This window comes from Lynx rufus, unplaced genomic scaffold, assembly GCF_022079265.1.
Source record: "Lynx rufus isolate CCGP_SWC_20201006 ecotype Redwood Valley unplaced genomic scaffold, mLynRuf1.p SCAF_4, whole genome shotgun sequence".
Classification (NCBI taxonomy): Eukaryota; Metazoa; Chordata; class Mammalia; order Carnivora; family Felidae; genus Lynx; species Lynx rufus.
In genome coordinates this window covers 65,038,559-65,326,916 of record NW_025814856.1, presented here as the reverse complement: position 1 = coordinate 65,326,916, position 288,358 = coordinate 65,038,559, and the positions used below count along the sequence as shown (strand labels likewise).

General features: G+C 42.1%; 2 protein-coding genes, 1 non-coding gene and 2 pseudogenes across 4 annotated transcripts; 1 reads left to right on the top strand and 4 right to left on the bottom strand.

Moving 5' to 3' along the window:
* Positions 1–9,955: 9,955 nt before the first annotated feature.
* On the bottom strand, positions 9,956–10,093 carry LOC124525251 (small nucleolar RNA SNORA7). Its single transcript, XR_006965458.1, has one exon. It is a non-coding gene; the product is annotated as a small nucleolar RNA SNORA7 (small nucleolar RNA).
* A 78,115-nt stretch (positions 10,094–88,208) lies between these two features.
* Positions 88,209–144,946, bottom strand: SPATA48 (spermatogenesis associated 48). Its single transcript, XM_047095214.1, has 10 exons — positions 144,908–144,946; positions 141,352–141,931; positions 134,467–134,564; positions 116,084–116,160; positions 109,972–110,110; positions 108,024–108,091; positions 104,295–104,336; positions 102,969–103,076; positions 93,627–93,734; positions 88,209–88,332 (listed from the first exon to the last, which is right to left on the bottom strand). The coding sequence occupies exons 1-10, from the start codon at positions 144,944–144,946 to the stop codon at positions 88,209–88,211; spliced, it is 1,383 nt and encodes a 460-aa protein (XP_046951170.1).
* Positions 118,256–119,199, bottom strand: LOC124525017 (2-hydroxyacyl-CoA lyase 1-like; annotated as a pseudogene).
* A 358-nt stretch (positions 144,947–145,304) lies between the features above and the next one.
* ZPBP (zona pellucida binding protein) lies at positions 145,305–262,019 on the top strand. Of its 2 annotated transcripts, XM_047095641.1 has the most exons (9): positions 145,305–145,431; positions 147,159–147,239; positions 155,924–156,049; positions 159,402–159,404; positions 164,988–165,137; positions 178,209–178,427; positions 199,282–199,358; positions 224,107–224,284; positions 261,925–262,019. In XM_047095641.1, exons 1-9 carry the CDS (start codon positions 145,305–145,307, stop codon positions 262,017–262,019), a joined length of 1,056 nt encoding a protein of 351 aa, XP_046951597.1. The 2 variants fall into 2 exon arrangements, with proteins under 2 accessions (XP_046951597.1, XP_046951596.1); XM_047095640.1 differs by lacking the exon at positions 159,402–159,404.
* On the bottom strand, positions 200,181–202,377 carry LOC124523763 (60 kDa heat shock protein, mitochondrial-like; annotated as a pseudogene).
* Positions 262,020–288,358: the final 26,339 nt, after the last annotated feature.

Genomic DNA, 288,358 nt, shown 5'->3' with positions numbered 1-288,358 from the left:
TATTTTTAGGTATTTGTCTTTTCTCTAGTTTTCAGATCCTTATCTTTGGTGTTCTGAAACAGCATTTTGTATCTCAGTATAAGCTTTATTTTATTTTGCTTGACATTGCCTGGGCTAGCCAAATCCAAAGAGAGGTTTCTTACAATCCGTTCCAGAAGATCCTCAGCCGTTTCCACTTAAGGTATTCTCTGCATCTAGACTCTGAACAGATGTGTGTTAAGCCATTACAATCTAATATATCATGTCCCTTAATACATCTTTATATTTATAAAGCATCTAGTTTTCTTTCTGTGTGGCAGCATCAATGATTTCTTCAAATGTGATTATCGGGAAAATAATTCTGTCTTCAGCTGTATCTAATCTGCTGGCTATCATTGTACTGTATTGTAGTTTTATTGTATTTTTAATCTTAGTACTTGAAAATATTTTTCAGGGGGCGCCTGGATGGCTCAGTCCGGTTAAGTGTCCGACTTTGGCTCAGGTCATGATCTCGTAGTTCGTGGGTGCGAGTCCCACGGCGGGCTCTGTGCTGACAGCTCGGAGCCTGGAGCCTGCTTTGGATTCTGTGTCTCCCTCTGTCTCTGCCCCTCCCCCGCTCACACTTTATCTCTCTCAAAAATGAATAAACATTAAAAAAATAATAATAAAAATAAAAATTTTTCAGAAGTCCGACATGCTTCTTTCCTTTTTACAATATTCCTGGTCACATTTTGTTGTCAACTACTTTTTACTCACGATACGTTATTCATGTTTTATGATGCTCCTTTGAAATTTATCAGTGGGAATTTTTTGCGAATCCCACTAGGTGGGAATTGTGTTGCCTGGAAATGATTTATTCGTCTTTTCTTACAGGAAAGTATGCATATTAGTAACCTGGGGCCATTTGGATTCCTGCCTTGAGGCTTTTCAAACTATAGAGATATCTGGACTTTGAGTTAAAAATGAACATGAAAGCCAGGTAGGGGTGATGAATTTTTCCCCTTCTACATAGTATTGCCCCTGTGTTTGCTTCTAAATTACCTTATCTTTCTGGCTTTTGACTTTAAGTAGGCATCTGGTTGGTGCCCCCATCTGGGAAAGAATTAGACTTATCTCTTTGTTCCATGTGTGGACATCAAACCAAAACTTCCATTTCAAGGATTCCACTGATACTTGTGGGGGTGAAGGGACCAGGCTCGTGATTGCTCACATCCTTGGACTCTTTTTCCATTTTCCTATTTGCTTCTGAGCAATACATTAAAAAATATTTTTAAAGACACTTTACACTAAATTTTGTTTGTTTGTTTGTTTTGGTGGAAACATATCTCAGGACATCCTGTCATACTGCCAGAAATGAAATCCAGTATATTTGAAAACAATTTTCTTGGACTTCAAAAAGAGAAGATTTAATTAACCACACTCCCTCCTTTATGACACATTATAATCATTAGTCTACCTCACTGTCACTGCTCTCGCCCTACAAACAATCATTCTGATGTGTTGAATATTTAGTTTGGAAGTTTCCTTTCAAAATGTGTACTGGTATCTCATGAGCATATAGTTTTAATTTATCCACACGGTATAATATAATCTGTAATCTCTATAATACCCTTCCCCCCCCCCCCCCCACTAAGGACTGCTTTAAAAGATTTCTCTGTGAAGGCTGCCTGGGTGGCTCAGTGGGTTCAGCATCCTACTTTGGCTGAGGTCATGATCTCACAGTTGGTGAACTGGGCGCATTGCAATGACCGTGCAGAACCTGTTTGGGATTCACTCGCTCATGCTCTCTCTCTCTTTGCCCCTCCCCCACTAGTGCACACATGCGTGAGCATGCTTTCTCTCAAAAATAAATAAATAAACGTAAAAAATAAATCAACGATTTCTCTGTTTCACTAGGTACGTTGAACTGGGTTCCGCTATGAAATAATCTTCTGTGGCAGACATCTACCACATTTCACCTATCTGCTTTTCTTGGATAAACTTCCTTGTGGCATCCAGCAACCTGCCTCCGTGGGGACTACTGTCTAGAGCACCCTCAGGTATGTGCTCCACGGACTACTGGGTTGTAGTGACTATTCTTGATCAGTGGTGCTGGATTGCCCTCCATGGCGATGAAAATCAGTATCTACTTCTCCCAGCACTGGAGGAGACGTTGCACATCTCCAATTTCTACTAAGGCTTGACTTCGTCTTTCTTTCTAATTTTATCTTTTAAACTTTGTCCATGGTTTTAGTCATGGCACAGAAATGCTGAATTTTATTCTTTCCTACATGTTTTTAAATGTTTATTTATTTTTGAGAGGGAGACAGAGCGCGAGCCGGGGAGGGGCAGAGAGAGGAGGAGACACAGAGTCCGAAGCAGGCTCCAGACTCTGAGCGCTCAGCACAGAGCCCGGCTCGGGGCTCGAACCGTGAACCACGAGATCAGGACCTGAGCCAAAGTCGGATGTTTAACCGACTAAGCCACCCAGGCACCCCAGAAATGCTTAATTTGAATATGATCTCATAACAGGTGTTTTATTTTTTTTTTAACTTAAGTTTTACATTTGTGTTACTCTTCAAGATCACAAATTGTGTGGGGCCCTACAGTTTCCTCAATTAAGTTTATAGTTTTCTCTTTCACATTTAAATTTATAATTCATGGAAAAATCGTGCTAGATGTTGCTCTTCAACACTTGAAAGGTGACCAGGGCATCTGAGGAAATGAATTTTCAATTTGTTTGGTTTTAATTAACTGAAATAAAAACTGAAGCAGAATAAAATATTTTCCATAATGTTCAACTTATTGGCTTTTTTTAATGTTTATTTATTTTTGAGAGAGAGCACAAGCAGGGAAGGAGCAGAGAGAGAGAAGAAGACACAGAATCCAAAGCAGGCTCCAGGCTCCGAGCTGTCAGCACAGAGCCTGACGCGGGGCTCGAACTCATGAACCGTGAGATCATGACCTGAGCCAAAGTCGGATGCTTAACTGACTCAGCCACCCGGGCACCCCTTAACTTATTGTTTTGACAGGCATACATTTAATTATTGCACAATGTAGGATATTGTTCTATTGCGGTGTGTAGGTTGGGCAAACGTGTCACTTCCATTATTACACATAAATGTATGACTGATCTATATGATGTCCATCAACTGATTTAGTTCAAATGATTTTTCTATGCACTGATGTAACACTGAAGCGTGTTTCTTTAAATATGTTATAAAGACAGTAAGAGTTAGAGCGATATTGTGCAAATTACAATTATTGATCCATATTTTAAAATTATCATTAATTAATGTTTTTAGTTTATTATTCTAGTCTACAAATAAGTGTGGCCAGATTTTGGCATTTAAAATGAAGCCATACTACTGGGGCACCTGCAGGGCTCAGTCGGTCGAGTGTCCAACTCTTGGTTTCAGTTCAGGTCGTGATCTCACAGTTCGTGGGATCAAGCCCCACATAGAGCTCTGTGCTGACCGCGTAGAGCCTGCTTGGGATTCTCTCTCCCTCTCTCTCTGCCACTCCCTCGTACACACTCTCTCTCTCTCAAAATAAAGAAATAAACATTAAAAAAAAAATGAAGCTGCACTCCTGTTGCAGCAACCAGTGGAAGTTCAGAGGAGTGCACTACAATTGGAACCATAAAAAAAAATGACACAGAAATGTCACAAAGTTTATGATAAATGGCGATTATAAATTGTTCTAGCCAAGGGGAAAAAAGTAAATTTTAAACATAATGTGGATAATATTAAAATATATATATATATTTTCATGTTTATTTATTTTTGAGAGAGAGAGACAGAGAGAAAGAGAGTGAGTGCCAGTGGGGGAGGGGCAGAGAGAGAGACAGAGGGAGACACAGAATCCGAAGCAGGCTCCAGGCTCCAAGCTGTCAGCACAGAGCCCGATGCAGGGCTTGAACCCATGAGCTGTGAGATCATGACCTGAGCCAAAGTCAGATGCTCAACCAACTGAGCCACCCAGGTGCCCCTTAAAGTATATTTTTAGTAAATACATAGTGAATTTAATAAGGTGTTTCCTCTCATCAATCAAAAAATAATTGGCAAGATTTAATCACCTGAAATCAGAAGTAAATGACCAGCAACTTTTGATAGACTGGACTTAGAATAGCTTAAATTCTTGAGCAGAAAAAAAAAGAAGTTTTAGACAGTAATATGGTAAAAGAAATGATGAAGTTACAGGAATGACTAAGTTGTCAGAAAGTTACAAGGGAAAGACAAAAAAGTGTAAGATCTTCGGTTAAGCCACCAGACAACCCATAGAATGCAATACTTTTCTAAGTACATCAACGATCAGTTGATTAAACATTTTGAAAAACTGTAAGCACACGTTTTAGCTTTAGGTGACTCACCTAATACGAGATGTTACTCGACTCATTCCTTTGTTATTTCTTTCTCCAAGAACTTCCACATGAACATAGACATTTTGTGAATTCACCATCTAAAACTTTGACTTGTGCCAGAGATACCATTGACATTTTTTGAACATTTTACTTTTTTCAAAGAATAATTTCAGATACACATGAAAAATTCGAGCTCCTATTAAGACAGACAGTGCTCCAGCTACACTAGGTGAAAAAATCCAGATTCATTAGATATTAAATTTTTTTATGTTTATTTATTTTTGAAGAAGAGATAGATAGAGTGAGAGTGGGTGAGGGGCAGATAGAGGGAGACACAAAATCCGAAGCAGGCTCCGGGATCCCAGCTGTCAGCACAGAGCCTGACTCGGGGCTCAAACCCACGAGCTGTAAGATCATGACCTGAGCTGAAGTCAGATGCTTAACCGACTGAGCCACCCAGGCATCCCCAGATTCACTATATATTAAAGTAAGAGACTGATAATTCCCTTATTTGCTTCATTCTACAGTATGATAAATATTGAAACAATCTTTTGCTCAGTGTTCTGAAGCTTTCATACTTTTACTCAAAGAATCACAAATAGGGGCACCTGGGTGGCTGAGTCAGTTTAGTGTCTGACTCTTGATCTCAGCTCAGGTCTTGATCTCAGGGTTGTGAGTTCAAGCCCCATGTTGGGCTCCATGTTGGGCAGGAAGCCTACGAAAGAAAGAAAGAAAGAAGAAAGAAAGAAAGAAAGAAAGAAAGAAAGAAAGAAAGAAAGAAAATTTAAAGTATCATAAACATATTAGTATCTTTCAGTATATAAAGGCAAATGAATCAATTAATAATCTTTGTTATTTGCCAATGCTTGTTGGTTGAATGGTGGGAGTGTTTGTGAAGATTTTCTTCATTGTTAACTGCAGTTCAAGATTTCTCGAAACACAAGTGACATTTGCCAAATATTCAATAGTCAAAGACTGGCGATGTCATACACATTTTCTTACTGATATCACACTACCTCTGAGCGACTGAAATCTATAGCTCCAAAAAGAAGAAAGGTGTTTTCGTGACTTAGCTAGAAAGGAATGAGAATTTCAGTAAAAAAGGACGTTTTCCATAATACGAATTAACAATAGCAATCTTATGTGTTTTCCAGCATGCATCACTGTATACAGATTTTAGTTGCTCTCTACTGCATAATTTAAATTGGCTGCAACAATCACATGAACAATTTGAAGTATGCTTTGTGGATACTGATGCATACACAGTTGCTTTTCAAATTATACAATACTCCATTCGATTCTATTTTAATGATGCTGCATTGATAGATGAGTTAGTGAACTTACTTCATTTGGAAAGACAGTAGTGATACTGATATGCTTGCTTCAAAGTAAAACCAATCCTTTTTTTTTTAAAGTTTATTTATTTATTAAGAGAGAGAGGCAGGGAGTGAGGGAGAGAGAGAATTTCAAGCAGGCTCCGTGCTATCAGTGCAGAGCTGGACTCCGGGCTCGAACCCATGAACCACGAGTTCATGACCTGAGGTGAGATCAAGAGTCAGAAGCTTAACCGTCAGAGCCACCCAGGCGCCCCTAAGATCAATCCTTCTAAAATAAGTGAGGCAGTTTTATCAAAGTGGATACAAGTGTTGCATTAAAAGGATTTTTTTTCCATGAGAAATTCAATTGTTGAAAAATTATGTTGGGAACATCTTGGTCATATGAATCGACTTTTTTAACTGTAAATTTTCTAAAATCTGACTAGATAAAACTATTTGCAGTGAAATTTAGAGGTTGAATTAAAACGTATTCTAAATGCCAAATACACTACACTTTGAAGACTTAGAAAGAAAAAAGTGGTAAAATATTCAATAATTTTCTAAAGATTGATTACATGTTGGAACGAGAATATTTTGGACATAATGGGTTAAATAAAGTATATCATCAAAGGTACTACACCTGTTACTTTTTTAAAGTGGCAACTAGAAAATTGTAAATTGCGTATATATCCCACATTACGTTTCTATTGGATAGAACTGATCTAAAGCCCTCATTGTACGGAGCTCCTTAATTTTTCTCTATGTCATGAGTTATCTTCCAAAGCTGTCTTCCAAAAAATTCCACATTCATCCAGTGTGTCACTTTTATTGACCATATACACACCAATTTTCCTCTGAACCTCTTCTGCTCCATTGACCTGGCTTTCTTTTATTCTCTATTATTTTGTGTATGTACAGACATGCCTTTATGGAGTTTATGTGGAAGATTTATTTATTCGGATCATTTTCTGTGTCTTGTATTAGAGTTCAGTATTTTCTCTGTAGATGTCTTCACTGTTTTCTAGCCACTTCGATGTTTTCGCTAGTTTTGTAGTCCTGTTTTCTGTTTTATATGCGCACACACAGTTGATCCTTATTATTCACAGATTCCGCACTTGTAGTTCACCACTTTGCTAAAGCTTATCTCTAATTCCAGACCAATACTCACAGCACCCTTCTCCACTCACAGACGCGCACAGAGCGGCAAGGAATTTGAATGGTCCTCACTCGTCTTTCTGGCTGAGGTTACACAGAGCACCCCCACCTTCTTCTCTCAGCTCTCCTACTGTAAACGAGTACAGGAGCTCCTTGTGGTCTATTTTGTGACCTTTTTTCACATTTTTGTGGGTGATTTTGCTGTTTAAAATGCCCCCAAATATAGTGCTAAAGTGCTGTCTAGATTTCATGCAAGAAGGCTGTAATTTGCTTTGTGCAAAAACACGTGTGTCAGTCAGAAAAGCTCTGTTCAGGCATCAGTGACCGAATTATAACGCTGTTGGCCGTGAGTTTGATGCCAGTGAATCAACAATATATATTAAATAAGAGTCTTTAGGGGCGCCTGGGAGGCTCGGTCGGTTAAGTGTCCGACTCTTAATTTTGGCTCAGGTCATGATCTCACGGTTTGTGGGATTGAGCCCCACGTTGGGCTCTGTGCTGAATGTGGAGTCTGCTTGGGATTCTCTCTCTCTCTCTCTCTCTCTCTCTCTCTCCCCCTCCCTGGCTCAAGCAGTCTCTTTCTCTCTCAAAAAAAAAAATTTAAAAAAGATGTCCTTAAACAGAAACACACATAAAACAAGGCTATGAATTGATTGATTAATGAAAATGTAACCAGAGGCTCGCTGGAACTTAACCTTGTATTTCCCCTCTAAGCAATGGTTCAGTATTTGCTAACCCAGTACTCGTGGTGACTTTATAGAACAACTACCAAGAATAATGGCAACTGATGGTCCATGTGATGGACTTTTGCTATTGTGTAGAAATGTTGTGGAATTCTGTAGACTAAGCTTGAATAAACCAAAGTGGCTGAACGCTCTTGGTTTTGATAGCTTATCTGGTGATTCTGATGTTTTTCCTGCATACGTAATCATGTCATGTGCACACAAGTATGGTTTTCTGTCTTCTCGTCTGATCCTTCACCAACACTAGGTTAAACGAAGTGGTGACCGTGAATATTATTTTTCATTGCCAACTTAAATGGAATGCGTCTACATTTCCTTCATCACGTGAGTGTTTACTAAAACCTTTTGTTATATTCTTCATCAAACTGATGAAGTTCAGTTCTCTCTCCAGGTTAATTTTTCTCCACTTATTTAAATATCATAAGATATTTCTAAACACACTATCGAATTTAGTTGCCTACATTTGATTTACAATGTTTGCATCTATATTCACAAGTTAAATAGATCTAGAAATGTTTGCTCATTTGCACGAATCTCATTTGGTTTAAGAACTGAGAAGACACTGGGGTGCCTGGGTGGCGCAGTCGGTTAAGCGTCCGACTTCAGCCAGGTCACGATCTCGCGGTCCGTGAGTTCGAGCCCCGCGTCGGGCTCTGGGCTGATGGCTCAGAGCCTGGAGCCTGTTTCCGATTCTGTGTCTCCCTCTCTCTCTGCCCCTCCCCTGTTCATGCTTTGTCTCTCTCTGTCCCCCCAAAAAATAAATAAACGTTGAAAAAAAAAAAAAAGAACTGAGAAGACACTAACCTCATAAAATGAATTGGGCCCTTTTGTGTGTGTGTGTGAAGTCTGGAACAATTATCTGTTCAAAGTATGGTAGATGTGACCCAAATCCAAATTCATAAGGCAACCATATCAAATATAAGAGACGGTGCAGGCCAAAAGCAGTCTGTGACGTTTTACTAATGTCAATGTTGTTGAAACTTGTTCCATTTGTTCCTAAACATTCTAAAATGTTCATCTTAACAGCTTGCTTCCTACACATATTTTTTTCCAAGTTTTTATTTAAATTTCAGTTAGTTAACAGACAGTATGATATTAGTTTCGGGTGTACAATATAGTGACTCAGCATTTGCGTACAATATCCTGTGCTCATTAGGACAAGTGCTCTCCTCAATCACCAACACCTTTTTCACCCACCCCCCTATCCACTGTCCCCTCTGGTGACCGTCACTTTGTTCTCTATAGTTAAGAGTCTGGTTCCTGGTTTGATTCTCTCTTTTTCTCCCTGATGCTCATTTCTTTTGTTTCTTAAATTCCGCATAGGAGTGAAATCATATGGCATTTGTCTTTCTCTGACTGACTTATTTCATTTAGCATTATGTTCTTTACCTCCATTCATGTGGTTGCAAATACCAAGATTTCACTCTTTTTTATGGCTCAGTAATATTTCAGTCTATATTTTATATGTATAATACACACACACACACACACACACACACCACATTGTCTTTATCCAGTGGATGGACTTTGGGGCTGTTTTCATAATTTGGCTATTGTTGATAATGTTGCTATAAACATTGGAGTAGATGTATCCCTTTAAAGTAGTTGTTTTGTATTCTTTGGGTAAATACCAGTAGTGCAATTCCTGGATCATAGGGTAGATCTATTTTTAACTTTTTGAGGAAGATTCATACCGTTTTCCACGGTGGCTGCACCCAGTTTGCATTCCCGCCAACAGTGCACGAGGGTTCCTTTTCCTCCCCATCCTTGCCAACACCTGTGGCTTCTTGTGTTGTTGCTTTTAGCCATTCTGACAGGTGTGAGGTGACACTTTTAATTGATGTCGCTCTTCAGAACATATTTTAATTGAGGAAAATCTCTGGTAGTTCAGAGTAAATTCTGCTAAGTGGAGAATATTCTAGTATTTTTGCATTAAAATGGTATGTATGCAAGCCTACATACTTTCTTAGGCATTATTATTATTTTTTTTTGCCTCTATCCATTTTAAATGAATGGTTTTACTGCAATTTTACCACCATTCCCACAATGGATCTGCCGTTCTTAGAAGAGACATTGGGAGCAGTGTCAGCACATAAGATTAGTTGCATTTTTGTCAGCAGCTCTTCAAGCTCCTTGACGTTGTGGACCAGGAACTTCTGGAAGCCACACCAGGACCAGTGTTGGGCATCAGGATCTGGCCCTTGAATCCCCTGCGCACCCTATCGTCAGTGCCCCTGGGTCTCTGCTGGTGACACTTAATTTTGACGTATCTGTCTGACCAGTGCCGGATGAACTTCATGGTCCTCTTTTTATGATCTTGTGTTTCACCAGAGGTCTGAGGGCGTCCATGATGCTTTCAAGAAAGAGGCAGAGATAGTATCAAAGATCGTTGGAGGGGGCTTTCCTGCTCAGGGCTTGATCATTGTTGCAGTATCTTCTCATCACCAGCTGCTGAGCAAGCTGGGAATAGAATGAGAACCTCTGAAGGGCTTGCTTTCCCTACAGTCTCTGAAGCTGGCACGATGCTAGCCACTCTCCAGACATGATCCAGGGAGGCCATCTTCTCCTGATTCCTCTGACTGTTCTGAGATGGTTCGGGTTGTGAAACGTCTCCCTTTCAACTCTGTTCTGGTAGAGAATGTGAATGTATCCAAAATAAAAATAAGAGCTCTATGGCAATATCGCTTCTACCTAGCTAGGCAATACACAACATAGCTGTAGATGTTCAACATAAAGTCCAGTCTATTTGGACTCTTGTAATGCAATTGTCCCGTCTTCCTTTGCTTTCCTCAATCCAAAGTAACTGGATTGGTCTTCACTTTGCTTGCAGCTTTGTTTCCAATAATTCCATCTATCGAAACACAAAAGGCTACAGATCTCTAGCACTCCACTGTGGGATCATTTTGGTTACAGATTGCCACCTGCTCTCGAACGCAATATCACCCAAATTGACAACACTTGTTGACAAACTGATTTACAGCCATTCCTTCACCTTCGATCGTTTTCTCAATCTGAGTAATGGTGGCACCAAAGGGAAAAAGCACTGTCCTGCCCGAGGTTTCTTCTTCTTTCCTGTTTAAATCGACGTGGTCACAAGTTCATAGTTCACTTACAATCATAGTGAATTAATATTCTAAGGATGTATAAATCTCAACAACCACTTTCTCTTTTGGTTGGTAGACTCTCATAACTTGTTAGTATTGTAGGTACTAATGTATTAACTAACGTACGTACTTGTACGTATTAATTATTCATGCTCCGTGACCAATTCCAAGGACAGTTCTACTTTGTAAACTTCATGAGCTTCGTTTTCTTTAGCATTGCACTTTATCAGAATTTGCATTCAGAATATTGCTGCAGAGCTGTTAGTTTTATCCCCAGCATTGAATTCTTGAATGGGGTTTATAGTAAAATTTACGAAAATGATAGATATTTCTTTTTTTTTTTAATTTTTTTAAACGTTTATTTTTGAGACAGAGAGAGAGACAGAGCATGAATGGGGGAGGAGCAGAGAGAGAGGGAGACACAGAATCGGAAGCAGGCTCCAGGCTCTGAGCCATCAGCCCAGAGCCCGACGCGGGGCTCGAACTCACGGACCGCGAGATGGCGAGATCGTGACCTGAGCCGAAGTCGGACACCCAACCGACTGAGCCACCCAGGTGCCCCTAGATATTTCATTTTTAACAAATTGAATCTCAAAAACTTTACTTTGATTCTACAAACTACTCTAAAACTTTGAACCATTACTTGAATTGAAATATTTTTTTGTTTGATTCATTCGATGCCGTTGATACAAAGCTCACATCGGTTCTATGTCTGCAAAGTTCTTCTGCCAATGGGCCAACACATTGAAAAGCTAATACTTTACTTTTCTTTAAAGTGTATTTATTTATTTTGAGAGAAAGAGTATGAGCAGGGGAGGGGCAGAGAGAGAGAAGGAGAGAGGGCATCCTAAGCAAGCTCGACACTGTCAGTGCGGAGCCAGACACAGGACTTGATCCTGTGAACCATGAGATCATGACCTGAACTGACATCAAGAGTCAGACACCTAACTGAGCCACCCAGGCACCCCAGCTAATACTTTACTTTTAATTGCAGACAAGAAATCTTGGAATTTCAGATCAACAGAATCAAGGGTCATTTGATCCAAATGAAAAGCCATGTTTCATCGAGTGATATGAAATGCACTTATACATCTTGATTGTTCATCTTCTTGCATATTTTCTAGCTCTTAAAGTAGATGGTGGTGCTCCATGAGATTTTTATCTTCGGTTTTCTCATGGTCTCTTGTGACACTACAGCTCACATGGCAGTTGGCAAATGCTCACAAATATTTTGTGTGATATATAGTCACCATTAAGTTGATTGAGAAATACAAATTAATTATTTAACTCTTCATTAAATATTTACTTTAAAAAATCATTCTTGTCTAAATGTTTTATTATAAAATTCCAAAAGCATTTCACAAATGTCTGACATTTGTGGAATAACTTAACCACAGGTATTAAAAACAGATTACTGGTTGTCTGTGTTAAGGATGAGGGAGCATAGAGGCACCTGCGTGTCTCCATCAATTGAGCACATGACTCATGATTTCAGCTCAGGTCATGATCTCATGATTTGTGAGATTGAGCCCTGCTTCGGGCTCTGCACTGACAGCATGGAGCCTGCTTGGGATTCTCTCTCTCCTCTCTCTGCCCCTCTCCGGCTCTCTCTCTAGAGCACATGCTCTCTCTCTCCCTCTCAAAACATATAAATAACATTTAAAAAAGGATGAGAGGGGATGGGCATGGCTTTAAAGACACAGAAAATCCCAGTTCTGTATGTTAATTATGGGGACAGTTACCTGAGGCCAACAAGATAAACTCGTATAGAGCTATACGCACATCCACGTGCATGACACTCATGAAAAAGGGTAGATCATCACTGGTTCACTTTCATATTTAAAGTTAAACTTGGTCTGCTAGCTGCTTGTGTTGCACACCCAGACAGGACTATGACAACGTAGATGTCTACTGATGCCCTCCTTGCTTATTTTAATGCAACTGTCAATAATGGTAGTTCTTCAATAAAAAAAAATGAAAAATCTGAATTGATTTTACCAAATGAGAGGCAGGGCCAACAGTCACTGACAGGGACTGTCTGTGGCAGACTGGAACTACAGTCATCGTATTGATGTTTTGCACACAAGAGGAGCCTGCTGGAGGAAACAGCATTCAGACTTGGAGCTGGAGATAATAACTGGATAGGCCTTCAGGTTGTCTCACTCAGGGAGAGGAAACCTGTGCTCTGTGGGTGGGAAGAAGTGTGAGTCTAGATTTTGGGGGAGGCACAGGCACCATCATGGCTGAACATGCCAGTTGGCCACAAGCTGACATCTTAACCTTTGAAATTTATTGAGACTACATTTACAGTTTAATGCAGGCTCTATTTTTAGAATGTCTTACATGTGTTTGTGAAAAATACTCTCTTTTCTTGGGTGTAAAAGCCTATGCAGATCTAATAGTTGGAGAATATCAATTATAGTAAAATCTTGCTTTGTGAGCATAATTCGTTCCAGAAACATGCTTGTAATCCAAAGCGCTTGTATATCAAAGCGAATTTCCCCATGAGAAATAATGGAGACTCAAATGATTCATTCCACAACCCCAAAATATTCATATAAAACGTTACGATACTGTGATGTAATACAACATAATAAAAGAAAGTACAAAATATTTAAAAAAATAAATTAACCTGCACTTACATTTGAAAGCCTCTGTGGCTGGTGTGAGGGAGACAAGAGAGAGGAGGGTTATTGTGTAGCGAGGCTTTTGCTATCACTAACAGAATCACTGCTGTCTATTAGCTCAATGGACTCTTTTTCTGCATGAGGGCCATTGTATATGCTCGCACAGATGTTGACTACAGTACGATATTAATAAACTCTTGTCATAGACTGTGTTCACTGTAACTGGCAATAAGGGAGCAGAGGAAAGGGTCTATATTCGCAGGCAGCCTGACCTAGAATGAAGCAAAGTGTTCCTAAGCTCACTCTTGTCTGGAAAAGCAAAGGACTGTCCACAGGTGTTTTGAAGTGACAGAAAAGACACCAGTGCCAGTTGTGGGCACCTTCCAACGTGCTGAAAAATCACCGATTTCTGCCAAACACCATGGCCTGAGACCAAGCATGGGAACATGGGAGACGATCACCCACACAATCCTGCAGTGAGAGAGAGAGAGGGAGGGAGAACCATTGGCTCAGTTGTGATCATGTGATATTTAGCATCACGTACAACTCATATTGCAAGACATTGCTCATTTATCAAGTTAAAATTTGTTAGAAATGTTTGCCTGAGGGAATTAAAAGCAAAAATGAATTACTGGGACCTTATGAAGATAAAAAGCTTCTGCACAGCAAAGGAAACAATCAACAAAACTAAAAGGCAACTGATGTAATCGGAAAAGATATTTGCAAATGACATATCGGACAAAGGGCTAGTATCCAAAATCTATAAAGAGCTCACCAAACTCCACACCCGAAAAACAAATAACCCAGTGAAGAAATGGGCAGAAAACATGAATAGACACTTCTCTAAAGAAGACATCCGGATGGCCAACAGGCACATGAAAAGATGCTCAACGTCGCTCCTCATCAGGGAAATACAAATCAAAACCACACTCAGATATCACCTCACGCCAGTCAGAGTGGCCAAAATGAACAAATCAGGAGACTATAGATGCTGGCGAGGATGTGGAGAAATGGGAACCCTCTTTCACTGTTGGTGGGAATGCAAATTGGTGCAGCCACTCTGGAAAGCAGTGTGGAGGTTCCTCAGAAAATTAAAAATAGACCTACCCTATGACCCAGCAATAGCACTGCTAGGAATTTACCCAAGAGATACAGGAGTACTGATGCATAGGGGCACTTGTACCCCAATGTTTATAGCAGCACTCTCAACAATAGCCAAATTATAGAAAGAGTCTAAATGTCCATCAACTGATGAATGGATAAAGAAATTGTGGTTTATATACACAATGGAGTACTACGTGGCAATGAGAAAGAACGAAATATGGCCCTTTGTAGCAACGTGGATGGAACTGGAGAGTGTGATGCTAAGTGAAATAAGCCATACAGAGAAAAACAGGTACCATATGGTTTCACTCTTATGTGGATCCTGAGAAACTTAACAGAAACCCATGGGGGAGGGGAAGGGAAAAAAAAAAGAGGTTAGAGTGGGAGAGAGCCAAAGCATAAGAGACTCTTAAAAACTGAGAACAAACTGAGGGTTGATGGGGGGTGGGAGGGAGGGGAGGGTGGGTGATGGGTATTGAGGAGGGCACCTTTTGGGATGAGCACTGGGTGTTGTACGGAAACCAATTTGACAATAAATTTCATATATTGGAAAAAAAAATGTTTGCCTGTCTTGCAGAATATTCGCTGAACAAGTTACTCGCAATTTGAGGTTTTATGGTATATTGCTTAGGACTTTTATACCTCCATTTATTTTCACTGCTTAGTCTTTCAGATCTTGAGGGCAGTTTGTTAAATTACCCACTTTGTTAAAATGAGAGGGATTCAAATAAAGGTCAAGGTGGGAAACTTTTTTATAACAAGCCCGGTTGAAAGCAGTATGTTGGTTTTAAATTTAATGAAATAATTCTTTGAAAATAAAAAGTTGAACATTTCAGAAAATAGGGGAAATATAGAAACACACACAAAAGAAAACTACAAATGAAAAATGAGATATAAAAGAGGTACAGTGGAATTTCAAAATTACAAAAGTGCTGTTATACACAAACATTTCCTTATAAAAAATTCAGTTGTGAGGATAACATTCTGAGGAACTTTGTCATCAGCTTTAACTGGACAAGTAGTAGATGTGCCGAATAAGTCAATAGCCAAGGAAGGAATGGGCAATTTTGGCAAACAATTTCCACCAAAGACCTGGTTCTAGATGTACCTGACATCATAGGTAAATTTTTTTCCAATTTTGAAGGAACTTTTCATTCCAATATCACCTGTCCTGTTTTAGTACAAAGAAGAAACTGGAAACCAGGATGACAGGATAATAATATGTAAAAAAGCACAAACAATCATGTGTAAAGCAACATCACTTCTGAATACAAGTGTGAAAAATTTAATCAGCTACTATTAAATAGAAGAAACACGATGTGCAGTGTTTCTCTTACAGAAATGTAAGAATGGCTTGATGTCAGGGAAGCCTCTGATACGATGTAGTAAGCACATCGCTTGGTCAAATATGAACTTGACAACCAGAAAGATAAGCTATGTTGGAATAAATATATGAGAACTAAACAAGAACACTCCAGAACTTTCTTACGAGGCACAAAAGATGTGCTTAAGTAAACGGACACACTTGATCAGGGCAGTCCTCGGACGGCAGACAGGGTGCAGCAGGAAAGAGAAATGGGGGACGTCTTTGCTGGACTCTGTTTCATCCCTGGGCAGACATTTCACGGCTTATACTTGACCCCCCCACGTCTTAGTGTGCGGGGGAAAAACAGGCCTTTGGAAGATTCTATCTCAAGGCCGACCTCCAGCCATGGAGAGGCTTTCTTCACCTCCCTGTCTTCCAGAACTGAAGATGGAGGGTTCCTTAACCCAGTGGAGGACTCAGGCTCTAATCTAGTTGTTATCACCCTGCGTGGTAGCGTTGCCTTTCCATTCAATAAAGTGAGCGCTTGTTCCATCAATCTGTAGGTTCAAACACGAACCACCACCCTCCCCAACCCAAGAGTGCACATTTTGCCTTGTGTCCGTCTCGCTTCAGAGGCTCAACGTGGATAAAGACCGGCTGAGAAGTAGCCAAGGTCTGATGTCACAGGAAGGCAAAAAGAATCTGTTACTTGTCTTTTACCCTTGACCAGATTTTCCTTCTTTCTTTTTAACTCTCTTTGTTTTCTTACCTACCAGTGTATTCAATTATTAATTCTTTTACCTGATGTTTATGTTAACCTGCTGTGCACCAAGTATGGGGACAAGATGGTGAATGAATACATGCATATTCATATATGCGTATGTATAGATTACATGAATATGTATGTATAAATATGTATATGTATGTACACATACATGCATTTGTATGCAACACATACGTACATATATCCTAATTATGAAAATACATACACGAAGGCAAAAGACCAGAAGGCAATAGGTAATGTGATGATTTCTGGGAGGTGATGTTCCAGGTGATTTTGAGATATTCTGGCTTTTTTCAAGTGCCTGTGAAAAGCCTGGGTTTTGACTTTTCATCTGGAAAAAATATCCTAAAGGAACTTTTCAAAACTATAGAGATGTGAACTACTGAATGACAGTCTTTGTTATGATGCCCCGATCATGTGCTACACGCTGAGTGTGAGGTAAATATTTTCAGGGAAGAGCTGCTTCTGGGTTGTGATTCGACACTCAGCTGGTAGTGGGTGGCTCTGATTGTAGGCTTGGCTCTTTTATGACCAGACGTCGGCTTTGGGGTAAATTTGGCTCCTGAACTCTTCCTGTAGGTGGCACGTCGTGATGAGGGGCACGCGTCCCTCTGATGGCTATCTCATTTTTTTGATGGAGGAATACTGTGTTTGAGACTGATGCAATACCCCATCATCCACTTGCGATGGGGTTTCCCTGAAAGGATGCATTAAAGAAAGTTTGGAGACAAGGGTGGATATTACAAGATGGTCAGAACAGCCCTGGCTGGAAGTCATCATCGGGGCCTGAACCAAGACTCCTCCAAGGGAAGAGTGGAGGGCAGAGACAAGGATGGGAGATAAGGCAGGTGATAGACCAGCAGGGTTCATTACTGACTACGGATGGGCTTCGGTGACACAGAGGGGAGGGCGGGGCGGTGACGCTCAGGCTGCTGGTTGTGCGGGACAAGGAAATTCACAGAGGGTAAGTGAGAAAGGATGTTGGATAAAAGTATTCAGCCAGCAGTCTCGAATGCAACAGGGTCCCAGTGGATTATTTGTACACACTCGGATAATTCATTGAATAAAGCCTTTCTCAGACTGACCCAAGGACCTTGCGTTCAGATGTCTCCGTCGTCTCTCTAAAGCAAGGTAATTTCTTTCTTTCTATCCTGGGTTCTTTGTTGCCAGGGCCTAAGAAATGACCTCTGTTTTCAGTACAAATTACCCTCTTTGCAACCAGGTGATCCTAGGATGATTGGGTTTTTCCCAGACTGGCTCTATTAGTCCTCTTTTATGTAGAAAAGTTTTCCCCAGGGGCGCCTGGGTGGCTCAGTCGGTTAAGAGTCCGACTTCAGCTCAGGTCATGGTCTCATGGCTTTTGAGTTCGAGCCCCGCATGGGGCTCTTTGTTGACAGCTCAGAGCCTGCTTTGGATTCTGTGTCTCCCTCTCTCTTTGCCTCTCCTCCACTCGCACTCTGTTTCTCTCTCTTTCTCAAAATTAATAAACATTTAAAAAGAAAAGTTTTCCCCAGAGATGACTTCTGACCCTTAAACCTCAAAACACCCAATCACACAAAACCTTCTCCCTGACTTGCCTACACTGGACTGTGCAATTTTCTGCCCTGGATGGAATTGGCATTCTTCCCAAAGAGGCTCCCTAAACAGGTTACTCTTTTTTACCCTCCTCATTCATTCACATGCTCTCCCATTTACCAAGTCCTGGGGTGCCTGGTCAATCTTTCAGATATCAATGTTGAAATTTTCACCAACAGAAAAGGCTATCAGTTTTGCAACTTAGTAACACAGACTGAGATGGGGTAAGGGGGCAACACAGAATAAACAAGCAAAGAAAACGTGAAAACACACACAGAACTCCTTAAACTGAGACACGTATGTTCTCATACGGTCGCATTCCTGGTAATGGAATGCATTTTATAAACTATATGTGGTTAATATGGATATTTTGATCATACAGTGCATTCTATTTTTTAATGGTTATTTTTGAGAGAGAGTGCAAGCAGGGGAGGGGCAGAGAGACAGGGGGACAGAGAATCCAAAGCAGGCTCTATGCTGACTGCAGAGAGCTGAATGTAGGGCTCAAACTCATAACCGGAGATCATGACCCAATGATCAACTGACAAAGCCACCCTGGTGTCCCCATACAGAGATTCTAAATCAGAAAGTTTAGCATGTAATTAATGAACCTGCACTATTCCCCCCACCTTGAATGCTTACACTTGAGATTAAAGCCACGATCGGTTTATAATCCTGGAAGGAAGAAAGTAGGGTACCTTTGTCTCAAAGTAAGCCCTGTCTTGATTATACGCATAAAGGAATGTTCGAATGATGGAACATTGCACCGAGTCATTCGAGAACTTGAGTAATGCAGAAAGCCCACTTTTGTTTGTGACTGTTAGCAAAATTCAGCCACAAGGCAAAGCCGTGTCTGGAGCCAATGGGAGATCTATATTTATATTTTAGGACGAGACTTGCTTCCTTTAAACCCTAAAATACTGCTGAAGATCTGGAGAAAAGAGGAACACTTCTAAGTGGAAAGGGTCTGTGCTGCTTTTCTTATTTAATAAGAGCAATTTTATCTTTCTTTTTTTTTTTTTTTTTATCTTATTTTTTCTTTTTTTTTTTTTTTTTTTTTTTTTTTTTAAATTTTTTTTCAACGTTTATTTATTTTTGGGACAGAGAGAGACAGAGCATGAATGGGGGAGGGGCAGAGAGAGACGGAGACACAGAATCGGAAACAGGCTCCAGGCTCTGAGCCATCAGCCCAGAACCTGACGCGGGGCTCGAACTCACGGACCGCGAGATCGTGACCTGGCTGAAGTCGGACGCTTAACCGACTGCGCCACCCAGGCGCCCCTAATAAGAGCAATTTTAGAGGGAACTTAAAAAGAACTATTTAACAAGATCAAGATCAATTTCTGTTGAATTATAAATAAACATTCAAACGCAATCCTGGGTCCTGGCTGGAGGTGGGATTGGGTGAGGGAGATGACTTATTACGGGAGGAGGCATTTGCATGGGGCATATGGTTGTCTTTTTTCACGGAAATAAATGAATTTTAGGATTAGCAACAATTCGCCCTTGCCAAAGAGAATTCCTGTTCTGGCTCTGGTACACGGTGTCCACGTCTTCCTCACTGAACTGGGCTCCTGATGAAGGACTCTAGACTCTCCACAAAGGTTCAACCAACCACCTCACATCAACACTTGACTTGGAAAGTGACTCCGGCACACCAAAGCCACGCGAGTTAGGAGCATGGGGATCCAAGGCGCTATGCTCAACAGATACTCTCACAGATCTGAACTGGGAGGCGTTTACCTCAGACACTCAGAAAATTTGGAAAGACATGTTGCTTTTGATGCTCACTGTAGCAGTTACACCACACTTAACCTCGCACAGCCGTGCTCAGTGCTTACATACTTAAATACGTGGATTTTCCTCCTCCCTTCCCATTTTTAAAATAAGTAAGTCAAGAAGTGTTACGATCTGTTGGCAGAAAGAACAAAATGGGGAAGGTGACCTTTTGTAGAAAATAGGAAATTAATTCTAAGAACTGCCAGCTTGAAACCCCAATCCCGATTCCCTCTACTAGATAATGACGCATGGAGTTCCTCTGTATTAATAGCAGCTCAGATAAGTCGGCTGTTTTAAGAGAATCCCCCCAAATTGGAAACCTTGGTTCCACACAGAAAATATTTGGTACTTACCACCCACTTAAGCAAGGAGAGAGAACCTGTGCTCCCTCACCCCAGTTACCAAGTAACCCAGACCTTCGTCTTCCAAGGACATCGGGGACATGGGCCCTCACAGCCAAGGGCTCGCTTTGTTATACAGCTGAAGATCCATTTCTGGGAGTTTTTCTCCTGTAAATATAGAAGGAGTATGAAGAGTATAACACTAAGTGAAATAAATCAGTCAGAGAAAGACAAATATATGATTTCACTCATATGGGGAATTTAAGAAGCAAATGAGCAAAATGGAAAGAGAGAGAGAGAGAGAGAGAGAGAGAGGCAAACCAAGGAACAGACTCTCAATGATAGAGAACAAACTGATGGTTACCAGAGGGGAGGCAGGTGAGGAGATAGGAGAAAGAGGGGATGGGGATTAAGGAGGGCACTTGTCTCGATGAGCACGGGCTATTGTATGAAAGTATTGAATCACTAGTTTATCTACCTGAAACTCATATCACACTGTATGTTAACTATACTAGATTAGAAAGTAAAAGAAAGAAAGAAGAAAGAAAGAAAGAAAGAAAGAAAGAAAGGAAGAAATGCATTAAAAATTAGAAGAATAGAGCAGTGGAAAGAACTCTGAATTTGGAATTAAAGCCTTTGCTGCAAAGACATCTGGTGTCTACCATCTAAGTCGTTGGACACATCACTTACTTTCTGGGGGTGTGACAAGGGGACCAGCATTAGCCATACAGCTCAAAAGATTGTTACAAGAATCAGAATGACACATGGGTAAAAAAAGTGCCTGGATATTATGGTATACATGACATTATTATCATCAGGAAATTCAAATGATTTGCTTGGAGTACTCGAATACCTAAAGTATTAGTATTCTCCTTGTATAAAATCAGGACATTTTCTGGTACTTTCCAACTCTCTGTCAAATCTTCCAGTATAGGTGGACAAGAGCTGACATGGTCCATGGACCAGCTCCAGGTAACTTTGACATCATCTAGAATCACCATCAACACATGTGAAACCAGGTATTGGGTTGAACCATATTAAATTGCTAATTTTGGAGATAAAGGTGGTCTAGCATTGCCTGTCATATATGTTTCAACCTAATGCTACCATTCCCCTCATACAGATGAACAGATGGGGCTTAGAGGGATAAAAAGGTTGGCCCAAAGTGAAGCAGCCAGAGCAAGACTTTGATCCCAGTCTGTCTGCGTCTCAAGCCACCGCACTGACAGCCACTGAGTCAGGCGCTCGTAGGTCCGCACCTTCACCTGATGAGATTTTGTTGGTCTTGAATAGATTCGGCACAGCCTGGAGCTCTCACCACCCCATTCGTCTTGGCCTTCATTTTCCTTCTGGCAGGAATTCTCCCGACTTTCCGCTGCCACCACTGAACACAGCTTGAAGAGGCATTGCAGCCGTGTTCAGTTTTCTCTCAGCTCATCCCGGAGGCCAGATGTCGGCTCCTGGTTTTGTCCTGGATTCTCTGGCCTTTCTGTCGTGTGAATGCTCTTCAAAAATTCCAACCTGAGCGAGATTCCTGAGCACTCCTGAGCATTACCCAAGTCCTTGGACGTACTTCCTTTTGAGAGTCTTGGGCCAGGGGCTGTAACTTCTTCTCTGTTCTTTCTGTTTTTTCTTGTTGTTGTTGTTGTTGTTCGTACTGATATGACTGTACCTAGAAAAGTGTTTTAGAGAGAAAGTCTGTTTGTAAGCTTGTTGCATCAAAGAACAAAGCCAGTGTTTTTATTGTTGTTTTCAACTATTCTCTTAATGTAACTCAACGGCTGGCATACACCAACATATCATGGGTTTTTATGACAACAGGTACATATACATACATATACATATATATATATATATATATATATATATATATATATATACTTTCAGAAGGAGATATTGTATTTTTAGGAAGAAAGAGAGAGAGCAAATCCCAAGCAAACTCCACCCTGTCACTGCAGAGCCGGATGCGGGGCTCAAACTCACAAACCATGAGATCATGACCTGACCTGAAGTCAAGAGTCAGATGCTCAACCGACTGAGCCATCCAGGCGCCCCATGATGGTTTATATTTCTGAGAGATTACTCTTTGCCGGCACTGTGCTGAGTGCTCTACAAGGACTCTGTATTTTAATTCTCATACTGAGACTCCGAGTCGGGTATTGGCATTAGCCCACTTAACGGACAAAGAGGGGGGAGCACAGGGAGGCTTGGTCAAGGTAACACAGCTGGGAGCACGGCGCTGATGTCCACATCCGGACACACAGCTCTCCTTCTCGGTGCCCTGGTGCCTCCCTGGGGTTGGATCCGGAATGATTTCATCACGTAGGTCGATATTTAATGCCAGGTCATCGTATGTAACTGTGGATGCTTATGAGTCAATATCCAGGTTAAACAAGTTATTTAATTATTTAATCCAACAAATCATTCATAAATTCATATGTTGTGTCAAGTACACTGATCTTTTGACAATTAGATACGTCTTTTTACTTTTTTTCAGCAGATATTCGGGGTCCTGTGGAAATTCACCCTGGTTAACGTTAAACTTCCTGAGGCATAAGCCGAAGGGACAAGCGATGAAACCCCTGTTGTAACTATTTCTGCTGTATCACATGGGATTATAACAAGGCAGGAGAGGCCACTAGATGCCCCGGAGCATTATGGCTGAGCTCCAGGATGTCACAGGACCCTGACAATAGCAGGCTGGGGGAGGGGGAAGTGGGGGGGGTTGTGTCATCGTTGGGTTTGCAGGAGATTCTCACCTTGTTGGTCTATTGTGACTCCATTTAGGAGTCGCTTGCCATTTAACCTTGCGAAAACCCTGCCTTTTTCTTCTAGAAGAGTTGGTCTGGTTTGGTCTCATGCTGCCCGAGCTAATGGAGAGTGATGGATGTGTATCACTTGTTTTCTAAATTATTAACAATTCCTTGAACTACAGAAAAAACGACGCAGGGAATATATTTCTGGCAGACAGCACGATACGGTGGGACGGATGTGACAGGCAGAGACTGAAGGCATGGGCTTAAATGCTGGCTCCGCTTCCGTGGATCATATACCTCCGTTGTAGCTAGCTTCACAATACAAGCCAGCCCCTGCCCACCAGGTCTGTAAACTTGGGAAAGTCAGTTCAGCTTTCTGAATCTGTTTGTGTCTTCATTCGCTTGTTCACGCATTCACTTACTCACTCACTCATGGTTTTTGTTCTTTTTTAAGAGAGAGAGAGTGTGTGTGTGTGTGTGTGTGTGTGCAAGTGAGAGCAGGGGAGGGGCAAAGGGAGACAGAGAGAGAGAGAGAGAGAGAGAGAGAATCCCAAAGAGGCTCCACACTCGGTGTGAAGCCCAACTTGAAGACTTGATCCCACAACCCTGAGATCATGACCCGAGCCAAAATCAAGAGTCAGACGTTCAACCAACTGAGTCCCCCATGTGCCCGTCACTCACTCATATTTTAAGTTTCAGGTACAGGCTCAGGTCCTAAGTAAATATTGCATTTGTCTCTTTTTGTTTCAATAAAACGGTAAGGGTCCTACTTTCTTGTATTTGTTGTGAAGTATTTGTTGTGAAGTAAAGCTTTCAGGCACACATAAACACCCTGTGAAGTTTAAGCATGACACAGACGTTGGTTACTACTCCATTTTTTAAAAAATTGTGGCATAGAAAAAATGTTTGCAATCATCACTACTCTTTAGCTCAGAATTTTTTTCTCACCCCAAATGGAAACCCAGACCCATTAAATAGTCACTGTCTGTTCCCTCCTGTGTGCATAGATTGTGTTGCGTTTATCCATTCATCTGATGTTGGACATTTGGGTTCTTTCCACCTTTTGGCTATCATGGACAGTGCCACTGTGAACACGGGTGCATAAATTTTTGTTCTCCCACCCGAACTGAATTATTTCGGGTATAGCGTAAGAGTAGCAGTGCTGACATGTGGTACTTCCACGTTTAACTTATTGAGTAACAAACTGTGTTCCACAGCAACGACACCATTTGGCGTTCCCACCAGCAGTGCATGATGGTTCTACTTTCTCCATTATCCTCACCGACACCTGCTGTCTTCCACTGTTGTCATTATGGCCGTCCCAGTGAGTATGAAGTGCTATCTCATTGTGGTTTTGATTTGAGTTTCCCTGATGACTAAGGATGTTGAGCACCTTTTTACGTGCCTGTTGGCGATAAGTGTATCATTTCTGGAGAAATGTCTTTTCGAATTCTTTGCCCATTTTTTATTTGAGTTGTTTGTCTTTTTGTTCTGTTGTAAGAGTTCTTTATATCATCTATGTATGATATATATAATCTTTATAATTTATATAATACATAATACACATAATCTATATAATCTTTATATAATCTAGACTCTTATCAGAAATGTGATTCACAAATATTTTCTGCTGTCCTGTGAGTTGTGTTTTCCCTCTCTTGATAGTATTCCTTGATACATAAAAGTTTTTAATTTTGATGAAATCCAACCTACCTATTTGTTCTTTGTTGTTGTCATATCTAAGAAATCTGCCAAATCCATCATCATGAATATTCATCCTTGTGTGTTCTTCTAAGACATCGATTATTTTAGGTTTTATGCTAAGGCTATTGATCCATTTTGAGTTAACATTTGTGTGTTTTGTGAGGCACGGGCTCAATGTCGCTCCTTTGCATGTGGGTTTCCAGTTGTTGTAATACCATTAGTGAAAGACAGTTCTTTATCCATAAATGGCTTTGGCACCCTCATCAAAACGCAATTAGCTGTAAATATATGGGTTTATTTCTGAACTCTCAAATCTGTTCCATTGGCCTATGTGTCTATCCTTATGCCAATACCACACCAAAGATTTGTAGTAAGCCTTGAAGTGTCATCTGGAAAGTGTCAGTGTTCTAAATTTGTTCTTCCTTTTCCAGATTGTTTTGGCCTTCAAGGTCTCTTGCAATTCTAAATGGAATTTAGGATGAACTTTTCCATTTCTGCAGAAAAGGCTGTTAGGATTTTGATAGGGATTATACTGAACTTGTGGATCCCCTTGGGGAGAATTACCATCCTAATAATATTAAATCATCCAATCCATGAACATGATCTATCTTTCCACTTTTTATGTCTCCTTAATACCCTTCAGCCATCTTTTACAGTTTTCAGTACACAAGTGTTGCCTTAAGTATTTTATTATTTTGGATGCTATCATAAATGGAATTGTCCTCATTTGTAGATTATAGTGGATAGAGTTAAACCGATTTTTGTGTATTGACGTTGTTTCCTCAAGCTAGCTGGACTCATTAATTAATTCTATTACTTGTTTGTGGATATTTGAGGATATTCCACATGTCAGATCATGTCATCTGCAAATAGATTTACTTCTTCCTTTCCAATCTGAGTACCTTTTATTTCCTTTTCTCACTTAATTGCTCTCGCTAAGAGACCTCACAGTTGAATAGAAGAGGTAAGAGTAGATATCCTTGTCCTGTTCCTGGTCTTGAGGAGAAAGATTTAGTCTCTGTCTGTTAAGTACAATGCTATCCGTGGGGTTTTCACATGTGCCTTTTATCAGGCTCAGGAAACTCCCATTTGTTATGGACTAAATTGTGCTCATCCTAAATTCATATGCTGAATTGTGCTCATCCTAAATTCATATATTGAAGCCATAACTCTTAATGTGACTACATTTGGAGATAGGGCCCTTCAGGAGATAATTAAGGTTAAATGAAGCCATAAGGATAGGTTAATCCAGTAGGACAGGTAATCCAACAATAAGAGACACTAGAGTTCTCTCTCTCTCTTTCTCTGCATGTACACACAGAGGAAAGGTCATGTGATGAGAACACAAGAAGTTGGCCATCTGCAAGTCAGAAAGAGAAGCCTCACTAGAACCAAACATGATGACAAATTGACCTTGGACATCCAGTCCCAGGAACTGTGAAAAAATAGGTTTATATTGTTTAAGCCACCTAGTCCCTGGTATTTAGTTACAGCAGTCCTGCCAGGCCAATGTACCATTTATTCTTAGAGGTTTTTTTGTTTGTTTTACTTTGCTTTTAGTGTTTCTTTTAACCATGGAACAGGTTACATTTTTGTCAAATGCTTTTTCTGTATCAATTTAGATGATCATTTTTTATGCTTTATTTTATTGATACATTGTATTACATTGATTGATTTCATGTCAAACCAACCTTGCATTCTCAGGATAAATCCCAGGTGGAGTATGTACACATGATTTATAATCTATTTAATATATTGCTAGATTGGATTTGCTAGTATTTTATTAAATATTTTTGCAGCTATATTCATAAGAAATATTAGTCTGTTTTCTTTGTTTAGTAACAATAGAGATTTTAGAATTTAGAGGGTAAAGAACAAAGACAGACTGTGTTCCAAATCTCTTAACCAACCAACCAGGGAGATTTCTTCAAATGACAGGACAAGGCAGAAAGAGTGAGAAAGGGTATACTGGATTTCATGTTTATCTTTGACACTTACTTTTAAGGCTTCCTTAATCCATTCTATCCCATTTATAAAATTAAGTTTTGAATTGGCTAAAGAGCCAGAAAATAAGCTTTGTAGCTATGTAAGATCTGCTGTAATGCTGACATCAGGGGAAGAATGCACCTTTGTATGGACTGACTTTCTCCATCCACTTTGTTCCTTTGTATTTAAGGAATGGTCTATGAAAAGCCTTTTAAAACTAACACGGGCCTGACTCATTATGTTTGCCAAAGTCAGATTCCAGTAAATGTTAGGATTCCTTTTCTAATCACTACTGTAACTGGAATTAGCAACTGAAGCGAGATGCTAGCACTGCCAACATTTCTGAGGTCATAACGACAAGGTATTATTGACTTAATTCCTCCAATGCAAATTGTGTACACACACACACACACAACATAAAAACACGTAAACGTACCTCTCTGTGTGTGTATGATTAAGCAAAACTCTACTTTTGCATTATGAGATAGTTCACAGAGACCATCTGGATAGCTCAGGTCTATGACATTGTGGCACTGGGTTAAAAAATGAAATAGGATGTGGAAGTCACTTTGCCATCTTATGTTGCCTGTTTGCCCCTTTCGTAGTAGTTGTGATATAGATTTGAAGCCGGACATCTTATGGGTTCCCAATGGGCTGTTTGGTTTTCTTCTTGCAAGCTACAGATGAATGTACTTTGGTGCAGAGCTAGAGGAAGAGTCTCTCCACCACCCTTCCCACTGAGGAAGGGGCCCCGAGCTCCCAGTGAGAGCCTTACTGTTCAGGCAGCCACACCCCTCCTCACTTTCCATCTGGGTGCCTCCCCACAAACTAATCTCCTTTCCATTTCCTGCTGAACTTTGCGATTGCCTAGCCCCTGCCAGTGTTACCCCACTTCCTCTATTTGGAGGTACTCCTCTACCCTTTCCTAATTCGCCCTCATGACGTGTGTCATACTTTTCTACACCAAGCTGTCACTAATCCGCTTTCCTCATGTAGGGAGGTAGAGAGGAGAGTCTGGGTGGTGCTTTGTCCAGTAAAATAAGCAAATTTGGAAGAACGTATAAGGCTGAGGATGTTGTCTGGGGCAGGGAGGCTGGACAAGAGTGTCTAAGGTCATGTCTCCATCAGGGTTTTAGAAACAATGTCAGCCTTCTGAGTGGGAAAAGCAAGAGGTGTTAGGATTCAGTGGTAGATGGGGTGTAGACCGTGAGCCAGATGGGATGGAAACATCTGGAAAACTGGTTTCTAGAGACTAGGTTCAGCCACTTTGTGAGGTGCTCAGAGGCCAGGCTTCAAACTCCAGAGGTGTAAGCTCTGATGTAAACAAAGGGTTTGAAGGACAGGATGGGACTGAGATGGGACCCAGGATCACTGTCCACAAACTAGTGTGCACAGGACAGGGAGAGGCAGCCACTGTGGACCCAAACAAGAACTTCCCATTTAGCCCAGTTGGGAGAGTGATGATATTAAAGTCTGCCTACTTGGGTGGGAAGAAGGGAATGGTTGCAGAACTTTACGTACTGGGTATCTCAGTGAAAACTGGTTTAAGAACTAAGGATGGGCTAGGGAGCAGACATTTGGGTATAGATGATTAAGTGAATTTGAAGAAAGTAGTGGGAAAGATCCAGTATTGTGTCAGGAAAAGAGGCCCACTGATCACTGGGTTTGGCTACTCTGTCCTTTGATGTCATTTCCAGGTCAAGGGTGAAGGTATCAATTTTGTCAATGCATCTCAAAGTAACCACATTCTCAGAAACAAATTCATGATATACAAACTCCGAAGATACCAAATTATAATCCAAGAATAGGGAGTTTTTTGTTAACTTACAATAAGAAGTATTTCTTTCTGGTGATATTCATGCATGTTGCCCAAATTAGTAGCCATCAGCTATGATTAGGGCACAGCATAGTGGAGGATATTTGAGCACCCTACGAAAACTCTCAGGACAATTCCTGGTACTATGTAAGTCTCTTGCATGTGAATGTCTGCCCAATCCCTTCTACCTGGGCACTGCTGAACAAACACCCACTCATATCTAGCCCCCTCTTCCCTTTTGCAAGCCATCTTCTCAGGTACGTCACTGCCATTGGCCGGACTACTGATCCTTCATCTGATTCCTGCATGGCCTGGCCTGTCTCTGTATTGCGTTGCTTTACGGATGCCCCATCTCCTGAAGACTGCTTCAGAACCATCTCCATTAGGTGAGAATTCCGATAATTTAAACTTGGAAGCTCCCCTTCAGTCTGAGCTATTTTAACTTCTCTGTATTGACAGGTGGGCAAAATGAGACAATGGTCTGACAACCTGTATCCTCCTAAGACTCTCTATCTTCAATAATTTTAACAAATGGTCCGATGGAGAGATGGACCAAAAAAGCCCATAAACTTGAAACGAAGGGACCATGCAGCACCCACTAATATTTTGGACTTTTGTGAACTCTCATTTTGCTGTCACTTTATTTTTGTGTTATATTATTACATTAGAACAGGAATGCTCCGGGCATCATGGCCTACTCTGCCTCATTGGGCCTTCATTCCAGAGATTCCACAGACACTTCCCACCCTGGCAGGATGCAGAGACTTGACCTGAAAGTACACGAGGACCATCGACAGGAAGGCAGACCCATCATTTGGGAATCTTGACAGAATGCGGATTCTGAATCTGTCTGAGGTCTGAGGTGGGGCCGGGGATCTGCATTTCTAGCCAGCTCCCAGATGACAGAGGTGCCACTTGTCTGTGGACCTTGAGTGGCATGGCTCCAGTGGTTTGGAGACTCAGTCTCCTGAGTGATTACCTCAGTTTCCTCCATTGTCAACTTTGCGGCCTTACACAAATGCCTTCGCCTATGTGTCTACAGAGCAAGAATACTTCTTACTTCCCAGGCTCTTGTGAAGATGGAAATCATTAATATTTAGTGCCTTTGATAGTGTCTGTCACTTCCTTCCTGCCTCGACCTTTCTTTCAAGCCCCCTCTGAGTCCCTCTTCGGGCCAATCTCTGGCTTCCAGTTCTGGATGTCCCCACCGGAAGATATGGTGCAGCTGTCCCAGGGTTTTTTTCTTTCATTTAAAAAATAATATTTATTTATTTTTGAGAGAAAGAGAGAGAGAGAGAGAAAGAGCACAACTGGGGGTGGGGGGCAGAGAGAAAGGGAGACACAGAATCCGAAGCAGGCTCCAGGCTCTGAGCTGTCAGCACAGAGCCCGATGTGGGGCTTGAACTCACAAACTGTGAGATCATGACCGGAGCCAAAGTTGGATGCTTAACCAACTGAGCCATGCAGATGCCCCCCCACCCCCAGGGTTTTTTCAAAGGCATTCAGTCTGCTCAGGCACCAGCTAGCTCCTTGGTTTGTCCCCAGCTCCTGTTCTCAACAGGAAGTCCCCCTTCCTCTGGCCCCAGGCTCACAGTTCCCAAAACCTGGGTTCCTCCTGGGCCTCAGAATCCTGAGTGCACCTGGCTTGGACCCTCACCACCTACAAATACTGTTGAAAAGTGCCTCATCTTAGTGACATCATTGGAAGAGGTCAGACGATGACATTTCTCCCACCACCACAGGGCTGCTGTCTGGAGACAGTAAGAAAGTCTGGCTTCCAAACTGAATGGAGTTCGTGCTTATTTTGGAGAAGACATCTCCTTCTCCGGGTGATCTGCCCCCCTGAGAAGTCAGCTAGAGGCTTGCACTTTCCCAAAAACGGACTGACCCAGTGGCACCCTGGGAAGTGGTTCCTTTCTGACATTTAAAGACTACCCTAATTTCGTTGCCACGTGCGATGTGCAATCCCAGATTGTTGAGAAGAGCTTTGGCCACAGGTTTCCTGTGTACGGGGAAGAGACCAGAGCCTGGCCTTGCTGTTTGAGAGAGAGCAGGACGTTCTTGTGTAGAGAACAAGGGGAAATCATCGAGTTGTCCATGATTACCAAAGGATATGTAAGAAATATGTTGTCTAAGGTGGAAATTGCTACCCTTGGGTAACAGGAAAAGGCTGGCCATTACATTATAAGTAGGAAATGGGAGGTAATGAAATAGATGCCTGCACCCAGCGCAACCTCGATAAGCAAGTTTTCGTCACACCTTGTCGATTCATCTTCTCAGATGGCTCTCCTCTCAGGCATCGAAACTCGGTCTCTAATACCAATCGGTGAAATGAACAAAGAGATTTGTCCAGCTGTCGCCATTGTTATCGGAGGCTAATACCAACAGGGTGCTACTAAAAGATCCCCACAATGTCCTCTGAATTGGAAAAGGCACCTTAAGGGATCCAAGCTGAGTTGCTGATGTCCGTGCTCCTGACTTCCCAAACGCTGTTCTGATGGCCTTTGGAAGTCACGGGGAAGTCACTGCATTCAAGGCTTAATGGACTCAGGCTTCCAACAGTCCCGCCGGCACGGAGAGGTCATTGCAAAAATGTTTTCCCTTTGTGTGGGTTACCGCTCACCCCCTTACAGGGTTGGGGAGCACTTTAACCATAATGCCTGGTTTGTCCCAGCCTGCTGACTCCTGGTAAGATTTCTGGTGAGAAATTAGGCACAAGGAATGGTGTCCCCAAGCTATGGGAGGAGCAAGTCAACCGTAAGGCTCCTGAGAGCATACGGCTATACTCACAGGAGATCCGTTCAGAGTAATGGTTGTTACAGAATCCATGCTAGCAAATGCCATAGAGATCACCTCCTTATTTTGCAGCTTTAGAGCTTGGGTCTCAGAGGTGGAAAGTCCTTGACTGTACAAGTTAGAAACCGAGTGGGGACAAAGGCTCCTGACCCCCAGGCTAGTGGATCGGGGGGCACGAACCCTGACGTCACATCCCCAACCGGCCCCTCCTCTGCTATCACAGCTGTTATAAAGTGCCGTGTCCAGGGGCGCCTGGGTGGCTCGGGCAGTTAAGCGTCCGATTCGTGACATCGGCTCTGATCATGATCTCACAGTTCATGGGTTCAAGCCCCGCATTGGGCTCTGCACTGACAGCATGGAGCTTGCTTGAGATTCTTTCTCTCCCACTGTCTCTCTGACCCTACCCCCCTTGCTCTGGTTCTCTCTCCCTCTCAAAACAAATAAATATAAATATCTCTTAAAAAAATAAATATATAAAGTGGGGTGTCCAGTGGAGAGATGGGAGTGAGGTCTCCTAGGTACCCAGTTCTGGGGCTGCCATTTTGGGGGCCGGCAACTTCTGGAATGACGCGGTGCACAGCCCCCAGGACCGGGTACGACACAGGAACACCTGTGATCCAGCCCAGCTCACACACACCATAGCCGCAGGGTCCCCAAGCATGACACAAATGGGTGGGGTGAGCCCCTGCTGGGCAACAAAATCCACGGGCTCGGAGCTCGGGCCTGGGTTTTTTTTTACAGCAGAGGTATGGAAAAGCTACGGAGGCCTCAGGGCCGAATCGAGCCCGGTATGATCTGTGCCCAGCCTTCTAGTCAGAGAAGGGGAAGTTTGGGCCAAAGTGGGAAGTGGTTTCCCCAGTGTCACTCAGAAAATCATTGGACGAACCAGGGTGGGGACCCAGGGCTTCTAGGTGCAGGGCCTGCTCTCTCCCCCCACGATGCCTTAAATGGTAGCGAAAACAGTGCTGTGGGGAAAGGCGGGCGCAGGGGCGGCTGGAAGAAGAGACCTATGGCCAGTAGCAGAGAAGGCCTCTGGCAAGCTGGAGCACAGTGGGACGGTTGTCACGGGGCACGCAGCTGGCGTCTCCCTGAACCTGTAGGAAGTGATTTCGATTCCTTGTCTGTCTCTTACACACACACCCACACACGCGCGCACGTGTGCACCTTTCTGTTGACCTCTGACCCTTTGTCCTCGGTAGACCAGCGCTCTGTGCACCCCACTGCCGTGGCAGCACAATTCCTAAGCCCTGCCACCCCCAAAACCCTCCCGATGCCGCCTCCAAACAGAGCCTCCCCCCCCCCCCCCGTTCAGACACGTCAGTCCCTGATTCGCACCCGTGGCTGCAGGCAGAGACATCTGGAGGGAAATGGGACGAGGAATGTTGTAGCTCGAGATCCTGGAAGCTGAGCAGAGAAAATTAGAAATGAACCCCGCAGACGCATCGGTAGGTGTTGCTGTGGTTTGGGGGTCTGTGTCCTTCCCCCCACACCCCAGACAGCATCGCCAACCCCATGTGACCAGAGGCTCTATGTCTCGGTCTTCACCGCTCGCTCCCCAGGAGCCCCGGGCCCTGGAGGAGGGAAGCAGGGGTGAGGCCATAGCCTTGCTCAGCCCTGCCCCTGTGTGCTCCGGGCCCTGACAGCAGATTCCGGGCCGTCCTGCTCTCCCCAAAGCAGCTCCTGCAGCAACAGGTGTGGGGCTCCCTCTCTGTTGCACGGGAGCCAGTGTGGGGTGTGTGATTTCCGGCAACGGGGGACAGGACCTCTTCCCTTCCGTGCCTTGTGCCTTCATCTCAAAATAACCTCAAACTCCACCTGGAACACGGGCTTTGAAGTTCACGGTCCCTGAAGCATCGAGGGAAGGGGAAAAGTGTGAACTGAGGACCCAGGAGTCAGGCTGCCTCCCCTGTGTGGTCAGAAAGCAAGCTGCACTGTGCACAGGACCTCCTCCTCGCGCAAAGCTTGGAGGGGACCTGCCTGGTTCCAGCTCCTTCCAGAAACCTCTTCCCTAGTCCTTGCTCTGCCCTTGGGTCCGGCGGTCTTTCTTTTGTCCTCCTTTGTTAGGGCCCCGCCGGGGCTCCCCATGGGTGGAGACTGACTTGGGGTGAGCCCACCCCAACCTGCTTGCTCCCTGATGTGCATGGGGCAGGCCCTCGCTCCCGATGTCCTGCCTCCCCGGCCGACACGGCGTCCGTGACTTCCCAAGCCTGTTCCAGCAACTGGGTCCGTCAGTGAGTGAGGGGACCCTGGGTGGGGAGGGGACATGGATGGACCCACATTGCCCCATGGGCCTCATCAGATGGGTGAATTGGGGAGGTTTTGCTCACATAGAATTTGGTTGAAGTTTTAGCAATTAAATGACATGTACCCACGTGTCTTAATCACAACTGCTGTCACTGAGGCCCCTGGACGTCTGTGCCAGGGTCTGAAATGGCAGGAAACAGTGTTTGAGGTCATTAGAAGGTCGTGGAGGGGCTGAGGTGCTGGTGGGGGGGTGGGGGATACACTTGCTGCTCCCAGCGGCCTTTATACTGCGTCTGTGAGCCATGACCTCAGAGGGGCCCGGGGGAAAACTGGGGAACCACAGGGAGAGATAAGGGGGATTTTGTGACTCCTAATATCTGGGAACAGACCAATGCCAAGGGGAAAAGATACAGGGGGAGAGGCACATCCAGAGCGGCCGTGATGGGCGAGGTCCCCTCCTGTTCTCTGTGCCGCAATCATGACACTTCCGAGCCACCTAACAGAGCCCTTCCACGGGGCACTTCTCAGTGGCCCATCTCCCAAGCTCCCTTTTGTGCTAAGACGAGTTTGGGGGGCCCCAGAGGGCGCAGTGGTGGTGGCTGCTGTTCAGAAACCTGGAGCAGCCGATGGACCAGAGCCTCCCTCCGGGGCACGCGTCGCCTGAGGCTGGAGGTCCCTGATGAAACACTCAGACAAGCACTTCGGTCACTTGAACCCAATTCCTGTAGCTGAGCACGTGCTCACTCGCGCTGGTCCCGATCACCTTCTCCAGGGACTTGAGGATGAGGACTCGGCCCAACCTTGGCCTCCAGCAGACAACAGGAGATGGGCAACCCCCTCCCCTCGCCCAGCCCAGCGAGGCTGTGTCCAGAGCCGATAAAAGTAGCTAATATCTATTTAGTGGCAGCTGTGAGCTAGGCAAAGCGAGAATCTCACAACCTCATCTGCCAGACCTAGCGCAGCTCCCCGTTTTACAGACGGGGAAACCGAGGCCACATCCTAGACAGTGGTCTCCGGGAACCCTCCCCCAGCCACTGGGGTCTGACGTCCTACGCCTGACTCTCTGAAGCCCTTTCTCAGCCTGACGCTGGCAAAGGAAGACAGCTTGTGTGAGGGACCAACAGGGAATATGCGAGAAGGAGGAAAGAGAGCCCTGTTGAGACCAGACACAGGAAGAGGCCCCCAGCTCCCGGGACAGAGAAGGTGCCCAGTGCTGGGCGCTGCACCGTGTGTAGACCACAGGACTGGTACGTGGCTGGCTGGGTATGAGGCGGGGGCGGGGGGTGCAGGCGCATGTGGAAAAGCCAAGAATAGCAGAAAGGCTGTGCTCTCGAGCCAGGGAGGAGAACCCAGATCCCACCGCGTTAAGCAGAGGCTGCTGGGAGGAAACAGAGGCAGCTGGTGGAGACCAGGAGTCCTCCAGGGCTGGGCAGTTCCCCTCGTGTAGCAGCCAAGGTGCGGATGTGGTTTCCAGCTCTCTGGAGGCCCCAGAAGATGTGTATCCTGGCCTCATGCGTGCTTGATTCAGAGATAAGCACTGGGCTGGAACCGGAGGGAAGGCGGGAGGGGGGCCAGGGGCAGATTCCCTGGTGCCCCACACCTTCCCTGCCCTCCCCCTCCCGTCTGGCCCGGTGCACCTGCCCAGCTGAGCCTCGCTGGCCCGAGCCTGTGCCGTGACCACAGACAGAGACCTCTTACTGTCCCTGCCACCGTGAAGGCACCGGCTGTCTGTGCTTTGGGAAAGTCCCTAGATGCAGAACGGAGGAACTGGGCCCGAGGCGCACCAGTGCACGGGGACGCGGTGCCCTCTTTCCCCAGCCTCGTTCCTTCCACACCTGCCTCGAGTCTGATCGGTCGGCCCCCCCTCGGTTGCCTGAGCTTCCCTGTCATTCCTGAGCCGCAGGTCGGGGCAGGGCTCAGCCTGCCTTGGCCTCTCTCTGAGCTGGGGCTCTGCTCTGGCCTCGCTCATGGGCTCTGAGGGCCCAGCCCCAGGCCGCCCCTCTGGGCCCTCTATCCTCCCACTCCCCTGTTTGATCGGCAGCGTTTCTCCCCCATCCAGGGTAACCTCAAAGGTGGCACCGTCTCTCCCTGCCCTTGTCATCACCAGCATCCCCCACAAGAGCCCTTGCTGCAAACCAGAAATACTGGAACCCTCCTTGCCCACCTCAGCCACCACAGCCAGTGGCCAGTGCGCAGGCCTCTCCTCGCACTGGGCTCTGGGACACGGGAGGCAGATGAGGCCTGTGCCCCAGGGTGGTTGCTGCATTTTCTACCAGATGCCGAATGTCTCTGAGCCAGGACCCTTGGGAACCAGTATGAAATGCAGCCTGGAGGGGCCCCTGGGGGGGCTCAGTCGGTTAAGCATCCAACTTCGGCTCAGGTCATAATCTCGCGGTTTGTGAGTTCGAGCCCCGCGTCGGGCTCTGTGCTGAGAGCCTGCTTGGGATTCTCTCTCTCTCCTCTCTCTCTGCTCCTCCCCAGTGTGAGCTCTCTCTCTCTCTCAAAACAAAAGAAAATAAAACAAAGTAAAAACTTGTTACCAAGCAGACTATTTTCCAGATGATGGGGACACAATGGTGTTTATTACGTGAAGGAAAGGAAAAAAGGAATGAAGGAAGGAAGGAAGGAAGGAAGGAAGGAAGGAAGGAAAGAAGGAAGGAAAGGCTGGCCAACTGCTATACTCTGGTTGACTGTCTTAGCTAGGAGTGCACACAGCTAGCTGGAGGAAGAGGGACACACAGGGTGCGGTGGCAATGATCAGGCTCATGTTGTCCTTCACTGCACACTGCTCATTTCTTCTCCCTCCTACACACAGATGCTGCACAATCATAAGTATGCACTTCAGTAATCACAGTTGTCCTTAATCAGATACCACGATTTAGGTGTGGAATTTTCTTTTAGAAATATTTTTTGTTCTTAATTTTTCTTTGATGTTTATTTATTTTTGAGAGAGACAGAGACAGAGTGCGAGCAGGAGAGGGGCAGAGAGAGAGAGGGAGACACAGAACCTGAAGCAGGCCCCGGGCTCCGAGCTGTCAGCACAGAGCCCGACGCGGGGCTCGAACTCACAAACCATGAGATCATGACCTGAGCTGAAGTCAGCCGCTCAACAGACTGAGCCACCCAGGTGCCCCTTCTTTTATAAATATTAATACAAGTTTTGTTTTGTTTTTTTAACATTGTGAAATAGAGAGTTTAGCCTTAAAAAAAAATACTAAACTATTTCAGTGCCCAAAATTATTAATGGCATTAAAAAATTTCTATTAGGGACATCTGGGGGCCTCAGTTGCTTATGTGCCCGGCTCTTGATTTTGGCTCAGGGCATAATCTTGGCTCAGGTCATGATCTCACAGCTCATGGGCTCCAGCGTTGGGCTCTGCGCTGACAGTGCAGAGACTGCTTGAGATTCTCTTTGTCCTTCTCTCTTTCTGAAAATAAATAAATAAACATTTTAAAATTAAGTAAGTTTTTAAACAACTCTTTTTTAATGCTTGTTTTTGAAAGAGAGAGAGAGACTGAGTGTGAGCGGGGGTGGGGCAGAGAGAGGGGGGAAAGGTATTTATTATGACGTTCTAAAGAGGGGGAAACTGAGGCTCAGAGGTGCGACGCCTTGTCCCGCCCACCCCTGCTGAGCGGCAGAAGGCCAATCAGAACCCACCCCTCTGGCTGGTGGGGTCTCCCCCCAAGGCACCACCCCTGGCCGGCCTGGCTGCCTTCCACTGCTCGAGAACAGCAGGGCCGAAAGTAATCTTGGGTAAGAGATTTCTGGCCGCGGCGGGCTGTTGCACAAGCTGCCGCTTGGTCAAGCCGTCGAGCGTTTTTGCTGGCTGGCGCTGGGCACACCGTCCTTGCACAGCAGACCCTGCACAGATAGGGAGGGATTTGCGTAGTTCCTCGGTCAGTTTGCACACGTTCCAACCCGACCCAGGTCTCAGGTCACGAAATCACTCGCGGACCGCAGAATTCGGCGAAAAGCAATGGTCCCTCCGCCTGCTGCTAGCTCAGTGGCTGGGTGCAGCAACTCGGGACGGTCAGGGAACATTCCATGTTGATCCACAGAATGGACAACGGTTAGGACTCCGAGTTCTGGAGGCACAAAGACCCCAACCCCAGCTCCGTCATCTTCTGTGTAGGTAACTTCACTTCTCTGAGCGTCAGTGTGCACATAGGGACAATACATCCTAAAGGATATATTTCGAAGGGCGCCGTGGAAGTGAAAGAAGGTGAGGAATGCCAGATGCCAACAAGTACAGACCGTGGGTCCTCCGTACCAGGGCCGTTGGAATGCAGGGTGGTGTCTGAGAAGCCCCTCGCCATGAGACAAGACCTAGAGACCAACCTGTCACTCTCTTGGAGAATTATTTTATTTACTTGCTTCTTCTTCCGTGTGAAGCGTGACTGACGTAATAATTTTTGGCAACATCTCTTGTTTGTAAGAGGATGGCATGAATGCACGCGGGCCTCATGGTTCACCTCACCTCCTGGGTCTCATGTCTCCTTCTACAAAATGGCGGGCATTGGCCGGCTGTGTTCAAAGTCCCTTCCGTGGTGGACGCTGCTGTGGGGTCTGTCTGCAGTCAGTGTGTGAGAAGCATGTGTGGAAATGCCTGAGCTGATATCAGAGGAAGCACAGAACGTGTAAGCAGTAGGAAGAGAGCGTGACACCCAGGGAGGGACAGGAGACACAACAGGGTCCCCTGATGGGCCCCACTGAGCTGGGTGCACCTGCAAATTCACAAGGCTGATGCACCCAGACGTGACAACTCTCCCAGAGAAGAGCACACAGGCCAAGAGGAGGGCTTTTTGTCTTCGAGTCTCTTTTTCTTGGTATTTATTTATTTTTGAGAGGAGAGAGAGAGAGAGAGAGAGAGAGCGCACAAATGGGGGAGGGGCAGAGAGAAAGGGGGACAGAGGATCTGAAGCAGATTCCCCACTGACAGCAGAGAGCCCGATGTGGGGCTTGAACTCATGAACCATGAGATCATGACCTGAGCCGAAATCCAGAGTCGGACGCTTCACTGACCGAGCCACCCAGGTGCCCCGGTATTCTGTCTTTTAAACAATATGTTACTGTGACCAAAACAAAGACCTCGCTCTTATGTCTTTGCTTCCCCTCCCCCCTTCTTAGGAAACCTCCTTAAATTTGTTTCAAGTCCTTTCTAAGATTCTGTGAAGATATTCAAACACGTCTGGTTCCCGAAAGACAGACACTAGCACTTTAAGAGGATGGTGTCTTCTGAAAACACACAGTCAAGTTCAGACAGTTGCCTATCGATGAGGAACACCTGGGCTCTGGTTACCGCACGACGTTCAGAGCCGGCCTTTTGCAGCTCTCCGTCCAGCCACGTGTCTCTCCCTGAAGACGCAGAAGGACACGGCTTCTGCTCTAACAAGACGGTGCAATCCTTCCCCTGATGGCTCATCCCATGTCCCAATGTCAGAAAGGACCCAGGCCACTTCAGTAGCTGTAGAGAGAGGTGGGGCCTGGTTTTAATCAGTGCCAATGATGTCATGAAGGAACCCAAGGCCAAGGTGGGGAGGGGCTGCTGACAACCCGGGAATCCGAGGGACTTCTCCCGTGCGCATCAGAGGAGCTGGTGGGGACCGGGACCGGGTGGGGACCGGGTGGGGCTGGGCCGCGCCCAGGCCCTGTGCACCGGCCTGTGTACCAGTGAGAGACGAGCCCCCACCGTGCGTCCTTACTTCCCACTCGACCTCCATGAACTGAAATGTGGCTTTTGCCAGAAACCTCAGCCCGGGCGCTGCCAAAGGTCTTGGGTGATGTCACAGTGTCATCTGCAGCTACGCAGCCCTGATTTTATGCGATTGATCTTTGTTTTCCCTGGCATTTCAGGACAGTTCCCCTTTTACCGGCCCCCTGCCCCTGCCCCAGCACATCTAATCCATCAGTGCGTTCCCACAGCTGCCCACACCCATGCATCCTGTCCCCACAGGAAACCCCTGTCCCTTCCCCGGGATCCCCTTCCACCTGGTCCCCTCTCTTAAATGTTTGCACTGTATTTGGTTCCCCCCAAGGCAATGGCCATGCATGTCTGCTGGTCATGGCAGGCCCACCTACCACCCTTGGGCACCCCCATTCTCAGACTACACCCTCTGTCGCCCCAGCCGGCCTAGGAGCCCCGGCTGAGGTCCCTGCCGGCTCCCACATCCTGGCCTTTGCCACTGCCCTCGCCCCGGGCCTCCTCACTGCCATTCCCGGGGCCTGAACGGTGGCTCCGTGGCTCAGGTCTCACCAAAACAGCAGTTCGTTGGGGGCGGTCCCTCAAAGAGGTGATGGCCTGAGGGGCCCCAGCCAGCTGTCCGTCCAGGCTGCACACACGTCATCAGGGCCTGCTCTTCTGTCCCTGTCCACGTGTTCTGAGAGGTGGACTCTGCCCCTGTGCAGACGGGGTCCGGGGCCCCCAGATGCACCCCAGCGCTCACAGCCCCACCAGCCTCAGGGCGCTGCTCTGTAAGGGCTGCTGGGGGGTAGGAACAGGGGAGACCTCCTCTCCTGACCTCGGCTTTCCCCTGGGACCCCAGGGCTTGCGGCCAGGCACCTCCTGAGCTCCTGCCACACTCCTGACCCCTTCTGGGCGGCACAACATCCTCAGGGGCACAAAAGGTCTCCGAGGCCTGGCTGTTGCTCTCACGGCCCCTCCCGCCGCCTTCCTCCTCACACTCACGGACCCGGGCACGTTCACTGCCCAGGGGCCACCCCAGGCACTCCACGCCGCGTCCACTTGTGCCCCACTGTTCACTGGGTGCAGCTGGATGCCAGGTTCCCGCAGGGATGCCGCCGTCCTGCGCCCAGAGCCACAAACTGAAACACCTTTCTAGTAAGTTCCCAGCATTACCAGTGGGATACGGGGAACAGACAGCTAGCTGTGGCACTGGGATGAGGGGAGAGAGGACACGGGTGCTGTGGGGGGAGGGTGTGGAGGGGCTATGGCTCAGACCTGGGGGTCCCTCTGTCTGTCCCTGCCTTCTGTCCGAGGCCCCGTCCACAGGAGGGGGCCCTGGCCTCCACCCGCAGCCCAGCCCTGACGACCCGGGTGTAGACAGGCGGCCAGGAGCTGCTGCCCCGTCCCCTGGGGGCACAGACGGGCACGACCCCCACCTGGTCGCAGGGGCGGCCCGCCCTCCCCACACCCTCCACCTGGCCCCACGGAGGCTTCCCCCACAGACCACTTCTCTGCCTGGAGGGACCTCACCTCCCTCCCCGGCAGGCAGGGGTGAGTCACACCGACTTCAAACACGGCCCCAAATGTCACCCCTCTTTGAACAGCGCCCCCTCTTCCTGGCCCGCCCGCCCCCGCCCTGAGCAGGCATGCCTGAGGTCTCCCCACCGGCTGCAGGGGTGGGACCTGCTCCCCGCTGGGAGCCAAGTCAGCCAGGACAGCCCCGGCCCAGAGAAGGGGAAGCTGACACAGACGCTCATCCAGTGTCCGGCCTCAGTTTCCCCAGCAGGCCTGCCGGCGTGCACGGTTTGTCCCCAGGCCGGGACTGGTTTCTGCAAGGCCTCGGGCACCACTGCCACCTGCTGGCCGTCTACCCCTTGGGCAGGCTGGGCTCACGGGCACACTGTTCCTGTTCTTTCCTTGGGGCAATCAGACACTCACATTCTTCAGTGCCAGAGCCGCGCCTGGATTTGTGGGTGCCAGCAGCACGGGTCTGCTGTCTGGACTTAGACGTCCCCAGAGGAGCGGGGAACACATTGGCAGCCCCACGGCCGGCCGTCGAGGCTGGGCTCCGAGGTCCGAAGCAGCCAAGGTTGGTTAGGTAGGGGAGACTCTAAACCTTCAACAGCACTCGGTTTCACTTAGGCCGAAATGAAGACGTCTTACAAATGCGTCAAAGCCACGCCAGCAACACACTGCCTGGTTTAAATTTCCCTGTGACCCTGTCATCGTCTACAAATGACACGCACTGGCCACGATCGCTCCTTTCCGGGAGCTCCGCCCGTGTCTCCTCATCGTGACCGTTACTCCAGAAAATGATGACCACCTCCTTGTTCTCTGACCCTCACAGCAATGATCTGGGCCCTTAAATGCGGGAATCGAAGCCAGGGGAACTGGTCAGACCGTCTAGAAGAGCCTCCAGGAGCCGCCAGGAGGTCATATCGGGTCTGCGCGCCTCCCAGACGGGACTGCATCTTCAACAGGAAGTTCTCCTGCCTCTGGCACAGCTCTGCACGCTCGATTTTCCCTCACGTCCTTCTCCGTGCATCATGACCAAGAGCCTCTGGAAATACTCACTGACCCCAGGGTGGACTTGCTTCCCCAATGCAGAGCCTTGTCCTTTTTCCCCGTCTCCAAATTGTTAGCCACGCTTGGATGCCACTGCTTCTGGCATCTGGGGACACCCGAGGCAGCCAGCAGAGGGTTTATGTGAGCGTTCCCTGATCCTCCTGGGAGAAACGGCACAAGGGACTCCTGGGACGGAGGTGAAGTCACCGGGCTCCAGGTCGAAGCCATGAAGGAAAAAGGGAGTCCAGGATGGGCCTGAGCCTCTTAGGAGGGGACATGACTCCAAGGCAAAGTCTTGTCCTGGGACCCCACTTCGGCCCCTCCAGAGCAGGCTCGGGCTCCCCTGTGTAGACCACCAGGGGAGATTCATTCATTCATTCATTCATTCACGTATTCATCAGATAATTTCTGAGCATCTACTGCGGAGGACAATGCCAGGTGCTGGGAATGGGAAGTTGATAAGAGACCACCGGGTTTCTGTTCTCAAAGCGTGGGGAGCCTCCTGAGGGAGACGCGGATTGATCAGAACGTCACAGAAATGATTGTGTAATCACACCGAGAATGCCACCCAGGAAGATGACATCTTACACAAAAGCACAAAACAAAGGGACTCTATGTGACCGGGGGGGTCCACCAGGCCTCCCGAGGAAGGGACCTTCGCACAGCGGAGGGACAGAGGAGAGTTAGCTCGGCGGAGAGCGGGGAGAACGCCCCCATAGAAGGAACAGAGGCTCTCCGTTCCCAAGGCAGAAGGACAGAGGCCTCTCTGAGGATCTGAAAGAAGGCGTAAGCTGGAGCAGCAGCTCTAAGCTGGGTGTCTCCCACCTGATCCCCAGGGGCCCGGGGCAGGGGGTGGTGGCACAGAGACCCTGGCTGATTTCTTCCCAGGGGAGCCCAGCAGACAGCTGCACTCACTGCAGGCCAGGTCTTCCAGTGCTCGAGGGGAATCAGATAAGCAGAGCCGAGGCCCCTCCTTGACAGGGACATCTGTACCTAGAATGGCGTCCGGAATGCCGTAAGCACTCAATGGGCATTTGTTGACTGAGTGAACGGGAAGGTCCTCTGCCCCAACCTTGGAAGGCGGCCTCCAGTCCGGGGACGCTCCCAGATCCTTCTGAGTTTTCCCTTCACCTCCGTTTGTCCCTGGGATGGCTGAGAATGCTTTGGGATTGCTCAAGTCCATGGGTATCAATCGAGCAATTTTTTTTTCCCCTGGGGAGCATTAGGAGGCAAGATACAGAGTAAATACACATTGGTCCCCCCTCGTCATGTTTTTACACTCTGGTTGTGTGTTCTGTTCTTGCCCCTCCTTGCTGAACACTCTCCCCCTTCCCGTCAGAGAAGTAAGAACGAGGTTTTAGGTCTACCCTGGAGAACCCCAACTCAGAGAGTGACCTATACCCCGTGCTCCCTTTGGACGTGTGGTGCCCTGGAACCATTCCTCATGGCATCAGGGCCAGTGTGGCGTTCACGGCTCCTCGTTGGGGCTCACGGCTGTGGGCGCGTTTCCTGTGGGAAGCTTGCAGGGGCCTGGGTCAGGGATTCGGGAGTTATTCGTGGACGTCACCAATCTCCACCTGTTCTATTTTCACTTTTGAAGACTGTATGTGAGAACAGAGGGTGTCAGAGGGGCGAGTCCCTGCGCTGAAGAAAAATACCCGTGAAGAAAGAAGGCGTGAGAGAAGTTTCAGATCCAGTAAGCCTCAAAGGGGCTAAGCACCCGTCTTAAGATCGCACAGATAGCTCTTCAAGGCGGGGATGTAGGCTGAGGTCACACAGGCTCCAGAGCTTTGTTCCAGTGGCTACTCCGGTAACCTCCAGGGGAAAGAATGATACAGACACAGGTTATTGCACGCTCGTGGCAGGTGGCCAAATACGGGCACAGGCTCCGTGCAAAGCGGCGTGTGTGTGTGCGTCCCCTTGCAACGTGATTTTGTGGGGTCTATTCCCTGCCTCTGGAAGCTGGAGCTTCCTGTGAGCGACGACGATGATAATAACGGATACTGAGATGCATGGCAGTGGGATTTTGCAAGCCCCAGAAGCTAAGCCTTGGGAGATCTTGTGATGTTTGCTTTGACCTCTCGAAACTCTGCTCTGAGACCACCGAGTAAGAATGCCTGCCTCATCCTCTGGAGGATGCATGGTCACATGCAAAAAAAAAAAAACAGAGACCAACACCAACTGCTGGACATGTGACCCCAGGGCCGCTGACCTTGCAGCTGGATGAAGCTGAACGGATGAGCTGAGGTCAAACAGCCCAGAAAGCACAGCCCAGCTGGTGCTCCAGACAGTCCTCACGGCCTTGAGCTATGACAACCGGTCATTGTCTGCAGCCACTAATTTCAGAGTGGTTTGTTATGCATCAGTAAGCCACTTAGACATCCCCCGTTTCACACCCCATCCCCTTTTCCACCGCCGCACCGTCTTATTCAAGCCCCACAATGACCCTGTGGGTTCTTTTTCCATTTTACAGATGCGGAAACAGGGCCTCACAGAGTTGCTGCAAAGCCATTAAGTAGCAGAGGAAGAGGTTGCACCCATGTCCACGTGGCCCTGAAGGCCCCTCTTTCCTTGCTGCACTCACTCATCGCACACCACGGACACGGGGTCGGAATGCAGGTCGTGGTGCTGGAAGCAGAGGCTTCCCGATCCGTGGCACGCCCTCACCTCTTCTGGTCGCAGAACAAAGGCCAGAACTGGGGAGTCGGGGAAAGACACAGGTGCCCTGAGGACACTACAGGAAAAGGATGGGCTTGGACTTGTGTTGGCTTTATTGAGCGGGCACACATGGTCAAAAGCTACTGTGACCGAGACCCATGCCCTTGGCTCTTCTACAAAGCTAGCACAAACCAAGGGCGTCAGAGCGATTCACAAAAGCAGTGGTGGGGGCGGTGCCCGGGTGGCTCAGTCAGGCAAGCGTCCAAATTCGGCTCAGGTCATGATCTCACGGTTTGCGAGTTGGGGTCCCACGTCAGGGCTCCACACTGGCAGTGCAGAGCCTGCATGGGATTCTCTCTCTCTCCCTCTCTGTCTGTCACTTCCCTACGCGCACTCTTTTGCTCTCTCTCTCTCAAAAGTAAATAGACTTGGGGCGCCTAGGTGGCTCAGTCAGTTGGGCGTCCGACTTCAGCTCAGGTCATGATCTCACGGATTGTGGGTTCGAGCCCTGTGTCAGGCTCTGTGCTGACAGCTCAGAGCCTGGAGCCCGCTTCTGATTCTGTGTCTCTCTCTCTCTCTGGCTCTCCCCAGCTCATGCTCCATCTCTCTCTCTCTCTCTTTCTCTCTCTCTCTCTCTCTCTCATTCTGTCAAAAATAAATAAACATTAAAAAAATTTTTTTAAGTAAATAAACTTAAAAAAGAAAGAAAGAAAAGCAATGGTGGTATTTGAATTAGTTATTCACTGCTGCGTAACAGCCATCCCCCAAACTGGGCCGCTTAAAGACAACAAAGGGAGGCTGAAATCTGCAGTGATGCTGTCAGCTGAGGTGGGAGCATGCCTTCTCCCCACATGTGGCTGATGGCAAGAAGCTTCTGTCCATCATGGGGCAGCTCATGACACGGAATCTTGCTTTTCTGGGGGTGGGGGGGGATGGGAGGGAGGAGGGAGGTAGGACGAGGAAGGAAAGTCAGCATCTTGTATAACTTCATCTGAGAAGCACCATATCATCACGTTACGCTGTGGATCACAGATCATTTGTGCCTGTTGCCATGTGGGGAATGCAGGATGGGGTGCCCTGGGGTTCCTGGAAGGGCCGCCTACCCCAGGTCCTATCATCCCTCTGTGCGTCAGCCACACCGTTGTGCCCTGCCCATTCCTTCATGGGAGGAGGAGGTCAGTGAAGATGTTCCAAACGCTTTTGGGACATTGGATGGTCTCTGCCCCCATCAGAGGACACAGATGGCATAACTACTTCTGCCTGATGCACAGTGACGACTTACAGGCCTTCCAAGGAGGACACCTCCATCCGTGAAGAACGAACACACATGAAGGTGTAACTGATAATTCACAGCAAAAATAAAAAATATATATAGACGTTATTTGGCTTCATCAAATGACATCATGGGAAATTTCCACGTGTTTCCAAATGTCTGTGACTGTCTGCCAGACTCAAAGGATTGTAACGTTTTCCAAAGGGAAGTGAAGTCATGATTGAGTATCCACTACCTGGCAATTCTATAATCACGAGTCTTTCTTCACAAGGGTGTTGCCCCCTGGCCCCCATCCGTCGGGACTGCCCATTCCGTCACCGGTACCGCGACCTCCCGGATCTCCTGATCACGATCACAGCCTGGCCCTGTACCTTCGGCCACCCTAAGTAAATCTGTGTGATAAAGGGGGAACACCTGTTGATCTGTGATCAAAGCATTGCAGGACATAGAGTTATTCAGATAAAGCCAAGAGGAACAGAAAAAAAAAAGGGAGAAAGGAAAGAGTTGAAGAAATCTGGTGAGACAAACCTACTGAGGGTGTCCTGACCTGCTCCAGACAAGGCTGGGTGCTCAAAGCTCCCAGAGGAGGGTCTGGGTCTCCAGGTCTGAGGAAGCTTCACAGAGCAGCCAGGTGTCCAGAGGCCAGGATGAACTTCGGGCATTGGGTCACTACCGCTGAGCACCTGCTAGAGAAGGATCGTGTCCTTAACGACAGAGCCAGAGTTTTCTATGTGCTGAAATCTGCCAAATCAGCAAGGTGACGCATCCCGCGACCACGTAGTACGGATACATGTGCTTTGCCTAGAATCCAAGATGGAATTATAACAGAATTTTGGGTACAGAAGAACAGTAATGGTTAAGCACTGTTTATGAAAACAGGGAGTTTCCCCATTTTAAAAAAATGTGCTAAAATACACATAACATGAAATTACTATTCCAACCATTTTCAAGTGTGCATTTCTGTGGCATTAAGTACATTCACATTGTTGTACGACCATCTCCACCATCCATCCCCAGGACTTTTTTTTCCCAAACTGAGACCCTGTCCCCATTAAATGCTACCTCCCCACCCCCCCCTTCCTGTCTCTGGTGCCCTCCATGCTCGTTTCTGTCCCTATGGATGTGACTACTCTAAGCAGCTCACATGGTGGAATCATACAGTATTTGTCTTTCTGTGACTAGCTTACATCACTAATGAAACTCAAGTTTTCTCCATGTTGTAGCAGGTGTCTGAATTTCCTTCCTACTTTGTAAGGCTGGTTCATATTTCCATTGTGTGTATAGACCACATTTGTTTATCCATTCATCCGAGAGAGAGACAGACAGACAGACAGAGAGAGAGCAAGAGTGAGAGAGTAAAGGAGGGGCAGAGAGAGAGAGGGAGAGAGAGAATCCCAGGCAGGCTCTGCACTGTGAGTACAGAGCCCAACTCGGGGGTCGAGCTCACGAACCATGAGATCATGGCTGGAACAGATATCAAGAGTCAGATGCTTAACCAAATGAGATTCCCAGGCAGCCCTCTGGGTTTTCATTATTATTATTATTATTGTTATATTTGTAATGATAACATGTTGCCTTTGAATTTTTTTAATGTTTATTTATTTTTGAGAGAGAGACAGCGAGACAGAGACAGAGACAAAGGGAGAGAGACAGAGCTCGAGCAGGGGAGGGGCAGAGAGAGAGGGAGACCCAGAATCCCAAGCAGGCTCCAGGCTCTGAGCTACCAGCACAGAGCCTGATGCGGGGCTCGAACTCGTGAATCATAAGATCATGACCTGAGCTGAAGTCGAACACTTAACTGACTGAGCCACCCAGGCGCCCCTATGTTTAACTTTTTTAGAAAAACTGCTGTATGGAAAACTGTTTTCCATTGCAGGTGTGCATTTTACATATCCAGTAGCAATGAAAAGATTCTAATTTCTCCACATCGTCACCACACTTGTCTTTTTTTATTTTATTTTATTTTATTTTATTTTATTTTATTTTATTTTATTTTATTTTATTTTACTTTGTATTTGTTATTCTGGCCATCCTAACGAGCGTGGAGCTTCTTTGCTCTCCGGAACAGAAAACCAAGACTTAAAAATTTAAACAGTTTGCTTCAGGTGGCACAGCTAATCCGCGACAGAGCCGGGAACTGTATTCAGGCGGTCTGAATCCACAGTGCAGGCTTTTCTCCCGTTGTCTTGCCAGGTTGATGGTGTATAGGCTCAGGTTTGCAGGGGCTCCTGCTGTCACGGCATCTCTAGGGGTGATAACGAACACACAGAAGTATCTCCATCAGCTACGGTGAGTGTACAACTGGCTCGGTCAAACGCAAGTCGATAACCTGGGACAGATAAAATCGTAACTCCTGACCTTTGGTGCAAATGCCAAGGGACCTGAATGTGGATAATTTTGGAAGCCAACCGAAGAGTTGAATTATTACTTGTCTCAATGCTTCCTGCTTTCGGTTGGGACTGGAAATGGAAGTGCCAGGCCCTGCCAGGAAGTCTGCTCTCGTGGTTTTACTGGTCAGGGCTAATTTAGGAAGTGCTGGAAATCTCTTAGAAACCCCTTGGGAAATTTTTACCTTGTTTTCCTGCATAAAATGTTCCACTCAGTTAAAAAACCTCAGAGATGACATCTGGCCTCCCTACTGGCTTATCTGGGCTAAGCCTTGTGTTCGGCGACAGGCGGCACAGCCGTGGGGCCCCGGGCCCTGCAGGGGCAGGGCAGACAGGGAGCCAGGCACTCGGCTGGCTCTGCGAATGTTCTCCCGTCTCACCCACACATCGCCCTGTTGGGTGAGTGTTAGTGTTTCCACGTCACCCCGAAAGACCTCGAGACTCAAGAAGCTGAGTTAATTTATCCAACGTCACCACTGCTAAGGAAGAGTCAACCCATAAAGTTCCAAGATGACGGCACTTTCTTCATGACTCCTCTCTGTTTCGGAAGCATCACAGATCATTCCTTCCTGGGAGGAGATGTGAGTTCTTACTAGAAGAGGTCAAAGTTCAAACCCCACCATCCAACCAAAAACACACATGTGTCGTGAAGTCCAAAAAATGCAGGCCACCGTGCACAGCCCAGGGGCCACACCTGCCCTCCCTGCTCCCGTGTGTCATCTGTGCTAAGAGAGGGCACAGACGCAGAATGCCCAGCCCTAGGATGACACATCCGGGCATTCAGGAAAGGATTCCAATTATGGGTGAAACGATGAAAGGAAAGATCTAAGCAAATTTGAGGGGAAAGAAAATGTAAGCGTGAAACAGGCAATGAGTAGACTTTAGAAATGAAGATGTGGGGAGAGCCTGGGTGGCTCAGTTGGTTAAGCGTTTGACCGTGGCTCAGGTCACGATCTCCTGGTTCATGAGTTCGAGCCCCACATCATGCTCTGTGCTGACAGCTCGTAGCCTGGAGCCTGTTTTGGATTCTGTGTCTCCCTCTCTCTCTGCCCCTCCCCTGCTCGTGCTCAGTCTCTCTCTCTCTCTCTCTCTCTCTCTCTCTCTGTCTCTCAAAACTAAACATTAAAAAATTAAAATAAAAAAAAAAAGAAATGAAGATTCAGATGGTTGAGATTCGAGGCTGGGGGAACAGGGGAGGCAGGCATGAGGGCACCGGGAAGCGATAGGCTGTCTGGAAGCGAGAAGGAGGCCCCCCCGGGATAAGGCAAGGGCTCCCGCAGGACTGGACACGTGCCAGTGGACCAGACTGCAAATCCTCACCGTCTCTCAGGAGTCCTCTGATGCTCCTTCATAAAACAGAGAGCTAAAGAGAAAGATGCGCCCTTCCGCACACCAGCTTCGAATCAGCCATTGTCATTCGTTTATGTAACAAATCTTTCTGAGTGTTTACCACGTTTGGTGAATAACAGGCAAATTCCTGCTTTCATAGAACAGATAGTTGAGGGAGAAGGATCAAAGTCAAGACCTCTGTCTTTTCCCTCGACCCTTGACATCTATTGCAAAAAGGTGCCTTAGCAATTAGTGGACTTGAACAAATGGATTGATCATTCGATCCGGACGATCTTGTTCCATAGACTCAGTTTTACTGGTGGCAAAACTGTAATCACATTTGATGATGGGCACTCAGTAAGAGCACAAGGCAGAGAGAAAACTCCTGCTCCGTTTTCCTCCTTAAAAATCAGTTGTAACAATTGGGGCACTTGGGTGGCAGCCGACCCTTGATTTCGGCTCAGGTCATGATGTCACAGTTCATCGGTTCGAACCCCGCATCGGGCTCTACACTGACAGCGTGAAGCCTGCTTGGGCTTCTCTCTCTCTCTCCTTCTCTCTCTGCCCTTATCCTGCTTGCACTCTCTCTCTCTCCAAATAAATAAACTTAAAAAAAAAAAACTATTGTAAAAACTAAGACGTGTGTTCCATGACAGATCAATCCAATTCCACGTCTTTGAAAAATTAACAAGGAAAACTCTATTAATTACTCCCGGCAGCCTCTTTATTGAAAGGCATAAGAGATACTCAGCGTCTTGTTTTCTCATCTTGTGATTCATATATGTTCTCAGCTATTTGGAAATTGTATGTAAGGGTTTCAGACTCAATTTACATATCCAGAAGCATTTTGAGCTAAAAAAAGAAAGTAGAATCAAAACATCACTTTTCTCTGGAAAACAAGGTATGGAGGCCAGTGGGAACCCCTCCATTAGTCATGGCCCAATTTCATACGCCCACCTGGCAGGGGATGAGGTCCTGTGTGCCCACAGAGGGCGAGAGGTGACTCAGAGAAGCTCTGATCCTGTAACCCACCTGGGTCTGGCTTGCCAGTGTGACTCACCCCTGGGCCAGCCCCGGGAAGCCTCTGCGGGCCCTCCTCCACAGGACGGGAGCTTCCTGTCACTGGGTCGCCAGGCTGTGGGCTTCTCCTGCACAACCCACAGGCCTTGTCACCTCCCTGGGTCAGGACAGACGAGCTATTTTTAAGCGGCGATCAGTTGCTGGAAGTCCAAATCAGTCTTGGGGGTCGGCTCTCCCTCTGTTCTTGGGGGCAAAACAGTGTGATGGGCTTTCCAACTAAGACAGTCAGCATTTATTCGGTAATAGTGAGAGAAATCTGTGAAATCTAATTTCCTGGAGACAGAGTGCGTCTCTGCTCAGGTGATGGTGACGATGATAAGTCACCTGTTCCCCCCTATTCTGTGACTATGGATGGGGGGGCCAAGGTGGGGTAGAATTTGAGGGTCCTGAGGAATAAGGAGAGGGCCCAGCAACATGGCGGCCATGCTGGGCCTGAGAGCGAGCCGCAGGGGTGAGGCTGAGCCATGCCAGGACCCGGAACAGCTGCTACCGGCTTTAATTTCTCCTGTCTACATTGCAGTCCTCTTATGTTAACCTCAGACCTGAGGAGCAGCATTAGAAATGACAGTCTCAGGGCACCAGGATGGCTCAGTCGGTTAAGCATCCGGCAGCAAGGAACCTGCTTGGGATTCTCTCTCTCTCTCCCTCTCTCTGCCCCTTCCTTCCCCCACTCGAGCTGTGTCTGTTTCTCTCAAAAAAGAAAGGAGGAAAGAAAGAAAGAAAGAAAGAAAGAAAGAAAGAAAGAAAGAAGAAAGAAAGAAAGAAAGTGACAGTCTCAAGTTTAGCTGTACTTTGAGGCTAAGAAGAGTGAACTTGAACAGCATTTCCATGGAAAGCAAACTGGAAACTTCCAGAGGCTAACAGCCCGTGGCAGGGAGGGTCCAAGGAAGGCAAAGGTTTGGAGGTGGGGGCTGCCCAGGTGCTTGCTCAGGGGATGGTGGAAAAGGTGGGGATTCCTAGGGGGAGGTCGGGTTACAATAATTCTCATCAACTTGGTGCCGTTCTAGAGGAAGTCCATCAGAGACCAGATGTCATGGTGTCCTGAGCTTAAGGTCAATTCATAAATAACACTGGTACAGAAGCAGGATTAAGAGCACATCCCTTGAACGTCAATTCAACCAGAAGAGCAGACACACCCGGAGGGAGGCCCCGGGGGGAGCCCTGAGAGTGGAAGGACAGGGGTGTGTGGCCGAGGACCCCTGGGGAAAGGAGAAGGGCCAGACCAGAACACTGCAGATCGTCTGTGGCTGGAATTAACCCATAACCCATACTTAAATATCTACTATATGGCCTCAGCAAACTGACCTTTCCACCTAAGTTAATCACCGAGACCTACTGTAGAAATGGAGTGTCCACATCTTCACTTGATGCGATTGTTAATTATATGTGTCAACTTTGCTAAGCTCTTGTGGCCAGTTTTGGGTCAAATGCCACTCTGGACACGTCTGTGAGGGTGTTTTGTTTTGCTTTGCTTTGATTTGTTTTGAGATGAGATTAACATTTAAACCAGTAGACTTGTAGTGAAGAAGATTACCCTCCCTATGTGGGTGGGCCTCATCTAATCAGTTGAAGGTCTTCAGGAAGAAAACTGAAATCCCTCAGGGAAGAAGGAATTCTGCCTCCAGACTGTAATTGGACTTGAGCTGCAACCCCAGCTCCTCTCTGGATCACAAGCTTACTTACCTGCCACGCTGATTTCAAACTTGCCAGCCTGTAAATTCACATGAGCCAACTCTGTAAAAAATAAATCTCTCCCTATATATAGGCACATCCAATTGGTTCTGTTTCTGCAGAGAACAATGGCTAATACACCCAATATCTGTTACTTTCCCTGGTCTGTCCCTTGTGCCCTTGACTGTACTTTTCTTGATCTTTATCTCTCCTTGTCCTCCTTTACTTGTGCTTAAGACCCTCCCTTGTCCCCTTCCCTATACACCCACCTTGTTGGACGCCCTTTCATGGAGTGTGACCCACCTAGCATAGGCAATGCCCATGTCAAATGACAGGGGATTGGGGCTCCAAGCTTGAGTCTGCCATGAACTAGCACATGGCCTTGGACATACCAATGCTCCAAAACTCACTTTATCGACAAGGTGAGAAGCTCGGACCAAATCAGAGGTGGTCAACGTGGGTTCACGAATCTCGGAACTTGTGTAGGAAAGTTTGTGTTGTTTCCAGATTTTTCTAGGGAGAACAATCAGGGTTTCATCACAGTAGAATCATCAGATCCATTAATCTGAAGAAATAGAAACAGCCATTTCCCACAATTAGAGGATCCAGCGATATGCACTGATTTCCAGGAAAATGAAACTTTCAGTGATGTACACGTGCGTGTGTAGCATTAACTTGTGCTATTTTGAAATTTTGGGGTTGAATACGTTGGATGAATAAGAATTTAAACTGATGACAATAAGAAGCATTGGGGGCAAGGGACGACTGGGTGGCTTTGTCAATTGACTGTCCGACTCTTGATTTCGGCTCAGGTCATGATCTCATGGTTGGTGGGTTCGAGTCCCATACCGGGCTCCACGCTCACCAGACAGAGCCTGCTTGAGATTCTCTTTCTCTACCCCTCCCCCACCCAAGCTTGCGCTGTCTCTCTCCCTCCCTCTCTCTCACTCTCTCTCTCTCTCAAAATAAATAAATCAAAAAAAAAACAACACTTGTGGGATGAGCACTGGGTGTTGTATGGAAACCAATTTGACAATAAACTTCATATATTGAAAAAAATATATTAAAAAAATTTTAAAAATAATAAAAAAATAAAAATAAATAAATAAAAAAAACCAACAAGTGTTGGGGGCAATATTTTAAAAGCTGTGATTTAAAACCTGAGGTATGTGCAATAGCACACACACACACACACACACACTCCTCCATGATAATAGAACAGCCCTGAAGACGGCTGGACACTAATCCCTGGAACCTGTGAGCATGGTTCACTACAAGGCCAAAGGAGATTAGAGAACATAACACAATGGTTGCTAATCAGTGACCTTTTTTTTTTTTTTGAAGTTTACTTATTTATTTTGAGAGGGAGAGCACAAGCTTCAGTGAGGAAGGGGCAGAGACAGAGGAGAAGAGAGAATCCCAAGCAGGCTCCGTGCTAACAGCACAGAACCTGACGCGGGATTCAAGCTCACAATCTGTGAGATCATGACTTGAGCCGAAATCAAGGATTGGACGCCTACCCGACTGAGCCACCCAGGCACCCTGCTAGTCAGTGGTCTTAAATAGGGAGCGTAACCCAGATTTAATCATGTGAACCCTTACAAGCAGAGAACGTTTTCTGGGCAGAGGCAGGATTTGGCCCAGAAGAGGAAGTTGGAGAGAGAGTAGACGTATGTGGGGGGTCCTTGACCCTTGTGGATGGAGGCACCTGGAAATCATGAGCAGGAATCCGGCAGCATCTAGGAACGAAGGTTGGCCTCACTGACAGCCAGCAAGAAACTGGGAACCTCCGTCCTACTACCACAGAAACCGAACTCTGCCAATAGCTTGAGTTGAACGCAAATTCTCCCCCAGGAACCTCCAGAAAGCCCAGCGCAGATGACACCTTGACTTTGGCCTTGGGGTGCACCTGAGCAGAGAAAGCCATGAAGATTCTGTTCCAGTCCTTCCAGGCGACCCTGACCCACCCCCTTCCCCAGGAGAGGTCTCACCAGGGTGGTGAGGGGCTCCAGCCACAACGCAAAGGGCACGTTCTGCTCTCATCTAATAAAACCTCTTGACACAATATTGTGTTGACAGTATTCAGCACCATGCCACGTTGAAGCTGCTTTTATCTGCGGGCCTCTGTGGACCCTACGTTCATGCGTTCCCTCCTATCTCGATTCCTTTCCATTCTCTGTGTCCACATGGAAACGTCGTTGGGCCCAACATCTCTAATCTGGGTGTCTCTCTTCCATACCTTCTCTCACCTGAACTTCACCCACCTCCATGGATCCAAGTACCATGTTGGTGCTCATACCCCCAATTCTGATGGGCCAGATCTGGGCTCTCCTGGAAATCCCAACTCACACTCCCCCTGCACACCTGGAATGTGTGTGGGGACATCTCCTGGGCTTCTCCATGTATCACGGCCCCAGGGGAGCCCTCAGCTCTCAGCTGCAGCGAATGGACCTTCCTGTCTTGAGAAACAGATCCACCAAGGTGCTCAGGCCATAAACAAGCATCATTCTTTCTTCTTTCCTTCTCTACTTGAATTTGTAACACCTCTATTGAGATATAACTCCCTACCCTGAAATTCACTTATTTAAATGATACGATTCAGTGCATAATTTTTTAGTATGGTCACAGCTGTGCAACCATCAACACAGTCTAAGTTTAAAATATTTTCATCGCCCCTCAAATTAAGTTCCTACCTACTGGTGATCACTCACTCATGCTCTCCTCCCCTAGCCCCCAGCCACCTGTAACCCACTTCACATTTCTACAGATTTACCTGTTCCACACATTTCATAAAAATGGAATCATATAATATGTGGCATTTGTGTCTGTTTTTTTGTATATGTGTGTATGTGTGTATATATATATGTATATATATATATGTATGTATATATATATGTATGTGTATATATACACACACACACACACATATATATGTATATATTTAATGTTTATTTGTTTTTGAGACAGAGAGATATAGAGTGTGAGTGGGGCGTGTGAGGAGGGCAGAGAAAGAGGGAGACACAGAATCTGAAACAGGCTCCAGGCTCTGAGCCGTCAGCATGGAGCCCGATGTAGGGCTCGAACCCATGAATCACAAGATCATGGCCTGAGCTGAAGTCGGCGCCCCTATTTATTTATATTTTTATTTGAGAGAAAGAGAGAAAGAATCTTAAGTAGGCTTCATGCCCAACACGGAGCCTGACACGGAGCTTGATCTCACAACCTCGAGATCAGGACCTGAGCCGAAATCGAGAGTTGGACGCTCAACTGACTGGAGCCGTGCGGCTGCCCCGGCTTCCTTCGCGGACAATCATGTCTCTGAGGTTCATCAACATATTGGCACTTCATTCCTTTTGCTGCCAAATAATATTCCATCACACATTCAGTTATCCGTTCATCAGCTAATGGATATGTGGGTTTTTTAAATACTGTTTGGCTGCCGTGAATTGTGCTGCTACGAACGTTCGTGCTACAAGCTTTTGTGGAGGGGTGTTGCTGGGTCACGTCGCAATTCTGTGCTTAACCATTCGAGAAACAGCCATACTCTTTTGCCTCACTTTGCACTCGCAGCAGCAGTGTCTGGTGGTTCCAACTCCCCTGCATCCTTGCCAATGTTTGTTATCGTCTGTCTTTTGATTTGCGCTGCGTTCTCGGTGCGACGGCTTTGGTGTGTGCCATGAACCGGACACTTGTGCCCAGCCCCCACCCCGAATTCATGCGTTGAGATCCTAACCCCCCAATGTGATGGTGGTAGGAGGTGAGGTCATGAATGAGATTTGTGCTCTTATAAAGGAGCCCCCAGAGAGGGTTCCGGCTCTCTCTCTGTCACGTGAGCACACAGGAAGAAGATAGATGTCTACCAACAGAAAGCGGACCCTCGCCGAACAGCAAGCCAGTTGGTACCTTGATCTTGGACTTCCAGCCTCTCGAACTTCGAGGAGTACGTGTCTGTTTTTTAAGCCCCCTGGTCGATGGCGTGCTCTCGACTGAGCAAAGACAGCGTGCGATGCCTTGCTGTTCCAACCCCTGCCACACACGTTGGGGAAATGGTCACGCGTGGAAAATCGTCACCCACCAGCGATCTCTCCTGAACGCCTACTCTGGGTAAGTCATTCTCTCGGTACTCTGAAGAAAAGAGGCGACCGAGGCACCAGCCTCGCTCTGAAGTGACTTCCAGTCCTGTACACTAAACGCATTCATCCTGACGGGGGTTAGGATCAGATTGTACAAAATCCGGTCGAGGGAACCAGTGGAGGATTTTTCCAGGACTTGGCATCTGAGCAGGTGTTGGAGGCTGGAGGACATTTCGGTAGCTGAGGATGGGAGGGGAGGGCGTTTCCGGAAGAGGGAGGAAGGTGAGAACCCGTTCACCCTTCCGCAGGGTTTGGCTCCGACAGCCTGGGTCCAGCGTGGGACCCTCCAGTGGCATCCCGCTGCCTGAATTTGGAGGCTGCCTCCCCAGATGTGCTGCCACCAAGACGGCCATGCCGACGGCTTCCACAGTGGGGACGTGTCGGTGCTCATTGCAGTTCTGTCCCTAACGCCTTCCCTGTCTTGCATCTCACCTCGTTATCTGACTCCCACTTCCACACTGCGCCTTATCCTCATCCGGCCCCGTCCCCCACCTCACAGCCAGAAGTCTTGCGTGAGCTCCAGCAAACAAGTGGCAAGACTCATATTTAGGGTTTCTCCCCAAAGACCACATAAAACAGATTACGTCCACTGGCTACCACAAAATGCCGCTACCAAAAGCTATTGCTTCAGGTCCTGCCTGAAGGAGGGCATTGAAGGGATTGCCAAGCTGATGGGGAAGTTGCCCTCGCAGAAGGTTCTGGGTTGGGGGGAGGTGGGCTGGCGCTATGCTTCAGAAGACTGACCTGGCGGCAGAGAAGGATGGTCGGAGAATCAGGGCAAGCGGGCCAGGTAAGGAGCTGCCGTCCCAGCTCAGGTGAAGTTCACTGGACTCTCATGGGGAGGGCAGGACGTGACTCTGGACAGGCTGGGCTTGCGGAGGGCTGGGAAAGCCCAGAGGACACCCACCGACGCTTGTTTTTCCGTCACACGTAAGGAGGCACTACTGTTTAAAACAGTGGCTAGCTGGTTTTTAAATCTTATTTATTCGATAGCCTCCTCCACAACTTCCTGTGGCAGAGGCAGGAATCCACCTTGGAAAAGATCTGCGTGAAAGAAGGAGTCATATGAGTAAAATCTGTTAAAATGCAGGAGGATATGGTGTGACTTTTGATTTGACTTCAAACCTGGTCCCCTCCATGTGGGTTCAGAGCCCAGGAGGTGATGATATGGGGTGAACAGGCCAGATGTCCCGTTCTCCATCCCTCTGCTTGGAACGTGGACCTGAGACTGGCCCCTTGGACCACATCAGCCTCAGCGGGGAAACACGGACCTTCTTGCTCATAACAGCAGGTGGGGAGCTCAAACAATCAATAAGGAAGTGACTCAATCTGTACCCCAAGCTGAGAAAGCAAGGCCAGATAGCAAACAAGAAAAAAAAAAAAAAAGCACAAGACACTCTCTTCTACCCCAATATGTACAAATAGCTTTGCTTCTTATAATGTAGCTAATGGACCACGGTCACTCATGATCTGTGGGAAAAGTAGTGGAAAGTCTACTTTTTTTAAATATTTATTTATTTTTGATAGACAGGGAGAGAGAGAGCACGAGCGGGGGAGGCGCAGAGAGAGAGGGAGACACAGAATCAGAAGCGGGCTCCAGGCTCTGAGCTGTCATCACAGAGCCCGACACGGGGCTCGAACTCATGAACCGTGAGATCATGATCTGAGCCGAAGTTGGACACTTAACCGACTGAACCACCCAGGAGCCCCAAGTCTACTTTTTTTTTTTAAGTTTATTTATTTATTTTGAAGAGAGAGACAGAGAGAGAGCGATCAGGGGAGGGGCAGAGAGAGAGAGAGAAAGAGATTCCCAAACAGGCTCCACGCTGACAGCACAGAGCCCGACACAGGGCTCGATCTCACAAACCTTGAGATCATGCTCTAAGCTGAGTCGATCACTTAACGGACTGAGCCACCCAGGCACCCCAAAAAGTCAGCGTTCTTACATTTTGTATATTGTGCGAGGGAATCATCTGTGGGTACTGACTGTAGAAAGCTAAGGAGGGACTAAAATCCGAGCTGGCTGTGTGCTGCCTTTCTCTCCCTGGATGACACCCCTCCCCCACTGGCTGGGTGGCTTGAAGCCCAGCCCCGACCTTCGGGCCCCCTCACTCTGGGGTGCACCGTATACATTGGGCACGGGTTCCGCGGCTCTTTGTCCTGCGCCTGCACCATTCTCCTTGCAATGGCCACATCTTCGCTATCAACAAAGAGGCCAGCCTGAAAATCAGTCCCCAGGTTGATGGTCACGGTGTTTATTGTCTGAAATCTACGCGAAATGATATCCTTTCACTGGGCTCTGCTGTCTGCATTGAGGGGACGCGTGAGGCTCAATGAGACAAGGAGAGGGGATCGCCTCCCTTCTCACATTACGGCCTGCTTGGAAATAGTTTGTCAAATTGTATTTATGGTTAGACAGGTTCGCGCAGTGCCTTTAGAGTTACCCGCCTGGAACTATATTGGAAATGGAAACCGAGGGAGCAAGAGAATAATAAAGGGTCAATTAAGGCTCCAGGGAAGAGAGGAGGAAAAAAAAAATCAGAAAGAATGTTAAAAGGAATAAGAATTTTTTTATTACCAATTTAAAATATCAAGGGGAAGCAAGGCACAGAGAGAAAGTGTCTCCGTCAGTAAGTGGAGAAACTAAACAGAGGGCAGTCAGCTGGCACGACGCTCGCTGTGCGTGTACCGGAGCCCGTGTTAGCGTCCCAGTTTTGCGGGTGGTGACAGTCGGGCCGGGGAGTTTGAGTAATCTGCCCCGATTTACCCAGAAGTCCCTGGTGGGCTGGTATTCCAGCCTATGGCTTCCGCTCCTAAGCTTTGCTGTTTCCACTGGGCCACTGCCTCCCAAGTGGAGGACAAGAATGGACACGCTGTGGGCCACATGCTGGTCCTTCCTGGGTCAAGCCATTTGGGAACACCACGGAGCCCCGGGGCTGTTAGCTCATGGGACTCCAGCAGTGGCACAGGTAGGGGTGGCCAAATCATCTTCGGAGAGACCCCGCTGTCCCAGGGAACCAGCCTCGATTTCCAGCAGCACTCAGAGGGAGGCGGGCGGAAGCAGGGGATGTCAGCAGCCCTGGTGGGAAGCTGGCTGCTGGCTGTTGGCAGTGGCCGGAGGAACAGGCAGGCGGCTTATGGGGCAGTGGGAGCTAGGACACAACGGGTGTTGGACACCCCTGTTACCAGTCCAGGAGGAGACAGAGCGACGCGTTACCCTCCAGGAGAGTTCTCTCCCACAAGACGGTAACTCCCACCCAGCTAGAGGAAGATCGGGGGAAAGTGGTCAGCATTGCCTGCGAAAGCTCCGAGTCATTTCCAGGTTGGGCCAGTAAGTCTTGATCACATCTGCACAGGGCTTCATAGTTTATAAAGTGCTTTCACGCCCACTATGTCGTCCCTCCTCCTGGAACTCTGTAAGTTGCTGCTGAGAGCCCCGTTGCACCAAGGAGAAAACTGAGCCCCCTGCCTCCCCCCGAAGGCTACCCCACTGTTGAGGGAGGGAGTACAATTCCAGCGTTCTTCTCTACTAAGTTCGTGTACCGTTTGCCCCTCCGTGCAAGTGTTTTTCCAGACGTTAGCGAGGTGTGTTTGCAAACACAACGCATCCCCGTTGCACGGGGTCGACTGAGCGAGCAGTGTGCCCTGAAATGTGCAGCTGGGGGGGTTGGGGAGAGGAGAGGGCGATGGCGTAGGTCTTCCCCAGAGGAAGGCATTCCTCATTCTCTGTTCTCACTTTGCATCCCGACCAGACGGTGCTCGATTAACAGCATCGCAAAACAGAGTCGTCTGCAGATTTCACGGCTGATTTTGTGTACCATCCTGACTCACGTACCGCATCTCTTTCCTGAGCACCTGGTACATGCCAGACACAGGTGCCCGCTAATGTCCGTAGCTCCATGACAGCCCTTACAGTGTGGGGCCAGCGTCCCCGCTTTGTGAATGCAGAGGGGCTGAGCGTTCCCCAGGCACGTGTGGCCAGCAGCCGGCTGGCCGGGGGTCTATGGCGAGTGATGGTTCCACCTTCCCTTTGGAGAGAGAAGGAGTGGAACACCTTTGGGAGAAGTCACCCCTCCCTCTTTGGGAGGAAGCTACTTGCTCCTGTGGAATAACCAGTATCTCTGTGCTGGGAACAGGGTTCTCTGCCTCTACCCTCGTGTTCTACCTCGGCTGTCCCCGGCTGGAGCCACGGGCCATCATTGCCACGAAGTATTAGCTTATGTTTATTGAGCACATACCATTTTCCTAGATCGTCTTCTTTATCTCCCAAGATGGGTGTTACTATTGCTTCCATTTCACAGACCAGGAAACCAAGACTTCCAAGGGGCTTCCAAGGAGTGCCTGGGTGGCTCAGTCGGTTAAGCGTCCGACTCCTGATTTGGGCTCAGGCCATGGTTCGTGGGTTCGGGCTCCTCATCGGGCTCTGCACTGACAGCACGGGGCCTGCTTGGGAGCCTCTCTTTCTCCCTCACTCCCTGTCCCTCCCCATGCCTCTCTCTCAAAAATAAATAAAATAAACATTTAAAAAAAAAAAGGAGTGGGTGATGTGATTGAAGTTTTGTTCCAAAGGATCACTGGTCTCGGGGTTGAGCGGGGACAAATGGGTCCCTCTCCATCGGTCGGCAGGTGTTGGGTTTGTCGGGAGGAGCTGCGCTGAGCTGTGGGTGCTTGTTCTCAGTTGCACCAGGGCCGGCAGTAGAGGCCGAATTCCCACTGACTAGAAGAGCCCAGGAACACCACACACTTGTTAGCATTTAGGGGGCGGAGACTAGTGTTTCCTGAGCATTTTCTCGCCGCGGCTCCTTATGTGAGAGATCGTGCGGACCCCTCACTGCGCCTGATCTCACGACGGCCCTGCAACAACCCTGGATGTTAGCTGCATTCGGCCAGTGTCCACCTCAGGCATTGAGTGCAGGGGTGGAGGGTCTGGTCCGCGAAACTTCCTCCTCTGGTGTTTCACTAAGAGGAAGACACCTGAGCGTGTGTCCGTGTGGGTCTGACATGTCAGGGAGCTGGCGCGTTGTCGGAAAGGACAGAGTATTTTAACAGGCGTGTATCGTGGGTACGGGCAGTTTACTGGAGAGTGGGAGACAGAGGGTCTAGAGTGATGAGCAAGTTTCCCTCTGGTGCCTTCTCTCAGATAGGAGGTAGGTATGTGCATAAACAACAAGGGGGTGCGTGGGGCAGCAGGGCCAGGGAGGAACTGACATATACCTTCCTAGCTTCTAAGCCATGGCCGCCCCAGCTGATGGCTGGGAGAGGACGACCCCCTGAAGATCTCAGCCAGAGGGCCTTTGAAGGTCTTTGGGCATTATAGACCCATTGCACATTAAGACCCCATTCCTCCTAGATTTTAAGAATTCTTTCTCTCCACAACCGTTGGAAGGGAAATCATCATTCTTATAAATGCTACACATTCCAAATCAGGCCATGAGGCTTTGCCAGCTGGTGGCCCGTGTTCTTTTTCCCTCCTAAGACGAGAGATTACAGACGCAGGTGTGACTGGTCTTAGCATGAATCTGGAGGATGAAAAACTTTCTAAAAACCTCTTATTCAAAATCGTGGCATTTGAATAATGTTGGAGCTACCGAACGGAATTTATTTAGGCTAGTTTAAAGGCTAATTGATCCAATTTCAATTTCAAATTGAAACGCTACTTATCATGCATTGTCATTCACCTTAATGGGTGTTAACGTGGAAACATAATTTGAGACTCTTGGAATAAGAGCATCGTTAACCTCGTTATTGCTGATCAACGCACGGAGATGTGCAAACACGGCTGCTTGTCCAGTGTGACTGGAAGCACAACCTGGTACCTCCAATTACGAGGACTTCTGGACGGAGAAGGAGCCATCCAAATACTTTGGCATCTCACCCTTGGACGCTGAAGAAATAAACAAGAAAACACAGGAAGCGCCCAGCATCGCGCCTGGGACACACAAAGTATTCAATAAATAGCTTCTGCTTCTTGAGTGGCGTGTAAGTTTTAGTGCTCTTCTCCAAAAGTTATATTTATTTATTTTTCCTGAGACCCTCGGTGACGCCCACCGGATCTAGAATATATATTAGAATATATATTAAGCTACACAGAGCGTCTGAGAATACGTATTCATTACAATTGTCACAAGCTGTTGAATTTTCTGGTGCACAACATCGTGATTCGACAATTGTCCACAGGTCGAAATGCTCATCGTGTGAAGTGTAGGTACCACCTGTCACCGCACCAAATTATTACAGTATCACTGACAACATTCTCTATGCTGTACTTTGACACTGAGGTTTGAAGGTGTTAAAAAGTCCCCAAATTCACACGAGGTGCCTATTAAGTGGTGGGGCTGAAATTTCATCTGGCACCGTGGCCCGTGCTCTGGACGATGACACTGCCAGGCACCTGGAAGGATTCCCAGGGACGGTGGGTGGACCAGTTTCTGCCTCTGGCCAAAGCACATAGACGCCAGGGTTTTCACAAGAGAAGAGTGAATTCACCCGGGCTTGCTCTCTGTCGGGACAACCACTGCCTTCTCACTTCCCTTTGCCTCAGACCTCCTCCACCCCAGGGGCCCAAGCCCACCAACTGTGACCATTTCCCTGAATTGACAACCCACTGCTTCCTCACTGTCATCAAGGTCTTGGAAGGTTCCAAGGGCCAAATTCTGAAGCATTCCTGAGGACTCAAACGGTAGGGTTTATCTTTCTAGATAGTGTTTTTGAAAGTCTCTTCGGACAGCAAGGGCCACAGCGCATGGGGATCTAACCCTCACCCTCTGACGTCTTCTCATGCTTGTTGATGGAGGTGGCATTCAATGCCCCCGCGTGTAGGCTGGCCAAGCCTGGCTTCAACGAACCACTGAACCCACGTTTCTCCAGAACATGTTACATAGCATGGCTCCCAGCTCTGGACACATGTTCGTGGAAAGATACAGCCTCTGATATGGAGCAGATGACTACAGTGGAGAACAGAAGTGCAGGTATAAACAATACAATGCCACAAGATAATTGCCGTGATAACAATATTTAGTCTTTATTGAACACCATGTGGTAAGTATTGAATGCATGGCTTCAATCAGCCCTCACAGTGAACCCTACGAAGTGGGTACTGTTACTGTACCATTTTACATGTGGGGAAACTGAGGTCTAGATAGGTGAACGGACTTCCTCCGTATCATTTGGCCATCAGGTGATAGGGTCCGGATGTGTATCTCCTTAGTCTGACCGCAGAGCATGAGCCTTTAATGGCTCCAGGGTGGATGGGGGACAGAGGGCAAGTACAAAGGGAAAAATCAGAGGAGGCTGCACGGAGGAAGCAGCATTTGATCGGAAGCTGAAAGCGTGAGTGAGAACTCAACGCAGTGAATATGCAGAGATGAAAATTCCCAGCTGAAGAAATAAGTATGCACTAAAGCCTGAAGGTCAAGGTCATCTCATGTTTTGGGAACCTCATGTGGTGTTACCCAAGTGAACTTCCTGGTAAGGGGTGGGGCAGTAAGACAGGGAGAGAAGGGGAAGTGGCAAAGCTGATACGGGGGTCAGGTCACAGAGGGCCCTGTGGGCTCTGCAAAGCCTGGAGGTTTGATCCTGCTCGCTACGGAAGCCCGTGAAGAAGGTGGGAACTCGGAAGTGGGGTGATCAAATGTGCACATTAGGAAGGGCACCGAGAGAGAAGATCGGCTTTTAAGGCCGATTTCATGGGTAGAATGACGAGTCCTTGGTGAACGAGTGGATGTGCGGGTGTGGAGGGGGATGGTTTTGAAGGTGTCACGCTCTAATGACAAGCAGCAGAAACTAACTCAAGCCGAAAAGGGTCTGTGTCTGAAGGTGGCTGGGTGCACAGCTCAGAGATAGGAGTTGAAATCCCCATCTCAAGGGGGGCATGGCCAGAGCAGCTAAAGCCTTGGGGGCGTGGGGGAGAGTATGGTAGATGACTTTCTGGTCTTGCTCACGACTGGACTGGGTGGGAAGCTCCATTCACTTGGTCAGAACGGACAGATAACACGTCTGCGGGAGGCAAGGAGGGCATGGAGAGACCAGCGTTGAATCAGACTGGGTAGAGGATTTGACAGCGTCCAGCCAAGGGTCTCCCAGGATTGGGATCCAGCCCTTCCTCCTAGGAAAGACCAAGATGGGCTTAAAGCAAGATAAACAGCCTACTCTCTAATGAGTGAAGAGAGATTTAAGATTTAGAGCAGGTGAATATTATCTCTGCCTGCAAAATACAAACCAATCTCTAGAATTACTGCCCACTCCCAATTTAAAGGGAAGTTCATCCACGGCAGAAGTTCTCAGTGTTGTTGAGTGTGTACTGTGACTCTTTCCGGGACTGGGGGCATCAGCTCTCTGGACGGTGCCCATGGAGTGCCCTATACCCAGTAACTGCAAGAATCAGAGGACCGGGGGGCACGACCGACCACAGTCAGTGTGTGCGATGCATGGGGCACGGGCGTAGTGGGATATGCATACGACAGATCTGGAGTCAGTGAGCCTGGGCTGTTACACCAGCCCTGACACTTCCTAACTGTGTGCTTTTGGACAGAACTACTTAAGTCTGAGTGTCAACGTCCTCAGAAATTTCAGCAGATACTTCTGTTCCAGACCCCACCTCCTTAGCCTCTGATTCAGTACGTCGAGTTCCTAAAAAGTTGCATGGGTCATAGGATGAGAACAAGGATGGAGAACTGATGGACAGGAAAACCCGAAAGCAATCATCTTGCGACCTCGTTTATTCATTCATTCACTCATTCATTCAGTCCTGTTTTCCAAGCACCCACTACGGACCAGGGTCTGTTCTGGGCACTAGGACCACAGTGACGGGTGAGATAGGACCCATTCTTTTGTGGAAGTTAATGCCTCAGATGCAGCTGTCAGTAAATGAGCCCCATCAGAGAAGGAAATGCCATCACATGGGTCCAGGGTGGTTTCTGGCTATCGCCAAGCTTCCTTGGAATCTCCTTAAGTCCTAAATTCCTAAACATTTTTTTGTTGGCAATTCTGGACCTAGGAATGGCTTCGGTGTGCTACAGACACCCCAGGTCACTTCAGTGGCAAAGGGATACGACAATCTTCAGCTCTCCCGTGTCACTAGTGGGCATTTCAGAAGACACGAGCGGGGCTGGGAAAACTTGGGTCTTAACTGGGTCTCTTTCCAGCTCACCGTTTCTCCGCACGCAATTTTGAAACCCTAGTGAGACACGGCAGTCTACCCGCTCTGACCGTGATGCCCATCTGGAACAGAGAACTGAGCCTTCTCACAATCAGGAAACCCGATGGTGGCAAACTGGATTCCCGAATGAATCCAGCGATGAGATGGTTAACCGGGAGCCATATGCATTTCTGGGGGGGCAGAAGTCAGGAGCCACACTCTGGAAAGAGCCTGCCCCGGTGAAAAGAGGAAGCCGTGCCTTGTGCCTGTGTGGTCGGGGGAGGGCGGCGCAGGGAGAGCCAGGAAAGCTCGGCCAGGACTTGCAGGAGTCAGTAATAGTTTCAGTGACAAATGAAGTGATTGGAGAGACTAGACGTTTTAACGCAGGTCCACACGACCATGTGTCCCCTGCAGGTAACGCATGAACTGTGTTCCGTTGGATGATTTTTTTTTTTTTTTGGTCTGGCGTCCCTGAGGGTTCTAGCATCCTCGGTGCATAGCGTCTGACCTCTGGCAGGTGTCGGGAGCCATTTGTGAATAACTACCTGGCTGGCTGGTTGGAAGGATCCAGTAAATCATAGAGTCCTGACTATAATAGCATCTAGACAAATCAATGCCAGCTGTCACAGCTGGCTTTGGGACACTGCCAAAGCAGTTGGGATCCAGGTGTGGTGATGGCCCAGCCCTCCCTGCGGCACAGCCTAGCGTCTCAGAACACGGACCCCCGTGCCCGCCGTCTTGGGTTCAAATCCCAGTTCTGCCACTTGCTAACTGTGGGGCCTTGAGCGTGTTACTTTATTCTCCGTACTTGGGTTTTCCCAACGGGGTAATAACAGTACTGCGTGTGTGTGTGTGTGTGTGTGTGTGTGTGTGCGCGCGCGCGCACGTGTGGGCATGCGCACATGTGCACGAGCACGTGTATGAAAGGAATCAATATATGTGAGAAGCTTAGAACCATGTCGGCTTAGCGTAACGTCTCTGAAGGTATCGGCTTTCGTTATGAGTTGTAACAGTAGCTGTATTTGGACGCTTATGTAACCGAAGCCCCAGACTTCTCATCTGCTCAACATGTATTGTCATATCCTCATATCCGCCTCACAACGGGGCTGCAAGAAATAAATGAAACACTGTGGCCAGCGGGGGCCCGGCACAAAACCTCCCTTCACGTTTATCACTGGACTGTTTCAGGCAGAGAGCGCCTCGTTGCCAACCCGTGTCGCCTGCGTTTTTGCTTCCTTTGTGTCCCTTGCAGCTTACAGATAAACACAGGCGAGTGCAAATGTGTTCTCGAATAAGATTATATTTAAGATTTCAAAGAACAGAGCAACTCCCAGAGAGAGGTGGCCGTCTAGCAAGGGCCGAACGCACGGTTCTCCTGTCGGATAATCACAGTGTTTGGGACATTTTGGGCATTTATTCTCCCAGTGCGCAGAGCGGCCCTCCCTCCCAGGGGCCTGCACAGTCGTGGCGAAGCACCCCGATTGTGGCAGAGGTCGGCACACACACAGCCTCAGTGTCCACCCTGAACCGCTGGGAAGGATGAAGCCACGTCTGCAAGGCAGAATTCCAGAAGCCTCTGAGGCAGGACCACCGCAGAGGCCCACCCAGCCCCCAGCTTCCTCAGCCGAGGGAGAGGGGGAATTTTTGGTCGGGACCCTTGGGCAATCCCCCGGCTGTTACCCAAACAGTCACAGGGCCTGCCGCGGACACAGGACGCCGAGGGCTTCTCTGAAAGCCTCTCCTCGGAGGAAATGTGACAGGGCAGAGATGCTGGATAAAGGGAACTTCTGGGCTGGCTTTGTCCAGAAATTTCCTGTTGAGTGTTTCACTTCACGTTTAGGAAAGGATTGAGGAACTCTTGGGAATCTAGTTAACGAGGTTAGATGCGGTGAAACGAAATTCTACCCCCAAGTCTCTGTGTCCGGGGGCCTCGGGGACGCGCGGCCCCACGCGGGCTAGCGCGGAAGAGACAGGGCCTGGCTTCCAGAAGGTCCCGGGCTTCACAGCTTGTCTCTGTGCCTCAGCTTTGTGGGGATCCTAACCTTGCACCTGGCACTGTCCTCCCCCCAACCACACCACCACCCACGCCTTGAAAAGAAAAGCAGGAAATACCAGAAGTGGTCTCTCTCTCTGCGTGCACACCCTTGATTTTGCAGGGGACACCAAGTAGCCTCTGTCACTCTGTCCCCAAACGCTTTCCTGCCTCTTCCGGTGCTTTCTCCCTAAAACTTCCTCCGAGCAGCACCAGTTGAAAGAAAAGAACCAGGCCTGGCTGGTTAATAAAATACTTATATCAAAAGGGTGCGTTACAAGAGCACACGGGGGAAAAAATAATCACAGCTTTCAAAGTGGGCATCGTCTCAGCCCTCATCCGTGGGTGTTAAAGAGGAGATTTTGGAAGACAGGAGAGGGGAAAAAAAAAAAAAGCACGGGATTTTCTTTTCATTTCATGGATCCTTAACCCATATTTAATGCAGACTCTGGATTTTAGACACAGCTAGTGTGCTTGTAATTATTTCGAACAGTTAAAAAAGCTAGTTAATGATGTTCAACATAAGTAATCATGTTAAATAGTAAAATTTAATTTCTTAAAAACTTAAATCCTCATATCTTCTGGAATGCATTGTACTGTAGGATGTCTGAGTAAATTAAATTCTCTCCCGCACACTAAAGCATCAATTTCCTTATGGTAATTATCTGCTAGATTGGATCTGTCAGAGGCAGAGAAGCAAGGCTGACATTATACCCTCTTTACAAAAAATGATTACAAAAAATTAAGACGAATGAGTAAAATTAAGGCTGCGGCTGGTAAGCCTCTATAAAGCTCTCATGGATCACTCTACATAAGATACCATTGTGCCGGGGACTAAGCTTTTAATGACTAGCCGTATAATCGGGGGAAGTCCATTAAAGGACAGCAGAAGTAACCGATCACAGAGATAACCACGAGAAATGATTTTCCGCCAAAGAGAGGCAATTTATTACACACAAAAATGCACTGCTAACGGAAGCGCCCGGATAGTGGAGAAACTCGCTGGATAGTGGGCAGGATTCCCGTCCCGGGAAGTTGGACACACGTGGCAACACGTGGGGTCCGGTGGGGTCGGCGGGTGCCCTCGGGGCTCCCTGGGGGGGTTCCGGGGTTCAGAGGCTGGGAGTGACTGGGGTCTGCAGGGCATGCTGGCTCCCGGGTGACCCCCGCTCCGGGCTCCCTGGCCAGGATTCCGCAGGAGCCGGTTCAGACGCGGGGAGCCTCGGTGCTGGAAGGGACTCACACGGGCTTCGCCGGGTCGTTAATCCACCGCCGGTGGGAGAGCCAACCATGTGTGAAAGCACCCGGGGGCTAAAATTGCTCGGCTATCATGGCCAGCACATTAGTTTAATTAACTCTCAGGCTAAGGAAAAGGCAAAATCCCCATGGAATCTCCCAGAAAGCTGCCCCATCTCTAAGCATAATCTTGGCGTTCAAGGCCCCGGAGGAGCCACCGTCCACGTCGCCTCCTGCCCTGCCCGCCAGCCCTGGTCACGCCTTTGGGCTTTCCCTTCAGCCCATTCATTTCAAAGGACACCCTCCTCCCTTTGCAAGGACAGGGGCTGCTGGTTCAGTCCCCGCTCTGCTCCGCGTCTGTCTTCTGCACGATTTTCTGCGAGTTACCTATCTTCCCTGGGGCCTCAGTTTTCCCATCTGTACAATGGGAGTGTTATGACAGCACAACCTCTCGGGCATGAAGGGAGGACCGGGCTTGACTTGCGGGGGGACGTACCAACCCCAGGTGCGGTTCTTGGCAAACCGGGGCATCGTCTGGCTTCGTCGCCAGGTGCACCTGTCACCCGCCCGTTCTCCCATGAGCTCTGTGAGCAGAGAATGTGCTTTGCTTTTCATTGTGTTCCCAGCACCAAATACAAACACTGACAGGTGGGAGGTACTTTAAAATGATTGTTGAGGGGCCTCTGGGGGGCTCAGTGGGTTAAGCCTCCGACTCTTGATTCGGCTCAGGTCACCATCTCACGGTTCATGGGATGAAGCCCCACATCGGGCTCTGTGCTGACATCACGGGGCCTGCTTGGGATTCTCTCTCTCCCACCCTCTCTCTCTGTCTCTCTCTCTCAAAATAAATAAATAAACTTTTTAAAAAATGATAAAAAAAATGATTGTCAAACGGCAAAGTGAAGAATTGGAATTTTTCTCGTCTTGAGTGAAACCCAGGGGCAACACGTTCTCATTCTGAAACCTCCGTTTACCTGCATTTCGCCTTTCCTGAGGGTCTGGCACTATCTGCACCCAACAGTTTGTGAGTGACCCACACGCCCCGGCCTCTGGCCTGGGCAGAGAAAAGCTGCCAGCCTTGATCATTTGGGAGCCCAAATCTTATTTGTCAGGAGCACACGCGGCGGTTCCCAAGGTGAGCCCTGGTGGCATCGCATCAGGCCGGGCAGCCAGGCCCAGGCCACAGGCTTCCTGCTCATTCTGCAGCTAACTGTCTCCATGCTGGCCTCCCTGGGCTGCTCGGGAAAATAAACTGCCTTCACCGAACTCCGTTTAGGTTCCCAGGAGAGCAGTGATGAAATTGTCGTGCCGGCTAATTGGCTCTGCACCTGTCTCCCCAGGCAGTTAGCTAGGGAGGGCACAGGGTGGATTTTCTGTTCTCCATTTATGCCCAGATGGTCGGGAAGCCTGTCCTGGTATAAACCAGCACCCAAGAGAAAAATCAGCGTACTCTCAGGTGACTGCGAATGTACCAGGCATCCAAGGGATGGTGTAAAATATGTGCGTACCTGCTGATCGAGCGAGCCTCCTTCCCTCTGAACCCTGGCCCCAGGGACATCTGCCCACTGCTCTCTGAACTTCTCCCCTCTGTCTTCCTGCTGCCAATACGGATCACATCTCATAGCATAAGCTGTTTTTATTGTGGTAAAATACACATCACGTAGCATTTGCCATCTTAACCATTTTTTATTTTAAATTATTTTTTAACATTTATTTATTTTTGAGAGATGGGGGGGGAGGGGCAGAGAGAGAGGGAGACGCAGAATCCAAAGCAGGCTCCAGGCTCTGAGCTGTCAGCACAGAGCCCGACGTGGGGCTCCAACCCACGAGCCATGAGATCATGACCTGAGCCAAAGTTGGGTGCTTAACTGACTGAGCCACGCAGGCGCCCCTGCCCATTTTTTAAATTTATTAAAAAAAAATTTTTTTTTTACATTTATTCAGTTTTTAAAGACAGAGAGAGAGAGTGTGAGGGTGGGGGAGGGGCGAGCAGAGAGAGAGGGAGACGCAGAATCTGAAGCAGGCTCCAGGCTCTGAGCTGTCAGCACAGAGCTCAATGCGGGGCTTGAATTCATGGACCGCGAGATCATGACCTGAGCCCAAGTTGGACGCTTAACTGACTGAGCCACCCAGGCGCCCCAATTTTTAAATTGAGTTACTTATTTTGTGGTTGTTGAGCTCTAAGGGTTATTTATAAATCCTGGATATTAACTCCCTACCAGATATGTGATTTGCAAACATCTCCCATTCTATAGCTTGCCTTTTTCACTCTGTCCATCACATCTTTTGACGCACAGAAGTTTTTTATGTTGCTATGGTCCCACTTATCCACTTTTAATGTATTTTTTTTTTTTGCCTGTATTTTAGTGTTCAGTCCAAGGAATCATTGCCAAATCCAATATCGTGAGGTGTTTTCTTCTGAAAGTTTTCTAGCTTAGATTTTATATTTAGGTGGCTCATGCATCTGTGGTAACTTTTTAAATACGATGCAAAGTCAGGGTTCAGCTTCTCTCATAGCGGATGTTCTGTGCTAACAAGCGGTAATCGTTATTTTATTTTATGTTTTCATTTACAAGACTTCATTTATAGCTTAAAGGAGAGGAAAGTTTATTTATTTTTTTTCCAACATTTATTTATTTTTGGGACAGAGAGAGACAGAGCGTGAACAGGGGAGGGGCAGAGAGATAGGGAGACACAGAATCGGAAACAGGCTCCAGGCTCTGAGCCATCAGCCCAGAGCCCGACGCGGGGCTCGAACTCACGGACCGCGAGATCGTGACCTGGCTGAAGTCGGACGCTTAACCGACTGCGCCACCCAGGCGCCCCAAGGAGAGGAAAGTTTAAAGATGAGACGGATGTCCTGAGGGACAAAGACCGTCTCACCCTGCCATATTTGTATCCATCAACACCCAGCTAAACAAACCTTCGTACAGAGTACAGATCGAAGTTGAGTACAGATCGATATGGGGCTGAAGAGAAACGCATGTGGTGTCTTTGTAACATAGTCTACTCTGCTCGAATGCCTTGCATTTGGACCAGAAACTTGCTCCTTAGCAGGTATTTCTGCCGGGTGAACACTCCCATCAACCTCGTGGGGCCGGGGCATGAGGGGGGAGTGCCCTTTTCCAGAAGGTCTGAAATGGGTGACCAGACTCAGTGAACCCAAGCCAAGGTCCTTGAGACTTGGAGAGGATTGATGTGAGTTGCTGGTCTCACAGCATAGCAGTGAGACGGGAAACAGGAGGGGGCCTGAGAGTGGACGGCTGTGAAGAAGCAGGAGCCCATCAGAACAGGCCAAGTGGTTGTATGCTGACGTCGGGAAAGCCCATTAATGCTGCGCCCTCGTGGGCACCTCTCCAGGAAGGCGATGGGCACCAAGCCTTTGGATACTGGGAAAGATGGCAAGGGCAGCTCCAGGGATCAGAGATCTGACCAAACTGGGCTCCAGGTCTGGGCATGGGTTCTCGAGAACCGCTGGCATATAAACACGGCTGAAGCTGACTGCATACCCCCACTTTTCTCCCGGCCGTCCCGCCCCCACTCCTCAAATCCCCACTCCGTGACCCATTGGGTGGGGCTTGGGCACCCTTAAGATCGTGACCTACGCCCTGAGGATGTATGAACTGACATCCAAGTTCAGTGAAACTCTGTGGCCCAGCTTCATAGCCAGCGTGCTGCCTGTGAACTCCTCCTGCATGATTCTGCTTCGGGAAGTAGATGGGTAATCAGAAACAGGACAGACATCAAAGTAATCATTGGCCACACGTATCCATAAGCCCGACAGGCACCTGAAGCAGGCCATATAATCCTTACCGGTGCTTCCTTACAGAGTGGCTGTTATGGTCAGGGTGGATATAGATACTGACAGTATCCTCAACATAGAGATGGGCAAGAACTTCGAAAATCCTTGAAATCGCCCCCTCAATCTGCACAGGGCAACTGAGGCCCGGAGGTGCCCGGCGACTTGCTTGAGCTCATGCAGCTGGCTGATGGCGGACGTTGCTGACCCAGGCCATCTTTTCTATGTCGTTTGTACTCCTGTGATTCCTTATAAGCCAACTAACTGGCAAGATGTAAGAATTTCTGAGGCCACCATAAAAAAAAAAAAAAGCATGCTTATGATAACAAACGCTCTGCTTAAATAATTGTGTGCTATTTACCTAAGTTGTAATTATTTAATCGACTTTAAAGCATTTTAACAGGGGAGGGGGGGCGCCTGGGTGGCTCAGTCGGGTAAGCGTCCGACTTCGGCTCAGGTCACGATCTCACGGTTCATGGATTCGAGCTGTCATGTGCTGACAGCTCGGAGCCTGGAGCCTGCTTCGGATTCTGTGCCTCCCTCTCTCTCTGCCCCTCCCCTGCTCATGCTCTGTCTCTCTCTATCTCTCAAAAATAAGCAAACATTTCTCCACAGCTAACTTGACGATAAATTATCTACCTATATAATAAAAAAAGAAAAAAATGGAACTGAAAGATACGTGTCTCGAAAGTGAAAGACTGCCCAAGTGCCTAGAACAGTAAATAAAATATGTAAAACTAAAATAAATAAACAAACATTAGAAAATTAGAAAAAAAAAAACCATTTTAACGGGATGGCTAGGCACACAAAGTACTCCATTGTTCTGCAGCCAAGCTACTAACAGAGAAGCACAAAGTGTCTTCAAAGTGAAGTCCAGAATGGTCTAGAATGTTCAGAAGGGCTCTTGCCTATGACAGGAAATCAAGGGAGCTGGTTTCCAGCTAATGACTGCAAGATGGGACTCTTCTTTTGAGTTAGAATAGCAGAAAAACAGCTGTATATGGAAGGATATGGATGGATATGCCAAATTCTCCCACCTGAACCACCCGTGAGCTGTATGTGAGAAAGTGACCCTTGGTGGCGGTAGGAATTCTTGGGGCATACGGCTGGTATCTAGTCACAAAATCCAATTTCCCCAGCAGCGCACAGCATCTGAAACCAAATGCATTATATTTTGATTGGCTTCCTCTCCTGACCAGCTCTCTCTGCCAGACTCAGAGGGGAAACTCCTCTATTTTATTCTAAAATAAGCTAAAGCAGGGGTGTCTGGGTGGCTCGGTTGGTTAAGTGTCCGACTCTTGATTTCGGCTCAGGTCACGATCTCACGGTTTGTGAGTGTGAGCCCCACGTGTGGCTCTGCACTGACAGCATGGAGCCTGCTTGGCATTCTCTCCCTCTCTCTCTCTCTCTCTCTCTCTCTCTCTCCCTGCCCCTCCCCCGCTCACATGTGCACTCTCTCTCTCAAAAATAAATAAACTTTAAAAAATAAAAAAATCAAAATTAAAATAAGCTAAAACAGCAGTTACAGTCGGACAGATTTCACAACCGCCCTGCCTGTGACCCTCTACCCACGGACAGCCCATCCCTTCCCTGTTTACACCTTCTTGAGCACCTTCAACGTGCAAACGTCGACAATTCAGTACACAACTGTCCATTCCATGCAAAATCCTCACATGCCTGCATATACGGCCCCAGGTCAGCCTTCTTTCTAGCCACGGCATGTCTCAGGGCTCATTTCTGTCTGGGTACAGAATATGGGGCAATTTTTCCAGGCGACTGTGGGTTTTTAATAAGTGTTTCCTGAAGTAGTGACAGATTGAAGGAAATGCATTTGTAGCATTTTCCACTCATCTTCAATGTCCTAGGGAATCACGTCAGATAAGATGGTGGAGGTGTAAATGGATCCCTCCTTCTATCTTTCATGCCTACGAACTTCAGTTGACTGTTTCTAACATGGGTTGTGTTCCCAATATGTGTCAGGCAATGTTTCTACCCTTATGGGACATAGTGTCCAGACTTATGGGCAAACAGGCGTACAGATAAACAATTATGAAACAATTCATTAGGTAGATAGCTATAGGTACCAAGTGCAATAAAAATGACAAGGACAGAAGAGTTAATTCCCCAGGGGGTTAGGGAGACCTGGGATATTACCATTTGCTCTTTAGGGTTACGGTGAGGGCTTTGGCAGGAAGGGCAAGAGAGCCTGTGAAAAAGTGTGGAATGAAGGCTGGCAGCCTGCAGGGCAGCAGTGTGGGATAGCTTGGGCGGGCAGAAGATGAGCCTGGAAAGAAGGACAGGAGCCATGCCGTGCATGAGTTCCGCTGAGGGCGAAGGACTTCTTCTGGGGCTTCTGGGGCTCTCTCTGAAGGTAGAAGGATTTCTAGCAAAAAGTTTCATGGGCAGATGTGTATTTTAGGGCCAGCTTCTAGCACCACTGAGGAAGATGAATTCGCACCGGGCAGAAGGAGAGCAGGAGAGTGGGCGAGAGAAACCATCAGAGGACCGTTACAAAAGCGCCAAGAAGCAATTGATGGCCTGGGCTGGAGGCAGATGAGAGGTGGGAGTGGACGGAAAAAAGACACTGAGAGACATTAGGAAATGCACTCAGTGGAACCCGGGGCAGTACTCGCATGAGTGTCGGTGTCCCGGGAGCAGAGGCAGGGGTTTGGAATGTAGGACCGTGCTCAGGTAGCCAGCCTAGGCGACTCCGTGCAGGATGACACGAGCACCCTCCACCTGCGAAGTCAGGGACAGAAGCCGATTTGAGAAGAGCAGAGATTGGGAGGATATCAGACCAGAATATGCAGAGTTGAGTGGCGTGCATGACAGCCAAGTGGAGTCGTCCAGCTCAAGTCAGGAGAGAGACCCCGGGCCCCGACTAGTGGATTGGATCCCTGTTTTTGTGGCTCACGGGCTGTCTATTCAAAGCATCCTGTACCCCAATTCAAGGGAATCTTATAACACACATTTGTTCACAACCTTCACTGCCTCTGCGATACAGGGAAAAGTCCCACGTACTTATGCCTGCCCACTACGGGCCCTCGGGAAGGACAAGGCAGCGCTACAGAATGGCCATTGCCCCCCTTCCGCCTCTAACTCTGGGGAGAAAATTTCCTTTATAGCCCATCCTAAGAGGACACATTCAGGGAGAGGAGTTGACAAAATGGGAGACGGACCAACAAGCAAGTTCCACACCGTCAGCTCAGAGCCCAGCTCAGGGCTCGATCCCATAAACCACGAGCCCGTGACCTGAGCTGAAATCAAGAGCTGAAATCAAGACGTTTAACCAACTAAGCCACCCAGGCGCCAGAACCCTGCAACTGATCTCGAAGAAACTACCACTGATGGATTTTTAATAGTGAGTCAATGAAAAATAGCACAATGTTCTAAAAAGGCTGTTAAAACACATGTCTCCTTACCAAATATCTATCTTCACAACTTTCCTGTACTTCAACCAAAGACACCTATTCCCACAGATTTGCAATGCAGAAGTAGATGCAAGAATCCAGCTCTCTTTCAGCAAGCTGGACACTAATGATTTGCAAAAATTAAAACAATAAAACACATTATTTTTTGGTTTTTTGAAAGATATAGTTACTTTTCATAAAAAGTGGGTTATTTGTGTTCACATCTAATGGCTTTATTTCTGTGGTTTTAAAGTGAATTGGGGGCACCTGGGTGGCTCAGTCGGTTAAGCGTCTGGCTCTTGATTTTGGCTCAAGTCATGATCTCATGGTTCGTGCGATTGAACCCCACATTGGGCTGGGTGCTGATGGCAAGGAGTCTGCTTAGGATTCTGTCTCCCTCTCTCTCTGCCCCTCTCTCATCTCTCTCTCAAAATAAATAAAAATAAAAACTTTAAAAAAATAAAATAAAATGTATTAGGGGGCACCTGGGTGGCTCAGTCGGTTAAGCGTCCAACTCTTGATCTCAGCTCAGGTCTTGATCTCAGAGTTGTGAGTTTAAGCCCTGTGTTGGCCTTCATGTTGGGTGCAAAGCACACTTAAAAAAATTTTTTTTTACTTAAAAATAAAAACAATGAATGAATACAGATTTTTAAATTTCTCACTTTTAATTTCTAATACAGTAAATATCAATGACTTAACCCATGTGAATAAATACAGAACCTTTATCATTTTCAAGAGTATCAAGGAGCCCTGAGACTACCGTTCTGGAGAACCGCCAGGCCACACAATGGAGGAAGTCATCAGTTTGGGTCTCCAGTCCAGCCACATATGTTCCTCCCTTGCTCCGGCTCCCATGTTGCCTAGAAGGTTCTCCCCTCTCTCCCCTTAGTGAATTTCATGGCATTCTTCAGGGCTCAGTTCAAGGTCATGATCCCTGGAAGCACTGTCTACTCTCTCCTCTGTTAGAGCTCCTTAGTTACATCTTGTTGCGTCTAGAACCCTGTCTCGCCTAATGCTGTTTATCTCTACAACTGGGACATATCACACCCTCCCCCCGCAGGAACCCAGCTGTGCTGGAATGAGCCCCCGCAGGTGTGTTAACTGAGTAACCAACCGGACCAGTTGGCACTGTGCCCTCAGATCTGTGCTAAACCCTGAGACACGCACTGGAGCTTGATTAAAGACAAAGATGGTGGATGTTCATAAATTCAGGCTGGAGGAGCTTACTCTCAGAAAAGCAGGCTGAGGACAGTCATTTTTCCTGAGATGGAACACACAGAGTAAGAGGTTGCTGTTTGGAAGGACTTCGACAGTTCCGTCTGACTTAGGAGAAATCTGAACTGTAAGGTATCTTCACAGAAATGGTTTATTCTCTTTCAGTTGTGTTTAAAAGGAGTGGTATTTGATTAAATATAGTTCATAGTAATTTGCAGTCAGAATCTCAATTATCTGAGCCTGGTTGGAGGCAGCCAACCACAGAGGCCAACGGTTCTGAGGAAGTCCCACCTCGGCTACAGTCTTCATCCTCCATGAGTTAGTGTGCAACCCTGGGCACCTGTCTGAATTCCAGTTCCTCATCTGTAAACCATACAAAAGAATACATGCCCTGTAGGGTAGCTGGAGCGATCAGATGAAATATTACTTTGACCTCGTGCACAGGGATGTTAAAAAGGTTTCGGCTTCCTCGCTTCCCTTCCCTTCTGTCTGGCCAGCCCCTCGTTGAAATTGAAGTCTCTAATTAGTGGGTTCTGCATGCACTTGTGATGTTGTTTGTATCTTCACTTGGCAAATTCAGAGGAAGTGTAACAAAATGATTCAAGGATCCTGAGAATTGGACCCAAATAGTGAGATTGTACTGGAGACGAAAAGAAAATCTTTAGAAATTGACTTTGGAGAACTTTTTGTATTTTTTTTTTTATTTTGAGAGAAAGAGAGCAAATGGAGAAGGGGCAGAGAGAGAGAGAGAGAGGGAGAGGGAGACAGAAACCCAAGCAGGCTCTGTGCTGCCAGCACAGAGCCGGATGCAGGGCTGAGACTCATGAATAGTGAGATCATGACCTGAGCTGAAATCAAGAGTTGGATGCTTAACCCACTGAGCCACCCAGGCGCCCCAACCTGTTTCTGTTTTCATTCAGGTTTTAACTCCACATCTTCATCTTACACAGTCTCTCCCAGCTGCCCTGATCTACAAGTTTCTTTATTTTCTCTGAGGCTCTAAAATGTGTACAGTCTACACTACACAATTTATCCCTTAGTGGGATATCATCTCATTGACAACCAAGATTCTTCAACTAAAGTAGAAGAATGTGATGTGTTCTGTGTCCCAGTAGAATGCATGTGTACATGGAAAAATGCGTGTGAACCATCATCCATCCAGCTATCCATGTGTCCATTTGTCCACCCATCCACTCATCCATCCATCCATTTGTGTGTCTATCCAACCATCCATCCATCCATCTATCCATCCATCCATCCATCCATCGATGTGTCTATCTATCTATCCATCCATCCATCCACTCATCATCCATCCTTCCATTCATTCATTATACAGATATTTTTAAATAGCACCTAATAGGTGCCTAGCTAGGTATAGGACTGTGGCTGATACTAAGATAAATAAAACATGATTCCAGACTACAAGGAATGAGAAAGAAACTATATAAATGGATCTTCTCATCACAAAAAGATAATTGCTATAATATTTTACATTAAAAAACAAACTAAGGCAATATCAGGAGTCACAGAAGTAAGGGGACTTATTTGACAGCTATATTGATAGAGAGACAAAGTAGAATCCAAAGTAGATGTAGGATGACTCTCAGCTTCTGGCCTTGTCACATGGGTGAGTCATGGTGTCACTGGCTCATCAATACTGACTGAGGTTGAACAGGGTCAGAGGCCATAGGACATAGGGCACAGGTGCTTATTACATGGATAGCACATAGAGCAGAAGAAGGGGAGCCATGATCTGTTTCAGAGGAATGCTATTTTTAATAATAATGGTGTCATTACGTATTGAGTGTCTCTAATGTGTCCGGTATTTATGTATGTTCTCTCCTTGAATGTCCTCAACAACCCAACATTTTTCTAATATGAAATGGGAGAGCATCAAGGGCATAAATCTCCTGCCATAAGTCAAGGTAAGTGCAGGAGCCTGTGTACCTCCCCAACCTGCACTTGAGGGGACACTGACTTCAACATAAGCCCATGAGTCGGCTACAAGAGTAGGGCCAAAGCATACAACCCCCCTTTCTAAGGGAAGAGGTCACAGTCTTCATGGGACATCCATGTGACTTTAGAAAGTTAGAGAATTAGGAAGATAAATATTCCAAATGAGGAGAAAGCTTTGACCAAGAGTAATCAAATACCCTGGTCCCACATTCAGCGGCCAGACCCCAGAAAGGGCAGTGGTGGGAATTTGGGGTCCCTCCATACACGAACGGCTTCTCCCTGTTTACCCCTGTGAAGTCCCTGTCCTGCCTCTCCTTGTAACCCTCCGCTTCAGCGCCCACTGCTTTCTCCTCAGGCAGGAAGTTAAAGTGAGCAACTTCCTCCCAAGAGGTGCTTCTGATGGAAAGGCCACATCTCTAGAGGGCCTGGGAGGAAGGAAGGGGGCTGAAGCTTTCTCTGAAGAGTAGAACCTTCTTCCAGGAGCCCAAGACTCCAGGCACCCTCAAGGACAAACCATAAAGAAATCAAAGGAGCTATGGTCAAGCCACAGTCCACATGAACAGCATCACTCCCCACCTTAGCTAGTGTCACCTTTTAAGCAAAAGAGGCGTAGGTCTTTGCAAAGATCCCTGTGCTTTGGAAAAATACCGGGAGGTCTCACCTCCATGGTACAATGATGTCTACTCCTGAGCTCTTGGTTCCTTCTCCAGGGACATCCTGGCATTTGGGGGCATGGCGAAGCCTCCCACACAGGACTTTATAGACCCCCGGCTCTGGTTGGAGGGGCTGGAGGGCTCCCCCACTGTTCTGTAGAGCCATGAGCTGACTTCACTGCACAAAAGATCAGAGCCACCCAAACAGGCAGCGGCCAGACCTCCCTGGGTGACATGGAGCCCCATCTGTGTCTGCTGACAGGAATCACATGTGGGGGGTGTCTCCACCAGACTTCCCCTCCAGAACACGTGGAGTAGGGCACACCCCACACCTGCTAACCCACCATGCACCTTGCAAGCTCTTCTTCCTCACATGCTCCTTCAGGAAATGAGTTTGCCGTGTCCCTGGGCTGTGAGTAAGGTCCAGATCATTTGGGGCCACCGCTTACCCTCCAGGGTGTGTGGACATCACTCACCTGTCCCCTTGTTCTCAGCAGCCTCCTTGAAAGTCCACAGTCCCTGTGTGTATTTCATTGCTATGTGTATAAGGCTGACTCCAGAGAGGTCCTTTTATTTCTCAACTGGTAAATTCATTATGAAATAATCCTTGGAGAGATACAGGCCACTGGTTTTCTGCAATTTGCAACACCACACTTTAACTTATGTTGAAAGCTGAGCCTTTTGGTCCTCTTGTCTTAGAAGTATATTAATATTTCCGTGACCTTTACTAGATGGCAGTTGAGACATACTCTTTTAAATATCAAAACCCAGAAAACCAATAACCTAAAATACATATTACTGACCCTCATTTGATGAGCAAATTAGGAGAGATAAGTCTTTTCCTAAAGGAAAGAGAAAGTCAAGGGAACCTGTAAAGTTTAAGTAGAATGATTATAGATACATGGGTGGGATGGATGGATGGGTGGATGGATGGGTGATAGATTAGACAACTAGTAGACAGATAGATAGATAGATAATAGATGCACTTATGGATGGATGGATGGATGGATGGGTAGATGGGTAGGTGATAGATTAGACAACTAGTAGATAGATAGATAGATAGATAGATAGATAGATAGATAGATAATAGATGCACTTATGGATGGATGGATGGGTAGGTGATAGATTAGATAGCTAGTAGATAGATAGATACATAGATAGATGATAGATGCACTTATGGATGGATGGATGGATAAACGGACAGATGCATGGGTAGATAGATAGATAGACAGATAGATAGATAGATTCCAATATTTTCAGACAAGGATTCAGATTCTGATTTGCTGTAGCACTTTAAATACCTTTAAATTCTAGATTATCTTAGGTAATTTACTTGAGTTTTTAAAGGATTATACATTTAGTGTGTATCTAGATGACAATAAAGGTGAGAGTAGAAAGCCATCTGTCAGAGTGCCGGGCAGCTGTATTGCCACGGGGCATGCTAGCTTGAGCATGTCACTGGCTTTGAGGCTGAATGCCCCTCCATTTGCATTGGTGTTGGTCATGGCGGTTAGTACCTCATAGGTCCAAATCTGCCCCCGAAACCTGGTCGACGTTTGGAACCATGAACCTCCTCCCAAGTCATTGAGTGCCAGCATTTTCTCCCATAAGGTCCATGTTGTGGGCAGAGTCCAGTGTAAAGTGGATGGAAGCCCCTAGAGCTGAGCCCAAGTGGAGGCCACACCACCCAGAATAATGGAGAGCAGAGAGGACAGAAGGACCGTTGTTCCCTTAGAAACCAGTCTGCATCCTCCCCCTCTGGCATCTAAAGCAGTTGTGGATCTTGCCCTCTTAGTCTTGCTCCAATGCCTGAATGCAGCATCTGCCATGGCTCACAGTGGCCTCATAGCCATCTCAGGAAGGACCCACAAGACCCCTGGCTCGAAGCGCAGTGACTTAGTAACCCTCTCAGGGAAGACTTTTGCTGCCTTTGTCATTTAAGTAATTGAGTATATTCAAGTGGCCCTAAACCATTAAATGCTGGGGGTGTTTACCCAACATGCCAGTTTGGGTTTGGACTCTCTGATCTGCAGAAATTATGCCACACGGTTCCAGGACCTCCTCTTTCCAGTTCGTCTGACTGGGTTTTCCCTGGCCCTGCTTTGACCTGCCCAGAAGCTCCCAACCCTGCCTGGGGGCCTGCCTAGACCTGGATCACCCCCCCTCCCAACATCGATCTTCCCTGCAGACCCCCTGGACACTAGGAAGTGTCCAAGGACCTTACGACCCCGGGGACCCCGCACCGGCCCCCTCTGAACCCCCCAGCACATTGACGAGCCTCCTCTATGTTGTATCTTGTGGCGCTGCCCACAAAAGACACATGAAAACGGTCTGCCAACACTGGAAACATAGATTTCTACTGACACTTTATGGCTTTTATGTCCAAAGTGTGAAAGCGAGGCGGTAAAGCTGTTTTCATTTACGGTTGACAAAGTAGAAGCCGTGGGGTTTGCCCCGGAGACCCACTCTGGGTGGGCGGCACAGGAAAGCAGCCTCTTCCTGTTCATCATGACCAGCAGGTCCCGTGAACAGGGCGGCACGACCTTTCAGTGGTGGTTTTCACTAGAGTGTGAGGAACCAGCTTTGAAAGATGGGAGGTGCTCTGCAGAGGGCACTTGTGAGCGCGTTCAAAACCAGCCAGAAGGAAAACATACAAGTGCTTCGAGAAGACCACAGTAGACCATCTAGATAGAAAGCACAAGGATTTGCTGTGAACACAAAGTCAGGAAAATGGGTCTGTCGGGCTGCTGTCCTTTTCTTCTCAGAAGCTGTGTCTCGGGGCAGGGAGGGGTCACCTGGAGAGTGTGGGAGCCGAGACTTGGAGCCCATTCAGGCTGATTCTGAAACCCCTCTTCGCTGAGACTGGAAATGAGAAAACACCGCCTTCGAAGCAGATGTTTAGAAAATTGATGCTGGGGCGCCTGGGTGGCTCAGTTGGTTAAGCTCAGGTCATGATCTCATGATTTGTGAGTTCAAGCCACAAGTCGAGCTCTGCGCTGGCAGCGAGGACCCTGCTTGGGATTCTCTCTCTTTCTCTCTCTCTCTCTCTCTCTCTCTCTCCCTGCCCTTCCCCACACACTCTCTCAAAATAAATAAATTAACTTTAAAAAACAAATTAATTAAAATTAAAATTGAAAATTGATCCTGAAAATACGTTTTGCAGAGAAACACACTGGTCCCTTAGTTAATTGTAACTATTTATTTATTTACTTTTTTAATATGTGTATTTTGAGAGAGAGACAGAGTGTGAGTGGGGGAGGGGCAGAGAGAGAGGGAGACACAGAATCCAAAGCAGGCTCCAAGCTCTGATCTCCGAGCCCGACACGGGGCCAGACCCCATGGCCTGAGAGATCATAACCTGAGCCCAAGACCGACGCTTAACCTACTGAGCCACCCAGGCGCCCCAGTTAATTGTAACTATTTAGCAGTTTTCTGCTTTAGCGGTATATTGATTATAATGCAGAACTCTGTGATTCCCAGAGATGAGAATAATTCGGTCTGGCCTAGACTAAAGGGAACAAGTAGAGCTCATTTAGAAAATTTTCATTTAGGGGTGCCTGGGTGGCTCAGTCGGTTACGCATTCAGCTCTTGGTCTCGGCTCAGGTCATGATCTCTTGGTTTTGTGGCTTCCAGCCCCACATCAGGCTCCTCCGGGCTGACATCTCGGAGCCTGCCTGGGATTCTCTCTCTCCCTCTCTCTCTCTGCCCCTCCCCCCCCCACTCGCACTGTCTCTGTCTCTCTCAAAATAAATAAATAAACTTAAAAATGTTTTTAAAAAGAAAAATTTCATTTATTACAGCATAATCCTGGGTGGTCAGTTTAGGCCTCCACCAGGTAATCGGCACCTCTCCTGGTGACAACCTCCTCCCAGCAGCATCAGGGCGGGAGGGTGATGGACCACAAAGACAGTGGGGTAGTTTGCACTGCACTGCCCAGGCGTGGGTTTTCCTTCCATGGGTCAGTGCTCCCTCTGGTGTGGGGAAACACTAACGAGAAACACGTTAAGCATGTCTAATGTGATCTGTGACCTATCGATTTCCCCCAAGGGTTAGGCATCTCCTAATATCAGGGCGATCTGATAATCGAAACAGGAAAATCTGAAACTCTGTGGCGAGGGGAAAAAGCAGGTACAGAGTCAGGTTCTCAGACGGCAGCACGTCCCAGAATGACTCAGGAGGCTCCTTCGGCTCTCGGTTTTGAACGTGGAACCCTGACTTGAGTTTGTCAGCATCTCTGAGTTAATCTACTGATTGAATTCGGCCTTGGGCTTCCTGGCAGACATGGGAAAATGGAAGCACTTTCCATTTTAGCATTTTCCATTTAGGGTAACTATGTAATTTCACACCTACCTATATGACAAACCACCAAATTTTAGAAAAGGTTGAGGTAGGTGGCTTACATAATTCTCCTACTCGGACACCAGTTCTGTAGGAGGGACAAATATCTTCCTGGTACTAAATTCATAAAGGAAAAATTCTCATAGTTTCTGTTTTAAGGGGTTTTGGAGAGTTTTGGGGATAGGGTCTTACAACTTTTCAAATTTTCCAGTTTTGAAGAAACACGTCACTACAACAGTATAAAAATACAGAATTACTACTAATGTGTTTTACATCTCCCCACATTATTCCGCATAGCCATTTAAAATGAAAATGAGATAAATATGTACTATTGTAAAATATGCTTTTAAAATTATTTATTACTGTTTATTTATGAGAGAGAGAGAGCGTGAGCAGGGGAGAGGCAGAGAGAGAGAGAGCGAGAATACAAGCAGGCTCCAAGCTGTCAGCACAAAGCCCAACGTGGGGCTCAGACCATGGGCCGCAAGACCATGACCTGAACTGAAATCGAGTGTCGGACGCTTAAACGACTGAGCCACCCAGGCGCCCTTCTGTAAAATCTGCTTTTTACAGGTACCAATAATTGCATGTATATCTTTCCATGATAATATAGACGTCCACTGTCTTTTTAACATATATATTTAGTTTATTCATGTAGCACAATTTATTAAATTTTCTCTCAATTGGCATGAAGTTGTTTCTAATTCTTCTCTGTCATAAGTTGCCACACTTTCAATTTCTTTATATAAACATATTTGCTCACTGGCGTAATTACTTGCTTGACAAAATCCTAAAAGGAAAATTGCTGAGTTTGAACCTTGGCCACTTGGAAAACTCTGGAAACATCTTGCCGAGGGCCCTCTGGAGAGGGGCTTAGCTTTGTCAAATCCTACTTACAGAAAACAAAGCTATGGGTCTTTTCTTACCAGTACTGATCCGTGGGTGGAAAATGAAATACCACATTTTTCTAATACTCCTGAAGTGTCAATATTTCTTTGCCCATTGGCCATTTATGTTTCTTTTCTTCTTAGTGTTTACTTATTTTGAGAGGGAGAGAGAGTGTGTGAGCAGGAGAGGGGCAGAGAGAGAGGGAGAGAGAGAATCCCAAGCAGGCTCCATTCTGTCAGCGCAGAGCCTGACGTGGGGCTCAATCCCACAAACCGTGAGATCATGACCTGAGCCAAAATCAAGAGTCTGACGCTTGGTTGACTGAGCCACCCAGGCACCCCGCCATTTATAGTTCTTATTTTTTTAATGTACTTGTTAATGTCTTTTGCCTTGGTTGCCTTGTTTCTATTGGTGTAGTCTTTCTCGTTCCCCAAACATGGACTGTTTTTACAGTGAGGATATGAAATTTTGTCTGACATATTTTGTCAACAAGTTTTTCTTGAAAAGATTTTGGTGGTGTTTTTTTAAGTTAAAGTAGTTATTTTTTTTCTTCATAATTTCTGGCTTCAGTGGTCTTTGGAAAAATTTTCCTCCACCTAATAAACCAATTCTCCTGAAATTCCAGGCTGTAAATTACCCATTTGAAGCTCTATTTTTGATTTATGGGCACAACTTACTTTTGACTTATGGGTGGGACCTGGATGGATCTATTTTTCTGTTTTGATTCTATATAGTTGTCTCAATATCATCTATCCAAACAAATCTATCCTGTACTCGGGGGGTTAACATAATTTCTTTATCCATTTGTTTCTAGATTTCCTCTCCTCTATCATGGGTATCATACTTTTCATATTATCGAGCTTGAGTAATGTATTTATAATATTTTATAATTGTCATATCCTTTTCTTCTAAAATAGGCATTTTAGCATGCATTTTCTGTTATGGGTGAAAGATTTAAAATTTTTTGAACATTCTCTGCCACCTAAGTTTTATGGAAACTTCAAAGTTCTCTGTGTTTGTTCCATCCCTGGGGATAGATAAAAGCCAAGAGAGTAATGTAGGGCATCCTGTGCTGTAAGCAAGGGAGCCAAGGGAAATGGCTCATCTAAGCAGGTGTAGATATGTTGGCTCCCAGTGCATCAGAATAATCCAAGACCAGGGTTCAGGTCTTGAAGAGCAGGTGACTATCCCTGAAGCCATTGCCCTTGATTTTTATGAGTTTCCACTGAACTCAGGTTGACCAGGGAAACCCAAATAATACAACTTACCTTCACAAGCACAGGCCAGGAGTTTCTAGCAGCTGGTATTTCTATGTCGGCTGGGATTCTAGATCTGTGGTGAGCAGGATTTTAATTGTCTTCATGAGAAAGCAGACTGAGCTAGTTTTTGTGCAAACAGAAGTGCTTCCTCGTCTCTCGTGCTGGCTGTTGCCTGAAGATGCTGCAGACAAAGCCAGCATCGTTCTAGAAGCAGCTTAGAAGGTGCTCAGCGCTCTGATAGCTGTCCGGTTACCTGCACTGTAGAGGATGGAAATGGTTATCGTAGCCTGCAGAATGCCAAGATCAGGTGCCACTGGTGCTCTGCCATAGAAAGGCCCAGAAGAACAAACAGGTGCCTCAGACTTTGAGCGATAACACCTCCTGACAAAGTGGGCTGCCAGGGATGTTTACCACAAAACGTAATCTCTGGTACCTGCATTAATCTATTTCCTGGACAGGGCTAATCCTTCCCATTTGTGTTTGGGTGAGAATCTTCCAGAGATGAAGATTTCTGTTTTGGTCTGATTTTTTTTTTTCAAACAGAATTGCTTGTTCTGAGAATAATTAGGCCACGAGATTAGGTTCAGGTGAAGTCATTCCTTTTCTGTGAAAGCAAGTCAACTTCCCAGGACAAATGGACGCGTGCCTTCCTGCCTGTTCTGGAAGGAACGGCAGCTCATGCAGAGGGTCTGGGGAGCCAATATCCAGATCTGTGGAGGTCGGCTGAGGCAATACCCCGTCCCCAAACAAAAACAGCCAATTTTGCCCTTTTTCAAAAGAATGAGCAGAGCTTATACACGTTTGCTTGACGTGCTGTCTCTTGGAAGCCCTTGGAAGAAGAAAGCAGGAAGAAACCCTGAAAAATCCTTCTGAAAAGCCTAGGAACATAGGGTGAACTCCCCCCCGCCCCGCCCCGCCTTTTTTCTGTTTCTGTTTGTTTCATCAAGTAGCAAGGTATTTGTAAAATGCCTGCAGCGGGAGGTTGCGGGGTCAAATGAGCTAAGATTTGAGAGAGCACGTTATAAACTCTTGACAGGACCTATGGATATGGGTAGGCAGATATAAATAAACTTTACATGTATACCAGTAAAACTACATTTGGGAGGCTGGCGGGATCCCGTTTGGCCCACATTCACTCTTGAGTGATTCTGGAGCTGGTGCTCTGTCTGGCCAAGGTCCACACACTGACCCTAAAGTGGATGGGACTGGTCACTGCTGTCCCTTGGGCCTCATGGAGCCTGCGGGGATGCTTTTTTTCTTTTTCTTTTTCTTTATAAATGTTTGTTGTTTTTTTTTTTGCATTTTATTTATTTTTGATAGACAGAGAGAGACAGAGCGCAAGTTGGGGAGGGCAGAGAGAGAGGGAGACACAGAATCGGAAGCAGGCTCCAGGCTCCGAGCTGTCAGCACAGAGCCCGACGTGGGGCTTGAACTCACAAACCATGAGATCATGACCTGAGCCGAAGTCAGACGCTCAACCGACTGAGCCCCCCAGGTGCCCCTGCTTTTTTTTTCCTGAAAGAGAAATACAACAGCCAGGCAAGGGATGGTTTTGTCCTTTATCCTAGATCCTGCCCCCATGTGATGCCCTCTATGGAAGGAACACCCCCACTTTCTCTCTCAGCCACTCAGTTTTCCCATTCAGAACATATGGGGTTTTGATTGGATAGTCTATGGTAACCAACTTTGTGATGTATGCTCTACAGTTACAATCACTGCATTAACTTGGTCAAGACATGAACCCTCTAGGTAGGCCTGGCATTCCAACTCTAAAGAGGAATCTTCTAGAAATAGAAACATTGCTACTGATGGCTTCCCAAAAACCTTGGCTGCCGTCATGGAATGGTGGCATTCCAAGCCCCGGTCAGGCAAGGAACTGAGGTTGGGCTCCAGGACACTCTGCCTCAGGCAGAAAAGAACACCAGACTTCATCAGACCTCTACAGACACACCCAGAACATGCCTGGGTTTTTTATTTCCCCATTGTACCATGCACAGTGCCTCCCCAAGGCTGAAGATTGTATGTCCCATTCAGAGGGCAGGCATTTGTCAGTAGCCTACACTTTCCTTGTCCTTTTTATTGAAGGGATTGTAGGGTTTTACAGTTGTGACCATTCGAGACAGCGGTGCCTGGTGACGGAAGAGGTCAACTGCCATTTCTTTCCGTAAGATGCTGTGACAGGGTGGCAGGGGAAAAAAAAAAGAAAGAAAATGACCCATACGATAAACATAAAAACACATAACCTTATCTATTTTCCAGTGAGACACATATTCAGGGTGGAGAATGAGGGTCAGGAGAGCACACGGAGACTGGGAATGATTCATCCTTGTGTGCATCGTTTCGTTTATTTCCTTTATTTGCCTTCGGTTTCATTTATTGCATTATGTGCGTAACATTGCAATCAGTTTCATCGACTGAAAGTCTACTCTGTGCCTAGAATTACAGTAGGCGCTAAGAATATAGAAAATGTAGTCAAAAGGAAGTAATCAAAAGTTACAACACGAAGCTTCTGTGCGGGTGAGGCTGGGACAACAGGAACAGAGAGGAAGAGTCACCTCTCTGGGCTGGGGAAGGAAGTCCTCCCCACCTTCCCCTCCCACAGTCTATGTCAGGGAGGAGTTAAGTGGGTTGTGATGAAAGCAGGCTGGTAGATGAAGAAGGGGTACAGGGAGAGCGGCGTGGGAGGGCACAGGGCTCGTGGGGAGAGGCTCAAGGCGGGGGTGGGACCAGCCACATGCAGGGCTGGGACTCGGTTTCCCCCTGCCAGCAGGGTTAAGCTGACTGCTCTCACAGGACATGCTCAACCTCACATGTGTCTTCGTTGGCTCATTTACCCAGCGGGGAAAATTGCTCTCTGTGTTGCAAGAATTGAAAGAAGATAACTAAATACGTAGAACGCTACACAAACAACGCTTTCCCAATCAGTGTTCATGCCCAGAGGTGGTCTTCACAGGGTGGACACAGGCCACGCCAACTCTCTTGGATGACTGCATACAGCCGGGGTCACTTTTGCTGCCGCTTGAATCACACACACACACACACACACACACACACAGAATGCGGTGTTCATACGTGGCAAAAGTTACGGAGCGCACAGCAACTCAACCCAAAGTGGCTTTTTAAAACACGCTATGATTATCGTGAAGTCATGGTTTTTTATTGTGTCGTGGAAAATGGCTGCTGGGGTACAAACTCAAGCTTCTGTGAAGGTGGCCTTGCGGCATGAGGGAACACACAGGGGACGCTGCCCTGTGATGGAAGTGGCAGGCAGGAGAAGCCCCTATGTGCATTCTCATGCTCTCCGAATGGGAGATTCACAACCCCCGTCTCATCCACCCCTGCGCTCTCCCGCACTTGAGTCTCGTCCACTCCTCTCCCTCCTTGCTGTTCTGCGTCTCATCTCAATATCACTCTAAAATGCAGCTGGGGGCCTGTACACCTGGCTCAAAACCTGTTACCGGGACCACATGGACGTCAGCCCCTTGGCATTGGCATTCAAGGCCTAGCTCACTTAATCCCAACCCGGCACAATGGTCTCCCACTGGGAACTCTGCACCACGAGGGGTGCACGGCCCCTCCTTTCCTGGTGGTCTTAACCAGCCTGCCGTCTGGGGGCAGGTGCATTTTGGTTGACCGGTGATGTCTGCATGCAGACTGCAGGAGCGTGAGGGAGAGTGGGTGGGGAGGGTGCGGGAGGCAGACTGGAAAGGGAGACTGGGTGTTTCCCTCTGAAAGAAGCTTAGAAGGGAGAGGAAGGAGGGCAGAGAAATGCCTGCTCAGAGAGGACATCTTTGATTTCTACAGCACAGAGGTGGCTGGGGTGGGGCCGCGGTGGGGGGAGGGGGTCAGGGGGTGGGGGAGGGGCTGGGGTGGGGAGTGGTGGCTGGGTTTCTCCCCAAGCAAGAGTGGGGGGGCAGGGCTAGAGACGGCCAAGCACTCTGAGGGAAAGATGAAGCTTTTGGAAGAAAGAACTCGTCTTGGTGGGGGGAAGGAGATGGAGGCCCTGGTGGGAGAAAAGGCTCTGACGCGGGAGTGGGGGAGAGGCCAGGGGACCGGCTCGCCTGGGGGTGGGCTGCAGGCGCCCACGGGGCAGCGGCAGAGGTGGGCTCCAGGCCGGCAGGGAGGGTGCATGCTGGAGCCAGGGTCCAGGAGTGCCCAGCACGTGCCCGTGTGCACGCGGCCTCTCAGAAACAGCAGAAAAGATGCAGAGGGTCAGGCAGACACTGTCAGGAGGAAGTCAGCTCACTCAGTTCTCAAGATACTCATCAGAGACCCGACCCGGACTCGCACTTCCACAAGAAAGTTCTAGCAAAGTTACAGGACATATGGTGTCACAAAATTGAGAGGACATATTTCATGACGGAGAATCTCCAAAGTCCGGTTTTCTCTGATCACGGGTGCCTCCTCATGTTACAGAATGCTTTCTATCTTCATTTATTTATTTTTATTTTTTCAATGCTTATTTATTTATTTTGAGAGGGGGGGATGGGGAGTAGAGAGAGAGAGAGAGAGAGACAGAGAGTGAGAGAATCCCAAGCAGGCTCTACACTGTCAGTGCAGAGCCCGACATGGGGCTTGAGCAGAGATCAAGAGTCAGATGCTTAACCCACTGAGCCACCCGGCACCCCAGAGAGTGCTTTGTAAAATCTGAGCACCCCACCGTGCTTCCGCACTGCCAAGCCCCAGTGCCTGCAGGTGCAGCCATTAGGGGTGGGCACAGGGATGGAGATTTGGGCACCTGGCCCAACAGGGGTTGGTCGCTTCCTTGTCACCCTTGGGTGCTGCCACTGTGTCTCCAGAGCCTCTGTGCACCCCAAGAATAAGAACCCCAGAGAAGCTGCCTCGGAGGGTCCTCGGTCCCTACTCTGAGACAGCAAGATGACAGTGGTGTGTGTGCAAGATATGAGGGGCGAGTGTGGGGCCTTCCCGGGGGGTCAGCAAGGGGCCTAAACCTGGGCTGGAGGGTTGGCCGAAGACTCAAGTTCTTTTCTCAAGTAGGAATAGCAGTAGTAACATTAGCAACAGCAGTAGTGACACTAGTAACAGCAGGAGCAGCACTGGTGACACTAGAAATAGTCATAACAGTAGCAGTAACAGTGGAGGATGGTTTTCCACTTAGAAATACAAGCTTCAGGGCACCTGGGTGGCTCAGTCAGTTAAGCGTCCGACTTCAGCTTGGGTCATGATCTCCTAGTTTGCGAGTTCGAGCCCCACGTCATACTCTGTGCTGACAACTCAGAGCCTGGAGCCTGCTTCCGATTCTGTGTCTCCGTCTCTGTCTGCCCCTCCCCTGCTCATGCTCTGTGTCTCTCTGTCTCTCAATGGTAAATAAACATTTAAAAAAATAAAAAAAGAAATACAGACTTCTTTGGGACATAGTAGAACACTGGACAGCTAGATCCTGGGGCTGTGGAAACATGCTATACCAACAGGGCATCAGGGATGCGGCCCAAGACGTTTGGGGAGAGAAGGTGGATCCTGAAGGAAGAAGGCCAGAGATGAGGAAGGTTGGCATTGCCCTGGGAAAACATCATCGGGCCTCTCCTCCGTCATTAACCGCTCAGACACGGTGTGTTTTTCCAGCCTTCTGGGAGCTACGTCTTTACGACAGACATTTGGATGCATTTAATTGCGCCATTGCTTCCTTGGGCCCTTCAGTGAAATAAAATTACACTAATTGTCTCAATTTCTGCCAGTCCTGCCTTTGCGACTGGACCTGTGACCTTTGAAAATGTGTCTTGAGAGAAAACTGGTTGGATGCAAAACACTAGCCTAGAAAGCCAATGTCCTCCTTCAAAATGCATCTCGTCAGATGGCCCAGAGCCTAAGCAATCAGCAAACCCAGAATTTAGATCAGTTGAGGAAGCCCTGTGTCAGCAGGCACGTCCCCCACTTGGTCCCTGCCTGAGGAACCAGGTCCTGTGCACAGGGTGTGGAATGATCTGGGTGCCTCAGACACAGGGCCACACGAGGCTCTCCTGTGGTCCATGGTTGTGTAGTGAGGGCCTTCGTGTGTGGGATCCCTGGAGGAAGCCAGCCTTGCCACACACAGCCTGGCCCCCCAAATATCTATGAGACCAAGGGCCCTCGTCCAAAGTAACCCTTCCTCCATGAAGCCTTCCTAGAATTCGCCTAGAACCTTGTGTCTGCCTCCCTTTCCTCACCCGTAAAACGGGAAAACAAGAGCATCTTCCTCACAGGCTTTCTGGGTTGGGGAGGTGGGTCAGTTAAGCACAAAGCACTTGGGTAGCCCGGTGGAGAGGAAGAGCTCACCCACGTCAGGGACACGATTGTGGTGACACTTGTCATCCTCGGACTCCAGCGGTGTGTTTCTTGCTCACCACTAGCCAGTGAGCTCCATGCAAACTGGGTCTAACTCCTGTGACTTCCTGGGGACTAGCACACAGCCATACCAACTGCCCACCTGGGCCCAGGAGTCCCTTTACCCTTGCTGCCTTTCAGAACAGGTAAGAAACCCGGGAAAACTCCCACCTGAGGGTCACCTCCTCAGAAAGCCCTCTCTGACCGCCGAGCTAAATCAGCACCCTGTCCAGGCACTGGCTATGGCATCTCCCTGCCTTTTCTCCTTCACTGCACTCGCTGAAATCATCTTATTCCCCCAGTGACTTGTGGGCGTCTGTGCCCTCCGTCGGTCACACCGGCACATAAGGTCCTGAAAGCGAGCCTCGTGTCTGTTCAGCCCATGCGCTCAGCGCTTCGAACAGCGCCTGGGCCCAGAGCAGATGCCCAATAAATGTTTGCTAAGACCAAAAGGAGAAAAGGCACCCTCTGGGGGGTAGCGAGGGAGCACCGCCTCCCTCCGCCTCTAGGGCGCACAGGGACCTACTGGGGTAGTTTATTTCTTTGTGGGAGCCAGCGACTGGACCTGGTTAAGACCTCTGAGTTTGCATTTTTCAAAACCGTCATCTTGTTTGCGAGGCCGGAACTTCCATCAAATGTTTTCAAATTTGAGTCATAACGAGCAGCAGCGCGCAGCTCCTCTCGGGCAGCTCCGAACGACGGGGTCGGCGATAACCTTCCATCTAACATCTCCAGCTTTCAATTTGCGAACCGGTGTTTAAAACCGTATGTCGACTTTCAACAGAATGTTGTCTCTTCTGAAACAGAAGGTGGCGATTCGGGGGAAGCGAACGTGCGTCTCATGGGGTGTGTTCCATGCACCCAGGCGTGTTCCGGTGTCGATGCAGGAGGGTCGTGTGTGTGCAAAGCTGTGAGTCCAAGAGGCAGGCCTGCTGTTTACCTAACGCGGCGGGAGTGTCTTCCTATAGGGCTCCTTTTTGCCACCACAGCAGGGAAATGAACTCTTCTGTCTTTTGGATTTGACACCCTGATGTAAATTTGCTCTTTGTAGTTAATTGTTCTTTAGCGGAACGACCATAATGAGGACCCTCCCCCGCCCCGCCTGGAGGATCTGAATGCCCTGAGTGATGGGACTTAATACTCACCGGTACACTTCTGAGTCTGGCGATGGGGCCGTTGATGGAATATCAGAATTTGCTGGGTGGCTGGCTGTGAAATGAACCTTACCGGTGTATCCTGGAATATTGGCAGAGCTGAAGGAAAGAGTTAAAAGGGAGGGGGAGAGAGGGAATGAAAACAGGCATTTGTGAACGAGTCCTTGTCACCAGCACCCACGTAGAAAGGTGCAAAGGAAGGTGCTGGAAATCGGGCCGGCAAACAGGAAATGCTGACTTGGAGATGCCCCGATAGTGGCCCTACTCTAGGACCGCAGAAACTTCTTTCCAGCCCGTGTTTTCCTAGTCTTTGAACTTTGCATGTATTTTACAGACGTGATTCGTGGCCGAGCTGTCTCCCGTTGAAGGCAGACGTTGGTTCTTTGCAGGACAGCCGACCTGTGCCCCACACGTGACTCTGTCGTGCTGACTCCAGCACTAGGAGACACATGACTGTGATTTGAAAATAATATGTTCTTGTCGCTATTATACTGCATTCCTGATTTCATGTAATTTCGTTTTCTTTAATTAATTTTGAGAGAGAGGGTGAGTGAGCAGGGGAGGGGCAGAGAGAAAGGGAGAGAGAGAATCCCAAGAAGGCTCTGAGCTGCCAGCGCAGAGCCTGATGTGAGGCTTGAACTCACGAACCCTGACTTCATGACCTGAGCTGAAGTCAGACGCTTAACAGGCTGGGCCACCCAGGTGCCCCTGCACACAAGTGCCTTTAAGTAAATTATTTGCTGAGGGAGAGGTGAGGCTGGAGCAGGGCTGTGTGGGTTTAGTTCCCCCCTGCTGCTTAAGACCTGTGGCCTTGGCCTCAGGAGCGAGGGACAATAGGGAATTTAAACTGTATTTCAAGGGGGCGCCTGGGTGGCTCAGTTGGTTAAGCATCCAACTTCAGCTCAGGTCATGGTCTCACGGTTTATGAGTTCAAGCCCCACGTCAGGCTCTGTGCTGTCAGTCTGTACTTAGGCTCCGTCTGTACTGAGTCTGTACTTAGATCCTCTGTCCCTCTCTCTCTGCCCCTCCTCCACTTGTGTTCTCTGTCTCTCTCAAAAATAAATAAAACATTTGAAAAATAGATACATAAACTGTATTTCAAGGAGCAAGAAACTACTGTGTGCAAACCTTGGCTCTCACTCAAACAGGACATGATCTTTGTGGACTCAAGTTCCGAGCATCCTTTCAGGGCTTAAAGGGAGGGAGGAAGATCACCACCGCTGATGTGCCAGGAGCAGGGACAGGGCCAGACAACAGGTTGCCCTTCTGCTCACTCGGCGGTGGCGTTTCCCATCCCCGGGCCACTCCTTTGAGAGTGTGACATGACATTGGTGCGGTCCCTCATTCTAGATGGATGCACAGACGCAATGCAATGCCGAGCCTCTGTCCCGGTCAAGGGAGCGGTTCCTCCGGGTGCATTGCTTGCATCTGGGGCCTTCCCACAAACCCAATCAACCAAAGGAGACGTCCAGGAACCATTTGCCTGAGGAGAAATTTTCCAAGCATGGGGCTTCAGGGACGTTGTTTCTTTTTTTTTTTTTTTTTAATTTTTTTTTTCAACGTTTATTTATTTTTGGGACAGAGAGAGACAGAGCATGAACGGGGGAGGGGCAGAGAGAGAGGGAGACACAGAATGGGAAACAGGCTCCAGGCTCCGAGCCGTCAGCCCAGAGCCTGACACGGGGCTCGAACTCACGGACCGCGAGATCGTGACCTGGCTGAAGTCGGACGCTTAACCGACTGCGCCACCCAGGCGCCCCCAGGGACGTTGTTTCTTACAGTGGCAGGGGAGGGGGCAGATGGCGGAGAGGGGGTGGCGACGCGGGTGTGTGCCCGAGGGTCAGGGCCCAGATTCGAACCCAGGGAATCGGCCCATCAGCTCGCAGGTCTGGACCGGAGACGTGATCTCTCGGAGCCTTACTGCCTCTGCCACGAGAGGGGGTGAGGATGCCAGCTATGGACGTGTTTGGTGGGGAAAAGGTAGCAGTTCCCAGTGCAGATGCTGGGTGTCCCCCCCCGAACCCCTGGACATGGGTTGTGGTGTGGCCCCTTGGTATCTCCCCTCTAACAGAGTGAAGGGAATTTACATCAATGGCAATAGCAGAAAAAAACGTACACGTTACTGGTTCCTGGGAGACTAGGTAAATGAGGTGACGGAAAAGCTCGGGGACCCAGGCCTCCCTTCCAAGCCTGACGTGCCCCTTAACCAACTGTGAGTTTTTCCTCCAGCGAGGGAAGCCCTCTGGGCCTCAGCCCAGTCACCTGCAGCAGGGATAGGACACCATTCACCTCTTTAAGGCTCCTCCGGGATTCAAGGGATTCAATGAATGTGAAAGCAACCAGAGGATCTTCAGCACTTAGGTGGGGCTCAACTCATTTCAGTTGAAATACAAGATTTAAAAGCAATGAGAAATTTCTAAAATAGGAGCCCGGTAGGTGGAGCCTATGAGGTTTATCCAGCAGAGGCCGGCTATATAGATGTTCAGACAGTGGTTTCCAAATGTCCCCACATACTGGAAACTCACGGGGATTTTTCAAAGGTACCCATGCCTGACTCCCAGCCCCCAGACGTTCTGATTTCACTGGTGCAGGGTGGAGGGGGAGGGCGGGAGGTGACTTGGGAATCGGGATCTTCAAAATCTGTCTAGATAATTCTAGATAAGCTGTGCATGGAGGTTTGGAAATCCCTATTTCAGAGTTGCATTTTCAGGTCTGTTGGAGGGACTCGGGTGATCAAATCAGTGTTGCCAAATTCTAGGAAGTGCCCTTTAGGATTTGCTGGAATTTTCTTCAAGGGTAGCTGTGTGTCAGGGAGAGGTAGCAAAAACCGAGGCAGAATTATTCATGTGTACGTCTTTCCCCCAAACCTTCTTTAAAGCTTCCATGCATGTTACAGAGGAAATCCCCTTCCTCTGTGTGAGATGTTTTTTTCCACTGCCCCTAAAAACACCTGCAGAATTGAAATGCCTCTAAAGTCATAGCCCTTCCATTAGAGCAGTTAAGAAGTCAAAGATGGAAGGGAACGGTTTTGTCAATCGAAAGAAGAACTTGATAGAAAACATCATACAGCTATACGTGCCTCGTGGCGCACGGGTTATTGACGCCAAGTGGTATTAGACATTACATTATAATAATGACATAATGTTACGTTACATCACATCCAATAACAACAAACCATGAGCCAGGAGGCTAAATTAAAGAGAAGCCGCTTAGGCTTAAGAAAAGAATTCAGCTGCTCAATACACTGCCAAATATTTGAAAACGAAAGTCCTTACCCACGCCGCTTCTAAATCTGCTCAAATTGCCCCTTTTCAGGGATATCACAAGGGGACTTTTTTCCCACCTTGAGTGCCACATGTTGACCTTCTGGCAAGAAGAGAGTCGCCTTCGGGGGACCCGGCCCTGCTGCTGACAGGTGACATGATTTTCTAGGGGCAGGAGACATCTTTTCAAGGTGCTACACTATGCAGGCTTTCGCATGGACTTCTGGGTTGGTTCCACGTTCAAAGACCCCCTTCTGCCACTTAGGGAAAGTAGAGAAAAGCAGGAACTCATTTAAAAATAAGAGAAGTAGAGGGGCGCCTGGGGGGCTCAGGTCATGATCTCACAGTTCGTGAATTCGAGCCCCGCGTCGGGCCCTGTGCTGACGGCTCGGAGCCTGGAGCCTGCTTCGGATTCTATGTCTCCCTCTCTCTCTCTGCCCCTCCCGCCTCGTGCTCTCTCTCTCTCGCTCTTAAAACTAAATAAACATTAAAAAAAAATCAAAAAAGAATAAAAATAAGAGAAGTCTTCATTTTTTTTTGTCTTTCTCCACAACTTCTGGTCCTTTAAACACCTTCTTCCGTACCCCGGAATAAGCCTGGATTTTGTCCATTAACGGGCACATGTGAAGAAATTATTGCTTAAGTTTGCAACTAACTGCTTTGGCTCAACCTGGCATGATAAAATACAAATTAAATAATTTTAGAACGTAAGGAATTTAGTGAGCCTCTTAGAAAAGGAAGCACAGATGGTGTGTAATTAAAAGTTAAACAGGAAATAAAGAAAACACGGGGACAGCATGTTGTATGTGGCACACAGGCAGGGTGTACGTGGGTTGGGATTTCAGCGCGCAGACAGCTTCTTCCCCGTCCACAGACAGGACCAAAGCCCTGTGAGCGCACGCTGTGTCCCAGCCACTGTTTTAAACGCTTGTGCAAATGGACTTAATTCTCGCCAGACCCTGCGTTGTGGATCCTAAGGATCATGCCTATCGTATGGATGCTGAAAATGAAGTTTTAGAGAAAGTCTAAGTCCCGCGTCGTAGCAGGTGGCAGAACCGGCTGGACCCAGGAGCCCCGGACGGATTGCTGGGCGATGCCCCCGTGCCCTCCCACCCAGGGCCCCCAGCCCAGGCGGGAGAGCTCAGCTACCTTCCGCTGCTGGGCATGTATTCAGGGTGTGGGTGCACGTTCAAGTTCAAATCGATCCGACAATCTTGCCCTGAGAGCCGTTCTGTGTCAGGCACACATCCAGGCAGAAATCAACCAGGCCCATTCCTGGCGGCTTTCGCATCAATGAGAACACTTTCAATGCACGTGTAGAGGTTGGAAAAACCCGAGTGGGGCAAAGACCACCGATGAAAAGTAAGGCGGGGTTGGGGGTGCGTGTGAGAGGGAGACAGAAGGCAGCACAGGGTCAGAGGTCAGAGAGGCTGGCCGTGAACTTCAGGGCCGCCCCTCCCAGCCATGTGACCTTGGACCACTGAACTGAAGCTCTCTGAGCCACACTGTGCTGTGGTCAGGGGACTGTAGCTCCCCTGTAGGGGGCGGGGCACGGTGCAGCGGGAGGGGCAGGGGCTGGGCAGGGTCAAGGCTGGGCCTGAGGGCTGAGAGAAGGCGGCTGCAGGACCAGGATCATTTTGGTCACGGGGCCGTGTTTCTCAGAGCGTAACACGTCATGGCCCCAAGATCTGTTCAGCAACTGTAGTTTTATCATTATCCTCGTCAAGTGCCTATACTTGTTCTTTCTCTGGTCTTCGAATCTCTCCAAATGGAAGCGGACACAGAAACAGCCGGAAGGCTTGGTTTGTCCGCAGGCTGGAGCCCCGGAACCGCTACTTCCCTGGAGGCAGAGGGCGTGTCCTTGTGAGAAGAAGGCCTCCCCCCCCAGCTCGCCCCGGGGGGTGGGGGGTGAGAAGGATCTGCTCTTGGCCCCTCCGGAGATGACTGACCTGTGGCTTTGTCACATCCTGCACTCAGGCCTCGGCCTCCTCATCTGTGAAATGGGGAGAGAACCTGTTGGCACACCTCTGGCCTCCCCACACTAGTTTGAAAATCAAATGAGAGCATAGACGGGAAAGCCCTCCGAAAAGGCAGAAGTGTCGGCCGGCCAGCGTAAGGAACTACTATTCATAGCCCCATTCTCTAACCTGGATTGTGGTAAGGCTTTGGGGGTTTTTTGTTTGTTAAAGGTGCCACATGCCACGGCAACGGGCAGGAAGGCACCACCTGCCCCCCTCCCCCCCCCCCCACACACCCTCTTCCATGTCAGACCTTGGCCAGCACCTGCCTGGGGATCCATTTTGGACAAGTGCTCGTTATTTGCAAAGGCTTCATCGCAGGGATGATTGGGTGAAGGCACAGTAAATGTGAAACCCTGCAAAGTTCTGAAATGAAGGATTACAGCCTAGTGGAAGACAGCCCAGTCGGGGTGCGGTGGGGGGTGCCTGGCTGCTTTAGGAAAACAGACCCGCGGTGTCCGGAAAGCATCAGGCGTGGGGGTGGAAGGCACGGGTTCATGGCCAGCTCGTCTCCAGTGGGCTCTCCCGCCAGGGCACGTGTGTCCCCTCCCCTGCGCCTCAGTTTCCTTGTTGGTAAGACAAGGGGCTGGACCAGGTGAGATGCAGGACAGGGTACCCCAGGAGCTCCAACAGCTGGTCCACTGCAAACCCATTTCCAGCCGCTCTCTCCATTTTCTCAGGAAAGGGCAGGATTTTGGATTTTGGATCCTGACTTCGCACAGATAGGCTGTTCCATAGCATGCCCATAGTTATGTGCTTCGAGTATGCTTTTGTAAGACAGTTTGGTCCTATTTTTTATCATCACTAATTTTTCTGTATTTTTTTTTTTTCTGTAATGATCAGATCTGGCTCTACAATAGCTTTAAGCTTTTTTTTTTTTTTTTTTTTTTTTTTTTTTTTTTTTTTTAACGATGAGTACGATCACCAGCAATTTGAAAACCCCGGCCATGTCAGACGGCTTGGTAGCCAGGAAACAAAATCAATTAATGAGGGAAGTTTGACAAACCTTTGCTCTTTTCTGGGAGACTGGTGATGCCAGCAATGGAACCACCTGAACTAGGAGTCGGTGGCCTTGACTGTCTGAAACGTGGTTTCATATTTCCACCATGACTAAGTATCACGAATTGTGGGGAGAATCCTAAAAATAATATCAGGAAGACATTTTTCTTTAAGAAAGTTTATGATGAGAAAGTAAAGGAAGAGTGATACTTGCTTTTGAATAGGACGGCACTTCCATATCCTCTACTTAGCACAAAGTTAGTAAGTTTATGTGTTTCTGGGTTTTGGATTTTATGCAAATGGTATCATATTGAATTGCCTTTCGGCTCAATGCTGTATCGTAACATCAATAAAATGTTTTATGGGGCACCTGGGTGGCTCAGTCGGTTAGGTATCTGACTCTTGATCTTGGCTTAGGTCATGATCTCGGTTCGTGAGTTCGAGCCCCGTGTCAGGATCCGTGCTGACAGTGGGATTCTCCATCTCCCTCTTTCCGCCCCTCCCTTGCATGGGGTCTCTCTCTCTCTCTCTCTCTGTCTCAAAATAAATAAATAAAACTTAAAAAAATATATTTTGTTTAGACATCTACATGTAAGTAGTAAACTACAAAACAAAGTAAGGAAAAGCACAAAGACCCGTGGCTTCTGGGTTGGGAAGGGGGATCTGGGTGGTGAGGCTGGGAGGCACCCACGCACGGCTTAGAAGACATTAGTAAGGTACTAAAATAGTCAAATACTATTTCTTTAGCGAGGCAGGAAAACACAGACTTTTATTTGTTATTTCACTTTATATGTTACCTATGACACTACATATTTATGTATCTATTAATATTTCATAATAAAAGTGAAAACCATTTCTTTGTGTTAAAAGGTTAAGAGGACCTTAAACATGGAAACCGGATTCGAAACAAACTTTGCGAGCCTGGTGGCCCTCTAGTGGCCAAATTGGACAAGTGCAACCAACGTCTTCAATTTCTTTTCCGGGAGCCACGCATAATTTCACTTCCTCAGAAACAGAAATCCACAGCAAGCCGAGGTAGACCGGCCCAAAGTTATTCAGGCTAAATAGGATGTTTTACATCAAATTCTTACAATGCTTGCCAAACCTCTCTTCATTCTCTTGGAGGAATGACCCAAGAGAATATGTTTGGATTCTTTGGCCAGCATGTCTCATAAAATGTTGCAAAAGTTAAAGGCACATTTCAAAAGAAAAAAAACAAAATAAATCTTTAGACTTGTAGGATATTTTTAAGGTGGTTCCATCCTCCTATCCTTTTAAAATCTTTAGAATTACTCTGTTGAATAGCAGTAACTCCCTTGCAAAATTTATGGAAGAATCACACCAACTGATCCTTCCTCAAGACTCAGCTCAGACGTCACACGCATCCCGTGTGTCTCACGAGTGAAAGTGACCTCTCTGTGCTACTGAGCTTCGAAAACGCTAAGCTAACTTTTGGGGGGACTTCTTTCATCCTGCTTTTTATCGTAATTATTTGTGTACAGCATTTATCTGCCCTTCAGATTCTTAAGCTATGTGAGGGCCAAGTCTTTGTCTTTTGTATCTTTATGTTACCACAGTTCTTAACACAGTGCCTGGACCATTTTACAGGCTCCTTTGCCTTTTCCTTTGGGTGTGTTATGTAGAGAGTTAAGTGAGATAAGTTACACAACTATATTTTAACACCAAAGTTAGATTCGAAACATACTTCATAGTTTGCCCAAGTGGTCAAAAACTTTACATAGTCCGAAAAGGTAACAGGGAAATTTAAGACCATTGTGGGAGACGGCATTGCTTAAATTTAACCTGCAACAGAGTAAGTTCGAAGGACAGCTGATGCGAAATGCAACTTGTCTCATGGGCGCAACTGATGTTCAAAAAACAAACAAACAAGGAATCAATTAACATTGAAAATACTGTGGTAGTTCACACTTTGGCTTTGCGTGAAATCTGCATGTTTGTCTGTGTCTCCCGGCAGAAACTGCTGGGATAATATCCATGGCAGTCAGCAACTCAGTGGCTCATGAAAAGAGCACAGGATTTCAACTTCCAGCTGTATCTGGTGAGTCCTAGGGAAGTGACTGACCTCTGAGCCCCCATATTCCCATTGGTGAAAGCAAAATATATATGTATCTATATATCTAGATATAGATACATATATCTATATATATCTATATATATATCTATATATATCTATATATAGATATATAGATATATATATATAGATTATACATAAACATATTATACATATAGCTTAAAATAGTACACATTAAATGTAGTTATATATTATATATTAAATATATTTTGTATTTATTTTATATAAGATATATACTATGTAAAATATATAATATGATATATGTTTTATATATAAAGTTATATGTCATCTTATATATTTCATATATAATATATTATAAATTATAAGTTATATATTATAACTTTATGTTATATTATATCCTTATGTATAATATATTGTATATCGTAAACTGTAAGTTATACATTATCACTTTTAAATTATATTATATCATATCAAATTATATTTTTATATATAATATATATTACATGTTATAAGTTATATATTATATAAGTATATTATATAGAAAAATATATTGTATATATTATCTGTATATTATAAAATATAAATGATATAATATACTTATACCATATATAATATTTTATATATTATGAAATATATAAATTTTAAATATACAAAATATTTAAAATATATAAATATATAAAATTTATATTTATAAAATATATAAATTTTATAATATATGAAATGTCTTTATAGTTTATGTGAATATATTTTTTACATGCATGCAAAACATGGAATATAAGATATATTACATTATTGTGCATCAAGGCACCCCGGTCCGTCAGTGCACAGAATTATGATCTCGTTTGTGGGGAGCTACGTTTCTTTTGGGACAGCAGGCGTCTTTCTTCTTAAACTACATTCGATGGCAGGCCATCTTGTATTCCCTCATTTATGATAAAGCCCATCACCGTGTTTCACCCCAAATGGCACTATAAGGGGAGTAATTACAAGTGGAACTCACCGACTTGTGTTTGTATAAAGAATCCTGGAGCCCCGAGGCTTGGCGAGAGATGTGATGTCTCCAAAGGGGTTGTCAACATCATCGGCATTTGTAGACTGCACACAACCCCTGTTTGCGTGACAAGAAAAGAAAACGTGTGTTTCTTCATAAGAAAAACAGAAGAAGAGGTAAACAGTGCCCTAACATTCAAAGGGAATCTTATTTGCTAAAATCGATGAAAAACTGAAACAACAACAACAGCAACAACAATAATAATAATAACCATGATGATAGAACAATTTGCCTTAAAAAACTAAGAAAAGAGATTTCCTCTTTTACAGAGTAACACCTGCCAGGCTCTCGTGATCTGAAGTTTGGGCCAGCGTGAGAGGAACAGGTGGGTTGTGTTTTTGTGCAAAGAAAGAAGCTGTTTGTGCAGCCCAGGGAGGCTCCTTCACCGGAGGCTGGCCCCGGGGGGCAAGGCAGGGACTGGCATCCGCCAGAATTAACCAGGCTCCTGTTGGAGATGGGAACCTGGGCAGGTGCCCGGGAATCTGGGGCGCCCAGCCATGTGCCTTCAGGGCCCTGAGACAAGGCGGAGGTGCTGTCAGCCAGAGGGCGTAGTGTCCTTGTCCCATTGCTGGGGCCACTAGTTGGAAAGAGTAGTCAGCTCCATCGTAGGGCAGAAGAGGCCACAGTAATGGCGGCAGCAAGGGCAAAGATTAAAGGCCCAGGGCCTCCATTTTCTTGGATTTACTCTGTTCCAAGGCACCATGACCTGAATGTTTATGCTCCTCCCGTATTCCTGTGTTGAAATCCTAATGTCCAAAGGTGACGGGAGCAGGAGGTGTGAGGAGCTCAGGTCACGAGGGCGAAGCCATCGGGAGTGGGATTAGGGGGCCCACACAGCCCTACTACTGTGAGGACACAGAAGTCTTGTGACTTCTCCATGGAGAGCCACATTTAAACTCAGAAGAAAAAGGAGACACATTTTCCCGTACTTAGTGTTAGGGAGCACGTCGTATCTTCCGCATCGAGTATAAAAGCCTTTCTGGTTGACAACACCCAATATTAGGAGCATCCAGGGTATTTTACTTCATAAAATAACCAATTTGGGGAAACAGAAAAAATGCCGCTCCCCCTTTCTTTCTTTTATCATAATCTTTAACAAATCTGTGATGAAAGTCCTGACATTAAGCAGGCTCTGGGCTGGCAAAACGTTAGAACTCTGTTCGAAAGTATAAATTGTCTTAAACAATAAATTACAGACATGACTGAGCTGAAAGCAATTACAATTTAGATGTAAATCTAGTAATTTTTAAAACATTAAGAAATGGTATCACTTACGTATAAAGAGGGATGTATTTGCTTCTGGAACTTGGACTCACACTGAGAGAAAGAGAAAATGTGCACAATGGAGTTAGTGATGTTCACTTAATAAGCATCCAAGGGTTACAGTATTTCTCTTATTGATACCTCCTGGGATTTAATCTCTTTGGAGATGCCTCCTGGGAATTAACCTCTAAAAGTTTGTAATGTAGGGGCTCCTGGGTGGCTCAGTCAGGTAAGCATCCGACTCGGGATTTTGGCTCAAGTCATGATTCCACAGTTGTGAGTTCAAACCCCATGTTGGGTTCTGTGTTGGCAGTGTGGAGTCTGCTTGGGATTCTCTCTCTCCCTCTTGGCCCCTCCCTAGCTCTCTCTCTCTCTCTCTCTTTCAAAGTAAATAAATAAACTTAAAATAAAATAAAATAAAATAAAATAAAATAAAATAAAATAAAATAAAATAAAAACATAAAAGTTTGCAATGGTAAACAGAGGTGATTTAAAGATGTAGTTTTAAGTGAAAAGCCAAAGCAGAATAAACTGACTCCAAGTGTCATGGACACACATGTCTTTGCTTGCTTTCTCTTTTTTTTTTTTTTTTTAATTTTTTTCAATCTTTATTTTTGAGAGAGAGAGACAGCATGTGAGCAGGGGAGGAGCAGATAGAGAGGGAGACACAGAATCCGAAGCAGGCTCCAGGCTCTGAGCCATCAGCACAGAGCCCGACGCAGGGCTTGAACTCACGAACCGCGAGATCATGACCTGAGCCAAAGTCGGACACTCAACCGACTGAGCCACCCAGGCGCCCCTTTGCTTGCTCTCTTTAGCCCTATTTCAGAGCCTCCCCTCTTGGGTTACCCCCACCCCCTATTTTTTAAGGAGGCTTCACGCCTACCACAGAGCCCAACATGGGGCTTCAGCTCATGACCCTGAGATCAATGCCTGAGCTGAGATCAAGAGTCAGACACTTAACCGCTTAACCGACTGAGCCACCCAGGCGCCCCCTAGGTTTCCCTTTTGCTGCACACCTCCTTAGTGATTGGTGGGGCAATATTTGGCAAAGCCCCTGGTTTGCTGAGACACAGAATCTTCATTCACAGATCATTCACAGATCTTGAGTGGATCCTACTGACCATCCAGTCTAATCCTCCATGGTGGAGATGAAACGGCCATAGCACGGAGTGCAGTGACTTGCACAAGATCCCCGTTATTTACAACCTCACAAGGAACTCCAGGCCTATTTTGTATTTTCCCCACACCCACCCCAGAATCAGCCATTTCTCCAAGGGTCTCACAATTTCTTTGATCGGAGAATGGTGATTCAAAGCCAGCATGTGGGTGCTAGATATGGTTGTGGCTGCTGGGGTGTCCCTGCTCCCGGGTCCTCTGAGCAGACAGAGCTAGGGATGGGTGGATGTGTAGGAGTCTGTGTATACCCGCATATTTATGTCTATTTCTGTATCTGCTATCTGTATTAAAGTAAACGTGAGTTCACAGGATACGTCCTGATCATCTCTTAGCCTTTCTCCCCTACTCACCCGTATTTCCTCCTGACAGTGTGAAACTTGCCTCCTGTTACCCACCAAAAGTTTCATTTTGTTCAACCCTATATGTCAGAAGTATTAGAATCACCAACCCACTTCCCTGCAGGAACACACCCTGCGGGTACACACATACCACCTGGAGTATAGCGCTTATATGCCATGCATTCCTTTTGTCTTTAGCCTTATATTTTTCGGTCAAAATACTATTTCCAAATTTATTAGGGCCCAGCCTTTTTTAAGACCACCCGGTTTTGCCCCCATCCACTCAAGTGTAGTCATGTCATTTATTTGTAGCACAGATTCATTTGTCACAATCTGCATTCCATCCTGGATTCCCCCAGCACCCTGGGCAGGAATGTATGTAGATACGTATTGGTGTTTCCATGTACGTACTTAGTTCACGTTGCCTTCAGTAAACTTTGTTCTTTGTGGTGGTTAGTTCTCTGGGTTTCACAAACACTAAGAGTCATGTGGCCACCATCACAGAACCATACAGAATAGTTCATGACCTTAAATGTTCCCCTTATAGGCTCTCCATGCACATCCCTTTCCCCCTTCCCAACTCCTGGCCACCATTTTTCTATCCCCTTCCTGTGGTTTTGCCTTTTCCAAATGTCATATAAATGGAGTCATACAATATGTGACCTTTTGGGTGTGGCTATTTTCACTGAGCAAAATGCATTTAAGATTCACACACACCGGGGCGCCTGGGTGGCTCAGTCGGTTGAGTTCGACTCAGGTCATGATCTCGAGGTCCGTGAGTTCAAGCCCGACGTCGGGCTCTGTGCCAACAGCTCGGAGCCTGGAGCCTCGTTCAGATTCTGTGTCTCCCTCTCTCTGGCCCTCCCTTGCTTGTACTCTGTCTCTGTCTTATAACTCTCTCTCTATTAAGAACAAATAAACATTAAAACATTGGTTATATACTCATGTATATGTTTATCCACTGTATACTTTTCCACTGGCCTGTTGAAAGATACCTTTGTTGTTTCTAGGTTTTGGCACTCTGAGTACAGCCACAGAAACATTCCCATACAGGTTTTAGTGTGGGATCCTCAGTGCAACCTTTGCATAGACGAAGGTTGCAGGATGAGCAGCATTCTTGAAAGTTTGGAGATGTGGCCTACCGACTAAGACATAAAGCTTTTCATTCATCGGATTGATTCTTATTTAAAAAATGCAATGATTCGTACAAACCAGAATACAAATTTCTATCATCTGCGTGAGTTATCTGCCATTTCACCGCATGATGTAAATAAGATGCTAATAAGGTATTTTTGTTAGCGCTCATGTAATGTAAGAACGGGTACCAATGCCTTCCATCTTTATTCTTTTAAAAGATATTTGAATATGATCACCAGCGACATCAGCTTGCTTTGTTTTCGAGAGTCTTATATTTTTTGAGTGTCATACTCTTTTTTAAAAAAATGATTCCTGTTCAACATATACGCTGGAATCTATTTTTTATATTGGGATGTTTTACACATTGGCAAAACATATTTTAAATGATCCTTATCAAGAAAATTACACATTATTTTTAGAATACAGCTCGGCAAAATCTAAGTTTGCTGACAAGACAATATTTTTCTCAATATTGTCACTATTTGTAACAGTAGACGCGGAAGTTAAACTCGATTATAATTTGGCACATTTTCACCTCATCTTTTTTTTTTACTGATATAAAAATTCATTTTTAAAGGACAATTTATTTTTAAATAGTTGTGGTATATTTCATAGTCTAAATTTTAAGGAGGTGTAAGAAAAGGCAGGCAGGCATCGCTGAGCAACTGAGACAGATTTGGGTTCTCTTTCCTGTCCCAGGGATGGAAGTCTGAGGTCTCTGGAATATTCTCCAGAGGATACGCCCCTCAGCCCCTCTCTCACCTGTGGGCTGGAGCACCAGACATATTTTTTTTTAATTTTTTTAAATGTTTATTTATTTTTGAGACAGAGAGAGACAGAGCATGAGCAGAGGAGGGGCAGAGAGAGAGGAAGACACAGAATCTGAAGCAGGCTCCAGGCTCTGAGCTGTCAGCACAGAGCCCGACGTGGGGCTCAAACTCGCAGACCACAAGATCATGACCTGAGCCGAAGTCGGACGCTCAACTGACTGAGCCATCCAGGCGCCCCATGGAGCACCAGACATATTAATGACAAAGATGTTTTAGTGAAAAATTTAGTAACAAGATCACGAGGAGATAAAACTTACAAAGTCACTGGCTTGATGGGTGCCAAGAAAGATCTTGTTTGAAATCTGTCCCAGAGTCCACCAACCATCTAAAATCGGCATCAAAATGAAGGACATATTTAATGAACAAGTTACCATAAATTCTCATATATAATCTCCAGCGCTCTTAACAGTCCCCAGCGCATCAATGGTAAGCCCCAGGCTCCCAACAGAACCCACTCCCCAAGCATCCTTAACACTTCGGGGGTTTGCCCCAGAGCCCCTCTGGTCTCTGCTCTGCTCTCAGACCGACAGTTTCCCAGTTGGTTTTCCCACAGCTGGAATCTGCCTCATCATCCAACTCCTTTGGATTGAAGTCCTGACAAAGGTCTCATTTTTTTGTTTTTAACATTTTAATTTATTTTTGAAAGAGAGAGAGATAGAGCATGAGTGGGGAGGGGGCAGAGAGAGAGACACAGAATCCGAAGCAGGCTCCAGGCTCCAAGCTGTCAGCACAGAGCCCGATGGGGGGGCTTGAACCCCCAAACTGTGAGATCGTGACCTGAGCCGAAGTCGGACATTTAACCAACCGAGCCACCCATGTGCCCCAGAAAAGGTCTCATTTTTGTTTTCATCCTAGAGATTATGTTTCACTTGGATCCACCTAGGTTCACTCTCTGCAGCCCCAGGCTGGTCTCCCCTTTTCAGTCCTGCCCAGACCCTGAGCTTTGAACCTCATCTTGCCGGGGAGAACTTTGGATCCTGGTATGATTAATTAAATGCCAAAGATAGGTTGAAAAAGTGACCAATTTTCAAAAGATGTAAAAACATTTTAAAGTAGGTGAGAGATTCTTAAAAACAGCCGTAAGAATCAAGGCACATGCGAATCCTGTGCCGAGACTTTATATTATTGTAGCCATGTTTTTCCTCTCTCGCTGCCATTTTTCTCTATAAAAGCCAAAAAAGTTTTTCAAAATAATGTGGGCTTCTCACCCTGTGGTTCATGAACCTCTTAAGAGCCCCTGGTTAGAGCCGTATGTCAATAGAATAATCTTCCTCTTTAGTGCTATGTTATTTTACATCGCAAAGAGCTACATTATGAGAGGTGGCCCCAGTGCTTGTCAGACTTCTGCGGGGCGAGGAACAGAACCAAAGGAAGAGAGGTCACTGGAAGGAGGAGCTAGATGCTTTGCAGGCACAGAGCAGGGACATCTAATCCAGGGTTGGAAAGGTAAAAGTGAGGTCCAAGATAACACCTGAAAGATTCACGGGATTTAGCCTGGAAAATATGGAATACTGAAGGCAACGGAGCCCTGTTTGCAAAACAACATGGCGTGTTGAGGAAGAGCATGGCCCATGAGGACTCCACTGAGGTTCCGCATAGAAAGTGATGCAGTAGAGCGCGGTGTGGGGGTAGGGCTGGAGAAGCAAGAGGAACACAATGTCGGAGGTGGGGCAGGTGGGGGAAGAGGGGAGGCTGAGTGGGGGCAAATAACAGAACTGGAGACATGGCCTGTCAAGGAGCGTGGCTTTCACTTCATAAAAGTGATGTGTTGGCTCAGTTGGTTGAGCATCCAAGTCCTTGATCTCGACTGAGGTCATGATCTCATGGTTCGTGAGATCGAGCCCTGTGTCTGGCTCCACACTGTCGTGGAGCCTGCTTGGGATTCTCTCTCTCTCTCTCTCTCTCTCTCTCTCTCTCCTCTCTCTCTCTCTCTGCCCCTCCCTCGCTTGTGCCCGTGTGCTCTTTCTCTTTCTCAAAACAAATAAACTTTAGAAAAAAGTCCAACATAGACAATGTTAAAATATTAAAACAGGGAATTCAGTTCCATAAGTGTACATATTTATGTGTGCTTTCCATATTTCTTACAATAGAATGAGTATTAAAGTTTTGGACTCAGCTTAGAAATAAATGCATGGTTGCGAAAATGCAACTTTATATATAGGAAAAGGAATGATGCCTGTGCAATTAAGGTCCCTGGTCACTGACCTGGGTTATTGCTGGTACCCCTTCATATCTTTTCCGTGTAAAGCACTGTGAAATCGGGTCAGCAGCTTTTTCCACTGTTGTTTCTTCTGGATCGACTTTCGGTGGTAGCATCTTATCCCAAGGAACAACTTCATAAGCTCTGTGAAATTAAATAATGATATTTTATGAAAAATGCATATTGCAATTGGTATGAGTCATCGTGGTCTCATGGCAGGCAGGTAATTCTAAGGTGTCCCCCAAGATTCCTGCCCCCCAGGGGTACATGTCATATATAACTACCTCCTGTCTGGCGTGGGCAGAGCGGGTAAGTATGACAAGAGGTCACTCCTGCGATACTTTGTATGGCAACTTTATATAGCAAAGGGATTGTGCCCATGTGATTAAGTCCCCTAACTGGTTGACTTTGAGTGAATCCAAAGGTGGACTTTCCTAAGTAGGTCTGACCTAAACAGGTGCCCCCTAAAAAGAGACAAGAACACATCAGACACTCTTCAGCTGTCCTTGAAGACACATCTCACGAGCCCAGCAGCTGGAACGAATGGAATTCTGCCAACAATCTCAGTGCTCCTGGGAGACAAGGATCCAGCCCCCGCTGACTCTCCAATTCTAGCCTGAGAAACCCCAAGTCTTGAACCCCATTGGGGCACGCTTACATTCTGACCACAGTCTTGTGGTCTAAAGCTGATATATGTGTGGTCATCTGCTACACAGCAGTGGAAAACCAATGCACCTATTTATATACATCTTATAGTTGACACAAAAGAAAAATCATTTGACCTTCGCAGCAGGGCCAAAGACCATTAACTGACAAATAAACAAACAATGGCTTAGAGAATGGAATTTGTTTGCTTAAGGTAGCTCAGCTACTGGTGGTGGACGTCAGGATGCAAATGCAAATTATCCGCCTCTGAAGAGGGAGCCACGTTCCCGTTGTCCCACCACACCAATGGTACAAGGAGTCCAGCCATCATAGTAAGTGCGAGGATTGTATACGTAGGATTTGGATCTAAAGGTACCATCTTTCGATGGTATTTCAAGTTTTGAAAGTTCTGCTCTTTTTGACAGATATACATGACTGATGCAGTGAAATAGACTCCAAACAAATATTTATTTGGAAATTACTATATTTCAAGCACTGTGCTAGGTGCTTGGGATAAAGGAGCAGATAAGAAACAACATACAGGGGCTCCTGGGTGGCTCAGTCGGTTAAGTGTCTGACTCCGGCTCAGGTCATGATCTCACAGTTCATGGGTTCAAGCCCCATGTCAGGCTCTGTGCTGACAGCTCAGAGCCTGGAGCCTGCTTCGGATTCTGTGTCTCCCTCTCTCTCTGCCCCTCCCCTGCTCATGCTCTGTCTCTCTCTCTCAAAAATAAACATTAAAAAACTTTTTTTAAAAAATACACAACAGGGGCGCCTGGGTGGCGCAGTCGGTTAAGCGTCCGACTTCAGCCAGGTCACGATCTCACGGTCTGTGAGTTCGAGCCCCGCGTCAGGCTCTGGGCTGATGGCTCGGAGCCTGGAGCCTGTTTCCGATTCTGTGTCTCCCTCTCTCTGCCCCTCCCCCGTTCATGCTCTGTCTCTCTCTGTCCCAAAAATAAATAAAAAACGTTGAAAAAAAAAGTTTAAAAATACACAACATACAAATTATATTTGCCACCTAGGAATGATGTGAGGATTCAATAAATTAATATCTGTGAAGTCAGACAGCACAGTGATGGCTCCACAGTGTGTTTGTCGGCATGTATGTTTTCAACTCACTCAGTCCGAAAATTCCCGAAGGAAAGCTAACTCTCATGAAATATTTTTAATTGTAGCAAAAGCTTAAATGGTGCACTTTTCTGACACAATATCTGGGTAGTGTAGTCAGAAATTAACCTGAGTTGAATTGAGTCTTCAAAGATGCATCTCGGTTTGAGCCTCTGATACATTTCATGAATACTTTATGGAGTTTTCCATACAGGGTACAAAAGTTTTTTTCCCTAAGAAAACTTTTATATGATATATTTTGTTCCTTTTATTTTTTAAATGTTTATTTATTTTGAGAGAGAGAGAGTGCAGGAGGGAGTGGGGGAGGGGCAGAGAGAGAGAGAGAGAGAGAGAGAGGCAGAATCCCAAGCAGGCTCTGGACTGTCAGCGCAGAGCCTGATGTAGGGCTCGATCTCATCAACTGTGAGACTATGACCTAAGCTGAAATCAAGAGTTGGATGCCCAACCAACTGAGCCACCCAGGCGCCCCCAATATATTTTAAAAGAGATTATCAAATAGAATGATTTAAAAACAAAAGAAAGAAACAAACATAAAAAAAATTCTGAATAAAGCATCACAAATTTAGCCAAATCATTAACTGTTTCTCAAATGACCACTGGAACTTTTTCTGATAGAAACCAAGATGAGAATACAGTAAGGGAAGGGCGCCTGGGTGGCTCAGTTGGTTGAGCAGGTGAGCATCAGACTTCGGGTCAGGTCATGATCTCTTGGTCTGTGAGTTCAAGCCCCGCATTGGGCTCTGTGCTGACAGCTCAGAGCCTGGAGCCTGCTTCGGATTCTGTGTCTCCCTCTCTCTCTGCCCCTACCCGCCCCCTCAAAAATAAATAAACATTCAAAAAAATACAATAGGGGATAAAATCAAAAGCCAGAGAGGAAATCAGAGGCCATTTAGTTATAATCCTTCATTTTTAAGATGAGAAACTTGAGGGCCCAAAAGACTGCAGGCTGCCAAAGCCCCAGAGATGGCAAGTAGAACCGGGGATCTCACCACCGGCCCCCAGGCTGTCGACATCTTCTCCAGAGCTCTTTTCTCAACTTGCTCTATGGTTCTGGAATCCAGCTCCATATCATGTATTTCTTCTTTTTTTCAATGTCAATGAAGTTTATTTGGCTTTTTTGAGTAGTGCTCTTAAAGCATCGCAGCTTGGTAAACAGTATAAATTAGTACGGGCATCTTCATTAGAACAGTCATACGAATTAGTACAGTCATTTGTTTTCTCACGAGTTGCTAAAAAGATGCAGCCTATTTTTTTTAACGTTTATTTTAATTTTGGGAGGCTGAGAGAGAGAGAGAGAGAGAGAGAGAGAGAGAGAATGAACGGGGGAGGGGCAGAGAGAGAGGAGACACAGAATCCAAAGCAAGCTCCTTGCTCTGAGCTGTCAGCACAGAGCCCGACACGGGGCTCAAACACACGGACCGTGAGATCATGACCTGAGCCAAAGTCAGACACTTGACCGACCAAGCCACCCAGGTGCCCCAAGATGCAGCCTATTCTAACAGGATAAATATTTTTACCACTTGGCGTTAATGAAGGCTCACACACGAACAACGTTCTTCGTAAGGAAAATAAGAAGCTGTGGCCGAGACACCAATGAAAAGAACTGTGTGGAAATGAAGGTTCCCGTACTTTTTGAAGCCGTTTTACAATGGGGAGACAATGCACGCGATCTTGTTGCAAACTTGCCATACAGACTTGTAGCGATTTTGCTGACTCATTATCTGTTGTAGGCTGAAATAGGGGTTAGAACAAAAATCATCCCTAATTAAAAACTGGCACTGATCACAGAAAAAAAAAAACAGTAGGATTTTGCCTTTGAATCTGCAAGTGTATGTTCAAATCGAATTTGCCTCTCCTCCCCCCAGCTCAGCCGCAAAACGGGCTTGAAGTAACATTCTTTACAAAGCCTTCATTTTCAACTTGATGCAAGCTAAGCAAAGATGATTGAAACCCAAGCTTGCACAACGGACGGGCATCTCCCAGAACATTTCTTAGGCACAAAACACACAAGAGGAAGGGCTACTCGGTGACATTTTCATGAACAAAATGGCATTATGTTCGTCAACAAATACCCGATGCTGTTTTCTTCTGCTAACAAGAGTTGCAGAGAAAGAGAGAGAGAGAGAGAGAGAGAGAGAGAGAAAGCATGATTCTGATTTTGATCCCACGTTCCTTATATACTCTTTATATTTTTATAAGCCGCCTGGGAAAATATCTGATCATATGTATATTTCATGAACCTGTTGGGTGCTGGGTGTGCCATCGGTAGGAAAGAAAACCACGAAGCTGGAATCTGCAGCACATCAGTGGGGTTCAGCACAGTGTCGGGAGGGAGGGGTTGGGGGGGGCGGGTGGAGTGCTTTGCCAGGTGCACACACATCCTTATCGGTTCTCCACTCTCTGTGGCCCTGCTGACTTCAAAAAGCCCACTGGGCAATTGCAATCACCCCTTCCCAGGGCTCATCGTACTTGGCCATTTGCAGTTTCACTCCCTACACCCTTTGCGTGCCTGCCAGTTCACACCTGTCTCTAGGACATGACCCCCCCCAACACACACACACACACTTATTTCTCTAGCTTGGACCTTTCTCCCAAACCCCAGACCCGCACACCCCACTGCCTACTTGCCATAGCCACTTGGATGTCTCATGAACATCTTTATATTCAGCACTTCTAAAATGCGCTTCTTACCTTTCCCTCTGAACCCGCTCCCCTGCTTCCAACCGTGTTGAAGGAATGGCAATCAATCTCAGATCCATCCGGCTGCTTAGCCCGAAGCCTTGGAATTGTTCTTGACTCCTATTTCCCTGACACTCACGACCTCCAATGTGGACATTGTGTCGGCTCTACTTTTAAAACACATCCAGGAGCCAGCCACGGCTGACACCTTCCTACCACCTTCCCAATGAGCCGCCCTTACCCGACCTCTAGAGATGCCTCCCAATTCTCCCTGACCCAATCAGTTGGCTGGGGACACAGCGGCCACCATGTTGCTTTCCTATGCAAGTCTGATCTTGCCGCTTCTCTGCTAGACCTTCACTTCCCTCACAGATAAAGCCCTGGTGTTTACAGTTGGTTAAAATGTCAGGGCGCCTGGCTGGCTCAGTCGGTTAAGCATCCGACTTCAGCTCAGGTCATGATCTCACAGTCTGTGAGTTCGAGCCCCACGTCCGGCTCTGTGCTGAAAGCTCAGAGCCTGGAACTTGCTTTGGATTCTGTGTCTGCCCCTCCCCTGCTCATGTTCTGTCTCTGTCTCAAAAATAAATAAAAACATTAAAAATTTTTAAAAATGCCCCTGGACATCAGCTTCTGGGCACTCCCTGCTTTTTGCCGTCTTCTCTTCCTAATGTCCCCCTTACTCTGTTCCAGGTACCCTAGCCCCCCTCTCTTCCCTGACCCTATGCACACTTCCGACACAGGCTTTCCAAACGGCTGTATATTCCCTCTGCCTGGAAAATGCTTGTTCCAGACATCTGCAAGTCAGCCCCTTAGGTCTTCTGAGCTGCTCTCAAACCCCATCACTTAAGGAGCCCCCCCTCCCCACATCCTATTCACTACGGAAGCCTACCGTCCATACACAGGACACTCCAGATGCTTCTTCCCATTCTACCTTTTCTCTTCTATGTTTCCACAGCCTCATCATCTTCTAGGATATGAGCTATTTATGTGTTATGTCTGTCCTTATTGTCCGTCTGACTTTAGAATGAGAGCTCTTTGAGAACAGAGATCTCCGTCCGCCTTATTCCCTGACGAACCTCACAGCCTAGGGCACAGACAGATCGCCAAAGCTGAATATGGTTTCTGACTGTGTAAATGAACCCCTTCAGGCTTTCTCTGCTCTTGTTTTCTATGATGCTGTACTCTTATCTCCTCCTCTCACTGACCATTTCTTTTATGTTTTGGTTTTATGCTTCTATTACCCGTAGATTTTCTTTAAGACTCTCCCTTGACCTGTTTTATTTCAGCCATCAGTGTGAGTAAATATCTGTGTCTGATGTTTTCTGAATTATTCACAGCATCCAGGACATTGTGGACACAAAGGGGGATGTGTCACAAAAGATGAAAGAAATACCTTATTTTTAATTTTAATTTTGTTATTTTAGAGAGAGAGAGTAGGGGGAGGGGCACAGGGAGAGAGAGAGAGAGAGAGAGAGAGAGAGAGAGAGAGAGAATCCCAAGCAGGCTCTGTGCTGAGCACGGGGCCTGACTCGGGGCTCGATCCCACAACCCTGGGATCATGACCTGAGCCAAAATCAAGAGTCAGGCACTCAACCGACTGAGCCACCCAGGTGCCCCAGAAGAAATACATTTTTAAATCAAAACTCTACTGGGAAAAATGCTTACTTTTGTGTCGAGGACTTGTAAAATGAGTCCTTCGCGTTATATTTCCTGTTTGGCTGTAAAAGTGATTCTCCATCCTCCTAGAAGGTGTGAATAATAAGTGAAAGGAGATCAGATACACATGGGAATTGCTAATGTTTTCTACAACCATGCTTTCTTTTTTCCTTGTTCTCCATTTTTCTCCTTTCATAGCACCCCTTCCACAGACCAGGCTTAATGCTTCCCTACTTTCTTCAATTGTCTTGGAAACCTACTTTCTATGTATGGTCTCCTAAGTGATTAAGTTAAAATTTACAACATGTGTATTCAAGTTAATGGAAAGTCACATTTTTATGAGAAAGCTCTTGAATTTTAAATGCTGGCAAATGATGTTTTTAGCACCATGTAAATAAAACATCTTAAAAAGTCTAGGGGCGCCTGGGTGGCTCAGTTAAGCGTCTGACTTCGGCTCTGGTCATGATGTCACAATTCATGAGTTTGAGCCCCATGTCGGGCTCTGTGCTGACAGCTCAGAGCCCAAAGCTTGCTTTGGATTCTATGTCTCCCCCTCTCCCTGCGCCTCCCCCACTTATGCTCTGTCTCTCTCAAAAATAAATAAACGTTTAAAAAAAACTTTTTTAAGTCTTGTGTGACTTGTCTTTTAACAATAGGACATTAGCTCTGATACACTTCCCCTTTCCTACCTTTCGTCTTATTTCATTGAAATTCGTTGATTATTATAATTATTAATATTAATTTTTAATTATATAATATATTATTATATTTTAATAATATATTATATATGTAATTAAATATATAATATATTATTATTGTATTCTAATTGTCATTAGAATCTTTAAGTATTACTATTCATTTAAATTTTCCACAGTATTTTACCAGTGGTTCTTTGTCTACTTCTGCTTCTGGTACCCCATTTGTTCTTTCCTGATTCCACTCTCTTTGGCTGGAGTTCAATTTTCAGTAATTCTTTCAAGGATACAAACTTCTAGCTTTGTTTCTTAACTAACTCATCCTCAGTTTTTAATACTGTTCCAGGTGAATTTAGAATTCTAGTTTAATGGCTATGATTCTTTGGTAACCTACATACACCTCATTGGCTTCTGAATGGTTATTGTTGCTTTGGAAGTACACGGAGTATAATTGCAAGTATTCTGCATCCCCGTCCCCACCCTCTGGCAATATTTAGGATATTCGTCTTGATTTTCCCACGGAGAAAATGTGTTTAGGAGAAGGTATATTTTTTCATCTGGCTAAAGACTCGTATGTTTCTTTAATCTCAGAATGCATAACTTCCCCCAATTTGGACAAATCTCCATTGTTACCCCTTTATTGCCAATGGATTCTCTTTATTCTCTTCTTATGAAGTTCCCATCAGGCAAATACTAGACTTTCTCATTCTGTCTGCCATCTTTACCTTCCATGCTACCACTGTCCACTTTCCTGTTCACAACACTTCCTCCTTCCCCTATTTCTAGTCTCTGTTTAAACCTGTTTGTTGTATTTCTTTAAATTTCATTAAAGCTACATCTAGTGAGGGGCGCCTGGGTGGCTCAGTCGGTTAAGCATCCGACTTCCGCTCAGGTCATGATCTCGCGGTCCGTGGGTTCAAGCCCCGCGTCGGGGTCTGTGCTGACAGCTCAGAGCCTGGAGCCTGTTTCAGATTCTGTGTCTCCCTCTTTCTCTGACCCTCCCCTGTTCATGCTCTCTCTCTCTCTCTCTCTGTCTCAAAAATAAGTAAACGTTTGGGGCGCCTGCGTGGCGCAGTCGGTTAAGCGTCCGACTTCAGCCAGGTCACGATCTCGCGGCCCGTGAGTTCGAGCCCCGCGTCAGGCTCTGGGCTGATGGCTCAGAGCCTGGAGCCTGTTTCCGATTCTGTGTCTCCCTCTCTCTCTGCCCCTCCCCCGTTCATGCTCTGTCTCTCTCTGTCCCAAAAATAATAAAAAAAAAAAAACATTGAAAAAAAAATAAGTAAACGTTAAAAAAAATTAAAAAAAAAGCTACATCTAGTGAAATCATGTAATCGTTCTGTTGCTAGGCTGAATTATATATATATATTTTTTTTTTCATTTAGAAACTTTTTTAAATTTTAATATTTTAGTAATTTTGCTGTGGAAAATAAAATTCCATCTTAGAAGAAAGAGAAAACTCCTCAAGACCACTCTCTGGCATCTTTATTTATGTATTACAGTGGGCCAGCCAGTGAAAATCCTGGGCCTTCCATGTGGCTCACGGCTTAGTCATGCTATTGATAGAAGAGGGTTTAGTTGTGTCTGCCATGCTCTGGCTCAGTGAATTTTGGAGTTCTTCTGGCACTTGTACAAGATACTCTTTGCCTCTAAAAAACACAGTTATAACTCGCTTATAATGTGAGTTTGGCAGAAGACAGACTGGAGGGGCCACTGCAGTAGCATCTCCAAATATTAACATTTCGTTCCAAGCATCCGCGTCGACACTTTGACAAATTCCATTGTGAATCACCACCAAAGGTACGAATGCCAAGTTGTGCCTGCAGATGGTTTCCACTTGGGTGCAGAAGACCCCAATACACTGTCTTCCATGCAGAAGACCCACTGCCCTGGGCTCTATCTTGGCCAACGTAGAGGCTGCAATGGCCAATCCCAAACCAGCCCCCATCGTTCCCAAGGTGCCAGCAGCAAGCCTGTGACGAGGAAGGGCATTTGGAAGCACAGTGCGTCCAGTGTCCGTTATATTTGCTCCTTCACGTACCACAAAACAGTCTCTGTGTACCTGTTCTTGCGCATGGGAGAAGGCTGTGTAATCACCCACAGGCAGGGATTTGAGAGAAACTAATTCCTGTGCTATTTTGGCCCATTGGAGGTTATACCCAGCATGGAGGAGGCGGCCCCCTACATTCCTCCACCAGACAAGACGGGCAGATTCCTTCCATCCTACATTAACACATTTCTTGGAAGCATCTTCCCTGCTCTTCATTTTTTTTTTTCCTCCCAGAGTTTTCCACCACTTGCTCTCTGGAAGACACTGCCCTGGTGTTTCTATCAAATGGTTCTAAAAGCTGTTTGGTGAACATTGGTGACTCCCAGCAAAGTCACAGCAGGCCTTACCTTATCCCCCAATTCTTCTGTACAGGTATCAACCATGTGATTTTACTCACAGGTGGAATTTAAGAAGCAAAACAAACGAGCAAAGGGGGGGAAAAAAGAGGCAAACCAAGAAACAGACGCTTAACTATAGAGAACATACTGATGGTTACCAGTAGGATGAATTATTACTGATTGAGTTTTGAACGTTAAGGAAATATTTTCACTCTTGACATAAACCTCCTTTGATCATAATATACTGACCTTTTTATATATCACTGGTTTTGATATGTTAATACTTGGTAATAATGAAGAATATTAGTCTGTAATTTCCTCTTTTTTTTATTTTTGTAATGTCTTTGTCTGGTTCAGGAATATCAGTTAAGTCAGACCTCTAAAACTAGTTGGAAAGTGTGCCTTCTATTTTCTGAAATAACTTACATTAGACTGATGTGATTTCTTCCTAGGATGTTGGACAAAATTCAGCAACGAAATCATCTGATCCTAGGGTTTTCAGTGTGGGAAGATTTTTGATCAGAAAATTAAATTCCTTTAATAAACCGGGGGCATTCATTTCATAATCAATCGGGGATGTTCCATTTTATTTAGTATCAATTTTGGTAAGTTGTATTTGTAAAGAAATTTGTTCATTTAACCTAAGATGCTAAACAAATTGGCAAACTATATAGTTTAGGATATTTTCTTATTTTGCTTTCAGGATCAGTAGTAATAAACTCTTTAATTTCCTATGTTGCTAATATGTGTTCTCTCTCTCTTTTTCTTGATCGTACTAATAAAATGTCTTTTATTGATCTCTTTCCTTGATCTTTCTAAAGAAACAGCTTTTGGTTTAAAGTTTTCTCTCATGTAGCTTTTCTCTTTTCCATTGATCTCTACTCTTTAATTCTCTTTCTTTTTTAAAAAAATTGTTTAATTTTTTTTTTTTTTGAGAGAGAGAGAGAGAGAGAGAGCACAAGGTGGGGAGGGGCAGAGAGAGAGGGAGACACAGAATCCGAAGCAGGCTCCAGGCTCTGAGCTGTCAGCACAGAGTCCGACAGGGGGCTCGAATTCACAAACCACGATATCATGACCTGAGCCAAAGTCAGACGTTCAGCTGACTGAACCACCCAGGCTCCCCTCTTTCTTCTTGTTTAATTTAACAATTCTTTTGTCTTAATTATTAATTACTAATTTTCAGAAACTCCTTGTTTTCTAATATAAGGATAAACGGCTAATATTGTTGTTTTCAGCAGTGTTTACTGCATCATACAAGATTTAATAGGTTATAGTTTCATCATTGTTCAGTTTAAAACATTTTCTAATTTTTCTTGTGATTTTTTTTCTTTGGCCCATGGATAGTTCAGAATTGTGATGTTTGATTTTAAAACATTTGATGCTTTCCCGAACATCTTATGGTGAATTATTTTTAATTTAACTCTGGTGGTTTGAGAACACAAGTAGAATTATTTCAATACATTTAAACATATGAAGATTTGTTTTATGCTACAGCATATGATTACAGTGAATATATCACGTGCATCTAATATGCTTTCTATTCACTTACTTTCAGCTGATCTGTACCTTCATACTGAAAGCGTACCTCTTGTAAATAGCATATAGTTGTGTCCTGCTTTTTTAATCCATTCTGATCATCTCTGCCTTTCAGTTGAAATGTTTAGTATATCACCATTTTTTTTTTTTTTTTTTTTTTAAGTAACCTTCACCACAGTGTGGAGCCCAACGCAGGGCTTGAACTCATAGTCCTGACATTAAGACCTGGGCTGAGATCAGGAGTGCGACGCTTAGCCAACTGAGACACCCAGGCCTCTCGACACATTCTTTAAAAATCAAATGACAATGTAGTAGATGGCTCCGTTTCTGGACACTGTTTTCCATTGCTGGGTTTGCCAATCACTTTGCCAATTGGTGCTGATTATTTCAACTTCACAGTCAAACCTAAAATCAGAGAGCACAAATCCTCCAACTTTATTTTTATTCAAAATTGTTTTAGCTATTTTAGGCTTTTCATGTCATAGAAATTTTATAATCCGTCTGGTCAATTTCCACAAAACATCTTCTCAGGATTTTTATAGGGTCTGCATTGAATCTAGAGATCAATCGGGGAAGTTTTAATAAATTAACAAGCCTTCCAGCCAATGAACCTGGCTTACTTTCCATTTATTTGTGTCTTCGTTAGTTTATTTCACCCAGTAACATACTATAGTTTTCAGTGAAAAAAATGCACGTGTTTTATTATTTATTAAATCCTATGCGGTTTTTGGTACTGTTGTCAGTGGAATCTTCTAAACTTTCATTTTCCAGTTGTTTGCTTATGATACTTAACATTACAATTGACTTTTGCATATTAACCATAAGCCTATGCCTCCCATGAAATTAAAGATTACATCCAGTAGTTGGTTTGAAGATTTCTGAGGATATTTTTTTATAAATACCATCATGTCATCTCTACCCAGAGATGGATTTATTTCTATTTCTTTTTTTTTGTTTGTTTGTTTTTTTTTTTTTTTTTTTGCTTTTCTGCAAAAGCTCTCTCCTCCACTAAATGGAAGATGATAGTGGTAAGAGCAGACACTTTTGTCTTATTCCTGATATTAAGGGAAAAGCATTCAGTCTTACATCATCATTGCTTTAGCCTCAGGGTTTTCACTGATGCTTTATCGCAGATTGAGGAAGGTCCCCTCCAAGTCTCCAAGTTTGCTGAGAGTTTTGATCCTGAGAGAGTATTGATTTTTTTTCCCTTTTGTTAGTAACAGTCTTGGTCATTTCTGATCCTTTGCTTTTCTGTATCCTTTTTATAAAGCACTTCTCAAACTCCACGTGGATACAGACAAGATATTGATTTGGATGGCACTGAGACCGCAAAAAAACTTAGTAAGAAAACGCGCATGGTAGATATTTTCCCATCCCACACTCCTATCTATTTCTATTTACCGTGGTTTTCTTGTAGTCAGCATATAGTTGGGTATTGATTATTTTATCCAACATAAACATGTCTGACTTTCTATTTCTATTTACCATGGTTTTCTTGTAGTCAGCATATAGTTGGGTATTGATTTTTTTTATCCAACATAAAAATGTCTGACTTTCTATTTCCTTACATTAAATTTATCTAATATAACATTTGACATAATTTGGTTTCAATATAGCTTTGTTTACTGTTGGTTTCATCTCCTCCTTTTCCTTTTCTGTTACTTTCTTTTGTATTATTTGAGGTTTTTTTTTTCTTTGTAGAATTTCATTTTGTCTCCCCCTATTAGCTTATTGCCTATGATTGATTGATTGGCTTCTGTTATTACTGTCACTCTAAGACTTTACACGTCTTTAATTCTAGGATTTAAAGTATAATATTACACCACTTCATGAATAGTGTAAAAACTTACAATATCTTACGCCTATTTTCATCCTGACCTCCCGGGTGCTATTGTTATATGATGGACTTCTACACGTGCTGTATGCCCCAAATACATTGCGACTGTTGTTGCTTTAAACATTTGATGATATTTTTGGGGCACCTGGGTGGCTCAGTCCAGTAAGTGTCCGACTCTTGGCTTCAGCTCAGATCATGATCTCACAGTTCGTGAGTTCGAGCCCCGCATCAGGCTCTGTACTGTTAGTGGGATTCTGTCTCTCTCCTTCTCTCTGTCCCTCCCTTGCTTGTTCTCTCTCTCACGCATGCTCAAAATAAATAAACTTAAAAAAATATTAAAGGATATTTTGCAGTATTTCAAAATGGAGAATAGCATTTTCTATTTACAACACATTTACCGTGTCTCTTGACCTCAATTTCATTCCATTGAACAAACTCAAATTTCCACCTACACTATATTCTTTTGTCTGAAGAACCTCCTTAGGTCGGTTGGCAGTAGATGCCTCAGGTTTCTTTTTCTGAAAATATCTAGTCTGCCTCCCTTTTTCAAATTTGTTGTTGCTGATGAATGTGTTCTTTTTTTTTTTGATTTTTTTTAACGTTTATTTATTTTTGAGACAGAGAGAGACAGAGCATGAACGGGGAAGGGGCAAAGAGAGAGGGAGACACAGAATCGGAAGCAGGCTCCAGGCTCTGAGCCATCAGCCCAGAGCCCGACGCGGGGCTCGAACTCACGGACCACAAGATCGTGACCTGAGCTGAAGTCGGACGCTCAACCGACTGAGCCACCCAGGTGCCCCGCTGATGAATGTGTTCTTAATGAACTTCTTTTGACATTGCAAACATGTGTCCATTTTCTTCTAGTGAGCACAGATTCAGACAAGAGCCTGCTGTCATTCTTACCTGTGCTCCTCTGTGTATAATGGACTTTTTTCCTCTAACTGCTTCAAGATGTTTTTTGTATCCCCGTTTTCCAGCAATTTAACTTAGGTGCACAGTGTCCTTTATCTTTCTACAGCTTGGCGCTTGTTCAGTTTCTTGGGTCTGTAGATTTAAATCATGAGGAACAACACTGGCCACTGTTGGCCCAACTATTTCCCCCATTTTCCATTCTTTTCTGCAATGCCAGTTACACGTGTGTTAAACGGCCTGCTATCATCCCCAAGCTAACTGGTGTTTTACTTATACATTTTCTGTTTTACTTTGGATAGTTTCTGTTGCTACATTTTCAACCTCGCTGATCTTTTAGCCTGCAGTGTCTGATCTGCTTTGAAAAGTGTATGCATTTATCTTTCGTTGTATCGTGTTTTTCATGTCTAAATGGCCTCTCGAGTCCTGTTTACACCATGCATTTTCCTCACCTCCGTGGTTGTGGTTTCCTTCACCATCTGAATGTATGGAACGTGTGTGTAATAGCTGTGTTTGCACACGTCCTTGTCTGCTTGCTCCTTCCTGTCCACCACTTCCAGGTCCCGTGTTCTTGATTGACCGTTCCTCCTGAGTATGGGAACTAGTCCCCTATTTCTTGGCATGAAAATTAATTTCTATTGAGTACCTATTTTAAACGTTGGGTTGTTGGTTGCTAACACTTGTTTTATTCTTTGTTTTTAATGTTGATGTATTAATTTTTGAGGGAGAGAGAGGATGCACAAGCAGGGGAGGGTCAGAGAGAGAGAGAGAGAGAGAGAAAGAAGGAGACACAGAATCTGAAGCAGGATCTAGGCTCTGAGCTGTCAGCACAGAGCCTGATGCAGAGCTCGGACCCACAAACTATGAGATCATGACTTGAGCTGAAGTTGGACGCTTAACCAACTGAACCACCCAGGCGCCCCATAACTTGTTTTATTCTTTTTTTTTTAATATTATTGTTTTTAAATTCACATCCAAATTAGTTAGCATATAGTGCAACAATGATTTCAGGAGTAGATTCCTTAATGCCCCTTACCCATTTAGCCCATCCCCCCTCCCGCAACCCCTCCAGTAACCTCTTGTTTGTTCTCCATATTTAAGAGTCTCTTATGTTTTGTCCCTGTCCCTGTTTTTATATTATTTTTGTTTCCCTTCCCTTCTGTTTTGTCTCTTAAAGTCCTCACATGCATGAAGTCATATGATATTTGTCTTTCTCTGACTAATTTCACTTAGCATAATACCCTCCAGTTCCATCCACGTAGTTGCAAATGGCAAGATTTCATTCTTTTTGATTGCCAAGTAATACTCCATTATATATATATATATATATATATATATATATATATATATATACCACATCTTCTTTATCCATTCATCTATCAATGGACATTTGGGCTCTTTCCATACTTTGGCTATTGTTGATAGTGCCGCTATAAACATGGAGGTGCACGTGTCCCTTTGAAACAGCACACCTGTATCCCTTGGATAAATGCCTAGTAGTGCAATTGCTGAGTCATAGGGTAGTTCTATTTTTAATTTTTTGAGGAAACTCCATACTGTTTTCCAGAGTGGCTACACCAGTTTGCATTCCCACCAGCAATGCAAAAGAGATCCTCTTTCTCCGCATCCTCGCCGACATCTGTTGTTGCCTGAGTTGTTAACATTAGCCATTCTGACAGGTGTGAGGTGGTGTCTCATTGGGGTTTTGATTTGTATTTCCCTGATGATGAGTGATGTGGAGCATTTTTTCATGTGTCGGTTGGCCATCTGGATGTCTTCTTTGGAGAAATGTCTATTCATGTCTTTTGCCCATTTCTTCACTGGATGATTTGATTTTTGGGTGTTGAGGTTGATAAATTCTTTATAGATTTTGGATACTAACCCTTTATCTGGTATGTCATTTGCAAATATCTTCTCCCATTCTGTCGGTTGCCTTTTAGTTTTGCTGATTGTTTCCTACCCTTCGCTGTGCAGGAGCTTTTTATCTTGATGAGGTCCCAGTAGTTCATTTTTGCTTTTGTTTCCCTTTCCTCTGGAGACGTGTTGAGTATAAGTTGCCATGGCCAAGATCAAAGAGGTTTTTGCCTGCTTTCTCCTCAAGGATTTTGATGGCTTCCTGTCTTACATTTAGGTCTTTCATCCGTTTTGACTATTTTTGTGTATGGTGTGAGAAAGTGGTCCAGGCTCATTCTTCTGTGTGTCGCTGTCCAGTTTTCCCAGCACCACTTGCTGAAGAGACTGTCTTTATTCCATTGGATATTCTTTCCTGCTTTGTCAAAGATGAGTTGGCCATACATTTGTGGGTCCATTTCTGGGTTCTCTATTAACTTTTTTATTCTTAAGTAGTGTTAGAATATGTTCCAGCACAAAGTTAAGTACTGGAAGTCCATGGATGTTTTTGAGGGTTGTCTTTAACCTGTCAGAGCAGGTCCACGGGAACCTTTGGAGTAGGGCTAAGAAAGCCTGACTAGAAAAGTGACATCCTTCTGAAGATCCTGCCTGATGTCCTGTGTCCTCCAAGGCATCTTCATTCCAGTTTTGCGGGCACTTGAACCATCCCCTGCGCTGTTGGCGTTTCAGAGAATGATCATGCAGTTCTCTATAGCAGGTCTGGTCCTTCTCAATTTCCAGTACTTTCCTCTTGTCAGTGCACAGGTCGGTGCTCACGGGCCTGCATATTGTCCTCCCCAGCTCTCCAGAGCACTGTCTCTGCGCCCCCTTCCTCTCTGGTGCCCTGGTCCACAAACTTTGGATGCCTGGGTCCCCCAGAGCCCCAATCTCTGTCTCCTCAACTGAACAAGAGCCTAAAGGTGTGTATGGACTTCCCTTCCCTTGACTGTTGCTCAGAAGCTGCCTCCGGGGAGTAACCTCTAATCGGAGGGTTCACATATTTTCCCTTCCTTAGAGATTGCAATCCATCACTGCCTTTTCTCTAGTGTTTGCAAACTATTATTTCTCATACTGTGGCCAATTTTCTCTATGTTTAAGGCAGAAAAGTAAAGGCAACAGCTGCTATTCCATTTCATCTACACTTCATTCATGTTCTTTTCTTATCTTTTAAAATATCTTGTTGTACTTTCTTTTGGGTTACGTAGCTGTTCATTTTCTAACTTTGGAGAAAGGATTTTCTTTTTTTTTTAATGTTTATTTATTTATTTTGAGAGAGAGAGCGCACACGAGCGGGGAGGAGTAGAGAGAGGGAGAGAGAGAATCCCAAGCAGGCTCCGAGCTATCAGCACAGAGCCCTGGGGCTCGAACTCACGAACCGCGAGATCACGACCTGAGCTGAAATCAAGAGTTGGGTGCTTAACCCAAATCAAGAGTTGGGTGCTTAACCACTGAACCACCTAGGTGCCCCTCAGTCAATTTTTAAATTTTTTTTTTTCCAACGTTTTTATTTATTTTTGGGACAGAGAGAGACAGAGCATGAACGGGGGAGGGACAGAGAGAGAGGGAGACACAGAATCGAAACAGGCTCCAGGCTCCGAGCCATCCGCCCAGAGCCTGACGCGGGGCTCGAACTCACGGACCGCGAGATCGTGACCTGGCTGAAGTTGGACGCTTAACCGACTGCGCCACCCAGGCGCCCCCCCTCAGTCAATTTTTAACTGATTCTTCATCTCCGGTTTTCTCTTGGGTGATTCCCTGCCTTTCTTCAGTGTCCCTTCTTAAATTTTTATTTGAATATCTTTTCCTTTGGGCATAGTGTGATCCTTAGCTTCTGAATGAATTTTCCATTTCTTTCATTTTTTTTCACTGTCAATTTTATTTGTATTTAAGTTTCAAATATCTGTATCAAGACAGCTTTTCATATCCTCGGATGCTTGTTTGAAACACGTAACTCAGTTTGGAGTATTACAATACAGTTATCTTCTGTTTTATAGTTGATTTGGTATGTTGTATTCTTACTAAGGTATTTTGGTTCTTATTTCGATTCTTCTTTTGTTATAGTTTCTTCGAATAGATTTATCGCATTTTCTTTCATTCACTTGATGGAGTTGGGGTGGTTTGCGATATTCTTAGTTCAATGCTGCCCTCTTCTGTCCGTGTGGCGAAGTACAGCACTTTCTCTAATATTCCTCCTGGAAGGCATTTGTTTTTTGTTTTTTGTTTAAATGTTTATTTATTTCTGAGACAGAGAGAGACAGAGCATGAGCGGGGGAGGGGCAGAGAGAGAGGGAGACACAGAATCCGAAGCAGGCTCCAGGCTCTGAGCTGTCAGCACAGAGCCTGATGCGGGGCTTGAACTCACAAACTGTGAGATCATGACCTGAGCTGAAGTCGGTGGCTCAACCTACTGAGCCACCCAAGCGTCCCAGGCGATTGTTATCTAAGGGGTTGTCTCACCTCCACTCTATTCATTCTTTGCCTTTCAAAATACTAACTTTCCCTCTTTTCCTTTTTCCTTTTCATCACTCATTTTTCCTTTTCATCACTCAATCTCCAAAGGGCGACTCTCTTTTCTTTTAAACAATTAATACCTTTCAAAGACTGCCACCTCAAGTCGTGTATGCTTTTAAATTCCTTCTCTGCAGACGGAGTCTATCTTTCTAGCGGTAGTTGTTAGATCAGGAGTAGGCCGGCTTCTCTCTACCACACATTTTCCAAGACTGTCCTCATTTACCGAAAAAAAAGGCTTCTGTTAAGTGCTTGAAGCATGACTTGTTAGGATTTTATGTTTTCTTTCTTTTTTTTTTTAACTTGCAGTCATTCAAAATTTAGTATTTCTCTGTGTCCTAGACATGTTGAAGGTGTGGGGTTTGTACATTATAAAAAAAAAATGGATTTTGCCATGTTTTACTAGTTTGCTCAGTTTTTGAATTTTCAGGTTTTCTTCTGTTGTTACATAACCAGCAAAGATTATATATTTTCCTCTAGGCATTATTATAGTTAATTCCCACACATTTTGCTATGATATTGCTGTTATCATTCAGTTCAAGACATTTTCCATTTTCCTTATGTTTTTCCTTTGGCCCATGACTCATGTCCATAAATACATTTTTACATTTCCAAACGCATGATTTTCTAGGGTTTTTGATCTGTTATAATGGTCTTGTGGTCAAAGAACATACTCTGTGTGATTTAAAATATTTGAGGGGCACCTGGGTGGCTCAGTCGGTTAAGTGTCCAACATCAGCTCAGGTCATGATCTCACGGTTCGTGAGTTCAAGCCCCGCATTGGGCTCTGTGCCAACATTTCAGAGCCTGGAGCCTGCTTCAGATTCTGTGTCTCCCTCTCTCTCTGCCTTTCTCATGCTCTCTCTCTTTCTCTCAAAACAAAATAAACATTAAAAAATAAAATAAACTATTTGAGTAATGTAAGGAGTTATTGAATCACTATCTTGTACACCTGAAACTAATACAACACTGTGTGTTAATGATACTGAAATTAAAAAAAAAATCTAAGCCAAAAAATTTAAAAATTAAATATTTGAAAATTTTCAGGTTGTTTTATGATACGTGGTAATTTTACGAATGGTCCTTGCAAGAAGGTATACTTGTGTGTGTGTGTGTGTGTGTGTATGTGTATTATTACTAATAAGTTGCCCCAGTATATTTATATTTATATTTATATTTATATTTATATTTACATTTACATTTACATTTATTTATTAACCAATTGTGCGGCCTTATTCTACTATATGAGTTTTGTCTATACAAAATCCTCCAATATCCTGTTGTCCTATTAATTGCCACACAGTTTATAATGACTCCTATCAGCAAGAGCCACGAACAGATATTTCAGTGTCTTTACAGATTAAAAAAAAAAAATCTATGTTTAACATAGAGCTCATCCAAGTCAAGCTACCATTGTTAATGTTGTACGCTAATATGTATTGGATCTTTGCCAAATCAACTGTTGCTATATCATTGATGTAATTTCTGTGTCTCTCTCGAACATGTAAACCTTGATAAGAATAAGAGCTGTGTTACAGGCAGAACAAACAAGCACGCAAAAACAATGGCTCTCCTGGCAAAAAGAAGGCATGTGGGAAGGCAAAAATCACATCAAGTTTTTTACTTCTAAAAAGTCCACTAAATTAGAATTGGCCACGGTTCATCTAAAATATCTTTTATCGTGAACTTTGCAGAGTTCACGAGGTCTGTCACAACCACCTGTGTCCCGTGGGTCATGTCTTGATAAGGTTGGTGAGTAATGTGTGGGTAAGATTGTTCCTCCCCTTGAAGGGGCCAAGATTCTGAAATCTGTGCTCTCTTCGAGTTCTTCAGCATTTTGGTATATCATTGATACTATGGTATCATCTTTCATTGGAATCTGGATTTTTCTCTAAAACCCATCGCTTCCAGTTCCTGATAGGTCTTATAAGCTGCCATTTCAATATGTTATATATCTTCAATTTCTTTATGAAACGTTTGCAGATCCTGAAGTTTATTGTTTACACGGTTTTCTCAAATCTTTTTTTTTTAACTTTTTTTAATGTTTATTTATTTTTGATAGAGAGAGAGACAGAGCACAAGTGGGGGAGGGGCAGAGAGAGAGGGAGACACAGAATCCGAAGCAGGCTCCAGGCTCTGAGCTGTCAGCACAGAGCCCGACGCGGCGCTCGAACTCATGGACCATGAGATCATGACTTGAGCTGAAGTCCGATGCTCAACCGACTGAGCCACCCGGGCGCCCGTCAAAGCAAATCTTTATAGGAGCTTTTCTCTTGCTGGCGAATCTTCTATTTCTATTCTCTGCATGTTTTGTGTGTACTGTTTCATAAGGAAGGGACTACATTTCCTATTTGAATTCATCAGTGTTCTTGAAGTCTGACTCAATGGAAATTTCTCTACAAATGCTAGATATTTCTTAGGTTCTATGGCAAGACATTGAAGGAGATGTTCCTTTATGTCCTAATACTTCAGCATTGTTCATCTGCATTAAGATCCTTCATCACTGTCAACATCATAAATGCCTCAACTTCCTAGAATTTCTTCAAATTTCACAAGAGCTAACAAAAAAGGACTGCTGAGGTCCAGATTCTGAGCAATGCAATTACCATAAACAATGCGAACAAAATTTTCAGGAATTTCCTATTTCTTTCCATTCTTGTGTCTTCCATGTTTTGGATCTCTCTGTCTTGAAAATTGGGCTGCCATTTGCCGTGGTGCTGGGAGGAACACTGACAAGCTGTTGCTGTGGGATCTGGTGCTTGTGCGGGGCCTTAACTCTCCATGTACAGCAGGGAACGTGAGGGCACCCTCCAGGAACCCCCCAGAAATGGGCACACGGTAGATACAGTAGTTACATCTTCACATACTGCTTCTGTCCTATTCGTCTATACATTTGGGATTTCAAATAAATACACGTTCCTCTTTTTCACTGTTTCCTATATGTTTCTTACTCTCACTTCGTATTTTCCATTTTTCTGTGCATTTTTGCTTTATCATGAATGGTGTCTCCTCATTTACCTATTAGCTCTCCAATTCTCTCCACCAGTGTCAGATCAGCTACTGTGCTCACTTGCCCTGTTCTTTGTTTATGATATTTTTCAGTTCTGGAACTCCTTTCCCCTCAATTTCCTAATTTCCCATTTCGTAATTTTTAATTTCTTTACAAAAATTCTGGACTCACCTTTTCTCTCCTTGCATATTTTCAATGTCTAGAATCAATGTGTGTCTTTCTGTTTTCTTTCATTCTGCTGATTCTAATTCACGGTGCCCTTTCTCTTTATGTGTTTGGTTACTATTGATTGTATGCTGGACATTTTAAAACATTATTGATGGAAATAATTTAAGGCTTAGTCACATATTATCTTTCTCCAGAGAAGTTTGGTTTCTGTCTGCCTGCATCCTGGGAATGATAAGAATCTAAGATCACCTCGATACCAGTTCAAGACTTAGAGTTTTCTCATTTACTCGGACCAAGCCAGGCTTTAGTCTGGTTAAGGGCTTTTTCCTATTGATGTATCCTTTTCCTAAGAAACCAGCCTCCAGGTATTCCTCCCAAAGCAGTGGATTGTTTTCAGAGATCAGTTCCAACTTTTGATCTTTTATACTTCTGAGACCACCAAAGATCCGGCTCAGAGTTTTAGCTTTCCCTTCTAGAATGGCAAATTCCTGTATGGCCAAAGTGGCCCTGAGTGCTAGGCTTACATTTTAAAGTTTCCATCCTTTCGCTGACCCAATCACTTCTACCTTATTAGCTTTTTGATATTTTAATAAAAGCGAAATATTAATCTAGTTGTTTCCCATTAGAAGTATTGCCCCATGTTACCTGGTTAGTTTCTACTACTGGAAATAAAATATCCAGATTTATTTTCTGCGAGAAGAAGTCTAAACTTATTTTGAATTTAAATAAAGATGCTAATAAGCCTTTACATGACAAGCACTTACTTCAGTAGTCTAATTCTAAAATAGATAACTAGATAAAACATGGAGACTTGCCATGAATTTGCAGCTTAAATGAAAAACAAAAGGCACCAATGCCTTTCATTTCTTAAAATGTTTACTTTGATTTGCTCTCAAAGGACTTACCTACAGGAGCAATGGATTCTTTGAAAAGTCTGTAGATGGAATGAGTGAAACTAGTAAGTACAAGTTTTCTTTCTCCTTTCAACCACATTCTGCATTTTATCTGAATTTAGAGTGGCTCAAAACAGGCCAAATTACCCCCATTTCTTTTTTTTTTTAAATGTTTATTTATTTTTGACAGAGAGAGAGAGAAAAAGAGAGAGACAGAGCATGAGCGGGGGAGGGGCAGAGAGAGAGGGAGACAGAATCTGAAGCAGGCTCCAGGCTCTGCCCTGTCAGCACAGAGCCCGCTGCAGGGCTCGAACTCATAAGCTGCGAGATCATGATCTGAGCTGAAGTCAGACGCTCAACCAACTGAGCCACCCAGGCGCCCCTACCCCCATTTCTAAAGGCAAGATTTTCTTATAAAGAAAGTCTGTAGACAAGGAAAAGCAGGAAGTCCGGCATGGCTGGATGGCATCTAGATAAAGGAGGCACTGATGATACGGATTTTGAGGGACCCTTTTGGTTCCTTCGCCACTCATTGTGGTACAACTGGCAGTTGTGGGACGTGTGCCCCAATCCCCTCTGTGGTCGAATCAGTCTGCGCAATCATGAAGGAAGACATGGGGAAAGTAGAACTAAATCTAACACGACAGTTACAGATAAATCCACAAGCAGAGATCAATTGTGGAAAGGAATACATATGGGGGTCATGGAAATGGACACTGATTCCTTAGAAGTATTCACATCTTTACTTCTAATGGCTATGGGGTTTCTTTCTGAGGAGATGAAAATGTTCTAGAATTAGATTGTGGTGACGTTGCTCCATTTCGTGAGCACCTTTAAAAATACATCAGTTGCTTTAGGGCACCTGGGTGGCTCAGTTGGTTAAGTGTCCAAGTTCAGCTCAGGTCATGATTTCATGGTTCGTGGGTTCAAGTCCCACATCAGGCTCTGGTGCTGACAGTGCGGAGCCTGCTTGGGATTCTTTCTCTTTCCCTTTCTCTCTGTCCCTCCCCCACTCACACTTTCTCTCTCTCTCTCTCTCTCTCAAAACTAAACTTAATTTTTAAAAATGTAAAAAAAAAAACATTGAACACTTTAAATGGATGACTTTTGTGGTATATGAAATATGTCTCAATAGAGCTGGGTTTTTTTCTTAATTTTTTTCTTAATGTTTATTTGTATTTGAGAGAGACAGAGACAGAGCATGAGCAGGCGAGGGGCAAGAAAGAGGGAGACACAGAATCCAAAGCAGGCTCCAGGTTCTGAGCTGTCAGCACAGAGACCGATGCAGGGCTCAAACCCAAGAACTGTGAGATCATGACCTGAGCCGAAGTCGGATGTTTAACCAATTAAGTCCCCCAGATGCCCCAAGCTATTTTTTTTAAAAAAAGAAAAATCCTTGAGCTGTCTGTATATCCCTTGGGTAGTCTTCCAGTCATTTAAATAGCAAGAGTTTAGAGCCAATAAAATCCACATAGAAAAATGATTAATAACATAATCATTAAATTCAGAAAGATACCCAGGTTTAAACTTCGGTTTCATACTTAGTGTGCAGTTAAAATAAGAGACTCTTTTTTTTTTTTTATAAAATTTTTTTAACATTTTATTTATTTTTGAGATAGGGAGAGACAGAGCATGAACAGGGGAGGGTCAGAGAGAGCGAGATACAGAATCTGAAACAAGCTCCAGGCTCTGAGCTGGCAGCACAGAGCCCGACGCGGGGCTCGAACTCACGGACCGTGAGATCATGACCTGAGTCGAAGTCGGCCGCTTAACTGACTGAGCCACCCAGGCACCCCAGTAAGCGACTCTTTAATACAGAGAACAAACTGAGGGTTGCTGGAGGGGAGGCAGGTGGGGGGATGGGTTAAATGGATGACAGGCATTAAAAGGAGGGCACTTTTCAGGGTGAACACTGGGTGTCATAGGTAAGAGATGAATCCCTGGGTTCTACTCCTAAAGCCAAGACTACACTGTATGTTAACGAACTTGAAATTAAATTAAAAAATCAGTTATGTAACATCACTGGGCATTAGCTTTCTCAAGTAAGGTGGGGATAACAATACTGCCTTGTCCAGAAGCAGGGATGGAAGCAAGATTTTCACTCAAGTAATACACTGTCGGAGCACCCCAGGGGATAGGAGGTTAGTGAGAATGTGGACCCTGCTTAGTTTCAGGTGTGTTTCCTCTAGGAAGTCAGTCAGCCATTGGCCAAAGTCTGAGGAGACCGTGTAGGAGGGTGCGGTCTTCCAGGCTGGTGACCGTCAGGCATTTGGTGGCCACCACTCATGGCTACTGGAGGAGGGTGCCCTTGCCAGGAAAGGGCATCTGGGTTGGGCACTATCAGCATTTCCTGCTCTCTCCTCCCCCACAGTATTGCTACAGGACGACAAACGATAACACATGACACACAATCATTGTGAAGGGCTGCACGGTGCCTGGCACGTAAGAAGTACTTTATAAACAGTAGCTATTTTTTTTTTCCAGGGCATAAAATATCAAATACACAGACAACGAAATGAATTGCAAATATTGTGTAACCCCATCCCATAAGACAATCTTACCGTGCATGTTGGTTCTTCAACAAATACATATGTGTGATTTATTGAGCACGCTTCGTGACGAGGTGGTAAAGGAGTAACTTTCAGTGGGCTTGTCCAACCTGAAAAAAAAATAAATGTATGTACTTTGGGTTTTTAAAGATGTACTAGAGATCTTTTCTTCCGCCAGAAGTATTTCCTATTAGAAATGACGTTAATTGACGTTTCGGTGGAATACCTAACAACTTTTCTCAGCAGTGAGAGCTGAATTTCCATCTTAGGGTAATTATAACGATGTGGAATTACTTGGTATGTATCACTCATTACTAGAAGAGGCCTGTTGGGTACCATGAATCTGCAGATGAGCGTGCGGTTGGGGACGGTGGCCACACAAAGGAGTCTAGTTACCATGTAGATAACTTACCTAACTGATAGAAGTTCTAAGACCCTAGCAAATACACACAGACTTCAACAAATATCTACTGCGCCGTAAGTGGAAATAGATACGCAGAGACGGAAGAGGGGGTTCCTGGTTTTGAAGTGCTCCTGAACAAAGAGCAACAACAGTCGTGTAAGTAGATCGTTGCAGTGTTGTGTAGCAACCATAAGGATAGTTGGGCTCTGAGCTCTGTGGGTGTGTGGAGGAAGGATACTGGCCCAGCCACACTGTGGGGAGTTGAGACTATCTCCCCGAAGACAACTCTTGATCTAACCTTGACAAAGGGGAAGTCAGAAAGATTAGAGTCTGAGAAGGCCTGGACACACCACTGCTGACTTGGAAGACAGAGGAGGCCTCGTGAGGAGGAGCACAGGTAGCCTGAGGGAGCAGAGTGTCCCTGGCTGTGACAGCTCTGATGCCCGGAACCGGAATCTGCACAAACTGAATGATCCTGAAGTCGATTTTCCCCGGACACTGTAGGCTTCAGCAGTTAGATCCTGAATAAAAAACCCAGTTGAGGGGCACCTGCGTGTCTCAGTCAGTTACGCGTCCAACTTCGGCTCGGGTCATGATCTCACTGTTCATGGGTTCGAGTCCCATGTCAGGCTCTGTGCTGACAGCTCAGAGCCAGGAGCCTGCTTTGGATTCTGTGTCTCTGTCTCTTTTTGCCCCTCCCCTGCTCTCTCTCTCTCTCTCTCTCTCTCTCAAAAATAAACATTAAAAGAATAATTTAAAAAATTGAAAAATTAAAAAGAAGGAAAACCCAGTTGAGCCTGCCTAGACTTTCTCACAAAACTGGGTGCTAATAAATGGGTTTCATGTCAGGCTGCTAAGTTTGCAGCACTTTGTCACTACAGGAAGAGAAAATACAGAGGCAGAGGCAGAAGCAGAGGCAGGAGGTCAAGGCCAAGTGAGAAAGGTCGTGCTGAAGCCCATGGTTATTTCCATTTTGAGAACAAGGATAATTCTGTCGGTGACACCCAGCTGGCCAAAGGAAACCCTCCAGAAGACTGTTGTGCCCACCGCAGCAGGATGGCACTCTGTGGTGTCCTTCCGATTTGCTGTCATTGACCAAAGAGGAAAGTAGGAAAACAACAAAACCTAAAATGTGATTTTTAAGGCAGAGTAGGAGACAGGAAACAGGACAATGAATCTCAGCTGCGCACGTCAGGGTCGCTACGCTCACATCTAAGTAAGACGATGGCATTGCCGTTACCTTGTTTCACACTCTGCGGCTGCAGAAGAAACCACTCCAAAACCTAGTGTCTTAAAACAACCATTCATCATCTCCCGGGACTCTGAGGCCAGGCGGGCGTTGTATGTCACGTGGCGTAGCTTGGGAGAGCTCATGCGGTCCCAAATCATCTCCCTCACATGACTGGCCAGTGGGAGCTCAGCTAGGCCTGCTGACCAATGCCTTGTTTGTGTTTGTTTGTTTGTTTGTTTGCTTGTTTTTCCTACGGGCCCATGCTGGATTTGTCACAAAATAGTCACTGAGAATCCAGAGGAAGAATCCCAAGAGGACTAATCCCAATGTGCAAGTCCTGAAGTCAGGCTCCGCTTACATCATGGTTGCCAATGATGTCTTGTAGGCTAGAGCCCAGAGACCACGTGGGCAAGAAACAGACCTCATGCCCTGGTGTGGGAAAGGGCAGGCACACACTGAAAGCGGTGAGCTGCCAATGGCCACATTCAGGAGCAGCGATCACACACCTTTTCTTCATTACGCATAGTCTCATTTCACCACTTTCATGCCACCAAACAAGTATCAAGTCCCTTGTCAAGGAAAATGTTGTATTAGTTCTTCCCTTGTTAGAGATGGGACATGTCTGCGACTGTGATATGTTCATTGTGAGTTTTGTGCAACACATGAAAGTGTATGAGTTTGGAGGGGCCTGCCACAAATGGTATTTTTCCATAGGACCTATCATTTTTATCATAAAATACTTCTATAATGTGATGGTTTTAAAGAAACAAAACCTTAAATTTTTTTAAATGTTTATTTATTTTTGAGAGAGACAGAGACAGAGACAGAGCATAAGCATGAGCAGGGGAGGGGCAGAAAGAGAGAGAGGGAGACACAGAATCTGAAGCAGCCTCCAGGCTCTGAGCTGTCAACACAGAGCCTGATGCGGGGCTCAAACTCACCATCGCGAGATCGTGACCTGAGCCGAAGTTGGACACTTAACCGACTGAGCCTACCAGGCGCCCCAAGAAACAAAACCTTAAAAGAAATATTTAAGGAGTATTCTCTGTATATTTTTTATCTTTTTTTTCTTGGAAATATGTATTCAGTTATTTTGAGAGACAGAGTGTGCAAATGAGTGAGGGGGTGGTGAGAGAGAGAGAGACAGAGAGAGAAAGAGAGAAAGAGAGAGAGAGAATCCCAAGCAGGCTCCATGCTTAGGATGGAGCCCAACTTGGGGCTCTATCTCATGACCGTGAGATAATGATCTGAGCTGAAACCAAGAGTCAGACACTCAACTGACTGAGCCATCCAGGCACCCCTGTATATTTCCTTATTCATGTGTTGTCCTCCTCTAATGGCTAGAGATGTGTTTCTTCAACATCTAAAATATCCTTGGTAGTGGTCTTCTCTGAATTTTCTTTCTCAACATAGCTAAAGGTAGGTCAATTTTGTCATTCTCAAAGAACCAATTTAAGGTTTAGTTGATTTTTCCTGTTCTTGTGTTTTCTACTTTATACTTTATTTATATGCACCCAACATCAGACCTTCCAAGTACATGGGCAAATACTGACAGAATCGAAGGCAGAAATAACTCTATAATAATAGTTGGGGACTCCAACATTCAACTTTAAATAATGGGGAGAACAACTAGACAATGATCAATAAGGAAACAGAGCACTCAAACAGTAACAATTTGACCCAAAAGACATACACAGAACACGCCAACAGAATACCCAAGCAGAACACACATTTTTCTCAAGTGCACATGGATATTCTACACAACGGATTATATTGTAGGCCACGAAACAAGTGTTCATAAATTTTAAAAGATCAAAATCATACAAAGGTATATTTTCTGGAGTAGCCAGATTCTGAGACAGAAAGAAAAATGGTGATTGCCAGGGGCTGGGAGGAGAGGAGGAGATAAGAAGTTAATATTTAAGGGGTACAGAGTTTCAGGGTTTTTAAAAAAAAATTTTAATGTTTATTTATTTTTGAGAGAAAGAGAGGGAGGGAGAGAGAGGGTGGGAGGGAAAGACAGAGAGAGGGTGACACAGAATCAGAATCCAAAGAAGGCTCCAGGCTCTGAGCTGTCAGCACAGAGACCGATGCAGGGTTCAAACCCAAGAACTGTGAAATCATGACCTGAGCTGAAGTTGGATGCTTGACCGACTAAGCCACCCAAGCGCCCCCAGAGTTTCAGGTTTTTAAGAAGAAAAGACTTAAGGAGATGAATGGTGGTGAAGGTTTCATAATAATGTACTTAATGCCAATAAACCATGCACTTAAAAATGGTTGATTGTTATAGAGCAAAGGTTTGCATGCCCCCCAAATTCACATGTTGAAACTTTTACCCCCAGTGTGATGGTATTTGAAGGTTGGGCCTTTGGGGGGTAATCAGGTTTAGATAAGGTCTCGAAGGTGTGGTTCCCATAATAGGATTACTATCCTTATAAAAAAAAAAAGAGGAAGAGAGACCAGAGCTGTCTCTCTCTCTCTCTGCCAAATGAGGAAACAGGAAGAAGCATGTCCTCTGCGAGCCAGAAAAAGGGATCTCACCAGGAACCAAATTAGCTGGCACTCTATCCTGGACTTCCCAGCCCTCAGAACTGTGAGAAGTAAACATGTCTTGTTTAAGCCACACATCCTATGGTATTTTCTTTTAGTAGCTTGAGCTAAGCCGGTGGCTAAAAAAAGTAATAAGATATACAAGGAGTTAGAAGTATTGATATTAGGAAGCTGAATGTAGGAAAGTCAAAGATGTGATACAGGCAACCTCTATTTTCTCTGTGATAAGGAAGATGTGTCACCTGTTGTAATTAGAGGCAAAAAGACCAATGAAGGGTTTGAATATATTAGGATAAGTTTAGAATACCTGACTGGTATATGATAAAGAAAGCCAGCTAGGAACAAAAAAGTATTGAACCCAGTTAAATGTCTAGACAAAGTCGGAATAGGGCAAGAAATTGGCAATATAATCTTTTACGATATTGTCTTGGTATTTATGAACGCCCACTGAAAAGCGTACTGGTGTGTGATATAATTAATTCTACAAATATGTCCTTTATCAGAATGTATTCTACATTATGTGTATTTGGGTTTGCTAAAAACTGAAAGTACTTACTATTGATAATTAATGATTATTTCCAAGATCTACAAAATCATTGAAAATTTGGACAAATTATATCGAACCCAGTCCACAGCTGGCCGGTATTACTCCTTGAAACTCTAATAGCCAATATTAACAGCTACTATCAACTGAATGCTTGAACTGGGTTCCAGGAATTTTGTTTCGTGCTCTACATGTCTTAGTTCATTTAATCCTAATGATTTTATAAGAGAAGTACTCTTATTGCCAAGGAATTGAAAATTCTGGACTTTGTAAGAGCTAACATTTATTCGTCCATTCCTTCATGTCAGATATCTTTATGTGAATTATATTAAATAGTCCTCATTACCTTATTAAATAATACTAGTATGTGAATTTATATGTATATCCACAGGCATAAAGAGATTAGCAACTATTCCCGGATGATAGGACAAGTAAGCCTTCTCTTAGGATTCAAGCCTAGACAGACAATTGAACTCTGCTGTACGGATTCGGGCAGTGAGTTCTATACTTGGTTCTGAACTGTTGGTGCAAAGTCCGTTAACCCTATTTTAGTTTTAAGTTAGCTTCGATGAATTATTTCTTCAACGTGTAATTTGTTGGAATAATGTTCTGAGAGTCCAAGCTTAGAAAAACCTAACGAAACAAACCAAAAATACGGCTCTTGAAACTTACACTAGGCTGGGGTTTACTGCTTGTAAGCAAAGTGGTATACTTGTCTAAAATAGGACTCTTATAAACAACTTCAATTCCTTTAAACATATTCTTAACAATGACTATTATTTTACACGAAAGCATCAGCAAAAGATTGAGCTCAAGCTCTTTTCTTGACAGAGTCGAAAAATAGTCACTAGCTCTGAATCAGTGAGATGTCCTCTGTCTGCACGACAGACCCGAACTCATCAACGGTTCGGGGCAAATTACGTTAGCTTCCGGTCTAGATGGCATTTCAAGTGGATTGTAAAACACTTACTTCTTAAAATAGATTGCTGGAACCTCATTCACATTCTTTACTTTTTTCACTCATATTCTTCATGTGGAAATGCCAAACTAGAGAATTCCCCCAAGCCCGCCTGCTGAGTCCACAGCTGAAGCACACGTGAAAAAGCCTAGCTCTTATCGTCTGCTTCTCTCTCTCCGAACTGCTCTTTCTTACTCCGTGTGCCTTTGCTTTGCAAGTGTTTCTCACCGTTTCTGTACCAAGCCTGTGACACTGTCTGCGAGTTCTTACAGAGAAACCATAAAGTGTATAGCTATTAGTAAGGGGTCAGTTCTGTATCCAGGGCTACGGAAGGGTTGTTTCTTACCAGACCCCCAAATCGACTTCCAACTACCTTCCCATTTCATTTTGGTTCTTGGGACCTCTTTCATAACCATCAGCAGACGTTTTTCAAGGGAGAGAGACAGATAAGGAGGTATGTTATACAATCATCCAAACTAAACGTACATTCCCTTGTGGAAAAATTAGGTTATCTACATGTCTAGAATAAATTCTCTGATATACACTTTGTGTTGGCCACTTATCCTAATTAAGGCACGTTTTAAAAGCCATTTTTTTAGGGGCACCTGGGTGACTCAGTCGATTAAGCATCCAACTCTTGATTTCGGCTCAGGTCATGATCTCACAGTTCGTGGGATCAAGCCCTGTGTCAGGCTCTGTGCTGACAGCATGGAGCCTGCTTGGGATTCTCTCTCCCTCTCTCTCTGCCCCTCCACTTCCCACACATGCACTCTCTGTCAAAAATATATTTAAAAATACATTTTCTTACAAATAGATTTATAAAAGGCTTATCATTCTTACTACCTTTTCCTTACCATCTATAATTTTAAAAAATAAGAATTCCTTATTCTGTATAATTTTAAGTTTAAAATACTGAATCTTATATCCATGCTCTTCTCTCTTGTTTGAATGTTTAAAAATTATAAAGCCCAGGGGCACCTGGGGGGCTCAGTCGGTTAAGCATCGACTCTTGATTTCAGCTCAGGTCATGATCTCATGGTTTGTGGGATCGAGCCGCAGGTCAGGGCTCTGTGCTGACAGTGCAGAGCCTGCTTGAGATTCTCTCTCTCTCTCTCTCTCTCTCTCTCTCTCTCTGCCCCTGCCCTGCTGTCTCTCTCAAAATAAATAAGTAAACATTAAAAAAATTATAAAGCCCATGCCACTTTATTTACCTCCAAGTCTTGCTCTGATGGAAATGTCCGGTGTTGCCCTGGAATCCCATCTCCTGTCTTGTTTTAGTTCTTCTAATAAAATTGTTTGCCTTTTCAGTGTTTTTTGAAATCCTGTGTCTGGCCTGGGAACTCGATGCTGCGGTTTCACGTCACTGAAATCCACCAGGTTTGGTATGGTTCTGCCAATGCCAGGTTTTAAATCAGCATCACCACCAGGACTCAAAAACCCTGAACAGGGATCACCCAAGGGCACATCATCCCGAAGTGGAAATAGTGGATAATCTTGCCCATATGGCGGGGGATAAGGATAGTGTAAATGATAGTCTGGCATGACTGAAGGGGGATAAGGGTGAAACTTAAGAAAAGTAGGATTGCATTTCTTTTCAATTCTGCCATGGTCATGTCTGTCCTCGACGCCTTTCACAAAAGGCATGTTCATTTTTCTTAAGAGATCGCAGTAGTGCGGGTAATCCACGTTTTCAACAGCCTTTGCTCCTGGAAGGATGGACCTTTCAGAAATACTGATCTTTCCGGGTGTGCACTGTGAATCCATATCCACGCTCTTTAGAATTTTGGCTGACTGTAAATGAAGCTCTTCTGATGACGCCTTTCTCTTTTACTATAAAACTTACTATTTCCAATAATTGAGGATTGGTTAATCTAACCTAAATTTGTTGATTTGGTTTTCTAAATGTTGATAGAGTAGGTTTTCTTCTTCTTCTTTTTTTTTTTAAGGTAGATATTTTTTCCCTACCAAAAGAAGTAGATAGGGCAGTAAGGGATGAGGACAGAAAATAATAGAACAAAAGAGAGTCCTTGTTGCTTGGCAACAGCTAGAACTGTAACACATTGGACCAGTTAGTGTATATGTCACAATTTAATTCTTAGGAAAGACAAAAATGGCCTTGTTAGTAGTGTTTTCATGATAGTTTCCTCCCCACTGCTCAGGAAAATGGTGCTCAGTTGTCACTTATTTCTAAATTTTTCCATAAGTTGACATTTTATGGGTAAATGATATTCAATAAAGAGTATAAAGCAGCTAATCAACTGACAATATATTTTTAAAGTCTATATCTAACTAAAATTTTTACCTTATAGACCTAATAAATTATAAAACTCACTACCTGAATAAATGTAAATGTAAAGCAAAAAATGAACATGTATTATATCATAGGTAACTCAGTGCACGTAATTTTTAAGAAACATAAGTAAAGTCAAAGCACAAGTTCATCATTAAAATATCTATTTAATTTTTTGGGAGAGCACCAGCAGGGGAGGGGAGGGAGAGGGGGACAGAGGATCTGAAGCAGGCTCTGTGCTGACAGGCTGACAGGCTGACAGCAGTGAGCCCGATGTGGGGCTCGAACTCACGAACCATAAGATCATGACCTGAGCCAATGCTCAACTGACTTGAGCCACCCTGGTGCCCCACAAGTTCATCTTTAAAATACACTAAATTGGGGCACCTGGGTGGCTTGGTCGGTTAAGCGTCCGACTTCGGCTCAGGTCATGATCTCACAGTCCGTGAGTTCAAGCCCCGCGTCGGGCTCTGTGCTGACAGCTCAGAGCCTGGAGCCTGTTTCAGATTCTGTGTCTCCCTCTCTCTCTGCCCCTCCCCTGTTCATGCTCTGTCTCTCTCTGTCTCAAAAATAAATAAACGTTAAAAAAAATTTAAAATACACTAAATTATTTTACGTTTTTGCTACCAATGTACAGAATAGGAACAATGGAATTTTTCAAAGCATTTCCAAAAACCAGAGTAAGATACCAGTTATTAGCTCACATACGAAAAATGACACCATTAACAAATTGGTCATTTAAAAGCTCATTTCAATGAGATAATTTGGTCTTGTATGAAAACTGCTGCCACAGGAATTCCAAATATTGGAATTTGGGCACAGGGTTCACAGCATCCCTAGTGGAGAAAAAAAAAAATGCAAGTATGAGTGAGAAAGCTACTTTCATATTTCTTGCAATCAGCTTTCCATCTTCATAATCACACCACACATTAACTACAACCTCCAATATTACATCCTACTCTCAGGTTGAATATTAGGTATTTACCCAGTAGAACAAGGTAGGAGGGATGATGAACTGAAACAAATTCTCAATGGCAGAAAACAAAAGCCAGTAGCAGCCACAAGTCCAGTTGGCAAAAATCGTATCTTTCAGGTTTACCAGTTTATAAAAATTAAGAGGAGTTTTAACAGGGCATATACCGAGCCATAGTGATTGGGGACACTATTCAGTAAGATACGACCAAAATGCTGGCTGGATCCAAATCATACTGAAACATGCTTGAGCACACTAAATTTAATTCAAACCTGTATATAGTCTTTTGGGGGGCAGCTGGGTGGCTCAGTTGGTTAAGTGTCTGACTTCGGCTCATGTCATGATCTCACGGTTCATGAGTTCAAACCCCAAGTTGGGCTCTGTGCCGACAGCTCAGAGCCTGGAGCCTGCTTCATACTCTCTGTACCTCTCTGTCTCTGCCCCTCCCCAGTTCCCACTGTCTCTGTCTCTCTCTCTCAAAAATAAACATTAAAAAAAAGTTAAAAAAAGAGTGTTTTAAAAAAGAACTAAAAACAAAAAGTTTCTAAAGATGTAAATCCACTCAGTGAAATAAACTGTACTGTATACAGTTTACCAAACAATTAACACATGCATAAAAATAGCCAGAAAACTCAAGGAACATCCTGGTGCTTTTCCAGAAATAGCCTTTGTTCCTTTCTGCTTTGTCCTGCTTTCTGCTTTCTCCCTGGACCCCCCTCCCCCTCCCCCTCTTTTTAAATTTATACCTATTTGAATGCCTACTGTATGCCAGGACCTGTCCTAGGAGTGAGGTTAAAATGGTGGCAAAACAGACAAGAGCCTAACTACGAATATGTAAATCAGGGCAGCTGTTAAGACAGCAGGGGGCAGTGATACCTGTGATCAGAACACTTGGAAAGGCGTTAAATCTTTGCGGTAACACTAGCAACCAAGTGAGGGGTTTAGATTAAGTGGTTAGGCTGTTAATTTTAAATCCCTCCACTGGAGCCCAGCATATCCAGGGACTGTTTTCAGTCCACTGAGGAGCATTCATTTCTTCCTATTAAAGCGAACACTACACGTCACTGTTAGACACTGTCTTCAGTGGCTTATGCTTCATTCTTTGATGTGTTTGCATCAACTGCGTAAGATATATTTCTGTCGTAGCGCTGCTCCCATTAAGTGACTCCTTCCAGCTGCAGAAAAGCTGAGGCGCGATTCTCTTAAACACACTGCGGCCATAAATGCTCATAGGTGGTGTCACACACTCTCCCGAACTTAGGTGATAAAACACAATCTTCCAGGCTCAGTGCAGCACAGAAGTCGACCTCCTCTAAGGTGGTTTCCTCTGTTTTTCCCACGAAGCTTCTCTCCGGGGCTGCGAGGTCTTACTTTCAATCCCACCTGGTGCGTGTGCACTTCCCTCCCAATCAAGCTCCATCTGTCCATCAAACACCGGCAGCTGACATTCGACACCAGGCTGTCCTCGGCGGGTGGTCGTGCGTCCCACTCACTCAGTTCCCACTGCCTGCTGCCCAGGGCTGACCCGGGTGCTGAGCTTCATGAGGCGGCCTCGCTCGGCCCGCCAACGCGCACTCAAAGGGAGGGGCGAGGGCAGGGGGGTGGGGGGTGCGGTCCGCGGTGCTCCTCCCGCTCCAGAACCTTCAGCAGGGCGCTCCCGCTCCCCACAGCTCCCTGGGCGGCGCCGAGGTCCCCGGGGCGCAGCCGGGGCGCTGCATGGCGGGCGGCACCGCGCCCCCGAGGTTGGCGTCGAGGGACGCTGGCCACGCGGCCGGCCCAGCCCCGCCCCGCGGAAGCGGCGACCCGCCCTTCCGGCCTCCCTTCCGGTCCGGGCCGGTGGGCACGCGCCGATTAACGACCTTATGCGCCGACGGTCGGCAGGCGGCGGCGGCGGCGAGTGGATGGAGGCCTCGGGCCCCGGCCGGGCGCGGCGGGGCTGGCGGCGGGCCCGGGCCGCGGGCTCCCCGCTCTCCCGGGCCGCGGTCGTCCTCCTGCTCTCCGCCTTCGTGGCGCGGGCGTCCTCGTCAGGTGAGGCGCCGGCGCCCGGGCGGCGGGCTCTCTCCCCCCACCCCCTCGGGTCACGTGCGCCCGCCGAACCGAAGAAACTCCGGTACCGGCCATGGTGGGGGGTGTGTTTTCTTGGAAACCCGCGGGGGGAACGCGCGTTAGCGCGGGGCAGCGGCTGACTCCGTACAGGCAGCAGGGCTCCCGGGTTTGAAGTCAGATGGGCTGTGAAGCAGCTCCCCGATTGGCCCCGGGCGGTTGTCGGCCCCACAGGGGGTTGGTTGCACACGGAGCTTTGTGATCATCCGTGGTCGCGGGGCTCCGTCTACTGGTTTTAGTCGTAAAACGGGGGAGAGACTGGGATGTTCAAGGGTTTGACGTGTTCCCGCCGCCCTTTGTCGCCCTCTTTGTGCCCCAAGAAGTTCCATCCTGTTTTCAAAATGTTATTTCGGTTATTGGCCAACACAAAAGTGAAGCGGGAGTTTCAGCCGGTGTCCTGTAACTGGAAAGGTGGTGGCTGCGTTGTTTAGCCTTCAAATGTTGGACTCTTTTTTTTTTTTTTTTAATAAAGTCTCTCCCAGAATCGAATAATAAAAAGCACAAAAGGGAGTTGCTTAAAATGCTACAAGTTGTACAAAAGAAGAGAAATGAGAAAAGAAGTCCTCCAGGAATGTAATTGTAGAGGGACTGTGGAGGAAGGCATGGGCTAAGGAGGAGAAAGGAAAGAAATGGAGTGAATAGACATTCCGAGCTATTCCAAAGTCTAGGCGTCAGGGCTCGTAAGGTTCTAGGATATGTAAGGAGTAGCCCGTAACCTTTAATTACCCAGTAGGAGAAGAATGCTTCTTGACCCTGACCCCTGGTCTTATGCTAGATGTGATGGGGTGTGTGTGAGCTACCTGTTGATCCGATGACAAGATCAGACCTGAGGATAGAATAAATAGAACAAAGCAGGCAGTGTCTAGTATGTAAGCTCTGAATAGAAAAGACTGATACTTACATAGCATCTGATAGTTTGGGTTCAGCCCCTACAGTAACTGTAAATCTGCAGTTCAGTCCCATTTTGCAGATGAGAAAACTGAAGATGCTAGAGTTTAAGGTGACTTTCCTAAGACCAGTAAGTGGTTTTCTGACTTTGAATACCATACTTGTTTCTTTGCACTCTCCTCCCTCTCTGTTAAATGTTTTTGGGTGTATGCCTTACTGTGTTTTTTTTATAGTGCTCCTACGACTTGGTCAGTGCACACTATCATGCCCATTTGCTCATTCAGCAACGACCAAAGAATATCAGAATATATTGTATGCAACTATTATTATTTAGTTTGTACCATGTGCAAGATGCTTGGTACTGGTTCTTCATAGGTTGACACAAACATAGGTTCTACCATCGATGGAGTCTATAACAAGAAAAATCACATGTGTACATAACGAACTGTAATACGATGTACAGTGCATGTCATTGAAGAGGTGCTGGTGATGGAAGCGAGGGAAAGTAAGTGATCAGGACAGACAGGTTTCAAGGAAGAGGGACTTGTGATTTGGGTCTTGAGGTGTGGGGCATTGGGACTTTAAAAACAAAGTTTTCTGAGTGGATGTAGAAAAAAAACAGGGATGAGATATAGTAGGGGGAAGCAGCGAGTAGAGTAATTTCACTGGCACCTCTTCAACCAAGATCAAATATACTCTACTAAAGAATACCCTGGAATTTCTAATGAGGCAGATTGCTGATCGTTTGTTTTTGTTCTTGATAGTTGGATATTTGATTCGATTACCAAGAGGTTTTCGCTTGACCCAGGATACGGTGAAAATAGTGGGATCGTCAAATTTTCCAGGTATTAACGAATAGATGTTCAGTAATTTTAAGAAAGTATTTATCATTTGTTTAGGTTTTATCAATCTCATCCAAAAGGCTAATGTTGTCCAGACACCCTAGTCTCCTAAGGCTCTTTTCCTTCTATGGAAATGGATTTGAATTGTTTCCATATAGTTTTATTCATCCAGGTCTGATTCTGTCTGCTGTAATTGCTTAAGTGGGCCAAGTATAGTTATTTCTAGAAGTCATGTAATTAAAGTTGCCTATAGTGTTTCTGCTTGTTATTGTATAATTTTAGCCATGATATTAAATGTATGCAGTTCAAATATGCTACAGTTTTTTCAGTTGAAAAGGGTTTTGGATTTATAAGCTTTTGCAATAGTCACATGAGAAGCATAGCAACTAAAACTTTTTTTTTTTTAACTGAGGTAAAGTCACATGCCTTAAAATTCCTCCTTGTAAGTGTACATTCCAGTAGCTTTTAGTATATTGACAAGGTTGTGTAACCATCAGCAGTATGTAATTTCACAACATTTTGGTATCTCCACAAAGAAATGCCGTGCCCATTAAGCAGTCACTCTCCAGCTGCTGGAAACCACCAATATCCTATTAATTTGCCTATTCTGGACCTTTATATAAGTGGAATCATACACTCTGTGCTGCTTTGCATCTGGCTTCTTCTACTTATTATAATGTTTTTGAGGCTCATTCATGTTATAGAAAGTATCCGCACATCATTGGTTTTTGTGGCTGAATAATATTCTATCCTATGGATGCACCATGGTTTCCACTTTTTGACTATTTTGAATAATGCTGTTACAAACATCCCTGAAAAGTTTCTGTGTGATCACGTTTTAAATTCTCAATATACACCTGGAATATACGGCAACTCAATGTTTATTTGAGGAACTGCCGAACTATTTTTCAGAGAGTCTTCATTATTTTACTTTCACATCAGCAAAGTATGAGGACTCAAATTTTACAGCATCCTTCCCAGCATTTGTTATTGTTCATCTTTTTCAATCATAGCTAACCTAGTGTCTGTGAAGTGGGTTTTCATGTGGTTTTGAGTTGCATTTCCCTAATGTCTAATGATGTTTAAGATCTTTTCATGTGTTTAATGGACGTTTGGGTATCTGCTTTGCATAAATGCCCAAGTCCTTTGCCCATTTTTTAGTTGAATATATATATATATTTTTTTTTTATTGAGTTGGAAGAGGTTTTTTCTTTTTTTTTTTCTTACATTCTGGATGCTAAACCCTTGTTAGATATTTGATTTACAAATAATTTCTCCAATACTATAGATTGTATTTTCTTTTTTTCCTTAGTAGAATCTTTATTTTATTATTATTTTTTAATATAGTTTATTGTCAAGTTGGCTCACGTACAGTGTATACAGTGTGCTCTTGGTTTTGGGGGTAGATTCCCGTGATTCATCAGTTACACACAACACCCAGTGCTCATCCCAACAAGTGCCCTCCTCAATGCCCACCACCCATTTTTCCCTCTCCCCGACTCCCCACGTCCACCCTCAGTTTGTTCTCTGTATTTAAGAGTCTCTTATGGATTCGCCTCCCTCCATCTCTGTAACTATTTTTTTCCCTGCCCTTCCTCCATGGTCGTCTGTTAAGTTTCTCAAGTTCCACATATGAGTGAAAACATATGATATGTGTCTTTCTCTGACTGACTTACTTTACTTAGCATAAGACCCTCCACTTCTATTCACGTTGCTGCAAATGGCAGGATTTCATTCTTTTTCATTGCTAAGTAGTATTCCGTGTCTATATAAACCACATCTTCTTTATCCATTCATCAGTTGATGGACATTTAGGCTCTTTCCATTTTTTTCCAACATAATTTGGCTATTGTTGAAAGTGTTGCTATAAACGTTGGGGTACATGTGCCCCTATGAATCAGCACTCCCTTGGATAAATTCCTAGTAGTGCTATTGCTGGGTCGTAGGGTAGTTCTAGTTTTAATTTTTTGAGGAACCTCCACACTGTTTTCTTAGAGCGGCTGCACTGCGGATTGTGTTTTCACTTAAAAAAATTTTTTTTAAGATTTTAATTTTTAATTCCAGTATAGTTAACATACAGTGTTGTATTAATTTCAGGTGTACAATATAGTGATTCAACAACTCTATAAATTATTCAAAACCTATCAAGATATGTGTACTCTTAATCCCCATCACCTATTTCACCCATCCCCCCAACGCACCTCCCTCTGGAAACCATCAGTTTGTTTTCTATAGTTAAGAGTCTGTTTTTAGTTTCTCTCTCTCTCTCTCTCTCTCTCTCTCTCCCTCTCTCCCTCTCCCCCCCTCTCTTTTGTGTAGTTTTATGGTTTTATTAACACAAACACAACGTGCACACAAGTTGTCTATTCATTTTTTTTGCTGCACAGACTGGCATTGGGATTTGTGACTTTGATGGCCAGCTGGGCTGCTCTTTCCACAATGGCTTTGCCATTCTTAGAAGAGACATTGGGAGCAGTTTCTGCACATAAGACTAGTTGCACGTCAGCAGCTCTTCATGCTCCTTGACATTGTGGACCAGGAACTTCTGGAAGCCACTCCAGTGTTGGGCATCAGGATCTGGCCCTTGAATCTCCTGCACACCCTGTCCCGATCCCCTGGGTTTCTGCTATTGCACTTCATTTTGACATATCAGTCTGACTGGTGCTAGATGAACTTCATGGTCCTCTTTTTAACGATCTTGGGCTGCACCAGGGGTCTGAGGGTGGCCTTGATGACTGTGCCAAGGAAGAGTGGGGGGAGGGACTTCTTTGTTCATTTGTAAGCAACCCAAATGACCATTGTTAGATGAATAGGTAAAGGAGATGTGGTACATATACACAATGGAATATTACTGAGCCCTAAAACAGAATGAAATCTTGTCATTTGCAAGGATGTGGATGGAGCTAGAGAGTATAATACTAAGTGAAATAAGTCCGTCAGAGGGAGAGTCAAATACCATATGATTTCACTTGTATGTGGAATTTAAGAAATAAAGCAAACGAAAAAACGTGTTTTTAGTTTTTTAATAGTGTGCTTTAAAGCACACATCTTAAACTCTGATAAAGTCCGGTTTTTATTTTTTTCTTTAGTACCAGTGTTTTCAGTGCTATATCTCGGAAACAGTCCTCTAATCAACAGTCATAAAGTTTTATTTCTGTATTTTCTTATAAGAATTTCATAGTTTTGGCTCTTACATTTAGGTCTTTGATCCTGTTTTGAATTAATATTTGCATATGGTACGAGATAGGGGTCAAAGTTCATTCTTTTGCATGTGGACATCCAGTTGTTCCAGTACCATTTCTTCAAGAGACTTTTCTTTCTCTGTTGAATTTTCTTGGTGCCTTGTTGAGTAGAAGTTTGCCATAGATGTATGAATTTTTTCTGGACTCTAAATTCTATTTCATTGCTATCAGTCCTTTTGCCGGTACTATGCTGTCTTGATTGCTGTTTTGAAATCATTAAGTGTGAGTCCTTCAAATTTGGTCTTTTTCAAGATTGTTTTGGCCATTCTGGGTCTCTTGCAATTCCATATTAATGCTAGAATCAGGTTGTCCATTTCTGTAGAAAAGCCCATTGGGATGTCAGTAGGAATTGCATTGAAAGTGTAGATCAATTTTTGTAGCACCACCAACTTAACCATATTCGTGAACATAGGGTGTCTTTCCATTTATTTATTCTTCAGTTTCCCTCAGTGATGTCTTCTAGCGTTCAGTGTACAAGTCTTGTGCCGCTTCTGTTAAATTTATTTCTAAATATTTTATTCTTTTTGATGCTGTTGTAAATGGAACAGTTTTCATTATTTAGGTTTTGGATTGCTCATTGCTATTATGTAAAAATATAATTTAATTTTTCACATCGATGTTGTGTCCTATCACCTTACTGAATCATTTATTTAGCTCAATTTGTTTAGTTGGTGGGGAGGTCATTTCTTAGGATTTTCAAATAGAGATAGTTTTATTTTTTCCTTTCCAATATGGATGCCTTTTATTTTCTTGCCAGTTGCTCCAGCCAGAACCTTCCATTCCATATTGATAATAGATATGCGTGTCTTAGTCCTGATCTTAGGGGGAGGGAAAGGTTTTAGTCTTTCACTATTAAGTATGGTGTTAGCTGTGACTTTTTAAAAAAAAATTTTTTGTTAATGTTTATTTTTGAGAGAGACAGAGACAGAGCATGAGTGGAGGAGGGGCAGAGACAGAGGGAGACACAGACTCTGAAGCAGGCTTCAGGCTCTGAGCTGTCAGTACAGAGCCCGACGCAGGGCTCGAACTCATGGACCGTGAGATCATGACCTGAGCCGAAGTTGGACGCCCATCCGACTGAGCCACCCAAGCGCCCCAGCTGTGACTTTTTTGTAAATGTTATTTATCAGATTGAGAAAATCCCTTCTGTTCCTAGTTTGTTGAGTGCTTTTATTGTGAAAGGGTGTTGCATTTTGTTAAATGCTTTTTCTGCATACGTTGAGATGATCGTGTGTTTTTTGTCCTTTATCGTATTGACATAATGTGGTATTACAGTGATTGATTTTTGTATTTTGAATTAGCCGTGCATTCCTGGGATAAATCCTGGTTTATTATGAAGCATAATTCTTTTTCATGCTGCAGGATTGGCTGCTACTATTCTGAGGCCTTTTATGTCTATATTCTTAGGGGAAGCAGTTCTATAGTTTTCTTGTGTTGTCTTTGTCAGAATTTGGCTTTAGGGTAATAGTGATTTGATAAAATGAGTTGGGACATGTTCCCTTCTCTTCTGATTTTTGGAAGAGTTTGTGAAGTATTGTTGTTAGTTCGACTTTACTTGTTTGGTGAAATTCGCCAGTGGATTCATCTGGTGCTGGGCTTTTCTTTATAGAAAGAGTTTTGATTACTAATTCAGTCACTTTCCTTGCTTTAGGTCTATTCAGACTTTGTTTTTCATTGTTTCTGGTGAGAAATCAGCTCATTTGAGGACCATATGTATGTAACAAGTTGCTTCTCTTGCTGCTTTTAAGAGTCTGTCTTTTGGGACTTGGGCAGATGATTATGATGTGTCTGGATGTGGATCCCTTTGAATCTGTCCTAGTTTGAGTTCATTGAGCTTTTTAGATGTGTTGATTCATGTTTTTCATCAGTTTGGGGGATTTTGCCATTGTTTCTTCAAATATCTTTATGCCTTTTTGCTCTCCTCTCTTCCATGGGACTTTTATTATGTATATACTGGAGTGTTTGATGATTTCCCACAGGTCTCTGGGTACTGTTCATTTATCTTTATCATTTTTTTCCCTCTTTCTTACACTGGATATCCCCAATTGATCTGTCTTGAGGTTTATGGATTCTTTTTTCTGCCTGCCTACATCTGCTTTTGATTCTTACAGTGAATTTTTCAATTCAGTTATTGTACTTTTTAATACAGAATTTCTTTTGTTTTTTGTTTTTGATAACTTCTGTTTCATTATTGATAATCTTTGTTGGGAGAGAAGACATTTTCATATCTTTTTTTTTAGTACTTAAGACATAATGTTCTTTGATCATATTTAAAATAACTGTTCAGTAATTCCAAAATTTGGGCTTCCTCAGGGACAATTTCTATTGATTGCTTTCTTTTTTTCCTACCTATGACTATATCTCCCTGGTTTTTGTGTGTTTTTTTTTTTTATGTTTCATATTTTTGGTTAAAAACTGGACTTTTTAAGTAATTTAATGTGGCAACTCTGGAAATCAGATATTGATATTGTTGGTGTTTGCTGTTGTTGTTTGTATGTTTAATGACTTTTCTGAACTAATTCTTTACATTTTGTGTTGTTCGTCATGTAGCCACTGAAGTCGATGGTCAGTTAGCTTAGGCCAATCATTGGATGGAGATTTCATGAACACCACAGCCAGTCTCCTGGTCTTTGCAGAGGCTCTGCGTGCTGGTTGGGGCACACCCTAAATATTAGCTAGCCAGAGCGTCAGTTTCAGCCACACGTTAAGAACTTAAGTTCTTGTTCTTGACTGAGCATGCTGAGTCTTAGGCATGCACCCCCCGCCCTCTGCCCCATGCATGCATGTATGTGGTCTTCTGCTTTGCTAGGAATATGTTAGAACTTTCAAGCTCCCGTGGATGTCATTTCCAGCTTTTCCTCATAAGCTTATTGGTTGGCCTGCTGTTTAACCCAACTGTTACCCACTGCATCAGGCATTTATAAAGTTAAATGAAACTCTCTAGTTGCTTTTGAAAAATACTTTTTGGGAAAAGGCTTTTTATAGTGGTTGTGCTTTGCGTTAGATCCAGCAAAGACAGCCTTGTAGGAAACTGCCAGAGAAGTCCAATAATGACAGTTCTCTGGGAAGGAAGCATAGAAGTCTCGCCAACCCTGTTTGCCCTTCTACTGGCTACCAGGGTGCTGGTTCTTACAGTGATTGGTGTAGCGGTGGGCAGAGCTAAGGCAGAGCTAGGGAGGGGGGCGATGGGAATAAGGAAACTTACAGTGCTACCAGCGCACCTGGATCCTGCCACAAATCGCCACACAGTGGTTGGATTAAACAACACAATTTTATTGTCTCCCAGTTCTGGAGGGGAGAAGTTCAGTCACAGAGATAGGGTTGATTCTGCTTGAGGGCTGCGAGATCTGTACCAGTTCTCCTTTCATGGCTTGTGGGTGGCCATCTTCTTCTGCCTGTGTCTCTTCACATCACATCCCCTCTGTAATTTGTACGTGTGTCCAGATTTTCCCCTTTTATAAGACACCAGTAGTATTGGATGAGGCTTGCTGTAATGACTTCATTTTAACTTTATTACTTTTCTTTTTTTTTTTTTTTAATGTTTATTTATTTTGGGGAGAGAGAGACAGCAAGCAGGGGAGGGGCAGAGAGAAAGGGAGACGCAGAATCCGAAGCAGGCTCCAGGCTCTCAGTTGTCAGCACAGAGCCTGATGCGGGACTCACACCCACAAACTGTGAGATCATGACATGGGCTGAAGTTGGACGTTTAACCGACTGAGTTACCCAGGCACCCCTAACTTGATTACTTTTCTAAAGACACTATGGCCAAATAAGTTCACATTCTGAGATACTGGTGGTTAGGGCCTAAACATATGAATTTGGGGAGAGGCATAATTCAACCCATCATGCCAAAGATTTAGTTGTTTTTCTTGAATAAACTTTTCATGAGTTGCTTCAAGTCTTTGAGTAATTTCCAGAGCTCTGAAAATGTTGATCCAGACAATTTCTGTCAGTTTTTTTATTACCTTTATGAAGGGGATAATTTTTAGAGTTCCTTACTCTGCCATTTTCACTGATACCACAACTTTTTATCACAGTTTTTGTTTTAAAACTCTAATTTCTAAACTTAAATTGTAAAACATGTATCACTGATTTCTTTTTTATTGCTTTTTAAATGGGATATGATTAAATTCTTAATAGATGGACATTTCAGTTCAGTGTGGATTTCTTACAGCACATAGATTATTCTACAATGTTTTACTACTTGTGCCTACATTTTTATTTTAACGTTTATTTATTTTTGAGAGAGATTGAGAGAGAGAGAAAGTGAGCAGGGGAGGGGCAGAGACAGAGGGAGACACAGAATCCGAAGCAAGCTCCAGGCTCTGAGCTGTGAGCACAGAGCCTGATGCGGAGCTCGAACCTACTAACTGTGAGATCATGACCTGAGCCAAAGTTGGACGCTTAACCGACTAAGCTACCCAGGCATCCTATAGAAAAAAATTGCTTAAAATTTAACAGCAATTAATGATAAAAAACAAATAATTTAAGCATACAGGGAACTTTCTTAACCTATGGAAGAATATCTATATCTAATAGCTATATTCAGGGGAGACTGGTTCAGTTGGTTAAGGGTTGGACTCTTGATTTCAGCTCAGGTTTCATCTCAGGGTTGTAACTGTTGAAGCCTACTTAAAAAATGAATGAGTGAATGAAGGAGTGAGTGAGTGAAAGCTGCATTCAGTAACCATCACACTATATGGTGAAACTTGAGAGACCGTCTCAAGTTAGGCAGAGTTTTGATTCTCAGATACAACTCTTTACTGGATCACAAAAAGCTTTGTAATTTGGTGAATCAGTGAAATGTTGGCATGTCAAAAGCTTTTCTACTCATAAGCTGACTTATGAGTAAATTCAAGATAATTGAATCTTTACTGTGTTCCTTTTGTATCTCCTAAAGAATATAATTTTGGCTTGTTTAATGATCAGGATTCTTTGAATTTTAAAGCAAAGTGGGAAAAATGCTTAATAAAATCAAAGCATGTATTTTTTGACTTTTTAATCACATTATAACTTTCAAATTCAGTACTTTGTATCACATCAATGTGAATAGTTATTCTGCTAATATAAACAGATTTATTGGTTCCTTTCAGGTTTGGTGTCTTTGCAAAACAGATACAGTCTAGTATAGACTAGTTTTAATACTTTGTAATTAAAATAATATCCTGAGAGTAAAATAAGTTAGTGTCATGAACTCTGCATAAAAGCCCAGTGCATTATTTTCAGATTGGTAAACCCGCATACACCCCCAAATATAATACATGTGTATATTTTTGAGTATTAGTTATCATATGGAATGCAATGAAATTTAGTCCTTATCAAGTAATTGCAGTTACCCAAAGAAAAGTTATAAAAACATGTAACGCAAACTACAAAAATGTGAGGCATTATAGAGCATAAAACGATACAAGATATTATTGGAACATTTTGATGTTGTATTTTCAGTGAAAGTATATGTTATGCTTCATCAAAAGAGTCCACACGTGTTATGTGTAACCCAACGACTGCGAAATTCGGAACTGATAGATCCATCATTCCAGTGGCATGGGCCAAAAGGAAAAATTATTTCAGGTAGGCTTTTGTTTCTATTATAATTCAATGGATATGTCTGAAATATACTCAGAACACAGAATAGTCATATCTCATATATATGTATATATTTCCTCACTTGTTTTTTCCTGTGATTTCCCTTTGGAGTTAGAGTCTACCAGTGCAGGTGGTATAGACATTTTTCACACATCTTAATCTGAGATAGAGACACTTGATGACTGTTTAAGAGTTTGGGGAATTCTCTGAGCACCTATATTCCACAAAAATGTTACTTTTTAAAAAGTTCTTAGAGCCATTTTGGTTTCTTCATTCAGACTTCTGTTAGTCAAGTGTGTACGAAGAAGCAGATATAATTCTGGTTTTTATTGACAATACAAATGAGCCCTTTGAGCTGCAGATTTATAAACATGGTTTTGTCTTAAACAGCACCACGTAGGGACAGCTCAGGTCTTTACTAGTAGAGTTTTTACATTTTTTGATCTTACATTTCTTTCTGACTAAAAACCATACCAATGTGGATTATATTTGAATTTAATTTCAATATTAGAATCTATTAAGAAAAAAAAGACCGTATTTAGCTTTTCATACTTTGGTATTAAAAACATGCATTTAGATATACTGCATGGTTTGACCGTGATTGTGTATTAATGTATGACTGGTGCTGTGCTTACGAAAGAGGAAACTTAGTAAATCAGTTACTCATCCAGAGGAGAAGACAGACTCAAGAGACACATGTGAATGGTAGCCTTATGGTTTCAATAAATTTTTGAGGAAACAAGATCTTAATCTCATGAAAGTATTTTTGTTCCACATAGCAGTTACTATTGGTATGACTGGTCTGATTAACATTTTCTCCATTCAACTTCTTTTGTTATTTTGAAATGAATTATCTTTTTTCTAATCTTTCATTTGCTGATCTGTTTTTGCAGTGTAGGTTAAAAAATTTAAATCAGCTTAGCTGTTCTTGTGTTCAGCCTTGCTAAATACCAGCTTAATGAATTTTCATCCTAACTATGTGTTCAATGAAGCACTTAATCATTTTTGCATACCATCCAGGAAGTTGTCTTTATTGCTCTGTTTACATCTGTTTACATTTTCTTTTTTCTTCCTTCCTTTCTTCCTCTCTTTCTCTCTCTCTCTCTCTCTCTCTCTCTCCCTCCCTCTCCCTCCCTCCCCCCCTCCCTCCCTCTCCCTACTGGTATTTGGAGAGAGTGCCTGTAGACGGAAACCTGGGGGTTTATTTTGTTATGGTGGTTGGGGGAAAGCATTATATTCATACCAAGACTTGGCTGAGGAAACATTCATAGGAAACACTTGTTTCATAATATGTTTTAATTCATATTTTTATATAATTGAATAATCTTAGCCGTACAGTTCTGAACTGTTTATGCTGATTCTGAAGAAGCTCAAGGTTTAAAAATCGTTACTCCTCTCTAGGTGAGATGGTTCTTCAGAGTGAAGTACTCAGCTCTTAGTGAGAAGTGCTCAGCTCTTAGTGAGTGCCTGCCTGGGGGCTGCGCTGTGCTAGGCTTTGTGTAATGTCTCTGCCTCATTGTACTAACATAGTAGGAATGGATTAGCAGAGATCAGTGACAAAAATCCCAAGAGATCAGGCACTTAATAGAAATCAGTGAAATGGGCCAGGTATAGAAGCATCCAGTACTGATGATGTGATCAGATTTTATTTTTACTGCTCTGTGATAGTAGCACATTATGTAGTACAAGCATGTAGGTTAGTATATTTTACATTTGGTGTTAAAACTCCATAAGTTCAAAAATAGAAGCATTTAAGTATTGAATTGTTCTTTTACAATTTGTTACTCCTTTGATTCGGAAATTGAAATCTGAAACATTTTCTTCTCTAAGATGCGTTGCCAGTCTTGTAGTTTATCTTGAAAAGTATAGTATGTGATTGAATTTTGAATCCTGCAACTAAGAGCAATATTTTATTTTACTCACTTTCATAAAGGAAAATAGACGTTCAGATGTGTAGTTATTTCCAAGTAAGGATTAAATCATGTTAGTACAGTGTTGTTTTTTTTTTTGTTTTTTTTTTATAAAATCTATTCTCAGGAAATTCTGGTGTTGACATCATCATCATATTTGAGATTTCAGTGCAGGATCACATCATAATTCACTGTCTACCAGTCTGCAGGCTCATTAGTTCTATCATTATCATTTCAGAAAGATCTGGAAATGTCTAATTTTCCTAAAGCTTGAAAAATGGAGAATCTTTTTGGAAACTTATAAATATTCCAAAGATAGTTTCCCTAAAAGTTAGCAAAAGAAATCATGTAATTGTGTAATTACTTGCACATGCCCCTGGAGAGAAACATTCAGATTGTTTAGATGGGTTGTAAAATATAGGGGACCTATGTTAGATTTGTTCAGTCCCCCCCCACCCTGTCTCCCTACCTTCTCTCCCTCTTTCTCTTCTTGCCCCCACTCCTCCTCTGTTTGTCTTCCCATATTTTTTATTCACAAACAAAATGCATTTTTTGCAACAAGACTTGTACGTCTTACCCCAACCCTGATCCCAACCTGATGAATTAACTCTTCTTGGTGGGTGGACTTCCCCATTTTTCTAAATATATCTAAGCACATACACACACGAGTTTTACCCGGTAACTACACTCTTATTATTCTTCTTGAGATTGAAGATGACATTCTATCCTTCTGTACTATTTTTTATTGAATGAATCACATCATGTGTACAGATGTATATAAGATATATGCAAGTCACGATACGGTAAAACAGACATCCTAGAACCTGCAGGATACACTGTTACGAAGACCGTTGCACTCCTAATAAGATGCTTAAAAATCCCATTTTTCTGTCCCCAAGCACTGGTCAGGTAAACACTACTATGAACATTTACAGAATTATTCCCTGGCTTTTCTTTATGTGTTTGTCATGTGTATAAATATACCCACAGACACGTTTATCCATACTGACCGCCCTCTGCAGTAAAGTACAGTCATTCTGTCCATTTTGGGTGTGAAAAAACTGAGGCATTGAGAGAGTAGGATGCTTACTGAAGTCCTTGGCCTCTGAAGTCCAGCTTCAGAGTTCACAGATACAGTCTAAGTGAGGGAGGAATGGGATTTTGATTTTCCCTTTTCATCATTTTGTGAGTTTTTGGTTTTTTGTATCTTTTAAAGAATTTGCCCAATTTAGAGTCTTCTTTCAACTTGTTGAATTTATGTGCATAAAGTATTTACGATACTGTCTTATTATCTTTTTAATATATTCAGGATCTGTATGACGTGCCCCATTCTGCCTGATATTGGCTCTGTCTTTTCTCTTTCATTTTGGTCTCTCTGGATACAGGTTTAAAAATTTTACCAGTCTTGGGATGCCTGGGTGGTTCAGTTGGTTCAGTGACTTCAGCTCAGTTCATGATCTCAAGGTTCCTGAGTTCAAGCCCCATGCCAGTCTCTGTGCTGACGGCTCAGACCCTGGAGCCTTCTTCAGATCCTGTGTCTCCCTCTCTCTCTGCCCCTCCCCTGCTCGCACTCTCTGTCTCTCTGTCTCTCTGTCTCTGTTTCTCAAAAATGAATAAACATTTAAAAAAAATGTTCTTACCAGTTTTTTCAAGGGACCGGCTTTTGGTTTGATTTATTTTTCTCTCTTATTTTGTTTTTTTTTACTTTCACTGATTTCTGTTTTTATTTTTATTATTTCCTTTCTTCTGTTTGCTTTGGGTTAAATTTGCTTATCTTTTGTTGATTGTAGAATTCTGGATTGACAGTTTATTTCTTTCAGCATTCTAAAGATGGCCCTCTGTATTCTTTTTGCTTGCATAGTTCCTAATGAGAAGTCTGCTGTTATCTTATCCCTGTCCCTCTGTAGACAGCATGCCATTTTATTTCTGACTGAATTCAAGATTTTTTTCTTTGCCTTTCATTTTCAGTGATTTGAAATTTACGTACCTCTTTTTTTTTTTTCTTTGTATTCTGCTTAGTGTTCTCTCAGCTTCTTGGATTTTTATTTTATTTTATTTTTTATTTAAAAATTTTTTTTTAATGTATATTTATTTTTGAGACAGAGAGAGACAGAGCATCAACGGGGGGAGGGGCAGAGAGAGAGGGAGACACAGAATGGGAAGCAGGCTCCAGGCTCTGAGCCATCAGCCCAGAGCCAGACGTGGGGCTCGAACTCACGGACCGCGAGATCGTGACCTGAGCTGAAGTCGGACGCTTAACCGACTGAGCCACCCAGGCGCCCTGATCAGCTTCTTGGATCTTTAATTTGATGCTTGCCGTTAATTTTTGAAAATTCTCTGCCATTATGTCTTCAAATATTTATTCTTTCCCATGCTGTCCCTCCTCTCCTTCTGAGATTTCTATCACCTATATGTAACGCTCTTTGATGTTGTTGCACAGCTCTTGGATCTTTCTTCCTGGTGGTGGTGGTGGTTTATTTTTTCTGTTTGAGATTCAGATTGGGTTGTTTCTTTTGACCTATATTGAAGCTCATTGATTCTTTCCTAAGCTGTATCGATCTTTTTATGAGTCCATTGAAGGAATACTTTGTCTGTGTTACTGTGTTTTTTGTTCTTGTTTTTGTCCATTTTGTTTTGCTTTTAGTTCTGGCATTTTCATTTGATTATTTTTTGTAATTTCAGTTTCTCTGCTAAAATCTCCTGTCTGGTCTTGCATATTATCTATGTTTTCTATTCAATATTTTAATACTTTTGTCATTGTTATTTTAAATTAACTGATATTTTTGACATATATGTCACTTAAGAGTCTGATTGTACATCGCCTGGTATTTTGGAAATATGTCTTCCTTATCTGTATGTCTCCTTGTTTTTTGTTAAAGTTGGACATCTTGAATAAAATAAGACTATAGATAGTAAGAATTTTTATGCTTTGAGATAAATACCTTTTTAAAAATAGCATTAATGGGGCGCCTGGGTGGTTCAGTTGGTTGAGCGACCGACTTCAGCTCAGGTTGTGATCTCACAGTTTGTGAGTTTGAGCCCCGTGTTGGGCTCTGTGCTGACAGCTCAGAGCCTGGAGCCTGCTTCTGATTCTGTGTGTGTCTCTCTCTCTCTTTGCCCCTACCCCACTCATGCTCTTTCTCTGTCTCAGAAATAAATAAACATTTAAAAAATTTTTTAAAAAATAGCATTAAGTCTTTAGTATTAGAAGTTTGTGTTAATCTAGTCAAGAATTTATCTTGGTTTAATATTGGTTGTTGCTGTGGTTATTGAAAGCTTCAGTCAGATAAAGTTAAAGATGTTTTAGGTATAGGCTGGTTCATGAGAAGTTCTTTTTCTCCAGTGTCTTTGGAGAAAACATTTCCTTTCTTGGCTTTGTTTTTCCTTTTAAAAAAAAAAAATCTCTAGAATCTCTTGCATCTCTTCTAATTTGATTATACTACATTTTGACTAGACTCTTTTACTGATGGGTCATTGGGAGAGAGGGACAGTCTCTGATGTTCGGTTAAGCCTGGTCTTTGGCAGGTATGGTGTCCCTGGGGCTTGTGGCCGGGGTAGGGGCAGCCGTCACAAATGCTCTAACCCCTTCTCCATCTGTAGTGTTGGCCTAGTACTTCTTGCTGACTGTTCCTCAAGGATGAGACTGTTTTCCCTTTATGTTTCCTTCCCCAGTGGCAGTAAGTCTCCACAGAGTCCTAGGTGACTATTTTTGTTCCTTCTCTCCCTATACATTAAATCATTGTTGCATACCAGGAAGTAGGGGAAATGGGTGTGGGTGGCCAAGTCCGGTGGGAGTCATGCCTAGGATTCCCCTGACCTTCTCTTTGATCAGTCTGAGGTGTTCCTGAAGGTACACCCTATAAGAGGGTGTAACACCTCATCTCCCCCCACCCCAGTATCTCTGGTCCTCAGAAGTTTCACATGTTCACACAGGTTGACACTTGGCTTTTAGTAAATCATTGAGAACTTTCAGCTGAGTCTTCTTAAATGCTTGGGTCCTGGTTCTATCCACAGGTCACTGTCCCTCCCCAGATTTCAGGTTTATTGGTTACCTTCTCACCTCAGTTTTTTTGATAGGTTTGAGATAAATTGTTAACTGACAATTTGTCTTTTTCCTTATTGTAATAGTGGGGTCTATGTTCTTGTGGTCAGTTTCCATATCTGAGCAGAAACTAAAAGTGCAAACTTAATTTTTTTGTTAAATAATAAGTTATAATGAAATTGTGCTTAAATTTTGCCATGTAATTTTAGAGTTGTAAGTCATGAACTAGAAGTCTAGTCCAACTCTAAAGTTTTAGATGATCAAGCTAAGTTGTGGAGAAAGAAGTATTGACTTTAGTTCAGTTATTCATGGACTGTATGCTGTTGCCTGAGTTGTTCCTTTGCCTACATGTTCCTTTGGCATCATGAAATTCACATTTAAACACTGTTACTTAAAGGTCATTTGTTAAGTGGTGTTGTAGCATGGCTTTTTCTGTTGGCTGTGAAATCCTCTGAGTATCTTTTAAAAATGTGCCGCTTTTAATTTTTATTCATTCATTCATGCATGCATGCATTTAGAGAGAGGGAGTGCATGAGTGAGGGAAGGGCAGAGGGAGAGGGAAAGCATCTCAAGCAGGCTCCACGCTCAGCTCGGCCCCAGTGTGGGGTTCAGTCTCAGGACTGTGAGATCATGACCTGAGCTGAAATCAAGAGTTGGACGTTTAACCGACTGAGCCTCCCGCGCACTCCCACTTTAATGTTTTAAAAATAAGAAGGTGAGAGGGTGCTTTGTCGTGGATCATGTCCTACGTGATTTTCTGGCCGTCATAATACTTAAATTGTAATAGGGATTCAGATATGTATTAGTGCACTTATACTTCTAGTTTGGGAAAATTATAGCCAAGAATGCATAGCCTAATTGACAGCATGATATTCATGGTGTTTAAAATCTATGGGCATTTTATTTTATAGTTTGAGAAGAATCGGTATTAACTCTTCTTTATTTAAAAATTTTTTTTGAAGTTTTTATTTAAATTTCGGTTAACACACAGTGCAATATTCGTTTCAGGTGTAGAGTGTCGTGATCCAGCCCCTCCGTACAATCCCCGGTGCTACTCACAAGTGTGCTCCTTGATCCCTGATCACCTGTTTGACCCAGCCCACCACCCACCTCCCCCATGGCAACCATTAGTTTGTTCTCTCTTGTTAAAGAGTCTCTTTCTTGGTTTGCCCCCCCTCCTCTCTTTTCCCCCTGTGCTCATTTGTTTCTTAAATTCCACATACTAGTGAAATCATGTGGTATTTCTTTGACTGACTTCACCTTTTATCATATTTACTATAAAGCATTTGTCCCTGCTGAAATCTATAGCAAACACTTGAAAACTTGTTAATCTGTTTTAGAAAACAGACATTTTATGGTAAATATGTAATCTTTCATCAAAAAAGAAATGAGCATTACAATAGGAACATAGTCACAATTTATAACCTCTTTTTCAGCTTCATCCAAGGATTTGGAAATGGGAATTCTTAAGGCATAATATTCTGTGTAAATTCCTTGAGGGAGAGCATATCCATCTCTATTCATTTCTCCTTCGGTATCTGAAGTAGGGCTTTGCATGTACTAGAAACCCAGCAATCTTTTAAAAATGTTTATTTATTTATTTTGAGAGAGAGAGAAAGAGAAAGCATGAGCAGGGTAAAGGGGTAGAGGGAAAGAGAGAATCCGAAGCATGTTCAGCATGGAGCCCAGTGCGGGGCTCGATCCCACCACCTGGGATCATGGCCTGAACTGAAATCAAGACTCAGACGCTCAGGCAACTGAGCCACCCAGGTGCCCTGAAACCGAACAGATTTTTATTGAGCAAGTTAATAATGAAAATTTCATCACTAAGAACATTCCTGTTGTGTCTTATTTTGAGGAAATACATTTATTCAAAAATAAATTTCAACCTGAAATTTATAAGCAATATGTTATTTACTTAAAGTGGAAAAAGATAATTATTTGCTGGGATAACACTTTCCATTCTAATGAAGGGCATATGAAATTATTGAATGAGTTTTAATATAAAAATTTTCAAATGCAAAACTGGTTATGCACTTTCAGAATAATGACTTGAATTACTTAAGGATTTATAGCTTTTTCAAGTAATTTAAGTTGTATTTGTTACACGAAAACAATTCTGTGAGATATGCTGTCGTATAATATGATTCTTTGTTTTACAAATGATGGAGCTGGACCTAAGAAAGATTAAGTGATTACCCTCGGGTTACACAGTTTATGAGAAAGAAAGGTAGACCTGAAACCCACGTCTCAAGCCTCTAAATTACACCTCTTTCCTGTTACACAGCACAGCTTCCTCCCAGTGTGGTACTTAAGTAACAAAGCACACGGAAGTCCCAAGGGCTCTTAACATCCAGTCCTCATTCTCAACACTGCAGCTCTGATTGTGTGACTTTGGGCAGGCCGGGTAATCCAGTCTCTTGTTTTCTCTCTTCTACAACCCTAAGGTTGTAACCCAGCCTTTGCCTGGTATCCTGTGTAATGACTAGAAGTACCTAGTTATTAGTATCTTGGGTTAGTCTTTGTTCTGGATACATTGTTTCCTCCCTTTCACATACAGTTTGTAAGCTTACGGAGGGCAGAACTTATCAATCAGTACACATACATATGTTATATATAATAACTTTATAGCATATGTAAATAAATGCTGCTTTTATACACATGCGAATATCTGATAGAGTTCATTTCAATGCAAGGAGATTAGGAGTGCATGAAGTACATGGAATTGTCAGTCTCCTCTGCCACTTAGGCAGCCGCACAGTTGGTGACCCCTGGTTAGTCCAGTTCACACACTAAGAAGGTCATCCTGGCATCTGCTGTCAACAAACACCAGACGCAATCACTAGTTATGCCCCCGACAAACTTCAGTGATTCTGTAGGTAAATTTTGATGGTTTTGCTCTGTTTAGAAAATATTTTGTTATTTTATCTCAGTGTCGTGTAATTTAATTACTGTGCTATTCCTTTATTAGAAAACAGCACTACACAAGTAACATCCACAGGAAGCCTTATATTCCAGAACTTTGAGGAGGGAATGAGTGGAGTTTACACCTGTTTCCTGGAGTATAAACCTACTGTGGAGGAAATTGTGAAAAATCTTCAACTAAAATACGTTATATATGGTAAGAAGTGCATTTAGTTGTATGTTAACATTTCTTAATGTTTTCAAATATTTAAATATCTTTAGGTTTGTCTTAAAGGGACTTTGTTATTTTTATTTTTTGTCTTTTAAAGAAAAACTACTACTTGCCGCTATTTTACAAAGTGCTGCGTAAGTGTTAGTGGTGAGGGCAGACCTTCTTTTCTTCGGGGGAGTGTTGATATGAACGCAGATAAATTTAAGCCGCTGAGTGAAAATGGGGCTGGAAATCATGTTTTCAAATTTTTACAATATTATAGTTTATACTGCTGTTAAATTCTGAGTTTCACTCTTGGTGGCACATTGCCATCCCCCCCGGATGGGAGCATGAAATGCCACCATAAATCCTTCTCTAAAAGCAGTGTGGTCTGTGGAGGTATGAGATGGGGAGAGCTGGGTGGGTTACTCGAGTGGCCGGGAGAGCAGCGTGAGCAGAGGTTGCTTGTATGTCCCCTTTCACCGGGGGGAACCTGCATGTGGTGGATGGAGTTGGGGTCCTCCGGGATGCACCTGTCTGATCTCCAGGACCTGGGCCTGTGCTGCCTTTCCGGACAGAAGGCTCTTTGCAGATATCGATTAGCTAAGCATCTTGAGGAGAGGAGGTTGTCCTGAAGTCGCTGAGCAGGCCCAGCGTCAGGGTCCTTAGCAGAGGAGGCACGAGGGCCATGGACACATAAAGGAGACGTGATGGCGGAAGGAGAGGCCCCCGTGGTTTCCTCTGAGGATGGAGGAGGGGCCACGGCCAGGGAGAGCAGGAGGCCTCTAGAAGCTGGAGCTGGAGGTGGAGGTGGCAGAGGCCTGGAGCTTCCAGAAGGAGTGCACCTTGTAAGATTCACTTTGGACTTCTGGTCTCCAAAACTGCAAGATGATAATATTTGTGCTATTTGAAGCCACTGCATCTGCGGTGATCTGTCACAGTAGCAACGGGAAACTAACGTACCATCCTTGTCACAGCTGGGTTGCGGAATGCGCGGCAGAATTATTAGTGGTTTCCTGATGATTTTCAGGCTCTGATGAAACACTGTCCCATATATCCAAAGAAAGACATAATTTTTTTATGAGAAACTATGTTAACTTTCTTAGGCAAAAAATGTTTAAACTTTTGAATGTGTCACACTTCCTTTTTGTTACGTAGTTTTCCCCATCTTGTTATTTCACTTGTTTAAAAGGAATATACTTTGAAATCTCTTCAAAGGGTATATTCGCACATGCCTAAAATGAATGCTGGTTTATAGTAATGATGGGTGTAGCTAATATTTACTGAGCGTTCATTATGTGCCAGGCAGTGCTGTGTTTCCGTGGGATTAGGGCATTGTTTAAAGTGCTGTATTTATATTCGACTCACTCAGTCCTGCAACAGACCTGTGCAGTGCATACTGCCATGTCCTGTCTTGTGCAGAAGCACTGAGGCACGGAGTGGTGAAGCGACTCACTCGGCCTCACTGTGCGAATGGGGCGGAGATTCAGATTTGAATCTAGGAATTCTGATTCCGGAGTTGGTTCCACAGAGACCGCAGGATGAAGCCTCATTTAATAAAGCCTGACTTTGGAGACCTGCTATTCTTGTGCTTAAAACAAATCATGTAATTCGTTCTATTTCAATTATGGAAAGAATCCAAATGTCTCCTCAACTGACGAATGGACAAAGAAGATATATGTATATAATGGAATACTACTTGGCAATGAGAAAGAATGAAATCCTGCCATTGGCAGCAACGTGGATGGAACTGGAAGGTATTATGCTAAGTGAAATAAGTCAGTCAGAGAAAGACAGATAATATATGTTTTCACTCATATGTGGAACTTGAGAAACTTAACAGAAGACCATGGGGGAGGGGGAAAAAACAGTTACAGAGAGGGAGGGAGGCAAACCATAAGAGACTCTTAAATACAGAGAACGAACTGAGGGTTGATGGGGGTGGAGAGGCGAGGGAGAGGGGAAAATGGGTGATGGGCATTGAGGAGGGCACCTGTTGGGATGAGCATTGCGTGTCGTATGGAAGTGATGAATCAGGGGAATCTACTCCCCAAGCCAAGAGCATACTGTATACACTGTATGTTCTCCAACTTGACAATAAATTATATTTAAAAAAAAGAAAAAAAGATTCACTTTAATCTTTCTAATGGCCACATGGTATTCCAGATTTGATTACTCCTCAGTTGGTGATCGTGGAGTTTGTGTCACATTTCCCTACTTCAAAGGGTACTGTATGGAACAGTTGAATAAATCCCTCTCCCTGCTGCCCCCACTGTGTATGTGTGTGTGTGTGTCTTTTTGTCTCTGTCTCTCATCTATTTCTATGTAAACACACAACCCACACATTTTACGTATGTATGCATGCATGTACATATGTATTTGTAGTATTCCACCATGAGGCACACTTTATTTTTTCCAAATTCAAAAACAGACGAAATTAGGCTATCAATGGAGAAACAATGGGGATAATCACCTCTTTATTAATTAGTTTTGATAGAATAAATTTTAATCCTAGAAGACTTGTTTTAACTTAACGTTAGACTATATTACTGTGGTCCAGTATGTATATATTATAGGTCCGTATAGTTATTACCATAGAGTTAATCCGATCCCATTTTATCAAGCCAATTACAGGTGGTGAAGATTTAATTTCACTTAGTTTTCCTTCTGTTAGAGCATCTCTACTCAATATGAGATATTTTAAGGCAGTGAGTACCACGACTATGGCAAATTTAGGCAAGGCTACAACTTAAGTGAGCCATACTTATTTTTCTCTATTTTATATTTATTATTCTAATATTATGGAGGGTAACATGTTTAAGTTTAGTTGGTTCTCCAGGTATAACCATAATTTGAGCCCTCTTATTAAGTCTATAGAGTTTGGCCATTTGGCACATTTTAACAAATGTTAAAATAAATTTATATTAAACAGGCACAAAAGCCATCAGAGCCCTTTTAAAATCTTTTTATATGTAAAGTTCTTTAGTATATACATTTGGTACATATATATTTTTTAATTTTTTTATTAAAAATTTTTTTAATGTTTATTTACTTCTGAGAGAGAGAGAGAAAGACGGAATGTGAGTGGGGGAGTGGCAGAGAGAGAGGGAGACACAGAATCAGAAGCAGGCTCCAGGCTCCGAGCTGTCGGCACAGAGCCCGATGTGGGGCTCGAACCCACGAACTGAGAGATCATGACCTGAGGCGAAGTCAGACGCTTAAGCGAGTGAGCCACCCAGGCGCCTCCCACTTTACCCATTTCTTGACCCTTCACTACCTGCCTGTGGCAACCACCAGTCTGTTTTCTGTATCTGTGAGCTTCTTTTTTAGGTTACGCATAGAAAAGAAATCATACAGTATTTGTCTCTCTCTGTCTGACTTACTTCATTTAGCTTATAAAGCCCTCAAAGTCCATCCGTGTTGCCACGCGCATACACATGCGGCCCACAATTTCTTTAGCCATTCAATCAGCAGGGGACACAGTTGGCTACTGTCAATAGTGCTGCAGTGAATATGGGGGTGCATATGTCCTTTTGAGTTAGTGCTTTTTTGTGGTTTTGGAGGGAGGGATAAATATCCAGAAGTAGAATTGCTGGACCATATGGTTGTTCAGTTTCAGTTTTTTGAGGAACCTCCGTACTGTTTTCCGTAGTGGCTGCACCAGTTTACCACCAAACAGTATGCAAGGGTTCTCTTTTTCCCACATCCTTTCCAGTACTCATTACTTTTTGTTTTTGTTTTTGTTTGTTTGTTTGGGTTTTTTTTTTTTTTTTTGGTTGGTAACAGTCATTCTAACAGGTGCATTTCCCTGATAATGATGTTGAGCACTTTTTCATGTACGTGCTGGCCATCTGTATTTCTTTGGAAAAATGTCTATTTAGATCTTTTGCCTATTTTAAATTGGATTGTTTGTGTTTTTGCTGTTAGTTTGTATAAGGTCTTTATAGATTTTGGATAGTAACTGCTTATCTGATACATGATTTACAGAAGTTTTCTTCTACTCAGTAGGATGCCATTTTATTTTGTGGATTATTTTCTTTGCTTTGCAGAAGCTCTCTAGTATAATATAGTTTCACTTGTTTATTTTTGCTTTTGTTGCTTTTACTCTTGGTGTCATGTTAGAAAACTTGCGAAGGTACTTATCACCTATATTCTTTTCTAGGAGTTTTATGGTTTCAGGTTTTACCTTCAGTTCTTTAATTGGTTTCAAGTTAATTCTTGTATGTAGTATAAGATAGTGATCCAGCTTCATTCTTTTCTATGTGCATGTCCAGTTTCCAGCACCATTTTTTGAAGAGACCAACCTTCCGTCATTGTGTGTTGTTGGCTCTTTTGTTGTAAAATTAATTGACTCCCTATGTGGATTTATTTCTGGGCTCTCTGTTCTGTTGGTCTGTATCTCTATACCATACTTTTTACATTACTGTAGCTTCGTAATAGAGTTTGAAATCAGGGAGCATGATGCCTCCAGCTTTGTTCTTCTTTCTTGAGATTGCTTTGGCTATATGGGGTCTTAGGATTGTTTGTTCTGTTTCTGTAAGAAGCATCATTGTAATTCTGATAGGGATTTTATTGAATCACATTGATTTGGGTAGTGTGAACATTTTAGCAGTATTGATTATTATAATCCCATGTACGTGGAATATATTTTCATTTATTTGTCTTCTTCAGTTTCTTAATGTCTTATAATTTGGAGTAGAGCTAAAGTATTTCAGTTTCTTGAGGTCTGGTTTATCAAACTTGGTTATTAAGCATCGTCCTATTTTTTCCTAAAGCCTGACAATGTCACTTTTAATGTTAATGCATTTTCAGTTGTTTTTTGTGTGAGGCGTGAGGTTTAAATTGTTTATAGGTGGATATCCACTTGCACCAGCTTCGTTTCTTGCAAAGACTGTTCTTCCTTTGATGGATTGTTTTTGTACCTTTGTCAAAAACCAGTTGAGAATATTTGTGAGAGTATTTCTGGGTTCTCTAATTTCTTCCATTAATTAATAGGTCTGTCCCTCTGCCAGTACCACATTAATTAATTACTATAACTGTATAGAAACATTCAATACAAGATAAAGTAATTCTAATTCTCCTACTATTCATTTTTATGAAGATTGTTTTTGTGTTTTTTGGGCCTGCCCCTTTCCATATAAATTTTAGAATAATCTTGAATGTGTCTACAAAGTGTCCTGCTGGAATTTCTATGGGAATTACATGTGGGAATTTCTATGGGAATTACTCTATAGATAAATTTGGGGGGAAATTGCCACCTCTACTATAGTAAGTGTTTCAATCCATGAACATGGTTTATCTCCATTTACTTAAGTCGTTCTTCATTTCTTACATCTATTATTTTTCTATTTTTATTTCTTTCATGTATGTGTTCAGTATGTACCTAAGTATATTATTTTGTTCTTTGGAGCAATTTTAAATGGTATTACGTTTTAAATTTTGGATTCCACATGCTTATTGTTGATATAAAGCAAATGAATTATTACTTGTGTCTTAATCTTATAACCTGCCATTTTAACATAAGGTTAGTTAATAGTTCTAGAATCTTTTTATTTTGTAGATTCTCTGTGAGACAGTCATGTCATAAGCACAGAAGGACAGTTTTGTTTTATTTATTTATTTTTCAATTTGTATGCCTTATTTTTCTTATCGTGGTGACTAGGACTTCTAATAATTTGCTGAATAAGAGTGGTGAAAGCAGACGTCTTTGCCTTGATTGTAAATGTGATGTTAGCTGTAGTTCTTATGTAGGTTCCCTTGAGGGGAGGTTGAGGAAGTTTCCTTCCATTCCAAGTTTGTTGATTGTGTGCGTGTGTGTGTGTGTGTGAGAGGGTGTTGGATTTTGTCAAGTGCTTTTTGTCTGCATTAACTGATAATTATGTGGTTTTTGTTTTGTGTGTTATTGATATAATATATTACATTAATTGGTTTACAAATGTCAAACCAACCTTGCATTTCTGGAATAGATAAATCCCACTTGGTCATGATGTATAATTCTTTCACTATGCTGTAGGATTCAGTTTTCTAGTGTTTTGTTAAAAGTTTTTGGCATCTGTGTTCATAAGACATTGGTCCATAGTTTTCTTGTGGTATCTCTTTTGTGTGGTTTTGCTATCAAGGTAATACTAGACTCATAGTATGAGTTGGGAAGTTTTTCTTCCTCAAGATTTTGGGAGAGTTAATTTAAAATTGTTGACATTTCTTAAAATATTTTCTAGAATTCTTGAGTGAAGACATCTGGACTTTGGTTTTTCTTCACTCTATATACATATACGTATGTATGTATGTACGTACATATGTATGTGTATATATACTGGTTATTAATTCTCTTTGTTTATTGTAGCTCTGTTTAGATCTTCTGTGTTTTTATTGAGTCAGTTTTTTTTTTTTAATTTTTTTTTCAACGTTTATTTATTTTTGGGACAGAGAGAGATAGAGCATGAATGGGGGAGGGGCAGAGAGAGAGGGAGACACAGAATTGGAAACAGGCTCCAGGCTCTGAGCCATCAGCCCAGAGCCCGACGCGGGGATCGAACTCACGGACCGTGAGATCGTGACCTGGCTGAAGTCGGACGCTTAACCGACTGCGCCACCCAGGCGCCCCTTATTGAGTCAGTTTTAATAGTTTGTGTCTTTCTAGGATTTTTCTATTTTATCCAAGCTAATTATTGGCATACAGTTGTTCATAGTGTCCCTTTGTAGTAATTTTTTATTTTGTAAGGTCAGAGTAATTCTGCAATAATGCTGTTTCTTTCATTTCTGGTTTTGAGAATTTGAATCTTCTCTATTTTTCTTGATTACTTTAGCTAAAGGTTTATCAATTTTGTTCACTTCTTGAAAAAACTAGGTTTGTTTCATTGCTTCTATTTTTCTTTTCACTATACCATTTATCTCTGCTCTAAATTTTATTATTTTAATAATGATAATTTTCTTCCTTCTGTTTGCTTTAGGTTTAGTTTTCTCATTTTTTTCCAGTGCCATAAGGTTAAAGGTTAGATTACTGATTTGAGATCTTTCTTTTGTGATAAAAGCACATTATATATACACACGCGCGCGCATGCGCGCGCACACACACACACACACACACACACACACACACTGCTAAGTACTGCTTTAATTGCATCCCATAGATTTTGTCTTTATTTTAATTTATATGAAGATATTTTCTAACTGCTCTTTTGATTTCCTTATTTGACATATTGGTTATTTAGGATGCTATTGTTTAATTTCTGTGTCTCTGTAAGTGTCTCAAATTTCTCCCTTACTCTAATTTTATTCCATTTTAGAGAAAATACTTTGTATTTCAATCCTTTTAAGTTTATTGAGATTTGTAGTGCAGTATCTGCAACATCTTTGAGTATTTGAGTGTGTGCCATGAGCACTCCAGAAGAATGTGTATTCTGCTGTTTTGGGTGGAGATCTGTAGATACTTGTTAGGTCTGTTTGTTCATGACACTACCCAGGACTTCTGTTTCTTTGTTGATCTTCTGCCTAGTTGTTGTATCTATTATTGTAAGTGGGTGTTGAAACCCCCAACTAATAATTGTTGTCTGTTTCTTTTTTTATTTGTCAGTTTTTGTTTTGTTTTGGTACATTGTTCTTAGGTGTGTCTATGTTTCTAATTGTTCTGTCTTACTGAAGGATTGTCCCTTCTAATAAAATGTTCCTTTTTGTTTGTTTGTTTCTTCTAAAGTCTCTCTTACCTGATAATTGTATAGCCACTTCTGCTTTCTTGTGTTTGCTGTATGCATAGTATATCATCTTTCACGTTACTACTTTCTATCGGTTTGTATTTTTTTTTAATTTTTTTTTTTTCAACGTTTATTTATTTTTGGGACAGAGAGAGAGACAGAGCATGAACGGGGGAGGGCCAGAGAGAGAGGGAGACACAGAATGGGAAACAGGCTCCAGGCTCTGAGCCATCAGCCCAGAGCCCGACGCGGGGCTCGAACTCACGGACCGCGAGATCGTGACCTGGCTGAAGTCGGACGCCCAACCGACTGCGCCACCCAGGCGCCCCTCGGTTTGTATTTTTTTTAATATAAAGTGTGTCTCATGTAGCCACCAGATAGTTGATACTGCTTTTTCAATCCAGTTTCACAGTCTGTGAAGAGACTAGACAGTATCATTTTTGACTGGATAGTGTCTTTCCTTTACATTTAATGTCATTTTTATATCATTAGATATACTCTGCTGTTTTATTTTTTGCTTCATGTGCATTCCTGTATTTCGCATGAATTCTTTGGAATTAAAAGAATAATTCCTAATGTAGCATTTTAAGTAGTGATTTTTCACTTTGTATTTGAGTTTTATTTCCTTACTGATTGTTCTGAGGATTACCACATACATCTTAACCTACCTTACAGAGTCAGCTTGACATTTATACTAAATTCCACTGAGATGTAGAAAAGTTACTCTTACATATACATATTCCTTTTCTCTGCTTTTTGTGGTATAAATATTATGCGTGTTATATTTGTAAATGTTACACAACTATCAATAGATAGCTCTTATTTTGCATAGTGTTATGTGTTTCTGAAAAGCCAGAAACAGAAAGGAGAGCCAGTGTGTGTTTGTAGGTTTATAGCTTACTAGCCTTTTGTCGCTCATTTTTTATTCTCTTCATTTGTTCCCATGTATTCAAGTTACCACCTGTAGTCGTTTCCTTGGCCCAGTGTAGGGGACCAGTGGAACATCATACACAAATCCTTTACACGGTTGCTTTTTCTATCAGTAAAAGGAAAAAAGTAGAAGAAATATGCACTTATTCTGTCTTTGTAATGACATAATTACCTTTACCGGAACACTTTGTTTTTGGTGTGGATTCCGATTACTGACTACGGTCATGTTCTTTCACTCTAATCTGAAGAACCGCTTTTAGCTGATTCCTTCTTCTGCCAGATCACAATCTACTCTTGAGCCCCTGAGTCCATTTTTCCTTTCAGTGCTTTCATTTTTCATCTGCAGAATGTGCACTTCGTTCATTTTTTATAATTTCAAACTTTACAAATATTAGTTATGTGAAATTCTCATTATACCTTCCTTCTTTAATCATAATTTCCTTTCGTTATTTTAACATATTCATAACGGATGCTTTGAAATCTTTATCTTTTAAATCCCACATCTGATCATTCTCGCAAGTGGTTACTGTTTCCTACTTTTTTCCAGGACATGAGTCATTCTTTCCTGTTTCCTTGCTTGACTCAAATTTTTTTCAGAACCTGGACTTTTTAGATAGCCTGGAATCTGCTGCCCTCCCCAGGCTTGTAATTACTTGATGTTTGTTTAGCAAGTGCCTAGATCATTTCCATGAAGTTCGCAAGTGTCTAGATCACTTCCATGAAGTTTGCTCCTCACTCACCATAATGTGAAGCCCCCCACCCCCAGCCCCTAGTTTGTTTTAGGAATGGCAGCAGTTGGTTTTTAGCAATGCCCTGGGCATAAATTCCTCTGAAGGCTGATCCAGTGAAGTATGCCTTCCTTTGAGGGGATATTCCCCTGGTCAGTGTTTGAGACTCTCTCTGACCCCAGGATTGCTGCTTGCAGCATAGACTTCCGGAGTTGCTGTCTGACAGACTAGGCAGCCTGCGTGCAGTTCACCTGTCCCCCCCAGGGAGTCACCTCCCCACCGTCTTTCCCCAGACCTCCTGGGTTTTTGAGACTGCCCCGAGGTTCCAGCTTCCTGGCACTTTATCTCCAGTGATGCCTGTTACTTCCAGAAGAGATTCTGAGCTCTCTGCTCTCCCGCCTGCTCCTGCCCCCTGGCACATCCTCCCACCTGACCCGCAGTCTGGAGCTGGGGTGAGGACACGAGTGCCCCCCTGCTCTAGGAGCTTGGCGGCCGGGGAGGGGTAGCAGCAGCATCCCTGGGACTCCTGGGTTTGCCGCTCCAGCTGTGGACCCCTCACCGTGAACTGGGCCAGGGCAGTCAAGGGCAGCGAGGGCCGCCGGGGGCATTGTCAGCATTGCCACAGCCAGTGTCGAGCCTCCGTGGCATGAAGTGCTGGCCAGTGGAAGAAGGGAGTCGTCCCCTCCCAGCTGTCTCAGCCATACTCACCTGCACCTTCCCGCCAGGAGCAAGTAGTTCTGCTTGGCAGGAGAAGTGCCGACCCCCCCTGCCCCTCCTGGGGGGCTGCTGTCTGGGGGCTGGGGAAGAGGGCGCCCCACATTCTCATCTGCCCAGTCTGGAGTACTTTCCATCTCGCTGGGCCGAGAAGGGAGGGAGGTGGAAGGTCTGGGTTCACCACCCCGGACTCCCTGTTCTTACTGACTGTTAGGAGATTTTTTTGAATAAATATTTTTCACTTTTCTCTTTGTCCTAATGTCCCCCAAAACTCAGTTCCCCTCTTGGTGGGTGTTGAGCCTAAAGGCACAACTGAGCCAAGAATAGGAAAAGGAAGGGTTTTACTAGCAACAAGTAAGGAGAACATTGGGGATCTTTCCCAAAGCAGAGTCTCCTCGAATTGGGGTAAGTCACCAGGGCCAGCGGCTTCCTCAGTTCTCTGGCTTTGGTGGGTCCAGAATCTGAGCACTCGGAGGGCTTTAGATCCCGCAAAGGTACCTGAAGCGTGTGTGGCGGGTCAGGCTTCACTTTTGAGTCTGCACGGGGAGTTTTAAAATATGGGTTTGTTTTTGTTTGTGTACAGATTTTTTGTTTGTCTTCCTACCGACAGTATTTCCGTTATCAGGAAAGAATAGTAGATAATAGTTTATGAATATCTTCTGGCTTTGTTTAGTACAAGAACATGTTTAGTCTGCCCTAGTTTGTGCACACTTTTTCCTCCCCAACCGGCGCCTCAGCCACCAGCCTGTGGATTGGTCTAGGATTGTGTTGGCAGGCAAATGGCATTTCACCTCTTTGGTGGTGCGTCATCTCCCCTACTGCCACCCAAAAGTGTGCTTAAATCACTTGGCATTCCCCGCCAATAGTTTGCAAGTCCACAAAATGAGTGGCTTTGGACTCCGTGTCCTAGCTGTTTTTCAGCTTTGACGTTTTACGTCGATTCTTTTAAAAGCTGGTGATGGAAAAAAATGCAGTGAACTGCTGTCCGCTCATAATTAATTGAGATATTTGTCAGAACTAACTAGCACCGGGAGTTTTATCACCGATTTATTGTCGCTGATATTGGTGCGGTTTTGGAGTGATGGTGGTTCAGAGCTGTTGGCCAAGAAGAATTCTGGAGATGTCTTTGGTGCAAAAAGGTGATTTTATTAAAGCACGGGGACAGGACCCGGGGGCAGAAAGAGCTGCACTGGGTTTGTGAGGATTGACTGGTTCTATAGAGGCCTCCAGAAGGACTTCGATGTGCTAAAGAGGACTCATAATGTCCCTGAGGCCTTGCTGTTGTCAGGTTAAGGCTGTTTTCCCTCCAGGAAGGCATTAACATTAAGACAGTTGGGAGTTTATTGGAGGAATGTTTTACTCTGCCTGTCTCAAATATTTGTCAATGGGCTATACTATTGACAAATATGTGTAACATTTGAGAAACATTAAATATTGTCAATGGGTTATAAAGAAATTTAATTGGGGGCACCTGGGTGGCTCAGTCGGTTGGGCGTCCGACTTCGGCTCAGGTCATGATCTCACGGCCTGTGCGTTCGAGCCCCGCATCAGACTCTATCCTGTCAGTTCGGAGCCTGGAGCCTACTTCGGATTCTGTGTCTCGCTCTCTCTCTGCCCTTCCCCCACTCACGCTCTGTCTTCATCAAAAAAAGGAATAAACGTAAAAAAAAATAAAAAGAAATTTAATTTTATTTACCATTTCCTTCTTGTCTTTGTTTCCCACATCACTGTGGAGAGGAGGGTGATGTTGGGGCTCCAGGAAGCTAAGTCTATGGGTTTCTGGAGATTAGGCTATTGATAGGATTGCCTTTTTCTTGTCATTTACTAAGGTATTTGTAAACTGGTGGAGACTCATGTCCTGCGTGACTGTGATCGCTTATCAGTTAAATTGTTTTTTCCCTTTCATTTGTTCTTGGGCAGTCAGGAGTGCCCCAGGAATGTTGCGCAGAGCCCACCTTACTGGGGGTGGGGGGTGTTTGCCGGGTGTCAGCTTGCCTGATGCTCCCTCAGCAATCATTAGACTGTCTCCTGGCCTGTTAGTTTCTACACTCTTTCCTAGGCCAGCAGGGCCTAAAATAACTTTTCACACGTCTCGGAAACTGTCGTTCTTTTTCTGGGAACCCCTCTCTCTTTCTGCTTGCATTAGGACCATTTTCAGAGATTATAAATGGTTGTTTTTTAAAAATAATTTACGTTATTTTTCATTGGGATGTGGGCTTCTGTTTCTCCAGCTGTCATGTCCTGCTACTATAATTGTTTTAATAATATTTTTAATAGTCATTACTTTATTAGATGTACCATTTATTATTTAGTAGTAGTTTGTTTTCAAATGTTTGACAGATTTTATTTATTTAAAAAAATTTTTTTAATGTTTATTTTTGAGACAGAGACAGAACATGAGCAGGTGAGAGGCAGAGAGAGAGAGAGAGAGAGAGAGAGAGAGAGAGGGAGACACAGAATCCAAAAGCAGGTTCCAGGCTCCAAGCTGTGTTTGATGGATTTTAATTGTTGATTTGGATTTTGATTTGTGTCAGAGCATGTGGTTACATAATATATGTAATTATTATGGATTTCTTATCATCTTTATTTTTTTGTGTCATTTCAGTTATATATTGAAATGGGCAGGAAAAACGTTCCCCATTTCAGATATTGTAATGGCACTCGATAAAACTGGTAGATTTATGAGAAACATACTATTTGTTGCTTATAGCTGGTAATTATATGACTATAGTTTATTCTAAGATGAATATTAAGAGAACTTTCATTCCTAAGTTTGAGGAAGAATAATATATTGGTTAAGGGCGTAGAGTCTGGGGCAGGTTTCTCGGTTAGAATCTTAGTTTTGACACCATAGGCATGGGAGTGTGACATAACCCCCGTATCCCTCAGTTTCCTCAGGATGGATATAAAAATACTATGAACTTATTCCAAGTAATGATTTCTCTTGAGTAGTTGCAATGCATTTGAATTGCTTAAATAACCGCTTTTGTGTTATTCTGTTTAATTTTTTACAGCTTATCGTGAGCCTCATTATTATTACCAGTTCACGGCTAGATATCATGCAGCTCCTTGCAATAGTATTTATAATATTTCTTTTGAGAAGAAACTTCTTCAGATTTTAAGCAAATTGGTTCTTGACCTTTCATGTGAGGTTTCTTTACTGAAGTCTGAATGCCATCATGTTAAAATGCAAAGAGCTGGTTTGCAGAATGAATTGTTCTTTACATTTTCAGGTAAGTAAACACAGTTCTTTACAGAAAACGAATAGCAAATTTTTAAAAAAAATTTTTTTTTCAACGTTTATTTATTTTTTGGTGGACAGAGAGAGACAGAGCATGAACGGGGGAGGGGCAGAGAGAGGGAGACACAGAATCGGAAACAGGCTCCAGGCTCTGAGCCATCAGCCCAGAGCCTGACGCAGGGCTCGAACTCACGGACCACGAGATCGTGACCTGGCTGAAGTCGGACGCTCAACCGACTGCGCCACCCAGGCGCCCCAAAAAACGAATAGCAAATTTTAAAGACATGTGAATTACCAACAACATTTTTAGAATGTAAATGTTATAGATCTGAATACTTTTCATGTTCTCTACTCTGGCTTAGTTCTGATAGGCCCCAAAATAAAATTCTACTGATTTACGTGCTCAGTGAAAATTTTGCACTCTCAAATAACTAAACCTTGCTATGGTAACTTATTAGAGAATGGGGTTAGTATGAGGAAATGCCTATCTTGATATTTGACTACAGGATTTAATTTGCAAAAAGCATCTAAGTGCAATAAGATGAGTTAATATAGATCAGAGGGACCGTTCTAACAGCTTACAGTGCTTTTCCTAATAACACAGAGTGGAGGCCCAGTATTTTCTGGAAATTTCAAGGAATTTTGAGGAATTGATTTTAGACTTATATAAAGGGCTTGTTGATGAATGAGCACTTTGGAATAACTGTCGGTGTATTTTACTGGGTCCCATGGCAATTGACTCCGTCCCCTTTCCATCTCAAATGATCTTGCTTGCCGTACTCCTTTCTTCTTTACTCTGTCCTTGATTCCTCTCCTGCTGGTGTTTGTACTCACTCCTCTCTCTCTCTCTCTCTCTTTTTTTTTTTTTTTTTGGACATCTAGGATTAAATTTTTAGACACACCTGAGAGCTGTGACTGTGAAGTTTACAGGAAAAGAAGAAGAGAAGTTCAGCCCCATTTTCACGGTCTTTTTTTTATCTTCCTTACTGCTTTTCTCCTTCTCCAGAAAAATTGTGAAAGTTATTCTGCAGCTGCTGAGACAAAGTATCACAGTTAGACTGGTTCTTCAGCTCTTCAAGGACCCACTGTTAGCATTCATGAGTCATGAGGTCTTTTACCCAGTGTATTTAATAGGTGCTGTCATTAGGCATTTAATAGTCCTTAGAAAACCTTGGAAGTATAGTTGAACCCATAAGAGAAAAATGACGGTAATGGAAACAAGGCACGGTGGGCTTGAGACGCATTTCTCTAATGACTAATGATGCCGAGCACCTTATCATGTGCTTACTAGCCATTTGTGTGTATTCTTTTTTGGAGAAAAGTATATTGAAGTCCTTCGTCCAGTATTTCTTTTTCCAGCTTTACTGAAATAAATTGATACGTAACATTATGTAAGTTGAAGAAGTAAGGAATAAGGATTTGATACACATATATATTACAACATGATTACCACAGTAAAGTGAACACATCATCTCACATAGTTACAGTTTATTTTATCTTATTATTTTATCGTGGTGAGAACTTTTACAATCTGCTCTTATAGCAACTTTCAAATATACCTTATTGTTAACCGTATTCACCATGCTCTATATTATATCCATATGCTTATTCATCTTCTAACTAGAAGTTTGTATCCTTGGTCTAACTTCATCCATTTCCCTCAGGCCCTACCCTCTAACCCAGCATCCACCAGTCAGTTCTCTGTTCCTATGAGTGGTTTTTGTAGATTCTACATGTAAATGAGATGAAAGTATTTGTCATTCTCTGTTTGACTTAATTTCACTCAGCACAATGCCTTCAAGGTCCATCCACTTTGTTGCAGATGGTAGAATTTGCTTTTTCTTCACAGATAAATGCTGTTCCATTGTGTCTGTATGGATACATCCTTACACACAATCGTTTCCTCTACTGTGAAGAAGTTTTCTAGTTTGATATAGGTCCATGTCTTGGTTTGGTTTCGTTGCTTGTGCTTCGGCTGTCATATTCATAAAGTCATTGGCATGTTCACTAAGGAGCTTTTTTGTATGTTTTCTTCTGGGAATTTTATGGTTTAGGTCTTACACTTAAATCTTCAGTTCAAATTAATGGTTGGGATTGGCGTGAGATCAGAGTCCAGTTTAATTCTCTGGCATGTGACTGTTTGGTTTTTCCAGTACAATTTATTGTAGAGACTACCTATTCTCCATTGAGTATTCTTGGCTCCTTTGACCTTATATGCATGAGTTTATTTCTTGGGCTCTCAACTCGGTTCCGTAGATATGTGTTTTATGTCCGTACCATACTCTTTTGATTACCGTACCTTTGTAATATACATTGAAATTAGAAGTGTATTGCCTCCAGTTTTTTTCTTTCCCCTAAGTACATTGGTTATTCAGGATTCTTTGTGGTCCCATAAGAATTTGAGTGTTTATATTTCTGTAAAAGATGCTGGTGAAATCTTGATAAAGATTGTATTGAATCCATAGATTGTTTGGGTTGTATGGACATTTTAACAATGTTGATTCTTAACCTTATGAACCTGGGATATCTTTCTACTTATTTGTGAGTCTTTAGTTTCCTTATCAATATCTTACTGCCTTCAGTGTACAGATCTTTTTACCTTATTGTTTAAGTTTATTCCTAATTATATTGTTGTTTTTGATATTATTATGAGTGGCATTGTTTTATTTCTTTTAAAGTAACTTGTTACTGTATAGAAATGCAATTTATGTTTGTATGTTGATTTTGTGTTCTGCAGCATTACTGAATTCATTTATTAGGTCTAACAATTTTTTTGGTGGAGTCTCTTGCATTTTCTGTACGTATGATTGCATCATCTGCAGGCACAGACATTTTTACTCATTCCGTTTTCATTCAGATGCCTTTTCTTTCTCTTGCCTGATTGCTCGGGCCAGGACTTGTAATACTGTTACTATAGGAATGGTGAGAATAGGCCTCCTTGTCTTGTTCTTGATCTTAGAGAAAAATCTTTCAACCTTTTACCATTGAGTATGATGTTAGCTGTAGGCTTTTAATATGTTGGAGTACTTTCCTTCTGACCTGATTTGTTGGGAGTTTTAATTGTGAATGACTATTGAATTTTGCCAAACACTTTTGCATCTACTGGGATACTCATAGGATTTTTTTTATTCTATTCATGTGATGCATCATACTTGTTGATTTGCATATGTTGAACCATCCTTGCATCCCAGAGATGACTCCTACTTGATCATGGGGTACGAAGCTTTTAATGTGCTATTGAAGTTGGCTTGCTGGTGTTTTGTTGAGAATCTTTCCTTCTGTATTCATCAGGGGTATTGGTCTGTAGTTTTTTTTCTTGTAGTGTCTGTATCTGGCTTTGGTATCAGGGATAACAGTGGCCATGTAAAATGAGCTTGGGCATGTTACCTTTTCTTCAGTTTTTTAAAAGAGTTTGAGAAGGATTGACATTGAGTTTTTAAAAATATTGGGCAGAATTTGCCAGTGAAGCTATCTGGTCCTGGTATTTTTCTGTTTGGGGAGGTCTTGGTGACAGATTCAATTCTCTACTTGTTGTTGATCTGTTCAGATTTTCTGTTTTGTCATGATTCAGTCTTGTTAGGCTATATGTTTTTAAGAATGATCCATTTATTTTAGGTTGTCCAGTTCTTGGTATATAGTTATTCACAGCCACCTTTAATGATCCTTTGTATTTCTTTGGTATCAGTTGTAATGTCTCCAGATTCATTTATAATTTTATTTATTTGGAATCTGTCTTTTTTTTTTTTTTTTTTTTGCTTGTCTAGCTAAAGGTTATCCATTTTGTTATTTTTTCAAAGAACCGGGGGCACCTGGGTGGCTCAGTCAGTTAATCATCATCTGACTTCAGCCCAGGTCATGATCTCACCATTCGTGAGTTTGAGCCCAGTGTTAGACTCTATGCTGACAGCTCAGCATGGAGCCTGGAGCCTCCTTCAGATTCTGTGCTTCCTTTTCTCTCTGCCCTTCCCCCGCTAATGCTTTCTCTCTCTCTCTCTCTCTCTCTCTCTCTCTCTCTCTCTCAAAAGGAAATAAACATAAAAAAAATAATTCAGAAAACCAGCTCTTCTTTTTGTTAATAATTTGTTTTATTTTTCCTGTTCCCTATTCCATTTATTTCTGCTTTAATTTCTTTTGAGTTTTTATTTAATTCCAGTTAGTTAACACATAGTGTTATATTAGTTTCAGGTGTACAACCTAGTAATTCAACTTCCATGTATCACCTGGTGCTCATCATGACAAGTGCAGTCTTTAATCCCCATCACCTATTTAGCCCATCCCCCCATCCACCTCCCCTCTGGATTGGAAGAGCAAATATTGTTAAAATGTCTATGCTACCCAAAGCAGTCTACACTTTTAATGCAGTCCCTATCAAAATACCAACAGCATTTTTCGTAGAACTAGAAGAAACAATCCTTAAATTTGTATGGACCACAAAAGACCCTAAACAGCCAAAGCAATCGTGAAAAAGAAAGGCAAAGCTGGAGGCATCGAAATTCCAGACTTCAAGTTACATTACAAAGCTGTAGTGATCAAAACAGTGTGGTACTGGCACAAAAATAGATACATAGATCACTAGAACAGAATAGAAAATCTGGAAATAAGCCTGACAGCTATATGGTCAATCAATCTTTGACATAACAGGAAAGAATATCCAGTGGGAAAAAGACCATCTCTTCAACATGGTGTTGGGAAAACTGGACAGCTACATGCAAAAGAATGAAACTGGACCACTTTCTTACTCTGTACACAAAAATAAATTCAAAATGGATTAAATACCTAAAAGTGAGACCTTAAACCATAAAAATCCTAAAAGAGAACACAGGCAGTAACTTTATTGACATTGGCTATAGTAACTTCTTTCAAAATACGTCTCCTGAGGCAAGGGAAACGAAAGCAAAAATGAACTATTGGGACTACATAAAAATAAAAAGCTTCTGCACAGTGAAGGAAACAATCAACAAAAACTAAAAGGCAACCTGCAGAATGGGAGATGATATTTGCCAAGATGCATCTGATAAGTGGTCAGTATCCAAAATTTGTAGAGAACTTGTAAAACTCAATGCCCAAAACCAAATAATTCAATCAAAAAAATGGGCAGAAGGCATGAATAGACATTTCTCCAAAGAAGATACCTGCTTTTTTTTCTTTTTGTCTTTCTTCTAATGTGAAGACAAGTTTTTTATTTTTATTTTTTCTTGTTCCTTGAAGTGTCATGTTAGGTTGTTTGTTGGAGATCTTTTTTGTTGATGTATACTCTTTTGTTTTCTTTCAAGAATTTGAAATTTTATCTTCTGCTAAATGTAGAAGATTCATTTTGAGTAAATATTTTTTATATACTGTGAAATATGGACCCAGTCTTCACTTAAGTGTGGATGTTCAGTTGTCCCAGCGCCATTCTTTGAAGAGACTGTGGTCTTCCCCATTGCACCGTTATGGCACCTTTGTTGAGAGTCAGCCAGCCACCGATATATGGGTTTATTTCTACACTCTTCTACTTCATCGTTCTGTATGCCTGTCCTTAGACCAATACCACACTGTTTTTGTTGTGTTTTGTTTTTAATGTTTATTTTTGAGAGAAAGAGTGCGAGCAGGGTAGGGGCAGAGAAGGGGACAGATGATCCAAAGTGGGCTGTGCACTGACAGCAGCGAGCCTGATGCAGTGCTTGAACTCACAAACTGTGAGATCGTGACCTGAGCCAAAGCTCAACTGACTGAGCCACCCAGGCGCCCCGCTACACTGTTTTGATCATAAGCTTTTGATAGTACTTTGTAGTGAGATTTGAACCTTGGAAATGAGAGTCCTCCAGTTTTGTTCTTCTTTTCAACGTTGGTTTGCCTAGTTGAAGTTGGTTGCAGTTCCATGGGTTTTAGCATCTATCTTTCCATTTTTGCCAGAAAAGGCCATTAGGGTTTTGGTAGGGAATGCCCTGAACCCACTGATAGCTTTAGATAGTATTAACACCTTAACAATATTAAGTCTTCCAGTCTGCGAATACAGGATATCTTTCCATTTATTTAGGACTTTGTCTTAGACCATTGAGCTGCTGTAACAAAATACCACAGACTGGGTAGCTTATAAACAATGGAAATGAGGGGTGCCTGGGTGGTTCAGTCAGTTAAGCGTCTGACTTCGGCTCAGGTCATGATCTCGTCGTCTGTGAGTTCGAGCCCCATGTCGGGCTCTGTGCAGACAGCTCAGAGCCTGGAGCCTGGTTTGGATTCTGTGTGTCTCTCTCTCTCTCTCTGCCCCTCCCCTGCTCATGCTCTTTCTCTCTCTCAAAATAAATAAACATTTAAAGAAAACAGTGGAAATTTATTTCTCACATTTTTGGAAGCTGGAATTCTGAGATCAGGGTGGCATCATGTTCAGGAAGGATGCTTTTCAGGTGTGCAGACTTCTCATTATATTCTCACATAGCAGGAGAAGCCAGGGATCTCTCTGGAGGGACTTTTGCAAGAGTACTTGTAACCCCATGCATAAAAGCACTACTCTCGTGACCTAAGAACCTCCCAAAGACCCCCACCTCGTAATATCATCACATTGGGCATTTGGATTTCAAGATACAAATTTGGGGGTTGGATACACATATTGAGGCCATAGCAGATTTCTTTAATTTCTCTCAGCAATGTTTTGTACTTTCCAGTGTGTTAAGTATTGCACCTCTTGATGGATTTATCACTATGTACTTATTTATTCTTTTTGATGCTGTTGTGAGTGCATTTTGTAATTTATTTTGACATTGTTCATTGCTAGTATGTAGAAATTCACTAATTTTTGTGTGTTTTCTTGCATCTTGGTTGAATTAATTTGTTAGCTCTGTGTTTTTTTGTGTCTGTGCTTGGAATTTTTAGTTTTTTCCATATAGAAGATAATGTTACCTGAGGATAACAATAGCTTTGCTTCTTGGCTTTCAACTTGTATAATTTTTATCTCTTTTTCTTGCCAAATTGATTTTGCTAGCCTGTCCAGTATACTGTTTATTAGAAGTGGCACAAGTAAACATCCTTGAATTGCTTGTAATCCTAGGGGGAAAGCTGACATCTCACACTATTGAATATAGGCTATGGGCTTTTCATAAAAGTTCTTCATCAGGTTGAAGCAGTTCGTTTCAATTCCGAGTTTGAGTGTATTTATCATGAAACTGTCAGATTTTGTCAGATGTTTCTTCTTTATCAAATGAGATTATCCTTTTTTTTTTTTTACCCCTTCTATGAATGCATGTGTTATAATTTTTGATTTTCATATGGTGAACTGTCTTTGCATTCCTGGGAAATATCCCACTTAGTCAGGGTTTAAATTCCTTTGGTATGCTACTGGAATTTGTTCATTACTATATTATGGAGAATGTTTGCATTCATAAGTTGGCCCAGAGTTTTCTTGTGATGTCCTTTTCTGGCTTTGGTGTCAGGGTAATGTTGGCTTCATGAAATTAGGTAGGAAGTGTCCCTTTTCTATTCTTCCAGAAGAGATTGAGAGTTTCTCTAATTACTCTTGATAGAATATACCACTGAAGCCATTGAATCCTGGGTTTTTCTTTATTGGGAGGTTGTTAATTACTGATTTGATCTTTTCTTGTTGTTGTTATATGCTTATTCATATTTTATGTTTCTTTGTGACTCAGTTTAGGTGGTTTATATTTCCATCTCTTTCATCTAGGGTATCATATTTTTGCATATAGTTGTACATAATATTCTCTTATAATTCTTTTTATTTATGAAAGGTAGATAGGTAGTAATTCCCTTCTTTAATTTCTTTCTTTTTTTTTGTAATTTTTTTTAACGTTTATTTATTTTTGAGACAGGGAGAGACAGAGCATGGACGGGGGAGGGTCAGAGAAAGAGGGAGACACAGAATCTGAAACAGGCTCCAGGCTCTGAGCTGTCAGCACAGAGCCCGACGCGGGGCTCAAACTCACGGACCGCGAGATCATGACCTGAGCCGGAGTCGGACGCTTAACCGACTGAGCCACCCAGGCGCCCCATAATTTCTTTTTTTCTTTGGTTAGGTGGTGATCAATATTGTAGATCTTTTTTTTTTTTTTTCAACGTTTATTTATTTTTGGGACAGAGAGAGACAGAGCATGAACGGGGGAGGGGCAGAGAGAGAGGGAGACACAGAATCGGAAACAGGCTCCAGGCTCTGAGCCATCAGCCCAGAGCCCGACGCGGGGCTCGAACTCACGGACCGCGAGATCGTGACCTGGCTGAAGTCGGACGCTTAACCGACTGCGCCACCCAGGCGCCCCAATATTGTAGATCTTTTTAAGGAACCAACTTTTTTTGTTTTCCTTGATTTTATTGTTTTTTTCTATTCTCTATTTTGTTTATACCTGTTCTATTTTGTATTGTTTCCTTCTTTCTGCTGTTTTTGATTACAGATTTTCTATACGGATTTTCTGATTTTAATTTTCTTGATTTCTGGTTTTTGGTTTTGTTTTGTTTGTTTTTGGTTTTGTTTTTGCTTTTCGGTTTTGTTTTTGCTTTTCTAATTCCCCTAACTTTTATTATTGATTCCAGTTACTCAGTGTTTTTAAATTTTTTTCTAATTTGCATTTTTTTAAGTTTTTATTTAAATTCCAGTTAGTTAACATATGATGTGTAGTATTAGTTTCAGATGTACAACATAGTGATTCAGCACTTCCATGCAACACCTGGTGTTCATCACAAGTACACATTCTGAATTTTATATTTCTGTTCTTCTGATTGAATTTGTCCTTTTTTGGTTTCCTTAAGATAAAAACTTTATTTAATTTAAATTGTTCTTCTCTTCTAGTATTTGAGTTCAGTACTATAAATTTCTCTCTAAGCCCTGCTTTTACTGTATCCTACAAATTTTGATAAGTTGTATATTTACTTTCATTTGGTCCAGAATATTTGAAAATTGATCGGGACTTATTTTATTCATGTGGTATATATTGGTCTGTTGTTTAAGGTGCAAGAATCTTCCAGCTCTCTTTCTATCATGTATTTCTCATTTAATTCCGTTGCAGCCTGAGAGCATGTATTGTATCGTTCCTCTTTCAAAACATTTTTCAAAACGTGTTCAGTGGTCCGGAGTGTTGTCTGTCGTGGTGAAAGGTGCACGTGCTCCAGAAGAATTTGTATTCTCCTGCTGGATGAGGCATCCTATAATTGTCAGTTGGATGCATTTGACTGATGTTGCTCTTCAGGTCCACTGTGTTGTTACTGATATTTTACCTTCTGGATTTGTCACAGATTGATCAGAGTTGTTGAAGTGCCCATCTCTATTAGCAGAGTGCTCCACTGTCCTTGTGGTTTTATTAGTTTTGGCCTCCCATTTCTACATACTATGTTATTAGGCTTGTACTCGTTAAGGATTGACTGTCTTCTTGGAAAAATGACACCTTTATCATATATAATAACCTTAATTGTGATAACTTTTCTTTTCCTGATGTTTTATCTACAATGAAAATTAATATTACTGTTCCAGCTTTCTTTTGATTTGAGTTTGTGTGTATATCTTCCCCTACCCCTTTAATCTTCATCTACCAGTGTCTTTGTGTTTAAAGTGGGTTTCTTGAAGATGAGATATAATTAGGTGGGTTTTTTTTGAAAATTCATTCTGACGGTCTTTTTAATTGCTGTATTTAAACCGTTGACTCAAAATCAGTATCGATGGGGTTGGATTGAGATCCACCACATTTGTTACTGTTTTGTGTTTGCTGCCCCTTGTCTTTTGTTTCTTTTTTTGTCTTTACTTTTTCTGTGTTCTCTGCTTTTAATTGAGCATATGTATGATTCGGTTTTTTTATAACAGAATTCCCAAATTTGTTCTCCCTTCCCCTTACAACAACACTGTTGTGTACTTAATTGTCCCTAAGCTTTAATCCACTGTACGATATTCACATTATTTGGAACAAGCTATTTATTGTCTGTTTAATGTTAATATTACCTTCGCTTTTTACTTCTCTAATGATATTTATTTAGATACAAGTTTTGGACATATGTTGTTTTCCTTCTCTGTGAAGAACTTCTTTTCACATTTCTTGCCAGGCAGCATTTCTGGTGACAGATTTTCTCAAGTTTTGTTTATCTGAGAAAGTCTTTTTTTCTTCTTCAGTTTTGAAGGATAATTGCACTGGATTCAGCCTTTTAGTTTGGTGGCAGTTTTTCTTTCAATACTTAGATTTATTCACTCTACTCTCTTCTTGCTTGCATGGTTCCTGAAGAGAAGGTTGGCTTAATACTTTTTGAAAATAGTTTCTATTTTTTATTGTGGTCAAATACACATAACATAAAATTTGCCTTCACTATTTCAAATACACAGATAAGTGGTATTAAATACATTCATGGTTTTGTGTCATTGTCATCATCATCCATCTCCAAAACCCTTTTCATCGTAGAAAACTGATTCTTTATCCTCATTAAATAAAGTCCCTATTCTCTTCGCAGCCCCAGGCATCCATCATTCTACTTTCTATTGCTGTGATTTTAATGATCTCATATAAGTGGAATCGTACAGTCATTTTCTTTTTGTTACTGGCTTATTTCACTTACTGTAATGTCCCCACGGTTGATTCATGTTGTTACATATGTCAGAATGTCCCTCCTTTTTAAGGCTGAGTAATATTTCATGTACACACACACACACACACACACACACACACACACATTTTGCTTATCCATTCATCCACTGAAGGCCCTTAGCTTGCTTTCAAGCTTAGCTGTTGTGAATAATGCTGCTTATGGGTGTATGCGTATCTCTTTGAGACCCCACCTTCAGTTGTTTGGAGTGATACTTATAAGTAGATTTGCTGGATTGTTGTAAGTATATACTTATAAATATATATGGTAATTCTGTATTGATTTCTTTAAGGAACTGCTTTAGTTTTCCACAGTGGCTACAACATTTACCATTCTAAATAACAGTGCGTAGGAGTTCTCATTCACCATGTCTTCACCAGCACTAGTTCTTTTTTTTTTTTTAATGCTTATTTATTTATGTTTGAGAGAGAGAAAGAGAGAGCACAGAGAGAGGGAGACACAGAATCCGAAGCAGGCCCCCGGCTCTGAGTTGTCAACCCAGAGCCCGACACAGGGCTTTAACCCACGAACTGTGAGATCATGACCTGAGTCGAAGTCAGACGCTCACCTGACTGAGCCACCCAGGTGCCCCATTTTTTTTTTATTTTCATAGTAACCATTCTAATGGGTACGAGGCAGCATCTCATTATAGTTTTGGTTTGCATTTACTTAATAATTAATGATTCTTGAATACCTTTTCATGAGTTTATTGGCTGTTTGTACATTTTCTTGAAAGAAATGTCTGTTCGGTTCCATTGTCCATTTTTGAACCAGGTTGGTATCTTTTTATTTAGTTTTATGATTTTTCTGTGTATTCTGTATATTAATCTATTATCAGATCTCAATTTGCAAGTAGTTTCTCCCATTCTGTACATTGCTCTTAACTCTATTAATATTGTCTTTTGATGTACAATTTTTCAACTTTTCATGAAGTTTGTCTAGTTTATTTTATTGCCCTTACCTTTGGTGCCATATGTGAGAAATCATTGCCACATCCAGAAGCTTTTGCCCTATACTTGCTTCTGACAGCGTTTTGGATCTTACATTTAGGCCTTTGATCTATTTTGAGTTAATTTTTGTATATGGTATTAGGTAAAGGTTCAAATTCATTCTCTTACCTGTGAATGTCCATTTTCCCAGCACCGTTTGTTGGAAAGACTTTCCTTTCCCCATTGAATCATCTTGGCACCCTTATCAAAAATCATTTGACTGTATATGTGAGGGCTTTCTTCGTGTCTAACTCTTCCACTGGTCCGTATGACTGTCTTTATGCCAGTTCCATGCTGTTTTGGTTGCTATAGTTTTTTTAGTAAGTTTTGAAATCAAGAATTGTGACGCTTTCAGCTTTGTTCATTTTCAAGATTGTGTTGGCTATTCCAGTCACTTGTGATTCCATATGAGTTTTAGGGTGAGTTTTTCTATTTTTACAAAAACATCATTGGAATTTTGGTATGATTGCACGGAATCTATAGGCTGCTTTGTGTGGTGTTGACAGTTTAACACTATTAGGTCTTCCGATCTGTGAACATGGGCATATTTCCATTTATTTTTGTCTTCTTCATTTTCTCACATCAGTGCTTTATAATTTTCATCATGTAAGTTGTTCACCTTCTTGGTTATTTTTTTTATAATATTGTAAATGAAATTGTTTTCATAATTTCTTCTTCATACTATTGGGTGTAGTTTTAGAAATGCACCTGACTTTGTATCTGGCAAGTTTGTTGAATTTATTTGTTTGTATAGTTTTATTTCTGGAATCTTTATTTCTACATATAATGTTATATCATCCGTGAATAGAAATAAGTTCACTTCCTTTCCAGTTTGATACTTTTTATTTCTTTTTCTTGCCTTACTGCACTGGCTAGAACTTCTAGTACTTTGTTGAACAGAAATGGCAGAAGTCCACATCCTTGTTTTTTTCCTCATCTTCAAGGAAAAGCTTTTAGTCTTTTACCACTGAATATGATTTTGGCTGTTGCTGGTGTGTGTGTGTGTGTGTGTGTGTGTGTGTGTGTGTGTGTATCTTTTATTATATGGTGGGATTTTCCTCCTCCTTCTATATTGTTGAGTATTTTTTTCATGAAAGGGTGTTGAATTTTGTAAAATGGCTTTTTTGCATCAAGTGAGATGGGCATGTGTGTTTTTAGCCCCTTTATTCTGTTAATGTGGTGTCTTACATTGCTTTTTGTATGTTGATCCATCCTTGCGTTCTGGTAGTAAATCCCACTTAATCATGGTGTATTACTCTGTGAATATGCTCCTGAATTCAGTGTGCTAGTATTTTATTGAGGAATTGTGCATCAGTGTTTATTAATGATACAGATCTGTTATTATTTTCTTTTCTTATAGTATCTTTGTCTGCTTTTTGTGTTATGGTGATTATGCTGGCCTCATAGGATGAATTTGGAAGTGTTCCTTCCTCTTCTGCTTTTTGGAAGAGTTTGAGAAGGGTTGGTATTGATTCTTCTTTAAATTGTTGTAAGAATTTGCCATTGAAGTCCTCCAATCCTGGGTTTCTCTTCTCAGTTCTGTTTTCCTTTAGAAATTGTCATAGTCTGGTATTAGGTACATGAATTAGGTGCATACATGTTTATAATTTTTACATATTACCACTCTATTAAATCTATTATTAATATATAATGTTCTCTTTTATACCCTTTTTTGATTTCAAGCTTATTTTGTCTCATATTTGTGTAGTCACCCCTGCTCTCTTTTTGTTACTGTTTTCGTGGAGTATCATTTTCCATCCTTCCACTTTCAGTGTACTTGTGTTTTTGTATCTAAAGTGAGCCTCTTGCAGACAGCATGTTGTTGGATTATGGCTGTTTTATTCATTCTGTCAATCCCTGTTTTTTGAGTTGAGAGTTTAATTCATTTACTTTTTTTTAAAAAAAAATTTTTTTTTTCAACGTTTATTTATTTTTTGGGACAGAGAGAGACGGAGCATGAACGGGGGAGGGGCAGAGAGAGAGGGAGACACAGAATCGGAAACAGGCTCCAGGCTCCGAGCCATCAGCCCAGAGCCTGATGCGGGGCTCGAACTCACGGACAGCGAGATCGTGACCTGGTTGAAGTCGGACGCTTAACCGACTGCGCCACCCAGGCGCCCCTAATTCATTTACTTTTAAAGTGATTACCCATAGTACAGGCTTTACTTCTGCCATGTTGCTTCTTGTTTTCTATTTTGTTCCTCATTTTCTTCATTATAGCCTTCTTCTTTTTTTTTTTTTTTTTTTTAAGTTTATTTATTTTGAGAGAGAGAGAGAGCACATGTGCAGGTGGGGCAGGGGCAGAGAGAGGGAGAGAATCGCACACTGTCAGCCCAGAGCTGGACACCAGGCTCCATCTCACGAACTGTGAGGTCATGACCTGAGCCTAAGTCAAGAGTCAGACTCTTAACCAACTGAGCCACCCAGGCGCCCCAATTACAGTCTTCTTTTGTGTGTAGTTGACTTTTTGTACTTAAATGTTTAAAGCTTGCTTTATTTTCTTTTGTGTATGTTCTATAGGTATTTTCTTTGTTGTCAAAATGGGAGTTACATTTAACATCCTAATGTCATAACGCTAATTTGAATTTATACCAGCATAATGTTAGTACCGTTTGGAAACTCTCCTTCAACAGTTCTGTTCCCACCCCTTTCAGTTGTTGATGACATAAAATTATGACTTTATATATTGACCCAAAATATAAACTAATATTTCAAATGAATTTAGTCTCTCAAATTGTGTAGAAAGTAAAATGTGAAGTTACAAAACAACGTTGCAGTCATACTACCTTTAGGCTGTTTTTTAATCATGTCAATATTACTGTTATAATCCAGTCTTACAATAATAGCAGCTTTTAGCATCACTCACACATTGACCTTTATTGAGATCTTTATTCACATGGCTTTGAATTTCTGTCTTGTGTCCTTCCTTTCACCCTGTACGACTCCCTTGACCATTTCTTGGAGGGCAGATCTAGTGGTAGCAGAGTCCCTCAGCTTTTGTTCATCTGGGAACGTCTTAATTCCTCCCTTACTCTTGAAAGACAGTTTTGCATGTTGTAAGATTCTTGGTTGACATTTAAAAAAAACAACTTTTAGCACTTTTATTATATCAGCCCGGGACATTTGGCCTCTAAAAGCTTTTATGTGAAATCTGCTCAGAACCTTATTGAGGATCCGTTGTATGTGACAGGTTACTTCTCTCTTCCTGCTCTCATGATTCTTTGTCTTTCAGAAGCTTCATTATAATGTGGCCTCATGTGAGTCTTTTTGAGTTTACCTTACTTGGTATTTGTTGAGCTTCTAGATGTTTATATTCATCATTTCATCAAGTTTGAGAAGTTTTCAGCCACTGTTTATTAAAATACTTTCTCTGTCACTTTCTTTTCCTTCTGGGACTCCCACAGTGTAGATTTTCGTCCATTTGATGATGTTCAAAAGGTTTCTTAAGTTCTGATCACTTTCCCTCGGTTTTTTTCTTTTCTTTAGATTTGATAATTTCTAATGTTCTGTTTTTAGGTTGGCTGATTTGTTTCTTCTGCCTGATCAGATCTGCCTTCAGATCAGTTATTCACTTCGGTTCTCATACTTAGCAGCTCCAGGATTGCTTTTTAGTTTCCCGTCTCTTCAATATTTCCATTTGTACAGAATTTTGACTTTATCCACACCTACTCTGATTTTTTTCCTCATCTTCAGGAGGGTTGTTTTATACGGGAGAACCTCTTGGGACGAATGGAGGCCTAAACTTACGAACCTGTGGAGGGCCCTGTAAGACAGAACTCCCCTAGAGTTTCTGATACTTGAGTTTGCTCGCTGTGAGCCTTCAACAGATTCTGAGTTACAGATTCTGAATTACAGTTTTCTTACTGGTACTAGCTCCCCTGGCCGGCTCTTGGGGCTTCTCCTGGTGAGCAATAGTTAACCTGTATCCACCCATTTTTCTCTACAATTCTGTGGACAGCAGTTTTCCCGGAGACCTTACTTATTTGGTGAATCAAAGAAGAGTTTGTGAGTTTCAATGTGTGTACCTCTTACGAGGATGGGAGTGATGGCATCCAGGTTCCTTTCATGGTGGACTGTAAACCAGTAGTTCTCTCAGATCTTTTTTGTTTTCTTAATGCTTCTGTTACTGATTTTTTTGTGTTTAATTGACTATAAAATATCATTTTGGTTTTATTCTCATTTCCTTTTCTGAACGTATCTAGTTATTCTCTTGGCAGCCACCGTGCATTTTACAATTAACATCTTGAATGTATAACTATATAGTTTGGATTAACACTAGCCTAGTATGAGCAGTGTACCAAAACTCTGCTCCAGGATAGTTTGTTCCTTCCTCTCTGTGGTGTGCTCAGTGATTGCATTTTTATATACGTTGTTTACCATTAACATAGATTTATGACTATTGTCTTATGTATTTAATTTTAATCACATACATGAAAAAAGTGGAGTTAAAAAAATAAAAATACAGCAATATTGCCTTTTACCTGTGTAGTTAACTTTACAACTGTTATTTATTTCTTTGTATAGCATCAAATTATTATCTGTTGTCCTGTTACTATCTAATGTCTCAAACACTGTGTTTGGAATATTTTACTTTCTTCTTCATTTCTGAATGCTAGTTTTCCAGGATTCTTGGTTGAAAGCGTTTTTTCTTTTAATGCTTTAAATATGTTATCTCACTGCCTTTGAACCTCCATGGTTTTTTTTACAAGAAATCTGCGATTAATCTTTTTATGCACTTGAAGGAAGTGACAAGTTTTTTTTTTTTCTTCTTCTTCTCTCTCTCTTTCTGCTTAGATTATCTCTTTGATTTTTGACAGTTTGGTTATAATCTCTTTCACTGTTGAATCCCTTGCATATATCTTGCTTCAATTCCATTCATCTTTTTGGATATGTGATTCATGTCTTTTATCAAATTGGGACACTTTTGGCTATTATTTTTTCAAGTGTTCTTCAAGTATTTTTCTTTTTCTTTTTCTTCTTCTCTTTCTTTTTTTTTTTTTCTCAACTAGGACCCCCATTATGCTTATGTTAGTACACCTGAAGTCCAACAGTCTCTTAGGCCTTCAGTTCTTTTCCTGCTTTTTCTTCCTGCTCCTCCTAACTGGATACTTTCAGTTTACCTATCCTCAAATTCACAGGTTCTTTCTTTCACAAGATCAATTGAAAACCTGTAGTGAGTTCTTCATTTTAGTTGTTGTAATTGTTAGTTCCAGAATTTCTGTTTGGTCTCCTTTTATATAATCTTTTACTTTATTAATATGATATATTTGTTGAGAAATCATTTTCCTTTTTGTTGTTGTTCTCTGTTCATTATTTCCTTTAGCTTTTTGAGTATATTCAATCCAGTTGGTATGGAATATTTATTTGTCTAATAGTTAAAATTTCTGTGCTTCCTCAGGGATAGTTTGTTTGTTTGTTTGTTTTCGTGAATGGTTCATACTGTCTTCTTTCATTCCTTGTAATTTTTTTTTTGAAAACTGTAGGTAGTTACCATGAAACCAGATTCTTCCACTTCTTTTGTGTCTGTTGTTATTGTTCATAGGTGTTGTGGTTGTTGGTTTAGTGACTTATCTAAACTACCTTTGCAAAGACTTCTTTGTTGTGTGTGATCTCTCAGGTCTCATGTCCTTTAGCTTGATGTTAGTGTTCTGATAAGAGATTCCTTAAGTGCTGTGCTTAAGTCACCTTTCTTGATTCAGGTTCTTTTGAATCAATGATTCAGAGACCATTGATTGAAAAACCATTTGATTCTTCTAATTGTAAAAATTCAGCTATTTTCCAGAGTTTCAGCAAAGTTGACTCTGACTGTTTGGGGTTATTTTTGTCAGCATTTCTGTGGTAGGACATGGCTTGAAGTATCCGAAATCACCATATTACTGACATCATTTCTTTTTCATTGTTTCATTTTGTAGAAAGTTTAATCTAAAAAAACAAAACAGGGTGCATAATTTCATACAGGGTGAGGTTAGCCATCTAGCCTAAGTAAAGTAGGTATATCATAGGCAGGAGTTCAGGAAGAAATTGTGCTGTCTCAGATCCAGAGAACTGATCGAGTGAACTGATCTAGGGAGTGTGAGCGTTATGTGGTTTATCTAACATGGTGGAGGAAACTATACTGCCCGTTGGCCCTTACTAGCTTTGTACTGGATTTTAACTTAAACATTCTACATGTTGGTGACTTGATTGATCACTGTCCGTACTGACTGATCCTGAAGACTGGATAATTTCTGTTGATTCTGTGTTACTATTTCCAACAATTTTGATTTAGCGTAATAAATAGTAGATTTTATTTATTTATTTTTTTAAATTTTTTTTAAACGTTTATTTATTTTTGAGACAGAGAGAGACAGAGCATGAACGGGGGAGGGGCAGAGAGAGAGGGAGACACAGAATTGGAAGCAGGCTCCAGGCTCTGAGCCATCAGCCCAGAGCCCGACGCGGGGCTCGAACTCACGGACCGCGAGATCGTGACCTGAGCTGAAGTTGGACACTTAACCGACTGAGCCACCCAGGCGCCCCAATAAATAGTAGATTTTAATGAATTTTTTTATTTGCCTTAAAATTTTATAAGGATTTAAATTAAAAATAAAATTGTGGGGGCGCCTGGGTGGCTTAGTCAGTTAAGCATCTAACTTCAGCTCAGGTCATGATCTCACAGTTTGTGAGTTCAAGCCCTGCATCAGGCTCTGTGCTGACAGGTCAGCTCAGAGCCTGGAGCCTGCTTCGGTTTCTGTGTCTCCCTCTCTCTCTGCCCTACCCCCACTGGCGCTCTGTCTCTCTCTAAAATAAACATTAAAAAGTTAAAAAAATAAAATTGTGTATCTTCATGATGATCTGATCTCATAATCATATTATGTTAAATTGGTAGACTCCGGTCTACCATCTTCTGCATTACTTCATGAGCAGTAGCTTCAAAAGCAAGCATTACCTTGGGTGAATAATATTTTAAATATTTGGCTACAATTTGAAAATGCTTTCTTTAAATCCGTTGTATATTTTTGATACATAAATTTAGAAATTTTACATTCCCTGGGTCTGGTTTTAGGATGGTCTCATTTTAAAAGGATTTAAAGTAAAAATAGTCCATAAAAAAAAAAAAACAACCTCCTTTTCTTTCCCCCCTCCAAATCTACAACCCTACTTGGAGGTCTGCTTCAGCTCAAACATCTTGTTCTGTTTGCTTTTATAAAATCACCCAGATGTGGTTTGTCTTTTTTGTGATATTTGATAATTCTTTGTGATATTAATTCAGATGAAAGCAGGGAAGTTACATAATGTGTCTGGTTTGGGGAGAATACTGAAGGGGCGCCTGGGTGGCTCAGTTGGTTAAGTGTTCAACTCTTGATTTCCACTCAGGTCATGATCTTGCGGTTCGTGAGGTCAAGCCCTGCGTTGGGCTCAGCACTGACAGCATGGAGTCTGCTTGGGATTCTCCTTTCCCCTGTGCGTGCATGCTCTCTCTCAATTGTAATTGTCAAAATAAATAAGCTTAAATAAAAATAAAAAAGAATACTGAAATAATGAAGATTGCCCAATATTCTACAAGTGTATTCTGCATTTATTAGTACTTCTGTGGTCAATTTTATTACCTTCGTATCAACACTTATCCATCCAACATATTTTACATAACATATCAGGCAAAGTCAGTAATATAGAGCAAGGATCTTTCTTCAAGAAGGTCATATTCTACTTAAAGGAAGATGTCATGTAACAGTAGTACAGCAAATACTGTGGCGGAAATTCCAGGTGTTCTTTGGGTGCTATGAAAGTAGAGATGTCATTAGGAGATAAACAGTTAAGGAGACCCATGAAATTATTGGTGTTTTAAAAGAATTCCATGCAGAATAGCAACTCAAAGTCATGTATAAAGACAACACAGAGTATATCTAGGAAACATTCTAGAATGGCTAATGGGTAGGATATGATTGAGAATTTGGAGAAAGTAAAATAGTCACGATTGCTTGTGGTTAGAGAAGAGCTTAGATTGTTAAGACTGACATATTTATATTTAAAATTTTTTTTTAATGTTTATTTATTTTTGAGAGAGACAGAGACAGAATGAGAGTGTGTTAGGGACAGAGAGAGAGGGAGACACAGAATCCAAAGCAGGCTCCAGGCTCTGAGCTGTCAGCACGGAACCCGACATGGGGTTTGAACTCACTAGCTGTGAGATCATGACCTGAGCTGAAGTCAGACGCTCAACTGACTGAGCCACCCAGGCGCCCCTGACATATTTATATTTTAAATCTTATTTTTACAACTGGAAAGAATGGCAAAATCATAATATTTAGCCTGTTATTTTACAGAGCAGAGAGCAGAAGTCTCAAGGAGATAGTAAATAATGTGCCTGGGTTTCTTGATAGACCTAGGGGTAGAAATCAGACTTTGTATATTTTGGTCCATAGTGAAGTAACTGAGGGTTTTAGAACCCTGATAATTAGGTTGATGAGGTAATTTAGAAAGATTAATAGAAATCTCTAAAGTCCTCTTTTTCTTATTCCCCTTTTGGTTTTTATGTCTTTGCAAATTTTTTACATCTTCCATGTTCCTCAGTCAGGTAAGGTGTAGTTATTCATGGTAGTCTCTTAATGATCCTTTGAATTCCCATGTTACCGGTTATAGTGTCTCCTTGTTTATTTATAATTTTGTTGGTTTGGGACATTTCTTTTTTCCTTGGTTAGCTTTCCTAAGAGGTTGCCAATTTTGTTTCCTTTTCAGAGGAGCAACTAACTCTTACTTTGGTGAAGCTTTTCTATGATTTTTCTGTTCTTTATTTCATACATTTCTGTTCTAGTCTTTATTGTTATGATCAGGCATTGTTATTGTTACTATCATTATTATTAATTCTTAGGATCAGTATAATAGTGAGGTTTTCCTGATTCATATTAAAAAACTTTTTGGCGGGGCGCCTGGGTGGCGCAGTCGGTTAAGCGTCCGACTTCAGCCAGGTCATGATCTTGCGGTCCGTGAGTTCGAGCCCCGCGTCAGGCTCTGGGCTGATGGCTCGGAGCATGGAGCCTGTTTCCGATTCTGTGTCTCCCTCTCTCTCTGCCCCTCCCCCGTTCATGCTCTGTCTCTCTCTGTCCCAAAAATAAATAAACGTTGAAAAAAAAATTAAAAAAACAAAACAAAAAAAACAACTTTTTGGCTTAGGTTTGTAGCTAAAAAGAGTAGTTTAACATTAGGAAAATTGCTTAATTACGAGTGGAAGAGAAGTATTAGATAAATCATCTGTTTTATATTTCAAAATCCAGTTTTAATATTATGATACAGTACTTTGGGCCCATGATAAAATAAAATGTATTTTCTCAGTTTCATCTCTAGACACTGAAAAAGGACCTAAGCCATGTGCAGACCATAATTGTGAATCTTCCAAAAGACTGTCTAAGGTATGTTATGTGAGGCTGGAGAAAGAAAACACCATGAACATGCTCAGTGTGTAAGTAAGCACTTCAGCTGTTTTAGAAAACATCAAATCCAGCCCTGCACTTAGGAAGTTCAACAATAAAAATAAAACTTCAAATAATAAATGACAATAACTTAATAGAGTTATTATTTTTATGAAAAGCTTTAGAATTTAGCATCTTGTGACTATATGAAGAAAGATGATTTTTCCACTTATTGGCCTTATTTGTTGTTCCATGTAATTAGTGTATATGTATACGTACATATATTAGTATGTTATATATACTATGTATATGTATATATGTATATTAGTGTGTATGTGTATATCTATGTAATTATAATTAAATCACATAGAGTCCTCTCAGTGCTTAGGCTAAAAATTATGCTGAAACTCCCAGCAGGTATTTTAATGTACTTTTCTCTCTCACATCATACTCCACGTATGTAACATACAGCAGTGTTTTCCTGTCTCTAATGACTCTTCAGTGATCATAAGCACTTTGTAAAAAGGTGATATTTTTGAATACTTAGAATATAAAATTATTTACATTATGATAGTTGTAAGGGTTTCCTGTTCAAGGTACAGGTATTGCATATTCAGGTCAATATCCATTACTTTTGCTCAGTGAAATTGATTGAAGGGAATGATTTCTTAACTTGCGCTTAGTAAGCCTCCTGAAATAGTATTGCTACATCATCAATCTGTATGTTTTCAAGTATTTCCATTTAAAATTTTTCCTTAGGGGTTATCTTTTACCTATGGGATAATTTTTTTGTTTTTTTGTTTTTTTGGGGGTTTTTTTTTGAGTTTAAACAAATTTTTATTACACAAAGGTTGTCACATAATTGGATATTTCTCTACTTTGTACACAATTATTCTTACTTTCCACAGACAGGCTGCTTCTTAACTTTTCATCTGGTGATGGCAAGCACTAAAATCCTGATTTTAACAGAATAATAGTAAAAATGCCTCAGTGATTTAAGTTGAAAGCAGTACATTGGTACATGGCTCTTGCATTCAGTTATCAGGAATGTACAAATGTCTTTTTATTCAAAAATACAAAATAAATTATCTGTAGGCATGGACAATGACAGCAGTAAACCATTATATGTTGTCAACTGAAACCAGTAACTGATGGTTATAGTGATTTTCTTAAACATCAGCCAGCCTTTTCTTCAGTCATTTCCTTCAACTGACTTCTCTGAAGTTATTCTTGAGGGGCACTGCCTTGAGCTTCCTCTCACAGTTCATTAACAATGGTAAAGCGCTATTCTAGGAATTAGAACATGCCACCTCCCATACCACCTCCCATTCCTCCCATTCCGCCCATTCCAGGGTCCTTCTCTTCCTTAGGAATTTCGGTGACTACAACTTCTGCTGTAGTTAACAGAGAGGCCACTCCAGCAGCATCCAATAAAGCAGTTCTTACAACCTTAGTTGGATCAATGATTCCCTTTTCTACCATATTCACAAAATCTCCAAGCATAGCATCATAACCAACTTCTGAGGAACTCTGCATAATTTTCTCAACTATCAATGATCCTTCAACACCTGCATTCTTAGCAATGGTCATTGCAGGAATTTTGAGTGTTCTCTTAATGATTTCTATACCAATTTTTTGATCTTCATTAGCTGGAGTTATTGAATCCAAGGCTGGAATGCACCGAAGCAGGGCACAACCCCCTCCCAGAACAATGCCTTCTTCAACAGCAGCTCGGGTAGGATTGAGGGCATCTGTAACTCTGTCTTTTTTTTTCATTCACTTCAACATCGCTTGTGCCACCAACCTTCAGCACAGCTACTCCATCTGAGAGTTTTGCCAGACGTTCATTCAGTTTTTCCTTTTCATATTCACTAGTTGTGATATCTAACTGTTCAATGATTTCTTGGATACGTTTTTCAATTTGAGCCTTGTCACCTTTTCCTTTTAAGAGCATGGCATCATCTTTGGTCACAATGACTTCTCCAACTTTTCCTAAGTCATGAGGCTGAACATCTTCAAGATTTAGAGTCAACCCTTCTTCTCCAAACACTGCACCACCAGTAGCAATAGCCATATCTTTAAGCTGGTTCTTTCTATTGTCACCAAAACCTGGAGCTTTGACAGCTACAACCTGAAGACCAACTTTCAGCCTATTCGGAACAAGTGTACTCAGAGCTTCTCCATCAACATCTTCAGCAATTGTGACCAAGGGCTTACGGTGAGCATTGGCAATTTCAAGAGCAGGTACAATGGACTGGACACTAGAAATTTTCTTTTCACTCAACAGAACATAGGCATCTTGGAATTCACATTTCTGCCCTTTTGATGTATGAATAAAGTATGGAGAAATATAACCTCGATCAAATTTCATGCCTTCAGTAATTTCTAATTCATCATTTAGTGTTTTTCCATCCTTTACTGTGATGACACCTTTCCTTCCAACCTTTTTCATTGCATCAGAAATGATGTTGCCAATTTCTTTATCTCCATTTGCAGAAATGGTAGCAACCTGAGCAATTTCTTCAGGGGTTGTCACAGGTTTAGACTGCTTCTTAAGTTCAGCAATTACAGCATCAACAGCTAACATCACACCTCTCCTGATTTCCACTGGATTAGCACCTTTGCTAATCTTCTCGAAGCCTTCCTTGGCAATAGAGCGTGCCAGGACAGTAGCAGTAGTGGTGCCATCTCCAGCCTTTTCATTTGTGTTATTGGCAACGTCTTGAACAAGTTTAGCGCCAATATTTTTACATTTATCTTTTAAATCAATTGACTTTGCAACAGTCACACCATCTTTTGTTACTTTGGGACTGCCCCAACTCTGTTCAATAATCACTGTTCTTCCCTTTGGCCCCATAGTAACAGCTACAGCATCAGCTAAAAGGTCTACACCTTGAAGCATTAAGGCTCGGGCATCTGCACCAAATTTTACATCTTTGGCATAGGCCCGAGTAAGATGAGGAGCCAGTGCCCTGGACACTGGCCTAATTTGGCGAAGTACTGCGGGTAATCAAAGCATTTCTGCGGGGCAGCGGCAGGGCGTGCGGACGATGAGGCAGGCCATCGGAGGCGAGTGAGGGACCTTAACTTTTGAAATAGGAGTTATGTTATGGGGCACCAGGAACAGAGAGCAGTAAGTCTTATTTTTTTAATCTTATTTCTTAATCCATGGGTACTGTGCTAACCTTTATTATTAACACATCTTTTAGACTTCTACCAATCTTCAAACTTTTACATAGTCATAAACCTTCATTTCTTTGGTGATGGAGTGGGAATGTGTGTTCAAGCCTGGGAATTAGGAGTAGGGAAGGAAATGGACACATTTTATTAATTTTCTTCAAGATGATCTCATGGTGCTACCCATTTGTAGTTTCCTTACGTCATTTAACATTGAGAGTCAATTTTATTTCTACTTTTTAAATAGAAACAAAAAATCAAATTCTGCAATCCATGAAGCTTGTAATAAGAAAGGTCTGCAATTTTATTAACTCCATTTGTTCGTTTAGAATGTTATTTGCTTATATTAGGTTGTCCCTGGAACATTCTGCCCTGTGACTTTTCCTTTCATTTGGATACTTTTTTTTTTTTTTTTTTTGCTATTCATCTGTCCCTTTGCTTCCTTTTTTCTCTTCTGTCCTCCTTCCTGTTGTCCTTCTTTTCTTTCTTTTCTGGGCATAAAATGGTCTCTTTTTGTTTATTATCTCAAAATAAAGACTGGTGCTTTTCTGGCTTGATGGTAGTGTAATAGCAGTGTAATGGTTAGCATAATAATAAAAAGAATTCAGTAGCACCTGGGTGGCTCAGTCCTTTGAGCATCCAGCTTCACTTCAGGTCATGATCTCCTGGTAGGTGAATTCAAGCAGGCATCCGGCTCCCTGTGTCTCCCTCTCTCCCTCTGCCCCTCCCCAGCTAATGCTTTTCTCTCTCTCAAAAAATAAATAAACTTAAAAAAAAAAAAGAATTCAGAATTTCCAGGCCAAAGTATTTTCAAAGAAGCATTTCTGGGGCCTTCATTTGCAGATCTGAAAAATTATTTAATATTACCTGCTTTAGTGTTCATTTCATTGGGTTTTCAACTTTAGGGCCTTTTCATTTTGCATTAGCTTCTTATTTATTGCTATAAGTACACTTCTTTGAACTTAGAAAGATCTAAGTAACTTGAAATTTTCCCCCAACTATGGTAAATTCAAACTTATCTTGGCATATTTGCTGCAGTGAAGATCTATCTGGCTCTTTGAAGATTTGATCCGAGTATGTTCTGTTTCTTCTTAGATGCACTGTTTTTCCACTGTTCTCTTGCATTGATCTGTTTGTTAATCCTGTGCCATACTTTCTTCATCACTGTTCCTTTACAGCAATCTGATGTCAGGTAGTATAAGTATTTTATCTTGGTTCCTTTTCAACATTGTTTTATATTTTCTAGGTCCTTTGTATTTCCAAAAATGTCTATTTTTTATTTTTTTAATGTTTTTATTTTTGAGACAGAGCACCAGTGGGGGAAGGGCAGAGAGAGGGGGACAGAGGATCCGAAGCAGCTAGGTGCTGACAGCGGTGAGCTGACATGGGGCTGGAACTCAGGAACCCCAAGATCATGATGGCTGGAGCCTAAGTTGGACACTCAACCAACTGAGCCACCCAGGTGCCCCTGTTTCTAAAAATTTTAAATCAGCATGTCAAGTTTCCAAAAACAATTAAAAATGCCCCAGATTCTGATTGGAGTTTCCATATATCTCCCAGTCAGTTGGTGAGAAGTAAAATTTTAATAATACGAAGTTTTCCTATACCTGATCATGTTAGTTTTTCCATGTTTATTTAGGTTTAAAAAATTCACTTTTTTTTTTTCTTGGCAGTTTTTAGTTTAAATGCCTTGCATGTTTTCTGCTAAATTTATTCCTAAGTATTTTGTAGGGTTTCTTTTTTTTTTTTTTTTTTGGTACTGTCTTAAATGGAATATTTAAAAAATTCATTTGTCAGTTTCAGTTTTCAATAGATGTTTGCATGTTGTATATTTGCGTATTGTATTTGCCACCTTGTTAATTTGCTATAATAGTTGTTTTAAAGATTACTTAGGATTTTCTATATAAACCACCGTGTCATATGCAGATAGAGACTGTGTTTTTGTTTTTGTTTTTTTCCTGATTTTTATACCTTTTGTTTCTTTACTGATCCTGTTTGAATGGCCAGATTTTACAGTATTTAGTCATAAGAGTAGGTCTCCTTTTCTTGTTCCTGATCTTAGGGGAAAAGCATTTAGTCCTTCACTATTAAATACATTGTTAGCTCCAAATTTTCATAGATGCCATTTACCAGATCAAGGAAGCTCGTTTCTATTTCTAGTTTACTGAGAGATTATGTTATGGATATTTGTTCAATTGTGTTAATACTAATTCTGCCTTTATTGAAAAAACCCCATATATCTTCATTATAAGTTTAGCAGAAAACATGGAAGACCTTCAAACTAAAAACCACAGTTTGTGCTTTTATCCTTATAAAATGTCCCCTTTAACCCTTGCTCTCAAATGTTATCTGAAATTAATATTATTAATTCAGTGATTCTATGCTTACGGTTTGCCAGAGATACGTTTCTAACCATTTGGTTTCAATTATCTGTGTCCTTATATCTAAAATGCATGTTTCTTATAGACAACATATAATTGACCCCTTTCTATTCTCAATAAAAACGTCTTTAATTGGAGTATTTATTCCAGTAAAGTTTAATGTCATTATTGATATAATTGGATTTATGCCTATTATTTTACTATTGTTTCCTTATTTTCCCTTTCTTTTGTAATTTTGTTACCCTTTTTCTTTTTCATTCTTTGTGTGTATTTTCAGAGTTTCATTTTATCTATCTATGTTTATTTATATTGAGATACAACTGACATATAACGTGATACTGCTGTTTTAGGTTTACAACATAATCACTTGATGTATGTATATATTGCAATACTATTATTACGATAAATTAACATCTATAACCACACAGAGTTGCTGATTTTGTGTGTATGTGTGATGAGAATTTTAAGATGTATTATCTTAGCAACTTTCAAATATACAGTACATTTTTGTTACCAGAGTAACCATGCTGTACATGACCTCCCCAGACTTATTTAGTTGTCTTACCACATCTACGGTTTCACTTTCCATGGTTTCAGTTACCAGTGGTCAACTATGGCCCCAAAGCAGATAATCTTCCTTTCTCATGTTTGTCAGTAGGTCATTAGTGTCAAAATGCCTGCATTATTCACCTCACTTCATCTCATCACATGTGCTTTTGTATCATCTCACATCATCACAGGAGAAAGAAGGGGGAAAGTAGAGTGCAATAAGATATTTTAAGAGACAGATAAAGAGACTACTTTCACATAACTTGTGTTATAGTACATTATTATAATTGTTCTATTTTATTGTTGTTGTTAATCCCTTATTGTGATATAATTTATAAACTCAACGCTACCATAGGGATGTATGTATAGGACAAAACATGGCATATGTAGGGTTGAGTAACAGCCACAGTTTCAGGCATCCATTGGGGATCTTAGAATGTATTCTCCATGGTAAGAGGGGACTCCTGTAACTGGAGCTTTGTGCCATTTGATCACCTGTTGACACATCTCATCCCCTGCCCAACTTTGATTGTTTTAAGATTGCACATATAAGTGAATTCAGACAGTATGTCTTTTTCTTAATTTTACTTAGCATAATGCCCTTAAGATCCATCCATGTTGTTGCAGATGGCAGGATTTCCTTTTATTTTACATGTGTGTATATGTGTGTGTTTACTTATAGTTGTGTATGTGTATATACATACACACATATATATATACGTGTGTGTGTATGTACATATATATATATGTAAATGCATACACACACACACACACACACACACACACACACACACACACACACATGGTGTTTTCTTTACCTGTTTATCCATTGATGGACACTTAGGTTGTTTCCGTGTCTTGGGTATATAAGTAAATGCTGCAGTGGACATGGGGGTGCACATATCTTTCTGAGATAGTGATTTCCCGGATATATACCTGGAAGTAAAATTGTTGAATTATCTGGTGGTTCTGTTTTCAATTTTTTGAGGAACTTGTCTATGGTTTTTAGTGGCTGTACCTATTTCCATTCCCACCAATAGCCCACAAGGTTTTCATTTTTCTCATCGTCTTTGCCAGTGCTTGTTATTTCTTGTCTTTTTGATAATAGCCTTTTTCAACAGGTGTGAGGTTATATTTTGTGGTAGTTTTGATGTGCCTTTCTCTTATCATCAATGACATTGAGCACCTTTCCATGTATGGGTTCGCCATTTGTAAGCCTTTTTTTGTTTTTTGGAAAAATGTCTGTTCAGAACTTCTGCCCATATTGTAATTGTGTTTTTTGTCATTGTTTTTATTGACTTGTAGGAGTTATATATTTTGGATATTAACCCCTTAACAGATACATGATTTAAAATTGTTTCCTTCCATTCCATAGGTTGCCTATTTATTGCTGGTTTTCTTTGCTGTACAGAGGCCTTTAGGGTTGCTGCAGTTTCACTTGTTTATTTTGGTGTTTGGTATCAAATCCAAAAAAGTCATTGTCAGAACCGATCTCAAGGAGCTTACCCCCTATCTTTTGTACCAGGAGTTTTATGGCTTCAGGTTTTACATTTAATAAGTGGATTGCTTTGGGTAGTGTGGACATTTTGACAGTATTAATTCTTCCAACCCATGAGCATGGACTGTTTTCCCATTTATTGTGGCTTCTTCAGTTTCTTTCATTACTGTCTTGTAGTTTTCAATACGTAAGTTTTTCACCTCTTTGGTTCCATTTATTTTTAGGTATTTTATTCTTTCTGATATATAATTTTTTATGGGATTGTTTTCTTAGTTTATCTTTCTGATGTTTTATTTTTGAAGTACAGAAATGAAGCTAATTTTGTATGTTGATTTTATAACCTGCAACTTTTCTGCATTCATTTGTTTTACAGAGTTTTTTTTCTTTGTAGGTGGAGTCATTAGGGTTGTTACATATAACACCCTCCCATCTGCAAATAGAGTCCTTCTTCCTTTCCAGTCGAATGCCTTTTCCTTCTTTGATGCCTTGAACTGTTTTGTATCTCCTTGCTCTGACTGGTGCTTCCCGTACTGTGTTGAATCAAGGTGGCGAGAGTGGGCATCTGCCTGGGTTTCCCATCTCAGAGGAAGACTTTGAAAGTTTCACTGCTGACCATGTCAGCTGGGGGTTTGTCATATATGGCCTTTGTTATGTTGAAGTTCATTTCCTCTGAACCCACTTAATTGAGAATTTTTATCGTAATGGATGGTGAATTTTGTCATGATTTTTAACCACCTATTGAGATGGTCATATGATTTTTATCCTTCATTTTCTTAATCCGGTGTATTGTACTGATGCATTTGTTATGTTGAGGCTTCCTTGTAGCCTTGGGATAAATGTCACCTAATCACGATGCTGTTTTTAAAAAAAAAAAAATTATTTTTTTAATGTTTTTATTTATTTTTGAGAGAGAGACAGAGTACTAGTGAGGGATGGGTATAGAGAGACGGAGAAACAGAATCCGAAGCGGGCTCCAGGCTCTGAGCTGTCAGCACAGATCCCGATGTGGGGCTCGAACTCACAAACTCTGAGGGCATGACCTGAGCCGAAGTCGGACACTCAACTGAGTGAGCCACCAGGCGCCCTGATGTATGATCCTCTTAATGTAGTGTTGAATTTGGTTTACTAATGTTTTGTAGAAGATTTTTGCATGTCTGTTCATCCAGGATAGTGACCTCAGTTTTCATTTCTGGTAGTGTCCTTGTCTGGTATTTGTATCAGGTAATGTTGGCCTCATAAAATGAGTTTGCAAGTGTTCCCTCCTTTTGTATGTATTTTTAAATAATTTGAGAAAAATTCTATTAATTTGAGAAAAATTGGTATTAATTTTTTCTTTGAATTTTTGGTAAAATTCACCAGTGAAGCCATCTGTCTGGTCCTGGACTTTGGTTGTTGGGAGGGTTTTTGATTGTTGATTTAGGCCCCTTACGAGTAATTGATATGTTCAGATTTTCTCTTTTTTCATGATTCATTCTTGGTAGGTTGTATGTTTCTATATATTTATCCATTTCTTTTAGGTTGTCCAATTTGTTGGTATATAATTGTTCATAATAGTTTCTCGTGTTTTGTATTTCTGTGGTATGGTATGTAATGTCTCCATTTTCATTTCTGATTTTATATGCTGGAATCTGCTCTCTTCTTGGTGAGTGTAGGTAAAAGTCCGTATTTTTTGGTTTTTTTTAACTGCTTTTTGTTGATATTTTTTTATTGTCTTTTTGGAGTCTTTATTTTGCTCTGATCTTTATTGTTCTCTCAATGAGAAATGAGAGAGATCATGACCTGAAGTGAAATCAAGAGTCAGATGCTCAAGTGACTGAGCCACCCAGGCGCCCCTCTGTTTAAGTCTCCTTACCTTGCGTGTGCGTTAACTAATTACTGTATTTATTATGATCATAGTTATTTTTTTACTATTTGTCTTTTGTTCTTCATACAGTATTTGTAAGTGATTAAGCAGTTAACACTAGATTATTCAGAATTCCACTGTACATTGACCTTGAAATGTGCACTTTCACATGTTTTCCTGGTTACTAATTAGCATGCTTTCCCTTTAGCTTAAGGCACTCCCTTGAACATTTCTCATAAGGCCAGTCTGGTGGTGAGGAACTCCTTCAGCTTTTTATTTTGCATGAAAAAATTGAGGAGAGTTTTAAGTAAGATAGAGCTGTAAGAATATTCCAGAGAAATCCCTTGTACACTTTGCCCAGTTTCTCCCAATGGTGATGTCTTACAACCATACCGACAGAGAACAGTCTCCCAGGAGGGGGTATTGACATTGGTAAAATCCACTGCCGTCCTTCTTCTTTGGCCAGTTCACTTGTATTCATTTCTGTGTGTTAAGTTCTGTGATGTTTTATCATTTGTGCAGAGTCCTATATCCACCACCATAGTCCAGATACAGATAGTTCAGTCCTGCAAGGGTTCCTGTGCTGCTTTTTCATAACCACGCCCTCCTCTTTCCTCACCCCTCCCACCCCTCTCCTTAATGGGTGATGTTAATTTTAATTAATTGATTTATTCTTAATTCTGCCCTCCTTTTCTAAAGTTTCATTTTAAAAATTACAACAAAGGAATCTTGGAGAATGTAACCTTTTGCTGTTGACTTTTTTTTCCCCTCAGCATAATTTCCTACAGATTCTTCTGAGGTGGTACATCTATCAGTAGTCTGTTCCTTTACTTTACTGAGTTAGTGTCCCACAGGGCATATACGTATACAGCTTGTTTAGCTTTTAATCTGTTCTAGGACATCTGGACCGATCCCAAGTTTTGACTGTTAAAATTAAAGCTTTTGTAAACTTTGTGTACAAGTTTTCATGTGAAAATAATTTACCGTGTCGGAAGACTAATTGTGGGTGATATTACAGTTAACTTTCCGTTCCCATCAGCAGTGTCTGCGTGGTCCAGTTTCTCTGTGCTCTACTCTGCATGTGGTATTGTGTAACTGTTGTTGAGTTTGTCCCCATGAAAGTTACTTAGCAGGATCCCATGATGGTTGGCATTTGCATTTCCCTAGTTGCTAATGATGTTGATCAGGTTTTGTTATGCTTATTTGCCACCTGCACTTCCTTTTTGATGAAGTATCTGATGCTCATTTTCTGCCTGAATTGTTTGCTTTTCTACTGATGAGTGAGGAGGGCTCTTTGTATATTCTAGATGTAGTCTTTTTCTGAGAGGTTGTTTGTAAATATTTTCTCCTAGATTTTAGCTTCTCCTTTCTTCCTCTTCACATGGGTTTTTAAGGAAAAAAGTGTATCATTTTTATGAGTTCAAGTGTATCAATTGTTCCTTTTATGGGTTGTGCTTTTTTGGGTCAAATATAGGAACTCTGCATAATCCTACATTCTGAAGATTTTCCTCCCTTTTTAAATTTTTTTACATTTTCCATTGGTATCTGTGATCATTTTCAGTTAGCTTTTGCTTTATACATGAGATTTAGGGCAAGGCTATTTTTGTTGTTACTGTTTTGCCCCTGGGTATTGCATTTCTTCCTCATTTGTTAAAAATGCTGTCCTTTATCCACTGAATAGCTTTAGTACCTTTGTTAAACCATAGCTGAGAGTATTTGTGTGGCCCTCTTTCTGGGTTCTTTATTATTTTCCTGTCTTTGTGTTTATGCCTCCCTCAATACCTCACTGTCTCAGCCAAGACAGCCTTAATGACAGGCAGTTATTCATCGCATTGTATTCCTGTCTTTTCAGGATTGCTTTCACTATTTTAATATTCGTGCTCCATTAAATACATTTTACAATGAGTTTGTGTATGTCTGCAAAAACCTTTGGGATTCTTGTAGGAATTCTGCTGATCAGTCCTGCCCAGGGGCATCTTGTTGTGTTGGCTTTGCTTTATTGCCCTTCACAGATACTGCGTTGTTTTTTTGTTTTGTTTTTTGTTTTTTGTTTTTTTGTTTTTTTGTTTTTTTTACAAATTGAAGTTTCCAGACTTAGGGGAAGAAGCTGCTGCAGAAACAGCAAGAGAACTGGAATCAGAAGTAGAGCCTGAAGACCAAATTGCTGCATCTTATGATACAAGTTGAACGAATAAGGAGTTGCTTCTCAGGGAGGAGGAAAAAAGTGGTTTCTTGAGATGGAAGCCACAGCTGGTGAAGATGCTGTGAAGATTGTGGGAATGACAATAAAGGAATTAGAACATTCCATCAACCTGGCAGGTAAAGCAGTGGCGGCCGCGTTTGAGAGGATTGATTCCAATTTTGAAGGAAATTATGTGGGTAAAATGCCATCAAACAGCATCACATGCTGTAGAGAAATCATTTGTGAAAGCAAGAGTCAGTTGCTGTAGCAGAGTTCATCGTTGTCTGATTTTAAGACATTGCCACGGCCACCGCATCCTTCAGCCGCCACCCTGATCAGTCAGCAGCCACCAGCATCGAGGCAGGACCCTCCACCAGCAGAAAGTACAACTTCCTGATAGTTCAGATGAAGGCTAGTGTTTCTTAGCCAAAAAATGATTTTTAATTAAGGTACGTACATTGTTTTTTTAGACAGAAAGCTATTGCACGCTTAATAAACTACAGTATTGTGAAAGTACAGTTTTTTCTGTGTATGCCCAGGGAAAACAAAAACTTCATTTGACTCATTTTATTGTGATATTCACTTTACTGTAGTGGTCTCGGAGCCAAACCCACCTTTGTAGAAGTTTGGGAATAACTTAACACTTTGACTATGTTCGTACTTCTAATCCATGAACGTGCTGTCTCTATATCTTTTTAAGTCTTCTTTAATTTTTTAAATCATCTTCCTGTAATTTTTAGCATACATAACCTGCTAGCATGAACTGTGTCTTGGGGTGCCTGGGTGGCTCAGTTGGTTGAGTCTCCAGTTCTTGACATTGGCTCAGGTCATGATCCCACAGTTCTTGGGACTGAGCCCCACATTGGGCTCTGTGCTGACAGCGTGGAGCCTGCTCTGGATGCTCTCTCCCCTCTCTCTCTCCCCCTCTCCTGCTCACAAGCACATACATGCCTGCTCTCCCTCCCTCTCTCTCTTTCTCTCTCAAAGAAACTTAAAAACAAAAAGGAAATACTGCGTTTTAATTTTAGTTTCCTTATGTTCACCGTTTATGCCTAGTAATGCATTTTATCAGTGTGTGTTGATCTTGTTTCTGAGGTCCTTGCTGAACTTGCATATTAGTTCTAGGTCTTTTGTATTGTGGAGTATTTTATATTCCTTGAGATTTCCTTTGCTGACGATCATGTCATCTCCAGCTTCATTTTTTTCCTTTCCAGTCTGTGCATTTGCCTCCATATTGATTTTTTTGACTTCTTGAAGTAGCCAAAGCATCCAGTGCTTTATGAGTTTGAATATGAGTAGTGAGAGTAGATTTCCTTTTTCTGAGCTTATGGAGAAAGCATCCATTCTTTCAGCATGAAGTACGATGTTTCTTATAGGTGTTTTGTAGATGCTTTTTGTAAATGATTTTGAGACCGTGCCCCTGTAATCTTACTTTGGTAAAATTTTTATTAACAGTAGGTATTGGATGTTGTCCAAGACTTTTCTGAGTTAATTAATTGTTATGATCATATGATTTCTCTTCTTTTACTTGTGGATTACATTGATTGGTTTTAGAATATTGAAGCAACCTTGTATATATGAAATAAATCACACATGGTCATGTTGGATTTAGTTTAATATTGAGAATTTTTGCATGTAAGTTCATGAGAGATATTAGTCCATAGTTTTCCTTTAATTAATTAAATTTTGTTTTAGTGTTTATTTACTTTTCAGGGAGAAAGAGACAGAGAGAGATACAGAGCATGAGTGGGGGAGGGGGCAGAGAGAGACAGAGGCACAGAATCCTAAGCAGGCTCCAGGCTCTGAACTGTCAGCACAGAGCCTGATGCGGGACTCGAACTCATGAACCATGATATCATGACCTGAGCTGAAGTCAGATCCTTAACTGACTGAGCCACCCAGGTACCCCTCCTTTAATTTATTTTTTAATGTTTATTTATTTTTGAGAAAGAGAGAGGCAGACTGCAAGTGGGGGAGGGGCAGAGAGAGGGAGACATGGAATCCAAAGCAGGCTCCAGGCTCTGAGCTGTCAGCACAGAGCCCAATGTGGAGCTTGAACCCACGAACCGTGAGATCATGACCTGAGCCAAAGTTGGATGCTTAACCCACTGAGCCATCCAGGCGCCCCTAGAAGAGATTTTTTAAATTCAGCATTAATTTTTGAAATATTTGTTGGAATTTTATGAAACCTGGATATTAACATTTAGGGAGCTTTTTCTTACATGTTTAGTTCCTTTACTAGTTACAGAACTGTTCAGATCATTGTTTTTATTATAGTTGAATTTTTATAGTTTGTGGTGTGTGAAGAATTAATCCATTTCTCAGTTGTCCTTCGCTTGAGCATAGAGTTGTGTGGAATTTTCTGTTATTGACCTTTAATGTCTCTTAGTGATACTCTCCATTTCATTGCGGACATTTCCATTGGGTCTTCTCTTATTTTTGTCACTCACATTAGACCTTTATTAATTTTATTGATCTTTATGAAGAATCAGCTTTTTGTGATATTGACTTTATCGTTTTCCTATTTTCAATTTCATTAAATTTTGCTTCCACCTTATTATTTCCTTTCTTCTGTTTGCCTCCTTCCTTGTCTTACTTGTCTTGTAGCTTCTTGAGACAGGTTACTTCTGTTCCTTTGTCTTGTCTCATAGAAAGGTTCATGCTGTAGATCTCCATTTCAGCTTGGCTGTAGCTCTGTCTCACGTATTTTGACATGTCATTGATTTTATTTTATTTCTCCAAGTTTTTATTTAAATTCCAGTTAACACACAGTGTGATAATCAGTTTCAGGTGCAGAATTTAGTGGTTCATCACTCTCCTACATCACCCAGTGCTCATCACAGGTGCTGTCCTTAATCCCCATTCCCTGTTTCCCCCATTTCCCTACTTCCCTTCCCTCTGGTGACCAGCAGCTTGTTCTTCATAGTTAATAGTCTGTTTCCTACTTTGCCTCCCTCTCTGTTTCCCCCCTGTGTTCATTTGTTTTGTTTCTTAAAACTTTCAAGTGAGTGAAATCATAGAATATTTGTCTGACTGATTTTGCTTAGCATAATACTTTCTAGCTACATTGTTGTAAATGGCAAGATTTCATTCTTTTTTGTGTCTGAGTAATATTCCATTCTATAAATATACCATGTCTTTATCCATTCTTCAGTCGATGAACATTTGGGCTCTTCCTATAATTTGGCTATGGTAGATAATGGTGCCATAAACATTGGAGTGTGTGTATCCCCTTCGAATCAGTATTTTTTTTTATCCTTTCACTGTTTGCAGATGACATGATACTCTATATAGAAAAGCTAAAAGACTCCTCCAAAAAAATGTTAGAATTGATAACATGAATTCAGTAAAGTTGCAAGGTACAAAATCAACGTGCAGAAATATTTTAACATTTCTATACACCAATGATGAAGCAGCAGAAAGAGAAATCAAGGAATCGGTTCCACTTATAATTGCACCAAAAACCATAAAGTTCCTAGGAATAGACGTAATCAAAGAGGTAAAAGATCTATACTCTGAAAACTATAAAACACTGGTGAAAGACATTGAAGAAGACACAAAGAAATGAAAAACATTCCATGCTCATGGACTGGAAGAACAAGCATTGTGAAAATGTCCATACTGCCCAAAGCAGTCTACACATTTAATGTAATCCCTTTCAAAATACCACAAGCGTTTTTCATAGAGCTAGAACAGATAATCCTGAAATTTGTGTGGAACCACAAAGACCCTGAATAGCCAAAGCAATCTTGAAAAAGCAAAACAAAGTTGGAGGCATCACAATTCCAGACTTCAAGTTACTTTACAAAGCTGTAGTGATCAGAACAGTATGGTACTGTCACAAAAATAGATCAGTGGAACAGAATAGAAACCCAGAAGTGGACCCACAACTATATGGTCAATTAATCTTTGACAAAGCAGGAAAGAATATCCCAATGGGAAAAAGACAAGTTTCTTCAACCAGTGGCATTGGGAAAACTGGTCAGGATCATGCAAAAGACTGAAACTGGACCACTTTCTTACACCTTACACAGAAATAAAATCCAAATGGATGAAAGACCTAAATGTGAGACCTGAAGCCATAATAATTCTACACAAGCAGTAGTTTCTCTGACACAGGCTGTAGCAACTTATTACTAGCTATGTCTCCTGAGGCAAGGGAAACAAAGCAAAGATAAACTGTTGGGATTACATCAAAATAAAAAGCTTCTGCACAGTGAAGGAAGCAGGCAACAAAATTAAAAGGCAACCTACAGAATGGGAGAAAATATTTGCAAATGACATATCTGATAAAAGGTTAGTATCCAAAATATATAAAGAACTTCTCAAACTCAACACGCAAACAACAAATAATCCAATTGAAAATGGGCAGAAGACAAGAAAAGACATTTTTCCAAAGAAGAGATGGCCAACAGACACATGAAAAGATGCTCAATATCACTCATCATCAGGGAAATGCAAATCAAAACCACAGTGAGATACCACGTCATACCTGTCAGAATGGCAAAAATGGACAACACAAGAAACAACAAATGTTGGCAAGGCTGTGGAGAAAGGGGACTCCTCTTGTGCTGTTGGTGGGAATGGAAACTGGTGCAGCCACTCTGGAAAACAACGTGGAGGTTCCTCAAAAAGTCAAAAAAAGAACTACCCTGTGATCCAGCAGTCACACTACTGGTTATTTACCTAAAGGATGTCACTGATTTCAGTACTTTTAAATTTGTTGAGCTTTGTTAGATGGTTCAGAACATGATCTATCTTGGTAAATGTTGTGTGAGTACTTGGAAAAAAAAGTGTATTCTTGTTGGGTGGTTTTTTTTTGTATGTAGTTGATTATATCATGTTGGGTGATAGCATTGTTTATATCTTTTTCTGGTCTTGCGTGTTTTCTGTGCAGTATTTCCACCAGCACCAGTTGCTGGTCAGGCGTGTTAACTCCCCATTTCCCCTTCTCCAGGTCCTGGCAGCTACCATTCAACTTTCTGTTCCTTTGAGTTTGACTCTTCTATATATTGCATATAATTTCAGTAGTATAGTAATTTTTGTGATTGGCTTATTTCACTTAGCATAATGTTCTCAAGATTCATCCATATTTTACCATGTCTTAGAATTTTCTTCCTTTTAAAGGCTAACATTCCATTGTACATTTATGCCAAATTTTGTTTATCCATTCATCCATTGATAGACATACAGGTTACTTTCACTTTTTGGCTCTTATGAATAATGTGTCTGAAAACATGAGTGTTTATGGAATGTTTAATATATCTGTTAAATCTGTTTGGTGTATAGTGTTGTCCAAGTCTGATGGTTCCTTATTGATTGTGTGTCTAAATATTCTACCCGTTATTGAAATTGGAGTATGAAGTCTTCTAATATTATGTGTTGATGTCATGTTTTTTTTTCAGTCCTGTCAGTATTTGCTTTATATGTTTATATAAACGTATGTGTTTGGTGCATATATATTTATAATTATTACATTGTCCCTTTGAATTGACTCTTTAATCATTACATAATGCATGACGTTGTCTTTTATGATAGTTTTTTATTCTGCAAAGGGGATTTTTTTCCCAGGTGTAAAAACAGCATCCTTGCTGTCTGGTTTTCATCTGCATATCTCTTTTTATCCTCCACTTTTCAGTGTGTGAATCCCCTTAAATATAAAGTCACTTTCTTGTACACAGCGTAGAGTTAGTTGCATCTTGTTTTATCCACGAAGCCACTCTGTGCTTTTTGATGAGGGGGATTAATCTGTTTATATTTAAAGTAATTATTGTTAGGTGGGGGTTTACTATTTCCAGTTTGTTCATTGCTTTTGGTCTGCTGTGTAGTTCATTACTCTCTTCCTCTGTTGCTGTCTTCCTCTGTTTTTTGATGAATTTTTTGTACTGATATGCTTTGATTCTTTGCTTGAGATATTTCCTTTGTCGTTATCATGAAGCTTGTATATAAATCTTACATTTATAACAGTCTGTTTTAGTGGATAACGTAATTGCATATGAAAACTCTATATTTTTGTCCCCTCCCCCGACACTTTGTTATTGGGGTCACAGTTTACACCTTTTGTATTGTACATCCATGAACAGATTTTTGTAGTTGCATTTATTGTTAATACTTATGTCTTTAACATTTTTACTAGCTTTAAGTATGATGTGTGCATCACCCTTATAGTATTCCATTATTCTGTATTTGCATATATATTTACCTTTACCAGCGAGATTTACACTTTTCATTCTCTTTATGTTGCAATCTAACATCGTCTTACTTCGTCTTGATGAACTCCCTCTAACACTTCTTGCAAAGCAGTGCTCTCCCTGAGGTTCTGGGGCTTCTGGTGGTGTCAAACTCCTTCAGTTTGAAAGGTCTCCTCTCCTTCATTATTAAAGGGCAGTTTTGATGGGTATGGTATTTTTGGTATTGTTGGCAGTTTCTATTTCTTCCTGAACTTTGAATATATCATTACACACTTTTCTGCCTGCACGGTTTCTGTTGAGAAATCCACTGATATCCTAAGGTGGTGGGGGTACCCCTTTTTTGACTGGTTGCTTTTCTCCAGCTGGTTTCATAATTCAGTCTTGGTGAACTTTGACGATTTTAGTTATAATGTTTCTTGGTGTCCTTGGTAGTACTGATTAGTACAACCCTTTTGGGATTCTTTAAGCTTCATGAATCTGGATGTCTGTTCCTCTCCCCAGATTTAGGAAGTTCTTTGGTTTTATTTCTTTAAATTAGCTTTCTAATTTCTTTGTGTTTCTCTTATATTATGGACCTCCATAATGCATATATTGATTTAGTCGATGATGTCAAATGAGTCTTGTGGGTTTTTTCACTTTGTTTTTCTTTTCTCTTAGACTGGATAATTTCAAATGATCTGTCTGTGAAGTTTGCTGGTTTTTTTTTTTTTTTTTTTTTTGGTTTTTGGTTTTTGGTGTTTTTTTTCTCTGCTTCATCAAGTCTGCCTTTGAAGCTCTCTCTTGAATTTTTCCATTCAGTCATTGTATTCTTCATACCAGAATTTCAGTTTGGTTCTTTTTTATGGTTTCTGTCTCTTTGTTGAACTTTTATTTGTTTATTGTTTCCTGTTTGTTATTTCTCAGTGTTTTCTTGTAGCTTACTGAGCTTCTTTAAATTTATTTTGAATACTTGGTTAGGCAATTCATGGATCTTCATATCTTTGTAGTCAACTATTGGAACTTTTTTGTTGTTGTTGTTCCTTTATGGTGTCATATTTCCCTGATGATTTGTGATCCTGGTGGCTTTGGCTGGTGTCTGAACATTTAAAGAAATTGCCACTTTCTCCAATCTTTGTGGTCTTGCTTTAGGAGAGAATGACCTGACTAGAGATTTGGTGGGGCGAGGTGGGGAGGGGAATCTCTTAAACCTTTTCAGTGGATGCACCTGCTGAATTCCCCTAGCTCTGTCTCTTGGGGGAAATGTATTAGAATTGTTTCCCTTCCTCAATCCGATAGAGCCATGCTGGGTACCGAGAACCATATCAGGTGTTTAGGGCAACTCAGTCCTTTTCCCTCTGGCGATGGCCTGAAATGCCAGGGCTTTGTGTGCCAGTGCCACTTTTCTCCCTCCCTACTGAAGGAAGTGTTTTGATTATTTTGCCCCTGTGTAGCCTGTGGAGTCATGCCAGCTGCCCAAAGGGTCACCTTTCTCTTTTCCCTGAAGCAGTCCACTTAGATTCTTGGCCGATGGGTACGAGTGCCATTTCTCTCCCTCTTTCCTGAAAGGGAATTTCAGGTTTGTATACCTTCTCCACATTTTGCAGAGTTAAACTTGTTACTCAATTTCACTCTGGTTGCTTAGCTCTGCATGCCATCTGTTGGAGTTCATGGTGTCCTGGCTCATTCCCATGAGACTCCATCCCTTTTCTTTGTTCTTAGCTTTCACTAGATGATCCAGCCTTGCTGATTTCCTCTGAGTTCTGGGTGCAGACAGAGAAGTAGACCTCCAGGAGCAGGCCTCATGGACAGTGCTCCACAAGGCTGGGAAGCCAGACCTTCACATGGCACTGTCTCTCCCCCGTGGGATAAGTTGTGGGCCAGAAGGATCTTTCCAGGTTTTGAGTTTTGCTGGCCCAGGGGAGCAGCAATGTAGTCAAAGTGAAACTGTTCTTCCAACCATTTTCAGTGTATCCGATCTTGGGTTTTGTGGTCCATGGGGATGCTGGAACATTTCTAGTATATATTGAAGAGTTCTTACAAAGTGTTTTCACCCACGGATTACTGTCCAAACAGTGTTTCTGTGTAAGGTGAAAACTGGGACCTCCTGTTCTGCCATCTTATTGATGTCTTTCTTTTGGGGGTCCAAATTAACAATCTAGGTAACAATCTTTTAAGTCCAATTAACAATCTCTGCTTTTTAATTGGAATATTTAGACCAGTTACATTTAATTTAATTACATTTGGATTTAAATACAACACCCTTCTATGGGGGGGGGGTGCTTCTGTCTATTCTTTATAACATTTTCCCTTTGATTCTGCTTTCTTTTGGTTGATTGTGCCTTGTGCCTTGTAAAAAGAAATAATTCTGTTTCATATCCTGCCTTGTCCATTGCCTTATTATTTTCAAATAAAACAACTGCTTTATGTGGATTGGTTTCTATCATTCCACTACATACCAGTTACACTGGTTTTCTATTCAGGTTTTGTTCCTTCCCTATATATATTTTTTGGATTGATTAAACTTTATCTTTCCTCTGTTATTTGGATGTTATACATTCTTTTCTTACTCTTTTTGTGGGTTTGCTTCAAATTTTAAGATGTATTCTTGATAGCAGAACCAAAAGTTACTTATTTTAGTTTCCAAAAAAGTACAAGGGACATAAAGACCTATAACTCTGATGACCTGATCATTTTTATGGGTTTTTTTCAACAGTATTTTAGTTCTTTTAAAAGTTTTTTTTATTATTATTAATATTGTTTCAAAATTTCAATGTCTATGTAGATAGATCCACAGTTTTATCCATTTCCTTGTTAACTTTTCCTTCTTGCATCTCAGTCCATCCTTCTCATGTCATATTTTTCTTCCAGAATTTATTTTTCCATTGAGATCTGAGGATTCATTGCCGTCATCCTTTCTGGAATGTTTCTGCTGGAATAACTTTGAAAATTACCTTTTTGCTCCATTTGTTTCTCTAGAACTTCTATTTTTAATATGTTTTAGATGATCTCATTGATTTCTCCATATTTCTGCTACTGTCCTACTTTTTTCTTTTTTATGTTCTGTATTGAGTAATGTCAGATATTTATTGTGTTACATTATTTTGCCTCCCACTGGGCCTATTCTGATGTTCAGTCTATCCATTGAGTTTTTAATTTCACTCCAGTTTGCAAGCCACTTATCATTTGTAGTTTAGGGAGGTTGTTTTACAAATGTACTTTACCTTGTTTTATGGTATAAATTTCCTTTTTCATGTTTTCATATCACTTTTGTGTCTTTATGTATTTTAAGCATACTGTATATCATTTTTGTGTCTTAGGTAACTGAAATTCTGTTGTGTGACTTTCTCAATGTTCTAATTTGGCGGTTTGCTGTTTATTCTTTTGCTTCTCATTTCATCCTTTTCCTTATAGTTCTGTTTGCTGAAGTCATGTTTATCAGCCTTTATTGGTAGATAGTCCCTTTGCCTAAGTTGTGGGTATGCTTCTGCAGGATTTCTGGGTTTGCTTCTGCCTAACTCTCCAGGGTTGTTCTCAAAAAAAGCCACATTTTATGTTAACTTCTAGTTTGGGGATCTTATACCACATAGAAAATGCAATAAAAACCCAAAACCACTTGAAAGCAAACCATTGTGTAGGAATTCCCAGAGGAGTTTTTGCTTTCCCCAGCCCTCCACTCCATAGTCCCCTTCCAACACCCTTCCTCCCTCAGCTTTGATAAAGAAGCTTTCTTGTTGATTCCCTTTTGTGATTGAATGTTTTTCTTGGCTCAGTTTTTTACAGAGTCTTTTTTTTTTTTTTAAACAGGTTTAAGACTTTTTCCCCTATGTCTTTAGGCTGGTAAGTTAAAACACTCTAGAATACTCAGACTGGCATGAAATGAATCAGGAATCTAGCTACTATTACATTTGTAGTTTTTTCCTCATTTTTGGCCTCCCTCTCTGTCTCTTCCTATCCTCCTCCTTTTATTTTCTCTCATTGTTGAAATATATTCAGTTAGGTGATTTTTAGCAGGAGGATTTTTCAGGATTTCTAGGACGCCATATAGTTGAAAATGGAAGTTGTTTCTTGTACTTTTCGGGGGAGGGGAGGGTGCGTGTGGGGGAGGGGCAGAGAGAAGGGGACAGAGGATCCAAAGCAGGCTCTACGCTGACTGAGAGTCTGACAGCAGTGAGCCAGTGAATCATGAGATCATGACCTGAGCCAAAGTTAGACACTCAGCCAACTTACCACCCAGGTGCCCCAGTTTCTTGTATTTTTAAATGTCCTTTCCATACTCCCACTGCCTGCAACTTGCTTTTTTCAATTAGTAATATACTACTTTAAAAATTCTTAATATGACCATTTAAATCTCAGTAATTTCAAAACATGAATTAGTTTGCCTTTAATCTTTCTTCCTTAAGAGCCTGGTGTTCCAGTGCAAGTTTTAATCCCTCTGGAACAATCAGTACTTCAGTGACATCGCTAAGTGAAGAGTAGATTCTTTGGTCTTTTGCTGCAGGGTTGAAGTCATCTCCACCTTGCAAATTTAACCTTTTCTGTTCTGAAGTGCTGGGATTCAGTGTGCATCTCAGGAACGGGTTCCAACTTCCATGGATTTCACACAAACTTGTACTTTCCTCCTCCTGCTTTCGGTCCTGCTTTGAGACTGAGCTTTATCCCCTAGTTCTGTGCCCAACTCACTGATGTGTACACAGTACCCATGTTATAGTGTTCCCGTCACGAAGACGACTTTGTATTTCTGTTTAATCATTTTTTATAGTTCTCCATTGGGACCTTCTCTTGTGAGATAGGATGTCCTTTCTCTCACTTGCTCCCTGAGCACTAGTATCTCTGATCTTTTTTGTGCAAATTCACAGCTCTGTCCATTACATCCAAGACACCTTTAAGCTTCTGTCTCCGTTTTTGTTTCTTAATTCCATCCCCAATTGATGACCATAGTTATTTTTCCACAGAGATTTCCAAATGTAGGCGTTAACCAAGAGTTTCTAGAGGACTCTAACTTACAGGTGTAATACCCTAACACCTGGAAGATATCAGTTCTCCCCAGTAGATATTGGAGCTCCAGTTGGACTCTAGTCTTATACAAAGTATGGCATGTGTGATCTATTACAGAACTACCATAATGTTAAGTAGTTACTGCCTTCTGGGCTAATGTAATGCTTAATGTATTAAGCAGATAGGACAGCCTTTCCAGTCACTTTTGTTCACTACCTAACTTGGTTGGCATGGTCAGTGGAGCAGACTGTGGTATTTAACATAAGCTGTTCAACTTCTCTCTGTAAAAGTTCATACACTTTACAGGCTGTTCATTGTTGAGATAGTAATGGCTTCTCATTCCAGCCCTGTAATTAATGACCAGTCGTTGTAGAACATAGTCCTTCCGTATATGCTTAATCATTCTTTAAAGTTTTTTGAGGGTGGTGAAGGGTAGCATGGGCTGGGAAGTGTGGTGTTTATTAAGTCAGGTATATTCTTTATATCTTAGACCAGATGATTAATTTATGGAGGGTTTCTATAATTACAATTTCTTCTTATATCATCCACACTGATCCAAAAAGTTTTATGTTAAAATTTGTAATCCTTACCCACTCAGAGAATTTGTCAGTTTCACCCTTTGGTATAAATAATTAACCCCACATCAACCATCAACATACTTAGTATAAAAAATTTAATTAATGATTCAAACAATTTTTTGCCTTTTTTTTTTTATCAAATAAGAGATCTATCCTTATTCTTTTTAGAGGGAAAATAGGAAACAGGAATCTAATTTATCTGATCATTTTTCTCCCTAACAGGTTTTCTCATGTTTAGTTGCAGTGATTTAGTTAGTTAGTTAGTTAGTTAGTTAGTTAGTTAGTTAGTTAGAGGTGGTGTTAGGAAGCTGAGTGATTATGTTTGTGCTCCTATAACTTTTAATTATGGTCTGGCATTTAAATATGGCTAATCAGATACCAGATTTATATCTAATTAATTCTTAAGTATTTCCTTACCCCAAATTTATGTTTAACCAAATAAACAGTAACAAATTTACCAAAGTTTATCAAAAGCAAAAACAAACCATTTAAACTATAGAAAGCTGGTAAGTAATTGATGAATAGAATATTTGCCTTAAATGCAGTATATTGAAAACATTGGTATAATTATTTAGAATAAATTTTCATGCAAGGAAAATTTGCAAGAAATGTGAAGAAGTCAGTAAGTTGGGGTACACCTTCAGTGGTTAGAGATCAGCATGAGTCCATTCATTTGTGCTCCTGACCTGATTCGAAGTTCCCAGTTAGAGTGGTAAAATTGAGGAGAACTTACTGGCTTGTAGAGGGTTTGAACTCATGCCCCTACTTCCTGCTTTAACACTGAAAAGCATAAAAACCTCTTGTTAATTTTAAGACTCACACCAGAATAATTATTACAGGCAAAAAGGTAATTAATTATAGATCAGAATGATGCCTTAATTATTTTGTTAATTTAATTTTGGGAGCACAGAAGTGGAAATTTTAACATTTGCTGTATTTCCTCTTGATTTTAAACCTGATTTTTCTTTGTGGAAAGAGTAGAGGGTATTCCTTTTTAAAGGAATGCTTTTTAAAGATTCTTAAAGTACATTTTTAAAGCACGTTAATTGTTGGAGTACATTTCTTAGAGTATATTCAACTCCACAAAGAGCTGTTTTGATTTTGCTCATATGCCCATCCATATATTATTCAAAATCCAAAGGGGCCAAAATGCTGGTTATATATCCAAATGGTTTCTTTGTAGCTGTATTTGAAGTCTATTTGGAACTCTGATGTTTATAGGTGACATTTTCAAATTTTTATATGTTATTTATATCCTGTGAATGCAAGAATAAATAAGGACCTCAGGAATTTGTTTTCACTGCCTCTAAATATGTAAGTTCTAAAATTAACTTATTTCTGATAATAATTTTCTCATATTGTATTTCAATTTTAGGCTAAAAATCTTATAGAGAGATTTTTTAATCAACAAGTAGAAGTTCTAGGCAGACGTGCAGAGCCATTGCCCGAAATATACTATATTGAAGGTACCCTTCAAATGGTATGGATTAATCGCTGCTTTCCAGGGTATGGAATGAATACCCTAAAACATCCAAAATGTCCTGAATGCTGTGGTATGTAATGAACTATAATTTCATGGTTTATATTTATGAAACCTTCCTTCTTTTCATGACCCTAAGTGAATGCCTAGTATTTATTTTTACTATCACTTAGATCTTTAGCTGATTTTAAGCAGTGTGTTTGAAAAGACTACGTGAGCTTGAAGATACAAAAGAAAAAAAAGCTGGCTTAACTTGGGCCTTGTATTAATATTCTAGCAAAGAAGGGTTAGGGGCGTTAGGCAGTTGTCTGGGAGGACACACAGATAATGGGTGTGAGTCATTTACTTACCCTAAAAAGAGACAAAGGATGTATTTTTTAGAATCCGTTATTGATGAGTTTACAAATTTGTACAGTTTAGACTAGCTATATTTTTACTTTCTCTTTTTTGCAATAAGTATATGAATTGTTTTCTTATCAGTTGTTTTTTTCTGACTTTTGATCGGAGCTCCAGGGCTATCTGGAGCTATCTGTACTATCTGGCTTTCATCTGTCTTTTCCTTATTAAAGAAGAGAGTTCTATAGAGGCTGTTTAGAATAAGTTAATTCATGGATTCAGAGTCTTTGAATTTCTGTTTTCAAAAGTTGAATGAGGCAATTAATCTTCAGTTTTTAAAGGCTTTCTAATAGCGACATCAGTAAATTAGTACCATTTTCATTCAGTCTTCTCTGATTGTTCTTTTCTACTCTCTATCTTAAGTTAGATCAAAATCCTTTCAGTAAAATAGAGCACTAAATTTTCTTTTTCCTTTGCTTGACTTAATTGGTAGATAATACTTTTCCTTTTTTTTCTGATTGAGTTTTTGGTTAAGGATATGAAATTTGACAAAATGTACTTGAAAAATTATCTTAGGAAATATGACACAGATTTAACAAATAAAACACATATACCAACTGTGTAACTATTTTGATAATCTGTGATTATGTATATCACTTTAGAGCACAGATAATGGTAAAGAAACTCTGGAAATACCAAACAGTGAGACCAGAACCTGGTAGTTTAGCTGTCTATTAAATGCATTTATATTTTCACTTTATAAAGACCTAAGATAAACTAAAAAGCTTAAATATTTGTATGTCATTAATTCCAAGAATTTTGAAATAGTTAAGCATAGCTTTTTCAAGTGAAATAATAGGGTTGAATCTCTGAGAAGCACAAAAATTTTACTACTGAAAAATTTTTTGCCTTTATACAATTTTGGATAATACAGTTGTCACATTCTCTCATTTTGCCATGCAATTATAACATTCAGTCTGTTATGCATCATCCTGTTTGATCAAGTTCATTAAAGTAATTGTTTTATTCCTGACAACAGACCCCATGGGAAGTATGTAATGAAACTTACAAGTTTCAGAAGTATTTCCTGCCTCTGTTATACTATTTTGTTCTCCCAGACATGGGGTCTGTGCCCACAGAGTTTACAGACACAGGAAATGCATTCGTAGAACAGTTAGGGAACAAGAGGCATAGGGAAGAGAATGAAAAGGAAATGATATAAAGGAAACTGAGTTACAGATAGGCTGGGTCACAGAGGATGTGATTAGACATGGCTTTCTGGGTTGATGTGAGACTTGAGGTAGGACTTTGAACATGCAGGGATAGCAGTTCTAGCCAAGTCAGGGGCCTGAAGGAGCATCAGGTTGCGGTGGGGGGGGGGGGGGGGAGGGCGGGGAGGTTGCATAACCAGGGCTAGAGGGGTGCTGTCAGAAGAACCCTGGGTTTAGCTGGGCTTAAAGAGGGCAGAGTGGGAGGGTACAAATTTAATGTGGCAGCAGGAGTCCTATCTTTGAGTGGAGGAGAGAAAGAACATTTTTTTTTCATTTTTATGGGATCATTATCATTGCTCAGTATACTTATTAACTAGTGATTTGCTAAATTTCATTTTATGCCATCATATGGTAAATAAATGTTTTAATTTAGAATTACCTTTGTGCTGTCATCATTTCTGTTACACGAATGAAGTAAGACTGAGCTGCCTTTTTAAAACAGAACTCATTAAGTATAATGTGACCATCGCATACAGTACTTTTGTCTATATTACATGAGGCCATCGCTCCAAAATTTTTAGAGAGCAAATGCTACCCAAAAAGATACTTAACTCATCCTTTGAATTGGAAGCCGGTATAAATGTGCCATTAGTTACAAGACAAAATTAGCATACTAAATGAACTTAAATCTATTTTATGCCAAATAGATTTAAGTACATTTAGTATGCTAATTGTATTAATTGTATGCTAGAGAGAAGCAAATGAAAACATGAGGTACTTTGTAAAACTTATTTCCAAAATGAAGAGACAGCAAGTTTATGTTTAACAAAGAGGATTGATTGGGACATGAATGTGAGAAAAATGCGTTTACTTTCTCAGCAGTAGATTAAGTGAATAGCGGGTGTTTTCTTCTTTTTTTGGATGTCATACTTTACTTCTGTGATTTTACTTCTAGATGACAGATAAAGATTGCTTGCTTATAAACTAGTGGAGGCTTAACATTTTTACCTATGTTATCTTTCTCATTTCTAATTCGTTTAGCATTTTAAATTAATTTTCACTGTAAAATACTTCTCTCATTTCATATTTAGCATTGCTTAATTTTGTCATGATTTTGTCAATCATTTTGATGCTGAAGAAAGAAGATTCTAATTAAGTCTGTGAATACTAGATGTCTCATACTTTCATAGATTATAAAGATAATACAACCAAAGACCAGCTAGAAGATTATATTGTTTTCTAATATAATTTTTTTTAAAACACAGATTCTGAAATTTGATTTCCTGGATGATTTCTGTAGTTTGTATTATTTCTGTAAAACTCTATCTTATTTTTATTTTTCTCCATTTTATTTGTATTTAATTGCCTCAGAAAAACATCTGAATGTCAAATAACGTTTTTTGACATAATTTCCCACTACACCTTCTTTTTCTTCCTCTTTAAACTTTGGCAGTGCTTTTAAAACTCTGGTGTGTATCAAAATTACCTAAAGATTTTCTGAAAAATATATCAAGGTATGGGAAGCAGACATCTCCTTCTGGAATAAGCACTTAAGGGGATTCTGATACACATGGAGGTCTGAGATTCCTGAGTATTAGCATTGGTGTGCCAATACCTTTTTTAAATGCTTGAATAGTAGCATTGATAAGCAGTACCCAGATAAGATAACTTTCCTTCTACTGGGGAAGCAGACTATTTTTCACTGACTGTTGCAGATTGAATGTATAGCTCAGTAACCGTTTATGTAATATTGTCAATTTCTGTTGCTTTCTCTGAACATAAGATTTGCTGCTGTACATTCAAAGCTCCCAGGGAGCTCTTTGTTAGTGATACCGTGTCTGTGAGTAGTCAGAAATAATTAGGTTGTAGGTACAGTATTTAAACATCTTGAGATGATTTTATTGATAAAGTATACCTTATAAAATACCTGTGTACTTTATGCAGTAAAAGTGAATTAAACGATACAGTTGTTTTTAATAAGGTCTTTTAGACTCCAAAATTTATCTTGCTCAGATATGCAACCCTGAACCTTTGTTTTAATTTTAAATCAAAGAACCAAGAAAAATAATAATAATAAAAAAGCTGATATTAACAAAACAGGATTGGCAAGAAGTCTCACTAGATACACAGAGGGGCATTACATGATGATAAAAGGATAAGTCTGTCAAGAAGATATAATAATGTAAGATTGCTAAATTTATGAGTGCTTAATAACATGGTTTTAAATATGTAAAACAAAAAGTGTCAGAGAGGTAATACTGGAATGCCAAGCCATAAAGAAAAACAATGAAATTGGACCCAGTTTAAAAAGTCACAATCACCTCCGGACGTGTTATAGACATAAATACATAAAAATAGTAAATATGTTAGAATACAGTGTAGAGAAATATCATCATGTCTTCAGCATCAGAAAATGATTTTCCAGGGCGCCTGGGTGGCTCAGTCAGTTGGGCAACCGACTTTGACTCGAGTCGTGATCTCACGGTTTGTGAGTTCAAGCCCCACATCGGGCTCTGGGCTGACAGCTCGGAGCCTGGAGCCTGCTTTGGATTCTGTGTCTCCTTCTCTCTCTGCCCCTGCCCCACTGTGCTCTGTCTTTTCTGTCTCTCAAAAATAAATGTTAAAAAAAATTTTTTTTAAGTGATTTCCCAAAAGAGACACAAAAATCACTAACTTTAATTAAATGGTTGATAATTTTTTCTACTAAATTAAGTACTTCTGTTTATCAAGACACTGCAAAGAGAGAAAAGGTAGTCTACAGAATGGGAAAATTATTTGTAATGGATATAACCAACAAAAGACCACTACCCAGAACATATTTAAAAATTTAATACAAAACACTTTTTAAGACAGATACGATATGTTTTTACTCTTATGTGGATCCTGAGAAACTTGACAGAAACCCATGGGGGAGGGGAAGGAAAAAAAAAAAGAGGTTAGAGTGGGAGAGAGCTAGAGCATAAGAGACTCTTAAAAACTGAGAACAAACTGAGGGCTGATGGGGGGTGGGAAGGGAGGGGAGGGTGGATGATGGGTATTGAAGAGGGTGTCTTTTGGGATGAGCACTGGGTGTTGTATGGAAACCAATTTGACAATAAATTTCATATATTAAAAATAAAAAAAATAAAAAATAAAGTAAATTTTAAAAAAACCACTTTTTAAAAAAGACAAAACAATTTTCAAAAATGGGAAAAGATTTGAACAGATGTACTTAACAAAAGAGTAATTCCAGGTCATCAATGGGTACATGAAAATACGTTCACACTTTCTGTAATCGGAAATGTAAATTCAAGACAGAATGAGATCCGACTACACAGCTCTGAGATTGACAGGAAGTAAACAGTCAGGGAATACTAGGTGCCGAAAAGGGGTGGAGGCCCAGGAGCAGCTGCACTCTGCCTGCGTGAGTGGAGATCATGCCACTGTGGGAAACAGTTGCATGTCGTAGTAAATGTGCCATGCACGCATTCTGTGACTAGCGTTTGACTCGGGGAAATTTCATCACGGCGTATTTTCTAATAGTCCCAAACTGGAGACAACCCAAGTGTCCACTAATGGTAAGATGTGTGAATAACTAGTGATCTATTCATACAATGGAATGCTTTACAGGAATGACAGTGAATGAATGGGGATTACAGTCATATGGGTGCATTTTATTAACTTACAGGAAAGAAGCTAAACACCACAGAATCCATGTAGCGTAGGCATAGTTCAATTCTTTTATAGAGATATATTCATGAATCCTGAAACTAGAATGCAGTCCAGGGACAGTATTACCACAAAACAGAAGAGTGTTGACTTCTGGAGGGATGGAAGGGACTGTGATTGGAGGGGGCACAGGAGGAATTTGGGGGTGATGGCAGTTTTGTGTTACAGCCTAAACTGTTTCCAGATAGGTTTCTGTGCAATATTCATTATATTGTACATTTATGTCTTTTTCTTTCTTCATGTGTTATATTTCATAATAAGATATAAAGATACTAAATTGTCCCCTAAAGCTCGAACACCACTGTTAAAGGCACTGTGAAGCAAAGAAATTTACAAGTGTTTTTTTTTTCTTTTTGTATGGTATCACTTGATTTTTGTCTTCATAAATTTACAATTCTAACAGCTATTAGTAATGGCTCAGTGGGAATAATGAAATCATTATGATTTACTTTCTTTTAACCATTAAGTTATAAACATAGTTCTGTATTATTCTGCTGTCTTCAGACTGGTTTTATTTATTTAAAATGGATAGCCAAGCATTTTATGTTAGACTTTAGGTTATTTCCTATTGTTACCATGATATTAAAGATGATTTACCATTACAGTTATTCAGCTTTTATTTTTTGAGTTATTTCCTTGTATACATTTACAGAAATGTGACTACTAGTTTTAAAAAATGAGCATTTTGACTTTGGATATTTTTGGTTATTTTATCAGTTTTAAATGTTCACACCATCTCCAGCCTCTCTCACAATAGAGATGGGATTACAGACAGTTTGGAACTTCTTTTGTTGGACTGCAAGCATCACTTTTCAAAAAGTAAAAAGCAGACTTTTACAGCCATACAGAGTTAGGCCGCGTCACTCCCCTCGCCGCAGGCTGCGTCGGCTAATTCCCTTTAGTCTCCAGGGATTTTACACTTGCCACTCAAGGCCCGTTCCCCAGACAGCCTTCCATGGCCTCCTCTTAACTGTTCTGTACCTTCTTTCTCCCTCTCTGCCCGCCTGCAGTTAAATCCTCCTTTAGGTCTTTCTGCCAAATTTATCTTCTTGTCTCTATTCCTGTTACAGTCGTCTAATTTGAATTCTGTGTGTGTGTGTGTGTGTGTGTGTGTGCACGCGCGCACACACTCATGTGGAATGATTACATTCCCTTCCTAACTGGGGAATTCTTCTTCTCCTCTTCAGCCCATATCTCACATAGCTTTCAGTTATACCCCTAAATTCCTAGTGTAATCCCCTCATTTTTTACTTTAAAACCTTCAATAATAAGATGCTGGCTTCATAGCATAACTTGCTATTCCCATCCTGAGCCATTTCATCCTTATCTTTCAGCAACTCATAAATGCCTTCAGTACAGTAGTGGCATTATTTTCTATTTTATTCATCCAGACATGTGTTAGAATTCAGAGATATATACAGTGGCTTATTGCTAAACGTCAGACCCTAGGGATACATTGATGAATGAACTGAAAAAATGGCTTCTCTGATATTTAAGTTTATCAGATCAAACAACCCTTAAACAGAAGAGTTAATAAAATCATTGCACGTGGTGATCGGCACAATTAAAACATTAAACAGGGTGATGTGATACGCTCTAGCGTATCAGTCGGGTTCAAACAGGAAACACTAGTATATCCAATAGCATTTAATGAAAGTGCCGCAGTTGGAGGTTTGGGTGGAATGCGGGGGCCAGTAAGGTGTGTTGAAGCATCTAGAACTACAACACCTTGAAGCTTGTATCACGTACCATCCCCAGGCTTGAAGGAGGACGAGGAAGGAGCCATGCAGCCTGTAGGGCTGGAGCTGGGGAGACGGGCCGCCTGGGGCAGGCTGTGGGCATATGGCAAGGTGGTCACTGTGGACACCCAGCAGCGAGGCAGGGGGGAACGAATGCCCTGTTGTGCAGACCTCTAAGGGAGCCTCCTTCCAATCAGACACAAAGGGAGGGACCCTGGGTGATAGGGAGTCTCTCAGTATTAGCTCCAAGAAGCATAGCACAGGGCACAGAAGGGTGGGAAGTGCACCAGGCTGTGGGTTTAAATGGAGACTGACCATCAGAGATAGTAACTAGGATTTGGATGGAGGACCATATCAATTGGATTTTGAGGAAGACTTGACTCAAAAAGTGACTCCTGAGTCAAGCCCTGTGTGATGAGAAGAATGTCATAAAGATTTGTGAACAGAGTTTTCCTGGCAGAAAACACACACAAAAGCAAGACTGAGCATGGCCTAATTAATAACTGAGTCCTGCCCATGGCAATAGAGAAAGTGGATGGATTTAATATATTTAAGGGGCACAGTCAAGAAACATTATTCGTGGATTGTGAAAGCATGAGGAGGACAGCAGGAATAAGGTATAATTCTTAAGTTTTAAGTATGAGTATGTGCTTTAACGGAGATCGCAGTTGAATTGTTTCGTATCATGTAAAGTTGCAGTGTGATTTTATCTCCTATTGAACGCCCAGTTTCTCAGGCCCGTTTATTGAAAAGCTCATGCTCTCCTAAAAGCTGAATTGAAGTGTCTGTATAGGTAGAGGTGGGTATGTTTTTTTAATCCCCAGTATGGTGGTGTTTGGTGGTGGGGCCTTTGGGGAATTGATTTTTGAATACGGTGGAAAGTCAGGGTCCAGTGTTATTTACTTACATGCGGGGTATTCAGTTTCCCAGAAATCTTTTATTAAAAAGGCTATCCTTTATACATGGAATGGTCTTGGCTTTCTTGTTGGACGTCAGTTGATCATGTAGGGGAGGGTTTGTTTCTGGGATTCTCTCATGTCCCATTGGTCTGGATGTCTGTGTTCATGCCACACTGTTTTGATCAGGAAGTGTGATTCCTCCAATTTTGTCTTTCTTTTTTTAATATTTTCTGGTTACTTGTAGGTGCATGAGTTTATATACGGATTTTAAGGTGAGTTTTTTTATTTCTGAAAAAAAAAAACATAGTTGGGATTTTGATAGGGATTGCATTGAATCCGTAGATCGCCTTGTGTGGCATTAGTGTTTTCATCTTAATAATATTAAGCCTTCCAATCCATAAGTACAGAGGTCTTCCCAATTATTTGTGTGTTATTTCTTTTTTTTTTTTTCCAGCAATGTTGAAAGTTGTAGTTGTCAGTGTACAGGTCTTCTATCTCCTCTTTTAAATTTATTTCTAAACATTTTATTCTTTTTGATGTTATTGTAAAATAGTTTTTTGAATTCTCTCTTGAATTGTTCATTGCTGACTTAGAGAAATGCAACTATTTTAGTGTATTGATTTTATATGGTGCAACTTTGCCGAATTTGTTTATCAGATTCACAGGGGTGGGGTTTTGTTTTTTTTTTTTTTTTGAGTCATAAGATCATGAGCAGAAATAATTTTCTTCTTCACTTACAGTTGGATTCCTTGTATTTCTTTTTCTTACCAAATTACTCTGTCTAGAACTTGCACTATGGTGAATATAAATGGCAAATGTGGACATCTGTGTTTATTTTGGTCTTGGGGGAAAAGCTTCAGTCTTTTATTGTTGAATATGATGTTGCTATGAGTGTTTCATTTTTGGCCTTCACCATGTTTAGAAATTTTTCTTCCCCTCATAGTTTGTTATTTTTATCCTGAATGAGTATTGACATTGGGAAAATGTTTTTTTTGCATTCATTGAGATGAGCACGTGTTGGATTTTTCTCCTTTTATTCTGTTAATGTGGTATATTACATTGATCAAGTTTTCATATGTTGAACCATCCTTGCATTCTGGGAATAAAAACCCACTTGGTTGCTGAATTTGGTTTCTTTGTATTCTGTTGAGGATTTTTACATCAGTATTTTAAGGGTTATTGGACTGTATTTTTCTTACAGTGTCTTCGTCTGGCTTTGGTACCGGAGAAGTGCTAGCCTTGTAGAATTAGGAGGTTTTCCCTCATTTGCAAATTTTTGGATGAGTTTGAGAACAGAATTTGTGTTACTTATTGTTTAAATTTTGGTAGAATTCATTGGTGAAGCCATGTGATCCTGGGCTGTTCCTTCTGGGGAGGTTTTTGATAACTGATTCATTATCTTACCAGTTACAGGTCCATTTGGATTTTTTACTTCTTTATGGGTCATTTTAGTAGATTATGTGTTTCTAGAATTTTTTCCATTTCATCTAGGTTATTCAGTTTGTTGGTATATGATTATTAATAGTATAGTTTTATATTCTCAAAATCAGTAATACTATTCCTACGTTTTTGTTTGTGTAAAATCAGTAATGTTCCTATGTTCACTGATACTGTGATTTTAGTATTTTGAATCTTCTCTCATTTAATCTTACTCAAACTAGCTGAAGCGGTCCATTTTTTTTTTTGTTTGGGCTTTGTCGATTTTTTCTATTATATATATTATATGTAATATATAAAATATATATATTAACCTCACCTTTAATCTTTATTATTTCCTTCATTCTGCTGGCTTTGTGCTCAGTTTGTTTCACTTTTCCTAGTTCCTTAAGTTAAGTCAGTTTATTAATTTCAGATCTTTCTTCTTTTTTGATGTATATATTTAGTCATAAATAACACTCTTAGTACTTATTTTGCTGCATCCCTTAAGGTTTGGTATATAGTGTTCTCGTTTTTATTTGTCTTATGATATTTATTTCCTTTGTGTTTATTAACTGATTCATTGATTGTTTATATTGTTTGATTTCTAAGTATTTGCGAATTTTCCAGTATTCTTAATATACTGATTTCTAGCTTCATTCTTTTGGGATCAGAAAGGATACTTCATTGATTTTAATCTTTTAAAATTGATTAAGACTTATTTTTTTTGTGATCCAACACATGGTCTGTACTGGAGAATGTCCCATGTGCACTTGATAAAAATATGTATTTAGTTATTCTGGTGGAGGCTTCTGTGTGTGTCTCTTAAGTCCTTTTGGTTTATAGTTTTGTTCAAGGCCTGTAATGATCTTTTGTCTGCTTGTTATTATTAAAAGTGGAGTATTCAAGTCACTATTTTGTATAACTCTTTTTCCCTTCAGTTCCGTCAGTTTGCTTTATATGTTTTGGGACTCTGTTGTTAGGTGCGGCACATGTATGTTTATAATTGTTGTATCTTCATGATGAACTAAATTGTCCTTCATCAGTATGTACTTCCCATCTTTTTGTGTTGTTGTTGTTAAGTTTTTCTCTGAAAATCTATTTTGTCTATATTAGGATAGCCACTCCAGCTTTCTTTGGTTATAGTTTGCATGTAATAACTTTTTTCTGTTTTTTTACTTACAGCCTATTTGCATCTCAGACCTAATTGGGTCTCTTGTGGATAACGTAATTGCATCATTTTTTATTATCTGCTCTGCCAGTATCTGTCTCTTGATTAAAGAAGTTAATCCACTTACATTTAAAGTTACTGCTTAAAAGGAAGGATGTCAGTTTTTTTGATATTTGTTTTCTGTATTTCTTAAAACTTTCTTTTTCCTAATTTCTTCCATTGATGTCCTTTTCTGTTGAGTTGATTTTTTTAATAGTGACACTTTTTTGATTCCCTTCTCATTTCCTTTGTATCTATAGTAGAGCTATACAATGGGGATGACATAAAACAACCTGACTTTAATTTTAGCAACTTAAGTTCATTCAAATATAAAAGCTCTACACCCCCTTTGTTTGTGTCACAAATTGTATCTTTAATATTGTGTGCCCCAAAACAGAGATGTGTAATTATTTTTCTGCATTTGTCTTGTAAATCATTTTGAAAATAAAAAAGTGGTTACAAATTGAAATAATAATACCCACATTTATACTCCTCATGTATTTACTTTTACCAGAGATCTTTATATTGCCTCCTGGCTTTGAGTTACTGTCTAGCATTCTTTATTTCTACCTGAATGACTTCCTTTAGCATTTCTTGTAGGGCAGGTGGTTTGGTAATGAACTCCCTCAGCTTTTCTTTATCTGAGAATAGCTTAATTTCCCCCTTGTTTTTGAAGGGCAGGCATTATTGCCAGATGTAGAATTTTCAGGTGACCCTTTTTTTCTTTCAGTACTTTAGGTATACAGTGCTACTTCTTTATGGCCTACAAGATTTCTGCTGAGAAATTGGGTGATAGTCTTGCGTAGGATCTCACGTACGTGATGAGTTGCTTATGTCTTGCTTCTTTCAGTATTTTTCTGTACTGTTGCCTTTCAACAGTTTGGTTTTAATGTGTGTTGCTGTGCGTCTCTGAGTTTATCCTACTTGGATTTGTTAAGTCCTTCTATTTATAAATTCATGCATTCAAGTTTTTGACCTTTATTTCATTGCCTTTCCCTTCTCCTTCTGGGATTCCCATAATTTCCACCTCCAGATGTCCCACAAGTCTTCATTTTTCTTTCTGTAACTTAGACTTGATAATTTCAATTTTTCTATCTTCTGATTCACTGCTTCATTCCTATTTTTCATTTCAGTTTTTTTTTTTTAAGATTTCTTTCTCTCTTTCTCTCTCTCTCTATGTCCTCCATTTCAGTTCTTGTATTCTGCAATTCTGATAGGTTCTTTATTATACATTCTCTCCCTTTCTTGAAGTTTTCACTGAGTTCTTATGCCCTTTTCTCCAACCTAGTGAGCATCTGTACAATCATTATTTTAAATTTTTTATCAGGCATACTGCTTGTCTCTGTTTCATTTGGTTCTTTTTCTGAGGTTTTGTATTTTCCTTTCTTTTTTGAGTATATTCCCATCTCCTCGTTTTGATTGACTTTTTGTGTTTCTGGGAGTTAGGTGGAATGGACAGCTTCTTGTAAACTTGAAGGAATGGTCTTGCATATGGTCCTTCTCTCGGTAGACTGTGTGTTCCTGGTGACTTTGGTTGGCTGGCTGCAGCTGTGGCTGGCATGGCTGGGGGTGCTCTGGAGGGATGACCAGAGTTGAAGTTGGTGTGGACCAGGTGGTCCCAGTGCTCACCAAGCAGAGAGTAAGTACCCTGTCAAGACAGCTGAAGTGTATGGAAGCCAGTGGTCCCAGGGCTGTCTGTACGAAGGGAACCCTGGGAGGACAGCTGAAACTGAAGTGGCTGTCCTAGGACATTCTGTGCAGGGGGTGCCCTGGTAGGGTGTGGGCGAGGGGTTCTGGGGTTCTCCACACAGGGGCAGGCAGAGTGAGGTGGGTCATGGGGTGGCAGGGGGAGGCGTTCAGAAAACAGGGTCACCCTGGCGGGACAGCTGTTGCTGTAGTTCTTTGTTTTATTTGTTAAAAATCTTAATTTTTACCCATTTGTTCCTTTTCCATGTCACTACCCAACTGCCAAAGGACACTTTTCCTTTTTGTTTTTTTTTTTCTTTTTTCCTCCTCAAAAAAAATATATGCATCTTGAATATTTGGAGATTTTCAAAATGTAATTTGATATTGAGTTCTGATTTAATCTACTGTGGTGAATAAAAATACTGTGTTAATTTAATCCATATATTTATAGTTATTTTATTGAAAACAATGTGAATCCTGTAGTTGTTGAGTGTATTGGTCTGTAAGTCTCAGTTTTGTTCATGTACTTGATAATGCATGTTTGTTAATATAACCTATATTCAAATGGGATTTTTGATCTACTTCTGTGGCTCTTTGTTCTATTCAGTTTTGTCACTTGCCAGGAAAAAAATGGTCAAAATTCTCAAATATGACTGTTTTTAAAATTAATTTTTTGATATTAGTAAAACCACTCCAGATTTTTGTGTGATGTTTTCTAACCTTTTCATTTTTTGAAAGTAATTAATGTGTGTCAGCCTTATAGATGAACCTTCAAGTTTTCATCCATTTTGACAATGTCTTTTAATTGGATTTTTAATCCTTTTATATTTAATCTATGGTTTGGATTTAAGTATACCGTAGTATGCTATATTATTCACTTAAGTATAGTGCTTTGATCAGTTGCAAAGGTATTAGGAGTTAAGACTTAGATCTGTCTTTTTGAGGGACGTAATTCAACACACTGCAGTCTGCCCTTAGCCCTCAAATATTCTTGACTGTACCGCTTTCAAAAATCCATTCCCCCATCCCAGCATCCTCTAAAATTTCATCCCATTATAACTTCACCTCTGAGTCTAAAATCTCACTCAAATATCGGTTCAGAAATTCCAAATCCCCATTATTTAAGTCCTCCACATTGTGTATGGTTGCGACTCCACTGGTGATCCATCTTGGGGCAAAATTCCTCTCTGTGGACATTTGAACTTAGGAAAAAAATTACCTGCTTCTAAAATAAACTGGGATAGGCATAAGAAATTGCCAGAAAGAAAGGAGTCAACAAGTTTGAAACTCAGGAGGGAAAATTCCTTTAAATTTCAGGGCTTCACCATAGTCCTTTGTATCTCAGGCCTCTTCCCGGGGGACCCACAGAGGCACGGATTAATGGGTCCATGGAGTCCATGGCTACAGGTTCCAGGCCCGTGGCTCTCACTTGGTCAGCCACTGGGCCTGGGATGCTCTCCTGCCAGTCATTCCTCCCTTTTTCCTCAGAGGGGAACATATGTTTGCAGATAATAATACCAGCCCATTGCCTGCTTGTAAAATTTTGGAACTCTAACAGCCCTCTTTAATTTTATCCTGTCTGTCCCCTTTAGTCCACGTGAGCAGTGTTTCTGCTGTAAAACATTCTCAGAAACCTTGCGGGTGTTCTGTTTGTGTCTTGGACGCTCACACCATTAATCAAAAATCTTGTGGAGGCACAGATCTTTTCTGAAAACTGTGAATATCAATTCCAGGTTTTGGGGTGGTTGAGTGGATCTATGAGTCACATACCTAATTTCAGTAGCAAAAGTTTATCTGGCCATACCATCATTGTCCCCACAGCTTGCTTTTCTGCTAGTGAATATCCCTATTTCAGCGTCTTTTGCAATGTGGGTAGGCCAAGAGCCTTTCAAATGATCACATGCTGGTTCTTTTTGCCGAACAGTGCAGTCCTCAGTTTCTCTGCTTCCTCCTGCATTTTACTATAAACAGCAAGGCAAAGCCAGAGTACACCTTTGATTTTTCTTTGTTGGGATTTTTTTTTTTTTTTTTGTCTTTCGTTTTTTGCTAAAAGTTCAGTTTTTGAAATACATATGGCTGTTCAGGTCATTTTTTTTTCTTGGCAACATTTGGGTAATTTGTATCCTTCAGTACCCTAGTATTGCTTTAGTAGCGCTGAACAGATTTTCACGTGTTGCATTTTCATTTTCATTCACTTCAAAATGCTCATTTCTCTTGATTCTACTTTAAGCTATCAGTTATTTATAAGTGTGACATTTAATTTCTACATGTTAAGGGGATTTCCAGATGTGTTTCTTTTATTGAAACCTAGTTTAATTCAGTTGTTGTCAAAGAACATACTTTACATGACTTGAACACTTTATTGAAATGTTTTATGACCCAGCAAATGGTATATCTTGGTAAATGTTCCATTTGTACTTCAAGAGAGTGTGTATTTTTCCCTCACTCGGTAGAATGTTCTTCTGTAAGTATCAGATCAGTTTGTTGATATTATTTGAATCTCCTATATTGCCCCTGATTTTCTGTCTATTTTATTTCTGTCTATTTTATTCTATTATTTAGAGAGGGGTATTTATTTACCTTTCTTACTAAAGTGATTGAGTTGTCTATAGTTCCATTAGTGGTTTTTTGTTTTTTGTTTTTTTTTTTTCATTTCTTTTGAAGTTCTGCTCTTTGGAGCATAAATGGTTAACGTTATCATATCCTTCTATTTATGATAACACCCTTATCATTATGAAGAGTCCTTTATTCCTTGTAATGGTCTTTCCTCTGGCTTGTACTTCGCCTAATGTTAATATTGCCAAATAAGTGAGATTTCTCTTTATTAATGTTAATAGGGTTTATCAGTCAGGGTTCCACCAGAGAAATAGAATCAATAAGATACAAGGATATTTAGAGATTTATTGCAAGAAATTGGCTTATGTGATTTTGATAGCTAGTTAATTAATTTAAAGTCCATAGGGCTGGCCCTCAAGGAAGTTATGCAAAATGTGCATGGCCCCCAGCCGGCAGCTGAAGTTCACAAGCAGAATTTCTTCCAACTCAAGGGAGCCTCAGTTCTGCTCTTAGGCCTTTTAGTGGAGTAGATCAGTTCCCTCTCCCCCCCCCCCAGAATATTATCTCCTTTAATAGAGTCAATTGACTGTAAATGTTAGCCACATCCACATAGTACCTTCACAGCAATGCCTAGATTAGCGTTTGACTGAGTAACTAGCCAGTAGTGCTTATAGCCAGGTTGACACGTAAAACTGACCAGTACACATGCTATGCTGTACCGTTTACTATTTCCTTACTTTAAATGTGTTTTTGTTATTTAAGATGTATTTATTTCAGCAATGTATAATTTGATTCTGCTTTTAAAAAAATCTAATCTGACAATCTCTACCTTTTAATTGGAATCTTTAAACCCATTGTAATGTGACAATTCATATTGTTATGTTTAAGAGTATCGTCTCACTGTTTTCTATTTCCCTCTTATTTTTTGTTCCTTTTTTATCTATTTTTTTCTTCAGTCGATTAAATCAATTGAATATAACTTAAGATTCCATTAATCTTGCTGTTTATTAAGTACAAGTCTGTGTACTTTTATTTTCCTGGTTGCTTTAGGCTTACGATGTATATCATTAATTTAGTGCCATCTGCCTGTAAGTAATATTCTACCCTTTCACGTAAGCGCTAAGCATCTTACGTGGTATGTTTCCATTTCTCCTCCCTTGACCTTTGTGCTAGTCTTGACATCCATTTTAGTTTTGTATGTATCACAACTCTCACACTACATTGTTACTATTTTTATTAGCTGATATCTTTTAGCAGGACATAAATAATAAGCAGATATCATGTATTTACCCATGTAATTACCATACCCAGCAGTGTTGATTTCTCATGGAGACCCACATCCATCCGCAGTTGTTTTCAATGGCCTGGAGGATTTTATTTATTTCTTTTGGTGTGACTCTGCTATTGAAAATACTTCATCTTTCTAATTTCTGAAAAGAGTCTTTCTTTTTCTTCATTTCTGAGCTACTTTGTTTACTAGATATAGAAATCTAGGTTGATAGTTTTTCTGTTCTTTATATATTTTTCCAGTGTGGCCTGCCCCTTGTCTTCTAACTTGAATTGCTTCCAGTGTGCAGCCCTCTGTCACCTCTTTGTTCCTCGGTACAGTAGGTGTCTTTCTTTCCGAGGATCCTTCTAAAAGTCTCTCTTTATCACTGCTTGTGAGGAACATACATGGGAGTCACCTCCATGTAGTTTTTTCTTTGTGATTCTTGCCCTTGGAGTTTGTCTTTGAGTTTATTGGATCTGTGGACACTCTGTGCTCTTTGAATTCGGAAAATTGTTCAGCTTTATTTATTTAAATAACTATAACCCCCTTCTCCTTTAGAGATTCCACTTAAAAGCACGGGAGCCTGACAGTTTCTCACAGCTTTTTGTTGATCTCTTCACAGAAAAAGTCTTCTGTGTGTTTATTTTGGAGTTTCTATTGTTTCGTCTTCACACTTTACTAATCTTTTCTTTTGCGACATCAAATCGACCATGAAGCGTACCCTGTGTAGTTTTTCATCTCACACATTCTTAGGTTTTGACTTCCAGATAACTTAAACACTTTTTATATCTTCCATGTCTTAAGTTTTGAACTTACGGAATATTGTTATATTAATTGTTTTAATGGTCTCTTCTACTAGTTCTTACATGTTTGTTCACAGTAGCTTGCAATTCACTTATTTGTCTTTTTATTATGAATCCTACTTTTTTGCCTCAGGTACCAGTTAACTTTTTACTGAATGCTATATACATTATGCGTGTTTTGTTGTTTGTTGTTGACTATTTTTGTATTTCTGTGTTTTTATATTAGTGAGTTTTGTTCTGGGACACACTGATAAGTTGTTGGGAGACAGTTTGACCACTTCTGATCTTGCTTTTAAGGTTTATTAGGCTGAACCAGAGTTTAGTCTAGGCTGATTACTCCCTACTATTGTGAGAATTTTCTGTTGACTGTGGCCATATGCCTATCATTCTTGAGGGTTTCCATACTAACTAAATATAGTAATATGCACTAAAACCACCCTGTATGAGCACTGGGTACTGTTACATTATAGTATGGCAATAGAACCTAAAAGCTCATCTCCTAAGAAAACAGTGGAAAGCTATGTGTTTTATGACTAGCCTCAGAAGTCACCTCGCTTCACTTTTGCCATACTCACAAAGGTCTATGCAATTTCATAAGGAGGTAACACAGACTCTACTGCTCAACAAAGTCACAATTGAAGAATATGTAGGATGGGATACATTGTGTTTGTCATCTCTGGAAAAGTCCTTTGTATTTCCATATACATTTTAGAGTCAGCTGGTCTATTCCATTTGCAGTAAGCCTGATAGAATTATGATTTAGACAGAATGTGGCTTTGTATTCATGAGCTATTTCATTTTTTTCATCATTATTGTGGGATAATTGACAACATTCTACATAAGATGTACAACTTGACGTTTTGATATATGCATACATTGTGAAATAATCACCACAATCAAGCTAATTAACATAATCCATCACCTCCCATACCTCATATAGGTACCATTTGTGTACGTGTGCATGGTGACATCACTTAATATCTACCCCATTCGTGAATTTCAAGTATGCTGTACAATATTATTAATTATAGTTACATCGCTACGTTTTGAGCTCTAGAACTTAATTCATCCTGCATAACTGAAACTATAATATCTCCTTATTTCTCCTTCCTACCAGCCCTTGGCAACCCACTATCCTACTCTCTGCTCCTTTGAGTTTGACTGTGTTAGATTCTGCATGTGAGAGAGACCAAGCAGTATTTGTCTTCCTGTGTTTGGTTTATTTCACTTAGCGTAATGTCTCCCAGGTTCATCCATGTTGACACAAATGGCAAAATTTCCTTCTTTTTTAAGACTGAATAATATTCCATTTTATATATAAATCATATGTTCTTTACTCTTTTATTCGTCGATGGGCATTTAGGTTATTTCCATATTTTGACTGTTTGTAAACCATGTGTCTGATAAGGGGTTAATCTCCAAAATATATAAGGAACTCCTACAACTCAATAGCATAAAAACAAATAATCCAATTAAAACACAGGCAAATGACCTGAATAGATATTTCTCAGAAGACATACAAATGGCCAACAGGTGTATGAAAAGGTACTCAAAATCACTAATCACCAGGGAAGTGAAAATCAAAACCACAATGAGATCTCATCACGTTATTATCAATAAGACAAAGAGACCTTAGGTGACAAGTGTTGGCGAGCATATGGAGGAAAGAGAACCCTTGTACACTGTTGGTGGGAATGCAAACTGCTGTAGCTATTATGGAAAACAGCATGGAGGTATCTTTCTTTGGCTTCTGGAAGTACTCTCATGAGTATTCTGTCATTTTCAGTGAGAATGTCTTACACATTTTTGACTCTATTTTAAATTGGATGTTTTTTATTGAATTTTCAATTGCTGACTGTTAAAATACAAATACTAATTTGTATGTGCGATTTATTTCCCATGACCTACGAAACATAGTTATATTTGTAGACCCCTCAGGTTTGTTATGTAAATAATCATATGGTTTAGCAAATAAAGTATCACTTATTCCTTTCAATCTTTGTGCCCCGTATTTCTTCTTTGCTGTTGCAGGGGCCTTAAGTAAATATTTAATATAAATTATGAGAAAAAATATGCTTATCTTTTTTCTAATCTTAAGGGGAAAACATGCCATATTTCACCTTGAAGTATAATGCTAGCTGTGTTTGTTTTTATACGTCCTTTATCAGACCAAGAAATTCCTATTTATTCTTAGTTTATGAGATATTTTATTACGGATGAGAGTTGGATTTTGTCTACTGCTTTTCTGCATTTATTAAACTAAAACAAAATTATACTTAATCTTTAAAAATATTTATTGAGCCTTACGTTCTTTGGACAGACTCCACATCATCATTATATATTGTCGGATTTAACATGCTCATATTTTAAGGAATGGTGTTATTTATATTATGCATTTTATTATAATTTCTTTCTCAGTTTTAGGATCATGAATATTCCAGCCATGAAAAAACAAGTTGGCTATGTTCTTTCTTCTGCTGTATTTTAAAAAATCCATGTATGGGTATTATGTATATGTGTATGATACATATGTTCATGTGTATGTATGTAATAATAGTATTTTTTTCCCTTAAGTATTTTATTGAATTCACCAAGGAAACCATTTGGGCTAGGAGCTTTATTTGTGGGAAAATATTTCTTTAATCAACTTTATGAAAGTGTCATTAATGCACACGTTTTAATTTTAAATGCAGACATACGAATTATACAGTTCAGTGAGTTCTGGTAAGTGTTTTCATCCATTTAACCAGTGCCACTCGGAGGATACAGAAAGTTCTGTTGCCCCCAATTGTTCCCTTAATGCCACTTCATAACCACTCACACCTACTTGTTAAAGATAACTATTTATCCATTCAGCTTTTCATAGGCATTTGGGTTGTTTCTAGTTTTGGCTATTGTGAATAAAACTTGTAAGCACATCTCTGTGTGAGTTTTTGTGTGGAGCTACATTTTCATCTCTCTTGGGTGAACATGTAAGAGTTAAGGTGTAGGGGGATATGGTAAGGTACGTTTAACCCGTTAAGCAACTCCCAAAGTTTAAAGAGTATTGGTTGGATGATTTTCACATCCGCAGCAATGTATGAGATTTCTGCTTGTTTCACATTCTTGCTGTCTTGATATTGTCCATTTTAAAAATTTTAACCGTCTCAACCAGAGTATAGTACTCTGCCATTTGTAGTACAATATACGGTTACCATACAGCTGATACCAAGTACCTTCTCGTGTTCTGTTTGAGCACGCAGGAATATTCTTTTGTGAGTTGTTGTTCAAATATTTTCCTCTACCCTTTTGTCAAGTTATTTTTCTAGTGAACATTGGCGTATGAAGGTTTATTCATATATTCTGGAAATACGTCCATGTGTTTTCTCTTTGGACTTTCTTACCGGTGTCTTTCAAATACCAGAAGTTTTAATTTTGACAAAACTAAGTTTCTCAGCATTTTTCTTAATGGCCCAAAGATAATTGTGTTCAAGAAGTTTCTGCTTACCCCAATTTCATGAAGAGTTTTTCCTATTTTCTTGTAGGAGTATTGACTTCATATAGTGTGGCCTTGCCAAACACTGCTACTGTGCTAAGAGTTTGTTTTTTATTTTTGAGGATTTTTTTCATACCTGATCATGTCACATGGGAATAAAGACACTTTCACTTTTTATTTACAGTTCCCACCCCCTCTGTTTGTATTGCCCCGTTAGTCCGGCTGGCAGGTTTGGAAAAGCGCGCAACAGAAGTGGTGAGAGTTGGCATCTTTTTCCTCTTCCCTTGTCACAGTCCACAGGCTTTCCCAGTTCAGTGTGATACTAGTTAGAGGTTTTTCAGAGGTGCCATGGCTGGATGAAGGAAATTCTCTTCCATTCCCTGTTTATTTCAATTTTGATTATGAATGAGTTGAATTTTGTCACGATTTTTATACACACTGTTGAGATAATCATATGGTTTTTATCTGTTATCATATTTTATGATGAATCGATGGATACATAGATGTTGAACTGACCTTGCATAAGCTCACCTAATGTAAACTATATGTGATCATCATTTACCATTTCTGGTTATCTCTGGGTTTTATATGCTTACTGTTAGGGATATTTGTATCTATATTCATGAGGGACTTTGGTCTGTAATTTTGTAAATACTCGTAAAAGTTTAGTAGTAGGGCACTGCGGGTTTTAAAAATGAGTTGCAATCATTTCCTCTTCTTGCTTTGTCTAAATAGTTTGTAAAATTTATGTCATTTTCTCTTCAAATGTATAATTCTTCATTGAAGCTATCTGTACCCGGAGGTTTATTTTTATTTGTTTGGTTTTGCTTTGGGGGGGCAGAGAATTATTATGGCTGTTTGGAAACAGATCTTTTTCTTATAATGATATAATGGTGTATTTCAAACATCTAGAAGCCTATAAAATGATACTGCAAACACGTACACACATGTATCATTGCAACAAGTAAACAAGTAAATCTACTCAAAACAGGTTTTATACTGTCGCTTATTTCATATTCTAAGATTTGAAGCAATTTAAATATGAAACAGCTGAATTCTCCTATAAACAAGGCCTCCATAGTCCATCGTCTTTCCTTTCTGCCTTGATATATCTGTTCTCAGAATCTGGTATTTTTTATCCCACTTCAGGATGTTTTACTTTTCACTTTATTTATTGAGGTAATCAGTAACCATAGATACTATTGGTTTGCATGGTAATCACGAAATACACGTTGTCTTACCTTAACCTCTGTGACTTGTTTTGTTTGAGCTCAACATTGACTTAGAATTAACTTCTCATTTTGAAATCATACAATGTAATAACTTGGACATGCATGCATCCATGAAACTATCACTACAGTCCAGAAAAAGGTTTTCGCCATAACCCTGAATTCTGCTTCTGCCTTTTTGTAATTGAGACTGCTTCAACATTCATTCTGAAACAAACACTGATATGCCTTGTGTCACTGTGTATTAATTAGCATGCATTTTTATAGCTTTCTATAAATGGAATCGTGCAGTATATAATGTTTGTCAGAATACTTTTCACTCAGCATAACGATTTTGAGATTCATCAGTAGTATTACTGCATGTCTTAATGGTTTGTTCTTTATTGCTGAGTAGTGTCCCTTGTATGGATATACCACATTTTGTTTATCCATTCACCTGATGATGGACATTTGGGTTGTTTCCAGTTTTAGGCCATTACAAATAAAGCTGCTATGAAAATTCCTGTACAAGTCTTTGTGTGGACATATGTTTTCAGTTCTCCTGGGAAAATACATATGACTGCGATTGCTGGGTCATGGTAAGTGTATGTTTAACTTTATAAAAAAAAAGCCAAATTATTTTCTTAAGTGGCTCTACAATTTCATGTTCTACCAGCAAAGTTGGGGAGTTCCAGTTATTCTAAATCCTTCCAAAGCAGAGTATGGTTACTCTTTTTAATTTTAGCAATTCCAGTATGGGTGTGTGCATGTGCATGTGCGTGTGTGTGTGCATGTGTGTGTAGTGGTATCTCATTGTGGTTTTAATTTTCAGATTCCTTTTAAAAAGATACTTTCAAGTTCCCATTGGATATTGGTATTTTGTTTGTACAGTGTCTGCTCAAATATTACCTTTCCCATTTTTTTTTTTAATTTTTTTTTCAACGTTTGTTTATTTTTGGGACAGAGAGAGACAGAGCATGAACGGGGGAGGGGCAGAGAGAGAGGGAGACACAGAATTGGAAACAGACTCCAGGCTCCGAGCCATCAGCCCAGAGCCTGACGCGGGGCTCGAACTCACGGACCGCGAGATCGTGACCTGGCTGAAGTCGGACGCTTAACCGACAGCGCCACCCAGGCGCCCCACCTTTCCCATTTTTTAAGCTGGTTCTTGTCTTACTGAGTTGTAAGAGTTCTTAATACAGTATAGACAAAAGTCATGTTCCAATATACAGGTTTTCTTCGCTATCTGAAACTTCACTTTATGCCACTTGGTTTTTAGTAATGACCTACCTTAATTTTTTTTTTTTTCAACGTTTATTTATTTTTGGGACAGAGAGAGACAGAGCGTGAACGGGGGAGGGGCAGAGAGAGAGGGAGACACAGAATCGGAAACAGGCTCCAGGCTCTGAGCCATCAGCCCAGAGCCTGACGCGGGGCTCGAACCCACGGACCGCGAGATCGTGACCTGGCTGAAGTCGGACGCTTAACCGACTGCGCCACCCAGGCGCCCCAGTAATGACCTACCTTAGAAACCGTTTTCACTAACTGAAGAAACTTGAGGGGATTTCCACTTCTAAGAAGTGGTAGTTGCTTCTTTGCTTGACACCATTTACGGCATTCCAGAATGTTTCATAGGAATGCCCTGCTTTCAGATAGAGGGGAACCTGTATGTGCCACGAATGTGTCGTCCCAGACTGGCCTGCATTTCCGTTTTCAAAGAAAAATGTTGAAGTCCAACTAACTCATTTTTATCGTATGGCTCATGTGTCTTAATAAAGCTTTTCATATTCAAAGACCACGAAGATTTTCTCCTGGGCTTTTTGTTTCGTACTTTGGGTTGTACATCTAGGTCCATGGTCCATTTTGAGTTCATTTTTGTGTTTAGTATGAGGTAAAGGTTGATGATCATTCATCCCATCCTGGTGATCCAGCACCATTTACTGAACACTTTTCTTCCTCCATTAAAATGTCCTTGGCGCCTCTATCAAAATTCAACTGACGATGCTTGTATAGGCTCAGTTTTGCTCCGCTCATCCACACATCTATTATTTCACCAATACCAAAGTGTCGGTGGCTGTACTTTCATAGTAACTATTATATTACATTTTAAACATTTCTTTGGTTATTCTGTTTTGTGAATTACTGTGTACATTTTAGAATTAGCATGCCAGTTTCTGCAAACAAGCCTGCTGTAGTCTGAATAGATTGTATTTATTCTGGAGACAAAACTGATAATAATTAATCATCTCAAACATACTCAGTCTTCCTGACAGTGAACACGGTTATTCTCCATCTGTGTAAATTATTTTAAATTTGTCTCAAGGATGTTTTGTAGTTTTCAGTTCTTTCTCAGATTTATTCTTAAGGATGTTAAAGGGTTTTCTTGCTCTACTGTAAATGGAATTTTTTTAATGACTTATTTTCCAGTTAGCTTATAAGAGTGCAGTTGATTTTTTTAAGAGGATATTAAGGCATTTACTGATTACACATGATATATGATGCACAGGCTTCATTCCCATTTATAATTTTATCTGATACCATCATTCAATTCAGATATATGAGATAGGATATGCCAAAAACAACCAAGTAAATTCTGTGATTGCGCTTGGGTGATTCTTTTAATAGTGAACTGCAGGTCACAACAGTAAATGTCAGCTCACCTGTACCAAAGTTTCTGGAGACCATGGCTTCTGTGCCTGAGCAGGTGGTAAATAAATTTTGAATGGAACCTAGAATGACCTTGAAGGAATTCTAACTTCACATTGTTGGGATAGTTTACCAAAATGGCTTCAGAGTAGACTAAGTTTATACAGCACATTTTTAAAAAGACACACTCATTCAGCATCATGATCAGACTATTACATTTAACAATCGACAACATGGGTGCAAAAAAAAAAATCTACACTGAAACCCTCTGTTGGAATGCTTTACACCCTCCATAGAACAGAAACTAAAGGGGTGCCTCGGTGGCTCAGTTGGTTAAGCGTCCGACTTCATTCAGCTCCGGTCATGATCTCATGGTTCCTAGGTTCGAGCCCCACATCAGGCTCTGTGCTGACAGCTCAGAGCCTGGAGCCTGCTCCGGATTCTGTCTCTCCTTCCTGCTCATGCTCTTTCTCTCTCTCTCAAAAATAAACAAACATGAACAAAAAATTGGTTTAAGAAACTAAAATAACCTGTTGTACAATTAGTTGCAAATACAGCCTTCGAGACTTTTGTCCATGCACGTGAGTATTGTCTAAAACATGTCTTCTTTGTAGCAGCTGGGCCCCGCCACCACTGTGCGTGACTGAGTTCACACATATCATGTAACCTATGACTTCCCTGTCACTTCTGTCTCTCCTCTCCTGCTCAGCTTTATTTTCTGACATGAATTAAAATCTTCTGCCACTGTCATAGCTACAGTTCCTGCTGGAACGACCACAGCCACCTTGGCTTCGTGATTTGGCACAATACCGGCCTCGACCACCATAGGGGCCAGGGCCTCTGCCTCCAAAATTCCCTCATTTCTTGGGTCCACAATTAGAAGATTGATTGTTGTAGTTGACACCACTGTAGTTTCCCTCATCTCCAGAATTGCTTCCATCATCACCGTGTCCATTCACGCCACCCCCACTGCTTCCATATCCACCACCACCTGGACAGCCACCACGCTTACTGCAGTTTCCTCTGTGACCACCACCAAAGTTTCCAGAGCCACATCCATCTGGCATCTTTTACTTAGGACTTTCCTTTACTTCACAGTTGTGGCCATTCACATCGAATGATAAGCTTGTCTCCTGAACCGTGAGATCACGACCTGAGCCAACTAAGCCCCCCAGGCACTCCACAGCATGCTGTTCCTGAAGTCAGAGTCATCTAATGTTAACAAAAGCAAAGCCTCTCTTCTTGCCACTGCCTCAGGCAGTCAGGATTTCAGTCACTTCAGTTTCCCCTTACTGTTCCACATACTCTCTTAGATGACATTCTTCAGTGTCTTCTTTAATGGCACCAACAAACTCTTTTTCACAGTGAAGTGGGGCCCGGATCTTTGAGAACCTCCTCTTGAGACAGCCTCTCCCATCCACCTTGTGTGGCCTTGCCTTCATGGCTGCACCCACCTCCTCCACAGTGGCCGACATGACAGATGAAAGCTGTGGAACACTTGGTGTTTGGATCTCTCGTTACTGCTCCGTTCATGAACGTGCCCCGGCCTCGCAGTGACCCCTCAGCCTCCCCTCGGCTGGTTCAAGTATGAAACCTCTGATGAAGAGCTTCACGGCCCTTTGATCTCTTAGACTTTGACTTAGACGTGATGGCGGTCGGAGGGGAGACTCTGAGGATGCTTACTCAGTGGTGCCCACAGGTGCAGTGGATTTGTAAATTCTTACCTGGGTCATGTGACCCTATTTAATTCACTGATTGGATCTTGTAATTATGTATGCTCTGTGTAGTTTTACATGAGTAAACCTATCCTCTGCAAGTAACATCAGTTTTACTTCTTATGATTATACCTTTTATCTTGCTAGCTTTATTACAGTGACTAGATCCTCCAATACGGTGTGGAATAGAAATAAAAACGGGTTTTTTCCAATATTAGAGATAAATAACTTTTTACTTTTAAGTATGATATTAGCAGTTGGATTTTCTTGGATGCTTGTTGTCAGTTTGAAGCAGTCCCCCACCATTCTTAGTTTGCTGAAGTCTTGATCATGAGTCGTTAGTGAATTTTGTCCTATATTTTATCTGCAGCCTTTGAAATAATCATGTTTTTTTTTTCCTTTCTTACGCGAGTATAGCAGTTTGCATTGATTGATCTCCTAATCTTGAAACAACCTTGCATTTCCAGTGTCCCTTTCGATGTATTCTTTATCCCATTGGTCTATTAATAGGGTGTTAATTTCCACATATGTGTGTGCGAACTTTCCACTTTTCTTCATGTTACAGATTTCTGGCCTCATTCTGTTGCGATTGTAATAAGATGATTTGTATGCCAGTCTTTTAAGGTCTGTGTTATGGGCTAAAATATTCTCTATGCTAGAAAATATTCCATGTGCACTTGAGAAAAATGGGTATTCTATCACTGTGAGTGGAGTGTTTTTGTATATCCATTAGGTTTAATTGGCTTATTGTGCTATAAGCCCTCTGCTGATCTTCTGTCTAAAAACTCTATCCATTATTTGAAGTGAGGTAATGAAATCTCTAATTATTAAACCGTAGAGCTGTCAACTTCTCCCTTAATTCTTTGTTTGCTTTATATATTTTGTGTGCCTATTGTTTGTCGTATATATTTTTATAATTGTTATATCTTGGAGAATTGACCCTTTTATAAGTATATAGTTTCCTTCTTTTTCTCTTATAACAGGTTTTGAGTCTTCTATTTAGTGTGATACTAGTATAGCCATGCAGCTCTCTTCTCATTACTATTTTCATGGAATATCTTTTTCCATCCTTTTACTTTCAACCTGTTTGTTTCTTTTGATCTAAAGTGAGTCTTCTCCAGATTGCATAAAGGTATATCATGTTTTATTTATTCATTCTGTCAATCTCAGTCTTCTGATAGTGGAATATAATCCATTTACATTGAAAGTAATTACTGACAGGAAAAGATTTATTTCTGCCATATTACTTACTGTTTCCAGTATGTTGATTGTTTTCCAGAGTTCTTTCAACATTAACTCTGAGAGTTTTTGTTTGATTTTTTTTTTCAGGTCTTTTTGGTTGGGACAACCTTTTGGGGCTACCTGTATTTTTGCTGATGTCACTGTATTCATTTTTTGAAACTTTTGTGTCTCTTTATTCTATAGAATGGGCAGTTCCTGTTGGTATGTCTTCGTATTTACTGACATATTCTACTTTTGTTGTTATTTTGCTGTTAAACATATCCAGGTTTGTTTTGTTTTGTTTTGTTGTTAGTATTTCAGTTTGGGGACCTAGAATTTTCTTTTATATGCTTTAGAGCTTCCATTTCTCTGATGCAGTTTTCCAGTCTGCTCACTTATTATGACAGTGTATTCCTTTATGTCCGTGAATATATCTGTGCTAGCTGCTTTGAAGTCTTCATGTCTGATTACCACATCTGTGTTATTTTGGATCTGTTTCTACTGATCTTTTTCCTCTTGACGATGAGTCACAGTTTTCCAGGTCTTTGAAAATCTAATAATGTTTATGATACACTAAACTTGATGGATAGTGCTGTATAGAGTCTTCTGATTTATTTTTCTTCTGAAGATTGTTGATTTGTGTTTAAGCGATATGCCAGATTCAAAATCTAAACTCTCTCCCCCACCGTAGGCATCATCTTCGTGGTTTGTTCAGCCTTCCGACTCTTGCTTTTGCTGAGCGTGCAATATCATGGATACACGTGAAGGTCATACATTAGCCAGTTATCTGGGTGGAGTTTACATGCAGATTTTAGAGCCCCTGACGCTGTTCACTGAATTTCTCCCATTACTTTCCATGTCTTCTAGTGGCCTAAAAGCCTGTCCTTTTACTTTTTGAAACCAGTTAAGACTGGACTGCTGCTTCAGTTTTATCTACCCGTGGGCCGCATGGACTGACAACTGCCCGCCGCAGAAATCTAGAACAGCTTTATGCGGTACAGTTCTCTTCTTTCAGGAGTTAGCGTGCCTTCGGTATCTGCCCGCCTTTGCCACCTCTTCAGGGCTGTCCAATAGTGTGCTGCTTTTTCCAGACTTTATCAACTCTTACTGCAGATGTGTGAATTTAGTACAGTCTAGATTTGGAATTCTAACCACCTGTTTTTTTTAACATTGTGGACATTGTTTTTGGTGCATGTTTTTTGTCTAACATAGTCTAAGTCTCATTGCTTATTTTCTCGATATCTTTTTCACAGTCATGGTAAAATTATTTTTCTAATAATTTATTTCATTAATGTCAAAGTTTTTTCTTTACCCTCAGATCTAAAAATAAGGGTACATGCCTTATACATGTCTTTTAAAGGGTTTTCTCTTGTGTTGTACCAATCTGCTGTAATTCCTATTAAACGTCTTGATGTCTAGAGAGGACAAACCACTTGATTTATTCTTTATAAATGCTACCAGTTTTAAATTGTCAAGTTAAATAAAATAAAATTGTGGTTGAGGTTTTGAGTTACAGCTGATATAAATTAATTTGGTTAATATTTATATTTTTGCTTTAGTAGCATAAGATAGGATTTTTAAAAATCCAGCCTGGGAATCTCTCTAATGGTAACCTGTTTTAACTGATTCACATTTTGTAGACTGTGTTTGTGAGATTCATCCATATTTTTTGTGGTTATAACACTACTTAAAATTTTTTTATTTCCATATAATATTCTATTATGTGAATATAAAAAGGTGTATATATCTGTTTTATTGTTTAAAATGGGTTCATACTTCTGAGTTTTCTTGCCATGAAGAACAATGTGGTTATGAATAGCTTTGTGTATATAGCCTAGTATCCAAGATTCTTCAAAGTGTTTACCTAATACTGGATCAATAGATATGTAATTCGTTAAAATATATCTGTGTCTTTTCCAAATTTGGTGTGTTAATTAACACTTTTACAACAGCAGTGTGGGACAAATCCTGTGTGCAGTTCTTGGCATAATCACGCTTTAAATATTTGCAATCTGATGACCCTTATGTCTTGTGTCACATTTTTTTAAATTGTGGTAGAATATACATAAAATAATTTAATCTTTTAAGCATATTTAAATGTACAATTTAGTGGCACTAGGTACGTTTACATTGTTGTATAACTATCAGCACCATCCATCTTTAGAACTTTTTTAATCTTCTTCATCTGAAATTGTGTACCTATTAAATGATAAGTCCCCATTCCCTTCTTCCTTTAGTCCCTGACAGTCACCATTCTGCTTTCTGTCTCTATAAATTTGTCTACAATGGGTACCTCGTATAAATGGGATTATACAAGTATTTGTCCTTTTGTGATTGGCATGTTTCACTTAGCTTCTGTGTTGTAGCATATGTCAGAATTTCCTTTCTCTTTAAGACTGAACAGGATTCCATGGTACGATGGACCACATTCCCATTCCCTAAAATGTGTGGTAGGTGACCAGGACACAACCCCATCCCCTTCCACGTTACTTTTCATGGTTTCACGTTCCCACGTTGGTTCATGTTAGTTCACCTAACACTTATGTACCACATCTTTTTTTTTTTTATTTAATTCTACAATTTTTTTATTTCAGCATAGCAGACACACAATGTGACATTAGTTTCAGCTGTACAACATAGTGGTTCTGCACGTTTATGCACTATGCTGTGTTTACCACGAGTGTAGCTACTGTCTGTCCCTTCACAAAGCTATCACAGTATCATTGACTGTATTCCCTGTGCTGTGCCTTTTGTTCCCATGACTTACACCACATCTTCTGTATCCATATGTATGTAACCACATTATCTTTATCCACTCATCTGTCAATGGAAATTTCGGTTGTTTCCACCTCTAGGCTCTTGTGAATAATGCTGTAGTGAACCATGCATGTACAGATAACTCTTTGAGATCCTGCTTTGAGTTCTTTTGGATACGTTAGTTAGTTCTATGTTAGTTTGGGCTTCTGTAATGAAATCCCATAGACTGGATGGCTTAAACGGTACATTTTTCACACACACACACACACACACACACACACACACACACACACAATTTTCGAGTCTAGAAGTCCAAATGTAACCTTTTGGCTGATTCCATTTCTGGTGAGTGCTTTCTTGGTGGCTTGCAGATGGCATAACATGCCACCTTCTCATTATGTCATGTGTGCAGAAAGAGTGAGCAAGCACTCTGCTGTCTCTTCTTATAAGGACACTAACTGTCAGATCAGGGTCCCACTCTTGCGACCTCATTTAAGCTTAATTACTTCCTTTAGAGGCCCCATCTCTAAATAGAGCCACACTGGGAGTTGGGTCTCAACATATACGTTTCAAGAGAGGCACACACCTTCATTCCACGTACTTATACCCAGAAGTGGAATCACTGGATCATTGGTTTTTAATTTTTGGAGGAACTGCCATATTGTTTTACACAGAGACTACTCCATTTTACATTCCCACCAACAAAGCACAAGGCTTACAGTTTCTCTACCTCTTGGCCAACATTTGTTATTTTACCTTTTTGTTTTGTCTAATAACTCGCCATCCTCATGTGTGTGAAGTGGTGTGTCATTGTGGTGTTAATTTGCATTTCCTTGGTGGTTAGTGATGTTGAGCATCTTTTCATGTATTCGTTAGTTATTTGTGTGTCTTGTTGGGAGAGATGGCTCCTCAAAGCTTTTGCCCATTTTTTAATTGGGTTAATTTTTGTGGTTGAGTTATAGGAGTTCTTTGTTTTTATTATTGGGGTATTAGCCTCCTTGTCTGATATATACTTTGCAAATAATTTATCTGTTTTTCTTTTGTACATACTTGCTTTTGGTGTTATATAAACAAATCATTGAAAAACGTAATGTCATGAAGCTTTTTTCCTGCGTGTTCTTCCAAGAGGTTTACAGTTTCATCTCTTCTTTTTAGATCTTTGATCTTTTTAAGCTAACTTTTATGTAAGGTCAGAGTCCAGCCTCCTTCATTTGCATATGGATATGGGCTTACCTGCTACCCTTGGTTGAAATGACTGTTCTTTCCTCATTTGAATGATCTTGGTACCCTTGTCCAAATCATTTGAGAGTTTTTTTCTTGGCTCTCTACTTTATTCTCTCTCGCTCTGTCTTTATGCCAGGACCACACCATTTTTATTATCGTAGGATTAAAATCTGCAAGTGTGAGATTTCCAACTTTGTTCTTTTTTTCAAAATCTTTTTGGCTATTCTTGCTCCCTTGAGGTTTCAGTGAATTTTAGGATGGATTTTTCTTTTTCTGAAAACATTGTCACTGGGAGTTCAATAGAATTTGCATAGAATCCATGAATGGTTTGCAGTAGTATTGACAGCTTAACAATAGTAAATGTTCCTGCCCATGAACAGGGGGTGTCTTGTCATTTATTTGTCTCTTTTTGATTTCTTTAAGTAACTTTTAGTAGTTTTTGGTATACAAGCATTATGCTTTGTCAGTTCAGTTTATTCCTAAATATTATATTTTTATTTTATTTTTATTGTGAACAGGACTGTTTTCTTTATTTCCTTTTTGGATTGTTCATTGTTAGAAACACAACTGATTTTTGCATGTCAATTTTGTCTCTCATAACTTGGGTGAATTTGTTTATCAGGTAAATTGGGGGGGGAGTTGGTGGATTCTTTAGATTTTTTTTGCATATAAGATCATACTGTCTGTGGACAGGCTAACATTACTTCCTCTTTCCAATTTGAATTTGCTTTTTTTTTTTTTTTTTTTTTTTTTGCTTTCCTGCTCTGGGTAAGACTTCCAATATTGTATTAAAAGAAGGAGAGATAGTAGTCCTTCTTATCTTTTTCCTGATCTTAGGGGAAAAGCTCATAGTCTTTTATGATTATGATATTGGCTGTGGGTTTTCATGAAGGCCCTTTATCGGGTTGAGGAAAATCCATTTTATTCCTCTTTTTTTTTTTTAAAAAAAACATTACATAAGTATCTATTCTACCCACCGCCAAACTATTCTACTATTCTACTATTCTATTCTACTATTCTCCTATTCACCACCACCCTCTCATGATGTGAGAGGGAATTAATCGAGAACACAACACAATTTTAGCTTTTAAGGAATGTATCCTCTAATTGGGTATAAATCTGAACATATGAAAATATAAGTAACAATGACTGAACATGGTTAGGGCCAGACGGATGATACAGATTTGCTCCCAGTGCTCAGGAATGAAAAGAACACAAGACTGAGTTCTGTGCATATGATACTGAGTGTTGACTGTGTTTCAGGCACAGTCACAGAAATACATATTTCATTGATTTCTTCATGATAATAGCTGAAGCTTTGCTGAGTCTGGCCACTGTTTTCTTAAGCATCATACATCCCGTTGATGTAGGAAGTATCCTAATTTTGTAATCAAGGAATTTGAATCCTGGCAATCTTAGGGTACTTGCATGCGTTCATAAAGATATTAAGTGAAAAATTCGAATTTGAAACCAAATTTGACTCACTGCAGAACTCCTTTTTATTTGGCAACTTTGCCTTCTGTTCCTTCACGTATGTTCCTGTGGCATCTGTCTTCCCTGTTGAGGTAGAATGGACAAAACTGTAAGATGCTCACGGTGTACCCTGTGATGGTTTGGTATGCATTTGAGAGGATTTCCCCCATCTAGTTAACTGGCACCCCCATCACCTCACATAGTTATCTTTTATTTTATTTTATTTAGTTTTGGGGAGAGCATTTAAGTCCTACTTTCTTAGGATCAAACCTTCAGCTAGAAGATGGATAAAGTCTAAGGATCTAACATATCACGTAGTAACTATGGCTGATAACTCTCCACTACATAATTCAAATTTGCTTAGAGTTTTCACCATAACGTGATGGTGGATTTTGCCAAATGCTTTGTGTGCATCAGTTGAGATGATTGTATGGGGTTTTCCCCTTATCAGTCTGTTAATGTGATGTATTGCATTGGTTTTCACATATTGAACTGTCATTACATTTTAGGAGTAAGTCCTAAGTGACCATGACATATAATATAATCCTTTTAATATGCTGTTAAATTTGGTTTATTATTTTGTTGAGGACTTCCATCCGTATTCATAAGGCATATTGGCCTTTTGTTTGTTCTCACGTACCGTCTTTGGCTTTAGCGAGATGGCAATTCTGGCCTTACAGAATGAGTTTAGATGTTGTTCCTCCTCTTCAGTTTTCTGGAAGCATTTGAGAAAGATTGGGGTTCATGTTGTGTTTTATTTATTTATTTATTTATTTATTTATTTTTTTTAGAATTTGGTAGAATTCACCTGTGAAGGCATGGGGACTTGGCCTCTAATTTGCTTGGAGATTTTTTTTTCTTATGTTTTGTTGTATTTTTTTATTTTTTAATTCTGGTTAAAAAGCACATAACATAAAATCAACTACTTTAGCCATTTTTAAGTATACCGTTCAGTGGTCTTAACTTTACATCGTTGTGCAACAGATGTCTAGAACTTTTTCATCAGCTGGAAGTGCATATCTTTTGAAGAACTTCTGTTTCTTCCTCCCCTCCGCTCCTGGAAACCACAGCTCTTTTTGTTTCTGGATTTTGATATTTTTAAATACTTCTTGGGGCACCCGGGCGGCTCAGTTGGTTAAGCGTCTGACTCTTGAGCTCGGCTCAGGTCACGATCTCACAGTTGGTGAATTCAAGCCCCACATCGGGCTCTGTGCTGACAGCATGGAGACTGCTTGGGATTCTGTCTCTCCCTCTCTGTGCCCCTCCCCAGCTTGTGTGCTCTCGCTCTCTCTCTCTCTCAATAAATAAACTTAAAAAAAATACTTCTTGTACGTGGGATTATGCACTGTCTTTTTGTAACTGGCTTCATTTCACTTAGCATAGTATTCTCAGGATTCATCCATATTGTAGCACATCACAGGATTTATGTTTTTTAAGCTGAGTAATATTCCAGTGTGTGTGTATGCCACATTTTCTTTCTCCATCTAGCCAATGAGGGATGCGTAGATTGTGTTCACCTCTTGGCTGTGGTAATACTGCAGCGAACAAAGGCGTAGGACATCCCCTCCCATCGCAGCGGCGACTTCTCACATTCCCACCAATGGTACGAGGCCTCTGGTGGCTTCACACCTTTGCCACCACTTGTTCTTTTCTTCTTCTTCTTCTCCTCCTCTTCCTCCCTGTTTTGTTTTTTTTTTTTTTTTTGATAGTGTCCATTCTGATGGGTATGAATGAAGTGATACCATATTCTTGTTTTGACTGGCATTTCTCTAACAGTTATTGAAAAGATTGAACACTTTTTCATGTTTGGTCCTATGTGCTTTCTTCTGATTCTTCTGTATACTTGGCTGCATTTATTTATTTATTTATTTATTTATTTAACTTTTCTTTCTTTCTTTCTTTCTTTCTTTCTTTCTTTCTTTCTTCCCTTTCTTATTATACCTTTCTATTTTTAAACATCTTCATTTCCCTAAGAGTCTGCACCCCGCTCCTCCTGTGGCCCTTGGGTGTTCTCTGTGTAGTCCTCAGTCACCAGTCTCTTGTCCCAGGTGTCTGTGGGTCTGTAATCACTTTGTGGTTCTCAGAATGTGCCCAGGGCTGTTCCCGGCCAGAGATTTGCCCTACGTCTGAAACAAGCAGCGCTGAGACCAGTCCCTCGGGTGGCCGTCAGACAGGTGGCCAGTCCGGTCTGCCCTGCCCTCTGGTTTGTGGGCTGGAAGGGAGCACTGGCTGCTGCTCCCCTGGAGGCAGCCTGGCCTCCCCTGTGAGTCTGCATGGGGGAGGAGCTCTGGGGCAAGGGCAAGCAGAAGTGCCACAAATTTTCCACCGTGTTGAGCCTGCCTTCTTGATGGGATGTTCATCTGGTTGCTGTTGGTCTCTGACTACTTTCCAAAGCTGCTATAAGGTTGTTTTAGCCAGTCTCTTCTTGTTTGTTTAGCATTTCCTTGGGAGCCTGGGGGCCTGGAGCCGTCATCTTGCTGAAGTCACTTGAGCTGTCATCTTGCTGAAGTCACTCTCAGTATATTAGTTTGATGCTTATTCACATTTCCCAAATTCTTTCTTTTGTTTGAATGAAGTAGGCTCCACACCCAACCATGGGGCTCGAACTCACGACCCTGAGATCAAGGGTCAGATGCTGTACTGACTGAACCAGCCAGGCGCCCCCCATTTCCCAAATTCTTACTTTCTTTGAGAGCTTTTTTTTGGTGGCTCAGTCAAATTGACATGTATATTTTCTCTTTTTTTCCTATTTTTAAATTGGTTTTCTGTCCTTTCCTCATTGATTTATACAAATTCTTTGTATATTCTGAATAGTATTCTATTGGTTATTTATCTACAACTGTGCCCCCAGTTTTGTTATTTGGCTCATTACTTCTATGATTTTTGTAATTAAGTTCTTAATTTTGATACCACGTGTAGCATACTTTTGTATTCTGGTTGGTTATTTCCCTTCTTAAGGAAGTATTCCCTGAAGGTTTTGTCCCCCACCTCTCATCTCTTTGCACGTTGGTACTGATTAGTCACCAATGCTCCACCCTGCTTCGTGACACAATCAGGATCTCATCAGGTCGCTCTCATGCCCGTAGCCAGGAAATACTCTGTTCAGTGAGACTAAAAGCTAGAAGACAATTTTGCTAATCTTCTCCTTTAAATGTAACTAGCATTTTAGCATTTTTCCTGAATTCCACATAAAAGGGAACATGACATTTTAGGATAGACCTTAGGAGAGAGGGCTGCAGACAAGTTCTCTGAGGTATTACAGCACATACGGCATCATGAAGATCTGTTAATTCTGAGAACATTTATTAGAAGATCATATGTATTCAAACTGGGGTTTAGACAATTTCATGCCAGTGTCTGCTCTGCTGGTGACCCTGTGTGTAAAGTGTATGTAAAGACTGCCCGCAGATTCACTTTTCTCTGCTCCCTGTGTAATGACTTAACACTGGTACCTTTTCTCAGCATGTCCATATTGTGCGTCAAGAAATATTAATATGCATTTTGGAAGAAAGTGTACTGCGATCACGCATCTTTGGAAAACATCACATCATTACAGTTTTACCCTATACATCACCACTTTAAACACTGTTGTTATGACCACAGCAAAAATCGATTTCACTTGGTCTAACCAGTATTTTTTACATAAAAGATCGATTCAGACTTGAGGAAATCTGCTGAACCTAGAATGAAAAATACTTCATCTGAGTAACAGTTAAGATATTTCCCAGTGAAAGAATATTATTTGAAAGAAAGATACAAAGTTAAATAATGTAATATGACCCAGATCCAGACAGTGATCTGCATTACTGAATCATGGTGCTAGAAACAGAATCTTCTTTGATGGCCCATAACAGCCATACCTTAGACATGCAATTTTTAAAAAAATTTTTTTAACGTTTATTTATTTTTGAAGGAGAGAGAGCACGCGAGGGGTAGAGGGACAGAGAGAGGGGGAGACACAGAATCCGAAGCAGGCTCCAGGCTCTGAGCTGTCAGCACAGATCCCGACGTGGGGCTCAAACCCATGAGCTGCGAGATCACGACCTGAGCCGGTCGGACGCTCAGCTGACTGAGCCCCCCAGGCGCCTCACTTTAGATGTGCAGTTAACATCTTTGTGAATCCTTGGCTGACTACATTTGCAATAGGAAAAGGAGGAACAGCCCAACGAGAGTCCTTGGCATCACATGACCTTCATGCCCCTGCCTCAAATGGAAGTGTAGGGAAAAGCACCGGTCCCACCGAGGGCAGAGCATTTATTGAAGGCTTGCGGTGTTCTGGATGCTTTTTCATCTATGTCATGTGATTTCAGTCCTCACATCACAGCATAGACTTGGTTGTCACTGTGCCTGTTTTACAAATGAAGAAGCGAGAACTAGGAATCGACTGCTTACCCAGAATCCCAGAGTCCATAACAGAGAGTGTATTTGCCATTAGATTCTTTCTGCCATTAGAGTCTTTACTTCCTGCCACGCAGAGACAGCTGTGGCAACATATTCATTATATACAGGGATGATCGAACCACGTTAAGCTAGTGACTTTTCCCAGATTAAACATTTAGCAAGTGACAAATAGGAGTTGAGGTCACGAGATTATTAGAAATAAGCTGCAGGTCCTTGCCGTGTTCAGGGCTGTCTTTATGTGTCGGCATATGGACCGTCTTCACCTCCCTGGCTTCTGGTGAAGCACACACAAGATGACCCCGCCGGCTTTCTGAACTCAGCATTATGTGAGGAGTAAGATTGTGTGAGCTCGTAGTCTTAATCTAAGCCAGGATCACAGTGAAAAGTTACAACTTTTCGTAGAAGGCATTTAGAGTGGTCTGAATAGAAACAGCTAGTAGATGGTTGCTGTCAGAGATTATTGGTGGGAAGGGGGATGGAGAGATACTTAATGGAGATAGAGTTGCAGTTCCTCCCAGATGAAAAAGTTCCAGAGATAAGTTGTACGACAAGGTGAATATACTTCACGCTATCGAAGTGGACACCTAAGAACGGTTAAAATGGTAAATTTTATCTTATGTGTATTTTGCCACAGTTACAAAGGAGCATGAGTTATAAAAAGGAATAAAGAATCTTTTTTGAAAATGTATCCTCCATGTAAAATTAATTTATGTGGCATTTGAGGAAACTGTTACCTATTGACTTATTCTTTATTCACAGTGATCTGCAGTCCTGGATCTTATAACCCCCGTGATGGAACTCACTGCCTTCAGTGCAACAGCAGCCTGGTGTATGGAGCTAAAGCGTGCTTATAGGGCCATTGTTCTGAGTTCTTTGGTGGTTTATTAAACACAAAAGTATATTTTTGAAGTATTAATACATAATAAATCACTATTATGCCAAAATTAAATATACTAGATTTTACAAAATCTGGTGTCATCATTGTCATTGAAATAGCGTATGTCCAGATGCTCCATGAATGGAGCACCCACTGATCCTTAGCCATCGGTGCCGATCCCACACACGACTTCAGAGTGTTTCTTGGATCGCTGCTTTTTAAAAATAGTTCCAAATATGCTATATTGGTGTTACCCCAAAAGATACTTCAGGATTATTTTAAAATCGCCCATTCTGGGGCGCCTGGGTGGCGCAGTCGGTTAAGCGTCTGACTTCAGCCAGGTCACGATCTCGTGGTGCGTGAGTTCGAGCCTGCGTCGGGCTCTGGGCTGATGGCTCAGAGCCTGGAGCCTGTTTCCCATTCTGTGTCTCCCTCTCTCTCTGCCCCTCCCCCGTTCATGCTCTGCCTCTCTCTGTCCCAAAAATAAATAAACGTTGAAAAAAAAATTTATAAAATCGCCCATTCTGCACTTACTGTATGTTGACTAATCTCAGGCCACCATGTTCTTCCATAATCGTTTGGTTCCAGCTCGTTTCGTTCCTTTGAACATTTAAATCGGTGAGCTGTTCCTTCTTCTAGTTTGAACTTTCATAGTTCAGGGTCACTTTTTAAAAGGCCTGTGCATCTTATTATTGCAAACTTTAACCGCTGTAGTGTAAGGCCAGGTCCCAACGACACCATGAGTTTTTAATAAAGTTCAGTGTGGTGATCTTCAGCTTTTCAGTATAAAGGCCTTTAAATTACCTTTTTGACATTTTAGAATGGAATAATCATCTCGTATGTGCCTACATTAACCTTTGAACTTTTCACAGTGTGGAAAGAGAACCTCTAGGTTCTTGCCCTGAGGACACCTCTAGGCAAAAGTATCAAACAGTCATCACATCTTTTATTTCATTTCCTTTATTATTACAGTTGTTTTGTCACAGATACTTCTCCCCACACCATCATACCCTGTCTCACTCTGGGGTGCTGTATTTGAATTTGGAAGATTACCCAAAATTTAAAGATTTAAGTACCAGTACGTTACATGAGTAACGTACGAAATTAGTAGTTTCTCAATTTTTTAATTATTGTTCCATTTATATTTGTAACACTATCTATGCTCTTAGACATGCCGTTCTTTTCCTTCATACTTCCTTTCTGAAGACATAAACATTTGTAAATGGCAAACACACAGGTTGGATGTAGGCATAGCCGGGCAGCACATCGACGGGGAAAAGGTCTCTCACACCTGGGCTCTACCTGACTGTAAAATTGACCACTTAGACAGTCTCTCGTTTGCTCATCCCCTGGACAAATCAGCACCCTGGAATTCTCACATCAGTGCAAAGGGAAGTGAATTCATATGACATTTCTTTGTTAGCCTTGGTGATTTTTTTTTTTAATTCCTTGTGATAATCATGACATCATTGTTTGCATATGGTTTTTAGAGTTTTTTTTATTTTTATTTTTTTACGTTTATTTATTTTTGAGTGAGACGAGTGAGAGTGGGGGAGGGGTAGAGAGTGAGGGAGACACAGGATCAGAAGCAGGCTCCAGGCTCTGAGCTGTCCGCACAGAGCCTGACGCGGGGCTCGAACCCACAGACCATGAGATCGTGACCTGAGCCGAAGTTGGACGCTCAACCGACCGAGCCACCCAGGCACCCCTTTGCTTTTGTTTTTTTTAAAGCCTTCTTTCGTATAGTAAGTCACATATTTGCCGTTACACTGTTGAGGAGGTTATGCGTGTTAAAGTACCTGTTTTTTGTACCTAGTAAAAGACCTCCTCACTCACCATCTCTAAAAGCAGCGCGGCTCCCTAAAGCTTTCCAGATTTCTTAATCGTGTAGTAAGATGAACTGAAATACATTTTCTCTTGTACTCCCTAAGTTTGGGTTATTTTTTTTTCCCTAGGATTGAAAACTGCTGAGGAATTTAACTTCTGACACATTTTCGTAGGGATGAACGATACCAGCTCAGTAGCTAGTCAGCCTGGGGAAGCAGAGCAGAGCCATAATTATAATGGTGGTGCTCTTACTGGAAGTCAGAATCCAGTCAGGAAGAGAAGGTGATCTGGGATAAGAGTAGACAATAGGAGAATAGTGAGTGTGAGTCCTGGAATCATCCTATGAGAATAAATATTTCCGTACTTAACAGAACCATTGCATCTATTAACATACAATACAGAGTGTTGGAAGTTGTTTTCAGCGATGACAACGCGTACAGTAAAAATGACGAACTGATCCCTGAGAGAGGCCAATTTCAAGTGTTCCTTATTTTTGTTGGCATCAGAATAATATCTTCCACTTACATAATGCCTTAATTTTGACAAAACATTTTTTCATATTAATGCAATGTGATGTTTACACCCATCTGTGAAGTTAGGGAAAATACGATTCCCGTTTTGTAGTTTATCCGTCGGATTTTTTTCTTACCGTAAATGTGTAATTGTGTGTTCATTTGGCAACATGTAAAAAGAGCCTTATAACAAGTTGGGTGCAGTAATTTTACCTTTAAAGGAAACTATCTTAAGAAAGTAAATTAGAGGGGCGCCTGGGTGGCTCAGTCGGTTGAGCGTCCGACTTCAGCTCAGGTCACGATCTCGCGGTCTGTGGGTTCGAGCCCCGCATCAGGCTCTGTGCTGACAACTCAGAGCCTGGAGCCTGCTTCGATTCTGTGTCTCCCTCTCTCTCTGACCTTCCCCCATTCATGCTCTGTCTGTCTCTGTCTCAAAAATAAATAAACATTAAAAAAAAAAAAAAAAAAAAAGAAAGAAAGTAAATTAGAAATCAGGTGGAATATTACTCCCAGTGGTGTTAATATCCACATTCTATATATGAATGAAAATGGAATTACCACCAATGAAGTTAACATCAAGAGAAGTGGTTGAATAAATTATGCTAGTTCCATAGGAGAGAACATCAGGTAGTATTGTTTCAAATTTTCAAACGAACCCAATGTTAACGGTTGTCTTCTGTAATAGGATCATGTCAGCAGGTTTTTTTGGTACCCTCTTTTCCAAATGTTCTACAGTGAGACAAATTAGTTTCGAAATCTTGGAAGCAATAGACACACTTTGAAAAATTAAAACAGTAGCGGTTGGAAGAAGGCATTATTGCCCTCCTCTCTGATATCCATTCACTTCTGCCCATCTTCCCAACAGAGCGCCAGGCTTATTTAGCCCAGAGAACAAGCCTTTTTTGAACCCGTCAGCACATGGCTTCTTTAGGGCAACTGCTGTGTTGAAAACCCCATGCTCCAGGATGAAGCCCACACTGAGGATAGGGCGGAGGTGCCCACGATGATGTCGAATCACTGCCCTTGTGTCTGAACCCCAGGCTGCCCTAGACTTGCGCAGTTGTGTGAGAGAAGAAGGCGCCTTGTGTCGAACGAAGCAAGTTAGATTTTCTGTAACTTTGCAGTTGAAAATATCCTAACTGATAGAGTATTCATTACAGGAGGGGGAAATACCACTTACAGTTTCATAACCCAGATATCAGCAGTGTTGTTAACGTTGTGGCAAATCTCTTATTTCTGTGTGATTTTTTTATTCATACTGTAGATACTCATATTTCCCTTACAGTTATGGTGTATTTTGCATAGTATTTTATTCACCTCATTAACATAATTTTAATTAATATTTGATACATTTTAGCGAAATTACTGTGGTTAAGTATTTCTAATTTGTGGACATTTCTATTGCTTTCCAAAGTTGCACTGTTCTATAGAGCATTAGAGCTAACGTCTTCTTTCTTACTGCTCTGTGGTATTTTGAAGTCTTCTGTAGGCTGCGTACCCAGAAGTAGAATACTGGGTTTGGAGATGTCTAATCCTCTGGACCATTTGCCAATTTCCTAAAGAAATGTACCAATCTACAGTCCCACCAGTAATCTATCTGAGGACCTACTTCACCACGCCCCCCCGACATCACTTTTTAAATTATTTTGATATATGGAATAGTTTCCCATATTCTGAGTACCGGTGAGTACTTTTCTCATCTATCAGTGCCGCTGCCGTTGCTGACGATGGCTATTTATCTGCAACTTACTATGTAAAAGGTGTTGTCTGAAATCCTTCATATAGATTTTCACATTTACTTTGCCCAGCTCTGTGACTGTTTATTATTCTCTTTTTATCGACAAGAAAAAGGAGTCACAGCAGTTACGTAACTCTCCCAGTTCACACAGCTGGTAGGTGGGAAGATGTGTGCCAGTTTTGTTTTGGTTCTGCTGCGAGTTACAGAGTCCTGGTCTGGAGGTTTCCTTTCTCACATCAGGCAAGGTTGGTTTAGAGCTGGTGCAGTGGCCCCACGGTGACATCCTCCCCTCAGGCCTCAGGCCTCTTGTCTTTTCTCTGCCCCACCTTCCCTAGTACAGCTTTTGCCCTCAGGGTTGTGCTTCTAGGCATTGATTGACCTTCAATTCAGAAGTGAAAGGGGAAAGTGAAAACCCTCTAAAGACTTCTATGTTATATTGAATGGGGTAATGTCACAAGGCCCTGACACTATAAAGGAGTGGAAAATAGATCCATTCACCTTTTATTCTCAGTAATAGAGGAAAAGGAATATAAGACATATACTTGGAATGGGTGTTAGTGAGTCAGAGTCTTTATCTCACACAGAGCACCTCTTTAGTCTGTATCAGTACACTCCCTTCGCATGACTGGTTCCAATGAAATGTTCATCTTTCCTCCAGTAGTACAGCCTCCAACTCTCAGCCAGTGACCGTATCCAGGTTGAAATTCAGACTCAGGGGAGATGTACAGAAGGTTACATGCGGTCCAGGGCCCCTGTGGTGTAGACTGTTCATTTGCCTCCAACCTACCCGATATAAAGTGGGTGAGAAGGAAGTGAGTAATTAGTTTAAAATATCCATTCAGAAAAGAGAGAAAAGAGAAACACATCCTAGTCACCCATTCAAGTGGACAAGATACAGTGAGATCTTCCCACCTTCAAACTGGTGTAAGTTCTTTGATTAGAATCTGGTTCTAACCTGTGGTTATCTTTCTTGTCCGTTATATTCCGCTTTCTGATTTCAGTTCACTCTCTCCTAGCAGTCAGGGGCCCAGAACACACAGGCTGACACGGGTCAGATTTTGATATCCACGGGGCCGTTGTGTTGAGTTCTGTTGGGTTCTGTCATCACGGTCTAGTGTGATGACAAAAAATGCAGAGAGGCCTCCATGGCTCAGCTTGTCCCCACTCTCTTCTGCCCTGCATGCATCTCACCCTGGCATTGCCTGTTCTGCAGGCCACCGGTGACCTCAGGCATGCCACCCAGTGCTCAGTGTTCATAGGAGGAGGCTTCCCGGACATCTCACTTCCCACAGACCTGTCTTCTTGCGGATGTAGAGATAATATTGACTCTGTTGCTGGTGGCAATTCATGGTTTTCAGTAGCAGAATATCATTTAAATCAACATCTGTTATACCCAGGGTCAAGTGCCTGTAGAAGACAGGGCTTTGGCATCCAAGCAGCAGGGGAAATAATGCATTTTAATGAAGACAATGAAGTGTAAAGACTGGGTGAAAAAATGATGAGTTTAGGGCTTTGGAGAACCAGAAATCTATGCCATGAAAGCAGCTCTTTTTCCTGCGGGTACACAGACTTCTGACAAGTTCTAATCAGATGGTGGGCTGGATTACCAAGGAGCTTGAATTCACAACCTAAAAGTGTTTCTCAGGTTAGAGATAAGACATTGACTGGGAAGGAGAGTAGGATCCTCAAAATGGAGCTGAGGTCCTATGGAAGATCCCGCTGAAGCTGGGCACATCAAAGCCAACATTGTACTGGGCTGCTTTTGTTGATGCAAGGGGCCCTTTGCCCTTGAGAAGGTTAGTCTTTCTCTTGTCTGAAGAACCTATTGTCTCTCCTAAAATAGTTGTCTTGCCTCCTTCCCAAAACCATCATCATTTTTCATTGCTTCTGAACCTATACCTAAACTTGAATCCTGACAATGCCCAGGCTTGTTTGGGTACCAAGTGTTACCTACCATTCATAGCAAAAGAATTTCAATAGCTAGCCAGTTTATATCAGAAGACATCTGGGATATACATATGCTGTGACAGACACATGCCCTAGGGGGCCCTGCCCCCAATGAGTTGTTACATCTTGTATATTCCTGTCTTGAGTGTGGGAAGTACCCATGAGTCAAATTTAGACAATAGAAGATGTCAAAGGTGGGGTGGTCACTTGCATGATTACCTTATGTAAGACTTTCTACCATCTGACTGGAGCAACAGATTCTCCAGCTGGCCCTGGAGAAGTGAGCTGCTGTGCCCTGATGGCCTGTGAGAGAAGCAACAGGCAAGCACCTGCTGTGGGCCGTGGACAGTGAGAGCAGCCTCTGCTATCAGCTAGCACAATTGTACAACTGCAAGGAATTGAACTCTGCCAACAGCCATGTGAGCTAAGATGAGGACTCCATACTCCAGAATGGAGCCCAGCCCAGCTAACACCTTGGCTAAAGCCGAGTCCCGCACAGAGGACCCAGCTGAGCCATGCTCAGAACCCCCCGCTCCACAGAAAACTGAGATAATAAATGGGTGTTGTTTCAGGTCACAAATTTTGTGGTAATTTGTTACGCAGCGATAGAAGACTTATAACTGATACATACGGGAGTAGATCCCAAGTAGACTCAGGATGGAAGGAGTGTAGGATTGGACTGAATTTATTGAGATGGATATAATTATCAGAGATTCCGGATTCAATGCATTAGCTTGAGCAGCTGAGAACAGCACTAAAAGTTTGCTTGTCTGAGTGACGTGGGAGTCAGTGAATCAACCTGAATCCAGCAGTGGATGATGCTGAATGGAATTGACAAGGCTGGAACTACTTGGCATGCTGAGTACAGTGTCTGAAGGCTGGGGAGACTGGAATGCTGAAGTGGATTTTTTCTGTGTAACATCTGCCTACGCACTCCCCTATTTCCAACCCCCGATAGGTCTAGACACTCCTGTCACCAGAGCTTGGAGGAGTTGTTGGTGAATGGAGTGGTGGCTTTCTTGGAATCTCTGTAATGGAAGTTCTCTGTGTTCCAGTAATGAGAGCTGGGGTGCTGTCACTGAAAGGGGCTCCATAAATGGGGATGATGGACAGATGGCTTCTAGTAGTTGTGCCAATAGGAGGTGAAAGACAGGTGGCCAACAAGGCTGGAGCAGTGATCAGAAAGATGTGATCCACTGAGATCTTTGGCGTGGGTCTGATGTTCACAGTGTCCTAGGGCTGAAAGAAATGGATGGCAGTTTGGTCCACCATTGTATTAGAATCTAGGTTTATTTGTTAGAGCTCCAGGCCTGTTTCAAAGAAGACTGACTTAAGTCACAACAGTTGGGCGATGACTTCTTAGCTAATTGTCAGAACTGAATCACAGACCCAGAGAGGTGTTTACATCTTGAACAGAGTAGGGCAGAGTCAGTTCACAGCGACTCTTGAGGAAGGACCCACTATTCTGCCAAATATTTATGCTGCAAGGCTTTCTGGCCTTCCCTAAAGAGACCGATGGCCACCGGATAGGGGCACTGCCTAAAAGGGTCATGAAAACCAGCAAATATTTTGGAGATTACTCGCCTTTGGCTCTTACCTGATGCTCCTCCTGGGAACCAAAATACCTCTATGCTCAGGTACAGACTAATGAAGGAGTTTAGGGTCAGGCTTACCTCCCAGTGGTCCCCTGGCCTGCTGCAAGTTCCAGAATACATAGTTGGTCTAAGAGCAGCCGGACATATTCCTCTTTCTGGTTCCATGAACTATGGAGTTAACGGCAATTATACAAAAGGCCTGGTGGAAGCCCCTAGAACAGTCCCTACCTACCACAACAACAAGCCAAAGCAGTACTGCCATTTTTGGAGGCATTGCAGAGATTAATGCCATTTCCAAAGGCTAGAAGGATGGAGAGACAGTGATTCCTTCCACATCATTATACATCTCGTCTCTTTGGCCTGTGCCAGATAGATGGATCTCGGAGAATGACCGTCCAGCATTCTGTGGGGCCCAGCACAGATACTACTTACTAGAATACATTAAAATAGTCCCCAGTCTATGGAATGCAGCTGAGGACCTGGTGAATACTTTCTTCTCTATGCTTTTAGGTAGAGACCACCAGAAGCAGATTGTTTTCAGCTGGCTGGCCAGAAGCCCATTTTCACTGTCCCATTGCAGGGCTATGTTGTATTCTAGCCTCTGCCATAATCTTGTCTTCAGGCAATTTTGCCACTTTCCCACTTTGTGGTACACCACCCTCATCTACTACATTAAAGGCACCATTATGATTGTTTCCGGCACAGGGGAATTATCAAATCCTGCATGTCAGAGCATTGGATATAAGCCCCACAAAAATTCAGGAGCCTGCCACCTTGGTAAAAATTCTAGGGATCCTGTGATCTGGGGTATGTTGTTATCCTTCTATGATCATGGACAACTTTCTTTATCTTACTTCTTCCACAAATCAAAATGTGCATTGTCTAAGAGGGGAGTTCTTGTGGTTTTGACGTCCGCATTTATTTCAACTGAGTGTGTCATTTCTGCGCATTTACTAAGTAACGTGAAAGGCCACCAGCTTTGAATGAGGCTCAGAGCAGGAGACGTCCCTGCAACCGTCCCAGCCACTGCACAAGCCGCACCCCAGGTGGACAATGTGACCTCGGCAATCCAAGCACACGGGAAATGTCGCAGCAGATAAGGTATAGTGTGGAATCTTGGGCAGGTTTGTAGAGGTGAGGTGAATCACAGTGCGAACATTTGGGTTGTGAGAGAAGGCCACGCTGTCCTCTTCACATTAACTCTTCTCCTTTTGAGAAACGGCTTCTGGATTGTCTCTGTGTTCTAGAGTTGGCTGCCAGCAAAATGGTTGTGCTCTAACACACGGAGCTGTGGCATTGGGCATGCACAGCAGCACTGTCAGCCAGTGGTACTATGAGTGTGAACTGGGCTCAGGCAGGGTCCGAAGAGCACGGTAAGTTGCACAAGGACTGGCTCAGACTCTCATGGTTCCTAGTCCTGCGTCCTCACTTCATCCTCCATCTGTGACCTCAATGTGGTATTCTCCATGACAAACTTACTGGGGGAGAAAAGGTTTGATCCTAATTAGTTGTGCACCAGTGATACTCACCGGGGTGGTCCTGAAGGGGAGTGGCAAAAGGGAATCTTCGCCACAGGTAGAACTTCGAGCAGTGCTCAAATTTTCTATAGTGCCAGGAACGAGAGATGACTAGAAGTACAGGTCTATATGGGTTTTAAGCAGTAGTAAGTCAGCAGTTTGGCTCACTGATCAGAGACTTGGAAGGAATGAGATTGGAAATTTGGTGACAAAGTGTTAAAAAAAAAATGTGTATGATCTCTCCAAATGAGCACAGAGTTGAAGGAATGAACACTAAAGAGAAACTCAGCAGAGGGGAACCTTCATAATCCAGCGGGCATCCATGGATAATGGTCAGCTTCTCCCTTCCTTGCCAGTAGGCTCATGAACAAAGTGGCCATAGTGACAAAGATGGGAGGTTTTGCTACGAAGGCACAGTCTGGCCACAGCCACTTCTGAGTGCCTGTCCCTTCAGCAGCAGAGTCCAACAGTGAGCCCCCAGTGTGGCAATATTTACCTGAGAGATGGCCAGCCAGCCACCCAAAGAGTAGGTTGGTTACACTGGACCAAGGTTATTATGAAAGGTGCAGCCCTTAGTTCGCACTGGAACTGGTATAGATTTGCCTTCCCTGCATACCACATCTCTGCCCAAACCACCATCTGTGGATTTACCAAATGCCTTTATTGCTGTCATTATACTCCTCACAGCATTGCTGCTGATCAGGGAACTCATTTTGTGGGAACTGAAGTGTGGCCATGGGCTCATGCTCATGTAATTCACTGGCATTACCATGTGCCCCATCACCTTGAAGCCATCTGGACTAAAGTTGAAGACTTTTACGGTGTCAGCCGAGTGACATCACTTACTGAGGCTAGAGTAATTGTCTTCCTGGGGGTGATGATTTATGCTCCCACTCACCAACTATTAGCGAGTAGCCGCATTGCCCTCATTGATTTTGTGCCTGTGGAATTAACAGTACTTCTTGTAAGATGGGCATGGTGGGAGGCCCTAGAACTGTCACTACCGCATGACACTAATATACCATGTTGTCACTTCTATAGTTAAGACTCCTGGGTCTCAGAATTGTGTGTGTGTTGGGGTAGGTGATGGGAATGGCTTCTCATGATCACCCTGTCTATTCACCAGCAAAACATTTGCTTCTTGTCTCTGCAGTTTTGGATTCTGCTAGTTTAGAGGGATTATTTGCCAAGGGGAGAATACTTCTATTAAATTGTAAGCTGAAACTTCCACCTCGTGCTCTTGAACCAACTGGTAAAAAGTTGGTGACTGTACTGGTTTGGATGGATCGACCTGGTCATCCAGGGGGAATTGGGTTGCCATAACACAAAGGAGCAGGAAGGAGTGCGAGAGATTCTCCATCACATGTCCGAGTACTCCCTGGTCCTGTGGTAAAAGTGAATTGAAGACTGTAGCACCCAGTCTAGGTGGGGCTGGTGGTGGCACAAGTGTGACAGCCATGACAGCCTTCTACCGGAAGGAATAACCAACTGATGGCCCCACAGCTGCCTTTTGAATCCCCCCTGCTTGCATGATGCTATGTTTCCCACAGACTGCTGCCACCAGTGACCGAGCATGGGGTCGTGATGCAGGCCCATTATCTAGGTCTGTGGGAGCTTCCTGATGGGCAGCTGGGGTTAGAGGACTGCTCACCAGCCCAGCCAGCTCCTTCTTAAGACTGTACTGCAGTCTACAACTCTGCCTAAGCCCTGCCTATCTGCTCTCCTCATGGGGTCCAACCTGCATCATTACATGAAGGCTCTCTCTGCCTCTCCCCTCTTCCTCTCCTTTTTCTCTCATAGACACTTTCCCAAATTAATCTCTTACATAACTAAACCTGCGTTTGTGACTGTTTCCTAGAAGATACAGACTAAACCCAGTTAGGCCAGGAGCTGGTCTGAGAATATGAGGCAGGAAGATGGGGCTTCAGTAAATGTTCTCTGATGACCCCGTGGGCAGAGGGAGTGCTCCACTGAATGGCATATCCTTGCAAGTTCTGATGATTTAGGTCTTTGAAATATAAGGGGACGGTGATGTCAACAGGTTAACAGATTGATGCTTTGAAAAGAAATTATGTGAAGTGGAGGGCCTTTAACAAACAGTATAAGACCATGTGTGAAAGCCAAAGCCCTCTTTGGTAGCATACATAAAGACCCTGTTACTTATACTGCCAGGAACCAGGGGGTTGGAGTTTGAGGGTATTTGATCAAAGGAACTGGAATGTGCAACTGTGAGAGAATTCATCGACTAGGACACTTTTCAAGGGAGGTGCTATTTAACCCTCTGGCAAAGTACTCCAGGTTATGGGGAAACTTACTGCTAGGAGGGTTTTTTGATGTCTGGAAAAGGGGGTGGGCCACCCTGAGCAAAGCAGAAATGCCAGAGCTACCTCAGGAGATGGTAGAGGAAGGAATGCTGGGATTGATAAATTATGTGAGGCTAGAAGAAACCAACACAGCATTATGTTCCACAAGAGACTTCAAGGACACACCATTCATGGGGCCATGTGGGATGTGCTGGTCTGAGCATTTGTGGGTTTCCTGTAATGGGAGGAGAGGTAGCCAGAGCAATACAAGTAAAGTCTTACGGAACGCCTAACTGTGGGGCACCAAGTGACCATGAGCCCAGAACTTTCCATTATGATGGTTATGTTGTGTCTGCACTGACCCAGCAGCAATCCATCGTTAGATGGAAATGGTACACTGAGAACTGAGTCCAGGTAAGAACAGGTGGGCCAAGGAAGCTATATTAACTGGTAATCCAGACCCCCCCATATCACCAACGGCAAGCGTACCATTACTCTGCTCTAAGCTGACATCAATTCAACCAGCTGAAGGATAAGGAAAAATCCCAAGGATGAGGAAATCCCAAGCTTGACTTGCGAGTGGATTGGCTCTCTGTGGTTGCAAGCCAGAATTTGAGAGTGGTTATCTCATTTCAGAGGTGGCCCTGCAAGACTGGAGAGGGTAAATGATAGACGGTTCCTAGGCAGTGGAAATAGCCTGGCTGTAACCAGGGTCCTAGAAGGAAAAAGACTGAAGACTGGAGAGAAGATCTGGGGCAGAGTACTATGGGTGGACATATAGCCTTAGGTACAAAGGCTATATGTTTTTTTTTTTTTTGAGAGAGAGCAGGAAAGGGGCAGAGGGAGAGGGAGAGAATCTTAAGCAGGCTCCATGCTCCGTATGGAGCCCAACACGGCTCAATCTCCCGACTGTGAGCTCGTGACCTGAGCTGAAATCACGAGTCGGACACTTAATCAGCTAAGCCACCTGGGTGCTCCAAAGTGCGAAGGCTTTTAAACACACATTAGCATCCATCAAAAGGCATGTGACCCTTAGAAGAGGTACTGAATGGCCCAGTGATAAAATGTCTCAGCCAGGTGATATTTGCCAGATTTAATCATCAGCTGCACTAGCGCTCCATATGGACACATAAATAGAATGGCCAGAATAGGGTGGCGGGGCTATATATGGGCCCGATAGCATGGACTCCCACTTCCCCAGCTCTTCTAGCTAATGTCAACTCTGAATGTCAAACCTATCCCAAACAGAGACCACTAGTGGGTCCCTGATAGGGCACTATTCCTCAAGGACACTAGCCATCCATGTGGTAGCAAACTGATGACATCCAGCTCTTTCCAGTGGCTCAGTGCTTGCAAGGATGTGTACCTCCCCACTATATATACAGCACCACTGCCCAGGCTGACAAAAGGCCTGACACCCAGGCATGGGATTCTGCACAGAAGAGTATCCAGCCAAGGTTTGGACCGCTTCACGATGTAGGAGGGGCAGCAGTGGGCCCGACACCACCCAGCAGGGGCATGGGAGTGCCATCTTCTTCTGCAGGGTGGAAGGTGGGTGAGAGGACAGCTCCCAATGGGACCACTAAAACCAAGGGTGGAGGTACAGGCTTCCCTTGTGTTGCCTGGATTAGGGTGTGTTTACAGCCAGAAAGGTCTTCTAATGTTAGGTCGTCTTTTTCCCATCCTCTTGCTTTTCTTGGAGCATTTTCTGTGTTTGTTGGTGGTCCTGGGATGTATGGGAGGCAGTAAGGAAACCGGGGCACTCCTGCAGTGGATTTCTTCAACTCCTTAAGTTCTTAGGCAGCCTCCTCCCCCCTCCTCCTTTCCAACTTTCCAAGGTTTCTTAAGCTTGTTGTGTCAAGGATTTTAGAAGTAAGAGGGAGAATCTTGGAGAAATGGGGATGCTTTGTTTTGGCAGGACCACAAGTCCCCTGTAATATGATTTCACGATCTTAGTATCTTCAGAATCTGTCGCGATTTTGCCTTTTCCGTTCCTGAAATTGATTCTTTATGCCTTCTTTTTCTTTTTCTTTTTGCTCAGTCACATCAGATTTATTATTTCTCTTGTGACATCTCCTTTGTCCTGTGGGATATTTGAAATTCTGTTTCTTGATCTACAACATAGGGAGAGCTTTTGTTTTAATTTTTCTTATTGATTTACAGTTTAAACTGTTGTCAAGATTTATAATCTTTATGATGTCAGATTACAATATGTCGAGACTTCATGGCTCAGTTTAAAGTCATTGTGTGTAAATTTTCCACGTGTGCTTTTAAAAACATGTATTCTGCAAATTTTTTAGGAAGAATCATGTGCATGCCCAGTACATCAGTTTTATCAATTTTGTTGTCTAGGTCCTTCTGTTTTATCTTTTATGTCTCCTGTTTATTCCATCAGTTACATATAACAATATTACCCTGTAGATTATACTGTATTTATCCTTATCAAGATCTAATATTTATATGGTCCTCTTACCATTTTATATGCTTATCTTTTAAGAATGCAGTTGCTATAAAGATATTCTCAAACAAAAACTGGAAAAAAAAAAGTATCACCAGTAGAAATTCACTAAAAGAAATGCCAAAGAGTGTTTTTCAGACAGAAGAAAAAGTATTTCTTTCAATGAAAGATGAAGGAAGGAGTAAAAGCCACTGAAATGGCAAATATGGAGATATAGCTGAATGGTGACTGAAAAATTAGTAAAGACTTAGTAAATTTAAAATAAGCAAAATTAAAGCAATCATAACAATAGGTGTTTCTATCCTTTTGTCTTCCTCCTTCTGTAGCTTTAAATATTCACTACATCCTTCACTCTCTTATGCTTCCTTATGCATTTCCTATCTGTGCTTGTTTTCTTTTGTTCTGTCTTCCAATTCATTATTCTTATACTATTCTAATATTCTGTGAAACCTATTCAACTGAATCTTTATCATTTTGAGGTCCAAAATTCTTACTTTTCTTTTTTTTTTTTCAATTTGCTCAGTCAGTTTAGGTTTTTAATCCTCTGCTGAAGTTCTCAATTTTGTCCTGTACCTGCTTGAGTGCAGCATGTCTCTTTATATTCTGGATCTCATTACTGCGTCATGACAGAACCTGCGATTCTGCACCTGTTGTCCTTAATTTCTGCTCCCTGTGTTGATGCTGTCTCAGCCCTGTGTGCCTCTCTAGCTTTGGCAATATGCTTCGTGTTTTTAAAATATTTGTAATCATAATTTAGAGCCCAAGTGTTATATACTTCCAGAGAGGAACCAGAGACAGCAGCCACCTAGGATCACTTTAACCCAGTTTCAGCAGTTGTGATTTTCTGGAGGAATCCAATGATTCAGAGATGGGCTGCGGTTAAGATAGCACCTGGTTCACCCGCAGATCACCTGTGCACCTTGCAGGCAGCCCACTGGGGTCACAAACTGAAGTGTGGGGAGATGACCAAGGCCCCCGATCTTTGGTGCACCCAGACTCCAAATTTTTCCCTGATTACTCAACCCACAAGATATCAAAATAGCTCATCAGTGTCTCAGTATACTATCCCAAATAGGAGTTGTACTCGGCAAAACTGCTCAGAATGCCAGGCTACACTCTGCACTTGTGCCTTTCCAGCTCTCAGTCTGATAGTTTTTCCTAGGTCTTTAGGTCACCAATCACTTCAAAAGGGATTATATATTCTGTCCAGTTTGTTTTATCAACTTGGGCAGGAAGATTTTTCTACATTACCTAATCTGCCAACTCAGGAATGTGAGTGAAGTTCTTAGTTTTAAAAAGACTTTTTTTTTTTTAATTTATTTTTAAAGAAGCCTTTCCTTCAGGCCACACGAAGCAAAGGAAACTAGTGAGGGTCCATAAGAAGTACTTGAATTCAAGATATTTATTTACGGTTAGTCTATATTTCCAGGTATTTGATTTAAGGAGCATTGCATTTACTTTTAGAAATGACAAAATAAAAATGTACCATCATCACACCCATGCTGTGGGCACGGTTATATGATAGATATTACTTCAGTGTAAAGCAGTGAAATCCTTCACTTAGGTAACAGGAGTGGAAGTCAGAATATATATTTGAATAGCCTTCAAGGATTATACTTAAATAACTCAAAATAATTGTCAAATTTTGAGTGTTTTAATGATACACATTTTATTCTTGTTTAATCTAGTTTAAAAGGCCGAAATACTTCAAAGGTATTCTCTTACACGTGATTCTATCTACAAGTGCAAAACCCAGTTTAATAAATAGTTTATTTTATAAACCAGTCCAACATACATACCCATGCGACAACATATACAGATTGGGCCTAATCATTAAATTCAGCTCCACAAAATATTAAGGTTATTACAAAACATTTTCTGGCAGGTATTATATATAAATGGGATAAAAGCTACGATATGATATAAATTATATGTTTTAAATTTAAACACAGGAAAAAAATGAGTCCTAAAGTGAGACATTCACTTGCACTGATTTAGAATCTTCCAAATGTTTTAACTTCAATATTCTCACATTTCCAATGTGTGAAGTAATAAACACTTTTATATGGAATTTGTGCTTTATCAATGTTATCTATTCTAGTCCATGTGGTTTCCAAATATTAACTCCTTCAATGATCTTAGGGGTTGGTACCACTTCACCAAAGAGCAATCTGCAGTACAGAGGTAGGTATCATGTACCTGATCAACAGTCAGTAGGTTGGTAGGACTGGGTTTAGAACCAGACGTCCAATGGCCAAAGTCTTTACTGCTAAGTTACATAAAGCAAAGAAATTGCAAATATTTATTTTTTTATCGAGGATATTTATGGCACGAATGTTAAAAGGATGTTTTGGCCTTGGTCGTTAGCCATTGTGGTCCTAGACCTGTGGAGTAAGGCCCGTGCCAGGGATGGAAACCACTTGCCTACGCCTTCTAACTCCCGCCATTGTCTGCTGCTGCCAGAGCCATCCCCTCCAACCAGCATGTGCTAGCCCTTGTTCCCTAAAGCATCATGGGTGTGCACTCTGGATCAACGCCTTCTCTTTCCCCCCACCTGGAATTTCTCTTGGTAGTTTCAACACTGAGCATAAAGTCTCCACATGTCAGATAAGCAAGAAAAATGGTGGCTGAAGGGCCCTTCATTGTTACACTTGGTAGATAAAAGTGATGTTGTTGGACCCAGGGCATGATCACTTACTGGCAGACTCACTTTCACGAAAGGACTTATAAAAATATATCATTGTTCTAAGTCTATACAAAACTGTAATTCATCAATGTAGTATTTTAGTATATCTTTTCCTACAACAGCCTGTTAAAAATGAAAACACAATGATACAGTCTTCTATATATCTGGGTCCTTGTAAAGCATCCCATATATTTGTAAATGATGCCATTTAAGATCTTTGCTTTTTTTCACTTTCAAATACTGGTTCCGTGGGATAAGTATTTAAAATTCTGCAAGAAAATAAATTCAAACTATAAGTAGTAAATAACGCTATTAAATACATATGTGTGTATACACGTGCTTATATTTATAGCTATGTACACATAGTTACAGGCTTCATGAAGCTGTATTTACATAGATAAATTTGAATGGCAAAATCGGCTGAAGAGAGTCTTTCTCTGTCTACTCCAGTGCACCTGTTACTGCTTATATCCAGCTTTCTTTGATATCTGACTTAAAAGGAATGTCTAGCCAATGATGCCTTGCTTCTTTTGTCTTTTGTTTGTTTCCTTTTAAACATCCCCTGCTTGTATGTATATTTTAGACCATGGTGAATTCAGAAGGTAATTTTACCCATTTGTATAAATGCATGCATATATAGAAGGAAAGCTTCCAACTGGAAAATTGAGATACTTTTGAAGAATAAATTGAGGAAAAATTATCTTGCTCATCGACCACTTTTGTTTTATTATTTTCTTTGTTGCCTTAAGAAAGGGGTTCATTATGTATTTTTGAGTTTTTAGGAAATGCTTCTCAGTATTTTAAAGGTTTCTAAAACGTCTTTTAAAATTTATATTACTCTAATATTACTCTAAATTTTGAGTCTTCCATTTTGGGTCCCATATCCAAATTAACCACTCCCTTTATATTCCCCCAATTACTATATAACATTATTTGTCCTTTCAAGTGTAGGTATCTGTTCATTGTACTAAAAAAGCCCATAGTGTTTCTTTTAAAGACATTTTGTTTTTTGCAAAGGACACATTTTTATTCTCATTTCAGTGTTGCTGTTTATAAGATCTCTATTTTTTATAGTATCAATGCCATAATTAACCTACAGCATACAAAAAGACAGATGGAAAATATTTTTATATCAAGTCCCTTTATTATAATGATGCCTTATTTTATTATTTTATTTTATTTTATTTTATTTTATTTTATTTTTAGAGAAAGAGAGTATGAGCAAGGGAGGAGTGGGGGGGGCAGAAAGAGAGAGAGAGAGAGAGAGAGAGAGAGAATCCCAAGCAGGCTCCATCCCAGGACCCCGGGATCATGACCTGAGCTGATATCAAGAGTCGAACGCTTGACCAACTGAGCCACCCAGGTGCCCTGTTTTTTTAATTTTATTTTTTGCAATAATGCCTATTTTTAAGCAGGAATGTTTTCTTCTAGAGGAAAATGCAAGGGAGGGCAGGGGGAGCAGATGGATCAGCCTGGCCAGTGGTCTGCAGCTGGCGGCCGGAGGGCCCTGTCACTCTTGCAACAACCACTTCCCCCATCTCCAGGATCGTTTTCAGAAATAGCATGTGCTTTGAAATCACTGATTTAACATTATGTAACATGAGCAGAGTTTACTTTATAATTAATTCCTATTAAACTGGAGTTTGCGAGGCTAAAATGGAAACTGTGTGCAGACTATCTTGTGGAGAGAGCATAACCCGAAAAGGCACTTGATTGTTTTAAAGACATTGGTTCCATACAACATGAGCCTCATCATTCGGTCACTAGCTAACACGCACCAGGAGGTAGCAAAACTTTGTTTTCAATTATAAAAGGTGTTACTGATGCAAGTTAATGAATTTAAGACCAAAGTTCAAAATGGCCGAGATGCCCCCCTGTGTAGACTGATTTAAGCGCCTCCGTTGGTGTACTTGACTAAGAGCTCCATGGACCTCAGGACTATATCTTTCCTAGTCAGTGAGGCCTAAACCATCCTTGACACACAGCATACACCCAGAACATATCTGTAGAATGATAGAAATGGTCAAGTGAGGTCAACAGCTACTGTGGTAGAAGAGTATTTGATGCAGGTAGACCGATCCATCCCAGCCCTGACCATGCCCCATGCAGGATAATGGGACCAGGGGGAGCTGGCCCCAGTTCTCTCCCTGACATCTGAACAGGTTACCTACCACGCGTTAATTTCCTCATCGATACACAGCTCAGGTGATAAAAGGAAGAGACCAAAGGAAAGAATTTGAAGGGCCTATTGTAGTGTTTGTCCTATAATTGGCACGCAATAAATGGCAGTTTGTTTCACATGGCTTCAGGAAGACTGGGTCATAATATCTGGTCATATTTTGTAAATCTCAGTGGAAGGACCATACCTACAAAAAAGATATATAAAACACCATTGATGCTTGAATACAATTTTAACCAGAAATCTAGATATCATTCAGTTAGGAATCAAAATATATGACCAACGTTTAGACAAGGGAGGTCATGATATTTTTGTGAGGATCTACCCTTCACTTCATTGAGCGTCAAGATCACCAGAGCTGAATGACGGGGTTAGGGGGCCATCCATTCTTTGTATCTGTGGGGAGTACTGTACAAGAGCATTTTGAAAATCTGGTCATAGAGTCCCGTGTTCTAAAAGTGAATAACACTTCAAATCCCAGGACCTAGTGTAACACAGAGTTTGGTTCTTAACCCCATCATTCACTAGCCTGAAATGTAAACCTATTTTCCAACTTCCCCAAGCCCACATATACTTCTCTGCAAAAAAGGGGAGAATATTAACCTGTGAGGCTAAATGAGGTAATAAATTAAAGCACCTACCATAATTCTTGGCTTAGAGTTTATGTTTATCAATTGTCTAACAGTGGGTTTTTAAAAACGATTTAATAACCTATTTTGCTATATATATATATATATGTACATATATATATATGTGTATATATATATATACACACACATATATATATAACATTAATAGTTTCATAGAAAAGCATTACTTACTGGATAGTTTTCACTTTTAAAATTCTAATTTGCAAGAAATACATGCTTAGGAAGGGAATAATGCCTGAAATCAAATAAAAATAGAATGTATTGACTTGATAACATAAATATAATATATAAAGGAAAATGGGAAAAGGAATAGCTCCATAAAATGTATTTGAAAACAGTTCTGCCTGAGATTTCAATTGCAGGAATTTTTGAAATAGAAAAGTAATCATTAAATATTACTAAAGTTTAAATGAGGTTGAGAAATGTTTACATTTCCTGAAAATTGAATTTAAACTAAGGCGACAATACTTACAATTGCTTTTACTCATCAGACTGTGTCAATGATGTCCTAACGTGACTTCATTTATATCCTTTGATTGCTGTTGGGAATTCTGAGCCTGTATAATGCGTAAGTCATAGGCTTTGTGTACTTCTCTGAACTCACAGGAAGGAGTTAAACAATACACATCTCTTGGGCCATCAAATGTCCATGTGCCAAGCAGAGTGCATTTTCTGTTAAACCTTCCTAATCTGATTGACCGTTTGGGTGAACACGCCTAGCATGAATGTCAGCGTCACTTAATGTTCAACGGGATTTATTCCTTTAAAAATGAGGCATTTGGCACCCAAAATAATAGGATACCTAGGAATAAACCCAACCAAAGGGGTGAAAGACTTGTACTCTGAAAACCAGAAGACACTGATGAAAGAAACTGAAGACGACACAAAGGAATGGTAAGACATCCCATGTTCATGGATTGGAAGAACAAGTATTGTTGAAATGTCTATATTACCCAAAGCAATCTACACATTTAATGCAATCCCTATCAAAATACCAACAGTGTTTTTCACAGAACGAACAATCCTAAAATTTGTACAGAACCACAAAAGACCCCACATAACCAAAGCAATCTTAAAAAAGAAAAGCAAAGCTGGAGGCATCACAATTTCGGACCTCAAGTTATATTGCAAACCTTTAGTGATAAAAGCAGTATGATACTGGCACAAATATAGACACATAAATCAGGAGAACAGAATAGAAAACCCAGAGATATATAGTCAAAATTAATCTTTGACATAGCAGGAAAGAATATCCAATGGAAAAAGACAATCTCACCAACAAATGGTGTTGGGAAAACTGGACAGCAACACTCAAAAGAATGAAACTGGACCACTTGCTTACACTTCACACAAATATAATTTTAAAATGGATTAAAGACCTAAATGAGAGACCTGAAACCATAAAAATCCAGAAGAGAACACACAGAGTAACTTCTTTGACAGTGGCCATAGCAACTTCTCTCTAGATATGTCTCCTGAGGCAAGGGAAACAAACAAACAAATAAACAAACAAAATCAGAATAAAATAAAAAGCTTTTTCACAATGAAAGAAACAATCAACAAAATAAAAGACAACCTATGGAATGGGAGAAGATATTTGCAAATGACATATCTGATAAAGGGTTAGTATCCGAAATATATAAAGAACTTATCAAACTCAACACCCAAACAGCAAATAATCCAATTTAAAATGGGCAGAAGACATGAATAGACATTTATCTAAGAAGACAGCCAGATGGCCAACAAATACACGCAAAGATGGTCAACATCACTCATCACCAGGGAAATGCAAATCAAAACTGCAGTGAGATACCACCTCATTCCTGTCTGAATGGCTAAAAAAAACCCAAAAAACAAAAGAAACAAGGGTGGTGAGGATGTGGAGAAAGAGGAACTGTCTTGCTATTGGTGGGAATGCAAACTGTCTTGCTATTGGTGGGAATGCAAACTGGCACAGCCAGGGTGGAAAACAGGTGGGGGTTTCTCAAAAAGTTAAAAGAGAACTACTTTATGATTCAGCAATGGCACTACTGAGTATTTACCCAAAGAATACAAGAAGTCTAATTCCAAGGGATCCATGCGCCTTGATGTTTATAGCAGTATTATCTACAATAGGTAAGTTATGGAAGCAGCCCAAGTGTTGAAAAGCTTTAGTAATCAAAGCAATATGATACTGGCACAAATATAGACACATAGATCAATAGAACAGAATAGAAAACCCAGAGATAAACCCACAACTATATGGTCAAAATTAATCTTTGACATAGCATATACATATATATATTCCATTGGCATAGCATATACATATATATATATTCCATCGTATATATACTCAGCCATAAAAAATGAAACCCTGCCATTTGCAATGACTTGCATAAAGCTAGAGAGTATTATGCTAAGCCAAGTAAGTCAGTAAAATATGGTTTTGCTTATATGTGGAATTTAAGAAACAAAACAAATGATCAAAAGGAAAAATAGGGAATCCAAGAAACAGACCCTTAACTAGAGAGAACAAATTGATGGTTACCAGAGGAGAGGTGGGTGGGGGGTGGGAGGTGATGGGGTTAAGGAGGGCACTTGTCGTGATGAACACCAGGTGATTTATGGAAGTGTTGAATTATTATATTGTATACCTGAAACTAATATAGCATGTAACTAATTAGAATTAAAAACATAAAACAAAAAATAAAATAAAAATTAGGTGTTTGGGCTTAATTTCTACATTTTTGTGTTAAAGTTAAGACAGCAGGTGCTTTGCAAAGCTCAGAGGGAATTCTGTGGTGGAGTTCAGACAACCACCACTTTCTAACATGTCTCCAACTGCTTGTGGAAATCTGTGTTTTTGCAGAAATGACTCAGTTCACTGGTTTATGATTTTATTAGATACCTATCGAGGTGTTTAATTATGTTATGTAAGAAGATTCAAATATGCATATAAATACTGGACTGTGAAAGTCTAAGACTAGAAACTTATATTCTAAAAGTTGGAACAAAGTAAATGAACGCTGCAAATAACAAAACTGTTAAACTTGACCTGGTTTATCGTCACTAAGCACCAGTGTCTCCTCGGTATAAGAAATGATGTTCAACATGACAAATTTTACACCAGAAATCATTTGTTTCCTGACCTGCATCAGAACTGGCCAGTGGCCGTGTAATTGCTGTTCACCATAAACCCTGCAACAGTGGGCATTCGTATGTCTCAGGATGCTGTAACCCGGACATTCAGGTTTGCAACTCAACCGAGAAACCAAGAGACAACAGGGCAGGCAAACAGTCATGGGAGCTTTGAGTTGCTCTTCAAGATGTTCACTGGCCTTAAGTAAGGACAGCAAAAAACTGAGTTAATATATTGAAAACAAGTCAGCAAGCCTTTAACATAAAGGTATACTAGATGATATTCTGGGGACCGAATGTTCCATAGCCTGAAATAAAGAGAGCTTAGCATAAATAGTAGAGCATACGGAAAAAATAAATTGTGATGCAAAAGTGTGATATGATCTCTACATCATGCAAAGGTAAAATGCCAAATGAACAGTATGGCAGGGGCAAAGACAGTCCGATTAAGAGCAAAGAATTCTTCTCAGCAGTGATGGCCCTTAAATTGGATATTGGAAAATGGCTAATACCTCAAAATGCTGACAAGGCAGGGACTTGGGATGTAGCGGCCATGTTCGACCATGGTTGGAGGCACCCAAAGCCTAAGGCTCTAATGGCCAGTGGTAGACAGGGGCAGGGTGTGGGCTGTGACCTCACAGTGAAGATTCCAGTCCATACACTGAGTTTGGCTGTAACTCTGGGTGCAAGTGGCGAAATTCAGTCAAAGATGGCATCTTTGTTTAGGAAACTCAACTGGGAGACTGGGGAGTCTGGTTTGGAATGGGAAGGATGAACCAGCTGTATGTGGGACAGTGAGAAGTGGCCCCTGGCATGGAAAACATATGGGCTGTGAACTCCCATTTATTCTGGAAGGAGCGAATTGCTGTCTCTGAATATGAGTCTTCAGAAGTGACTGCCCCAGCCACCCACACCGGCTACCAGTGGGAACAGAGTGGGTGGGTAAGCCTAGTAAGAACATTATGTTGCAAGTTATACTGGCCAGTGAAGCCCATATGCTGGTGCCATAGGTGCCCCTGACTGGTATCTCTGCAACGGCCTCCTTACTCAGATTACAGGGAGCTTCCGTCACCTTTCCTTATTGTTTTTAAGTGAACTATAACCCCAATGTGGGGCTCGAACTCACGACCTGAGATCAAGAGTCACATGCTCTACTGACCAAGCCAGCTGGGTGCCCCCTCACCTCTCCTTATTACCTTGCGTTGGAGAAGACCGTCTGATTTTTTAACAATTAATGGAAGTAGACTTGATCTCTTGCCTATTAAAGCAAATATGGTACATTGTTAATATTTGTTAAATTTGGCTTGTGTCACATATCAGTTCTAGCATTTTTTGGGTGGACTCTTGGGTTTTCCGTGAAGAGCATCATGTCATCTGTGAAGAGTGAAAGTTTGACTTCTTTGCCAATTTGGATGCCTTTTCTTTCATTTTGTTGTCTGCTGACGCTTGGACTTCCTACACTACGTTAAACAACAGCAGTGAGAGTGGACATCCCTGTCGTGTTCCTGATCTCAGGGGGAATGTTCTCAGTTTTTCCCCATGGTGGATGATACTAGCTGTGGGCCCTTCATATATGGCTTTTATGATGTTAAGGTATGTTCCTTCTATCCTGACTTTCTTGAGGGTTTTTATTAGGAAAGGTTGCTTTGTCAAATGCTTTTTCTGCATCTATTGACAGGATCATATGGTTCTTACCCTTTCTTCTATTCGTGTGATGTATCACGTTGATTGATTTGAGAATACTGAACCAGCCCTGCAGCCCAAGAATGAATCCCACTTGATCATGGTGAATAGTTCTTTTAATATACTGTTGAATTCGATTTGCTGGTATCTTGTTGAGAATTTCTGCATCCAGGTTCATCAGGGACATTGGCCTGTAATTCTCTTTTTTTCCTGGGGTCTCTGTCTGGTTTGGGAATCAAGGTGTAATGCTGGCTTCATAGAATGAGTCTGGAAGTTTTTCTCCCCTTTCTATTTTTTGGAACAGCTTGAGAATGATAGGTATTATCTCTGCTTTAAATGTCTGGTAGAATTCCCCAGGGAAACCCTCTGGTCCTGGACTCTTATTTGTTGGGAGATTTTTGATAACAGATTCAATTTCTTTGCTGGTTATGGGTCTGTTCAAATTTTCTATTTCTTCCCTTCTGAGTTTCGGTAGTGTGTGGGCATCTAGGAATTTGTCCATTTCTTCCAGATTGCCCAGTTTGTTGGCATATATTTTTTCATAGTATTCTCTAACATAAAATCAATGTACAGAAATCAGTTGCATTTCTATATACCAGTAACGAAGCAACAGAAAGAGATATTAAGGAATTGATCCCATTTACAATTGTACCAAGAACCATAAAATACCTAGGAATAAACCTAACCAAAGAGTAAAAGATCTGTATGCTGAAAAATATAGAAAGCTCATGAAAGAAACTGAAGAATACCCAAAGAAGTGGAAAACCATTCCACGCTCATGGATTGGAAGAATATTGTTAAAATGCCGATACTACCCAAAGCACTCTACGTATTCGATGCAATCCCAATCAAAATAGCACCAGCATTCTTCACAGAGCTAGAACAAACAATCCTAAAGTTTGTATGCAACCACAAAAGACCCTTAATAGCCAAAGTAATGTTGAAAAAGGAAAACCAAAGCTGGAGGCATCACAATCCTGGACTTTTAGCCTGTATGAAAAAGCAGTCATCATCAAGACAGCATGGTATTGGCACAAAAACAGACACACAGACCAATGGAACAGAATAGAGAAAGGAGAAATAGACCCACAAATATATGGCCAACTAATCTTCGACAAGGCAGGAAAGAGTATCCAATGGAAAAAAAGACAGCCTCTTTAGAAAATGGTGCTGAAAGAACGGGACAGAAGCATGCAGAAGGATGAAACAGAACAGTTTTCTTACACCATACACAACAACAAATTCAAAATAGATGAAAGACCTAAATGTGATACAGGAAACCATCAAAATCCTACAGGAGAAAACAGGCAGTAAACTCTTTGACCTTAGATGCAGAAACTTCTTTAAATTTCTTTTTTAACATTTATTCATTTTTGAGACAGACAGAGCATGAGTGGGAGAGGGGCAGAGCGAGAGGGAGACACGGAATCCGAAGCAGGCTTCAGGCTCTGAGCTGTCAGCACATGCCCCGATGTGGGGCTCAAACTCATGGACCGCGAGATCATGACCTGAGCCTAAGTCAGACGCTTAACTGACTGAGACACCCAGATGTCCCTCAGCTGCAGCAACTTCATACTTGACATGTCCCCGAAGGCAAGGGAAATAAAAGCAAAAATGAACTACTGGGACCTCATCAAGATAAAAAGCTTCTGCACACCAAACAATCAACAAAACTAAAAGGCAACCAACGGAATGGGAGATGGTATTTGCAAATGGCATAGAGGATAAAGGGTTAGTATAAAAAATCTATAAAGAACTTACCAAACTCAACACTCAAAAACAAAAAATCCAGTGAAGAAATGGGCAGAAGACATGAATAGACACTTTTCCAAAGAAGACATCCAGATGGCTAAGAGACACATGAAAAGATGCTCAGCATTGCTCAATATCAGGGAAATATAAATCAAAACCACTCTGAGATACCACATCACACCAGTCAGAGTGGCTAAAAGTAACAACTCAGGAAACAATAGATGTTGTCGAGGATGTGGAGAAAGGGGAACCCTCTTGCACTGTTGGTGGGAATGCAACTGGTGCAGCCACTCTGGAAAACAGTGTGGAGGTTCCTCAAAAAATTAAAAATAGAACTACCCTACAACCCAGC

Bases quoted from the DNA above. Each gene is read 5' to 3' on its own strand.
- SPATA48 (XM_047095214.1), bottom strand. From the start codon at position 144,946: ATGAAGCTCAGCACCCGGGTCAGCCCTGGGCAGCAGGCA. The intron at 141,932-144,907 runs GTGGGAACTGAG...CTTCATTTACAG, and splicing joins TCAGCCCTGGGCAGCAGGCA to TCAGCCAAAATTCTAAAGAG. The intron at 104,337-108,023 runs GTAAGTTTTATC...TCTTTCTCTCAG, and splicing joins CCCATCAAGCCAGTGACTTT to TGTGAGTCCAAGTTCCAGAA.
- ZPBP (XM_047095641.1), top strand. From the start codon at position 145,305: ATGGAGGCCTCGGGCCCCGGCCGGGCGCGGCGGGGCTGGCGGCGGGCC. The intron at 145,432-147,158 runs GTGAGGCGCCGG...TGTTCTTGATAG, and splicing joins GGCGCGGGCGTCCTCGTCAG to TTGGATATTTGATTCGATTA. The intron at 199,359-224,106 runs GTATGTTATGTG...TTTCAATTTTAG, and splicing joins CTTCCAAAAGACTGTCTAAG to GCTAAAAATCTTATAGAGAG.